Raw genomic sequence first — 271,437 nt, forward strand, 5'->3', positions numbered from 1 at the left:
GCTTCACAGAAGAGATATCTCTGCTACAATTCATACGCACTCTCCCATTCACAGTTGCGCTCCTTGAGCGTAGCACTAGAGAGAGTTAAAGACATCAGCTTCTACAGCATTTCATGCTCTGGTCCTACCCCTGTCTGACCAGACACAAACTCTTGGGTTGATACAGGAGATGTGCTGTGGGCCTTTAATAAAAACCATGTTGAGTGAACTCCAGAGGAGGAAGGAAGAGGGAGGGAGTTGGTGTCTCTGACTCCCAAACCGTCGGATGCCTGGCCCGAGGTGTTTCACATGCTTCAGAGCGACTTCTGGAGAGCCAGTTACCCTCGTGATGGGATGAAAAGTGTAACGGCTTGTCATGTGCAAAGGTTCACTGCGGATTATCCAACGCTTTATTCCGGCTTTAGAAATTATGAAGACGTGCTTTTATCCAGCAAGCACGCAAATGTTAGGAATTTCTGCGTCTCCTAATAACAATGCAACTGTATTTCAGCCCGTTCTGTGCACTACACGAGGCAAAGTTCCTTTGGGACAAAATGGTATGCAATCATGTAATTAAAAACAAACGCGTATGCACAAGACAGCACAATTACAGCCGTAGCAAGCGTTTCCTAGGATTACAGCCCTGGATTTACCTATCCAGATAACATCATTTTCTATGTGCTATTTTATATACAATATTACCTTTTTTTTTTTTTTAAAGACCGAGTGTTGCCCATCGTGTGCATGGGGAGTCTGCAGGCCCCACTGTAGGGGCCAGAGAAGGGATCTGTGTCACAGCCCGGGATGAAATTGTCCCTGGGCTACTGTGGATCGCACTGTGCCCCGGGTGGCCTGGCCGCCAGAGCCATGGGCGAGTGACACCAGGCATCGTAGTGTTTGAGGCTGGAAAGCTGGTGGTGGATTTTTTTTGTGGGAAGCAGGGGCTGTGAACCAGTGTGTTTGGCTAGCTGTGATCAGTTGTTTTCCCTAGACACTTTTTTAAGGGAATTGTGAACATTTTCTCCTGTGTGCTTTCTTGATTAACAGCAGCTTGTTTGGGGCAACCATGCGGCAGCTCTGACCAGAGCTAGATGGGTTACTAGGAGGTATTTCCTCACAGAAAGGGTTGTCGGGCATTGGAACAGGCTGCCCAGGGAAGTGGTAGAGTCACCATCCCTGGAGGTGTTTGAAGGACATGTAGATGAGGTTCTTAGGGACTTGGTTTAGTGCTGGATTTAGGTTATGGTTGGACTCAATGATCTTAAGGGTCTCTCCCAACCAAAATGATTCTATGATTCCATAAGGTTAGGAGCTATCATGGTCCCAAACGGCACCTCTGTCCCCCTGCTGCTCCTGCCCCTTCCGCCATGTTCCCTGTCCCAGCCTGGGCGAGGGACCCTCTGCGACCACCACGGGTTACAGGGTGGCTGCTGAGAGAGCCAGCTTTAGTTTCTTTATTTAATTCCTCCAGGAAAAAAAAAAAAAAAAACAAACCAAAACAAAACAACACAGACTTCCTGCTGGTAGCACTATGCTTGTGTGTGTGTTTGTTTTTATTGTAATTTTCTCACACTGAAGAGAATTGTTTCAACTGCAGATACAGGTTTTCCTCTGCTGAGGTGTCTTTTAAAAGCTTTCTGCGTTAGGCTGTCGTTCTCAGGACAGTTTTGAAACACCGCCATTCGTAGCACCTCCCCGACATAACCCCTGCTAGCCCAAGGGGAGGACGGGCTGGGACAGGCACTCGGGCGGGCTCTGCGGCCGCGCCACACTCAAGATGGCGGCGAGCCAGGCGCCGCGCTCAAGATGGCGCCACTCCCCGCCCCCTTCCCCGCCCTCCCGGCGGTGACTTCCGGAGGGAGAGGGCGTCCGTCCCATGGTAACTGCGCCACGGTGGAGACGCCGTCGCCGCGGGGGCCGCTCGCTTCCTGCCGCCACCCGGGCCGCAACAACGGGCACCCGCCTCCGGGGCCCCGCCGCCGGCAGCCGCCAGGTACGCACCGCCGGGCGGGCCAGCGGCTTTCCCCGCCCGTCCTCCCTCGGTCGTGAAGTGAGAGGAGCCCGCCGGGGCGGGCGGGCCCTGCGGGGCGGTCTCTCCGCGCCGCCGCCGCTGAGGTGTGCGGCCCCCGCGGGGGGAGGGCGGTACCGGCCGCGTCAGCCGCAGCCGGCTCTGGCGGGCAGCCGGCAGTGCGGCGCGGACGGCGGCGGCGGGGCCCCGCGGGGCGGCAGGCGGGCAGCCCTCCCGCTTTTCGTCCGCCGGGACGACTGCCCCTCCCGCCTCCAGCCCCTCAGGGCTCCGCGCCCCGGCTCCGTGCGGGAGGCGGCTTCCCCCCGCCCGCGCTTTGAGGAGGCGGCGGTGGCTCCGTGCTCCAGTGGCGGCTGTAGCGAGGGGAGCGACTCCCTGGGCGGGCGGGAGTGCCCCGGGTACCCGCACCCCCGGGTACCGACGTCTCCTCAGCGAGGGCGGGAGAGCTCCCCTTGGGTGGGGGTCTGCACCCCTCAGCCCCTGGGCAGCCAGCCGTGCCCTTGCGTGTCTTCTGAGCCTTGTTTTAAAACGTTATGTAAAAATGAATTAATTTTTTAAGTTTGCTTATGAGTTTTTGTATTCATTTTAGTGGGACCAAGGACTTTTTTGTTGTTTCTTTCTTTTTCTTTTAAAAGGTGTTCAGACACCTAACTTTGTTCATTCATTATGGACTGAAATACGATCAGCCTTTTGTATGCTTTTTGTCTTTGTTCAAACATAAGCTGCTTGCAGCCGCCTAGTTTGTTAGGAGCACAGGCTGTGAGGACCAAGGCTGTCCAGGCAGGGGTCTCATATGACACCCTTTGTTTTGGGAAGCTGAGGTGTGGTAGCTCCTGACTTCTGCCTTCACAGCTGGTGTCCTGCTGAGCTGCTAAAGCATTGCTCCCAGTGGTGGTGGCAAACGCTGGAGGTGCTTTGGAGAGACCATCAAGATGGAGGTCCATCCAGAGGTGTGCGTTGAATGAGTAGTGCACAAGCTTCTTCACCTTCTGGATCCAGTGCGAGCAGCTAGTGATCATGTTGTCAGTGATGGCATCTGCTGATTTTGCAACTAGCTATTGTTGTATCCCGCCTACCGAATGGGTTACCTCCCGCCTGGAGGACAGCTCACCTCATCTTTTGGTAGAGGAGAAGAGGATATTAAAAGTTAAATTAAAAACGCTTCTGTGAGGAAGGCAGTAGGACACCTGGTCTGTTTTCTCAGCCTCTGGATAAGATTGAAAAAATATGATTTTGCAGGATGGTTGATGGTTCAGGTTATATGTCAGCAAATGAGAATCAGCCTGGTTCAGGAGAGGGATGAAGAGCTGTGGTTACTCAAAGTGTATCTGTAGCATGTGTATTTTAAATGAACAAAAACTGTCTGATCAGAATTGCAAGTAGCTTGTTATAGAATATGTGGCTTAGACAAGCCTGTAAAATAGTAACAAACACTTAGGGTAAGGAGTCCAAATTGTCAGTGGGCTCATAAATATGCTGAGCTTTAGAAGTTTAGACTGGTGGAATTGCAGGGGAATAAAGATGCATGAAAGCAGTTGGAACAGACAGGGACTGGGAAGAAGATGGATTTCTTAACTGGACAAAGGGGTAAGAGTCTGCAGTGATGGAGGTGGAAGAGATCTAGAGTGAAACAGCCAACGAGGGAGGGAATATCCGTCTTTGGAATGGGGAAGCGTGCATTAGGAAAATATAAATACTTAAAACATCAGCATTTATAGGCTTTTGTGGCAAATTCTTAAGTTTGTCATTGCTAAGTTGTTTAACAAATAACGCATATAAACATTCACAGTATGTTATAGTGTTTATAACATTCACAACTTGTATTTATTTTACACATACTTAGATTTACTCTGAATGTAAAATGAATTACTGTGCTTCTTTAGTTTTCCAGTAGCTCCCGGAGACTACAACTAGTTAGTGGGATGCCATTGTGCTGATTGCCGACTGTACAAGCGAACTGAGATACAAATTACAGAGGCAAACTAACATCCAGAGGCTTTTTTGCTTAAGTAATTATCTCTAAATGTTAAGCTTAAAGTAACAAAACACAATAGCCTTTGGCACTAGTACTCTGTTTAGAAATAGAATGGTTGAACTACACCATGATTGTAGTGTAAAATATTTTAAAAGTCATTAAATAGAAAGGAAAATCAAATTCTGCAGAAAGATTTATTTCCTCCTTTACAGCAAAGTGAGTAATATCCTGTAGTAATATAATAGCCTTGTTTGAGGACACAGTTACTTTGAGATTAGAAGCTTAAATGCATACGTCACCTAAAAGCAGATGGATGTTGAAATTGGGACCTGATACTATAGTGGTGCAAAACATGGGAGACTATATTAGGTTTTGAGACTTTGTAGCATAACTCAGGAGGGTTTAGTGGTTGTGGATTGTTTTTTATTTGTTTGTTTTCTTCCCCCTTTTGGGGATGTAGGGAGCAAAATGCAAGGGTTTGATTTTTCCATTTTTTTTTTTTTAACCCGCTTTTGAACAGAGTCAAGGTTGTTTGTGACTTGCATAATGGAATAAATAAAGCTGCAGCGGTGACTGTTTGACTTGATGGAACCTGGGAGAGAGTGGTGTTGGTGGCTGGGCTTCCCTGCATACAGATCAGCATCTTTGCCTCGGTTTGATTGCCTTCTCTTGCTCAGAGATGCATGAGGCACAACTGCAGGATGAAACTTGTTCTTTTTTTTTTTCTAAGCAGGCAGGCTTACAACATTGCTGAGAAAGTGGGGTTTTTCCCTTCAAGTGATTCTTTTTTTTTTTTCCCCGCTCCTTTCCAAATCTGCTACCATTGCAGATTCCCAACTGTGGGAGAATGCAATGTGAAGGTATTTTGGGCTGATCAGAGAATTACTGTAGCAGGAACAAAAGACACTGATGGGGGAGAGTGGTCCCAAGAGGCCTTAAGAAGAAAGAGATGGAATTCAGATTAGTAGCCTCCAAAAAAATCTTGCTGTAGAAGAGGTGAAAAATAAGACTATAAAAGAACAAAGGTAAAAAGAACATGTGAAAACACTTAGCTCTCTTAATGTTACCCTTTCCCATGAGGAAGCTTTTCAAATGGCTTTCATAGTAATGTTTCTCATATGTTGACCATAGATTTGAGCAGCAAGCTGTACTTTCTCTCTAAGCCTTTAACAGAGATGATTGATTTATTAGCTTTGATAGAAGTATAGAATTACTTTTAAACTTTGAAATATGTAATAAGCACCTCAGATAATTAGGAAGCTTACAACTGTCTCTCTTTAAGGAGATCAATGGCATTAATTTGGATTGATAATCATGGCTGTTTTCTTGTTCAGTGACCATATGGTATTTCTGAGTTTAGTGTGACTTCCTGTGAGCAATTTTTACAAAGTCATCTGGGCTTTGGTGTGAAGTGCAGCAAAAGTTAAATGCTATGAGAAGGTGTGGAAATGTTCTTATATTTTAAAAAAAGTTTATTTTCTGGCTTAAGAAAGCAGGTTGCTTTCACTTGGGTGTAAGAGTGGATTTTAGCCTCTAAATCATATGTGCAATGAGACCGTAATGCTAAAATAGTAAAAATTTCTAACTACTACTTGTTTGGCACTGAAGTTTTTTAATACAAATAATTACTAACAGATCAATGTTTTGTGGTAAACAAAATACTTGTTAGCGTTTAGTAGAAATGAGACCCCTGTTACAATCACCCTTTTAAGGGGATCTCTTCTTGAGGTGTGATACACTAATGCTGTTGTTGCATGTGTCTTGACACTAATAGAACAGCCACATGAAATTTCCATCTGAATTCTGATTTGTGAGACTTGCAGTAGTCAAGGTGAGAGCTTTATCTCTCACATGATTTTTGGAACACCAAATCCAACAAGTCAAGAGCTTTTGAGAAACGTTCTGGGTGTCAAGGAGCACAGTCCAGCTGAGTTGGTGAAAGCAAGAATAACAGAAAATTCTTTAGCTGAGGAGGCCTGAGCTGTGCGTGAAGCAATTTTATAAAGGTGAAAGGTGTGGTTGTTGTAGTTTTTTTTGTGGGGGTTTGTTTTGTGTGTGGGTTTTTTTTTTGTTTGTTTTTAAGCTGACCTTTACTCCCTGCTTGTTAATAGCAGTTTAAATTGCTCCACAGGAGATTCTCCATCATGCAATATTAACAGAAATAAATCTGACTGGGAGAGTTGTGGGGAAGGAGAACCGATATCAGACGGTGAACCGGGAAGGAAAAGATCTAAAAGTGGAAGCAATCAGGCCAGGTGAGTGGGGCAAAGAAAACCAAGGAAAATGGTGTTGGGAAGTGGAGTGGGTTGAAACCAGGGGTCACGGAAGACTAAAGGTTGGTCATAGTGATGTAGGCCAGCATAGACCTTACAAGAATGGAGTTTTCTGGGGAGGGAAGGCAGCGTTAAGGAGAGACAGAGGAAGGAATTAGTATAGAGGCAGGAAAATGCCACTTGAAATCAAGGAGAAATACTTCTGAAAGGTGTGACAGGCACATGAAGAAAAATTAGTGACCGTGAGGTCATGGTCTCTGACTGTGTGGGTTGAGATGAGAATAAGGGCATGTGGAGCCTGCCCTTGCAAGTGGAAACCTGAGTGCTGCGGTGAGGGACTTGTGGTATGGGGACAGCTGAAGGCATGTGGCTCAAAATGAGAGGAGCTGTACAGATACCTGCAAGAGGGATCTGGTGGAGTGCCAGACTGTGTATCCTCAGTGGTGCACAGCCCGGAGTAGTGGTCACAGTGTGCTCAGCTTACAGACTTACGGAATGGTTGGGGTTGGAAGGAACCTCTGGAGATCATCTAGTCCAACCCACCTGCTAAAGCAGGTTCACCCGGAGCAGATCGCACAGGAATGTGTCCAGGCGGGTCTTGAATGTCTCCAGAGGAGACTCCACAACCTCTCTGGGCAGCCTGTTCCAGGGCTCTGGCACCTTCAAAGGAAATAAGTTTCTCCTCATATTCAGATGGAACCTCCTATGCTTCAGCCTGTGCCTGTTGCCCCTCATCCTATCGTTGGGCACCACTGAAAGGAGTTTGGTCCCGTCCTCTTGACACCCACACTTGAGACATTTATAAACATTGATGAGATCCCCCCTCAGCCTTCTCTTCTCAGGGAAAACTGTGAGTGAAACATGCTTTCTGCCCTCCCTTTTTGTATTCCTCCCCTCCATCTTTATGGTAGAGGTTATAACTTTCTTTTTGGTTTGCTGTTATAGTCACCCTATGACTGAAGATAATGTTAACTTTCTGCATTCAGGTCTCTGAAGGAAGGTCTTGCTGTGTATCTTCATGTACAAGTGTTGTTGTAGAAACAGGCAAACGCAGCATGATAAAACCATTCTTGTGCCATCTATAGTACAACAAAACTCTTGTGCTGTGTAGCATAAATTAATAAAAATGACTAAGCCATAACTATTAGCAGATGGATACTGTCTAAAGACATGTATAGTCTCTCCTTGTGAATGAATTTGACATGCAGATAAAATGGGAAGGAGATAGCTCTGGCTTTAATAGGAGGAAATGTTTCTTTCCTTATCCGAAAACACTCACATTCCTGGGTGAAGTGTGCATGCTTGGCAATAGTGCTTTCCTGTGCAGAGCAATTGCATTTAGAAATTAAACTATCATTACTCCTGGGTTGTCAAGAATCTCTGCCCTTCCCCCCTCCCTAAGCTTTAATTCTTTATCTTCTGTCTTTATGTAACCAAGGTTGGTCAAGGGCTGTAAACAGCCTTGGTTTAGACTTCCTGGTACTTCTCTATGCCATTCCCATCGCGTATGTGATAAGATATGCTTGGTCAATCTCAAAGGCAATAAGCTTTATTACCACAGCTAATATTGCACTTGTGGCTTGTTTTTTCAAAAGTATTGCCTTTGCTGTGTTCCTGAGTGTTTCGAGGGAGTATTGATGAGCACTCTTTCAAATTTGAATGTTTAAGTACAGCAGCATCATCTTCCTGCGAGTTATGCCTGCCTGAGTAATGAGTATTCTTTAAAGATATTTTAGACATAAAATGACTAACCTAAGAAATTGGTTCTTTCAATGCGCATCTCTCTACGGCTTCTTTACCAATATCATATTTAATTGTGTGCGTAAAATAAGAATTTTTCTGTCTTAGCTTAGGGAAGAGGCACTTGCCACTGATAGATGTTCAAACTGCCATTTTTGAAGTGCTTGTCTGTGATTAAATATTTATACACCGGATGGAGCATCAGTAGAGAGATTTGAGAAGACACATTTTGTAAACACAAAATCCATTCTACCTGGAATGTGGGTGGAATGATACAGCTCAGATTACACTTGTGCTTCGGGGTAGAGCTGGAATTAAAGCTGGGGTTTTTGAGGTGGTGTGTGTTGTCTTTATTTTTTGTTGGTTGGTTGTGGCGTTGGTTTTGTGTGTGGTGGGTTTTGTGTGTGTACGAGTCTTCATCTGTGGTCTTCTCAGTTTTGCACTTTTTAATTGCAAGACACAGTGAGTGCTTGATACCTGTAGATGTAGGTAGACAACTTGAGACAACTTGACAACTGTGGACAACTTGAGATGCTTCTTGACTTGATATGAACTTAAAAGACTTTGGAATTTTCCCCCCATTCTGTTTGCTGAAAGCAGGTGCTATGCTCAGCAATACAGCAGATAGGATTCATTTCTAAAGGCAAAAAAATTTAATATTGAAACACCCTTGTTGGGCAGCAGTTCTCAAAGTTGCCTAAAAACTGGGTGATGTGGAGATACCTCTGTGTGGGAGGAAGGAAGAGGGGGATTTTGAGAACTAAGTAACTAATTAAAGATTGCTGCAGTTACAATGCTTTGGGCTTAGAAAATTGAGTATTATGTCACATAGTTTGAATATGCAAGTTAAAATATTTTCTTTAATACATATTCTGTCCAAAATAATTATATAAAGCCGAAGGGAATTTTTGCCTATTGGAATAAACTTTACCCTAGTCTTAAACATATGTTCTCACTTACTGTTGATAGCTTCTTTAGTACCATAAAGAACTACAGCAGGTATTGCAAGAATTCAGTAACTTAATCTTAACCCTTTGAAGTTAAATGATGTGAAATGTATGTCATGCTGGTAGCTTTATAAAAGCATAATGGAATTAAGACCAAAGTTGTTATTAAAACTAAAAGTAAGATCATGAATATGGTTTAGAACTCCCTTCTGTGACAGTCAAGTCTAAGATCCTGAATAGTCCTAGAAATGTTGTGGGCCTGAATTAGTCATCATGGATTTTCTTTGCTGGTGAAATTTAGAAAATGAAAAACCAATACTTGTGTCAAGGGTTTTGGAGTATATTTGTAAATGTGTCATTGTGTAATAATGTTTATACGTTAAGACAGCTGAAGAAAGTGGTGGTATGCTTGTCTGTGAACTGTAACTGGCTTTTTAATGTGTAAAAACTTGAACAGTTTATTGATATAACAGTTGTCTCTGCTTAATCTGCTGTCAAGCAAAGCCAGTTTAAGATCTGCTGTGAACTCACTACTTTGACAATTTGTTCTCTGTTAAAAAATGGTAGAGATGGCATTAGTGGGAAAACAATTACTTGCTTTGTAAGTAGTGCTGTTGAGTTATGACTAAGTATATTGATTTGCCTGGCCAACACGAACTCCAGACAGATTATAACTTTTTTTTCCATGGCCTTTCCAGAAGAGAGTCACATGGCTGTTTGTTAATGCCTTGGATATGGTTGAGATCTACAAACCAAACTGCTTTCTGAGGAAATTGAGAGGTTTTTAATTTTTTTAAAAATAGATTTTGATCACTGATGTGTGATGATAGATAGAGTAGGGCAGGGGGAGAGAGAGCTTATCCCTCCCTTCTTAGATTTAAAAAATCTCTTACTTTGTGAAGCTCTTTAACTTTTTCATGGCTTTCCCAATAACATCTGCAATAAAGAGGTTATTTGCTTTCAGAAATGTATGAATTTCTAATCTTCTTTTACTATCTAGGCAGGAGAAACTACCATCTGTTTGTTTGTGCCAAACACTTTTTTGTTTTTCTTAAATCGGTGTCTTTTCCTGTAAGCCCCAAGGGGATTTGAATACACTGTTCAGAGTTCCTTGCTGCATTTAGAACTTACACTGCTGAATTGGTAAAATGCACAAACTGAAGCTGAAATAATTGGTTTATGAGACATTGAAGCTTCTTTCTACTTTTGAGGTCCAGAGCTCCCTCTTGCCTACCCTGCCTTTCAGTGTTGCCCTCTCTGTTTCAGGGGGGGGTCTGGTGGTCACTGCTTTTTGTGTCAGAGGTTCCAAGGTAAAATGTAGTAAAGAGGTAATAGTGGATCTGAATGGAATCCCAAAACGATTATACTACTTTGTTCTTCAAGGCTCAACACCAGCTCTTTTGTCCACGTTGTTAATTGGATGTTCTATGGTATCTTGTTTGCCTTTACTAGAAACTTGCTTTTGTATTTTTGTTATTAATTTTCTTCATTGTATTACCTCTCTAAGCAGAATGACTGAGGCTGGGTAGAAAACAGAAATAGAGTTAGCAAAATATTGAACAATGTAAATGTTTTGGTAGTTCTTAGTGAGATGTAGTTATCTATTATGTGTGAGCTGCTTCTGGGTAGTCTTCCATAATTTACTATTTAGCGTAATAAAACATGGGCAAAACCAAGCACATGTGGTTATTGCATGCAGGTGGGGCTGGTGGGAACTGATGCAGCAATTTTGTTGTGCTGCTTAAATTTTTCTTTCTCATCATTACCTTCTTTCAGTGAATTTAGACTTGTATAGACTAGCTTCCTGAGAGTCTGTCTATAATTAACAATATCGTTTCAGTCATGGATGTGGCTGCTGTGTTCAGCAGCTGTGCTCTTACTGTGGGTAGTGTTGTAGGTTGGGGTGACAGCGGTTGTTGGGAAATATGAATCGGAACTTCCCGCTACAGCATGCAAGCCCAGTAATGAGGTATTGCTTTCTGCCTATGGCTTCATTGCATAAGACTATTCCATTTGCCAAGCTAGCAGAAAAGTAAGGGCTGAGGTTAGCTTTCTGGTTATCAAGTTGAATGAGTTCCACACGTGGTCAGATGTGAGACTTCATTTAGCACTAATGAGGTATTTTGTGATCAGTTAGATTGCTTCCATCTGTAATGTAAGCCTTCGTTTTCCCAGTTAACCAAATTGGACTATTGGTAACTTGACTGTGAGATGCTGCTGGGTGTTCATTAAATTAGGATGAGATAACTAATAAAAGAGTGCTGAAAATATTCCAAGAAATCAATTGCTCACAACCACTTGGGAAAAGATATGGATTAACCTGTTTTCAGGAAAATATTTAAAATTTCTGGTTTCATACTTTAATGAAAGTCCTGTAAATTTGGTTAAGAGCACATTAGCTGTGAGTTCTGACACTGAGACAAAGCTATGTTAAACAGTTTTAGAAAAAAGATTAAAAGGTAAATATAGTTAAATAATAGAAATGCATAACATAAAGGCATAATACTGTACAACAAGCTGTTTACATTAATGTGTTTGTGTCTCTATAGAGGTTTTTTTACAGGGCTCCTCTGTATCTGTTCAGGCATGCTTAATACTAAGGGCATCCTCTTATGCATGCTACAATTAAGATAGTGTACTTCTAGAACAGTTTATATGGTGATAAGAAGAATAAGGGGTTGGCCGGCTACTGAGTAAAGAAATGTAACATGATGCTGAGAAAGTCTATTTATTAATGCACTTGTTGCTTCAGATTTATCTTTATTGCAGGATAAGCTGCATATATACCTGACCCCAGAAAAAGAAGAATAGGAACTTTCTTTGATAAGGAAAATAATGAAGAACACTTATAAAATTGCTAATTTGAAAATCAGGTGAACTTCAAACAAGGTTCTTTTGCTTTACCTGGTTTCTGGTCTCAGAACCGTTATCAGTTTGCATGTTGACAGATAAAGCTCTTTAAAGAGAGGGAGAAGCCCAGCCAGTACTTGTATCTGAGAGGGGCAGGTAGAAAAGAACCACTAGAGAACTGGAGACCACTTGCAAAAACATTACAACAAATGTAAACTGTTTTGTAAGCTCTTCAAGGAAATAGTACAAAGGTGTTAAATAAACATAAATGGATTTGCTCAAAATTTGCAAACAGTCAAATCTCCTTTCATGAAACTGTATCCAGTCTTGCTTGGGGAGAACAAGTATGTTCTCAGTTTAATCATCTATTCTGGTTATTTTGTCCATATGAAAAGCGAGGAAATGTTTCTCTTAATACCGTAAAGTTCGTGAAAAACGTTAAATAGTTTCATAGATCACTGTCAGACCAGAGGATGTCTAGACTGAATGGTGTCTGCAGGGTTCTGTCACTAATTTCAACTTAAGTGAAACATTAAGGCTATGCAATATTAGCAGCAGATGGTACCAAGCCAGGAATTGCAGCAAGTGTGTTTGAAAAGGTGGTCAGAGTTCAGAATTATTTGAAGCAAGTGGAGAAGCAGTCTGGGGAAGAAAATGCCTTTTTAGATAAGGACAAGACTCAAGATCCTTCATTTACTGATTGTCTCTTTGCAAGTAGACAATGGGGAATTAGAATGAGTTTTGTGCAAAGGATATGGGGATGTTGCAGTTAAGCTGGATGTGATTCTACACTGATGTTGCAAACAAGTCAGATGTACTGTGTTGCATAAGGAGGATAACTTCATCTGAATCACGTCACAGTCCTTCGTTCTAGGATTAGGTATTTCCCATCAGAAAAACTAGAGTACTTTGAGAGAGTATAGAGGAAAGTAAAGAGAACAAAGTATTGAAAATGTAATTATTTTATCTACAGAAAGATTTAGAACTCTTTTACTTAAAGAAGACTGCAGAGAGAAGGAAGTGTTGGTTTCAGGTGAGATAAAAACAAGAGAAGAGCATTTTTCACTCTAGCTACTTGGATGAGAGAACCACTGTTAATGTGCTTAACTCCAACAAAGATGGTGTAAATGGACATGGGGAAAAAAAATTGTGAACCACTGAAACAGATTGCTTGGGAAGAATGTGGTATTTCCATTTTTAGAGTGCCTTGCAAGGCAAAGATTAGCTATGTCTAGACCATGCTTTTCTCCTGTAACCCAGAGAATATATGATAGTTGCTTTATTAAGCTATATTACAACTATTATTTTGTAGTATTAGAAAATCCTAGAAGGACTTCTAGAAAGCAGGGACATACCAATTTAAAAGGTATCTAAGTGGTTAATAGCGTTGGGCCCGTGTTAATAATTTTCTCATTTTGTGCTAATGGGTCTTGCTATCAAAATCACACATCTGTATTCCCTCATTTCTACTCCCTGCTCTTCAAAGAAAAGTAATATTGCATTGGCAGAGAGGGGGGAAATACTTTTACAAATCATCTGGCTCATTTCCATTTTGTGTCTGTAAATATCTTCCAATTGATACACTAAGTGTATGTGGGTGGCTGCAAACTTCCAGAATCATCTTTCTTCCCCAGCTTTGTATAAAATTCCTTTGGGGACAAGGAAGAAATGAGGCTCTTCAAACCCCATGGTAAATTTAATATCAGATTCTGAGATTTCAGACTGCTTTGCTCATTAGTCTGAGTTACAATTAAGATATAAAATAACATTCCCTCATTAGCGGATATCAGCCTTTATCTTGCATGCCCCTTTTCCTAAAACTGGCAATTAAAATGCATGAATAAGAGGCAGTATACTCTGGTAGCAGGAACTTGGACCTGGGAGACAGAACTGTCAGCATCTTAATCTTAGCTATGATGTTGAATTATGATTTGCTGAAGGGCATGTTTAATTCCTGGACCTATATTCTATGCACAGAACAGGATTAATTTTTGTCTGCAGCTACAGAGATTTACACACTTGGACAAGTATCTCTTTCTGCATTTAAAGTTAGTATGTAGACCCAAGGATTTCATTTGTGGATTCTTGCGTTGCATTTGGCTTCTTCTGTTGTAGTATCTTCAAGAAAACCATTTAAACTTCTGGCAGGTTAAAAATACCTATCACAGTAGATTTTACTGTGGTATTTTCAGTAGTCATACATGGAAAATGCAGCCTCTTGTTTTCTTCCTTTGTTTTTTTCTTCCCCGCTTCTGTTGAAGATAACTCCTTTCTCAGACTTCAGATGTATAGTGTAGTTGTTTGGCTCCATTCATGATTTATGAGGGTTAAGCAAACTTGCAGAATTTAAATTTTATTGGAATCCCAGCTCTGTCTACTACCTAGCTTTTCTAAGTGTGGAGGCTGCATCAGTGTAAACTGATTTGACTTTTAGCATTGTTATAGCAACACAACTATCCTATGGATTTCTTTTTTAATTTAAATTCCCTAAGAGCCTGTGGGCCATGTTAGTATGACTTCATTCTAGTTTGACAAACCAGCAGTGTTGGAGAGAGTGAGGGTGTGGGGTCTTCAGGGTAATGAAATATCCTTTTTAAAATTGGTGGCATCAGTCTGAAATCCCTGTGGGCTTCTTTCTGCAGGTGCAGGTTTTAAGCTAGGCTTCCACTGACGTTTACATTTAAATTTATTATTACAGTGTCACCATACAGGGTTTATAGTTCCTTCAGTGGATTCTTTGTGAAAGACCTGACATCATTTTTTAAAAGGTTATGTTGAATTCTAGTTTCCACAGCACAAGTTGCCATGGATATGTCAGGTTCTTAATGTTTGTTTGCAGGGGGATGAGGTAGAGAAGGTTCGTGCTGGCTATTTTCAAATGAATGTTCTGCATCCAAATGATGCTGTTCTTGTTGGGAGTTAACTGGCCAGCGGATATAAATTCTGCTGTCTACTTTGAAACTGGATTAAGTTCATTTTGGAATGATTCAATGCAGAGATGTTCACGTGTATATATTCACTTTGCGCTGGTTTGTTGGTTGTTCAGGTTGCTTTTTTTCCTTTGCAGTAAAATAAGCCTGCTGTTTTTGTGTGCCCTGCAGTTCTTTGGAGTCCTGTCAGTCAGCATTCAAATACATAGACAATGTACATGCATTTTCACAGTGTCCAGGAACTGAGGAATGCCACACTGCCACTGGAGAACATGCTGTATTTCCTGCATCTTCATGAAGCAAGGAAAGGTCCTAGGCTTCCCATGATTTGGGAAAAAGCACTAAGAGCTGGCTTAACAAGGAAATTAAACACATTTATGTTTGTGATCTATGTAAGTAGGTTCTCCTGAGCATTTCCTCTATGCATGCAGGAGTTTTAAGGTTTATGTAACCCCTCAAATCTTGATTCAGAAATATGGACTGCTGACTTTCAAGCCCATGCAAACTGCTTGCACAGCACACCAGCCTAGAAAGAGCACACAGTTAAAACAGAAGTCACTGACTTGTTCCTTTCCCAGGTCACCCTGAGAGGGGAACGGACAGGCATGTTTGAAAGCTGAAGAAAATTGACCCTGTCTTCCTTATAGTGAAGATACAAGTAAATACTGCTTGTATCTTATTCCACACCGGACAAGGCAAACAACTGCTGCAAGATGCATTGCTAGTGGTTTTTTTTAATAAAAAAAGCCAAAAGAGAAGCCAAAAGTCAAGAAGTAGGTAGTGGAAGAGAGTGAAAAGGTGGATATCCTCATGTGGAAAGTGAAAGATGAGTAAGGAAGGAAAAAAAACTTACTAAAGCAGCAGCTCTGTAAAAGATAGATGACCACTTTTGATGGGGCAAAAGAAACAATTAGCAGCAGTTTTCTTGGTAAAACTGAGTCTTGTGTACATGCCAAGCTAAAAAATTCTGGAACTCCACAGCCGCATTGGCTTTGTTCCCTTCCACTTCATAATCAAAGGCAGGTTTCTTGAGCAGGGGAGAAACCTGAGCCTGATATTCTGTCTGAAGATCTTCTATCTGTGTGGCACAGTGCTGTGCACCAATTGCTTCCCATACCTGCTCTGCTGTCAACCTTATTTTAAAAAGTTGTCACACGTAAAGCTTATTAGAGGTATTTTGACAGAAGTGTGATAGTCTTATACCTTGTGTGTTCCACAAACCTGAAATGTCTCTACAAAGAAATGTCTTGTGGATTTTAAAATGTATAAATAAAATACTCAGAGTGCTAATTTCAGTGCAGTACATCTGAGATGAGTTTCCGAATGGAGGTAAAATAACAAGATGTTCTATGGGTTTGGTATCCATAGCGATAGCCAGGGAGGTGTCTTTGTGAACTGACAGGTATGGAGGTAGACATGTCATAAACTGCACCTGGTTAATAGAAGGGCTCTTTCATTGCTTTTATAGATGTAGTGCAAAATAGCTCGAGTGATTCATGCAAGATAAATACCACTTAGCAGTCACCACCATTAAACATCTTAAAAATCTTCATTTTCCATTCAGAGCCTGAAATACATGTTCTATACTTTCTGCACCTGTTTGGAGATAGAGTTTATTTGGGTCCTTCCTTGTAGCCAAACACTCAGTCATGAGTGTGTCTCAGGGAGGGAACCTTTATCTTGCAGAACAACGAGGCAAGCTGGGGTCTAGTTTTCTTTGACACAAGTTCAACTTCTTTGGGAAGAAAGTGGGCAGGGATGTGAAGACGCTAGTTATCACATGTCTAAGATTAAATGAAGTTGTGAGAATAGTCACTGGAATCACTGACAAACAGATTTCTGGCTGTGGGTTTTGAGGCCTGATAAGATACTGGTGATAAGGTATCCTTTGCTGGCTCTGTTGCAGCCCATATACCACAAATGTGCAAATTCCACGGGATGTTATTCATCCCCAAGCGCTGTCATTTTATGCCTTTTGCAGTTTATGCTTATTCTATTATGTTAGGTGTTGTCTTAACGATATCAAACTGTCTTTCTGCTGTTAATCACCAGTGACCAAATGCTCTTGGGTTAGTCTGCTTTTATGGCAGTTCAACCCTGCATTTTGAGTAGACTTCTTGGTAAAAGCCACCTTGTATTTTTTTCTAATAATCCCATATGTTTGTTTTCCATACTTGGAAATTGTGCTGTAGACAGAAAAGCCACTTGGGCTAGTGACAGGGGAAGAAAACCTAAAGTGCTAAATACATCTGCTGAATTATGTCATTTTCCATCACTCCTCTTGGCCTGACCCCACAGCCAGCTTCCAAAGCTGACGCTACCAGCCCTCAAGATCCTAAATATTCACAGAGCAACCTCTATTAAAGGTTTTCAGTTTAACCCTTAATGCCTCAGATGCAATGTCAGGGGGAAAAATAAGAGATACTAACTCGGAATGATGTTCTCTTTTTCTAAAAGGGGTGACTGCTCCTGTGTGTATGTCAGTAGGAAGGAAGCTAAGCAGCCACCTTGTTCTTAAGCTATACTTGTCTCTGTATCGCTGTTCTGGAACAACTCATGTGATATGAGGTACATTTCAAACTGGATAACCGAGTAGATGAGGCATTAAAGTGAGAATGTTCGATCTATGGAAAGTGTTAGGTTCTGCTTCACTGGGGAAGACTTAATATTTATCTGCTTTTCTCTTGTGGTGTGTTCACATAAAAGATTCGTGTTTCCATGTGAGAAATTGAAGCTTGTTCTATGAGCCATAAAAATTGGTCTAAATGTTCTGAATTTGAGACATCTTTAGAATTGTTTCTCCACAACCTGCTTGTGTTGCGATTATTTTCATATGAGAGAGGAATGAATGTATGTTACCAATTAGTTGATTCACTTTTGAGAAATTTGTCCCAAACAAAGGTTAAATTTAAAACTTAAAATTCCCCTTGTGTGCAGATGGGACATAGGACTCTTCTAAGAGCACATGATTTGTGCTTCTATGCTGCTTTGTGCAAACAATACTCGGTAGTGGGAATTTTTCTCTGTGTTGTTGCAGAGGTTTGTTATTCTTGATCTCTAGGGGTATTGCTTGTTTGATCCACGTGTACTATATTAATCTTCTGTGCTGAATGCCTGAGATAAATTAAGAAAGGTATGCTCAACTTAATAAATGGAGACATTCTTGGTTCTATTTGAAATTTCAGAAGAGGACCTCTTTTCTGGCCAGGACTACGTATGTGACTGTTCTGTAAGGCTGCCAGGTTTTGAGAAAATTCATACTGAGAAATGGTATTTTTATAGTTTGTTTCTTGAAGGGCGTGGTTGAATTCATACTGCTCAGTCTTTCTTCTCTTATAGTTATTTCTGTTATACGGATAAACATTATATCTTGATTCTTTCTTAAAGTGGTGAAGAGCAAGTGTGTGCATTTATTATACAAAGGAAAGAGGAATAAGAGATCATTCTTACCATACTTGTAAATTCACATTTCAATAGCTGAAATACTTAATCATGTTGTCTGGTAGCTTTTAGAGATAGAATCCTTTGCTTCTGCTGCTCTTGATGTGATGTCCATCATCTGTAAGCCTCAAAGTTGTGATCAAGGCAGAAACCTGAGGCCTTGGATGCTTTTTGTTTTGTGAGATTTTGTTGTTTTTTTCTTTTCTGAAACATAAAGGTAGTAGTCTAAAGTATCCCAAAATATCCCTTTTTCCTTTATTATTCCTTTCTCCTCCTTTTGGGATTAACAGAAAAACATTTACCAGCTATTTAGTATTCAAATTCTTTTATTTCTGTAAAAGGAACCTCTTGAATATAATGTATGAAATTAATTGAATTACTGTAAAGCATGTAATGTTTTTGTGAATCTCTGAAATAAGTGTGTAAAAAGGTACCCTTTTCAATGTCTTGATATGCTAGAAAGCAGGACTTCACACAGGGAGAGTTCTACATACTTTTGAAAGCATGGCAGGAAGGTCAGTGTTGATAAGTAAACTTTGCACTTGGATATTAGAAAACCTACTTCTTGGGTGATCAATGATCTATAACCTTTAATTTCTTGGTATATAGCAGTGTTTAAATACCTTAGGGAATAAACAATTGATTTTTTTAAATGACTGGATCTCGACCTTTCTTTATGGAGTTGGAATTTGTGCTTGGTATTGCCTCTCAAGCAGGTTTTTTAAGGGCAATGAAGCTGATGGGAAGCCTGGAGCACAAGTCTGATGAGGAGCGGCTGAGGGAACTGGGGCTGTTCAGCCTGGAGAAAAGGAGCCTTATCACTGTCTGCAACTACCTGAAAGGAGGTTGTAACATGGAGAGTGTTGGGCTCTTCTCCCAGGTAACAAGTGATAGGATGAGAGGAAATGGCCTGAAGTTGAACCATGGAAGGTTCAGATTGGATATTAGGAAGAATTTATTCACAGAAAGGGTTGTCAGGCATTGGAACAGGCTGCCCAGGGCAGTGGTGGAGTCACCATCCCTGGAGGTGTTTAGAAGAGGTGTAGATGAGGTTCTTAGGGACATGGTTTAGAGGTGGACTTGGCAGGGCTATGTTAATGGTTGGACTTGATCGTCATAAAGGTCTTTTCCAACCAAAACTGTTCTATGATTTGCTCTGTTTTATATGTTCCTGGCTAACAGCATGGATGGACGTGTTAGGGATAAGTGCTGGGAAGTCTCTGCTAGGGATTTCTTAAGTATGTACAACTCTGGAAGTGCACAGATGGCTTGTTTGCTCTCTTGTCCTAGGAACAGTTGTTACACACAGACTCTGGCATTCTTGCATACAAACTGTTAACTTTTGAGTTATAGTAATGGTCTTGAGTGCTGTGAAATGCAAATATATGTTATTAGAGTATTGTATGTATTGTAATGACTCATTTAGTAAAAGACTCTGGCTTGCTTCAGTCCTACATAGCTGTTGTTAAACTTTTATTTCTTTTCCCTGATATTTTAGACTTTTTAGCAGCTGTTATTAATCCCGCAGTTGAACCATTTGAACGCTAGCTGGAAACAGGTGGTGCATGCTTGAAATATCTCGAGACAGATGATGGTCAACATGTTGTCACTGAAAATGTAGGTATTTGTGTCTCCCTATGTTGATTTTGTTGTAGGAGAACTTTAATATTCTTTGCTGTGGAAAAGTATGTGCAAAGAGTTCTAAAATTAATTTAGGGGTAAAATATTACTGAAACACCAGTTCTTTATAGATCACTAAGCCTGTACAAAACCAGCATAGAATTCACTGTCTTAATTGTAGAGCATATAGATTAAACCAGTAGCAGAATGTCATGACTCTTAGCTGAAAGACAGCTTTGTATGAAGCATTTCATTTAGGACTCTACAGTTCCCACCCAGAATATTCCTATGTTTGCTGAATGTGGCATGTGTATTAACATAGAGATATGCTTGCATAACACAGTGAAATCTTTTACAAGCAGACGCTTTGAGAAGGCTTAAGCTTCAGGCAGGCTCTGTTATTGTGTCCCTTATTTGGATAGTAAAACCATCCAGTTTTCAATAGCTTATCCTGTAGCGTAGCATTAGTTTTGGATCTTAAATCTGTTTGCAAATTGGACCTTGTAAACTCGCATCTAAAAGTGCATAGTTTTGGTTGCACTGTAATTGAAGGCTTTAGAGAAGAAGAATCAAATTGAGGCAATTAATTTGGCCTCCTTAATTAAATCTGTGGCTGAAACACTCTTATAATGAAATCTTTTTAAAGTATTATCCATACCTCTGTACAATGTTGTACTGACTAATCTATTCAGTTGGGTAAATGAGGGTTGATTCAGACCTTTCTCTTAAGTGAAGTCCCTAGACCATTAAGCCAGCTAAAATAAATTTAGACATTTGGTTTTCATTAGTGTTGTAACTGAAACAAAAACATTTTAATGACTGATCCCAGAGTATTTTGAAGTTTGTGCAACTTTGCTGGGAAGGTATTTAAACTGTAGTATCAGTTGCAAGTTGGCCATGGGCCAGGTTTTCGAAGTTGTTTCAGAGCAAGTTGTGGGGTTTCCAGAGTGTTACGAAACAGGAAAACTTTGAGAAGGGAGAAACAGTGGAAATTCGCACTGGTGGAATGAAATTTTATGCTAAAAGGAGAGTGACATATTAATGCTGTACTACAGGGTGCTGCTTTATTCCAGAGCTGTTTCAGTTATTTGAGATACAATTTTGAGCTTTATTACTTCTATTAATAAGAATCAACTACCCAAGGAATCAGTGGGCTTTTTGGATGGGTTTTCAGTATCTTAAATTTGCACAAAATGGGATTCTGCTTTTAAGGGAAAGAACTTACACGATCTGAATTTTAAAATACTTTTGGGGAAAATATTTGAGTTAGTCTTGGGAGAGGATGTAAATAAAATCTGATAAAAATTAGGATCTGGAGTTGGTCTTTGACAAATAAAACATTAATCTGTAGCTTTAAATCCATAGCAGAAGCTGGTGACTGTTTAAGTGCTTTAAGATGAAGATTTCCTATTCTGTATCATGCTGTAGTCACAAGAATGTCTCATGGAAAACCTGCTGAAGCTGTTGACATGTTGTGGGTGATCAGGGGAGCCTCAGGAAGCCAGGGACTGGATATCCAGGGCTCCACTGTGTCCAAAGTGGATTCTTGTAGTTCCTGCTTGGCCTGGGTACACAAAGTGCCAATAGTGGTGTTCACCAGAGTAATCTTAGGTTTTAGTGTTTATATTCCTTCCCCCCCACCCTGTAGGTGATTTGGGATTGAGTAGCAATTAGAAAATGGCCAAATAACTTCATTTGGGCTGTTAGAAATTGGCAGTGATTTGAGCTAGGGCAAACTAGCACTTTGGGGGGGGAAGAAACCAAACCAACCAAACAAAAAAACCCACACAAAACCCCACCACCACAACAAACAAAACCAAAAAGAAACAAGCTATGAACAAACAAACAAAACCCACACACATGGAATTACTGAATTGTCTGTCTGAACAGATAGTATTTTGGTGGGTTCACCTGTACATTGTAGCTTTAGTGAGGTGATTTAGTTGCAATTGGTGGCAACAAAGTGTTCCTGCAGAAATCCAAGCAAGAAGCAGTGATCTGAGAGTGGCTGAAAGTCTGAGTAGCTTCTGAGAGTTTCATCGCAATTTTGCAATTGGTACACTTGTGCTTGATTTTATATACTCACCTTTTAGAAATAATGTTCTTATGGAGTATGTATATAGCCAAGTTGAATTTAAGGCTATTATTGTTTTATCCTTTCCAACTATTGTTGCATGTCTGTTCTATTACTTCAATTTATGGTATTTCATGTACAAAATATAACATTTTTTCACTGGCTTTCTAAGAATTCTGTAACTCTAGGTTTTGAATAGAAACATAGAATTTACAACTTTGATTTTACCTGAAGTAGTTAAGTGATCCTCTGTCTTTTTAGGGAACTCTGTTCAGTGCCTGTCATGGAAATCTTATTTGAATGCCTGAATTAAAAGTTTTTACAAATGTGAAATAACACACAGTTGCTGCTCTTCTGGGAAGAGTCTGAAGGGTAGCCTGCCTTTCCTTTTCTCCCATACTCTGTCTCTGGGACATTTCTTTTGTGGTTTCACTGTTGACATGTTTTAGCCGAATTGTCCCATTTACTAAAGCTTATAAAGGAACAGCTGCAGTTCTGGGACAGAATTAAAGGAATGGCCTGTTTCTCACATGTGTGCAGGTACTCAAAACATTGTGTACTTACACCTTAATGTTCTGCAAATGAAGATAATGGAATAGATGCAGATACCTTTTTACTTTAGTACCTTTGGCTACAGATTAGAAATCCAATACTATATTCACATTCATTTAACTTATTTTTGCTAGGACATGTAATAGTAAAAATTTTTATCTCTATTATGATCTTGTGGTCAGATAACTATCTCCTGTGGTTAAACTGGAGATACCTTTCCTGAGCAGAAGATTTTTGGTAGTACTAGCTGAGTAGTGTTCAACACTTGAGAAGAATTTGAATACTGACAGACTGCATGTTTGTCATAATTCAGTGTAAGGAAGATAACTTTATTTTGTGATCAAAAAATGCTCAAAATGCATGATACTGTGCTTTGAAACTGCTTCAGCGACATTTCATTTTATTAATGTCTTCCCTCATTCTAATTGTCATTAGAGGCTTTTAAAAAAGTATTATTTCTAAAATATTAATTTGAGAATTTAATTTTTTTATAATATTTAGTTGAGACTTACTACTGTTTGGTAGCATCATAATTTTGGTACTGGAATTAAATATTAACTTGGTGCTTGTACTAACATGAAAAAAACCATCTAGTCTAGACCATGAAAAGGCTTATTAATAAGGGGAGAGATGTCCAGTATTCCTTTGCTGTACCAATTTATTAACTACTTTTTTTTTTTTTTAATATTCTGGTAGTTTGAGTAGCAATGACATAGAGATGGCAGAGGACTGAGCTTTAATGGTAGTGAGGAGACCGAAAGTAGTAAAGTCCTCATTTGAACAACGCCTGCCAGTGCTGGGTATGTATGGGAGGAAGGATGCTCTTGCAAGCATAGAGGAATAGAATAAGCAGGAGGAAAGAGAGTACACCATTAACAAGCTGGAGAAAAAGCAAGTTTAGGAAGAATGAAGTGAACGTGATGTCTGGGGAGAAGTAGCAACAGAAAATAAGATCTGTCCTTGACAGACAGAGGCATTTAAAGAGTATAGAAATGGCTGTGTTGAGCTTGACTTGTAATCTGGCTGTTTACTGTGTTGCTGGCTGTGACTCTACAGGTGCTCCAGCTTGTGGCAGACCCACCTTTGGGTCAGCTTGGCGTGCCAACCAGTGAGAAATACAGCCTAGCATGGGGGAGGGGTTGTGGGAGAATGGTTTCCCATGGTCTTTGCCAATAGAAGCAGCTTGGTTCAGGGGCTGAAGGGCACCAGGGCTGGTGGGGCAGGAATGGGGCTGGAGTCTTATTGTAAGGAATCTTACCACCTTAGAGAGGGTGAAGTTATTTGTTACTGGTTAAGCAAGGGACATGAGAAACTTAACACCTTAAACATCAGATTTTTATTTTTCTTCCAGTAGTCTTTCCATTGGCATTAATAGTACGAGCAGCTAAATGGTCTTGTCAACCATAAAAATTTGCAGTGCATTAAATCTTACTATGTTCCGTGTTTAGCATCATGTGGCAGTGAATTCTGAAGGCTGATTGGTTGCAAAGATATCCAGGTGCCAAATTTAATTTTTTATTGAATGTTCTCTTGTCATGAGCAGACAACTTGCTTTACTTCTGTTGTATTTCTCTTCACTCTGAGGCTGCAAGTGGGAGCAATATTCTTTCTAATGAGACTCCTGAGTGTGGAGCTCCAGTAAGAGCAACAACATCTGGTTGTAATAAGGCTTTCTCCTGCTTTGTGATTTCCACATGCCAAATTCTTAGTAGCTTCATCTAGCTGCATCCTGCTCATAGGATGTGAGGTGAAGGGAAGAAAATGAAGGTGCTGTAAGCAAACAGGTGAAATGCAGGCAGCTGAGGTGGAGACAATACAAGGTGGGAATAGAAGATGTGAGTCTCATGAATGTGTCAGGTTTCCTAACTCTTTGAGACAACAAGGACAGACAGACATTCCCCATTCTGGCTAACTTCTCTGTGCAGTTATTGTTCATGTAGTTTTTAGTATCATTCGCTCCTTTTCTTTGCAAGGTAAATAATTTCTGTAACTTCAGTGTCTTTTGTTATAGGTGTGTGTTGTTTGTTTTTTTTTTTCCCATTGCCTTCTGGGAAAGTATTGTAGTCAGAATGACAAGAATGTTGTTTTACTAGGGGAGAGATAGGATGGAGTTTAGATGGAAATTCTGTGATTGGGAATCAGTTTCTTGATGCTGGGAGAGAAGAATAAAAGCAGGGGCTTAGAGGAAGATGCTGCAACACTGACAGGACCTTTCCCTTGAGAGAAGGTCCTACGGAATCAATTGAGAACACCAGTGATGAGGTCTCGGGTAGCATTTGCATTAAAGATGCATTTACCAGTACAGAACATGGAGTAAAACTTGTGAATAAAACTTGCATGTATTTGCTTTCCTGCTTCGCATGTTCACATCAACCAGCTACCAACTTTAAAGGGACAGTGTGTGAAGAGCAGGCTAGAAATAGTTACCTTCGCTGTAATGCAATAGCACTTACAGATTAGAGGTCTTTTCGCTCCCTGGTCTGACAGCGTATTGTGCCTGGTGGCTCTTTCTGAGTAACAACTTTCATTTGGGGCTCTCTTGCTCTTTGCATCCCAGTCCAGTGAAAGGCCAAGAGGCATCAGACACCAATTAAAATACAAGAAAATCCATTTAAACAAAAGAAAAAAAAACCCTTCTCTTACTGTGAGGATGACTGAATACTGGAACCAGTTGCCCAGAGAGACTGTCTGTACCCTTCTGTGTTGATGTGCTGTGTGTTCTTCATGCATGCCATGACAGTTTTTATCATTTATTTGCAAAGCAGCCCTATTATAGGGAACACAGTGACCAAAACTAACCACTTCTACAAATTTATGGTTTTTGGAAGCATGAGATGGATTGATTATAAGAGGTATGGTTCGTTTGGAAATCAGAAAATTTGCCTGTATGGTTACAGAATTGATGTTGTGGAGATACGGCTTCTGCCATATCTGAAACTTAACTTAAAAATATCTAATGGTCTCCAAATGTGAAACTTTGCTCAAACATTAAAAAAAAAATACTGTCATAGTTATGAACTTACAGCTCAACTTCTAGAGGAAATGTTCCCCATAGACATGTACCTCATGTGGCAATCATAGACTTTTCTCTGAAGAATCAGATATTTTTTCAGTTTTGAAGGTTGAGAAATCCATTATCTTGTGGATTTATTCAGCACAATCATTCATACGTTGGAATCACAGAAATGTAAATACCTACAGTTGTGTATATATAGCAGTGTATAATATTGTAGCTAGTTTCTACAAGAGAAATTACTTAATGAGCAATAGAAAGCAGTAGTGCCTTTATAATCCATAAATAAGTATGCTTCAGTACCATTGCTGTCATAACTTGATAAATGTTGGAAAGAAGCGTGTAAGTTCTGTACTCATTTACATGTAACTTACGACAAGTGCACACCTGTCTAAAAACATGCAAACCAAACTAACCAGTCTCTAAAATCCGCAAGAAAAGGGACTTTTGGCTCATCTTCTGGAGCAAGGAGATTCTTAGTTTTCTTTTCCTTATTGTACATTCACTTTGAACGGTCTATTACTGCCATTGATGACATTAAAGATTCCAGAAGCAAAATTTTAATGTGATTAACCCTAGACATTAAGCAGAGATTAAGTTATTTCTTTTTAAGCATTCTTGGTTCTTGGAAAGTAGAATAAATCAGCAGACTGTGAAACAGGAATCAGTCTGGCTTGGAGTTTTAAGCTGGGAGTGGGAGTGCTGGAATGCCAGATTTCTGCCTCCACCCCAACTTTTCTGTTACTTTTTGAGACTTTGCACTGCGCTTTCTCAAAGAAAGGTCATGAGTAGGAATATAGTCCTCTGCTGTTCGTTACTGCTCAAAGTCCTCTAGGAGGGGAGAGCGAGTGGAGTGATAAACTGCTTTCCCTCTTTCCATTACCTCATCCTTCCACCTCCTTGTTTTTTCAGTATAAGCCAGCATTGCAGACACTACTTTTTTTAGCCTACTCTTATAGTGACCTGATGGGCAAATAACATGTTGTAATGCTTTAGTGCAAGAAGTCTAGTTTTTGCTCATGCTGTGCTGTAGAATGAAAGTACACACTTAATGTTGCTGCTTATCTCAACAATTACAGGAGAAGGTGGTATTTGTATTGTTGTTTGTTCAGGTTTTTTTAAATTTCTCAAACCTGTATATTTCACAGATTGTTATGGGATGGGGTGGCATGACAAACCACCTTACTACTTGCATTTACTTTCTACCCCATCCAGCTTTGCTGCAGTCCGTAAGAACATGTCCTGTCTGGGGAATGGAGCAGAGTTTCTCAAATGTATTTCAGCTTGGCGAGATATTTAGTGGCAACAGCTGCTTCCATCTGTGCACACGTGCAGGAGATGTTCAGCTGAACAGGCGACATGCTCTTTTCATTGTGGTGTGCATAATGCTAGCATGTGTTCTCAGTTTGCAAATCTGCAGAATATCCCATATTTTTTCCTGAAGCTCAGTGAACAAAATATGACTGAAAAAGAGGGCATGCATTCGTATTTTAAAAACAAACAAACAAAACCAAAAAGACACCCTGAATCTTGTGGTAAGTTGAAGTCATGACCTATTTGGTCATGTATCAAAACTACTTTCTGCTGTAAAAGACAGTTACATTATTTTTCTTTGTGTGTTCTATCCTACAAATGAAATATTACCTTCTGTCTAGGTCTCCAGAGGAGGAGCCAGGGATCTCGGCCTGTACTCCCTGTTCCAACAGTGCATTTAGAATCTTTTTGCAACTGGCTGACATTGTTTCAAGAGAAGTTTCCGTTCACTTATATAATAGCTGCAACTCCTTTTTGCCAAAATAGTGGTCAGTTACCCTACTGCTTTTGTTAGTTACTGGTTTGCAGCAACAGCTAACTTGAAGTCCAGCAGCCAATTCTTTTCTCTGCTACTGTGGTTAAACACTTTTCTCTTGTGCTTGCAGACTGAAGGGAACAAATGGTATAAATCCCATTTCTGCACCAGACAGATTGGATAAAATTAGTGTATTGACAGCTCGGCTTTTGTGGAGGGGAATTAAGAAGTGGGGATATTCTGAGGGAGTCAGTGAGCATGAAGGATGAACTTATTAGGAATATCAATGTTGAGGGCAATCCAAGCAATGTATGTGTGGCACAAAGCAGTGTTTTCTCTTGATTTTCTGCAAAAGCTTGGAAGTAGACAATTAGCAGATAGAAAAAACAAGCTGAGATGTTGGCACACATCATATATCAACAAAAGTGGTTTTGTGTATGACGTGAGCTGGAGGAGAGATGTTAGACACACACTCCTGAATTGGAACAGGACAGGCTCAGGTGTGGTGCTACCTAAGATCAGCTAAAGAGAACACAAATTAGATTTGCAGTATCCTGCAGCCTGCACAGAGACATTAGGAACCATGGCATAACAAATGCTTAAAACCATTCTAATTACGTTAAGGTATTTGGAGCCAACAGCTAAGTTCTGCTGCTTGCAAAGAAATATTTATGTATGGGCATAAATAATGTTAACTGAAAAAAATGGAAAGCAGACCAGCTCAAATGTGCTGTCAGTCTGTTTCCTGTACAGATTTTTTAAAAAAATCCATATTTTATTCAAATGCTGTTTGAAGTACTGACTTCCCCTTCTGCAATACTGTATGTTCCAGTGATCAGTATAGACATGTCCCACTTTGAAGTGGTCTATACTTAATTACCTTGTTGAAATTCCGAGCAGAGCTCCACTTAGAAAGTTATACTGAGATTCCTTCTTGCTCTCGTGAGGCTAATCAGCTCAGACTCTGTTTATTTGCAATCCAGGTGCAACTACTGCTTTTTAACTCTTTTCCAAACTTTAAGAAAAACTGGATTTCCTAGAGAAAATTAATTTAAAAATTGTTAAGTGGCATAATATTCTGATACTGATAATGAGAAACACTATTCTGATCTCTCTAAGTATCCTTTGCAGAGATGTGATCTTGGCAAATGAGCACAAATAGTTTGTGCTAATTGATTTTTCCACCTCAAGTAAAGAATGTACAAACATGTGATCATATTCCTGACATAAATCAGGTTTTAAGAGTATTAGAAATCTGCTGTCAGCTTGCACACAAATATTTACCTTTTGATTATTTAAATTATACAGATTTGATTACATTTGGGGTACTGAGTAAGGTACTTTATATTAATGCAGTAGACAAGATCAGTGTGATGCTTACAGTTCCTTGGACTGTGAATTCCTGTAGCTGTCTGCACCCAGCCAGAGTACCTAGTAGAGGCCTTGATAGGATATACTTGGGAGTCTTCTGACCTGGTGGTAGTATTCACATTATGGTGAGATAATGTCAGGCCGTTCTTGAAGGCAAGTCTGCTCCCTTCTCATCATTCCTGAGGCTCCTACTGAGTAAAAGCTTTTTACTGTGGAGAAATTAGATTTCTATTAAAAAAAAAAATCATCATCTTGATGGTTTACTGCAATGAAAACAAGCTCCTGTGTGCCTAGAAAGTCTTGATTTATTGAGACCATCAGTTCTGAAATTAAGCCATTTATTCAGTTTACATGAGCAGTGAAAAAGTTGTCTGATAACTTTTTTTTTTTGGTGGATACTACCTGAAGTTGGCTATGAATGACCATGTTAGGGAACTTCTTTTCTTACTCCTAGTCTCAAAGCTGTACAGTTACTTTGTGAACCACTCTGCATGCAGTATGTTTAGTGTTTTGGTATCTTATAAGTTCTCAATCCTTGTTTTCAGGTTAAAAAGCCATTTAAAATATTCCTTATTTTTAATACTCAGAATAAGAAATATTTAAATGGCTACTTGCTGATAATTGCTCTGTTTTGTTGGTAATGTCTAAATTTAAATATAGAGGGTAGATGCTGTCCTCTTTCACTTTGCTTTTTGTAAGACTTGAAAATTTTTGCTTGAAGATATTGTAGATCAAATAATAAATCCATACCAGTTACACTTGGGTATGTGGGTATGTGATCATTCCTACTAATCTCGTTATGTAAAAAGTCCAAAGTTAAACAGTTCTGACGAGAAATCATTATCCAGGAAATAGAGAAGTTAGATTTTAATTTTATTGGACAAACTAAAAGAAAGGGTTATTGCAATGCCAAAGGAAACAAGTAGTGTTAATCTGTTTGATAGAGGGGTTTTCAGGGAAATGTTAAGGACTCTTACAGGTGTTGGACTCCCTGGGTAAGACCAGAATGAAGTTACACTTGTAGCTCTGCAATTGGCTCAAAAATAGCAGAAGAGTCCATTGATACTACTGGTTTGGGTGAATAATCAGCAAAGTATGTGAAGACAGTGAATACAACCCTAAACGCTCCTCATTTCAGAGAAAAGTTATGTCATTTCTGGGCACCCAAGTAGCCACTGCTCAAAAACAATTCAAGTCTACAAAAAACCTGTAAGAAAGCTAATCGACGCCTCCAGATGCTACCAGCCACAAGGCTTTCGAGAAGGGAAAAGGTCCATTTCAACCTTATGCTTCTGGGGTGCCAGTCTCAGTAGCTCCTGCTTTCATAGTCTTAAGACCTTTTCATCTGGTTTTCAATATTAACGTGGGGAAATTGATGTGACTGTCATTTCCAGGTAACAGAAATTATCCTTGCATCTTATTGCTTTGTGACTTCTCCAAGACAGCGGTTTTCTTTCATAACCTATGTGACTTACAGCCAAATACTTGTCTGCTTCATCCCTGCTACCATCCGTGTCACCAACCAGTTCCAGCTGACACTTTGCTACTCCAGCTCATAAAGGAGTATCTGGGTATGTGGACGTCTGTCCCAAACAGCTGTCAAAAGTTGAAGGTACCTGAAGGCAGCAAAGTTCTCCAGGCAGGCAAACTGCTGTTGCCAGCCTGTTCAGATGGCAAATTCAGTTCGTGTTACTGATGACAAAGAGAATGTGTTACAAATAAAAGAATGTAGCCAAGAGCTGGACTGAAATCAATGAGTTGATCCCAAGGCTGGATGTGCAGCTCTCCTAGCTGGGTGGGCTAGCAGTATAGTTGCCCGTTGTTCTTAGAGATTTTAGGACAAAATGTGGAGATAAGTGGTAGTTTGGCTTATGCATTAATGTTTCTCTGTTCTGAGAGTTTATTAAAAGCTTTGTTTCTCTTCTCTTTCCTCCCTGCCCCCCGTCATATGTTTTATGAGGGGAAGGAGAGGGAGAATCTGATCTGCCCTGACAAAGGAATTTCTAAAACTCATCTTAAGCTTTTCCTGTGCAAAAAGCATAATCAGTCAAGAATGGGCAAGAGTTCATGCTAACACAAACAAGATGCTGAACTTGGATGCAGAATGTTGCGTGTTCCAGCAGTCTTTGCAACACATGCATGAGGATGGTGAATCAGCAGTGCCTAGACAGCAGACTACAGCAGCGCCATGGGATTTCTTGAAACCGTGTGTCACACAATAAGGTTTATGACTTAGAATGTTTCACTGCTTTAAGGCTGTTTCTAATGTACAAAAAGCATACACAGGTTTGCATGTTGCAATGGTCAGTAAGTTTGCCATGTTAACCCTTCTCATGACAGTGAACTCCCATGTACAATAATTGAGGCACACAACGTTGCTCCGTATTCAGACATAACTTTCCATTTTGGAAACTAAGTATATGTGTATTTGTGTGTACCTCTGTGCTGCCTGTCTCTTGATGTGCAGGATTTGTTCTGCCTGTAACTTTTCAAGTAAAACAGATAAAATTGGTTAAAGACCCTTAATGTTTCTGCTTGCTTGGAATCCATTTTGGATTACTTGGGATGTAGGAAGTCAAATATTGCAAAATATTCTTCCGAGCTGTGACAGTGAGTGCCTGATAATCTTAGGTCTCCACTGATTGTACTGATTGAACTCGCAAAATCCTTCCACAAATATTGTGATTTCTCTCAGATTGATAACAAAGCTAAGTCAACTTCTTATCTGTGACAGGCTGCTTTGGGGATTTTTGCCTCTTTTTGGCTTTTCCTTTTAAGGAAGTTTTGGGGTTTTTTTTAATCGGTATTATTCACAGCCCATATCTTTGGGTTCCAACCTGATGATGATATTCAGTCTCTCTGCTCTCCTGTAATGTTACTCTGGTTCTTAGGCTGATTTGCCCTCTTCAAGTCCTTTAGTTTTTCTTCTCAAAATATTTGTCCAAAAGGCCAGAAGAACAGATTTACTTTCATATGCATAACACTTTCAAATGCACGTGCTTCCAGCAATGCTGGGTGTTTGGCTGAGCCCTTCATATTAAGGGCAGGTTGAAGTCCTGCTTTGTCATGTGTATTCTTGTTTTTATTTGTCTGATCTCTACCTGGTTCTCCTGCGGCTGGCATACTAGTTCTCGTTTGTCTCGGCTGACCTCCCATCGCAAATTCACAGCGGCTATCTGAGCTTCTGGCTGGCAAGCCAGGTTTTTGATGTAAGGTGATAGCCAACTTGATGTCTGTTCTGTTCTGCATAGGTAGTAACATGGGGAACTTCATTGAACCAGGTGCTCGAAGCGTGAGATACTTGTACACAAATAATGGCCGTGGTTGCGCTAAAACCCTTTAAGTGTAATGTAACTACTCCTACATGTATACAGTCCTAAAATTACCTTTGGCCCTTGGAAGGCAACTGCGAGGCTGATGTGGCCTCTGGTGAAAATGAGTAGGACACCTCTGCTCTAAGTGCCTAAACATTGTGTAGTGAAGACACGTCTGTAGCTAAAATCCTGTGATTCCTTCCTTGACAAGAATGTTTGCAGCATAACCTCCATTCAGTTCTGCTGATATTTGGGATTTTTTCATGTGTCGAAACAGCAGTGTTCAATTTAACTATGGAACTCTTATTGTTTGGATTGCTTCTACCTGCCTGAGACTATTGCTTTAAAAGATGGTTTAAAAAGGAACACTTTCTGTGGCACTTTAAGGCAATGTTATGTTTGATTATATCATGCATAATTAAGATAATTTATATTATCAGCAATAATAAACATAAATAAGTTTTAATATTTATTTCTTCAGAGGTGAATACGATTTTATAAAGATGTTTTAGGAATGTGTACTGAAAAACTGCTGAAGACTTATCTGCTTCACTTATTCCTAACTTTGCTATTGGAAATGCAAAATATGTGGATACCCAAAATGCGTTCCAGCGAGACCTACTAGCAGGCAAGAAGATTTCCGTTTCAGTGCTGCAGTTCATTAAAGAGTTGTAAACAGAAATGCTGCAAAAGTGTACTGTGGGCATATGGCGAGAGATTTCTGATAACCTCAAGGCTGGCTCCCAAATGATCTTATTAATTCTGTGAGTAATCTGGGGAAAATCAGTAGGGTTTCTTTGACTTTTGCCCTCTGAGGTTGCAGTTTTTACAGCTTGGAGCAGCTATTAGCAACAATAGCTCTTGAAGTATAATTTAAAAAACCCCAGGAAATGTGTTGCTGTTTTTCTTTCTGATGCAGTTACGACTGACAACTCCTCTTCTTTTAGCCCCTAATTCGGTGTGCTGCTGTTCCTGGAAACCTGTTTGGAATGTTATAATGAATTTTCTCACTTGCCTGAAGTACATCAAATGTAACACGTGAGCCTGGTTTCCAGTGGAGACTTCGTTCTGTGTGCAGTCAGCTGTTTCTCATGAGTCACCCTGGCTGGGTAAGGAAGGAAAGGGTTGCTTTGTGCAGTCTGGAAAGTTCACGATTTTGATTCTTCTGTATTGAGAAGGCTGCAGTTAGTTTTCAGCTCATTCGTGTTCAAGATAACTAATCCAGGATCAGAAAGTGCCATCTTTTCTAGCTGTTAGTGACAATTAAAGCATCAATTAAAATTTAGATGGTAAGAAATCTGAGCATAGAGTGCCATGTTTTGTGGTGATGGATAGAAGAAAAGTGTGATAAATATGTTTTCTTGTGAACGTGTTCTCTTTTTTATCTAGCTTGAAGGTTTTTTTCAGTTTTCCTTTGAGAATTAATATTCAGTATCATTAAAACCCTGTATTGAAGAGTAACACAAAGAACTATTTAAGATTGAAAGGTGCTGCACAAGGAGAAAAGCAGTGGCATCATCCTGCCTAGAACTGGGCTGCCTCTTTCCAGATGCCTTTTTTGCTCCTGCTCCATTTTTTGCCTCCACTCTCAAGAGTTGACAGCATACGTTTTGCATTGAAGAGAGCAAGATTCCTGAGAATATCGGACATTAACTGTTTTGAAAGGGTCTGTGGCCTGTTGTCTGGATGTTACTTATAACGCATACAGAACTGTTAGCTATATATATAAACATTTCCCATTTTAAGACTATTCCTTACTGTGCAATTAACCTTGGCTATTCTTTAAAACTGCTGCTCTTTAAAATTGCTTTTCTAGTGTAAGGTAGGCATGCTTACCGTGCTGTTCAGTGTTACCAATGTATTTCTTTGACGTATACCCACATACCTTTGACACTACTCTAGTTTTCCAGTTTAGCTAGCTGCATTGTGTCTCAGCTTTTAAGTCACATTTGAAGTTTACCTTTTTAAACTAAAGAAATATGAAAGCACATAATTTGATACGACAAAGAGTTTTTCAAAGTTTGGTGCAGTCTTCAGTAATATTTAACCTTTAGTTACTGCAGTTAAAAGATTATGAAAAGTTCAGATTTTTTTCAGCTTTTAAAAATTTTCTGATAATTACTAGTTTTGAAGCCAGCAGCTGTGTTACTTGATGCATCAAACAAGTAGATAATGTATTGTGATTAAATTTATCTTGGGCAATCTTTTCCACTGTTTGGTATCTGTTAAGGCTAATAATACCAAAGTCACCTTATAAGCCTGAAAATTTATAATATTCATTGTAGCTGGTTAGTATTATTTTCATTATCAGCTTAGAAAAATCACAAAATCCAGTAATGGTATTAGGAAGCATATTTTTCTCCAGACTGTTCTGATAAGAAAAGCTACCTTTTATAGCTTGCTTATGAACTGAATAAACTGGGAGTTTGTGTGTGTGTGTTTGTTTTCTTTCCCCTAGTAGTTTTGTTTCTTTATGTGTTATTGTTCTTCAGAGGCTAAAAGATGACAATGTCTTCATTTCTGATTTTGGGCAAAGATATAAGTCAACCAATGTGTTGTATTTACGTCTCAGGACTAGGTCATAGGAAACATACTACTCTATTGTAGGTAGTATGGCCATTGATGGCATTTAGGCTTGTTCTTTCCTCTTCTCGTTTTTTTTCCTGGTTAAAAGAATACAAGGCCAATCTTATAAAATAGATTCTTAAATACTCTAAGAAACATGTTAAAGTATGTGGGAAGTATTTCCAAAATATAGTTAGTCATGTGTAACACACCTTGGCTTACCTGCTTTGTAAAACAGATTTGTGATACTTGTAGCATTTAGGTAGTTAGAGAGATCTAAAGTGTTTCATGATTGTCAGTCATTTTGAATTCTGGTGCTCTCAACTGACCACAGATCCCATTGCAGATGAGTTTGGATAATGTGCCTTTATCCCTTCAGTAAGCATATAGGGCAGGCTTCTAATTGTTCAACCAAGAGTTTTAAATGGTAGAGGTAAAGAATTCTTCTTTATTTTTTTTTTTTTTTTGTATGACTTCTAAAGCAGCTTTTATAAGAATTAAAAAAAAAAACCTTCAAGAAAAAAGTGCCTCCAATTTGTCAGTATCCGCTGTTATTTTTAAAGTTCTGTTTTCAAGGGTTTGACATTCTAGCACTGTTTTTTTTTTCAGTATTTTCTTTTATAAAGATACGACCTTTGGTGATAAATAGCTTGGAATTCACCAGCTGAGTAAGAGGCATTTAGAAAGTGTTTCCTGAAAGATTGTCAGTCTGTAAAAACAAAATCGTTTTAATTATGACTTTGAATATTATGGTTTCTCACTAATCTTGTCTTCCAACTTATTCCCTTAGGAGGATAAATAGCTTTGAAATAATCTTAGCCTAAATTGGAAGTCTCAAGACATGCCTTGTCAATGAGCTTTATGTGACCTGACGCTTCAGTGCTGTGGAAGGTACAACTGCAGTGATGAAAAAGTGGAACTGGTTAATGCAGCCTATAGAATCTATGTGCCCACAGAAACTTCTTGGTTATATGTTAAAATTGTCCTGCACATCTGTACTTCTTGCAATGATAGTGTTTATGCAGATGGGTATTCTACACAGTAAAGTTGCCTGCGGGACAGATGCAGAAATTTCTCCTTTCCTATCTAGACTGCTGCTTCTATAAATTGATCTGAGTTTCTGGTTCTGCTGATTCAGGAGACTTTGTCATTAGGAAGATTCAGGGGCAGAGGACATAAATACAAAAATAGAAGCAAAGGTCCGTATAAAAGGAGGAGAAATGGTGCTGTAGCTGGAGCATGAGGAGAGATGGTTATTGATAGGCAGAGCTCTGTAAAATAGGTTTGGTTGTAATAACCGTACCTTAGAAGTGTTTGTTCTCCTAGTTTTATAGAAATTATGACTTTTTTTAATAATTTTGCTGCCTTAGACTAAAAAGCAGATTTTTGGCAGCCTTTGCTTTCTTTTTTTCTGATTTACCTATGTAGTGCTCTAAGTTGGATATTGAGGAACTATAGCTCCACACGATGCAGAAAACTAGTTTTATTTTAAATTTCATTTATTCCTCTGTCAGTTACCACATACACTCCTACAGATTCTTTAGGAATGCTGGGATACATGGGGATGATGATCTCATTTAGATTCTTATTCCCCAAGTTTTCACAGCCATAAGGGGGAGAAATCCAACTTTAGCAGATGGAATATACACACAAAGAAATGTTTGCTTTGATAACAAAAGAGGCTCAGTGCTTAAAAGGATTTTCTGGAAGGATTTCTGTCTAGTTAGAGAGCATAAATTGACAACTTTAAAATAAAGAATACTATAATATGTTGATACTTTTATTCACAGCTTCAGCTAAAATGGCAAGATCAATGGCTTTGGCAGGTTTTAATTGGCTTTCTGTCCTGTCACGACAGGAGGAATAAATTCCTTAGCAACAGGTTTATGTTAAGTAGGAGAATTTAACTCAGTGTTTACTTACAAAAAGGAAAAGAAAACTGCTTTTGTCTCAGATTACAGTATCTTCTATGTTTAATATCTCCTCGAGATTGACTGTAGCTTAACTCATTAGACTATGGGTTTGATTTAATAAATAAATCGGATATGGGGTTTTTCTCTCGTAGATCCCTTTGCTGAATGCATACAATGCCAGTAAAGAGCAAGCTGACATCCCCTTTGGTAGCAGTGATGAAGCTGTCCCCCCAAAAGTTTCACTAGCCGTAAAATTGGAGCTTATTTTCCTTTTTCGTGTTGTTTAATGCTTACATTTTGCTGTTTTTTCCTTAGGTTTTTCAATTAAACTCTTACCAAATCCTTATCTGTAATGACAGTTTATTTTTTAGGAAGATAAATTGAAGTGGCGTATACAGTAAAATGACTTTTCAGCAGCTTAGTGCTGAATGTTTCCAGATATAGATGCAATTTAATCACTTCTACACTTTATGAAAAATGTAAACCTGCAGTTCTCTAAGGAATGTTTATTAATACCGTTAATGTTTATCATTGTATATGAAGAAGGTATACATAATCCCTCTGTGTTAGAAAGACCCTTCAATTTAAATTTATTAAAGATTACTTTACTCTGTCATGAACAAAGTGTCCCCTAAATCCAGTTCCCTCCCATGAAAGCGTGAGAATTTCTCTGCTACTTGGGGTCTGTGCAAATCATCTGCACTACAAAAGAACCCCGGCTCCTTCCATTTTAGGAATCTGGGAATGGTAAATATTTAGAAGTGCTGGCATAACAATAGCAAAAGTAGAAGGAAATTAAAGTTTGGAATCCAGTGCTGAGACACATTTGGCTTAAACTGTGGGTGGGAAAAAAAGAAAGGCTTTTCAGTAAATTGGTGAAAAGTTACGGTTTTCATTTTTGGATTAAGTAATAAGCAGAAATGTTCTATGTAGAATAAACTACACAGTTTCACAAATAAGAAGTCTCAGTTTTGAAAAGGTAGCCATTTAAGTTCTTGTTTAGTGAGTGGTGTGTTTTTCTTTCTGCCAGACGAGAGTATGTTGTTTTTCAGTTACTTTCAGGCAGGTTGCAGGAACTAATATTTCACTGAGCAAAGAATGGCACCGTTAAGTGAACAAGGCTTTTTATGGAAGACTGCTGCTGGCATGAGAACTTCTTGAATGTGAGGCTTAGAGGCTGGATGAATATATGAAGTAGACTGAAATTAAGACCATGGCATAGAAATTGATTTCATTATAGGAACTCTGGTATTTAGGTTGTGAAGTATTTTGCCCTATAAAAGATTATTTTAAATAGAATCTCTTAAAGAATTTCCAGCATCTGTTGTTTACAACAGCTGTTAGATATTGAGCAGAAAGATTCGTCTGTCCTCAGAATAGTAAGAAAAATGTATTCTTTATCTTCATAAATTCAGTTCAGGTTGAGTAACTCTTCGGATATTAAAACCAGTTTTCCTGGTGTGTTTCACTTATCTTCAGGAGATTTTTGGCATTGTGTTCAAATACCTGAAGATGTATGTTTTAAAGGCTGAAGTCTGTTTCTGCCAGAATTTGCTGTGTGACTTATGAGCCTATGTAAAGACCATTACAGTAACTTAAACACAAGCCAAGTATCAGCTTATCCAAGACAACTCCAAATAATCCCTTAATTTAATTTTGAACAGTGCTTCGTTTTTCAGAAAGAGGCCTTACAGAGCTGGCTGGAGGAAGGGAACTGTACTTTTGCAAAGGATTCCATTGTTTTGAAATTTGATTTTTTTTTTTTAATTTGATTTAAAAGTTGAAGCAAAAATTTCTGCATTTCTTTATAGAAGGAAATAATTTCTCTCCAGGGCATAGGTAGGAGACCCTGCTGGGCAGCCTTATCTAAGGCCTCAGGGCTCTTAGCTCTCACCCAGCTTGCTCTGAGTTGTGGGGGCCATCAGAAAAGATAAGTTTCCAGTTAGTTCTGTTGGAAAGTTGTCAGACTTCACCATCACCATCACTTTTTAATAGCATTTTTTCATTACCTTTCGTATAATTTTGATTTTTATGGTTTGCAGATGGTAGATAATTGAGTGCAGCCCCTGACAGAGTTGGTTGAATTTCAGATCACCTGGTGTCTTGAAGGCGAGTAGTTCTGCTTCAGATTTAGTTGCCAGTAGCTGCAATCAGAGCTAGACCTACAAACCTGTGGAACTATAGTGAAATATATTAGTAATAGCGGAACATAGAGTAATTTAGACTACTCCAGGACTTCAATGCCTGAGTTTTCTTTCTCAGTATTTTGGTTAGCTACTTTTATGAATATTTGTTATCTTGAAGTTTCATTTGTGTTCCTGTCCCCTCTTGGCTTAATCTTACTGAGAGTACTTTGCAAATTCTGCAAAGTGGAACAATTTGAATAAATTCTTACTTTAATAAGGTCATTTGTTCAACCTAGGTGCAACCTAAACCCAGTGCCAGGAGGTAGATTAACAGCTTGGTCTTACTCTGTACCACAATGATACGGAAACTGGTACAGCAGAGAAGAGGTTGTTTGCCTGCCATGTTCGTGTGCCCTGCACAAAAAGGTGATATTGAATCTCACAGTTAATTAATCAAGCACTTTTTACAGCCTTTTGCATCATTGTCTGTCACTGGGTATCTCTTGTTATTGCATGAGATGTATTAGTTGTTAAAAAACCCCATTAAAATATTAAGTAGAAAAAAGAAATTCCAAAAGGAACTGAATTCATAGTAAACTGAATTTAGATGATGAAATCTGCACTCTGTGGTAGTTTAGTATCTTAATTGTAAATTAATACCAGTCTGCTTCAGGTCTAATCACAACTGTTGAATTTTGGTCATAGTTCTAGGGAACCGGTGACCAGGGTCAGTGGGATTCACGTATCTTTGCACAGTAGCTTTCTACTGGTAAAATAAATCACAACAAAGCATGTTTTAAATCTGTTGAAGGCTTGTGGGAGTATAAGAAATTTAATAGGTTCTTGTTCAATATTGGTGAATGTGGCTCATTTGTGACAGGTGACACTTTACTGTAAGATTTACCATGACCATTGTGCAGGGTGTTCCATTCCTTCCCCAGTAATTCACCTGTAGCGCCATTTTACCAGTCAGTTCCTTATGAGCCAGCAGAATTAAAGGCGTTTATTTTACCATTTGAAAGTAAGGGTTGCCAAGTGTAACGCTCCAGTCCCCTTGCAGTCCAAGCAGCAGGTCGTACTGGTGTGTTAGCAAGCAGAGGCTCTGCCCAGTCTGCCCAGTGCTGTTCTTACCAGTGCCCCAGTGTCCAGGTTCCACTGCAATGGCAATCAAGGGTCTTCTCTGCAAATGCCTTGCAGTGCTTTGATAGAATTGCCGGGCAACTCTGACATCTCCAAGAAAAGGAAGACTTAGCTTTTCATGCTGAAATCCATCTGAATGGTTTCAAGCTCAGGTTTCTCACCACGTAGAGGACTCTTAGCTACTCAGCTGTTTACTGGGTTTGGATCAAGGGCATCCTTTGTACAACTAGGAGCGCAAAATTTACAGCACCAGGGTGAGGGAGGGCACAAGCAAGAGAAACAGGACTTTGTTATCCAGAGATGAGGTCACTTACCTGGGAGGGGGGGAAACACAGGCTGTATTTCAAGGACTGTGTGTGTATTTTACATGAAACAGTACACAGTTTACTAGCAGTCTTGGAAGCTTAAACAGGACTAAGCATAGCCTATAAAGTGGTGGATTGAATGATTTCTGTCTAAGGTCCTTTGTAAATAATTGGGCAAAGCTTTAAAATGGCAGTAATAAACACAGAATAAAAGTAAGTTTGTTTTTTTTTTACATGCAGTTTCTTTTTTTCTTGACGTTTGCAAAATTGATTCATTTCATAACCGAATTTTGCATGGTGAAAGCCTCAATTTAATCCTATTTTAAGTTTGTGTTTAATCTTATTTTAAATGTACTCATCAAGATATGGTTTGTGTGCTTGCCAGAGGAATTATTCTTGGTTTGTGTTAAAGAGAAATGAGCATACCGAAAATCAATAGAAATTGTATGTCCACATCTGTGGATATAAAATGTTGATGTAATAGCGATACCTGCCAGTGCTCGTGTATTTCTCAGTTTGACTTTGAAGTGGAGAAAATGCAAATATATTGTACTTCAGTGCATGACTAAATTAGGGTGTTAAAACAGCTTCTTTATTATGTTTACCTCTAATTTTGATGGTTTAGAAAACTCACTTGTTACTAGCTAAATTTACAATGGCAGTTTTAGGTTTCTAGGAAGCTCTGCTGACCTCTGTAAAGAGGTAATTCAGTGAACCTGTCACTAATAATTTCATTCTGCAGCTAATAGTAATGGGTTTAATCCAGAAATTATGAGCTGGGCCCCCCTTCCCTGAGGGAAGTATTTCTTTCCATCTTTAAATGTGAGGGGAGTGAGTGTAGTAAACTTAACAGGACCTGGCTGTTCTTTTATTTTTGAAGTCATGAGGCTTTTTTGCGAAGTGCTATGCAGAATTCAGTAATACTCTAGCACAATTTTTCTTGAATTATGTCCATCTGAAGGCAGCCACCTGTGTTTCACCAGTGCTGTTTTAATGGAATACCGCTTTGTTTGTTGTCACTTAAGTGTTTGCCTGTGGCATTGCAAACTAACTCATGGTGGCTGGTGACTTTTAGATATGTTCTGTGCAGAAGCCTGACCATTTCAATCCTCCTCTGACTGGTGATCTGAAGACCTTGGATGCTCCTGCTCAGTGTGTCCAGTAGCCGCACAAACAGAGCAGTAACACAGCGCTTGGGAAGAAAGTCACAGAAGATAATGATGTTGTTGAACCAAGTTGTTTAGCTCTGAAAGGAAAAGCGCAGTCATTCAATAAGAAAGCAAGAAACCTGGGAAAACCCCTTCAGTGGCTTTACCGGTTGCACCCGACTATGTTTTAGCATTGAATTAGAATGCTAATCACTGAGTTCTTCTCCATCTTGTCCTAATGAAAGAAATTCCTGTATGTAGGGGACTTGGAATTTCAGTTTCTAAGCACTTCAAACACAGCCCTTTGTTTCTGCTTTGTTATTTGGTGAGAATTTGAAACTAGTTCAGCAATAACTTGTTTTCTGTAAACTTACAACCAGAAATTAAGCATCTTGCTTCTGCTTATCCCTTCAGTTTGCAGCTCTACTTCTTAGTTATGGTCTGTCCTACACACTCTTTCTCAAGCAATATTTTCACAAGTTTAGTGCTAAGTATCAACTCTAAAGCTATTTCTTTTACAGTGTATACTACAATATACACGTTGTGTGCATACAGACTTCTAAGTGGACCTAAATCGTTAGTGTTGCTGAAAGAAACTCATCTTCCTACTTCTGGCTGTTCTTGCCTGTTATGATAGCCATTCTTACGCTAGCAAATGTATTTGTACAGATATGCAGTGAGCTGAATTTAGAAAATTTATTGAGATTAAAACTGATCTATGAGGAGGAAGCATGTGGGTGAGTGTCTTAGCACATGTTTGTGCGATAGGCACTTGCCTCTTAAAATTAACACCTAGCTGTGAAATTCTTTGTCTCCTGACCTTAGACCGAGCATTCCGGTTCCCATCTCTCCCTTCTCCCCTTCCCCCTGGAATACGCAGATTGCTCTTACCCATGGGTTATAATGTGTTGGTAACCAAGGAGCTTGGGGTCACCTCCTTCCAGTCACCATCCACTAATAGTGCTGGTCCTGCCCGACATCTCGCATGCGGTTGTACTGGAAGGGCGGGAAGAACGCTGGTGGATATTACAGCCTTTTCTAATGCCTAGCAGTTGTATGCGTTTGGCTTCAAGTCCTGTGACCAGATCCATGTATATGATTTTGTTCACTGTAGGGGGAAAAAAAAATGTAGTGGATATGTCATGCAAGCATGAAGAACAAGTCGTCCAAAATTAATTGGGATTCTTTCCCCAAGGTTAGATTTTTTTTTTTGATTTTTTTTTTTTAATATTTGTCTCTAAAGCAAACTCCTCGGGAAAGTTGGTTGGTTTCTTTTTGCTGGTAGATTTATACATAAGTTGTTTTGGAAAGGGTATATGCAAAGATTAATATCTTCTGACAAATAGAGCAATATTTCTGTGGCTGCTTTTCTGCTTTCAATAGCTCATTGGGCTGTGAGTACTTTCTGGGAAGGTCAGTATCTTAGGCATGCATTGCTCATATTAAAATAGTATCTGGCTGACTATTAAATAGGGTAGACTAAACAAGGCTGTTCTGTTAAATAAGATTTAAAATTGTAGAAAGAATATTCAGGTTTTAATATCTGAACTCTTCTATAAATGTTCAATTGCCTGGTAGTAAACGAATTTCTTAGCTTTATTAAAACTAGCAGTGCCCGTGCCCTGGAACAGGTACACAGCCCAATTAAGTGAGTGGAAAGGGGAGGGAGCTGCCAAGGGGCCAAAGTTTTCTCCTACGCCCAGAAAGGCTGTGCAGCTGCTGCTGGGAGCCTTCAGCAGCTGCCGTGTGCCGTCTCCCGTCCATACGGCCGTGGCTTTCTGGTGCTGACTTTGTACAGCTGTGGTGCCGCTGGCATACACCCAGCCACTCTTCTTTGCCAGGATATATATCTATGTATAAAAGTATATATCTCCATGGCTTTGTGTAATGACCCAAAAGGTACTAGTGTTCTCTCAATTTCCATACCCTCGTTTCCCGTGCAAGAGACTTGCATCAGTCCTGCTGCTTCAGCGTCTTGCAGCGCTTCGTGATCCCCAGTTCCTGGGGACAGAAAGAAACTCTCTTCCTGAATACGCTTCAGCACCTGATCCTCTTTACATTCCTTAATTCTTATGCCTAGAGAGTTAATCTGATACTGCAATTCCTGTAACCGACAAATCTCCTAGGCGCAGAGCATGTATAGTATATGTAAAATGAGTAGCCTATAATAACTGAAAAAGCAATATTGAAAGCAATATTGTCTAACTGAATTGGCTACATTCATCACAGAGACTGTAGTAGAAGTAATCTAATTGAAGTCTGATCTTGAACTCTGTCTTTAAATAACCGTCCAACTTTACTTACTGAATGTAAATCTCAAGAGGTACCATCAGGTTTGAAAATCCTTCAAGTACATCATCTTAGGCATTTGGTCAATACTGGACATATTCAGTATAAAAGTTTGGTTTGTTAAATGGACCTTATTGAGAGATATAACATATCTGGGTTTGTAATAGAACTGTAATGCAATTTCTGTATACCCTGTGCTTTTCCAAATGACTTTTTGATATGAGAATTGATCAGGAAGGTGTACAGTTGCAGTTTTGTACTGACAAGAATACAGCTCAGAACCATGTGGCTCCAGGGAAGCACTGCAGAAAATGCCAAATCAGCTTTTTTATGAGGTACACCTCAATATCCATAGGCATAATATAAAATGAAGAGAAATAGTGTTTTAAAGAAATAATGTAGGGGAATGTTGCATAGGTGTTTCATAGGTTAGACTTCTTTCAAGGTGGTTGACTTAGAGGAGCAGGTAAAACAGACATCAGTCAAATAAACTTTAGTAAATAGCTTTGGAAATTGTGACTTGTGTATGATGGGCAGTAACTGTAGGTTACTCTACACAGTGTGAAATCGGAGGGTCCCAGAGAATTCTGACATCTCCTTCTAAAGCCATGGAGGTTGGTGCTGTGAAAGGTCTGGTTCTTGATTTATCTGGATGGAAGAGGAATTCCCAGGCTCACATCTGTTTGCTAAGAGACGGCCAGAGGAGATTGACTTCACCTCGCAGGAGCTGAGCTTGGGGAACCAGCTGGCAGGCAAGCAGCCTGGTGAGCAAACACTGACTTGGTGCTCAAATAGTGTTTTCTCTTGCTTTGTCTGTTAGGGCTTCGTTAGTGTGTCAGTAAAGCTCACATCACATAAAAGCTCCTCTGTGGGCTCTAACAATGCTTGTTTACTCCAAACACTTCGATTTATTTTTTTTTCTGAAGAAAAAAAATCAACTTTGGTGGTTATTTCACTTTCCTAATGAGCAAAGGTGAAGTATGAGGTGGGTTGTGCACAAAAGGCAGGGAGCTCTTTCATGCATTATTTGAAGGCTTAGGCAGTTAATTTTGAAAATCCTTTGGAAAAACAAATAATTAAGAAGCTGGTAGCTTTTTTTTTTTCCTCTCCTGTTATTTTTACTAAGCCAAGGGAACAGCACACTAGGCTGAAAGTTAAAATTGCAATGGGTAGGAGAACTTGCAATAGGGAGAAATGTTTCAAAACTACAGTCATCACCTGATTTGCTCTTAATTGAGTACTGAGAACCTTCTTTCTTCAGCTGTGAAAGTAAATGAACAACAAAATGGATGATTTTTCTGATATCTGCAACATAATGTTAGTTTTGCATGTGTTTATATTGTGCACATATTATATGCCAATACTTATGCATGTGCATTTTTAGTTTCCGTGGAATTAAGTGCAAAACAATGGTCCTTATCTTAAAAGTAATTGATACTTCAGTGTTCTGAAAGAATCCTTTAGCTTTGAAGACTTTGCTGTTTCCTGAACTAAGAATATGAATCTGAAGAAGTGACTTTTCTTTTGCTTTTCTAGCTGAAATAGAAATAGTGGTAGTTGTGTTTTCTGGACTGTTGCTATATGAAGGCCTCCAAAGGATGGGAGAAATTCAGTCCTTTTGTTATTTCTTTGGCTATAGACAAGTTAGTTTTAATATGGTAATTACTGTAACACTACTGGTAAAGTGCATTTCTCCTGTCACTTGGAAAAAAAATTATACTACAATAGTCACTTTCACTGTAACATCAGGATAGTGGTTATAATTTAAATACTGTCGTGGTACAAGTGACGGAATTACTGGGTTTTGTCACTTGTTTGTTTTATGTTCAGAAAAGCATTCTGTTAGTTTTTCCCTTTAGTCAGTCTGGACTATTTTACAAGTGACATTATACATATGTGCACTTATGTAAGATGCACTTAAATGTAGTTAGTTCATAGTGGAAAAGGTACACCTGTGAGAAAGGAATGTGAATGAGAACATGTAACTGTGTGTAAACATGTTTATGCAGCTGCATTTTAATGTAACTTATTATTGGAGTGCTCTGTTTAGAGAATAAAACTGTTACAACTGAAGACAAGCTATTAAAAATTCCTTCAAAACACTGAGATCTATAGATAAATCAGAAGTATAGATATTCAGTTCTTCCAGATTTATTTGTAATTTCAACAAATTTTCTTTCTGTTAGTATCCAAAAACTATTTGAGAGGCTAATAAAACTATCTTACAAACTTTTCATATTAAAGCATTTTCAGAGTAATAAATCGGATTTTTTTGTTTTTATGATTAATATGCGACTTTGTTTTTTATTTTAGTACTGTAAATAATTTATTTCAATGTGGGGATTTTTTTTAAACTTAATAGCTTTTCAGGACTTGTGTCTTAAGTTACTGTGGAGCCTCAGATATGGACTTTGGTTCAGAATACATGTGATTTGGAAACAAGCAAAGTAAGATCCTCTCTAATAGATTTTCACTGAAAAATCATTAAACTGATGTTGTTCTGTAAGCAGATGAAACAAAACAGTCTTATATTTCATAAAACTCAAGCTTCACATGACCTGGCTTAAAACCTCATGATCTCAATTAGAAAAAGTTAAAATGTTGTAGAGTGTCTTGTTTCAGTTGAAGGAAAAAGAACTAGAAAATGTCAGTATCATACTTTGAGAGCTTTTTAAAAAAATCAATAAAGGATATAGTTTAGAATTCTGCTGTATTTGTTTGCAATATCATACTGAACTGACTTTAATTACACCAGGGACTGAGAGCACATTGTTCTAGGCGCTTTGTGGACAATGAAAGACCCTCTTTGCCCCCAGAAATTTATTTTTCTGCTCTGACTTTCAGTGTTATTTAAGATGATGTGACCTTAAATGTCCAGTTTCCAGAATATTAAAAGAATGTGTTGGTATCTGTTTTGTTGAATGTAGTGTAGGGTTTAAATTTCCCAATTACAAGCCAGAAGTTCTTTGTTTATTTAAAAGACCTAAATAGAGCACGATCAGCAATCATGTTGAACATTTCCCTTGTCTCTAGTGCTGGAGAAGACTGCTTTGCAAGGCTTATAGATTTTTTTCATGCTCTATTCTCACTGAATGCTTAACCTTTCTTGGGTGTACTCTGTGATGGATCAAGAACTGGCTGGAGGGCTGGGCCCAAAGAGTTGTGGTGAATGGAGCCAAATCTAGTTGGCGGCTGGTCACGAGTGGTGTTCCCCAGGCCTCAGTATTGGGTACAGTTCTGTTTAATCTCCTTATCAATGATCTGGATGAAGAGATTTTGAGCGCACCCTCAGTAAGTTTGCAGACAACACCAAGCTGGGTGGGAGTGTTGATCTGCTGGAGGGTAGGAAGGCCATACAAAGGGATCTGTACCGGCTGGATCATCTGACTGAGACCAATTGTATGAGGTTTAACAAGGCCAAGTGCTGAGTCCTGCACTTGTGTCACAACAACCCCAGGCAGCAATACGGTCTTGGGGAAGAGTGGCTGGAAAGTGTCTGGCAGGAAAGGACCAGGGGCTATTGATTGACAGCAGCTGAACATGAGCCAGCAGTGTGCCCAGGTGGCCAAAAAGGCCAACAGCATCCTGGCTTGTATCAGGAATAGTGTGGCCAGCAGGACTAGAGAAGTGATTGTGCCACTGTACTCAGCACTGGTGAGGCCCCACCTTGAATCCTGTATTCAGTTTTGGGTCCCTCATCATAAGAAGGACATTGAAACACTAAGAGAGTGCAGAGGAGGGTGATGAAGCTGTTGAGGGGTCTGGAGCAGCTGAGGGAACTGGGGCTGTTCAGCCTGGAGAAAAGGAGGCTGAGGGGAGACCTTATCACTGTCTGCAACTACCTGAAAGGAGGTTGTAGCATGGAGGGTGTTGGGCTCTTCTTCCAAGTAGCAAGTGATAGGATGAGAAGAAGTGTCCTCAAGTTGCACCAGGGAAGATTCAGATTGGATATTAGGAAAATTGTCTTCACAGAAAGTGTTGTCAGGCATTGGAACAGGCTGCTCAGGGAAGCAGTGGAGTCACCATCCCTGGAGGTGTTTAAAAGGTGTTTAGACGAGGTTCTTAGGGACATGGTTTATTGCCAGAGTTAGTTTAGGTTATGGTTGGACTCTATGATCTTGAGGGTCTTTTCCAACTGTAATGATTCTATAATTCTGTATCAATTATGATGGATTTTGTGATGAAGTCTGGATGAGTGGAAACTGGAGACGGACAGCCAGTTCATGACATCTATTGATAAGACAATGTTTCATTTTCGTGGAGCTAGCAGTCTGAAAACTGAAATATCAGTATTTTAGGCTTCCGCTGTACATGTATGATAATACCAAATCAGTTTTGCTTAACTATTACCTATATTTATATGAAGGTTTGTCTTCCCTAACCACTGGGGGGGAAGAGTATATAGAAGAGTGCCAGTGTAAGAGGCTGTGAGTTTTTACCTTTAATACCTTATATTTCATTCACTTCATCCTGTACCTCAAAGAAATAAACCCACAGTTCTAAGCACTATTTTTTTTCATTGCTGGATGCTTTTGTTATCCGTTACAATATTCTCTTTTATCTCTGGATGGGTAACAGAGGCTGTGAATTAACTTCATTGTCTGTTCTGAGGCTGCCACATGCCACTTTTGAGAGTTTCCATCTTGAGGGTGATGCCTTGTGAACACAGCTGTTCAGTTTCCAGGCTCAGTTTGGGTCTAGGAGCAGGCAACTCACATTTGTGTGGCCGTAATCTTGGCTAAGTCCGTTTTATGTGTTTGTGTATTTCTGCACTCGAGCACCATGCAGGCACTTGGATATCTGCAAAACTGTCAGATGTGACACAATCAGTGGCAGCCTAGACCTAGAAGTCTCTGATGGATCAGACTGACTCAGTCCAATTAACTTGCTCAGTACTGTGCTACTGACGTGTCCTGCATACTGCTATAGTCTGGGATATCCCAATATGTGCCCCTTGTGCCTCTGAGTAATTAAAGTAGCTGCTGCTATCTGAGCATTACCTCCAGTGTTGCATGAAAATATACTTTAGTATGAGAAGTAGTAAATAAGTAGTTGGTCCCTACCATATTTCTCCCACTGCATTGTTTGTTTTATATGGCATTTGGTAAATTGCCTACTGCAAGTACTGTGTTATACCAGCTAAGATGCAATGAGAATATTGTGTCCAAGAAAAAAACACCAGTCAGGAAGTTCTGTAGGTGGATAGGAATTGTAATAAAAATTCAGTGTAGCTATAATAAAATACTTGCAGAGTAAGCGTGCCATGTACAGAACTCATTCTGTCGTTTTACCCTTTAAATGGCTCTTGGCTTCTGTTCCACGTTCCCTTATTCTCTCCAGTTCATTAACTATTGAGCATCTCTGGTGTCTGCTCTCTGGCCTTGAAGGATTTCAGAAACCTCTGCGCTTTTTCCCTGACTGCTCGCACAGTCCTTCAGCATCACTTTGTCCCCAGAGCACCCAAAATCACCACCAGCTCTCCTATTAACATCCAGCACTGTTGAAGTCCTTCAGCTTCTTCCAAATCTTTCTCTCTCTCTTTAAAAGACACCCCTGTGGCAAGAAGAACCTGTGATTAATGTCACAGTAAGCTCAGGAAGGGATGTGAAGGCATCCAGCCCGGAAAAGGTACAGAAAATAGTTGCAGCAGTGAAAGGGGACAGCTGGTAGGAGCCAAAGCCAGCAGAAGTGGTTGGTGCCCAGTGGCGTTGCCTGGTGTGTTCCCTCTAGGAAAGACTATGAAAGGGTCGTGACCAATGATTGCAACTCTTTCTGTCTTGTTTGAAAAGAGAGAATGGCCAAACTTCATATGTTGCAACAGTGTGTCAGCTGTACTTTGTAAATACAAATATAAGCTGCAATTTTTTAAGCTTATAATAAAAAATTATCCAAACTGTAATTCATTTTTATCATCATAACAGTATTTTTTTCCTAAGGATTGTATATAGAATTCTGGAAACTCTTTAGTGTCTTTACTGCTACTTGATTTTTTTAAGCATACTATGAAAAATGTTATTTTAAAATCTCAGTTAAAAAAACAGCTTGTCATGATAAGTTATAGGACACGTTTTGCTCATTTTTCTAAGTTTAAAGGACTTTTCTTTGATCAGAACATGCAAAGCACTTTTGTTTGCCCAGAGTAGCATGTCTGTCTTCAAGGGTTTGAAGTTCAAATCACAATTTTTTTTTAAGTAATCTGTGAAATCTAAAAAGAATAATTAATCTTCAAGATAGCATAATAGTCAAATTTTATTCTGCTCATTTTCTTTTTAATGCATAGTGAAGCTTTGAGATGTCATTTTATTATATAAATTCTTTTGCTTGTAAAATGTGTTGGTAGATCCATAGGTAGGTGGAACATCCTGCTGGATTGAGGATGATATTGACTTAAACCAAGGCTGAACCAGTAGTGCAGATGTCCTGTGGATTCCCTGCATATATGCATTGCCAGGTGGTGGATAGAGCAGACTGTTACTCAATTATCTTCTCAAGCCTTCCATAGATCAAATGTGACATCCCTGAACTGCCTTGATTCAGTCCTTTTCCACCTTACCCCAGTTTTCCTGCACTCCTTGTGCTACAGAGCTCAGCTGTGTTTCCTAATCGCTTACGAATGAAGAAGTCAGCATTTGTCTGATATCAGTGGAGGCGAACTGTGAGATAAGCAGCAACATTAGAAGTTGAATGTAGTACAGAAATGGATGTTAAAGGGTGTACGATGGAGATGTCAAAGCCAGAGGTGTGCTGGTGGGTCAGGGGACAATTAAGGCTCTGCAGGGATAGAGCGTAGCGTGAGGGAAAGGTTTTTCAGCACTCAAAGTGCTGACTGTGCTTTTCAGATACTGTAAAGGCAATAACTGACTACAAGTCTGTCATTCAAACATACAATACAGTATTTAAATCCAATTTCAACAGGAATTGTTTTGTGAACAAACATTATTCGTTCATTTTACATCATCCTTGGAAACAAAGTATCTGCAGTAAGTTGATGTGCTAAGATTTTGTGACACTATTTTGTGCAGTACATATAATCAAAGAGCTTTGATTGTAATCCTTTAGAGTTTTATGGTACTTTTCCTCTAATCCTTTAGATTTTTATAGTACTTTTCCTCTTAGATATCAAAGCAATGAGGAAATACTATGTGCCTATTGTCATTTCTTTGAGGTGGTTAGCAAATACAAGTGATATAATGTCTGCAGTGAAATTATATACAGTAATATTTACATATTTAATAAATACTTGTGCTAGTAAATTGGTTTTTCAAGAATACGTAGAGTTTTGTGCATTTGGAGAAGTAGCTTTGAGATTACTCATGTACTGCTTCTGGGCATATATTATATGCTTCAGAGATTCAGGAAGTGAATATTGTATTGTGGTCCTACTTCCATTTTGAATCATAGTTAAAAGTTACCTGGCTTGTAATATTGCTGTTTCATTCAGTAAATATATCTGAGTTTCTTGTATAAGAACTGTCCCAAGTCACTAGCACTGAATGGCTCTACATGGGATGGAAAGCAAGTTTTCTGTTAAAAAGGCGATGTTCTAGATAGGATGTTGATGGTGTGTGGGAGGTGGAGATGGGGCAGCTGGTGCCAGTGAAATTTTCCAGTTGAAACTGAGAAAGACAAGGAACACTCTTTTTTGATTATGGGGTTTTGTTTTGTGTTTGGGTGTGTTGTTGTTGTTTGGATTTGTGTGTTGCATTTTGTTTGTTTGGGTTTTTTATTTTTATTTTGTGTTGTTTTTTGTTTCCCTTTCAAATTGGGGAAACAGCACACTCTCTGACCATCTGTTAAAGACCAGATCCAATGAGCAGCAAAGTTGCCTGGTGTAAAAAAATTAGGGAATTAGGGTACATAGTTCTAAGGTCACACTGAGGGAAACTGAGCTCCAGTGTTTCCTTTGGTAAGATTTTTTTTTGCCTTACGAAGAGTAAAGATGCTTGTAAATGAGAAATTCCTTTTGCTACAACCAGTTCAACTTGACCCTGAAATCAACAGCCCTGTATTTCAGTGGAGGGGCAAGAGAGCTCTTTCAAAATCCCAGCCCCAGGTGGGTTGTGACCTGCTTTGGTGTGGCAGGGGACTGGTTTACAACACCAGTTCCAAGAGAATGCCAGTTCTGAGGTTTGCATATGAGATACCCAGAGCCGAGGAAAAACCAGGAGTCACCTCCCAAAACATGAGGCTCGTGAGCATCTGTGGGTCAGTAGTTAGTGTGAGCGTACCCTGGGACAGCAGCTTGAGACCAGCTTGTGGTCTTTCCCATAGCAGTATTTTTAAAAGTTCCTCATAATACAGCTCTGCAGATTGAGTCATTACAGTGCTCCCCACCTTAATACTGAGCTGGTTCTAAACCTGACGTGTTGCTTTATTCTTGGGGTCCTAGAACTGAGGGTTTAAATATCCCCAGAATTTCGCAATCTGTCTTTTTTTTTTTTTTTTTTCATTTTGACTTGTAAGTGACCAGGCTCTCTTCTCTGCTCATGGGCTTTCCAGCTTTTTTCATTAATTGTCTATAATAATTCAGTTTGTATTTATAAAGTATTTTAAAAAAATGTTTCTGAGGAGTATGATGAGATGTTTGCTTTTGGACTGCCAGGTCCTCAAGTGTTCGGGTGTGAAGGAAGCTCAAGAAAAAGCATTTTAGGTTCAAATATCTTAAAATCTGACAGGGAGAAGCGCTGGTTTTTTTTTGTTGTTGAAGTGTCAGTGACTTTTAGCTATGCAGAAATACTTTGTCAGAAATGCCTGACAACCAAACGATGAAGTCAGAGCTTGGGCCTGAGGGACAAGACACACTGCCAGGAACTCAGGAGGACTGAATCACGGACTCACAGAATGTCAGGGATTGGAAGTGACCTCAAAAGATCATCCAGTCCAATCCTCCTGCCGGAGCAGGAACACCCAGATGAGGTTACACAGGAAGGCGTCCAGGCAGGTTTTGAATGTCTGCAGAGAAGGAGACTCCACAACCTCCCTGGGCAGCCTGTTCCAGTGCTCTGGCACCCTCACTGAGAAGAAGTTTCTTCTCAAATCTAGATAGAACCACCTGTGTTCCAGTTTATACCCGTTGCCCCTTGTCTTATCATTCGTTGTCACTGAGAAGAACCTGGCTCCATCCTGACACTCACCCTTTACATATTTATACATATTAATGAGGTCTCACCTCGGTCTCCTCCAAACTAAGGAGACCCAGCTCCATCAGCTTTTTTCATAAGGGAGATGCTCCACTCCATCATCTTCGTGGCTCTGTGCTGGGCTCTCTCAAGCAGTTCCCTGTCCTTCTTGAACTGAGGGGCCCACTGAACTCCCTGAAGTGAGTCTGAAAAACACCCCAAGTGACACTAGGTTTCTGTCTTAAGTATGCTACCTTCCCCGTATTTTTTTACATTTCAGCAGACCTGATGTCCCGTGTACTTCCCACGTCCACCGGCGGGGAGAAGCCCGAACCCCAGCCCGGCACCCCCCAGCTCCCACAGCTCCAACCGAGCTGCAAAGCGCGGCTCTAATCTCCGCATCAGCCTTCACCGAACCAGATCAAAGGGGGCGGGGAGCGGCCTCGGGGGCTCCCGCAGCAGCGGGGAGGAGCTGGCGGGTCCCTGGCAGCTCCCTGACCTGCCGCGGGGAGGGGCGGCCCCGCAGCAGCCGGCTCGGTTGGGCTCGGCTCGGTTGGGCTCGGCTCAGCTCAGCTCCTCGCTCCTCGCTCGGGGCCGTTCTTGCGGCGAGCGGCGAAGCGGTCCCGGCTCCCGGGTGGCTGCGGGCAGAGCGGGCGCGGAGGCGGGAGATACCTGGATCACGAGAGGGGGGGCTGCTCTCTCCAGATCTGCGCCTCGGCTCTGGTGAGTGTTAGGAATTACTTTGGGTTGCTCGAAATCTGGCGTGCGTTCCCGTAGCGTATCTTAGGTTACAGCTGAAACAACTTAGGCTTTCAGAACGCGTTAAGATGTAGGTTTAAGCGAGACTATTGTGTACCTTCAGTTTATTTACACTAAAACGCTGCTTTGTAATGCAAGTAGACTCCTGGGCTTGTAAAAGGCTACAGCTGGGTAGATATGCTGGACAGCTTAGAACGGGACCCTGCTGGCGCTGAAGAGTGGGTGAGAAAGAAAAGACACCCCTGAGATCCAGCTATTTCAACAGATGTGATATTATAAAGGTGGGATCTGGGGTTTATCATTTGGCCTTCAGAGCATGGCCCAGCAAATAGGAGATTTAAAACCGATGTACAGTTCAGAAATGAAGAGGGGTAAAAAAAAATAATCAATTCTTGCATGTTGCTGCTTTCAAAGAAAATGATTGTTGGACTGGTAGTGTAAAACCACTTTGCTGTTTCTTCTGTAGCTAAATGCAAGGAATGCTCCTTGTTTATCAAATAGGTGTGACTGCCGACCTGCCTGATGTGCCCTGGTGTTCTCACCGAGTGCTTAGCTTGTTTAATATACAGTAGTGGTAAAATTATGTTAGTGCCTCTATTAAAATATGAGGGGAAAAATGCCATAATTAGTGACAGATTCTTTACGAATGTTCAAACATAACTTTCAAATTTGGACAGAAAACAAAAGATGTGCTTCTAAACAGATGCTTGAGAGGTTTCTTAACCTCTTACATAGTGCTAATATATCCAGGATGATGGTAAGCATAGCTGGAACTTTATCCTAAAGTGTGTTGCTTTTGTGTCCCTTTACAGCTGTAATAATTGAATTGTTAATCCCACAGCATGATGAAATAAAAACGTGTGGAACTTTCAAAGCAAGTAACTTTTTTCACATCCAGAAAGATACATTTTTTTTCTCCATTACCCCCCTCCCCCTGTAAGCAGAATTAGAGCTATTTTGGATCAGAATATTTGCAATTACAAAACTTTAAATGCCTTTCATATTGTAATGGAAAGTCAGTCTGTTGTGTAAATAAGATTTAGTGTGATGACAGTAACCCAGTTGTAAGCACAGTTGGGGTTTTCTAACAGCTTTCCATGCTCTTAAACTGTGCTGAGGTATACCTGCTTTCCAGAATGAGGCACTTCTTTTTCCCTTGTAGTATGTTATGTTTTAATCATTTGTTTGTAACTTTATCAGTTTCCAAAACTCTGATATTTGAAGCTTTTTTGTCTTAATATGTTTTTTTTCCATTTCCCCTACATAGATATGCTTAATTTTTTTTATTTTTTTTTTTTTTAGTTAAAGTTTTAGGATCATACAAAACTTCTGGAAAAGACTTTTCATGGCTTCTTGTTGCTGTTTCTATCTATAGCTTAATTCTACTAATTATGAATTCTGACTCTTAAAAGGCTTTGTAGTTAAAACGCTGCAATTGATTTATTTAGTTGAAGCCCTGCAAATGATTTCTGTAAATGGTCTGCTGTTGTTTCACTGTTTGTGCCAGGAGAAGTACATTCAGCTTAAAAGCAAAGCAAAATCTGTTTCTGAAGTTCTGGAGAATACCCCCCCCCCCACCCCCCAGTCCTTCACAGCCTTTTCCAGCTCCCTCACCCCACAGCTGTCGCCGGTGAGCCAGTCCATGTTACAACTTTCAGCCCTGGTTCTGTAGTCCCCATTTGTAGCATGAGCTGTGGTCCTGGCCCGGTGACATCTGGAAGCTCCCTGTCACAGGAATTGCCATTCAAGGGCCAGCCTGGGACGTGGGAAATGAACTGTTGGAGTCTCAGGTTGAGGACGGGGCAGCTTCCCAGCCCCCCAGGCTGCTCAGAGGGATGGAAGTGCAAGCTGGCTTTTGAAATGCTCGCTATGAAATGGAGGAGGGGAAATGTTCCCTTCTGAAAGTCTTCTCTGCTTCATAATTGTCTTCTAACTACTGCTGCATGCCACAAGTACTTAGATTGCTGAAATTCTGCTTGTTAGCTGGGAGACATTAATTGAGAGAGTGGGTATTTATAGACTGCAGAAAATAAACTGACTGTAATGGCATTTCTCAAAAATAGGAGCTTTTCAGGGAAGACCTAGTGGTGAAGAGCTGAAATGGAAAAGCAAGAATCAGGGTATTGAGAGAAACCAAGCACCACACATGAACGCATAGGAGTAAGAGCTGGAGAATTTGAAAAATGTCTAGCTGAGAGCCAAAATGGAGATCAACAACCATAAAACATTAAAAAGCTGTTTGACTTGCTAAAGACCATTGCAATGATAGATAACTAGACGTCTCCCATAAAAGCCAGTATGAAACACCAGGCACCACCTGTTACTCCTGCGAGCACTGAGAAAAAGCAAAGATGCAAAGAATTTTGGTGATATGAAGAAGGAGAAAACCCTCCTTGAGAGTGGCTGTGCACTGGCTGGCACAGCAAACCCAACCTGGAGAGGATTTAACTGAGTTTACAGATTGAGACCGTGTAACCCATTTGCTGCATTTAAAAAGTCCATTACAATATTTCATCTGGAAGGAGACTTAATAGGTAGCACTGGGATTGTTAAATGTTGCTTATTTCAAGACCGCATTACTTTTAGAATCCAACTTCTCTAGATGAGCTTTTCACATGAAAAGACATTTTTGTTTTTTCAGACTTTGTTCTTCTCAGAACTGTGATGCTTTGTAGCTGATGGGTCTGCGAGGTCCAGAAAAGCTGGACTGGTTTAGCTGTCTGAGTGGCGTGATGCTGACTATAGCTGAAAGACTTAGACAACTTGCAAATGAAATTTGAGTTTTGTCCTACCTTAAAAGAAAAATATAAAGACTTATAACTGGCTTGTTTTAGTGCAAGGTGCAGATTTTGGGGATTGTTTTTTTTTCTTACATGGTTAAAACAGCTGTCAACATTTAGCTGTTTTCTGCTATTTCCTAGAGATCTATATATTATCTATACTAATATACTAGGTTATACTGAATTTCCACTACATCATTCACTCTTGAATTTGCATTTCTGTCTTTCTCGATTGCAGGCATTATGAGTCCAGATGGGATTTGCTGAACCAATGTTTCAAGTCTGTGGGGTTTTTGTTGTGTTTTGGTTTTAAATTTGAGGCAAAGAAAAAATTCTTTCAGTTGCTGCCAGAGGAACAGGTGAACTTAATCCAGGTCTAAAAAGAACATGCTAGTTAGAAGACACCAAATCCTACATAGTTTCAGTGTGGTACAGCATTACTTTATTTCCTGAAGGGCTTGCAATGCAGATTGCAGATGTCTGCTGGGTAAACTGTGTTCATTGTTAGTTCCACAAATAATAGAGGGATTACTCCATAAAACTGTCATTAAGTAACGTTTCCTCTACAGACTCTGGTGCTTTCCAGATACGAGTCTTCCAAGATGTTGGTTTGAACTGCATGGCTAAAGTGCTTTCTTAGCAGTTACTGTTATCAAGTGTACAGTAATTAAAGATAATTCTAGTTTTCTTTCCTTAGCAGTCCAGCTGGCATAATTTCTACATAGATGTTAATGTTTAAAATACTGTGTCCAGCTAAAGAGCTGGAGACCTAAGCATGATGTATTAAACATGTAGGCTAACACTTTTTCAAACTGTATTTAATCCTGTTAAGTAGGGTTGTCTGTATTAAAACCTTTATTATCTACAACTTCATAATTCAGAGTAGCTGTCCTTGCTAAAAAGCCTTCAGATATAAATTGGAATACGACTGAAAACCCTACTCTGTTGGAGAATATTAAATGCTAAAGCATTCTGTGGAATGCAGCAAAAATAAACTTAGAGCATCGAAAGAGTTCAGTGTCCTCAAAGACTGCATTTTCAGAGATTCTTAATTTTAGATTTTTTTTTCATGATAAATAGGTTCTTTGATTTCCCAAGTCTATATGTTATTAAAATCTTACTGTGCTTTTACTCGTTGCGTGTTAACTGGCTCGTTTGTGCATCCTCTAAAGGAGAGGTTCTCTGTTGACTGTTTCCTTGGGTGGTGTTACATCTCTCAGTAAGTTCCCAGTCACTGCAGCTGTGGTGGAGGAGACAAAATACAGCAGAGACATATCTGAGAATGTATTTTGGTGTGGTAGTTGCAGGTGAAGTTTTGCTGCCAGTGGAGTTGCAGTCGCTTGTGTAGAGCATGACACAAATGAGGTATCATAGTACATCATTTTTAATACTCTCAAACATGAGTGAAAGAGAACTCAGATAACATTAGACTTGGCAAGTGACATCAACCATCTTGCACTTCTTTAAACAAAGAAAAGGCTGCCAATCCAAATGAAAATATATAGCCCAACTCATATTCTAGAGAATTGGTTTGAGTCCCCATTCTTAGCTTTAATTTAATAAGATACTTAATCAGATGGGTCCTTTAAGCATGTAAGATAGTCTTTCTTTCTTTAATATGGCATTGAAAGAGCTTCAAGGTAAGCAGGTGCTTCCAGTGCCTTGCTCAAAGGCTCCATAAAAATGAACAGAACTCAATAGTTTCCCAAGGCTGAGGAAGAAAGAAAATCAGCTTGATGTGTTAAAATTTTTGTAGTTTGAGGTAGTTCACGAATAGCCTGTTCAAAACGAGACCAAAGGCAGAATTATCTCTTGTGGTACTGATGATGATGATCTGGCTTGTCTTTGAATTCACTGAAGAGTCCTTCTGAAGATTGTGTTTAAGCGGAAAGACATGCAGGTAGATCTTACATCTGTTGGAAGGAAAGCATTTTATCTTTCATCATATTGAATGGAAGCTGCTGGGCTGTCTGGAACAGAAGTTATAATTTCCATGTTGGTGTTCATGAGGGGCACAGACAAACTGTGGGTCCCAAGCCTGTGTGTCTGTGCTGGGACTGCCCGGTTTCCAGGGCTGTGAGTTCGCTTGTGTATCTCCACCTGGCACATGTGCCTTGCGTGTAAATGCATGCTTTCCTTTATAAAGTGATTTGAAACAGCTACTAAAAACTGTGTCGTCTCAATTGCTGCACGCTGCAGAAGTCCTGGGTTTAAAGCAAAAGGACGGTGCATCTGTCTTCTTGAAGAGCTGGATATTTACGGTGTTTCTCTACCTTACTTTCGGTCATAATTGTAGTCTGCAGAACGCTAACTTGGATCCACATGCTGTGGATGTGTCAAACTAACTTAGAAATTTAACAACATATGTTCCAACCTAGCGGTATTTCACATCGCTAATGCGTCTCTTCAGACTGAAACAAAGTTTAACCAGCCACTTGAATTTACTCTCTGTGCTCAGCAGAAAGTTCTCCATGGGCTTGACTTGCCTGGGCCAGGGGAGGGGGTACCCGGCAGGAATGTGTGGAATTGGAGGCTGGAAAAAAAATGTGCTTGTCAAGCAGCATTTTCTCCTGTTCTGAGGAGTTATCTAAACGAAAGTGACTTCTCAGGGCATCTGGCTCTGCACATGATCTAGAACAAATAGCAGAGGATTAATTTTTGTTTCAGAAGTGAAGGATTTAGCTATGTCTAGGGGGGGCTGCTGGGGTAGCATTCCACTCTGCAAAGCACTTTCTGCTCAGAATTAGTATTCAGGCAATTAAATAGCTCAGCTGTCTGTGCAGGCTTAGCTCTCTGAGCACTCAGCAAAGCTATCAGGGAAGAAAACAAGTTAGAAACTTCCTCACTTATCTGTCTTAATCTGTATGTTGTGTCTTTCCGCAAAGTTCAGTGTCTGTAGTGGAAGCCTTGAAATTTGGACCGGGAATGTTGTTGATGAAATTCAGTATAAAAAGGTAACATTAGGTTAGCCAAAGCAGTTGTAATTAACTGATTCTGGTTTTTAAGCAAGTGTTGATTTATTCTTCTAAATAGTACATAATTAGTGTTCCTTTTTCCTCTTTCTCCTCCTCCCTGCCCCCACCGTGTAACTTGGGAAGCATTCGTATCTAAGGGTGATGTTTGACCTTTCATGTTATTTATCAAAATGATCGTCTCCAGCTCATTTTCACATCTTATTAAAACACGATTATAGTTAACATGGGGGAAACTGGCTGCTGCAAGCACCTCAGATGGGTTTTGATTTTGAGCCAAGCTTCTCAGTCACCTTTCCAATGTTAATAGTTTTCACTTATTTATATTTTGCTTGAAAAAGACAAGACTTTAGAAGAAAGCCTTTATTTACAGCACAGTGTGTTTCTTCACTGCCTTCAGAATATATGCTGCTCAGAAGCCCGAGTTTCTCAATCAGCAGTAATTGAGTCCCGGAATTAGTTTTTTCAAGCTTGGGGAAAACTTGTGATTGTGTTCTGTATTTTTAATATTTGTAACAGTTCATTTTGAGCTTCTGCTGAAGACCTAGTCTAGAATACAGAATTTCTGACACATTTGCTGAAGTGTCTTGATTTATTTAAATAAAGCATTCTAAAATAATTTATTCTAAAATACAAATGTGCCTTATTTTCAGTAGAAATTGGACATAAGAAAGGAGGTTACTGAATCCAGCACATTAACAATTATTAAACAATCTCTACTATATTGTTGTCTGTATGCTTTGAAAGCCAGCAGGTAACACAAATTGCAGTGCAAGGTGTGGATGGTTACATTGTGCCAGAATCCGTTTTCATAATTAGTGACTATTACTTAGTCTTGCTGCAAAACAATCTTGTTCTGGTGAATCTGAACCATTACTTGTAGCTGTGCCCCAGAGAGTGTCAAATGTTTATTTGTTTGACTTACATTTTGGTTTAGTCACCAAGCATTTACATAACTTCACTCTTAACCTTTTGTTGAACAAATGAAGTTCCTTCAAAACACTCCTGGCAGTGGTGTATGACTCGTTTCTATTTCTCTGTGTTGTGAAAGATGAAGATGAAAGAGGAGCTTTATTCATTTTAATCTAAACTTACTTCTAAGCATCTGGAAACACTGCAGCTCTGTAAACTTTGCTCTCTTTGTTTCTTCAGGAACATTGTGGATCCATCAAGGACTTGGAGCATGGCTATGAGCAACGTCAATGACTCTGTGGCTCTGAGCAATGGCAGCATCTTGTCAAACGCTACCGGCCCAGGTATCATTGCAGCTAATGACGGAGATGTTGCAGTCCAGCAGCTCCCATCCAAGGAAGCACCAAGAACGAAAGCGAGTCCCAATGGCTGCCTGCAGCTCAATGGTACAATCAAACCGTCCTTTCTGCCTTTAGACAACCAAAGAACTCAGCAGATGTTATCTCAATGCTGCCACCCTTGTCCATACCATCATTCTTTAAGTAGCCATAATAACAAGCAAGAATGTCCTTCGGTGGTTGGCAGCTCAGCACCATCCCCTATGACTTCGTGCTGCATGCAGCCACATACTGAGTATTCAGCTTCTCTTTGCCAAAAACACACCCCCATATATCAGCCTGCCTGCTGTCTTCAGCCCTCCCCATCCTTCTGCCTTCACCATCAGTGGCCTGACCATTTTCAGCATCAGCCTGTGCAACAACATATAGCCAGGATAAGGTAAGTGGATTGCATTGTTTGATAGGTTTTTATAGAGGTAACCTTTTCCATAATTCTTTCATTTTCTTACAAAAGCAGAAGATCTATAAGGAAGATGAACCAAATTTCTTCCCCAGTGTTTTTGCAAGTTAGTCTTTGATACATTACCAAGTTATTGTTTTTCAGAAGAAACCAAGTCAGGAAACTAGTTTTGCTGGGCTACATCAATATTCCTGTAGTGAATTAGTTCTTCCAGGGGGAAAAAAAAAAGGCTGTTTTTTATTCTTCTTGGGAATTGTCTAGAAGCTCATTAACTCTTTTGCAAGACACAGTCTACACCTATATTGTGTGAAACAAACACTGAAAAAAACGTTATGTCTGCACAGTCTAATCAAACCCCATATTTCCTCAAGAAGATGCGTTGAAAAGTACTTTAAACAATTCTATTCAGAAGTGTACCAAGTGGATTTCTTTCTCAGGTCAGCAGGTTCATAGCATATGTGTCTGCTAAACTTCAAGGCTGTGCTCAGATTGAGAAATTTTAGATAGTTCCAGGTTTTAGTCCTTTCTGATCTCCACTTCATATGAACTTGCCTCCTTTTATCTGTTAGCTTTGGAGTTCAGTGACAGTAGTCCCACCTACAAGGAGCAACAATCACAAGGAAAATCTTCTACAGACTGCTGGTCCTGGGCAAGATCAGTCAGTCCAAGATGCAGTTTCTAAAAGTCAAATGTCCCTTTGTCTTTTGACTTTGTCCCACTTCTAAGCTTTTATGCAAGGTTATTTTTTTCGGAGTTGCAGCTGAGCCAAACTGGATGAATGTTCACTGGAGTAATGAAAGCTACACTTCTCCCTGTCGTCCAACATCTGCATCCTTGCTCGAAAACTTGGAGCTACAAGTATTTCTCAGTCAGTTATAATGATTTTGTCGTGATGAAATGTATGAACTAATTTTAAACTTCTGAGAATATCAGACCGGGACAAATAAGTAATGTGGAAAAAGTCACAGTGAATAAAACTTTTTTTCTTAAGGTGAAAGCAGATGAAAATAAGGATAATAATACAAAGTAAAAATTTGGTTTCCTCTGCCAGATATTACTTTTACGAATGGAAAAATATCTTAGTTCTTGGAACTGCTTACAATCAGACATGTTTTCCCCACCCCATACTTGTTTAAATGTTAAGTAAAGATGAAAACTTTTATGTGATTTTGTATGCAAAGGTATGCAGGAGGTTGAGCCCTTACAGAATCGGTCAGTCCTAATTTTCATACTGTCAAAATGGGGGCACTAATGTCACTGTTTTTCTCCCTGTGCAGGAGCACTGTTAAACTTCATCTGTATTCCATAGCCTTGAGGAAGGGAACAAATGTGATCCATAATCTGTTTCTGTTCTTAGCCTAGAAAAAAGAACAGTGAAAAGTTCTTCCAGATATGGTAAAATAATGTTTTCCATAGCACTTCACAAATATGAGGACTTTGTTTGAACTGCTCTGATTGGGATCTTGAACCAAGATGTTTTTTTTTTTTTTCATTTTACACTTCCTCACTATGGTGTACATAAATGTACATAACTTATAAACAATGATTTATGGCAAATGTTTGTCTTACTTTTAACAGTCAAGGATACAATCTGACCTTTAAAGCATCTGTACTTATTAACTCACCTATATGCATTAGCACTCTACTTATCCCTATTAAGTGGTTACTGCTTCATTTCTGGACTTCCTTCTGGCAAAGGCAATTTTCTCAGCGAGAACGTACTTGCAATATGCCTTGTAGGTCAGCAAGTCATATGAGTCCATCTTCTAAAAGCCACCCAGCTTCTGGCTGCTGTTGCCTGTTCTTTTAGCTCTAAACATGTGGTAAATAGGATTTTTTGTCCCATGCTGTGCTGGGGAAGCTGGACTAATTGTAATGTGCTTTAACTCCTTAAACTGGCCATGACTGCGTTAATGGTGAGTGCACACATCTGACTGTATCACTTGTGTTATTAGCATGGGACCAATGACTTATTTTCTCTGAGTATTCTACAGGTCTGTCAAAATGTTATAGTTTACACCTGGTAAAAACAGGGAACAACTGGATGCAGCCTTGCAGCTGGATGGATACGTGCTCAGGAAGAACGGAACTGTCCGATTCATAGTTACTTTGCAGTGCTAAAGAGAATTGGTGATAAATGTGTATTCATTTTTTACATCTTCAGATAATTTTCCATACATGGAATAGTAACACTTAGGCATGCGATATTTTTATGTGATCTCTGTTCCACACTCTAGTTGTATTTTGAGCCTGTAATCTGCACAACAGTCTCTTCTCCAGATATTTTTCATACAAGGCTAATTGGAAATCATCCAGCTTTGTAACATGTGCATGTTTTAACAGGGTTATTTAAAATGCAAGTTCTCATACAATACATTAATTAAATTCAGTGTGTATTCAAACTATCTCTCTATTTAGTTCTTTGTATTTTTAAAAATTGCATTAAAATACTATTAGAGTTTTAAGTTTAAGGGGAGAAAAATGTGATTAGATAGAGATGGGTGAACATTTTGTAAACTGTATCGCTAATGCTTACAGCTCCGGGCAGGTAACCAATTGTTTCAGCATGACAGGTTTTGTCAGGTTTTGAAGCCCAAGGCTTAACATTTGTCAGTGACCTAATATTAAAGGAATGTGGCTCTGGTATATCATTGCAGATTGGAGTGTATAAAGAAGACAGATTGAAATAATGCCACACTTGTCTCTTAAAGCTGGCTGGATCTGGAATTTTGTAGCACATTCAGCTTTGAAGTTTAAACTAAATTACATGGAAATGTAATCTATACACCATAACTTGAATGTCTGGGCAACTGGTAACATTTTATTTTTTTTTTAAATTGGTGAAAAAGGCTTGTAACAGAAAATATTTTGAGTGGTTGGTGGTTTACAACGTGATTGTGGCAAAAAATTATGTTGTAAAATTTGGTCAAGTAGGTCAACTGTTGGTCAAGATGATTCTGATTCTGTTTTTGTGAGGCTGGAAGATCTTAGGAAAGTTTTCTGTGTTATTTTGTGCACATATTATTTATGTAATTCATTCAAACATGTTCATAACCTCTTTTTTTTTGTGGATGTATCCTCTTGATCTCACAAACACTCCCTGGGAATTTCCAACCATCTCCCCATATCAGAGTGCAATTGTCTAGGGATTTGATTTGGTTTCTAAGCTTACCTATTTGGAGCGTGGTATGATTGATTAGTTCTTCTTTTCAGGTACTATTGAAAGGTTTTTTCCACCCTGGCCCTTTAGAGGGCTCATGTTGAAGGTGGTAACCCTTTTTGTCTGAAGGCACCACCGTATCTCAAGAAACCCGTGGGGCCCGGAGCCACTGGGGGTGGGTAGTTACTGCCCGTCCTTTGCTGCCATCTGCTTCTGTAATCACCAGTAACCTTCACCGAGTAGCCAGTGGAAATGAGGAAGAACCACCAAGTAAATCTGTTCATCTGGAGAAGTGGAAGAAGCATGAAGACTGATGCTTGACAACTGGAAGCACCGAGTTAGGAGTCACTAGGGAAGAGTAAAACTGTGTGACCCAGCAGAATGTTTAGTGGGATGAAAGGAGGATAAAATAAATAATGAAGGGTTACATATTCTAACAGATCTATACAGTAAAGAAATGTAAAAACAGAAAACTCTTAATCATTCCTGGTAGTTTTCAAAATCTATTCTTTTTATGGGAAAGTATGCATGTAAACAGGAGTAAAAGAGGAAGAATATGCAGAAATCATTCAGTGAGTGGTCTCAGGGTTGTGGAAAGAATGGGATAATAGTGCTGTGCATGACTGTGGTCTCTGCTACCAAACTGTTTCTCTCAGACTTGTATATTAACTTTTTAATGGGAAAACCACTTGAAAGCTACCTGTGTCCTTGCTAATCCTCATGCCAACTCTTTTGGAATCTCTCTTTGGTGATACAGTTTAGAAAAAGTAGATACATGGACTTGAAGACGAAAGGTAGGGGGGAAGAGGTCAGGGAGCTGCAGAAGCAGCAATGGTACCGCTAAGAAAATTTCTCCAAACTGCTGGTGCGTGCAGTGCAACTTCTGCAACATCAGACCAATAAATCCATACAAGAACTCTTTGCTCAGGGGAGACCTGCTCTGTATCACCTACCATTATTTACATTTCAAGACTATACTGCTAATGCTTTTGGCTGAAGCAGATAAGAGAACTTCTCTGAAAAGCATCTGAATTATCTCTGGTAAAAACACAACAACAGGACACACGGGATGATCTCTCCGTGATCATGCAGTCATCTCAAGACAGAACATGAAAATAAAATCAGTTTAAAGCCTCGCAGAATCATTAGCTTGGCTAAAATTAAAGACTCTGGGGTACATGTAAGTTATTCCTCATTCCCCACCAGCCTCATTTGGAGGTTTTAGCTCCTAAAGCTTAGTTAGTTCAACTTGCTGGATTCAAATTTTTTGCTTATTGAGACCAATTTATATTCTAAGCAAGGTGAAGAACGTAGTACTCCAGAGTCAGGAAGCTGGAAAAGTGTTAATATCTTTGGACTCATTGTACATCTTCCTTCCAGTTAGATTTAAGGCTGCTTTTGAACCATTCTGGCATTGCAGATTTATGTGACTGTTGTGGGATTCTGGGTTCTGCTCTATCTCAGAGTTCTGTGCCACACGCTGTTTAAACAGTGTTGCAGATATACTTCAATACTTCCACTTATTAATTAATACTTTTAAAAGGAGATCTATAAAAATGAAAATGCTGCGAAGTGAGGATAGAACATTATAGCTGCTTCTTATCCATTTTATATTTTCCTTCTAGTTACTTGGCATGAAGAGTAGATCCAGAAAGAAATAAAAAGCTCTTGTTTTTTCAGAAAGCAAGGGGATGTTTGCCAAATACCAATCTTCATAACAGGACTTTGTTATGAAACAGCTCTCTGCTTGATTCCAGGAACAGGATAATTGTTATCTAGTACATTCTACGTGGCTTGTAGAGCTGATTATATGAATGCATGTGTATAGAATATTTTGAAACATTCTCATTTCAGCAACATTAACTGTTCACCAGAACTCCTACATGGAGTTTTTTAAACTAAGTATTTTTCCACCTATCTGAATATTTTCCAGCTTGAAGATTGTTAGCTTCTGCTGTATTTAATGCATCAGAAGATTCTTTTGTTTTCACTTTTTCTATAAAATGTGCACTAATGTCTTTTCTACAATACATATGATTATACTGTTTTATAGGTTAATAAAAGACTTAGTCCCCCTAGGAAGATTAAAAATAGATATCTTTTAAAAAAAATCATTTAGGTCAGATTTTCGAAGCTTATTTCTGAACTTTTTTATCAACTTTGAGCAACTACAAGGCAGAAGCTGTTACCGCCACTTCATTCAGTATTTGGGATGTTGAGAATACCTTGATTTGTACTGTGGATCAGGAGTTCCTGAATGCTGGTAATTTGTATGGAAACTTTACCAATTCTGGTGCTGTTCTCATTTAAACCATTTATTCCATGCTAAAATATGAATTCTTTACCTAATGGTTTCCCATAATAAAGAGGCTGGAGGCACAACGGAGCAGCAGACTAGATGCTCCCTTTCACATCACGGCACTGACAGCCCGGTGCCAGAATTGGGATTTTAATGCAGTTGAGGAAAGGAGAGAGAATGTGTAGCAGCCTCATGTATCCTTCACGGTCTGAGTCCAAATGTGGGATTCTGTTGTGTGTATGTTGAGGAAAAGCTTTCCCTGGGATAAAACAAATCAACTGGTTCTTTTTTTCCCTCTGAAACAATTTGTCACGGCAGTCAATAATTTGAGCTATGCTTGCTCATTTTATTCATTTTTACTTTTAGTCTCACATTATCCCTGAGTGTGATACCAAAGAGATTTATTCTGGTTGTATGAATTAATTTACTCTTCCTGTGATAATTGTTGTGCATTGTCAACTATGCAAACAACATGCTGCACTTTCTATTAGTCTTGCACAGAGTTGAAGGCAAAGGGCTGACAGAGACCGGAATACAAATAAAAAATGTTACTTATAATCAGTGGCTGACCAAATTAAAAATAATATGCCTAGAAAAATATTAAGTGCAGTTGAAAAAATACATCATCTCATTTGTTAGGCAGTCCAAGGGATTTTGCAGGCTTTTAATTGTACTAATTAAGCATTAGCATTTGTTTAAACTTCAGATTGCTTTGAGGCAAGCCTTTTTTCAGTAGGAAAAAGAGATATGGAAGGTTCCTGCTTTGGTCTGAGCACCAGACCGGGTACCAGCCTGGCCATATTTTGACCTTTAGTCTCTGCCAGTTACAAACTCCAGGTTCCATGTGTGCTTGAAGATGAATTTCCTATGCCCTGTATTCCTCACCTTTCCTCGAACAACAGAAGAACCAGCACATAACCAGCAATCTGCTGGGCCTTTGAACTGCAGTCTTCAGAAAACTTAAAGCTGATAACATGAGGGAAATGGTAAAGAACATATGTCCATCCTTTTGTACTAAATTGACCGGAAACCCCAGCATCAGCTTTGTTCATCCTTGAAAAGGGCTAATTGTTGTGTGTTTTGAAATGACTTTTAAACTGGGCATTTACCTACACGTATTTAGGAAAAAAACGCATGGCAGAATATCCAAAACAATGGCATTTTGTTGGAATGCTTTGACCGTCTATGGTTGTTCTCATGCGCTTTTAATTAATTTAGTAGTAGGTTGTGATAAGGTTCAAACGTGAAACAAGGCAACACTAGACAACAAAGAGCAAAAGTCTAAACTAAATGTGGCCAGTAACCTGATTTTGAGCGCTCTTAGAGAGATTGGATTTGAGAGATTTGGGTATTCCTACTTCTGAAAAGTTTTCAGTCTTTCTTATGATATGGGGAAAGTGCAGAATGAGGAACGTCGACTTTGGAAAACTCGTTGCAAGTTGCCTTTATTGTCTTTGTCTCTAGTTCCTTCCCAAATCACTTTTCAGTCCTCTCTGATATTTCAGTGTTGTCTTCTAATAAGTAATAGTTGATGTGGATGCTCTTAAGTAGACAGTGGGGCTCAAAGAGTAAAACAAACAAAAAACAAACCCCAACCAAAAAAACCCAAACATATAAAACCCAAAACAAATACAATGCAAAAAGGAAATACGGAGGGCACCTGTGCAATTTGGCATTAATTTAGCTGTACTAACAATGCTAAGAGACATCTGCCCAGGATATCTGCTGAGTAAAGAAATCTCTTGAAGCCTTGACTATCAATGCAAAACAGAAGTGAGATGGTACCGCTAACAGATCAGTACAGGTAAGGGAAGTTACAGGTAGAAATCTTGATCATGTTTCAGAAAGCCTGGACCCTCTACTTGGAGTTATTTTTTTTTTAATGAAATCATAAATAGATTAATTTACAGGACTAGAAAAGCTTACATGCATCATTTCTCTCACTTTTTCAGTATATTCTGTGATGTTAATGAGAGAGCTTTCTGTGAGATTCTTGTGTTATATTTCCCTTTTTTAGGATGTTTAGTTCATTCAGTCAAGTGGATGAACTTTTGCTAACTACTTGCTGAACAGTTTTGATTATGTTAAATCTGGTTTACAGCCTGCTTAATCTTGCAGTGGTTTTTTGGCGCCTTAGCTGCAGTACTGAAAACCTTAAAATGTTCAGTAAATATTCTCTTTTGATCTTGCTCCTTTCTGAGCAAACAAAACAAATATAGTTTTTTATCTGTGTCAGCGTAAGCTAAAGAGCCTGCCTGTGTGGTTACTTGCTAAATCCTTTAAAATCTCCTGTGTTGAATGTAAACTTGGTTTATAACATTTAAAAATTATGACATTCTCTATGGCTAAATTCAGACACTGGAACAGCAGCTCACCACTGTAATGTATGTTTGAAGTGAAATAGTTTGCTAAATTGAGAAAAAAAAATTGCTGAAGTAACAGTATTTTCATTTGCTGCAAGAGATGAAAAATGTAGAAAGATAAAAACTAGCATTTGTCCCTATAGTTGGCCTAGGAATTCTGAAAAAAATTGTGTGAGCTTGTAGTTTGTCTTCAAAAAAGCTCTCTGGTCAAAGGAGGTTTTCTGAGAGCAAAAATCAACCCCTCAGTGGCTCACATTCCCAATTTCTTACATCTGCACAGGAAGGAAGACTGAAGCGTGTACCAGTTGAAGTGTGACATATGACAGTCTGAAGTCTCCCTACGCCAGAGTCAAACTTACGTTTGTTTAATGTCAATCATTAATGCCTATAAGAATGTGGATTTCAGCCTATGTAGAGAAATACCTTGATACAAAGAGATGCTCTGGTACATCTCTTTCATTCTCTTTGGTATCATCGGATGGAGGGTTGTGTGTATGTTGTGATTTCTGGGGTCACATTAATTTCCTGTCTGTCAGAGAAATACAAGATGTGGCCATGACCTTGCGTTGCTCCACTCAACTGGGAAGTGTAATAAAAACAGCTTTGAAATAAAATATTTCTAAGGAAGGAACTTTTTGCCAGTAAAAATGCTGAAACTACTCTAGTAATCATTTAAATCCCAGAACATATCTATTAATTTCACTGTAATTACTGAAGAAGAAAGACTAATGGTTTTAGACTTGTGAAGGATCTTGAAATAATATTAGTCTGCTCCAAATTAGCTGTTGGCTTCTTTTCAAGTAATGATTCATGGTGGTATTTTGCTAAGCCTTTTTTATTGTCTTGAATAGTTCAAAACTTTTGTTTAACTTGCCAAACAGTATTATACGTGGTGCTGCCCTTAGTGCTTTAGAAGTTAAAGGAATATATATATAGCTTTAATTAAACCTTTTGAAGAAGAACATACTTTAAATTATGTATAAACTTTGCCATTTAAAGCTAGGACAATCCAGTTTAAGTATGTTTGCTGGCAATTTTCTTATTGACAGTTTGAGAACTGTGTTTAAAAGTGGCTACGCTCATTGGAGAAAAGTTTAGGGAAAGGGGAACGCAAGAAAAATGGAGTGAAGTAGCAGTTTCAGATCATCCCATCCTGATAATCTAGACATAAAACCATTTTGGATTGTTCCTTGACATTTTATGTGGGAGAGAACGATAAAAGTCTTTGCATTTTTCTTGCTTTTAATAAAACCTTAAAAAAACAACTTTTGAGAAAACTGAATTCTCTGTCATCTTTAAAGCATCCTTCTTTTTGGGGTTGTCCTGTTCTGCCTGTATTAGGTGTAAATAAGTGAAGCGCAGACAAATGCAATAAACACAACCTGTTTAAAACACATCTTGAGGGAGTTCATTATTAGAATCAAAGAAAACTCTACACATCATAGCAAAAAATTAAATTGAGAGGCTGGTAAAAAGCTTTTTGGCAACTTAATCTGTTGCATTTGTTGTTTGAGTGATAGTTAAAATGATAAAGCATGTAGGTGTTATGCCTGATATAGCTGCAAAAGTTAGCTTGATATTTAAGAGCAATTCAAATTGTTCTCATGGGTCAATGACATTCTGAAAACATGAGGATTTTCTTCCTCTGACGGGATTTAGTTTGTATTGTATGTTCTAATGGAAGGTGTACAATATGATGCATATCTCATTCTATCCTGCAGGGATTTAGCTTATCCTTGAGTGTGATAATGACAAAAAGCCATGTTTTATCGTCCTTTTAACCAGATCTACTAACAAAGGGAATAGCTTCCCTCTGGCAAAGTCAAGCGTTGAGGTTAAACACCTCATAATCCTTGGACAGGGGAGTCTTTATATTGATTTTTTTTTTCCCAGTAGGCACAGCTATTTCTTGTAACAACATTTTTGACTCAAGTGAATCTTTAAATGAAAGGCAAGAGTGAAAATTAGTTTTTCTGCTCTTGGCTTTTTAATGATTGTTTTTTTGGTATCAGCATGTTTAGACACCTGTGGTATATGAGGTGCTTCAGAAATAAGATAGTTTGTGTCCTGAAGAGTACGCTATGTAACAAATATGCTATATATCTATATAGATGTGATGTTATTTGTATCAAGAAAAATAATACATCCTTTTAATGAATATCTGCATGAAGAAAGAAGAATTAAGATTCTGTGGAACAGTGGGTGTTTGTCCATGCTGCCAGAACCTGGTGGTGTTACAGATCTACTGCAATGTCCACAATTTTCATGGACTCTGGATCCCATTCTGCCAAAGCCTTTGTCAAGATTGCTTCTGCTGCTGTTTGCTGCAGTATTATTAGTGATCATTTACAACCCTGTAACTACTACTTTATGATAAATAGCTGTAAGCTATAAAGGTGTCAACCAGACTCCTTTTAGTGGTGCCCAACGATAGGATGAGGAGCAAAAGGCACAGACTGAAGCACAGGAGGTTCCATCTGAATATGAGGAGAAACTTCTTTCCTTTGAGGGTGCCAGAGCCCTGAACAGGCTGCCCAGAGAGGTTGTGGAGTCTCCTTCTCTGCAGACATTCAAAACCCGCCTGGACACCTTCCTGTGTAACCTCATCTGGGTGTTCCTGCTCTGGCAGGGGGATTGGACTGGATGATCTCCAGAGATCCCTTCCAACCCCAACCAGTCTGTGATTCTGTGATTTATTTTCAAAATTTCGTGCAGTTCAATGCTGAAATGAAGGCGACCAGCCACCTGACCAGTTAGTTTTTTTCTGAATGATTGTTTAGAAAATTGCACTTGTCAAGTTTCTGTCAGTGACATCCTGGCAGCACCTCTGGGCTGCCCTGTGCCAGGGCTGGTAGCCCCAGAGGCAAAAGGGAAAAAGCCCTTCTAGATCCGAGTTCCTGTCTCTGCACACTGAAATAGAAATTAGGTGCATGCAAGTGTCATGAAATAACTCAGAAGTCAAATGTTCAGCCAGGGAAATATCCAGGAAAATAACAGGAATTCAGAATGTTTTAGCAAGGCATCGTTTGGATCAGTTAATACAAAAGTATGTTTTGGGATGTAGTGACACTTTTAAACTTTTTTTAAGTTACTGTCAATGTAGGCAGGAATGTTGATGTTTTCTATTACCTCACTGTTCAAAATATTGGTAGAAATGCTGTGGTTCAATGCTGGACAAATGAATATTAGAGCTGTAGTGGTCCAGTCCAAACCAGTGGCCTGATCTGTCCTCCTGATGTTCTTCTTTCTTACAGTAAACTTTTGGATATAATAGCAATGCTTTTTAAAAATACCATTTTTCCTTTTCACCATGTTGCACAGAAGGCTGCTGGTCAACCAAATACATTTCATGTTGGGAAATGTCTGGGGTTTTTAACCAATCTATTTACCTTTTCTTTATGCAATTCCTAATTGTATGATGCTCAGTTTAAACTCGCCATTAGGAAAGGACAGGATGAAGCAAAGCATCTGTTGCACAGGGGCTGAGGCTTGCAGGAACTGGTGATAGAACAGAGACCGTATTTTTCTTTCCCCTTCTCCCCCCTTGGCATAGGGCGTATTAGATTTGAATCAGAGACTGTAATTTCTGCAATAACTTGGTTGTGCTAGTCCCATCACAAACAACTGTGATTGTCGCTTTCCGCTACCAAACTTGTGTGAACAAAGTACAGAGGTAATTTAATACACAGATCAGCCTGGCTTTTGTCCCAGCACAATTATGGAATTCACCATTTATTTCTCATGAAAACTGATGAGGTTTGGTTTTGGTTCTTTGTTGTTTTTTTTTTCTCTGTCTAGACTTTTTTTTGAAGGTTAGTGGTGTTATTTAAACTGGCTAAATGGAAGTATAATACTTCAAAAATTAGACACAGCAGCGTTAATTAAGTGGGAAGGATCTGGTTTTGCCATGCATTTCTGTGTTTTAGAGCATAACTAAAGAATTTTTTGGGCATAGTTTTCAGGGATAACTTTTCCTATTGACTGACATAATAGAGTCATCACAACAGCTGCAAGGGATTGGTTACACTGCTGGAATTCACCCGGGTGCGCACAGGTTTTTTTAATGCATGCTTTTCGAAACAAAACAGTTTGATAGCAGGTGTGACCTTTAACCCGCCCTAACTTTGAAGAACTTAATCATCATCATTTGTTCAGGACTGAATATATTTTGCAGGTGGAGGAAACAGAGGGAAATGTAGTTTGGTTTTGATGGGAAAGAGGGCGGATGAGGAAGGGTCGTGTATTTTTACCTCTTTTGTGTAAACAAAATTAGCCTCAGTTAATTTTTGAAAGTTCTATCTAAACAAATTTTACATTGTTAAGAAGATCTGTTTTGACATATGATTATGGAGACATAAATGAAAGTGTCAAGTTTGAGGAGATATAAAATGTCTACACCTACTAAGATTTTGCTTGCAAAAGGGGCTGGGAGAGCTGTGGAAAGGAGGAGCATAGAAGATACATTGAGAACGTACCTGCATTGTCCTTAGAACAACATAAAATATGCAGTGGTCCTTCCCAAACACTGTTTGTGTCACCAGCTTTTTGAGGAGCTCAGCTGGTTCCGTGGCAGTTCTCACTGAGCAAACTCTCCTATTTGGGAGATTGTGTAGTCATGTGGACGTGGCTCTCTGGATGAACCAGATCACCCTTTACAGAGTCGCAGAGATCATGATAATGATTGTCTGAGGATACAGAAGGCAATTCTATCTGCCAGTGTAGACCTGAATGGTCGTAATAAACCTTTACATCAGGGCTGTCAAACTCATTTTCACCAGGGGCCACATCAGCCTCGCGGTTGCCTTCAAAGGGCCAAACGTAATTTTAGGATTGTATAAATGTAACAATTTCTGATGTGGCCCCCAGTGAAAATGAGTTTGACACCCCTGCTCTATATAATCTCTGTCAATGTAAATTACAACAGCTTGTGCTAGTTATTGTCCTTGGATGGCTGTTGGTTGTGCCAAGCGGTTGTGTGGTATTGTTGCTCACGGTGAGGTCTGTTATGACACAGACGAAAACGGGACTCACTTTCTGAAGTTGCTTAATATATGTGCAAATGCAAATCTTTACAAATAAAACCTAGAAATACATGTTTAAATCACCATATTAACATTAAATACGTGCAGATGTATTTCTCTCTGCTCTGTAACCAAGAGTGAATGAGTGCTGCAATTATGAGAATCTGTTAACCTGACTATAACTTTGTCTCCTTTTTCATACATTCAGTTTGTGCTCTGCCTTGGTGCTGAATCAGTTCATGAAAGGACTGTCTGTTTAAGCATTTCTTTTGATACAGAATCCTGTTACAACTGACTTCAGATTCAAGTTTAGTGTCTTCGGTACCTATTTTCTCATCGTCCAGTCTAGCCTCAGCTGAGAAAAGTTGGTTTTGTGGTTGAGACTGTAGGCAGGATGGCAAGAAGTCCACTGAGCATGCCACAACTTCTTTGTAGCCTCAGGCAATTTACTGTTGCAAAATCATTTCAGAAATCAATTTCTTTGGGTTTCTGTACTTTTAAGCTGCTGACGAGTCTGTTATTCTTGTGGTCATACCAGAAGTTTTTGGCATTAATTGTGAAATGGAGTATGTTCAGTACCACTGAAAGTCATATTTTTGCATCTTGGGCTACAGTCTGAAGGCTGGTGACTTTTCCTAAATTTAATCTTAATTTTTTGTGGCTGGATTGAACAGAAAATCCTTGTCTGTACATTTCCTTAATCCTTGAGCTACTGCAACTGCAGATTGGTTATTATGCTTTTCTCCTATTTTTCTCCAGCTTCTCCTGACTGCCAGGAACAATTTTTACCACTATGTACGACCTACAGGCATGTCCCAGTCAGCAGCTCTGCTATTAATACGTTCTTGGGTTTAGCATTTCCAGACAGCAGTGAATTACAGCTGATAGAAATTTGCTTTTATACAATTCTTATTTCTTGTAACAGTTAAAATAGATTTTATGTGTGTATATATATATATTATATATATATATTCTTAAGGAAATTAATATATTAGATTTATATTTCTTGATGGAATGTTCAATCGTAGTTATATTTGTTTGCTGTAGTGTTTGAGACACACCATGAATGAAGATGAGTCAAAGAGGGCTTAGCATCAGTGTTTAGCTTTGCTAGTTTAATTTGTTCTTCCATCCTCCCTGCTGAGAAAAAGGATGATAGAAATGGCAGATAAGAACAATTTGCATTTGGGTTTGCTATCTCCTCATCAAAGGAATATTGTTTATATTAGACTTTTAATAAATAACAAAAACTTGCATGGAAAAGTTATTTTATAGAGGTACATTTTGTCATCCTATTTCCTGTATTATGTTGAGGCAGAATTTGTGGCCAGAAATTTTTTTTGTAATGGAATTATGAAGGATAATTCAGAGGGTTTGTGAATTGCAGTGTCAGAACATGGTGTTTTGAGTGTCTTTTCCCATCACATGCGAACTTTGTCATGATTTTCAATGCTACTGAATTTTTATCATGTTCGTTTATTTGGTCTCTTGTTGAAAACTGAAAAAGCCTCTGGAATAGAAATCCCCAAAATCAGCTGCATAAAATTCCACTTTTGAAAACACAGCTGTCTTTGTAGCTGTAATCATTCTCTGAATTACTTGTTTGCGGAGACTTAATTGAATATGATTGTATGCTTTTTAAAATAATTCATATTCTAAAATAACTGATTTTTATTATTTCTTTGCTTATCCGTGTATGGGAAGAATTAAACAAATTGGCATGTGCATGTATACTTAATGAATTTTCAATTACTTTGTTTTTCTCCTCCTTCTAGGCCAGCCAGACCTTTCAAGTTACCAAAAAGGTAAGGTCTAACACTGGCACATGTGAGGTTTGCAGAATCATAAAGGCAGTAGATGAGGTGGTGGCAAAGCTGTTGTTCCCCACACAATGCAAGAGTAAGGAGTGTTCAAGGAAAACAGTAGGCTATCAAATTAAAGCAGGTTTTAAAAGAAAATATTTCTTTATGCAGCGGGTAGTGAATTTCTTGATCTGCCATAGGAAATTGTGGAGTCAGATAGCACCAGCAAGTTCAAACAACGTTTAGAAGAATTGATCTACAATGGGTCCCTAAATAAACGCTGAAGGAAGGAGCCAGGGACAAGCTCTCTACCATCCCTAATTACACAGCTGTGAATCCCAGGGGGCAGGAGGGGGAGAGACCACAGAAGATGGTCAAACTCACATGCCCTGTTTGTGGAGAGATGAGTCATCACTCCATAAAGTCTGGGCCAGAATTTTTAAATCTATGCAGATTTCAATGTTCCCTGTTTTCAAATATTTTTATGGCTTTTTTTTTTTATTATGATCTATGGCATTCTCTGTGTATTTACACTATCTGTACAAGCATAACAACTCTGTGACCCAGTACCTTTGTGATTAAAGGTTATTCTGAGAAGCTACTTGGTTGTATCATCAATAATGACGAAACAACCTGACAGAAAAGTTCGGAAAATTCCATTGTAGTGATCTTTTCTTCTTAAAACCAGAAACCCCACGCAATCAGGTTCGGCCTGGATATGTGCTCTGAAGAATGGCAGGGTCATAGAAAACAACAGAGCAACTTACCTAAAACTGTTATTGCATCAGTAATAGCAACAAGAATCCATCTCGAGTGGAAATACATTGAAAACATGACCCACCTTTAGGATTTTCTTTCAGTAAAGAACAGGCGTGTTAGCTAAATATCTGTTTTGCAGATACCTGTTTGTTAATATGAATTCCGCCACCAAATTATCTATTGCCCATAGTGACCTCTTTATGGAAACTGTGTATGGTGTGTTCCTGTGTCTCTATATTAGATGGGGCATTGGTTTAACCTGAGTATTTCTGCATATAGGTGCTGAAAAGTTTAACACTATCTACATGTTACACTGTAGCTTAAAATGGGAAGGAAAAATAAAAACTGTCTTTTTTACTGTCTTATTTTGAATAAAGCATCTAAGGTCTTAGATCACCTTGGGGCAATTTGCTTGAACCAGTCTTTTAGTGGTGCTAAACGGTTGAGATAAATGTAGACTGAATTATTTACTGTAGCACCCAAGGATTTTTAATTATTTAAAACATGGAAAACAAACCAACCTTTTTCGAATGTGTGAAAAACATCAGGAGGAAAGAAATCAATGAAAACTATCTGCATATTAACGGAACACGGCAGCTTAAAGTAGTGTTAGCATTCTATTATAGCAACTAGATTGAAAGCAGGCTGCAAAAATGGATAATAAAGGTATTTCAGTCAGTGTCATGGTTATTGAGAAGTCATCGTTCAGTAGTTTGAAGGAAAATAAAAAAGATAATCTGTCAGTGTAATTATATGTCCAGCTCATTGCACAGCTATAGCTTTAATTAGCCATCAAAGAGCAGGAGGTGTTGCCCTGTTTTAGAAGGGTGTACTTAGCACTAAGGATGTCCTTTCTGAATGCAATTCCATGGCTGAGGAATTGATTTAAGCGTTTATCCTCTCAGACTTGGACATTTTCAGGCAAGTGGTCATTTATGCAGAATCTGAGTCACACAGGGAAAATAAAAAGTAACTAAACTCTTTTTATGGCTTTTTAATGGTTGAAAAATAAAATAACTGCCATCTGTTCAGCCACTTCCAGGGGCTTGGGGCCGAGGCTGGTTGTGGGCAACTTGGAGCCAGAGCCCTCAGCAGCACCAGATGATGCTCAGACAAATACAATTACAATATAGCTTGGTTAGTCCTTTTTGGTGTTTCAGCCCACGTCAGCTTTGCTTATCTGAATTTCAGTATGTGGTACAAGAAACAGGACAAATTGGCAGCTGTAAACAAGCACTTACTGTTTTCTGTATGTGGTTTATTAACTTAAGTACTTCACGTAGGACATAGTTTCTTTTACAGCTAGTGATTGGAGAATTTAACCAATTTCAGAGGATCGAAGTGTAGAGACAAAATATCAAAGCAGTAAATCTGGCACTAGTGATGAATAGGAAAAAAAATCTTTAGGGTATAATTTTTATGACTTGTTTTTTATAATAGCTAGTCAACCCAGCTTGGTGTTTATGAAAACATTTAGTCCTATAATTAGGAAAATTCTATTAGGTCATTTACTTCCCCTCACTTCTGCTTCGTACAATCACTCATTTGGCAGGCTGCCCCTTTGTGATTCACTTTAATAAAAAACTTACACTTCAGATTGCTTTTCAAGCTTTTGCTAATTAACCTCTTGTGTCAGTGCAAGAATTATTCCACGTTTACCTAATGGGAAATGGAGATACACGTAGAGCTTTGGACTTCCTTGCTCCCTAAAGCTGTGCTTAGACCTCTGTCCCATACTTATTTCCACATGCTGTGGAAGGTCAGCAATAAGCTTGCTTGCTGCTGATGACTTTGCAGCTAGAAAATTGGGAAGCTGTTGCTGGAGCGAGGAGCTGGGCATCACCTCCCTTCCCAGCAACGGGACAGGACATTTCTGTAAAGTCGATAATTGATTTGTGATTAGATAATGAGCTGCTCTGAAACTGAGAAAGAACCGTCTTTTAAGACAGCAGAAATAAGTCAGGAAAGTGCTCTGCTCTAAACTGTCGTGTTATGTTGCATGTAAGTTGAGGAGGAAACAAGAGTATAGATCTTCTTCATCCATAGTGAGTGTGTGCAGAGACTTGGTATAGAATGATTCATAGCGTATAATTATTTTTCTAATGCCTTTTAAACTGTTGGGGACTTTCTATACTCTCTTTGCTCCCAAGATTAAACAGTTGCCCTTGAAAGAGAAACTCTACGAATTCAACTCCTTATTGTAAGAAAAATTATTAAGAAAATAAGATTTCTGGGTTTTGTTTTATTTTCTGATACTTTTCTGTCAATTTAACAAAAATTAAAATATTTTCTGAAAATGATGAAAATTGGATTTTCATGTAAAATTCTTGCACTCTTAAAATTTAGTGTGAACTAGGAGTCATAATCCAAAGTTATGTGTTATACAGAAGGCTAAACAATTATTACTGATTAGTTCATGTATTATGTTGCAACTCCCTTGCACCTTTGAATTTACAGCAGATTTTATGGGTCATTAGTATATACAGTTTGAGTATTTTTTACAATTACTATTTTAAATATAGAGGGAATGTGGGGGTTTTGGGTTCTACTTTAAGAATCAAGTTTTTCCTCTCTTTGATGTTTTCTTAAAAAACTTAAGCTTTCAAAGAAGGAACTGTGGCGTTTTCTATTATTAAATTTTTTGCAAAGCATCTATTTCCTAGTGGTCCCCAACCATAGATTATACCTGTTCCAAAAGTTAAGGAAAAAGTATTTATACTTTAAAAATTGAGTTTAGTCTTAAACAACAGTTTTCACTTCACATATGCTATTTTTTTTGCATTTTTATGTAAAAACATTTGATGTAAATTATTGCTATGACTGTTTCAAATACTGAATATGTATTACGTATTTTGGTAGCCCATAGTTGATTACCTCTGTAGCAGCACAAAGAAAAGCTGAGATAAAACCTACATGTTTGTCAGAATCCTGAGGGGAAAAAATAGTCTGATATGAAAAGCTTTTCTACATAGTGATATAAATCTTCAGTAGGGAAACTTGATAGAACGGGGGGGAGGGTGTTTTTTGTTTTCTTACTTCAAAAAAAACAGCATAGAAATAAACTGTTTCCAAATGATTTCCATCCGTGTGTGGTAGCTTGATCTCAGGTAGGACAGAGAAAACAGGTCAGTGTTTCAGCACGGTTCCTTAGAGAAGGATGGATTGATTTTGTGTGTAACTTTTATTTCTGTAACATCTTTTCTGTGCTCCTCTCCCCATAGCTACGCTGCGCTGATCGCTGACTGGCCCGTGGTGGTCCTGGGCATGTGTACCGTGTTAATAGTGGTGTGTGCGCTGGTCGGGATATTAGTTCCAGACCTTCCAGATTTCTCTGATCCATTGCTGGTAGGTAAATATTAACCAATTGTACTGACAAATGAGTGGTTTTGGTTTGCTGGCTTTTTTGCAGTGGTACCAGTAAGCAGCAGATACAATACAGCAATTGATACGTTCCTCTGAAGTTGAGATCTGCCCGGAGGAGAAAACTGACTCTTAACATAGCTGAAGAGCTTCCCTGTATTGTGAATCTGTTTGGGAATCAATTTTCAGAGAGATTGAGTTGGCAGTAAGCTTGCAGAAGCAATTTGTGGCTAATGAATCCATGAAAGAAGTAAAGTGTTAAAAAGCCTTTTAATTCCTCTAATTTAAAAAAATGCATTAAATCTTGACATGAGAGCAGCTAACAATGATATAAAAACACAGTTGCCATCAGAGAATGCTGGCCACTTGTTTAAATTCCTACTGCATTTTGCTGTTGGAAGCTCATATGTCTTTCAACAGAACCCGTGTGCATTGAATAATGTAAATTCATGCCGGTTTTAGATGTACAGCACAGTACAACACAGCCCATACGTTCTAAATCAGGTTTCAAAGAGTGAGGGTCAGGATCTGTTAAAGGAAGGGCGATTCTAAGTACCTTCTGGGGATGAGATGATAGCCATATTGAGAGACTGAAAGTAATTTTTAGCAGATTCTGTTGAATACTGCACTCATTTCTTAGTTTTCGTGACCTATCTACCCATGAGTAGCTTTCAGGACTTTTATTGAAAATATTGTGTTTAATTATTATCCTCAAATAAAAATATACTGTTCCTGTAAATTATTGTTATTTATATTATAGTAGCTTATATCTCTGTGTATCCATATGTAATGTGTATTTCTTGAAAACAGCCAAGTTATTGAAATTGTTTCAAAGTCACTTTCAGAATTATTTAAAGATTTGCCTTTTTCTTGGAGAAATAGGGAAGATACACTTGAGTGTTTTTATTTGTACTTCATGAGTGGAGAGTGATAATTGAGATACAGAAGAGGACATTGTGGAACACCCTTTCTCTGAAAACTAAGTGTTGAATGTTTGGTAGACTAAATCATCATCACTTCTTAGGGAGAGAAGTCGTATGTGCAAGAATTCTTAATCCCTTGTCACTCGGTATAGTTGGTCATTATTTTGTCTGACCTGTCATAAAGCGTTTTACCCTTAGAAGGAGATGCCTGGAGTAACTGTGCTTCATAATGAAAACTATCCATCACTTTGATCATGTTTCCACTTTCCCGTTTGAGCTAAAGAATGAAAAGTATTAATGGAATTTTGTGGTGCTCTTTACTTAGGGTTTTGAACCAAGAGGGACGGCCATAGGACAGAGATTGGTCACGTGGAACAACATGGTGAAAAACACAGGGTACAAAGCAACACTTGCAAATTATCCTTTCAAATATGCAGATGAGCAAGCTAAGAGGTAAGAATTTGTATTGAAATGCATTTTATTTTATTGGGGGGGTTTTTGTATGTACATAGAGATTGCTTCAATATCCTCTGAAGTTAATATATATATATATATATATACATGCTGCCACTTATTTCAATAAATACTGAATCTGATCATCTACAATTCTCAAGGTCTATCACATGGAACTAGGTATTTCCCATCATGAGCTCTTTAAAAAAAAGTGTGATTTTATTTTTCTCTTTGAATTATGGGAATTTTCAGTACTGTGCTCCATGTAATTTCCCTTGAAGTCTCTAATTTATACAGAAAATTCAAGCAATGTTTCAGTTTTTGTATAGCAAGGTCACATTGGTAAAATGTGTCTTCTTATATGTCAGTTACTAAGATGTGTGACTTGTTTGGATACTCCTTTTATTCACAGTCTCTTTGCTAAGGTAAAACTGTTTGTTCTGTTTTAGTCATCAGGATGATAGATGGTCAGATGATCACTACGAAAGAGAGAAGAGGCAAGCAGACTGGAACTTCCACAAGGATACCTTTTTCTGCGACATTCCAAGTAAGTGGAGAAATGATGTAAGGAAGGCTGAAAACTTCTGCCAGTTGAACGATTTCTAATCTCTTCTGTAAATTCTATGCTTTATTGTGAAAATATTTTTTCCTTAGTATATTCATGATAAGCACCTGCTTTCGGTGTAGAAAAATCTCGAAGAATTTGGGCTGAAATGTTGTGTTCTATTGGTTCTTCTTAGCAAGCAACTGTATTTACTTAAAGCTCTTCCTTTAATCGGTTCCATTTCCTGTAAAATTTTTAATAGTTATTGGTAATGCTGATTTTTGTAAAAACAGTGTTTTGTGTATGACTATAGAGGTAGCACTCAGTTCACACTGGGGAAGAAGTTGTTTTATCTGTAACTTAACTCTAAAAAGCCTACATCAAAATAACTTCTCCTGTATATGTCCTAAAAGACATCCACAGGTCATATCCTGTCCAGAATTGAGGGCTTTGTTTAGGGTAAAAACAAAACAAAACAAAAACAAACACAAACAAACACAAGCCCCCAACTTAAATTACCGAAGGCTTATGAAGCTGTTTAAGTTAAGCCAGAGGACAGAAAAGACAAAGAAGTCTTTACTGACTTTTTACAAGGCCTACTGCAGAACTTTGATAAGTCCCATTCTGGCAGAGAGCAAGTGGTTTACCAGATTTAGATCTTGCCTTTATTCATGTAATGACGTGGGCTCATTTGCAACTACTTCAGTCTGTGAAGACTGATAACAGAGCACAAAAACATAATTGTGAAATTATTTGTTTATATTACTTGATCTGAGAGAGCAACGACCAGTAAAAACCAGGGTGAAACACAAATTTATGTTTTGTTTTTTTTTTCCCCTTACGATATGGTCTTACATCTAAGTGAGAAGACACGAGAAAAGTTGTCATTTCTGCTCCTGTGAGCAGAACCAAATTAGACTGAGCAGATCTCGTGTAGGAAGTGTTCTCAATACTGAGCATTAACTGCAGCTCAAAGCAGAGTTAACTCCTCTTCCCCTGCCCACTCTTTCTGTGTCATCTCACCCTCATTCTTCCCACTCCTGTTTCTGCATATTCTCAGTTGTGGCAGTCATGAAGGAATTGTGCTTCTATGGGAAGGTTTGCCAGTCCATTGTCTAAAGAATTGTCTAAACAGATTTCCTGTTGACCCATATTTGTCGTTCCTAGTGTCTTTCTTTGCCTGCTTTAAGATCAGCAGATTTCAGTTTTCTTGAGAAAAAGATCACAAAAAGACCCCTCAGTCTTTTCATTACAGTCTTGTGAAAGGCAAAATTCACAGCAGTTAATAAAAAAAATCAGCCCTTTGGTTTTTGGAGTATTTTAATTAAGGTAGTAACATTTCTTAACCCAAAGTACCATATTGCATTATGCAGCACTCTGTATTTGTGCTTATATATGTATATGTTTCTCTTGTTAGTTATGCATAAAGATCTCACTGCCACTAAGTAAAGATTTCCTTTCCTAAAAGCTGTCTTCTAGTAAATGTGATTTAATTTGTAATTTAAGCTGTATGTGTCTAAACTGTAGAATTCTTAAAAATGGCCTCAAGGATATCGCAACAATTTCCACTGCAGTCATTTGCTTCTAAGGCAAAAACATTCTTGTAGAAACAGCTTTATAATTATTATTTATATTCCCAAATGAGTTACTAAATCAGCCTTTGATTACTATTATCTGTGCACTGCCATTATGCTGTGCCAAGAATTTCATAGTTTGCTGATTAGATCTTTTGATTTTTATTTGTTTGCCATATTTCAAAAGATCATTTGCTTGAATAGAAGTCTGCAGAGCTTCTAAGTGTTACATAATGTTGAAGATGCCATATTTACTATAAGCACTTTAAGGAAACTGAAACTTTTATGTGGACTGAGTCTTACAGATAAATAGCTCATCTTGAAAAGGAGGTGGATTCCCGTGAGCTGACAAATATTTAATCTGTGTCATTTTGATTGGTGGGATTTTGCCTCAGTCTTTGATACCAGACACACCCAAATAATCCATAAACTCCACTCCTGTAATTTCAGGTGATCGCTATTCACGAGTGGTGTTTACATCAACAGAAGGGGAGAATTTATGGAATTTGAATGCAATTAAGTCAATGTGCAATGTAGATAACTTGAGGGTAAGTAAGGATGACATTTAATTTGTTTAACTTGCAGATACATGAAACGTGTTTGAACCTTTGTTTTGCAGCCCATTGCCAGGCAGTAGCGTATGAGACGATTTCACATTGATCACCCCCTTTTCGGATGGTCAGTCAGCATGCAGGCCAAGTTAAAAAACAGCTTTCAATTTGTAAAATCAGATTATGTAGGAGAATTTGGGTTTGCTACTAATCCCATCCAGAATGGGATGGAGAAGGGTTGCTTCAGAATTTTGCTTAACATTTGCTGTATGTTTCTTCTTAGGATATTATTCCATGGATTTTTGTTCTTGTTTTCCAGCAAATAATTCATTTTTTCTTGCTGCTTCACCTTCAGGTGAACTGACTGCATCCTCACAGCATATGCAGTTTTCTCTTACAGCCAGTGGGTCACTCAGATTTTTATTTTTAATACACATATATATATTTTTTTCAGGTCAAAAGAAAATAGGTTGGAGATGGACATGAAAGGAACATCGATACAGTACCTAGAAATATAGCCCAATTAATTAGATATGAATAGTGATACTCTCAGAGTAGTAGTAATTTTCTCTTTAAAACTGAGAGAATGAAAGAGGACACTTTGGCCTTGTCTGTTTGGCCCCGTTGCAGTTTTTCTCGGTTGTCTTTCTACATAGTCAAAATAACCATTGTAATAGCCAGCTGCAGAATTTACCATAACTTATTTTACACGCATGAGGAGATAAGTTACTGCTCTGATTGATGTCCAGTTTCAGCTGATGGGAGTTAACTAGCAAAGGCTAAAATAAGCGTTCAGGTGGTGTGTTTGTAAAATATAAGCTTGTCACTTGCTGGAAATTACTAAAATTTTTCCTTTGAACTGCTGAGTAACCCATTGCTGGGTACCGGTGACTTTGTAAGGAAGTAAAGCAGCATGTTTCCCTCTATTAATAATGATCCTTTTATTTCCAGGCTGTTTTTTTCTCCTCCAAAACAAAAATAATCATAAACAACTTCATATTATACCACCTCTATTTCATGAGGAATATTTTTGTTATTAGATTTTTTAAACCTGGTCTTTTAGACAAATGGATTTAGCAAATTTCCACAACAGCTGGCATTCTGTCCTGCTTGGCCTCTGGTGGGGTGGTTTCTGTCCTCACACGCTCATGAAACGTTCCTCATTTCCCCATCAGAGATTATTGCCCCGACAGGATGGCTCATGTGATTTGCTCTTTTATCTCTTTCAATCAGAGTGAGCCAGATGAGCGAAGCGCAGTATTTAAACCAACCCGGCTCAGTTTTGAATGAAGAGAGCTAGGGAGGAATCACATCGCCAGTTCAATCAGGAGGGAAACCTCTTGCAAGGGTAGAAATTAAGAGTTAGGGAGGAGATACTAATCTGTGTGTTTAACTGTAGAGGTTGAGTCACACGGGCAGCTGATGCAGGTAAATCCCAGGTAGTGTAGATCATTGCAAAGCAATAGAATCTGGATGGAAAAAGAAAAATACTTCTTCATAACAGCATAAAAAACAGTTCATTGCCTTTGGAGAATAATCTTGGTAATGGTTGCATTAGTCCTGAAGAATATTATTTTTTCTCCCTATATGCACGAGTTGATAATAATGTCTAATTTCAAATACTCTTTACTTTTTGAGGGATAGATGAATCTACTTCAAAAAAAAGAACCATGCATCTTGTATCCGTAAAAAAGCTCTTCTTTTTAAAATAAGGACACTTCAGAAAATTAAATGTTGGCTATTTCAGCTATACCCACAGTTGTGTAGATATTGATCAAGAATACGGTTGCAGATGATGTTTTGCAATTTAAGTATTTAGTTAATACAGTAATTGAACATCTCAGCTGAGCAGAATGACAGTGCATCATGATAGCAGCGTTGATTTTTAGCTAGTTAATGGGCAAACCAAATGGATATTGATAGGTTTTGTGATTATTGCTCGTCTGTGTAAATTTATTATAAAATGTAGGTAGTCACGGCTCAGAAAAGGGCTGAAGCTGAGAAATGCATGGCTCCAGTGACCTCCTAGTCTCACAGACTCTCTTCTGTCTGTAGTTATTTTTGTTGTTGAATTCGTGCTTGTTTAGGGCCACAGCCCTGTTGAAATAAGTGGCAAAGCTTTCTGTGTTTAAAGACAGAAAAACGTCACTATTTTCTGGGAACGCCAACCTTAGAATTTATGAATTTTTCTGATGATAAACAGGATTTCAGCACCAACTATTTGCTTTAATATGAGCTAGCAATATATCCCCTATGTGTTAATTATATTCCCATCTGCTTGTAACTATTTTAACTATGTATTTTACTGACACTTAGGGGCTCCATCCTACAGCTGCTTAGCATATGGTAGTTCTACAATCTTCATGGAAAGATTATGTACAAAATAGCTACAGAAGGTGTTCACATTTTTGCTTCTTGGATGAGAGCAGCCCTTTATTTTACCTGTTAATTGTAGAATGTTTTCCCTATAAACCATAAGCAGTTATTTTATAAACTTCAAAGACTGTAAACGATCTCCTCAGACTACTTCCCCAAAACTGTGTATTTGTAATTCTCTGTCCCTGTGTAGCTTCATTTGGGCAAATCTGCCCTCAGACACGGCATGTGTGGAGGTTGCACCGCTTAGTTTCCTTACTTGTTCCAAAATAAATGAAAATACTGCCAGGGGCAGACCAAATCTGGCAACAGCAAAATGGCCTTTTTAATTCCTTTGGATCACCAGCAAGGCCCAGTGCTACAATATATTAATTTTTTTGCACAGTATTTTAATGACCTATCCGGAGCTAAATTTTGTATTTTAATTTCTGATTTCCAGCTGCCAGCTCGTGTTACTTTATCTTTGGCAACAGTTGCTTTACTGGTGAATGTTTGTGGCCTGCAGCAAGTGTTGAAGAACAGCATATAAACCTTATTGGCCCATCTTGAACTTGAACACATAGAAAAGACAATACAATCCCTTCCTCCCAATTTGCCTATTATATCCTCATAGGATTAACCTGGAGATGTGCCATGAAAAATAGTATTCCAGTGCTTCCTTTTATTGAGTAGGTTGTTCAGTTTTTCCTGAGTTTGCATGTGTGAGTGTTTTTATCTGGAAACAATCAAATGTGAATTATCCTGTTTTTTTGGAATGCCAGTTTGTTATTGTTCAGAAACTGGTTGACAAAATTAAGTCTGCATTAAAGCTTTTATAACTGCCATGAGAATCCCCTAGTGCAGGTTTTCTTGGCTGCATTACAAAGGATTGCTAATATTAAGCCCGTGCAATTTTGCTTAAAAAAAAAGGCAAAGTGGTGTATTTCAGATCACCTAAATTTAAAACATACACAGATAATGGTTTCAGGGCCAAGTCCTGTAAACTCTTAAGCACACGGCTTTATTAATGCGACTGTATTAATAGTGTTCATTTTATGTAACTTGATTAAGACTGAAATTTTACATATATCTAATTGTTTGAAGGATTAATTCTAATTTGCCACATATAACAAGCCAGAAGTTCTGGCTTTTACGACTTGTGTTTCCTGTGCCCTATCAAGATTGAGTTTTCCCAACTTGAGAAAATTTCCCTGATCTAACCTTGAAACTCAAGAGTTTCAGTTCTATTTTATAGATACTTTTGCCTAAAAGCACCTTATGGTGATTTAGCAAAGTCGTGCTCTCACTGGCTTCAGTGGAATCTGGAATGAAGTGAAAGAAGAGTGTTCACATAAGGGATTAACACTCATTTAACTAAGGACACTCCTTACCCAAAATGTTAAAACTCCGGGGTGCTCCGTGGCACAGGGAGTTATCTTGTGCCTGGGAAATCCGGCATGACTCGGGGACCGACGGTGCCTGGGGGGCAGGCTGGCCGGGCTGGGGAAACGTCTGTCAGCTGTGCAAGAGCTAAACAAGTGATAAAGCCAGGGTTGTAGAAGAGAGGTCGAATGATGGAGGGTGTCGTAAAGCTGTCACATCCTTTCTTTCTGGACAGTGAGTCCCCGTCTCTCCTAGGAACCTCAATATGTGATTCCAAGCAGAATGAAACTTCACTGATGTACGGCCAGTTGTTTATTTGCAGGACTATAGTGTGAGATAACAGAAGAGCTTTAATAGACCTCAGTCAGGAAAAAAATCTTAGCGCATCTTCAAACACTAGAATTAGAATGCTGCTGCCAGTTTTATGCTGCTGTGACAAGTCAGTACACTGAGTTACTGCTGATTTAGTCTGCTGCAGGTAAGAGGATGCTGATCAAAAACAAAGTGTGTGGAAATAAGAATGCAAAATGTTAACACAAAAGCACCATAAGCTGAATTTTCATCACTTTGGAATTTTTTTTTGGGGGTGAATATTTCTAATAATTCAGACCGTTTCTTTAAACTGTATTTTTTGCGCTGCCTGTCTTTATACAGATCAGATCCCACTCCCAGTTTGGTGATCTCTGCCAGAGAGCCACTGCTGCTTCGTGCTGTCCCAGCTGGACGCTGGGCAACTATGTGGCTATTCTAAACAACAGGTCATCATGTCAAAAAATTGTCGAACGGGATGTCTCTCACACCCTAAAGCTGCTTCGCACATGTGCCAAATACTACTACAACGGAACCCTGGGGCCGGACTGCTGGGACATGAACGCCAAAAGGAAAGACCAACTCAAGTGTACAAACGTGCCTCGCAAATGTACCAAGTACAACGCTGTTTACCAGATCCTTCACTATCTAGTGGACAAGGATTTTCTAAGCCCAAAGACAGCTGACTATGTCTTACCAGCTTTAAAATACAGCATGCTCTTCTCCCCAACCGAGAAAGGAGAAAGCATGATGAGTATTTACCTGGATAACTTTGAGAACTGGAATGCTTCTGATGGTGTAACCACCGTCACAGGGATTGAGTTTGGAATAAAACATAGATTGTTTCAGGATTACCTGTTGATGGATACTGTGTATCCTGCCATAGCCATCGTGATTGTTTTACTAGTTATGTGTGTGTACACGAAGTCCATGTTTATCACGCTGATGACTATGTTTGCAATAATTAGTTCCTTGATTATTTCTTATTTTCTGTATCGGGTAGTATTTAATTTCGAGTTCTTCCCATTCATGAATCTCACTGCGTTGATTATTCTTGTTGGGATTGGAGCAGATGATGCTTTTGTCTTATGTGACGTTTGGAACTACACAAAATTTGATAAACCTCATGCAGGAACTTCTGAGACAGTGAGCATCACGTTGCAACACGCTGCTCTTTCCATGTTTGTCACGAGTTTTACTACCGCCGCTGCCTTCTATGCTAATTATGTCAGCAATATCACAGCAATCAGGTGCTTCGGTGTTTATGCCGGCACTGCCATTTTGGTGAATTATGTTTTAATGGTTACATGGCTACCTGCTGTAGTTGTATTACATGAACGATACCTTCTCAATATTTTCAGTTGCTTTAAGAAACCTCAGCAGAGGGTGTACAACAACAAAAACTGCTGGACAGTGTTGTGCCAAATGTTCCACAAGACTATTTTTGCAGTCTCTGAAGCATCCAGGATATTTTTTGAAAAAGTTTTGCCATGCATTGTTATCAAATTTCGATATATTTGGCTTTTCTGGTTCCTTGCCTTAACAATTGGTGGAGCGTATATCGTCTGTGTAAATCCAAAGATGAAATTGCCGTCACTGGAGCTCTCTGAGTTTCAGGTATTTAGGTCTTCTCACCCGTTTGAACGATACGATGCAGAATACAAAAAGCTTTTTATGTTTGAACGTGTCCACCATGGAGAGGAGCTCCACATGCCGATTACAGTAATCTGGGGTGTCACACCTGAGGATAATGGTAACCCTTTAAACCCTAAAAGTAAAGGAAAGCTGCAGCTAGATAGCAGTTTTAATATTGCTAGCCCGGCTTCACAGGTTTGGATTTTACGTTTCTGTCAGAAGTTAAGAAATCAAACGTTTTACTATCAGACCGAAGAACAAGACTTCACAAGCTGCTTTATTGAAACATTTAAGCAGTGGATGGAAAATCAAGACTGTGATGAGCCATCTCTTTACCCCTGCTGCAGCCACTGGAGCTTTCCCTACAAACAAGAAGTTTTTGAATTATGTATCAAGAGGGCTATAATGGAGCTAGAAAGAAGCACGGGGTACCATTTAGATAGTAAAACCCCAGGGCCTCGCTTTGACCTGAATGACACCATCAGGGCAGTGGTGTTGGAGTTCCAAAGCACCTACCTCTTCACACTGGCTTATGAGAAGATGCATCAGTTCTACAAAGAGGTCGACTCATGGATTTCAAGTGAGCTTAGTTCTGCTCCTGAAGGTCTTAGCAATGGTTGGTTTGTGAGTAACCTCGAATTTTACGATCTTCAGGATAGTCTTTCTGATGGTACTCTGATTGCAATGGGTCTTTCAGTTGCTGTTGCATTTAGTGTAATGCTTCTTACGACTTGGAATATAATTATAAGCCTTTATGCAATAGTTTCAATAGCTGGAACTATTTTCGTCACTGTAGGTTCTCTGGTTCTTCTTGGATGGGAGCTAAATGTGTTAGAATCTGTCACTATTTCAGTGGCTGTTGGCTTATCTGTAGACTTTGCTGTTCATTATGGAGTGGCCTATCGCTTAGCCCCTGACCCTGACCGAGAGGGAAAAGTCATTTTTTCTTTAAGCCGTATGGGTTCTGCTATTGCAATGGCTGCATTGACTACATTTGTAGCTGGAGCAATGATGATGCCCTCTACAGTGCTGGCCTACACGCAGCTTGGCACTTTTATGATGCTTATAATGTGCATTAGTTGGGCTTTTGCAACGTTCTTCTTCCAGTGCATGTGCCGATGCCTTGGACCCCAAGGCACTTGTGGCCAGATCCCACTACCAAAAAAATTGCGGTGTAGTGCCTTCTCTCAGACCTTTTCAGAAGCCCAAGGAGGCAGAGCTCAAAATAAATCCCATCCCGTTGGCAAATATCAGCTGGACTCCAGAAGTCAAAAACCAGAAATGGAGCACGAGCACTATGAGCTTGAGCCTCTGGCGTCCCAGACCGGTGTCTGTAACTCTGCTGAGAAGGTGACGTACGAAGAAACTCACCTCTGCTCAGAGCTCTTCAGTAGCAGGCCCCAAAATGTGTGTATGCCTATGCATTCAGCCTATAGTAGCGAAGTGAGTAAAAGCATTAAAAATGTTGCTAGTTCAGCTATGCTGCAGCCAGCTCTTGACCAGCACACCATATGCCCAATTTTCTCCCAGAACAGGCAGTGTAGCTGTCCCGATGCCTATAAGCAAGTGGCAGTGCAGTGGAGTCCGCACTCCTGTCAGCAGGTAAGCGATACCTTCTGTTACCAGTGTTCTCCTTCACCGGGAACTCTGCAGATCCAAAGCTCTGTAGCTCCTATAAATGCTTTACAGCAAACCGCTGAAGGTTACGTGCACCCGGTCCAGCACGTCCTCCACTGCAGTTGCCTTCAAGGAAGGCTCAAAAGAACGATGACGCAGAACTCTCTGCCGAAAAATTTTTTCCTCCAGTCAGTGCAACAGTTTCAGGCACATCAAAGAATAAACAGGACAGATCCACACGCTCATCAAAACCCAGAGGAAAACCCAAGAACTGTTCCAAAGGTGATGAGCTCCTCGCAGTTTCTCTGCCGAAACGCGGGACCTCTGATAGTGCGTTGCTCTGAGTGTGAGAACAGTCTATCAAATAACCCAAAGGGATTCTGTCAGCAGATGGACAAGTGTGATGACAAGGGTGGTACAGAAGCGAATGGGGTTGAAAGCAAGAAAGCCTCGCTGTCAAAGCAGAAAAAGAAAGCTGAGAGCAAGATGGATCAGCATTCCTTGCAGAATGAGCGGGTTTTGAAGGCTGACCAAAATGATAAAAAACATCTGCTGAGCAGGTCAGTGAGAGAGGGTCGCTATGAGGGTTGCCGTGAAAATTCACACTGCTGTAGCAAGGCTATCGCAGTGAAGTGCAATTCTGTTGACTGTCAAATGCCAAACATCGAAGCCAATGTGCCTCCTATGTTAATGCGCCCAGAACTTTCCAATCAAAGTTTGTTAATAAAAACACTATAATAAATCTTTGATTTGACAATCCTGTGTCTTTCTTTTAAAAGTAAGTTTAAAACACTATAAAGGAAAGTTCTGAATAAATATGAGTTATAATTTGCATTTTTGAAGGAAAAATGTATTTTATAGAACAGTAACATTTATACATTTCATAAAGCCATTACATGTAGTAAAACCTGATGCTGTCCAGAACGGGGTTTTTTTGCTGAATCTCGTAAGATGGATTATATTTAATTTAGTTTTTGTCCCAGGGCATTAGAGTTTGAATTCCCCTTACAAGCCACATCAATAAATAAAGCACTACAAAGAAACTCTCCCTTTTCTGAAGCCAGGGCTTGTGAGGTTGATAACGGTTGGGGTAGACTGAGATTGCCACATTTTCGGGTGCATAATTTAACTTTATCCTACTGCTGCCTTGGCAGGCTTGTGCTCACCTTGAAGCAGCGGCAGGACTGTAACGGTGTTCATTGGGGATTGTCTCAAAGACCAGCTCTGCAGGGTAGCCTGTTTGGGGAGGTTTCTTGACTATTATTCCCAACAAAATCTAAAGAAAAGCTCTTGGAGGTCAGCAGCGCTTGCAGTGCCGTTGTGGCTCATCTGTATACCTAGTACAGTAAAACGTTTAAACCAGGGGTGTCAAACTCATTTTCACCAGGGGTCACATCAGCCTCACAGTTGCCTTTAAGGGGCCAAATGTCATTTTGAGACTGTATAAATGTAGGAGTAGTTGTATTTATACAGTCTTTAAATGACATTCGGCCCTTTAAAGGCAACTGCAAGGCTGATGTGGCCCCCCATGTAATGGAGTTGGACACCCCTGATTTAAACTGCCCTTTCTGGCAGTTACTGTGTAGAGTTAAATACCAAAGAATACAGGTGGAAACAATAGTAAGTGCATATTATTTGCTTCTTAGAGATGACAAGAAAAGTATTCTTATTTGTATGACATATGTACATATATCAAATCAGGATCTATAAAACTGGGCATGAAGTGCCTTGTAATACCGAACTTCTTCCCACAAAGTCTGGAAATTGGAATTAAGTCTGTGGAGGAAGGCAGAGTTAATGCACATCTTCTAGACTTACTGTCAATACTATCAGATTAAGTCCATTCAAAAGGCTTGAACACATAAATTAGAATATTATGCTCCGAGTTTTCTTACCCAGAGGATGTCCAAGATGTAGTTACAAGTACTGGACTAAGCCGTGAAACCAAGACACTGGATTTCAGACAGAGTATTTGTATAACCATAGGGTTTGGTCAAATGACAGCTATGGCTTGGTCATGGGAATACTCGCTGGTCTCATCATTCAGGGAGAGTGGATTTGAGAGCTGGAACTGCATGTTGTAATTGCTATGCACCTAAATGACAAATCTCCCTCCATATAATTGTTTGGTTATGCTGGTTATGTTGATTTACTATGCACAGATAACAAAAGACAGATTTCATGGACTGATGCAATTTCATGTACGTGGTGCGTTCTGAATCACTGAGGAAAAGCCGGGCTTTTCCTGTGCTCATGTTCATGTCGAAGGGACGTAGGAGATCAGTATCCTCTGACAAAGCACTTTGGTTTGTCTGGGAGTAGTGATGTTAGTGCTTGTATATCCCAGTCTCTGGAACAAAATAAGAGGTTGAACTCTGCAGAAAAAGGTTTTACGTTGTTTCAGAAGAGTAGCGTCCTCTCGGATATAAAATAAAACTCACTTTCAGTTCTTTTAAAACACTCAACTCAATTTAGAGGCAGATTTTTTCTGAATGTCTGTAATGGGAATAATTCAAGGATTTTCTGTGCACCATAGAGGCCATTAATTATAAAGAGCTAAAACTTGCAGTGCTAGTGATCTAAAGAAATGAAAAGGGTTAAAAAATAATCTGGGCTGTTGCTATTATCCAACATTCTTCCTGACCACTGCACCTGCTTGAGTGCTGTTTCTGTGAGGGGTGTATGTAACATGCTAAGCAATAAATTGTGCCTGAAATGAAAACACTGCTATGATGGTTTAATTGACCTGCAGTCAGACCTTGCCAGAGCGGTGTGTAATGCTTACGAAGCGCCTGTCACGTCAGCCGCCATTCACAGCTGTGCCTTTGAGACAAGGGCCTTAGGGAGGTCTCCAGCTAACGCATCTGCACAACGTGGGACATTCTGAGCTGGTGAACTCAAAATTAAGGTTTTCTCTAAGCCAGCTTTCCGCAACCTCATTCTGTGTAAGGAAACCTGTCCAAGTGCTTGTGTTAATAACTGCTTTTAGAATGGTGAGGTAAGCGGTAAAGATTAATGTTGTATTTTCATTATTATTTATATGTTCTTAAAGGTTCATACAATTAAGAAAAAGCAAGGCAAATAAGGAGTTGGGATGTAATGTACGCTTAGAAAATATTAAAATGAGCCAGTGTACTTAGCTAGCAAACAGTATTGCTGTTGTATTTGCCTTCTGTGACCGTGCCATTGCCTCCCTGCTGTCTTCTTTATTCTTCCCAATCATTTGGCCAGACAAGGAGCCATCACTGAAATAGATAAGTTTAATATTTACCTATGTAGCACCACGTGTGTGTATCTGTGCAGCATCTATGCCAATTCATGCATAGACTCCAAAATCCAAGCCAGTACAACTCTTGGAATAGGAGCTGGTTTCAGTGACAGGTGATGGTTGGTGAGGCTGTGCATTGTGCTGCCCCCAGAATACTCAGGAGAGACAAAAATTAAATAATAGCAATTAAGTTTTTACAGGCTTCTGGGAGCAAGCGGGGAGAGGTGGGATCCTGTTCCCCTCCAGGAAATTTTAACAAGGACCATTACATCCTGCTGAGACATCGAGAGTTGCCAGTGATTGCCAAGCCCCAAGGGAAGGTGGTGAGCCTAGAATGCTTTAGCTCCCATTGACTGAACTGCTGTCGCTGAGGTCGTCCCCTGCGCTGGGATGTCAGGGTGACTCTGGACGGGTGCTCACCACGCTGGCCAAGCACGGTGCTTCTCTCGCAGGCTGGTGCCTCTGCCGGGGGTGACAGGGTCCTCCTGGCTTTGGAAGATGGAGAGTTTTTGGAGTTCCGTGGAGAACCCATGCTGGGGTATTTACCACATTGGGCAGAGTATTCGGTAATTGTTCTGGCCGCGAGGTCGTATGTTGCTTGGGATGTGACAGACGAGCTTTCTGCCTTTTCCAAGTCTATGAAAGACTTTACTGTAACTTGTATGTGTAGTAGGTCTTTAAAGTGACGTCTTCGATTATCCAGGGGAGGAAAGAGAGAGCTTATGTGGGAAGGCAATGATCTGTGTGTGACTCTGAAGTTGCTAGAATGCTTTCTTCAGGAATAAAGAATCTTCTTGGGAATGGAACTTGCGTCCAAGACCAGCTCTCTCAAATTCACTCAGGGGGGAGAAATATTATATTTAGCATATTAGATAACCTAGTTGTCTGTGTTGTCTTCTGGTTACAATCACATTTATTGTATGGGTAATACAGTGATTAGTTGGAAAAAAAAATGATATGATAATTTACAATAAGTCCTGTAAAATATTATACCATGCTCAATATATCATCACTCTGAATGCTTCTACCTCATACAAAGTATTGGTAGATGGGTAGGTAGTTGGTACAGTAACAAAAAGGGGTTTTTAAAGTAACTGTTTCATTGTTTGTGGTGTCTTTTACAGAAAATTTAAATCCATCTTTTTACAATCACCTGCAATCATTCAAATTTAATCTTTTTAAACTGATTTAATCTTTTTAACTAATTGCTTTGAAATGCTTTGGATTAGGAACACCTCTTATTTTGCCAGATAGAGCCCTGGTAGCCAGTCCAAGACAGCTCCAAAAATACAAGTTGACAAATGACAAAAATTTTATTGCTATAAGAAACGTCAAATGTGATCGAAATTGAATATATTTTATTTATATAGAGAATGTTATACTGCTTAATATAGGTAGCAGATGGGCGATTCAGGTCCAAATCACACTGACTTCATTGAATCAGACCTTAAATTTTTTCCACATGCTGGCAAGCTATATTAAGTTTTACTTCTGCCAGTAACATCTGAAGTGCCTGTACATGTAGCATTTGATTTACAATGGTGAGTTGGGACACTGTAAGTATTGCATGTTCCCACAGTGTGAAACAACACTTGCCTTTGCAAAAAGAGCTCAGTCTCTATGAGGGGCTGCAAGAAAATCAAGAGCTCTTGAGTTCGTGTAACAGATCTCCACACGTTCCTGAATCAGGAGGCGGTGTCGCTATCACAGAACTGCCCTCGCTCCCATGTTGTTGTCCTTTGACTGTTTATTCTGTATGTGGTATTGGACCGGCTTCTGTCTCTGTATCTCTCACCGGTTCAATCGCTTTATCAGAATAAGGTCTCTGAGGGCTGGAGAACTTAGAAAGTAGATCGTGCACAGCTTAGAGAGGCTGCAGCTTTAGGGTGCAACTTGTGAATACTAAGTAGTCATAGACACCGAGGACTCTGACTTTGCTGTTTCCCTTCACTTGGCAGCTTCTATGGAGAATGGTTTTCCTAAGGTCTCCACTTTGGAAAGTTGTGCAGACTCAGGTGCTTCTTCGAGATGTGTAATTTTCCATTGATTCCTGAAATGTATTAAAGGTAACGTGCCCAACGTGAGTTCAGATTCCATGTTTTAGGTTTTGACAAATGTCACTTCACTTGGAGATAGACATATTCCAGAGAAGCAGCTGGTTGTTGCTTTTATTTAAACTGTGTTAATTAAAAACATATGTTGAGTCCTGTTCCCAAACTGTTAAAGTTAATTAAAACTGGTGCTAATTTGTCTTAAAAGCAGTAGGTATAACATTTGTTCTCTTGCTGTGGGCTGGCCACAAGGATGGTGGTGTTACACGTTGAGCTCTTCCAGCAATTAGTCTTTAGAGCAGATGAGTGGCTTTGTTTTGCAGCCTAAACAAACTTTCTTAAACCCTTGTAAAGCCTTAACCAAAACTGTCTGCAGATTTGTCTTAATAGCAATTCTGACACGTTTCTCCATGGTTTAGGAAAGGAGCCGTTTATTCGGAACTGCCTCCTTAGTAATGCCGACTGTATTACAGTGCCCTGATGCTTAGAAAACAGTATGACTAAACAATAAACTGAGTGACGTCAGACCCTTAACAATTTGACCTAAGCTATGTCTTCTGCAGGTAACAGTATTCAATAATAGGAAACATCATAGTTTAAATCTTAAGATGTTGGGCAGCAGGTCTCCAGAAACCATCTGGCTGAAACGGCAGCATTCAGGGCAATAACTACACCATCACCTCTCCTCCCCTTCTCTCACCGGTGAAGTTCTTCCTCTTGTAATAAGAAAACCTGTGTGTGGCAAGCTGGGACAAGAATTCAACTCTCACTGTAATGGTATAAATCAAAAGCAAGTTAATTTGAGTTATCTGAGCTGTGTTGGTGCAAGAAAGAAGTATCGCCACTGCTGAGTTCTTGGCTCTTGTAAAAATTCCTAGTACGCTTCAGTGCCTGGTCCTAAATCCATTTTCTTAGAGATATGTTTATGTGCAAAAGCAGAACCCATGGATGTCTTTAGAGTGCAGGTAAAAATGAACAAAAATAAAGAACTGAAAGCATGTGAACTCAGTCCTGGCAAAGACTGACAGCACAGAGATGGATTTAGCCAGGCTTTGGGTGGAGAGTTGTGTCGGTGCTATCCTGCAGCACAAGGTTAGATCTTCTCCTTCACATTTTCTTACAAAAATAGTCTGTTAAAAAAGATATTTTTTAATCTATATGTTTAAAAGTTGTTTTTTCAGTGTCTGTTTTTATAATAGATGATTGTATCATCCTAAATATTTTCCAGGTCATCTGATATGGCATGGCTGAACACCAAACCTTTTTGCTAATATATGGTCTTTTCAGTCTGATAAAACTTGAATTTGTGGTTGTCATAGCAGAAGAGCTGTCCCAGACCCTTCTTCACGCCACCTTCTATTCTGTGTTCTTAGTTAGGGTTCTGTCTCATCTGACATTAGGGCTTTCTTAGATGCCCTAAGCTTGAATTCTTTATTTCTTTCCTGACATAGTACTGAATCTGTTATGTGCTAAATGTAGCTCATTTTGATATTCATATACACTAAAGGTAACCAGTGTTCCCTGTATTTCACGTATTCATAAAACTGCACGTAGCAGGTCTTCCCCTCCTTTTGTTGATTCCCATATTTCTTGAGTTTCCGAACTACAGCTTGTGTAGTAGTGTAGCATAATCTCTTTGATCCTTTCTTATTAGAGAAGCTTTATTTACATTTGGGGAGTATAATATGTCGGTTTTTCAACAGTTCACAGCAGTAGTACACGACCGAATAGGGCAGACATAGAGCACTGCGTTCTGCTGACGGCAGCTGGAATGCTTGTAGCAGTAGGTACTCACATGATTTGGAGGTGTTTTATTTGGCATAGCACTGAAAGAACATAATCTTCACAAAGATGGGCATTAGGAATTTTGTAACATAGATGACAGATAATGACATACTCTCAGCTTCTTTTGTGCAGCTTTATCTTCACACAAAGAAACTTTAAAAAAAAGATAAGTAAAAGTAATTTAGGAAGTATTAAGCAAAACAACATAAAATTGGAAAATGTGAGCATTACAGCGGCTTGCCAGAAGGTAAACTCCTCTATTTTCTAAATTCTATAAGGATTTTTTAAACCACCTAGCTTAACATGTCCCAGGTGAACAGCACGCTGTTGTTGAATGAGAATTCAAGAAACTTTCCTCTGACATCTCTAGACAGTATCACTCTCCAGATAAGTTTGAATATGTGAAAAAGCAGCACTGGGGAAAGACACCTTACCAAAATAAGGTGTCGTAATGAAGACTATAATGCAAGTGTTGCTCTGTCTGGCATTTTCATCATTCGTAGCTGAGAAGCAATATGGGACTCGAACTAATGCATTTTAACTGCAAAATACTCCATCCCGTACGCAAGGATCTGAGACGGCGCTGTAGGTGCACTGGGTAACTTAGATAGATAACCTTCAGTTAGTCCAGTTAAGTCAGAACAGGAGAGGGATAGAGACGTACCCCAGATCCTTATTTGCGTTGCAGTATTCTTGTAGATGATACAGAGCGAGTAAACATCTTAGAAATGTGTGTAAATCACCATGTTTGAGATGACAATAACTTCTATGATCTGAGAGTAGTAAGCACTAAACAGAGTAGCAAACAACAACATGTAAAGGTGGTTGATGTTTAATTAGGGAATTGTAGACCTCTATACATTTAAAATCAGTGGTGTTTAAAAAGGATGCGTTCTGTAAATCCGCAATAAATGTTGGCATTTGTTCCAGATGACCAGTAACATCCAAATAGCGTTTACTGCTGTAACTTTGATGTTCTCCATTCAGCATCTGTTGTGCAGGTTCCCAGGCACATCAGCACAGTGAATTTGGCCGTTGCCAGTCAGGACTTCAGATTCTATGATTCTCTGGAGGCTGAACTGCCTCCGATCGAGCAGCTCAAAACTGGGACCATCTGTAAAAGCAGAATTTGAGTCTGCCTGCTTGTCCTTTGCCAAATACTGACTTGTTGTACGCAATGGAGGAGGGAGGTTGAGGTCTGTACTTGTGTTTATCCCCTGAATACAGAAGCTGACAACTTTGACCAGCACAGGTGTTTCAGATTCAAAAGGCAGATGAAGGCCTTGTGCTGCTCTGTACGTGTAGACAAAACCGTGTGCGTGCTTGGATTCTTTGGTGTTCCAAATCCATATTTGGATTTTTGTAGCTAAGTTACTGATACTCAAACTGATGGTTTAATTTTTCACTTCACCCTGGTTAAGTGTAAAAAGTGGCCTGATGTGTTTCTGGTTTGGCTCTCTCAAAGAAATACTATGCTCTTACGTTTAAATTAATATCATTTTAAATATATAAAATCTAGAATAATATGCCCAAGTCTTAAACTCCTATTATTATAAACTGATGCTTAATGTTATCATTACTTCAGAATTTTTATAAATGGCCAGCACTGTAGGGACATATAATCTCTGTTTTCATTTACCATTTTTAGTACTTACGATTGTATTTCATGATGTCTTTAAAATAATACATTCAAAATGCTAGGCCTGGATGCATATATGATTCAAGGTAACTACAGCTAGTTTTAGAACTGCTTGAAATGACGGGTTTAAAAAAAAAATGGCAAAACACCTGTTCTCTAACAGTAGAATAAGAGGCCAATATCCTTCATTGCTAGTGAGTGTGTATGCATGTGCCTCACGTCTGACTCGCCCATCTCACAGCCCTCCTTTCAAGACCTCCATCGTCGTTCTGTCTTCCAGCTCTCCTTTCCAGCTCAGCTCTGGTTTCCTTGCAGTGCCTGAAGATCAATCCTAAAGGATGAGAGCGGGTTTTCATGCTGCAAGAAGCGAGCCAGTTCAGAGGGGCTGCAGTTATGCCGCTGTGTGCCTTTCCCAGACACAGGGCTTGAAGAAGACCCACTGTTCTATCTCACCTGGTTCTCTGGTCACCAGGCAGGGATTGACCTCAAGCAGCAGAGTGGCTGTGATGGCCTGTGCAGCAGGGGATAAGTGGGCCACGCAATCCCCAAGGATTAGTCTCAAGTCATAAGAACTCTCAGCAATTTATCTTTCTGGTATTAGGTCTCAATTTGCCTTTTGTCCCTTGTCATTGTGCTACTCTGCAAGTTATTGCCCTTCCTTGGGGCAGCCGAGAGTGTCTCCCTCCTGGTGCTTGCGTGGCTCAAATCTTGCAGTCACTGCTGTGTGCAGAGCCCTGCCAAGGAACAAGTCCCTGCTGCTTTGGCACAGCCTTGTTGGAGCCTCTTGTCCGTGGAGACCTGCGGGATTCCGGGATTTAGGTGACCTTGCCCTGAAGATAGTTATTCAGATTTGTACTGTCACCTCCTCTGCTTCCTGGGCACTGGGAGCATGGCAGGGGCAGCGTGAGCTTCTGAGGGGGACTGTAAACTTAAGGGCTGTGGATTTAAACCTGTTTTGTCGTCTGACTATGCAAGAGAAATCATCCTGACACCTGACATTTGCGGTCTCGCTCCTATTTTTTTATACACTTTAGCCTGAAAAGCCTGATTGATGTGAAACCCTGCTGGAGTCTTGCTCTGGTTTCACATTGTATTTTAAGACTAGGAGAGCAAAGATTCATCTCAGATGCTGCTGCTGCTAATGTCTTCCCCTTTCCCTCCACCCAGGTCCATGCTATCTGGAAATGGGTCCACCCTTCCTTAGGAAACCCAGACAGGGAGAAAGCCACAGCCGCTTCATGTTTTTACATTCAGATGTGCCTGACTGAATGTAGGTTTCCTCAAATTTATCACAGATTGGTTTGTTATTACTTCAGAGGATCTGAAGTTGTATGTCATTATATCCAACTGGACACAACTGTTGTTTCTAACCTCTCCTACAGTGGAGAAGACAGAGTGGAACTGTGTCAAAAGACTCAATCTCTTCTTCTCCATAGGACAGTGGCTGATCTGTAATCAATGATCTGAATTGGGAATTTGACTCCCAGCTACCAAGTTTTGCCATATGGTGAAATAGTTCGGTAAAGTGAGATCTGGGATCTCCAGCCTGCCTGGGTATGGATGGAACAGACAATAAATGTGCCAGCACCTGGAGCTGACTGCTGCTGTGAAGAAAAAGGACACGTATCCCAGGCTGTGGTGTCCTGCCTGAAATCCCTCTGTTCTCAATGTAGAAAACCCTCAAATTAAAAGTGGGACAGGAAGCTACTAAGTGCATGATAGCAATCTGAGATGTACTCCCACTGTCCTCCTCAGACATCTAATCCAGGTGCAACCTTCTGGAAGCACCCAGGTCTCTTCCCAGTGACTATCCAGAGAGCCCAAGATCCTAATTTAGGAGCAGTAAATTGTACCTAACTTGGAACATCACGCTCTGAAGGTTTACAGAGGTTGCAATGTTTTGTTGGCCAACAATGCACTACAGTATTTTCCTTTCCTGTCAACCAAAGTACAAGCGGATTGAAACCTGAAACTGGAATAACATGGGAAAGTTGGACAAGCACAGGAACAGGTGAGATATTTTTCGTCTTTGAGGAAGCAGGCTTAGCAAAGGGGCTGCTTAGCTTCCATGGATTTTTTTATTTGACCAGGCAAAGGAAAGCCTTACCTAAGATACCTGCCCTGCTCCCCGCAGCCACCAAAGGAATCAAGCTGGGACAGCACAAGCTCTGGCCTCATTTATTCATCCTGCCCTCAGTACTCAAGCTACCACATGTATCTGTGCTGTGGTTTGCAGTAGGAAATTAAGCCATAAGTCAATGTTGGCTTCTGTTGGAAGTCATCCCATAAACCAGTCTTTAGTAATTGCCTTTTAGGGACAGAGCACCTCCTCTTCTGGGTAACTGGTTACCTATTTCATGACAGGGTAGGCTCAGTGTTATAGTAGACCCTGGGCCCAGTGCTCTTAAGCCTCTTGTCTTCCCCATGCTGATGCTTTAAATCCAGTTCAGCTTCTTGCTAACAGTCAGCCACCGGCTGTGGGCTGGCTTGTGAAAGCTTAATTCAGTTAACTAATCTATTGTTCCCATTTGTTTGTTTGTGTAGGTTTTAACAGGAAAAGGCGTGGGTTTTAGTCTATGGCAGCAGACAGCACTCACCCAGGACACTTGGTAATATTTCTTTGTGTGCAATATGCATATTAATCAAAAAGTTATGAATCTTCTGTGCTTTTTGTAACCTAAAATACTGGATTTCCAGTTCAGAGTCTTCCAGTCTGTAAATACAGAGGCTAGGAAATACAGATGATCTACTCTTGTTTTTATTGATCAGCAGTTTTCTTGCACACCTCTGTACTTACACATAGGAGCCATAGTTTGATTTTGGTTTTGAACAAAACCTCTCTGACCCTGGAATTAACAGTCATCCATTCTTTAGGAAGAAATTAAATGAGTAATTTCCAGCGGGAAAGAGTGTTTCTGGTAAAGTTCTGGCATCATACACATAGATGTAAGCGTGTGTATAAAAATATATAAATATGCAGGCATAAACCCAGATTTCTTTAAAGGTTAGATCTGGTCGTAAAGGTTGTGGCTGTTAAAAAAAATTGTTCTTACAGTGTTTAGGTCAGCTGAAGCTTTGAGACACAGCAGCATACTTTTCTTGAGGAAGCTCAGGTTTACATTAGTTTCTAAAAATGTAACCTTTCACTTCCAGCTTTCTAAGAAATTTTGGCCTTTCCTCCCTTGCACAAAATCTGGCCACATTCTGCCAATTCATTCATCACCTCTAGACTGTGTTGCTGTGATTTGTTGTATTTAAAGCTGGGTTTGAAGCGGATGCACAGATTGGAGTGGGGACAGCAGGTGATTGCCTGCTTGCCTTCTCCGTGCTTCAGGCCTGCTCTCAGCTGCCTCCCATTTGCTTTCAATACCAACTTAAGGCAGCACTCTGGTTTTTAAAACAATAAATGGATCGAGCTTCAGCCACATTAGAAGCTGAATATTAATCTATGAATGACTGTGGCTGTTGCCTTCTTGTGGGACCACACCAGACATACAGCCCAGACGTACCCATTCTCTTGATGACTGACAAGGAAAAACCTCTCAAAAGATATTAGATAAATCTAGTGTCAGACTCCCTGAAGATACATCTCAGAGCTTCCTTACAAAGCCTTTTTATACTTGGGTATTTAAATTGTGAAATTAATTATTGTATCTATCTCTAAATCTACTCCCACCTGCCCTTTCTCTACTAAAATAATTACCTCAATGAATGGACCTTCAAGAGGGAAGACTGCGAGGCACTACCTGGTATATCTGCTTCGTTTCTGCAATATTACAGATAGGGTAAGAATGCAAAGAATGCCAAAATAAGGCAGATAGGTTGGTTGTCCAGCACTTTTAGTTGTTTGTTGCTTCTGCAGGCTTTTGTGGATGTTCCAGGATTTACAGATAAATATAAGGTCAGCTCTGGAAGGCAAGGATATTACCAGAGATTAATAGATACAAGAAGTAGGGAGAGCCAGGTAATAAATACACATATTAGCTACTCCCAATTCAGAATTTGCCCAGCTCCAGGAGAAGGCACCATGTCCTAAATTACATCTCCGCTGTGACTGCATTATTATCATTATTAAAATGATGTGTGAAATTAAAAGACAAGCCTAATTCTCTGATAACGAGTTAAATCTACAGCACTGGCAGCCTGGTAAATAAAGCAGAGACGAAACTAGCTACTCAGAGTGTATGTAGTCTTGACCGAACAAGGAATAAGAGGGATGCATGCAGAGACCAGCTAGCTTAGCCTGAGTTATACTTGTGCCTCTGAGAGTGTGAATTACTGTCTCGTTGAGCAGTGGACTTCAATGTGTTAGAGCTGAGTGAGGAAGAACTGCCACACTTAACAAAGGCAGTTTGACCTTGCAGGACCAATGATTAGAATGAAAGAGTGTGTGCAGAACCGAAATATGGGTCCTTGGTGGATATGATGACGCTGTGCTGTGAAGTAACTGTAGTACCTTAACACTCATTAATGTGTCGGCATTAATTGCAGCAAACAGCCATATGTGGCTCATCCGCCAGCATTTCAAGAGGAAAGCCACAATTCTGGTATTGCCTTAGTCTGGATTTTTCTCTAGTCTAGTTTTTGTACTGCTTTAGGAATTTTTGAGGTGATGGAGTTGTCTGGTCAAGTGTTTTGTTCCCAGTGTTTCCGTTTGTGGCTGTTTCAATAAAGGTTTAAATGCTCATTGTGTTCCCATTGTATAATAATGACATGGAAGGGTTGTGTGGGTGAGGGTGGGGAAGCTTATTTTTTCTTGACCTCAGCTGGTGATCAGTTTATCTCCTTAAAGCATGACAGTGGATATCTTTGGACATTTTTCATTAGCGAGTGTAATATTAGATACTATTCTTGTTCATACAAATGTCTAATCCAGCTTTTGTTCTCTGAGCTGGCTCTGCCAGAGGATATCCGAGCTGAGGAAAGACGAAGAACAAGGAAGACAGTGTCCTGATGCGATGTGACTGATGTCACAGGGAATGTATAACAGTAATTGCAGGTTTTTCCTGCCCTGGTTTCCTCTTCCTGATGATACTGAAGTTAATTTGAAATAATTCTTCAATATTGTGTTCGTATAATAATTATTGATATTGTGAACAATGAAGACTTTAAACGTGCAACATACTGACATGCATCAGGAAATCTTAACTGTTGTTGCTGTAGGTGGTGGGGGCTCACACAAAATACAGCGCAAAAAATATGTGTTCAAACGAGGCAGGAAGTCAGAACCTTCCCCGAGCCTGTGTAGTTCAAGAATTTGTTCTAAATTTTGCCAAGAGAGCAACTCATCTAAGAAAGCAGTTTCTGGAGTAAATCAAAGTCCTTGTTGCCCTTAGGGCCTCACTGAGATGTTCTACTCAGATATCAGCTCCATGAGAGATGAAAATAAGTGTGTTTTTCTGACTGACTGCTGTCCTACCTTGTCTTTCCAGCAGCCTGGAGAGAATTAAGAGAATCACAGTCCTGGAACGAGTGTGGAGTTGTCAGGAATTTCAATATTTGGGACGCCTGAGCTTTAAGTGAAAACCTCAGAACATGGCTGAACTAGAAAGCTCTTAAGGAAAGCACAAATACAAGAAATGTAGCCATTTAAAGAAATAAACCCTGTTTATCAACCCTGGAAATTAGTGTCCTTAGCTGTGTCTGGCCATGGATTGGCAGTAGCAAGTGCTAGTTTTGATCTGCTTGCCATTCAGCTTAGGATACCTGGCAGGAATAAGAAATGGTGAGACCTGTACTCCTGTAAATGTTGTATTTCAAAAGAGAAGCTGGAAAGATAATGAAAATAAAAATGGAGATTTTGAAGAGCTGCGAGGTGTGAAACAGAATAAACTACAGAATTTTGGGGAATAATTAAAGGATTCATAAAGGAAAACAAAAACAACAACAACAACAAAACAACAAACCAAAACAGCAACAAACAAAATTTAGAACAAATTCTTGAACTACACAGAAATAAAAAATGATATTACACAGTTTGTTTTCAAATTGATGCTGAGTGATACCTGAATGCAGATACCTCCAGGATTATGGTTTGTTTAAACTGTTATTACTGTGATTTTATTCAAGTGCAATTTGGAAAATCTTGAAATGTCAGAAATGCTTTGTAAAACTCAAGAGTGTTATTTTAGGGCTTGTGAAGTAATGGCGGTAGAAAAATGATCTTCAGAAATGTTTTATTTCTGAAGGCCTTTGCATACAGCATGAACACCTTTCTAATTCAAAATATTTCACAATCATTTGGACTGAAAATGTCAACATTTCTTTGTGGCTGTTTAACATTTTCTCTTCTCTGAATCTATTTTGCTACTAGAAATGTGAAAGAAGCAAAAAAGTCTCAAAGGAAATCAACCAAACAAAAAGACAAGAAAACTGAAGCTTCTTTAATCCAGGGTTTGATTTTTTAGGAAGATGATTCTGAAAATAAGATTTTAGCTGGAAATTAGTGTTTTAAAGGTTTCCTGAATGAAAAAAGCCTCAATCTGATAAGGATAGCTCGTTCTGTTTAAAGCTTTGATCTCTTTCCTGCCCCTGGCCTTTGTGCAGCTTTGTCTCCCCTTTGTATAAATCACAGGCTGGTCTTTTCACTCCAATTTGAGAAGAATGTCAGGTATGCCTGTGTCAAATGGCCCACATAACCTTCACTGCTTTAAGGCACACACTGACATTAAGTTGTCTTTGTGTGACAGTGTCTAAGGTATCTGCTTTATCTCTGTCACCTCAAGGTACAGTCACCTTCTGCACCGACTTTTTCAGGTAACTTGATTAAAATCGGTATCTGCCCAGACTTCTCAGCTCTGCCATGTGTGCCTGAAATCCAGCTCCAGTGAAGTTTGAATTCCTGTTAGTTTTAGCACTGTAAAGAAAATTACTTTCTTTTTCCCATATTGATGAAGTTTCTACATGGAGATAGACGCCTGTATCTCTAGAATCGTTCACCTTCTTTCCTTCTTTTCTCTTAGGAAAAGTTAGATCGTCTTTTAAGTGCTGGCATCCCCACAGCCTATCAGAGATCACTCTGTAGTTTCAGTGAGGTTATTTGAGCAGTTTTGATTCTCATCCAGATGTTCGTACAATGTTGTGCCAATTCCCTTGCTGTATACCTTAATTTCTGTTTGCAATTTCCTTCTCTTCTAACCTCAAATTAGTCTATCCCAGTAATACCTAGTTCTGCTTCTTATTTCTATGTTTCACACAAACCCTGTTTATGATCTTTTGCTTAGCAAAGGTACTTGGAAATTAGGGACATTATAAGAATAACTGAATGCAATGACTTTTTAAAAATCTAAACCAAATCTCCCTAGGAAGCAAAAGCTTTAACAAGTTGAAAAGAGGCAGGTCATCAAGACCATACAGTGAAACCGCTATCACAGAAAACTGCTTGTATTTCCCACTGAGGTGTTTGGTGTGTCCACCCAGCCCTTGGGCAAAAACTGAGTTCAGCAACTAAGCTGAACAAAATTAAATTATTTTATTATTCTTTGAAAAGATGTTGGATGGTCCAAGAGGTGGTTAAAGCAAGAAACATAAGAATTGTGATTCTGACCCAGATCCCAGCTTTTCCAAACACTTGTGTTGCTCAGTTTCTCAATGCTCTCAAGTCTGAGCAGTGGGGAGGATAATGCTTATTATTCAGAGAACTGAGGAACTTTCACAAAGTACTCTGTGCCTGCAGTCTGCTGTTATATAGCAAAAATCATCAACAGTTCACCCAGACATTCTTAATTTGCTCCCGAAAGGGACTACCTAGTTACTGAAGGCAACCTACCAAAAATCCCAAACTGAAAAATCTCATCGTCTCCTAATACAGGTCGAATGATATGGCCATAAAAGAAGGGAGAGGAAATGTGCAGAGAAGTTGAGCAGAATGTCATCTTGCCATAGCACAGTTCTGGTTTGAGAGCCAGCAGGGCTGAGATTGGGTCTTAACTGGATTTGTCTTCTGTTGGAGCACAGACTCAAAGCAATATCATGAGGTTTGGAGTGTTGTTTTTTGTTTGATTGTGTGGTAGGGGGTGGTTTGTTGTTGTTTTGGTTTGTTGTTTTGTTGTTGTTGTTGTTGTTGTTTTCCTTTATGAATCCTTTAATTATTCCCCAAAATTCTGTAGTTTATTCTGTTTCACACCTCGCAGCTCTTCAAAATCTCCATCCAATGTTGTCATACTTGGAGATAATATGTTAGCTTAGATTCATCCCATATGTCAGATATTGCTTGGAAATGAGATAGAAACCACTGGGCTGGGGTGTAACTTCTTCCACATGATACTAATGCTATAATAAAAAGAAATTATAGATGCTGAAAATCTTCCATGGCTTAGCGGAGCTCCTGAGGTACTGGCACTTAACCATCCTGTGAATCCACTTTGTCCTAGGCCAGTGGTATATATTTTTAGCTTTTGGAAATCGTTTTGGCTTGTAGCGTGTGCAAATGGAGTGAAAGTCACAGAAGTCACAGAAGCCACCAAAGCCAAATATGGTGCTCAAAACTCAAAGAATTTTGTCTTTAAAGTGTCCTTGATCGATTACCCAGTTCTTCCTGTTCCAATAATGGCTTTTCCAATTCTTTCTCTGAAAAGTGAAATCACATTATGAAATTACATTAGTGTGCATTGAGAGAGTACCAGTTATCTATCTGACGTTTTATATATTGATTGAAACACTGAGAGGCAAGAAAGTCATGATTTATAACAGTACAGTGAAAACCTGAGGAACAGATGAGGTAAGGTCACACACCATGGATAGTACGTGTGAGCTGAGCACACTCAGCTCCTGTGAAGCCAGAGCCTGACAGGGCTCCTCCCTGATGGTGAGGAAGGATTTGAGGGGGTTCTTGTGCCCTAAACTGAGCTTGGTTTGCTTCAATGCTTTATTTTTCTATGTAGTCTTGGCAACCTATATGGAACAAGAACTATCGATAGTAAGAACATATACAAATATCTAATCCAGAACTTCTTTATAGGCCTCAAAACTACTTCAGAAAGGTAAAGCAACAGAGCTGTCCCAAGGTAATTAGCTGGCAGGTTGGTGAGGGAGCCAGGACAGCCCCCAACACTCATCAACTCTAGTCCAGAATTCTGTCCTTTTGGCTGAGTTGTCTCTAATCATGAGAGCAAGGACGGGTGATGTCAGGATTGTGTTGCTGTTCATGGTTTGAAATAGCTGGGCAAGTTGCATTTAACTTCAGCTGGTTCGTGTGGCTTGTTTGGCTTTGTCAGCCTGCCAGCCCTGGCCACTAGGGAAGAGCACAGAGTATCCTTCAGGGCAGGGTTTTCTAAAAACAAGATTTTTGTTTTAATTGCTATTTACATGTTCCACCCTTTGCCCTTTTTCAGCTGCAGGGAGATCTTGTTCTATTTTAAAAGCTAGGGCAGGAACTCGAGGCTGGAGACTGCAGCCAAATCAAACAGGCATCTCACCAACCTAATAGAGGGTTGGCCGATAATAAAGGCTGTCTTCCCAAGCCTTGAAAGCTGTCTTCTTCCAAAGACACTCCCTTATCTGAAGCCCCTGGCTTCCCATGAGAGGGTATAAACATCTCCCTATGCGGCAAGGTACCCTTTGACATTAAGAGGAAAGTACGACTCAAGATAAGTTGAAGAGGCTTTTATGTCTAATCTCAGTAAGCGTTCAGAGGCTGTGGACGTCTTTTTATCCTGAGTTGGGGTTTGTTTTGTTTTTTTGGCTGGGAACACATTTTGCTCGGAGTTTTATTACATCCTTTTTTTTTTTTTTAGCTGAGCTGTCAGTGCAGTGCTTGTTTGGTCAAGACTTCTGTGTTTACTTGGCATCTTCGTTATATAAAACTAGCAGTGTTCACATGGCTTCCATGCAGCCAGTTCTGCTCATATTTTAAGGCTCTGACTAATGCGGCTTGAGGGTAAATGTTTTCTCACTTTACTATTGTACCTTGCTCACAGGAGAAAGTTTTGACGGCTTTTTTGCAGTGGCAGAGGTTTCAATTTTGTCAATTCATTGCTATTCTGTGTTAGAGTTTGTTTGTTTGTTTGTTTGTTTTTAAAGAGATGGCAAAGTTTTGCATCTTTTTTCACAGCTGTTGGGATCTCATCACTGAACAGCTCATAGAAAGCCCAGCTCACTTTCATACAAATGCATTAGTATATACATGTGATCATCGAAGGCAAGACCCTTACACTCCCCCTGTGATAATGATCTCCTCTTCCAGGGGTGCTGGGCTTCAGTGCATTCTCTGAGCCCTGATCTTTGTTTCATGTCCCTTCTCAGCCCTTGCACCCCAGCCACTGTTGTCCTGGCTGACACAGAGCAAATGGGTTCTCATTCATAGCCTGGCAAAAGTGGCCCCTTTGCTGTCCTTAAGGACTGATGCTGAAGGATGCTTGGTGACAGCCCAGGGTCCTACACATGGCTTCTGCTGCACTCCAGACTGGCTGGCTGGGAAGATGCTGGAATTGACCTTTCCCTCCCAGCAGCAGTGCTGAAGCCTTCTCTTCTGCTCACTGGGAGCCACTTAGAGAGAAAACAAAGACATTTCAGTATAAGATTTACACCTGTGGCTTAGCAGCAGTGGTAGGTATCAGTGGAGGCTTTAGTCAAAGGCTGTCTTGAACCTCCTCCTGTCCCTCACGTGTTCCTGGTAACCACCACAGGCCCTGCACACCTGGTGTTCCCCCAAGTTCCAGCCAACCTTCAACTGCCATCATTTCTTTCAGAAAACGTCCCCTGAGGCTTATGATGTGAACTTGTATTTAGATAAAGCACATGTATTCAACAACCATAATTAACCTTCCGTTTTAAAACTTCCATTTTCAGATCAGCTCCCTACAGGCTAATTTTTCTGTTTGCAGGAATGCGGGACTGATGCACAGATGCTCTGTCGGGATACTTTACCTATTCATTAAGTTTGATTAGATAGCTTTTGCACTCTGCCATCTAAGAGTGCATAGCTTTCTGATATAATTAGTGTTCCTCCAATTAGGATAAATGGCTGTTTCATTACTTTTAAGTGGGTCATTAAAGTGCCATTCCTGTTTCATGCCTCTGGAGCTGACAAGGGGACGTACACACTCCTTTTCACGAAGTCAAATCTAATCTCAGAAGGCTGATGGAGAAGGTAATGTACCAGGACAGATGTTGCTTGCGACTCCTGCTGAGAGCAGCTCCTGTGTAGTCGATTTTCTTGTGTGCTTGATACTCTGATTTACTGATGCAGCAGAAGTACCTATTTGCTAAGGCACCTTTTGAAGAAGTTCCTGGAAACATCAAAAACTTGGAATTATTTAAAATACGTATTGATAAGCTTCTGTTACCATACCAATCCCGTTAGGACTGTGGAAGTGCCAGGTTGTCACAGGAGAAACACAGAGATTGTGCCTCATCAAGAGCAAGCCTTGCATCTTTGTTTTCTCATCCCCACATTCATCTGCAGGAATGTCTTCTCTCCAGGGGTCATGCTATTTGTTTGTAACCTGGGTGTAGCAGCCCCTTCTGTTTCTCCAGGGGGCCTTGCAATTCCTGAATCATTAAATACTGCAATGCTCTAAACAGCATTTCTGAGAATTGGAGGGCAGATTGCTAGCCCACGTCAGAAAATTGTGACTCATATTTTGGGAAGGGCTAGAGACAACTTTTTTGCAAGGGAGATTTGAGAGCAGTGAGTCACCATGGTGGTCTCTTTCTGTGACTTCTCCTTCGTAGATGTGGAACTCATAGACAGTTGCACATTCTAAAAATGCTTAAAGCCACATGTGCAGGAGAATAATCTTGATCATTTTGGATGCTGGTCCAGGGCTGAGATCATCTGATTCTCCCCATCAAGATCTAATACTGTTTTAAAATTTCTCAAGAAGGGCTAAGATTTTGGAAAACAAAGAATATACTTCTGGCTGTGGGATTAATTTACTCAAGAAGTAGTAAAAAAATGCCTTTTAAAAAAAACGAATAGATTTATGGAACTCCCTGGGTATCTTTCTATTGATGAAACTGGGTCAAATTTTAGATTGCTTAAAGTGTAAAAAGCCCATTTGTTTTCCTCTGGTTTTTTTTTTTTTTTGTTTTCTCTACTTTTCTTTGAGTTTCAAGTTCTTTAGTTTTCTTCTGCCTTGTGGTCCCTGGTTCTTCTTTTACCACAACATCATTGTATAAAACTTCTCCTCCCCAGTTCATCCAGCTTACAACCATCTAGATATTTCTCAGGCCCTCATCTCAGATGATTCATCAAAGCCAAAACACCTATTAATCCATCACCATCTTACTGATTAGGTTTATTTCTAGTAAGTGTGTTAGTACTGAAGAAAAAATGGTTCAAAGACATTTTTCCCATCCTCTTCAAAGTCAGTGGACATAGGGCAGGCGGCTGCAACCATTATCCCCTTCAACCACTTCTCAGTGGGTAGAAGGAAACATGCAGAGTAGTCACAAAAGGCAAGTGGGAGCCAGGCAGGAAGGATTAGATCTTGAGGAATTTTATTTAATTAACCTTCCTGCTAAAGCAAACACATCTCATTTCTCAGACTCTTACCCTCCCAGGTCATGTTTTCTCTATCAAACTGTGAAGTAACACACAGAGTTATATAGCTGCCTTGGTATCTTTGATTTAAAAAAAAAATTCTGAAGTGACAAGAAAGTATAAATAGATGGAATATGAAAATATTTACTACTGCATAAACAGTTATCAGTCTGTTAAAATCTGTGCGGCTGCTGGATCTCTGTGGGAGGCAAGCCCGAGTTTGGCACCTTGAGCCACTTGTGACAAAGGTTTGCATTGATCCCAGATGCTACTTTGAAAACTGAGGCTTGATACATCTCTAGCTTTTGCGGGAAGTCAGAATAAATCCAACAGCTTCTGTCCAAAATCTCTGCTGGTTTTGCTGTAGACGGCGTTTTGGTGCCATAGGAGCTTTTAGTGAAGATTCTGGCTTCACGTGTCCCAGAAGAACAGAGTGATATTCTGCAAAGCTGAATTTTGTTGACTAAGACATCAAGCACATGGTTTTAGCTCATCAGGCATTATTACTGTGTGTATCCTGGAGCTCCAAAGATACCAAAGGTTCACAGGTTCAGGCAGGATGTGCTGCTTTTTCATGCCAATGAAATACAGTCAACAGGATATGGGGAGACCTGAGCATAAGGGCTACCAAAGGGTCACTGAAAGAAAAGCTTCTGCTTCTATATGTGAAGTACAAGCTGTATTCCTCCAGAGCATCTCCTGCTAATCTTCTTCCTTCACAGAGGTAAAGCTGAGGTCAGGGAACAGTAAGTTATTAAGTTAAAAACTCTGTATTCTGAGGTCAGCTGAGGCGCATCAGAATCTACAGCATGGCAGAAGGAGGGGTGAGGCCTTGCTAAGAGCTGCTGTTTTGCTTCTGCAAACTCTAGGTGTCTTCAGTGGATTTTATCACCCATGGCTGTATCTTACATATGTGAAGGATGGGCCAATTTCTTGATGAACAGCCTGCTTCCATGGGAGAACAGACACAGGAGAAAGAGCACCTTTCTCTGAAAACTGAGAAGGCACAACAGCCCAGCCACAGGGGTTACTTGCAGCTACCTACTTTGTAAAATATTTTTCTGCAGATATTCCTGATAGGTCCCTAAATTATGGTGCAAGGCCTCTTTCCTAAGTGCTGGCAAATACTGAGTACATGGAAACCAGAGGTAAACCATGGACCCTGCAAGGAGCCTGTGGACAGTGAGTAGCAGAAATTATAATTTCCTAAGAACAGTGTCTCTGCTCCCTGAAGTCAGTCAGTGGTGTCTGAGCAGGTGGAACAGGTTCCCTGTTGAATGAGAAGGATATAGCTGGTAGAGTGGCCATTTCCACCTCCTTACTCTGTTCTTTACAATTTTTATTTAAGTCTGGCAACCACCACAGTATCAACAGGATGGGCTTTCTCTTCTAAAAAAGTGCCTCTCTGGTGCCTTTGGCAGCTACCAGCAAGTGTGCAGGAGCTGGGCAGGAAACTGCAGCATCTTATTTGGTCTTCTTCCTCAGGCTTTGTATGACTGGGCAGCCCTTTTATCTTCTGACAATTTTAGGACCATAACCTGTACACTGACACAGTGGAGCTCTACTGAGGAAGCATCAGGCTTCGTAGCTATGGGCTTCATAGCACTGTAACATGAATAATATAGTGTAGTTCTGTCCCTTCAGCTAATAGCAAATTATGTTCTAACCCATCCTCAGAAAGGCTGACACTTTCTGTATACACTGGCCCTTCCTCCTCGCAGGGCACAGCAGAAGTCCCCAGCGTGTGCGTTGTGTTTGGCCCTCTTCAGGGCTGGTCTGTTGGCCAACTGGGTTGGTCTTTCCCAAAGTATTTACTACGGTTACTCTCAAGCATTTTATGGACCTTCCTCTTTTATCTCTTGGCTTGCAGGTAGCTTATGCCTCTTTCATGAGGTGTACAGTATGCGTTCTGACAGCACACATGTCCTGGTGTGGAAATAGTCACAGTGCCAAATCCTCTAAATATTGTAAAATTCCAAACCCCAGTCCAAGTCTCCTAAAATAGCATGTCTGAGCAAACTTCCTGGGGCTTTTTAAACAGCCTTCTGATGTGTGTGCTGGGGTATGAATGGAGCTGCGCATTTCTGAAGTGTCAAGGGGGCGAATGTGTGTATACCCAAATGAGAATATTATGAATGAGTCTCTTCAGAGAAGAACACTGATGAAAAGGACACTGTTAGCAAAAAATGACCACAGAAGTATGAGCAAATACTCAAAAGGAAGAACACCCAGGGGGAGCGGGTTCCCACTTTCTAGTGAACTACATTATTTTCTTTTCAGAAGTCAGGCTAAATAGGAAAGATTTTCCAGTTTTAGCAAAAAACTCAGTGAAAGTTCTTCTGGGTGTGAAGACCAGTGCCAGTGTACTTCTGTGGCCATAGGACATGGATTCCTCTGCTAAGAGGAAAGGAAGTTAGAAATTAAAGCCCTCTGTGTTTACATTGCTCCATCAGCACAGTGTGTAAATGTCCCTCAATTGTAATGTATTTACAATTACAGTGCCCTTAGGATAGTGCTAGTTTTCCCAAGGAAAAAATGAAGAAAGTGAGGCATGAAGAGGGAAATTGCCAAAAGAGAGTGATTTCCTTTTGTCTCCTTTTATTTCAGGTTCGTGGCCTCTCATACCGCTCCTTATCTTTTATGTAGTCTCTCCATCTACAATATGGACAGTGAGTTGGCAGGGACAGTGCCCTCTGTAGTAATGCAGGTCCTTTTTCTTCACGCTGGAAACTTTTGCTGACTTGAGATGTAATATTCTTGCAGCTCTTCGTAGTTCTTTTTCTTCTCAGTGTTCTTCATCTCTTTTAAATCACTACAGGTCTTTTCTTTTGTGATTTGTTTCCATCTTCACCCAGAACCTAGGCTAGAAGAACTGCACAAAAATTGAAAACAGGGCAGAAAACTGACTGGCCTTTTCTAAAGGCTGTCACAAGTTTTGGGAACAAAAAAGAAGAAATTCCATCACTATTTAAACTAACCAAGCTCTGTCGCTCCTACCTAGAGTCTGTTCTCCATCAAGGCAGAACTCATTGAACTACCACTAGTTTTGGATTAACCGACAGCCTACATTTTCCTCTTGCTGGACGTGTTCCTGCAGAGTATTGAGAGACTTTTGTAAAGGTGCTGTGTGTTCTGGATTTCTTTGTTCCACACAAGTTCATATTTCTCCTTGTGCCATGAGGTCTGCCAGGAGCAGCAGTGGCTGCTACAGCTGAAGGCTGAGCTGACATCTTCTTAAAAATTCGGGTCTCTGGCAGGAAAAGTGCAGACCAGAAATTCCTAGCTGAGACATGAGGAAAGGCTGCAATTAATCCATGAGGTTTCTTAGAAATCTGGGTAGCGAGTAAGGTAGACATACCTAGGTAAATGTTTTGTAGACCCTTCCTAGCTCATATTTAATCACACACACATTCCTGCCATGAAGCTTATGGGTCAGCTGCTGTCAGTCCTGGCTGGCAGCAGAGAATGGTCCATTCCTGGCTGGGTGCAAATCCATTTGCAACAAAACATGGTCCAGGGATGTTTGGCAATGTGGAACTGGGGAGGTTACAAAAAGCAGTAACAAAGCAGTTAGAATTTGAAATTAAAGAAGCTGGCACCGAGAACTGCAAGATGCAGTTGGAATGTTCTCACTTCGCAGCTTGAAGTCTGTTCTCCCTAGGAAAAGAGTGAGAAATTCAACGCCTGCTTTCAGAGGTGTTGAATGTTTATGTCAGGAGAGCTGCAGATGGTAACACTCTTGAAACAAAGTAAGTGATTCGCCTTGGCATTCTCACCCTCGCAAAAGGAAAGCTGGGTGCACGGGCCTGGGCTTTTCCTTTCTGATGAGCAGTTGTGGGCGTGAATTCCAGAACATCAGATCTTTGGCAAAAGGAGGTTATAGTTGGGATATGTTTGTGCGTTTCTTGTACTTCTGACCACTAATTGTCTCACCTTTTTTTTTTCCCTTATGCACATCACATTCTTAGGCTCTATTGTTTTGAAGAAACATACCCAAATGGCTAATTGCAAAGCTTTTTCCTGATCATTGATGAAATTTTAGTATCTTAGGGTTCTCAAAAGATAGTTCATGTGTTTAAAAATACTTTGCCTTCTCCCTATTCTCCCTACTCCACTTCTGGCATTCCCACAGGTGCATTTTCCCGTGACCTAGGCCATTTGTCCTTCATTCGTTTTCCCACTGTTCTTAATTTGCAAGCCCCATCAGAAATTCCAGACCATGTGGCTACCTGAAAAACTGTTTGCAGCTCCCAGCAAAATGCCCAGTGAATTCTCATTCCTGTCCTGAATGGGGCCCAGATCATCCTCAAATCACTGGCACTCAAGTTGGCCACTCTCATTGAACCTTCAGCTACCTTCTCCTCCCTGTAAAAATGGTTCTGCCCCACAAGGGCAAACTGCTGGCATGTTAAGTGGAGACCTTAGTTCTGGAGATAAATAGAAGACTTTAGTTTCCAAAGTAATAAAAATGTATGTTGTAAAACTCCTACAAAACAGAGCAAACAGAGCTAATAGCTCATCCTTTGTCAAACCTGAGTTCTCTTTCCAGTGCTGCTCATGGCAAAAGGTGTGTAACTTCACTCTCTCTGCCTTTAAAGAGCAGATAATAAAATGCACTTATCTTTATCAAGCACTTCTAGTTTCACTATTACAAGGTGCCACATGCACCAAATATTTGATATGGAGTCTAATCACAATGCTGAAATTACGTTGCCTATTCTATTTTTAGGAACAGTGATAACAGACTTCATGGCTTGAAGTACTTGGCTTTGGGTGGCAACGTGAAAAGCTTACATGTGTATGTGTAATCCTGATGCAAAAAGAACTTTGTTTGGTATGAGGTTTCTTGGTTTGCCCCGCTGCTCTCCATCACTGCCCTCCATGCAGCCTTGAGGCAGCCTGATAGTGCTGTTCTTATCCTGGGAAGCTTGCAAGAAGCAAGCACACAGGTGACCAGCCCAGTGCAATGACTGCTCATAAATCCATTTTTGCAAGAGGCTGGTGAACTGGTAAAGATAAAGACAGTCTAAACAGCATTTGGGACACACTAAATAAAGAGTGAAGCCTTTTTTGATAGTGATGTTTACATACCATATAATTGTTTTTATCACTGAAAATCCCAACTTCCTTTCTTTGAACGTAATGTCTAAACAGGAAAAAGCTAACCTTCCTGTTTGGAGAATTGTTAGTTTCAGAAGAAATATCTTTTTCTCTCTTACTTGCAGTTTTCAAAGATTTTATTTTTAATACAAATGGAAAAGACAAACAATAGGCTATCTGAAAGGAAGGAAAACTGCATGTCTGAAACAAACAGTCTGCTATGAACAGATAGTCTTTGCGCTATCAAATAACTCATGTCATACCTATATACTGCCTTTTTGCATATTGGGAAAGGAAATGTAGACTTATTTTTGGCAACCACTATGCTGTATGTACACAATGCAGAAAGCAAAGGTAAGGCTAGAAGGGAGAGAGAAGCCCCTTGTCAATCTTGGTGTCAACCTCTATGTCAATCTCTGCTGGACTGGCCCAACAGTAACACCTAGATGTGATGCCAGGTTGACTAACAAGGCTAAATTTAAAATTTCTGGTACCTACTTGGCATTCAGCATTCCCTGTGGTTTGTGTCTGTGCTCACAGGAGCCTTCTGAGTAAATCTCAGCTTCTAAATTTTGCTTTTGCAGCTCTTGTTTCATTGAAGGAAATACTGGTGGAGCAGCACCTGCAGTTCTGTTCCAGATACATGGAGTCTCTTATGGCTGCGGAGCAGTGATACTGGAGTTCAAGATGCTCAGCTCATCTTTGTGAGGGACAAAACAGAAAACAGGTAAACTATGTATGAAAAGGTGCCTGTACCCCAAAGCAGAACAAGCTGTTTGGCATCTCAAAGGCATTTGATACCTTTTCAGAGACTGACAGCAGCCTAATGCAGTAACCACCAGAAGAGGTTTTGTAAGGACTACTGATATAAATTTGTCTGTATGGGAAGTCGTCATATCATCACTTCTCCTTCAGGTTATTTTATTGCAGTCAAGGCCATAGTTTTGCTGATCCTATTTATCAGCAACAATTACAAAATATTGAAGAATGAAGAAGGACAGGTGTGATATTAAGAACCACCACCCAGAGCAGGCTGAGAAGGCCAGTCTGTCTTTTCTTTACCATCTTCCTAAAGATATTCTTTAATCAAGGCCTGACTAATTTACCTGTACTTCACAGTTAAGCAGAAATCCTGAAATATCTGGATTATTCCTTAGAGCCTTGGCTCTCGTATTCACAGACTGCATGAATATCCACCTTCTTATGATCATAGAGAAAGTGTAAAAGTGTGGTCTTATAGGGTCAAATATGACACATTCCTAACTCTTCTAATATTGTAGATTTTTTACACCAGTCTTCTGATTCGGGAGCCTTATTTCACACAACTATATTCTTGCTGTTAGCAGTATTGTATAGTGCAAAGAAACCTTGCAAATATTTGCTAGCGCTAGTCCTACTTTAAGTTAATCTGCTTACTGTACTAGGACATCATTTTTAATCATGTTTTTAGAGTCAGACTCTAAAAATGTATCTTGTTCCTCCTCTGCCTTTGCTTGCTTCAGGTTTCTGCTTCTCATGGAACACAAGTCTGCTTTCGATGGAGAGATGCTTGGCCAGCCATATGTACCCCTCCTAACTTGGCTGGTCTCTCAGATATGCATGTTCTGATTCTGCTCCATTTGCAGTATCTTCGCCACTCACTCTTGCACTCAGCTGTGCACTGCTCTTCATCTGGAAGTATTTTGCCAGGTATAGGCCTTGCTTGGCGATTTAACTGGACTGCTGCTATTCACAGTTCCAGCAAGAGCAGAACATGTTAAAGCTATTGTAAAATAATCAGCACCACATGAAACTGAGAAGGTGGGATCCAATAATCTGAAGCCCAGATGGTGTCTGGCAGCAAGTAGAAGAACTGTCACGCTGAAAAAGACCCAGAAGTCAGCAAATGAGCTGAGTTAATGATGTGACACAAGAAAAGGAAAGGCAGAGTGATTCTGAGCAACATATGTTGGAGTGTCACACTCAAGAGCTTGAACTCTCTGTATCATATCTGTGCTAGCGTTCTCCACAGAGGCAGGACAGCTCTTGGGGTGGGAGCAATGGTGGATACTAACTGTACATTAACAAGGTGAGAGACCTACCAGCATGTTGAACAGTCTCTCTGAGGAGGGATTAGCAACTGGGATTAGCAAATATAATTGGATAACACTTTCCTGAGAATGGTATGGATGTCAGATGGGATGAGGAGGAGAAGCCTAATTTCACTGTGTGTGAAATAATAATAACGTAAAATATGCAATAACATGTGGACATATCATTGTTGACTTCTGGTACCCTCCATAGGAATACATTTCTAGAATCTGGGTTCTGGTCCAGAGTGCCTTGACTTCGAGCAGGAGCCCTTCAATCTCTGGACTTTGACAGGTTGGTCAGCTCTTGCTGTAGAACACCACTGCCTGCTTGACCAGTTAATGTTTATAACATATGTTGCAATGGTGGTGGTAGGCTTTTACTGTTAAATATCTGAGCTGATACCATGTGGCACTGAGTCACTGTCCTGTGATTATTCCCTGTGCTGCTACTGCAAATAAATTCACCAGCTTCCGTCTTAATTGCTTGCTTTAGAGCCAGTGTCACATTTCACACCCCATTCTGGACACTCTCCAACAAGTTAATGTCTTTCACTGAGGAAGGTGACTAAAACTGATGAGAGTATCCTTAACTAAAGAGCCATAAAATGCTAATAGACCGGTGATGTTCCCAGCAAACCTGAAGGGAATCTGATCAATAGTTATGAGGTTGAGGCTCAATTTATGGCCTTAATTCATCAAGCATAGTCATTCTCCATTTTTGTACAGGATGCTTTTGTGGTTCCTGCTGAGCAGAGGAGCATATAGTCTGCACAAGCCCTTTCTCGACAATTCCCCAGGCTTTGTCATTTAAGAAGAGGTGACTACAGAGGTGGTGCTCAGGGTCCTGTGATCTATTTGAAGTCAATTTTTCATTGTGTAGGACAGCACACTGGCTGGGAAGACTGAGAGTCTCAGGCTTAGAGTGCTTTCACAGTGAGTAAAAAATAAAGGTATTTTGGATCTCTTTAAAATTTCACATTGCAGTTATTCATATGCCTGCAAACCACTCCACAACCAGGAATGGTTCAGTAGCATGTTCTCCAAAATCCTTTTACTGCCCTTTGTAGACCCCTTGCAGTAGAATCTGTAAGGGACAGATGGGGGCTGGGCTACTTCTATGTTTCTAAGATGCCTCTGTGGTAGAAAGAAGTTTTCCCAGCTGCTCCTGACACATGTTTGATCTCTTTAAGTTTCCAAAATGCTATATAAGCATGGAAGCAGACAATGAAATTTCATCCAAAGGTTTTATTATAACCTTTATGTAAAAAGTCAGACCTTTTCAAAGGCTGAAGTAAATACAAATTTTATGTAGCCACCTCCCACCACTGTCATAAGCATGAAGTACATAGAAACATTTAAAACAAAATCAAAAAGCCTTGGTTTAAAGCCATCTCAGTAATCTCTGTTCTGCTTGTCGTTCCTGCATACGTAGGTTACCTGAAGTAAGTTTTAAGTATCTGAAGCGATAGGAGTGCCTAGTAAGAATACGATGAGGTCCTAACAGAAGAGGGGTCTCAGTTAACACTTGATCAAAAATATTTTGTGACGTTCATTCAAATATAATTCCTTAAGTGTGCTTTTAAAATTCCCATCTCTTACACCATGTACAGATCCATAGACTAACAGCCTAGACCTGCACATGATCTTCATTGTACAGATTCATTCTTGCTTTGGCTACTTGTCAGTGATTTTTAACGTGATATACTCCCTGGTATAACCTCTGACTTTAAAGGATGCCTATAAATATTTGCACTAGTTGGGAAGAAAAAAAAGTTTGGACACTTTCAGATCAGTGTAAGAGAGCTGAAATGCAGCTGGTGGCTTTTCTGGCAGCTCACGGGGTATGTGGGAAACCAGGGCTGCTGGTTGTTTTTCAGACCTCCCTCTGCAGCAGCATTTTGTCCCTAACACCAGCAGCTGCAGCAGACGGATGCTGGAGGCGTTTGGGAAGCCCTGGCTGTCACCCGAGCCCACAGCGACACCCAGGGCTTCATCCACATCATCCAGGCCATTTTCTAATCTGCTCCGCTGTGCCTCCTGGAAAATTTTCCAACGTTTAGCCCTTTTCTGCTCTTGAGTGACTACACTGATTGACAAGGAAGTAATATTTTCCTGTAGTAATTTTATCAGTAGAAATCCTGTATACCGCTACACTGACAGTAAATTAGATCAACCACAGGCACATCTATATTCAAAAAGATGCATGTACAGGAAGTGGGTTGTACTTCTTAATCTCCATCAAAATAGTTAAGATGGTAGTATTTGTTTGCAGCTAAGGTCAAGACAGCTTATAAACCTCCCATTCCTGCTTCCTCGCTACAGCGAAAAACTCACTGAGGCCATACTGAAATGATTTGGTAAGTTTTTGTTGAATAAATGTATAAACCAAGATGAACAGTACACAGAAGGAATACGTCACCATCGAAATAATAGGTGCAGGTTTTATAACAGTGAACACTGAGTCACACCTATTTAAAATGACCCTGAACAACGCCCTGAAGACAGATACCTGAACAAACAGTGGTAAAGTGATTAGAGAGGTAAGAGAGTACCACGCATTAATGATTCTAGAAAAATACTTAAATAGAAGCAGAAAAACACCCTGGAGTTGATCAGGACCCAGGATGTACAGAGGAGAACCCAAATTACACACCAATTGTCTGTACTTTCCACTCCCAGAACGTGAAAGCTGTCTGGCCATCACTGGGCTACTGGCCATGTCACCAGTATACAGCCCATGCAGCTGCTGAGGTAGTTTTCTTGTTTGCTTTTCAGATCAGAAGGGGATACCTGTTTCCCTGCAAGGCAGGAGGCAGCTCAGCTGCAAAAGCACCAGGCTGAAACAGCAGCAAATGAAGTAGACCAATGACCATAGTTTTACCAGCAAATAGAGCAGTTGTGGAGGGGAAAGGTTCAAAGTTTGTACATGCCAGTTGAGAAGCTGAGGCTAATTGAGTAGAAAAAAAAAATAAATGAAATCTGTGTTACACCAATTTAAAGCGTAAATGTGCAAAGCACTGGTTGTACTTTGAAACAGAGCATGAGCAGTTACAGAGTTCAAAAAGCACAGGAATACATAATCCATGAACCAACAGTTCACACATGAGAACACGCTTGCTCCCATAAAGTACTGTGGGCTCTTTATAAAAAAAAAAACAAAGGCATACTTCTCTAAGTGAAACAGACCTGTAAGTAAGTAGTACACTGAAAATCAGGACTAAAGTGTCTGAAGCTGAGCATCCAAAATATGAAGCATCTGTGATTCATTTAACTCTTCTGAAAATGAGTGTCATAGTCTATAAAAATTGCACTTACATACATTTTCTGGTTGCTTTCAAGCTGTTTCCATGTTTAGTAGGATTTATACTGAGATAGTTATCTTTCTACCTGGAAGATGATGCAAACTTCTATTTATTCTTGCCGTTCCTGGCACAGCTGGAAATGGAGTTTATAGAAAGCCCATACAGTGTCAATGTGAGACCGTTGTTACAGTCTGCAGCTCTATACCATTGGCTACCTTCTGCACTTTTTTCTCCTTCAGAATTTGACAAGAAAGATTATTTAAAAACCAGTCTACATCTTGATAATCTTCAGGCCATCGCAAATATTGGCTCCTTTGTAAAAAGTTCCGAATTGGTTTGTGTTTCATCAGTTGATATTGAGAAAGTGATCCAGCCACTACCATAATGAGGACATCTTTCAGATCAGAAAAGTACCTGCTTTGGGCAAAATTAAAGGCTTCCACACACCACCCGTCTTTGAGAAACTGCCTGGTCACAATGCAAATTGTCTTCCTGCTGTTCGAAATGGCATCACGAATATTGTTGATATGTTCTTCCCCAGGTAAGAAATCTCTTTCCTCAAAGCACAAGGTAAATCTGTTTTTATCAAAATACTGTGAATCCAGATGCTTTATCAAGGAATTCTGGACCCATTCAAAGTCCTTTTTGCTGTAACACAAATATGCATCATATCTGTATTCACTTTTATCTGCTGCTTGTGGATGCCTGTCTATAATTTTTTCTGTGATAGTTTTATACCAGACAAAACAAATCCCTCGGCAGCGAGTAAAAATGATGACTGCTGTCAGAAACATTAGAAGAGTGACAGAGGTGAAGACAAATACTGAGAACCTGAGCATCTGCTGGAGTTCATCTTCATCGCAATCATCATATGTCAGAAAGGACAGTGGTACCCCTGCAAATGCAGGTGGGTATACACAGTACCTGTCAGCTTCTGAGCCAGCCAGGGTTACATTGGTTTCATTTAGCCACACTAGTAGATTCTTTAAAGTACAATCACAGACATACTTATTATGTGTTATATCCAGAATACTCAAAGTCATAAAGACTTCAGGCTCAGGGGATAAAAGCTGATTTCCAGTTAAGTTTAGGTTGGTTAGGCTTTGTGGAAAAATCCCGGGAGAAAGATGAGACAATAGGTTGGAAGCTAGATTAAGTCTTTTTAGAGATGTTAGACCTCTAAAAATCTCCTGTGGAAGAGCACTGAGGTAGTTGTTATTCAGATGTAGAACCTGAAGTTTTGACAGTGCCCCGAACACATCCAAACATAAACCTCTCTCCCACACAAGCTGTAACATATTTTCGCCTAGATCCATATAGATTAACTGACTGTTTTCTATAGCATTTTCACTCTTCACACAGTAAGAGAAGCGATTCTGTTTTAAGAAGATATACTGCACATCTGGAACTTGGAAAAGAATATACAGGTCACCCACGTTTGCCAACCAATTTCGTTCTAAGTCAAGGTGTGTTGTTGCTATTGCTGTGCCAGCTACAGACATTAGTTTATTATCACCTAAAAAGACAGAGGTCACATGTGGAAAGGAAGGGAGTTTTTTAATGGCATTGTCTCGGAGATCAATTATTTTCAGGCTTACTAAGTTACTGAATGAATTTTTACCAATCATCCCGATATGATTTTGCTGTAAATCAATATACAGTATACTGCGTAGACCCTGAAAAGTATAATCATACAACTCGCCTAAAAGATTACTTGACAGATTGAGAGCTTTTAGGTTTCCCAAGCCAAAAAATGCTTGCCTTTGGATTTGATTTATCTTGTTTTTGAAAAGGTTCAGAAATGCCAGATTACCAAGGCTTTGAAAGATTAAGGAATTGAGAGAGAAAATGTAACCATTTGAAATATCAAGCAAATGAAGATCACTTCTTGCTAGCCCTGCAAATGTATTATTATCTGGATTTTTTAAGTTATTAAAGCCAAAACCTGAACCCATTACATGAGGGCCAAATATTAAAGAACCAATTTGAGTACCTTTAATGGCTGCACAGAAATATTGGACTTTCTCTGTGCTCCAGCCATTCCCACTAAGGTCTAGTGAGTCAAATGTAATATTTCTGAAAGGATTTTGGCATTTAGCCCAGACCGTTTCATCCGTCTTGTACAATTGATTAGAACTGAGACTAAAAAATATGAAGTGTTTTCCTCGGAAGCTGGTAAGATTGCTTTCACACAGGTTGGATATTGTGTTGAATTTCAGGTTCACAGTTTTTAAGACTGTTAGATTATAAAATAAGGGATGAGGATGAAGTTTAGTGATTTGGTTCCCTGAAAGATCCACTTCTTCTAACGAGCTCAAATCTTGAAAGTAGCGGTCCTCCAGGATGGAATCTCCCAGGTTGTTCTGAAACAGACGGAGTACACTCAGATGCTGCAAGCCTACAAAAGCATCAAGATCCAGCTGAAGAATGTTATTGAATCCCAAGTCTAAGACACGAAGGTTTGGCAGGTTCCTGAAAGCTCCTTTTCCTATGGTAACAGGATAGACATACTGCGCTCCAATTTCCAACAACAACAAGTGCTCCAGCAGTGGAAAGGAAGTTGCAGTCACTTGTCTGATATAGTTGAAAGCTAGCAAAAGCTTCACTGTGTCCTTTGGCACAAGTGGAATATCTGTGAGGTTGCAGAAATGATACAGGGAGATTTGGGCTTCTGAATAACAGCTTCTAGATGCACATATATCACTAGCTAGTGATATTCCAATGACAAGTACTAGCTGTTGACGTAACATCACGAGTCTATGTGAAAAAAGTGAAAATAGTAAGCATTAATTCTGGAGTTGGCAGTAAGCTGTAGAGCATGTTTTTAACAGTTGTACAATAAAAGACTAACGTCACACTAAAACTGACCAGTGATTTGAGATTTATCCTTTCTCTGGAGTACCTTTATGTATATTCAGGGTGGCACCAAAACCCCACTAGGCAAGCATGAAAATCTTGGCCTAGCTATTTAAATTACATCATGGGACTGATAATGCTGTTGTATTAGCTTAATTCCTTAATCAGTTATCCAAACAGTTGAAACAGTTTGGATTACCGAAGTAAGGTGCAGTCATCCAGTCATCTCAACCAAGGAGGCAAACGCTGCTCTTTCCCTGAGCGCTCTCCTGGTAAGAGCAATCTTGCTATTTGGAGTTCAGATTGCTGTCACATAGAAGTCCCTAACAGCCATGAATTTTTAAAGGAAGGATCTCTTTTGGGGGTCCTTGAGCCTCAGAGTAACCATGTAATGTGAAACTGTTCTTGAAAGGCTTGTAAAATAGTTTTGCAAGTATAGGCAGGAACAAGGCTAACAGTGAAGGAAAAGAAAAAAACGCAGCATCCTGAAACTGTGCTGCAAGATTTCATGTTTTGTGAAAAACTGCATTTCCTGAACTGTAAATTCCTCAGACAAAAAGGTGCATAACATAATTTATGCAGATCACTGATGAACCCATTCATTAATTTATTCCCACTCTGGATTTCCCTTGCATTATGCCATCTGTCTGCCTGTCTCTATCTGAGACAAAGACCTCTTCAGAGCAAGGAATTTCTTTTTTATTGAGCATGGTAAAAAACCAGAGCAAATTATTAGCCCTAAAGTGGTTGTTTATGTACTGTAGTTTAAAAAAAAAACCTAACTAAGATTGTAACCATCTGCCTCTCCTTTTAGAAAAACATTTATTGAAATGAAATGACAGCCCAATGGAAGAATTTTTTGTGACCTCCCACTCAATCTACTTAAAAATCAGAAAGCGTAAATTCTTGCAGAACCAAAGCCCTGATAGCCATCTAACGACTGCAAAGTAAATCTACTTCAGGGAGGAAACAAGTTGGGCTTTGAGCCAGTAATTAAGAAGAGGTAAACCCCACTAATTACGATTATGATTTGAGCACACTGCTTCTTTAAAGCAGAAGTACAAAATGCTATGCAGAACATTGCACTTGAACTAAAATAATCTTATGCTTGTTGTCATCCTACAAAGTGATTTCTGGGAAATGAAAAAGCGTGTCAGTAGAAACCATTATGATATTCCCATTGCAAATGCCAAGGGAAAGAGCTGGCCATTTTTTAGACTATCTGCTAAATAGGAAGAACAAGGATGTTGTAGTACCATTGAATCTCATAACTGACACAATCTCACTGTGCTTAACATTTTCAGTGATGTTCTCAAAGTCATCTGATTATACTAAAACTTTAATTTGTAACAACTGTGACTAACATGGGGAGTCTGCAAACACGTACACAGAAACTTAAAATACTACTCCTGTCATTTTTTAAGACAATTTTCATGGTTTTGGAACATGATCTGATTCTTGAAAGTAAAAAATATTATTAATATAGGATTGGGTGCTAAATTCTGAAGTCCTGGCACTCAAATTTCATTCACATTTTGTCTCATTAAGGAATTCAGGATGTGCAGCAAAGAAAAGCAAATCGCAGGTACTGAGTATCAAAATTCTGGTAAGAGGTTTTAACTGAATCTATGGGGAATAAATCCTAGGACTAGAAAATCATAGTGTTTTCTACCCTCTTTTTTGACCTAGCACGCACTGTTAAAAGTGGACTTTATAAACAGTAAACTGTATAATGTTTGTCTTTATGACTACAAAGTGGTGTAGGTTATTAAAATAAAACAGAACTAAACATAGAGCAGGTTGAGATCTTGTTTACTTTTTACTCTTCTGTCTGCTTGAACCATGGAAACAAATGACCACATTTCCCTTTTATTATTTATTAACTATCACTATTACTTGTTGGCACCATAATATAAGATGTTTAGCACAAATGGTTTCAAATTACATTTATCTTTCAGACATTTCCATTTCCATTCCTTGTTGTTTGCCCAAATGCAATGGCTGGTTTTTCACATATGGGCAAAATGACAGCATCATCAAAAGCAGTGACAAATAGAAACTACTTTGGAAGTCAAAATTTAATAGACATGTATCAACTTAACCACAAGAAAAAGCTCAAAATGTTTAGAGCGGAAAAACTGGAAAAAGTTGGAGTTTTTTAATTAAAAAAAATATTTTTATTATTGGAAAATAAGAAAATGGTGAAATATTTCTCTCCATCTTTGCTTTTATACTTACCTGCTTTTCTGCATTCTTGTAAGTTAAAGAAACCTCTAATAATCTCTTAACAGTTGTTACAGTCCGCCTCCACTCTGGTTTATTGACATGGAACATTTGTAAACTCTTTGCTCCCTCAGTTTTTTTCTGCGTAAGTTACTACATTTTCCCCCAAATCGTGGCCCTCCATGAGCAAGAGGAGAATGCTAACAGTAAGTAATGCCTCTTACTGCTCTCATGAGAACACCAAACATTTTTAATTTAACAGAGTCCCCTGTGTAGCATTCATACAATGCTTCACCATTGTACATTAACACGTAAAACCTTCTGGGAAGAATATTCTTCCCACAAAATGACCATCATCCCATTAAGTTACATGCCTGGGCATGGAGGTGAAGTGATACGTAAATGCTTAATTTGTTACTGAAAACTGGAGCTATGAAGCTTAGAGAACCAGAGCTCAGCATGTGAGATTTTGTTTCGTTTACTGCATTGATGTTGGGCTAAGAGGTAAAGGGAAAAGGTAGGAGGGGAGGAAAAATGCAGCAAATACTTTTGGGGTGGAATATCCTAAGCTGCTATGTTTCCGAGCAATTAAAAGAACTTTTACAATGCAGGGTGGATATCCTACCTGGATGTAAAGGCAGCAGGCAAGTGCATACAGAATGCAAATGGTCTCAGCCTCCTTGGGAAGTGTGAGTCTGGATCAGGGAAGGCTGATGCAGATGCTTTGAGTAGTCTGGAACTGACCTACACTATTGTACTATCTTTTTTTTTTTAAACTCAGTTTTGTTAACTTGGATTTAAATCACCCAGAGACCTTCACTGCACAGCAAAAAGGGAACTGGTGGTTCCTGAGTGGATGCTGTAGTGGTATCTGTCTCAGCCCAGCTGCGCACACTTTGGGACATCCACAGAGGCTGACGCTGAGCAGTGCCTGAAGCACAGCTGAAGAGGAGGACTAAGACAGTCTCCTTTTTGATGTAGAAAAGCCAGAAAAGAAGTTAGAGTAACAACTGTCTGATGGAGAGTTAGCAAGCACTTACCATTCCCCTTTCCACACCCCCAACGAAAACACACTGGAGTCCACATATAAAAAGAATGAGTTACATACCCTATTTTTGTCCTTGCTGGTGGCCGAGATCGTTTGCTTGCTTTTTAAGAGAGTGACCTGAAAGGAAAATTTTGGTTTCAGAAGTGGTTTTGTGTAGCATTCAGCAGCATGTTGACTCTCTTCAGCAGCCTCCCCTGCTTCCGTCACATAACCCTGGGTCAAATATGAACCAGCACACCCCAGTGGGAGTGAACAGACCCGTCCCGTATGTGCTTGTGAAAATGAGCAGCGCACCTAAATGGTTCTCAGTTGTCAGCCAGAGGTTTTGGGGAACCAAGCAGCAGAGGCATTGGCTATCTGGGTGGACTCTAGAGAAGACCAGTCTGATATAACCATCAATGAGATTTACAGAGTTTAAAAATATTTTTAATAACCTATTGCACTGACCATTCCCTCCTAAGGACAACTTTCCTAGACAACTCAGTCAGCCAGAGGAATTGTGTGCCCACCACAAGCACAGACTGCTGAAAGTTATTCCACAAAGATGAAGTCCTGTGATCAAGAATACCGATCATTTAGGTGTTCGTGATGTGGTCAGTGGATAAAAAGGCAAAGACAGAGGTAAAGCTGGTAAGTTTTCCATTATCTGCACCAAAAAACAAAGCAAAACCCCAAGATGTAAATATTTTGCTCATGCTAATTTTCACAAAAACAATCCAGTTTTTTTTTTCTGTAAGTCACTGAATCACAGATGAGTAGGGTATATATATATAATAAAGGTAGCAGTATATTTTGATGAGTGTGTGAGAATCTCATCTCTAATTGCTGCAAGCCTGCTTTAGAAATAAGGATTAAGGGATAAACATTAAGCCTACTGCCAAGTTGGAAGGTTTTTTTCTCCCTTTAGCTCCATAACTAAGGGCCTTGCTGTTTGGACAGCAAGATGTGAGAGCTCACTTGGAGCCTGCATGAGTGCTGCGGGTGCCCTTATGTCTTTCTATGAAACACCACTAGTTGTCACCAGTAGCACAAAAACTCTTCAGAGAAAGGAAAGAAAGAAAGAGGATTAAACAAATTCAGGGTGTATTTCTTGCCTGGAAAATCAAAGCATCATTCTCTTTTCTCCCCTATATACCCAAAACCATTAGATACTGAAGAGACAAAGACCATCTTAATTGTCCCTTATTTTTTTTTTTTCTGTAGTGAGATGTATTTGTGTATATAATTACACTGATTTAACTTAGAATTTTATATGCACAGTGCTTTCATCATCAGTGTACAACTTTTCTTGTGAATGTTTTGAAAATATATTTAAGCCAACTTCTATATGTATATGTCCAGAGTCCAGCTAACTGAACAGAGACTGTTTTGTATTCACCTAACCTAAACTACACTGAGTTTGCAGCAATGTTTATGAATAAGTTTCTTGATACACTGGTGCCACACTTCTGCTTTCTGGTAAATTCTAAGATTTGAAATAATTCTCTGGTTTCAAATCTAATCACCAGTAGGTATTTCTGTGTAGAAAACAATATAATTTCAAATGTTTTGCTTCTGATTCTTAGATACTAATACAAATACATTCTTGCTGACTTCTGTCCCTCTCCTGCATTCACCAGAGTAGCTCTCCTGCCTGACAAGGATTGATACGTTTACATTTGTGACAGAATGAATTGGGGGTCCTGCCCATATACAGCTTCTGAATTCTGCTTGAAGTACTTAACACTCTTAGTATTAAATTGTTCTGGCATACTGTCCCGGACCAGAAACAACAGTCAGTTTTTCAGTCCTTTGGGACAAGGGATTAGCCAATTCCTAGAAGAGTTAGTTAACCCCAGATCTTTCTGCCAGAACCTGTCAAAGTGCCGCATTCACAAACAGTATTAATAAAGAAATCAGCTGTAGGTACAAAGCAAATGGGCATGAACGAGCCACTGGGAAAGGGAAACAGCAGGAAGAGTTTGGAACCTTTGGGTGAGGACATTTTTGCTTAGTTTCAGGTTAACTCTCACTCAGTATAGATAATCTCAGCTGGAAGGACTGAGATTTCAAATGGCTCTTGATTCAGTCCATGAGTTGTGGAACAAGGTTCTCAACAAAGTCAAATAAATCCTTTCTTCTCTCCCCCTTCCTTTTTCAAACCTAGTTTACTTTTGAGAACAAATGTTAGGAAAATGTTCATGTCCTGATAGTATTAAAGTTTAAATACCTGATCTCTGTACATCTGTAACCAATCTTTGGCCATGTTGCATGTAAGATGCTTGCAATGGCTCCAGGAAAGGGGTTATGGCAGATACAGCAGTCCACTACCACTCATCCATGGTGACAGGACAAAGCTGAGCTGTAAGATACAACAAAACACACATAGAGCTTTATGGGAGTTAGGCCTGAAACGGTCTCTCACGGTTTAGCAGCGTGGGACTGCTGAGCCAGCTCATTAGTGCGGGAGGAGACTGTGTGAGACTCTGCTTCTGACCTGAGACTTGAAATGTAAATCAATGATTTCAGTTCCCATCTCCCTCTCCTTTTCTTCAGTCCCTTCCTCTTTTCCCTAGACTTTGACTTAGGCATGGACCAAGTACACCAGCATATAAAGGGAGTCTAGCTCCTACATTAGTATGACCACTGCATCTGTCCTCTTTCCACATTGCTGTTTAGTGTGGATGTAAAGGTAGGGCTTAAGCTATCTGCTTGGGGAATTTTAGATGTTAGCTGCCCAATCAGAAAAGTAATTCCCAACCAAAGACCCAGAGTGAAGACTAGAAAACATGCACAAACCTAACGCAGCCCTTGCGTAATGATATGGCCCATCCCCGGTACATGACTAGTGCAGCTCCTGTCTTATTTGGATTGCATTGACCCTTCTGTGAAAACACTCAAACAGAAGGAAGACAACTTGGGAGTGGGGGGGTGAAAGGAAGAAAATAACAAGCACTGCAAACAATGGAATCTTGTCTGTCATTTATATGTCATGGGGTTGAGACATTCTCCAAAGTATCTAGAACAGTTAAGGTGATTACCTATGACTTCAAATTTTCCTAAGAATGGGTCAAAGCTATTGAGGCTGGAGGCTGTAGCTTTGGAAACTGGTACCTCAAAGTGGAAGGTGACGCTAAAAGAAGAACTGAGGAGTTAACTATAGATCCCCAATTCTGCATAAACAAGGGGAATACTGACTGGATGCAACATTATGGCAGAAGCGTGTACTAACAAAGGGAAGCAGAGGACAGTTGCTAATTCTGTACTCAAAACTAGGCTCTGAAGATGAAGTCTGGTGATGGATTTTAGCTAAACTAGCATTTTGGATTAAACAACCACAGTCAAGCAACCAATGTTACACTCCAAAGTAATTCAAGAAGTTTATCTTACAATCCCTGCTCAGCAAAAAAATCCTGACAACTCTTGCATTCTTGTTTGCATAGCCAAGCTTCTGCAGTAGAAATACAATATACTGTTACCTAACATATGTGCTTACAGCCTCGTGATTAAAGCCATTTCCTTGAAGGAGAACCAGACAAGCTTCTCAGACTGAGGAAGGTTGAATACTCAGGTCTTCCACTTCCTTTAATGGTCTAACTGGGTCATAATATCAGAGACCTCTCATTTCTGTGGCTAAAGCATGCAAGAAAATGTCCGTGGCTGGTATGCCTTGCACTAAACCCAAAGTTGCAGCTTTGCTGGAAGTGTTCCATGCAGGCTCCATGGGGGGCCGTGTTCTTAACATCCATCTCCACAACATCTGCAATCACTGTGCGAGGTTCCTCACCCTGGGGTGCTCCTTTGCAATGGCTTACACATGCTGGGAGCAGCAGCACAAATGGGGGCGCTGTGTGGGTTTATGACTGAATGAAGGGCCTGCTGGATCAGCTTCTGGCTACTTGGCTGCCTAAAATCTACTGAAATTCACCTGAACAGACAAATGTGTCTCAATTTCAGTCTTCAGTTCTTGGGTCTCTTCCTGCGATCCAAATTAAAGAGCCTCTTTGTTCAGTTTTCCCTATCTATGCACATGTCACAATTCTGTAGGCAACTGAGAGCAATTTCTACCTCTCGGAGAAAGTGCAGAACAAGTAAAATACCCTTGTCTATTTCCCTGATATCGTTAGTCTTTTCTTCACTCTCGGCAACAATTATGGCATGTTTCCCAGAGGCTGGTGATACACACTGACCATGAAGTACTATTTGTATTTCGTGCTTGGTAAAAATTTTCAGAAAAAAACCCCAAAGACCTTCAAAGAGCACATTTTTCTGTTACTCGGACAGTCAGCCTACAGACAGGGAGTTTGTTTGTAATATTTATCTAGGCCATTAAAGAGATCGTAAAAGATATATCACAAACAGTAAGCCTTTGTTCTTTGACTGGCCAGATAAAGGCCAACTGCTATTGTGAAAATTTGTATTGCTGCTGTTATCTGATTAGATCAAATCTACTTACTGAAACAGAAATACAACTCCAAGCTTTTGTCCAGGCTCTAAGCCATCATAATATATGCATTTGTGCTCATAAAAAGCTGTGCAGTGTAAACAAACTTTTCTTCATGGGGCCTGTCTAGCTGATTGCAATCTAAAAAAAAAAAAAAATTTCATTAATCAGATGATTAATGAATGTGTCCCTTCCCACCCCATCAGCCTCTCCCTTAAATTGTTAGGATGCTTAACTCCAATACAGCATCTTGTGACTTAAAATTGGGAAGCATGTTATAAGGCAAGTGAGTTCTGTGACAGTTCCTAGCATAGTTGGGGAAAACCTAACACAATAAGGCATTTCATGACTTGATAGAGCAGAAGAACCATGAAAAACAGCCACTCGTTTGGGTAATCAGAAGCTACCTATGGGATGTAATTATCTAGTTCCTGTTCATTACCTAGATTTATTTGGTTTGACATCCCCTCAGATTATATGACGAGATGCGACACACACGCACTTCAAATACAGCGTAATTCCTCTATTCTCATTATAACAGTTCTTGAAAAGCAAGTCTCCAGAAGGATGGGGAAATAAACTTAAAAGTGTAGACTAAAATAGGCTCTGGGCTATTTCTTCAGGGAACAGGAGTAAACTGGACGGGCACAGGGAAGGTGCTGTAAGCCCAGACTCTAGCTCCTGGCCTCACTCAGTTGTTTTTAGCCCCTGGCACTGTCCTGAGTGTCTCCCTCCTGAGCAGAGCCAGCTGGCTCTCTTCCCTGCCTGAGCAGCCAGCTGGGCTGGTTTTTCCAGTGAAGTGCCCCAACACTGGGCACTGGTCCATCTGCCAGCCCCAGCAGCCAGACTCCTCTGCCCCTGTCTCAGAGGGGAGGGTGAGGGCAGAGAGCACCTCAGCTAGGCTTGAGAAGGGGACCAACAAATTGTCTTATGCTCTTCCAGGTCCTATGGAAATGAACTTCTCGAGCCTTCAGTGAAGATTCCTGGGATTTTTTTCAATTACGACCGTTGTTTCCCAGGAGAGATGCTCATTCAAAGCTGCACAAACCACTTGTGGGCAGTCACAGTCACCACTCAGGTACTCTTGCCTCACACCCTGAATCCATGTTCACTCTTTTTTGCTTTGAAAACTGTCATGGGATAACTGCTTGTTCTAGACTAGACGCCACTCCAAGGAAGTAGTGTTTTCGTCCTGTTAGTTTCCCTTCCCTCTTAGCTATCATTTTGGACTGTGTTTTTCACAAAGGGGATTTAGCCCAGGGACAAAAGGTCCCTTTTTGTGCTCACAAGATAATTAGAAGCAGCCAGGATTAAAACTCTCACCTGGAAAATATCAAAGTGATAATAGGAAAAGGACTCTCAAGAATGACAGCCTAGTTTTTAACTTACAGGAGGTCAGCTTTCACAGATGTGACAGAAATTCTTGAGGAAGCAGCAGTAAGTGGAGAAGCAGCACTCAGACTGCAACTCCTCAGGTCACAAGCAGAGCTCCATACAGCCTTACCTGCAAAGCTAACCTTTTTATAAAGCTCATCAGCACTATCATACCAGCAGAACAGGGGTCAGGCATAAAACAGTGGTGATGATTCAGTAGCTGAAATAGGCAAAGATGACTAAATGGCTAGCTGGAAGGGAAATGGCATGGTTGCCACACCTGCACTCCTGAGACCCAACCTGAGCATGTTACTTATTAAGGAATTATTAAAAAAGTGTGGAGATAGGTGCCTAAACATTTAGAGCAAAACGGTAAAATTGATAACAAAGAGATGTTTTTTGCATCATGTTATAGAAAAGCAATCAAAAGACAACAAGCTGCAAATGCCCAGTGACAGAATAACCATAAATGTAGTACAAAAGTGAGACAGTCAGTCAATCAGCCCAGCATTTAACTGAAGTTAGAAACCTGCTCCACTCTTTCCTGGAATGGAGACATTGAAAGGATACCTTCCAAATCTCTTTGAAAAAGGCTTTAGATCAGAATAAGTTTGTTGATGGAGGAGAAAAATTACACTCACAAGTATCGCTGACATAACTGTACTGCAGAACCTGTTGTGCAAAGTAGACCTAACAGGTGAAGAAGGTAGAAAAGCAGCTGGTTGCCTTTCTGAAACAGTTCCTGTGTGAGGCTGTGGTGAGTCAGCTATTTCATTGATGCACAGGATGGTAGGACAGCCCTCGGGGTCACCTGCATGTCCATCCCAGGTTGAGTGCTTATCTACGGATTATCCTTATACCAGATGGTCCCAACCTGACCAAGACACCTAGCTGTCACACAGGCTAACCTGCATGAAAGGCTTTAGAGTGGGAAGCAGGAGACCAAATTACACACTCCATGCAGAGCATGTAAAAAGATATGTGCCTGATTCCTGAATCCATAAAAGACCAGCAGTCTGACACCTAGAGACTGCCACAACAGAAATCCCTGTGCAGGGTATCCTTTAAATTCTGTCCCAGATCAGCTCTTTCTGGAGAGAAAGCTAGCAGTGTCTTCATTTAGCATTTTAATCTGTCACATGAAACAGCTACACTCCATTCTATTTTCTGCACAATGCAATACCAAACCCTTTCATCTCACAAATATCCATTAACTGTGGAAGCACTGGTTATTTTGGACTGGAAGGCACTCCCCTCATCTGCTGTTACAGCTTTTCCAGCTGATGTTCACGGTTCACTAAATCAAAGATACGTTTCAGCCTAATGAGGGGCTGGGGGATACTTTGCATGGAGGCCAAGTGAGGGGAGGAGGAGATCTGCTCTGAGCAGTTTCCACATTCTGACTGTGCACATGTTCAACCCAGAAACTACCCCTGGAGAACAGCTTCGAGGCCCTTTTTGCCCTCTCCTCTAGTTTCTGCCTCTTACCATCTCGATCAACTTCTAGAAGTTTTTGCACAGTGACGCAGCTTCAAAAGGAAGCTGAAGAGTCAGTGCCAAAACGAGTCTGTCGCCACTTGGGAGGAAAGACGGAAAGACGTATGTCTCATTTGCCTTCAGGCAGACAACGCAGTTGAATGAGCTCTCCCATGACCTGGGTGAAAGCTTCTATCCATGAACCACTGCATTAAAGGTGTACAGTAACAGTTCACCACTCCTTTTAAAAATAATTTGGTTGCCACCGGTGCACTTTGCACTGGGTCTGAGCTAGAAGTGTCTCTACATCAAAACACCCATGCAGTGTAGCCAGATTAGACACTGACTGATCAGACCTGTCAGACTGAGGCACTGTCAGGTGTCTGCAGAAACAAAACATTTTGTTTCGGAATACCGAAGGGAGGGCTGGGGAACTGCGCTGACACCCACAGGCCGGACTCTTCCAGCATCAGGCGCAGGTGAGGCTGTGACTAATCCAGTCCTACCTCAGGGCCTTCTGGCCTTTTCGGAATTTTGTACCCTACGTATCTCTTTTTCCCTTAAAATGCGCATAACAATCCCTGTCTGCCCTGGAAGAAAAAGGAAAGCCAAATAACCTACTGCTTTGAAAAATGCGAAGTTCAACCGAGGCGCCAAAATTTTTTCCTAAGGGTGGATAACATGTCCTATTTCGTAGTGGCTCAAGGAGGGAAGGCTGAGGGTGACAAGGGACGGAGACGCCTGATGCTTACAGAACGGCAGGCTGCGAAGCACCTGCATGAAGCTACCGCACCGTCCCCGCCTGCTGCCCGCTCCCCGCCCGCCGGCCCCGGTCCGCACCCTGGTGTGCCCCCCGGGACACGCTGCCGCGGGACCCGCCGAGCACCGGGGGCCGGCACCGCCTCACGCCGCCCGCGCTCACCTCCGCCGGCACGGCCCGCGCCGCCACCGCACCGGCCCGACCCCCGGGGCTGAGCCCGGCCCGCCCCGGGGCGGAGCGGCCGTTAACGGAAACGCGGCGCGCGGCGGCCCTGCCGTAACGGCCGCGGGGCCGGGACACGCGCACCCGAGCCGGCGGCTCCGCGGGGCCTGAGGAGCGGTTCCCCCCGTCCCCTACACGCACCGGCCGGGGGACGTGAGGAAGCTCGGCCCACGTTCGACCCGTGTGACATGGTGGGGGTGCTGAGCACTGTCAGGCCCTGGGCATCGCGGCTTTCCCGTTGCAGGAGCCCGCCTCAGAGCGGCGGAACGAGATGCTGCAGAGAGGGATCTGGGGGTTCTGGTCGACGGCAAGTTGAACATGAGCCAACAGTGTCAGCCAAGAGGGCAACCGTGTCCTGGGTGCACCAAGCACAACATTGCCAGCCGGGCAGGGAGGTGGTTGTCCTGCTCTGCTCTGCACTGGTGTGGCCTCACCTGTGCTGTGTGCAGTTTTGGGTGACACAGGATAAAAAAAGATACAAAGCTACTGGAGAGTGTCCAGAAGAGGGCTATGAAGTCGGTGAAGGATTTAGAGGGGAAGCTGTATGAGGAGTGGCTAAAGTCACTGGTTCAGCCTGGAGGAGACTGAGGGGAGCCCTCATGGTGGCTGCAGCTTCCTCACAAGGGGAGGAGCAGGGGCAGGTGCTGATCTCTTCTCTCTGGGTCTGATGGGACCTGAGGGAATGGCAGGAAGGTGTGCCAGGGCAGGTTTAGGTTGGACATTAGGAAAAGGTTCTTCACCCAGAGGTGCTGGAGCACTGGAACAGGCTCCCCAGGGAGGTGTCACGGCCCCAAGCCTGACAGTGTTCCAGAAGAGACTGGACAACGCCCTCAGACACATGGTGTAAATTTTGGGGTTGTCCTGTGCAGGGACAGGAGTTGGACTCGATGATCCTTGTGGGTCCCTTCCAACTCAGGACTTTCTATGATTCTATGGCTTTCGCAACAACAAAAAACCAGAATTGGGCTTAAGCTACTCACACACACAATGCCATGGTACAGAAAGGGCAGCACAGCACAGGTGGGGTGCTGCAGGGGTAAATATTAGTGGGAAATGGTGATGGTGTGGATATGAAATGGGGAAAAAAAAAATCTAAAAGAAGAAAGGTAGAGACGTAAAGTCATCAGTGAAGAAATACTGGCAGGTAAATTCCCCTGGAAATCCTCCCTGACTTTCTAACCACAGCCACTAGATGCCATGAAGGGGTCAGGCAAGGGGAAAGAAACCAGGCTGAGAGGTGCAGCCAGGGCACAGGAGCCAGCTTTTATGGCCTTTGCTCAATGTAAGCATTGTAATGATGATCACTTGGACACAACTCAGCCTAAGCAATGTAAAAAATTGTGTTTGCTGCTTGGTGCTTGAGCTGTTTCTTCTGATCTTTTGCAGGTAGAAAGAGCTAGCTCATCTCTCTCTCTTACCTGCAATCTGGCTGACCCTCTGATGTGCACTTAATTTGACCCAAGGTGACTGCAAACAGCTGATTATCTACTCTCATTCTTATTCTATTTCTGATGGTCATTATATCCCATTTTCTACATTACCTTATACTAAGTAGAATACTTAGGCTTACTAAAGAAGTTAAGATTGAATGACAGATCTGTAGCTGAAGTAATTTATTTGCCTGTTACTGTAATTCTTAAAGAGAATTCCAGGAATGAAAAAATAGGGTAAAAGAGAGAAATTTATATTTTAAAATATTATAGTCACTTACATTGTATTTTTGCATTTAAATAAAATTTCTGGAAATGGATGCTGTTTGAGGAAGTGGCCACTTCTAAGCTAACTCTGGAGCACACCACTGCCTGGCTGTATCCACAGCAGTGAGCTGGGGATTTAGTAAAATTGCATGGGAAACATAGGTGACTAAAACATTTGATCTACAATATACATCATGTTAACCAAAACATGACCTAATCTGGACAGTTGGAAATGCAGAACTTGATGGTTGTGTCTCTTTTACTTATAATTTAATAGATGGAACTGGATACCTGAAGTTCTGGATATTTTCAGGATAACTCTCAGCTGTAATTAATAGGAAATGCAGTAAGTCTGTACTAAGTCTCATTTCTACTGAGCCTGCCACTGCAACACCTCTTTCCAGGTGGTGACGGTAAGAACCAGCATCAGGATTTAGATGTGTTTGCCCCCAGTTTACACGTCTTGAAGTGGGTCTGATGTGGATGCTTCATGTATAATTCTGTTGTAGCTCGTTGAGGCAGGTAGGGAACACCCAGGTTTTTGTGGATCCTCTCAACTTAGGCCTGTTTGTTCATATACATAAAAGACTGATATATTTTATATTGATGTTACTGAAACAAGGCCTAGAACCCAGTGACAGATTAAGTGCCAGCTGGGCTGGTCTCAGATTGTGAATAAAAACTTTAGAAGTGGCTGAAGCAGCAGGTAAGCAGGACTGCTATCCCTTCACAGCTATAGTCTTTGAACATCTTTTTGTTTAATATATAATGTACATTTCAGCATGGAAACAAAGTATTCCCTGCTGGTTGTTGTACAACTGCTGCTAACAGGTGGCCACAAATTTACAGAAGTGTTTTTTGCAAAAGCTCTTACCAAGTTACGGTTGAAAATCCAACCTGAAATTTTTTTTAGTTTGGTGCATTGACTTTGATTTATCACTGAGCAATGCTCACACACTATTACTACAATTGCAGACTTACTTCTGGATTACATCTTTTTGATTCAAATTATTAAAAACCTCCAAGTTTAACATGTGTAAATCACAGGACTCTATAAAAGATGCTAATATATTCAGGTAGTTGCGTAACTCAGAAAAGAAACAGCTAAGTTGTCTGTTAATGCAACAGTATTTTCTGTAGCGTTGTGCTGACATCTTTAAATGCCTTCTTGCATGGAGGAAGTAATGTAATTCCAAATGATCTAGATGAGCATGTTATATTTTGAAGACAAAAGGCACACCTACGCAACCGTCTCATGTTGTTCTGTCACTTGTAAGAAATGATGGAAACTAACCAAAAGCTGTCTTTCTGCCAAGCTGTCTGTGTTAAGCAGAGACTTGTTTCTTGTTCCTCCATTGTTTAATGCAAGTCACATACATGTAGCAAGCTAGCCACCAAGCAGGCACTATAAGGGATCAGGAAAGAGGAAAAAGAAACATGAAACCACCAAAAATTAGGAACAGTTACTTATAGAACTTTACTGTGTCCTAGATTTATGCAGTTTTTTCAAATTAAGCACTGAGATACCTAATTTTAAGCATATTACTAATTTCAAGAAAATACCATATGTGATGGTTCATTTATAAAAGGTCAATAAATGCTTTAACATATTTTGTAACACATAGTCATTTGTCTCATGTTTTGATAAAGACTGCAACAGGTTAATAGGCTGTTTATTGCCATGGTTTATTACCAGCTATGATGTCTTCTACTGATGTGCTTGTAATATTTCCAATGTAGCCCACTCCATCTTAAACATGCTAATAAAATACATTAATAATGTGCAATCTTTATAAGCCCCCTTAAAATGCAACTAGGATATAATCTTTATTGAAATAAGACCCAAACAGGTGCTCTCTCTTGTGTTTAATGGAGTGGATTTAATACGGAAAAAATGTGCTTCCAGCCAAAGAACAGGCCTTTGTGTGTGCCGATTGTGCAAATGACATTTGCCAGTTGTAATGAACTCAGACTATGAAATTCTAATAGCCACTGAAGGTTATCTATGGCGAATGACTAATACCTTCTAAATTAAGGTCTATAATTACACTCTACTGATCATTGCATTAAATTGCTGATTTCTTACATGTAAGACACTTACCAAATGTGTATCTTATTGTACCTCTGGGCTCACCTATGATGTACAATAGGAAGATTAAATACATGATCATTTCCCACAGGCTGCTTCTAAAGCAGGCTTCCACCCACACAAGATCAACGCTGTAATAAGGTCATTATTTCTAGAGACATACATTTTCATATCTTGTACAGGTAATGACATTGGGGTCCTTTACCTTGTAAGTCTCAGTTAGAATTATAATATTAAATACCAAGAATTATTTTATTTTTTCCCACATGTATTTCACAACGAACACAGGAAAATCTGTGATCTTCTTAATAAACCTCCAACTTAAAAAAAAAAAAAAAAGCATGTGTGGGTTGTGTTGTGTGTTTGGGGAATTATTAAAGTGTTTTAGAAAGCTTTTATCAAAGCAGTGAACTCAACAGTTTGTCCACAGAATGGATAGAATAAGATACATTTCAACATGTACAAAGATAATTATTCTCCCTTTATGCATATAGAAGGATCAAAAGTGAGCCTCTACAGTTACATTTTTTCCTGGTTAAGTTAGCATCAATTTTGGTCTGAATGTGCTTCTGTGAGCTTCATTCTTAGCGAGACTGAAGTGTCTCTGAAGTGTCAGAGAGGTAGGTTTTTGCATTTGTATGCCTTTATATCCTTGGATACTACTGAGTTCAATTACAAATATGACTGTTAATTTGCACAGAGAAGAGCAAGATCAGTGAAGTCTGAGCAAAGTTCATCAATTGATGAAAGTGCTTTGTCAGTTTTGACATAAGAATAATTAAACATACTACATTTTAGCTTGAAAATTATGATATTTTATTAAGGTCTGAGTAGGTTGGAGGAGAAAAATATACTCCCACACTTAAAACTAGCCTATAAAATACAGCCCCAGATTGTCTGACATCCACAGCTGTACAGGGCAAGTCCCAGTTTTGGGCTGTGTTGTCAGGCCAGCCAGATGCAGCAGCAACTTCTCCCTGTGGCTTCTCAGGCTAGAAAGAAACCTTTGTTCAGGCAGCACTCACTGGCCAGGCAGCTGTTCCCTGTATTCTGCAAAGAAAAGCTGCCCGGAGCTGAAACCTGGTTTTATATTAACCTAAATACCTTTCAAATTTTGAGACTGTAGTAAATTGGCCTGTGACAGCTTTCTGTTATTGAATTGTCCAGCATTTGTATGTGAGTGTGCATATGCACACACTTGTGCAAGCTCAGGTCTCTGCCTGCCAAAACCCCCCAGGAATCACACAGTGCAGTATCAGGTAAGAGAGGACAAAGACCCCCAAGAAATAATTCTTGCAGTGTTAACAGAAAGCGAAGAGGAAGGTAAAACAAAATCCACTGGTAACACCAAAAGAAATGTCCTGTGAAAGTGAAAATCGTACATGCTGACAACATGCCAAGTTTCTGCGTGCAATTGGGATTTGAAAGTCAGCACCTCCACAACAGCCTTGTGACTCCTGTTGCACTTGAGACATCTGTCAGTTAACAAGAGCGTATTCAGCTGGGATGGCTGGATTGCTCCATTCTGACCACTTCTCCACTGCGAAAATGACAGATGAATTGCAAGATGTCATGTTGTGCCACTAAAAAAACCAAAAGGCTGAGCAGAGCGTAAAAGCAGCAGATCACTTCTTGCACTCCCAGGCACATCTTTTTAAGGATGTCTGAAGTGGGTTATTAGCAAAGCACGTAATATCCTAGAGAAAAAGTTCTTCATGCAAAGATGCCTACAACAATAATAATCTGGTCTCGATACTAGATCACATTTGTAGCAAGTATCAGGAGGAAGAAATCAATCCAGATTCCAGAGGAAGGACTGCTGAGCAGCTGTGTGAGTTCCCAGGCTGACTGGCAACCCCTCTGCTGCTGCTGCCTCTGGCACCTACACCCAGGGCAGGAGAGGCCCCAGAGCTGTGCAGGAAGGGGGACCTGCCCACCATGGAGCTGTGCCGGAGCCCCCGCTTCCCAGCAGCACCCTGCCACCGCAGCCTCCTGAGAGGTGACCTGTCTCACAGCCTCCTGCCCCACAGCAGCTAATCGCATCGACTGGGGTCTCACCTGCCAGGATAGAAAAACAGAGCAGTTGTGCCGCACCTCACTTGGTGCCTGGTTTAGCCAAGCTTCAGCCAGTGCTGCTTGCACTCCTGCTTTTACACTGACAGCAGGCTGCCAGCCAGAAGTAACTGGAGGAAGTGCTTGGAACAGCACGTGACATCGCTTCTGGCTTCATCCACACCTGAGAGTCCCACCTTTCTGACATGAAATGTTTTTCACTGTTGTATGGTCTCTTCCTGTATTTTTCCTACCTGGTTTGACTTGACAGCAGCTTCTGCTCATTTTGTGCTATCAGCACAAGCCCTAAGACACTGCTCTTATCTACCTCTGTTCCTGCCACAGAAAGTGCTGCCGAAGGAAAAAAGAGAGGTGCTGCAGAGGCTAAGTTTCTGTGACTCACTGCCTGTGAAGCAACCATCACCTCACAAATCATGTTTGCCTGAAAATAGCATGCTTGCCATTTTCAGTAACCTCACAGATTGCTGATCTTTTTCATTTACTTTGTACGTTTGACAGAAGTTTGTGTCTAGTCGCCTTTGCTACTGGTTTTCCCAGCCGATGCGCCAGTATTTGCATTGACAGAGCTGTGTGGGTCAAGACCCAGTGCAGATAGGCTACAACAGCATAAACCCACGTCTTTTTTGCACTTGTGTATATGGTGCAAATAAACAGCCTTCAGCAGCGAACACCTGGTGTTTTTAAGAGAGCAGAATCAATGCCAAGGAGTAAGACAGTTGCTCAAGTAGAACATTTCCCAGTTGTCACAAATTTGTGCTTTGGAATTTTTTTTTGCATTTCCTACCTTTTTAGAACTATATAGAAACAGTTGTGTTTGGCATCTGCACATGTGAGTCCATCTACTTTTGGTATTTAAAATCTATTGCAATCTGCTTGGCATGAGTTTCCCTGTAAGATTTCAGCATATACTTACTGCTCTCCATAGTTGTTCTTAATTTCTTTCTCTGTGGCCATGCTAATTAAAGCCTTAGCTCATCTTCCTTTTAAGGTCCAAACTCTTTTCACTCTGTAAAAGAGGAAAATATTAATCAAATGTCAAAGGTCTTCAAGCTGTTGTATTTGTATTGCAGCCTGCGATTATTACGCCAGACTCTCTGTGACCAGCAGCCTGGGGTGGATGCCTTTCTCACTCAGCAAACAAATCTTTTCCACAGAGCTTAAATTTGTAATTGCATGGCAGAGGCTGTTTCTTTCTGCAAAAGCACTTATGAACACATCTTGCATTAAGCTTTGCGATTTCAGTGCAATCACGGGCTGATATTTTTCTGGTTTACACGCTGCTTTTTCCTTCCAGGGTCCTAATTAGGAAGATGAGATTTGGCTGTGCTGTTGTGAACTTCCAATTCTTCAAGTGCATGACTTATCTGAACAGGAAAATGAATGCACAGGGACAACACGACAACGAGGCTACTCCTAAGCTTTATTTTTTTTGTTTAAGGTTTTTTAGTTTGTTTAATTTTCAGTGGCCCTCACTTTGGAGTCAGCGTGACTTGAAAATAACTGATTACATGATTATTTGGGAAAAAACTCCCCTTTCTACTTAACTGTGTTCGGTTTTGGACCAGGGAAATGAGGTAGATGGGGTTCAGTCTTCTTTTGGGCTAATTAAATGATCATTTAATTTCTTGAGAAAGGATGGCCACTGCCTTTCCTTCTGAAGAAACCCAAAATATAAATTTATCTTGGATTTTTTATTTACTTATAGCTTTTAAATTATGTAGTTTATAAAAAAAAAAGGCATTTAGAAAATGAGGCAGAGCAGCAGGTTGTTCTTGCCAACACTACAAACAAACTGAGGCAATGCCCCTTGTGCTGGAAACCGACAGGCAGACCTGCGAGGATGAAATAATATTTTAACACTGAATTTGGAAAGCAGCAAATCCTCTCAAGAAAATCTGTCTGCGTTAACGGATGGAAGTAATTTTCTCTCTTGTTAGATATTCTAGAGCAGGCAGATACTTGATTTACATCTGCCATCTCCTAGCGACATAAAATATATGATTTGGTGACACAGTCTCAATGAAGAAACTGAAGTTCAGGGAACAATTAATCACTTTCTTGCTCATAATTTAATACAAAGATATTTAGGGTACTTGGGCATCCAAAGGTGAAGACAGCACCATGCTTGATTTAAAAAGGGTCTAAGAGGGGAACTGTCTTGTTCTTGCTTGCTTGTCAGTGCCAAGAGCAGCCAGAGGCTATCGACGACCTGTTGCACAGCCTTGTGTTGTGAAGGCGTAAAATGAACAGAGTACCACAATGCACCCGCTCAGCCTCAATTCACCACAAATAGTGGAATGCGAGTAAAAGCAGAGAGCTGGGTGGAGTTCTAGGGTCTCGTTTTTGTCTAAAGGAGTGTAATGCTAAACCCCACCTTTCCTTGGATGGGAGCATATGGGCTTTCTTCTGCTTCTGGGAATTAGGAGAGGAGGGATCCCGACTGCACGGTCAGAAAGAGCTCGTTGCTGAAAGGGGCTCAGTGGTCCCAGTTCCCATCCATTTCACTGGAAGCTGTGCATATATCCATATGCATACATCTGTAACAGCTCCAAGATTCAAAATTTAAGGGAACAGGCAACCACCAGACCAGAGAAAACTGCCTGGAGAGGCATCATTACCTTTAAGGGTGCTTCACCTTGGCAATTCTTTCCCCACTTTTTCCCTAAAACGGAGAGAACATTATCATCTAAGTCTTGTCGTAGCTATGTCTATCTCTAGTAAGATATATTTGTGACAGATTGGCCCAGCACCATAAGCGTAATTAAAATGCTGGACTCTTTACAGCTGCCATGATGTCCTTTTTAATGCCAGGCTTCATCACTTCTGCAGCTGTATCCAAGCTGAACGATGCTGCCATGTGAATGGATACAGAAGTGAACCTGGTACGTCACTGTGGCAGTTCTCCTCCCACGTGATTGCCCATAATCCAACGGAAAACCAAGCATTTGGTGTATAAGCAGCCAGCTGACTTTGCCAGTTGGACTAACCCTCAGTTTTGCTGCAGCACTTCAATAAAAGCCAATTATACCAAACTCCATTGACGTCTGTATCAGTGATAGCCTACAGACATTTATAGTCCATCAATGAATAGGCTAAGCTAAGCTAAATTGTTCTGCTAAACTTTTTAGTATTTAATTAACCCTGAATTATCAACAACAGGCAGCTATGGTAATGGTTATGAAAGAAATAACAACCAGTTGCACAGTTATTAACACGAGACCACTGAGCAAGGCAGACAAACAGCATGTGCCATGGAATTAATAGAAGGGACAACGGTGGCAAGTGCAACCTCCCACAGGGTGGTACAGTTCCAGGGGCTGAGATCGCTGCTGAAAGACACTTGCTTTGGCAAGAGCAGCAGGAACTCAGCAGTATGTGGATGGAAGTCAAAAGCGGATGGTAATAAGGAGTGTTAAAAATAAATCTAGCCTAATTAGGTTAAAAAAAAAAAAAAAAAAAAGAAAGAAGATGTGAACCTGACAGCTCAGCAACTGGCAAGTGTTTAGTTCAAGCAGTTGTCCTGGGGACAAGAAATTATACTGGAGCACCAGGAAGCAGACAGATGAAGTGACCTGCTGTGCACCCTGTGCTCCCTTGCTGGACCGTATCAGTGCCCATTTTCTGGAGCTGTGAACTCACCAGTTTTAGAAAGGAGGGTCTCTTTAAAAAGTCTTCCTTTGAAACACCCTAAAATATTAGCTAATTCTTAAAAATCTTAGTTACTGTGTTTGTATAGGAACGTTCACGTACGTCTGTGAATTCTGGGCCAATTAAAGATTGTGAGCTGACAGGCTTGGGACCAAGGCAGGCAGATACACCATGCGTGGAGCAGTGTGGGCTCCCCTTGGTGTCCCTGTCTTACCATTTCCACAGACCATTTGTCAGCAGTGAGGAGCTCCACATCCCTCCTTGTCCTCTCTGCTGAGAATGTAAATGAGGAAGGCAAATAAGAGCAACCTCTTATGAGGGAAGAGACGTGTCCTGCTGTGTACTGCACAGCAATTAAGCAACTTGTTTCACTTCCCAGCATGACTGAGATGATGGGATGAAACTGGAACAACAGCATTAGTTACCTTAAGAAAAAAAAAAGAGCAAAGGGGAAACACAGATCAAAAACCACAGTAAAATGAAGAAGTGGATCCAAACCAAAACTAAGGCCCTTACTGCAAGCAGAACCAGTCTGACCATTGAAATACAGAGGTGCTGGAAAAGAGCCATTGGAACCCCAAATCAGGAAACTTGTCTTCCCTCCCTGCTTCTTGACTTTGTTTTGAACCAGTTGTATTAAGAAAACAGCTTCCTCTGTTCTTACTGGAGAACATGGCAAACTTACCCATGTACTCCCTGGACTTTATTAAAATCTATGTGGCTTTTCTTCCTTCTCCAAGTTTCTATTTAATATATTTTATCAGGTGAATGCGGTTTTCCTGAGTTATAAAACGTTCCTATACAGCAGCTCCCCTGCCCTGTAGGACAGTCCCTTTGCCTTGCTGAGGAAAGCTGCCTCAAGAATCCCAGCCAGTCTTAGCTGTTAAGTTTCTGTCTGTATTCTATGTGGATTATTAAAAGTCTGCTCTGACAACTGGACAGCAAATAATTTAATCTCAAGCTAGTGCCCTTTCTGTCATTGTTACATACCATATCTTAATGTCCTAGAAAAATGGGCTGGAAGGATGGGCTGTATGCTACTATGTAATGATACTGACAAGAGGCATCTATCATAGAATCATAGCATCATTTCAGTTGGAAGAGGTCCTCAGGATCATTGAGTCCAACGATAACCTAACTTAACTCTAGCAGTAAACCATGTCCATAAGAACCTCATCTAAATGCCTTTTAAACGCCTCCAGGGATGGCGACTCCACCACTTCCCTGGGCTGCCTGTTCCAATGATGCATGAAAGAAATTATATACGTTATTCTGGGGGAGGAGGATTTATCTGTCTGTTCTGGGTGCACACCCTGGCCTGGGGGAGTGATAGGCAAAGCAGGGCCTGTCTCCCCTCTGCTGTAGTGCAACTCTTTTGGGAGCTGTGTTGAAGGAACTGGACATCCTCTTAACAAAGGAAGATGCTCCTGGGTGTTGGGCAGATGTTTACTTGTTTTCTAGTTCTTCCTGCCCCCAAGTCCTCCCTGAGAAGCCATGGGAGCCCAAGAGCAGGAGCTTGAGATGTGCTTCTTTCATCTGTGCTCCTCCTCCTTCTCTGACAGCGGATGCGGTGAGCTATGCTACTGTCTGCAGCACAGCGCAGAGAGAACAAACAGCTTTTGGGGCACGGGAAGCTAGTTTTGCATAAACATGGCAATGGGCTCTGTGCTCCAGTGCCTGAGCTGCTGTTTTTCCTTGAATTCAATAGATGTCTTCAGATAATTGGCAAGAGAAGATTTACTTCACCTACTGTGCAGTGGAGTATTAGAAAGGCTGCATTCATTTAACTGCTTAACATAGACATGAAGACCAGAAAATCCGAAATTTGGATTTGTCACAGAACAAAATTCTGAAATCAATGTCACTTTAATGCAACAGGTTTTAATTCACAGGATTTTACTGGAATTCAGCCCACGCTACATGAAAGCTTCTGTTGGTGGAAGAGAGAGTATTTCTGGCTGTGATTTTGACCACTGCTGACCAGTTTGCCCAGTACCATCAGTTTGGAATTAGTCTATATGGGCAAGACCATGCATGAGCCAAGTTCAGTTCTCATAAGTGGGGAATCACACACAAACAGAACAAAAAGGGGCCCCAAGAATTTGTGTAGCGCATCTTGCCCCAGTGTTTTCTTGACCCCTATTTATTTTAAATAGTCTTAAAAAATCTCCAGTAACACAGTTTTTTGATAGCTTTCTTAGATCATCTCTCCCTGCTTGTAACCATCTCTATGGCTAGAAGGTTTTTCCTAATAATCTAACCTAATTGTCTCATGCTGCAATTAAGCCTATTATTTTTGCCCTACTCATGTAGATAATTCCCTTCTTCTTTGCAAAATATGCTTCTTACAAAAAACCCAATTTCTGTGGCCCCTCTGGTCTTCTGTTGTTCACACTGAACAACAGTTCCTTGATCTCTAACATGACCTGTGAGGACAGGCTCTTCCAAACTTCTAATCATTCTTGATTCTCTCTGCTTGGTTTCCCTCCAGCTACTTCACATTTCCCTTGCAGAGGAAAAAATGTGCTCAACGCTGGACACACTGCTCTAGCCGAGGCCTTACCTAGTGCTAAGTGGAGCTCAAGGATTGCTTCATGCATTTTAGAAGTTATAGTTCTGTGTAAACATCGCCGTATTGACATTTAACATTTTCACAACAGCCAGGTCCTGTTGACTCATGTTCAGGTTGTGATTCACTCCCTGCAGAGCTGCTGCGAGACCTTGGATCCCACCCTTCCCCCAGCAATCTGCAGGTCAAGCCCTTGTTCATAAGTCAGTGTTGAAGGCTGACACATTGCTCATTTCTCCTCCTCCCTTTTTGTTTTTAGAAATATTGGCAGGCTGAAGCCAGTTCTTGTTTTTCTTGCCTGGAGTTCTCAGTACGTACCCTTTCCTCCCTCTGCCGAAGGCACACACATTGTCTGTCTTCACTAACAAGCTGCTTCTCCCCTCCACAGCAAGGGTTTTCCTGGGTTTGTTTTTATTCACATCCAGTTAGCTCAAGTGAAAACAACTTATCTGCATAAGACATGCTCATTCTCCCATCTGGTTTCATTTGCACAGCAAACACACTGTCACAATCTTCCCAGCACTCCGGTCTCTTGGAGCCCTGAGAGCATCCACCCTCCCAAAGGTTTGGTTGCTGGGGCTCAGGGTTTGAGGTGACCTGAGGTCTTAGGCCAGGGTGCTGTGGGGGTCTCCAGGCTGGTGGGGCAGCTGGGGGACTGGGCAGGCTGGGGGGCACCTCAGGGTAGCCCTCAGGCCAGGGCATTGCCTGTGGGTCAGGGCACAGGTGCAGACCCAGGGGAAGGCAGAGCTCTCATGAGAACTCAAGCCCCACGTGGAAAAAAACAAGCAGCAGGAAGTCCTCTCCCCTCAAATATTAAAGCATGCCAAAACCCTAAATGCAACCACATAAATAATCCCCCCAAAACGCCCTTTCAGGAAGTCTTATACACAGTAAGCAAAAAATGGTATAAACCTCTCTTTTACCTCTGCAAGTTAAATTCAGTACCGTGCTATCAAAGGACTGTCAAGCAATATTAAAACATCAATGTTTTCTAGTGTATTTGCAGTTCTGCACTTTTTATAATAAAATGGTCTAATAAGCCATACATTTACATTTCTTAAGTTAACCTGTCTGGCTCCCTTAACAAAATGACTGCAATACAATACATATAGCAGTGTAAATCTGTAAAATTGTAGAGCTACAAATATTAATCAAAAGCTTTCATAACAGGAATTAATAAATGCAAGTCCAGAAATTTAATAAGGAATGAAGTTTCATAAGCTGTTAAAAGACCAGCAAAACCAGATTTAATAATATTTTATAGGGCATCTAAAGTAAGCTCAATACTTTCAATGACATTGTGAAACAAAAATCACTTAACTGACTGTAGGGTTGAGACATGCTTCAGTTCAAGGTCGGTATTATAGCACTCTTGTCTTGTTTGCTGAGGTGACAATCTTGAACCTCAGCTGGTAGTGCAAACACCTCTGGAAAGCACAGGACCTAAAAAGAAAGGGGTAGCAAAGGAAGTGCTAACACCCAATGGAGATGACTCTGGGATAAACCTGGAGATACGATCACAACTGAGACAATTTCAGAGGAAAAAATTGCAAAGGCTATATAAGCAAGCATGGAGAATAATGTGGAATATGTCTTTCAATACTCATCACTATGTTCTCATCAATGATACTGTGGAATAACTGAGATTATCGTAATAATTACCTCTCCATTATACAGATTTTCTCTCCATTTGCTTCTTGCTGTCATATACAGTTGCTGACAGGGTGCTGATAAACACTTTCTTGAATGGTTGCAGCATTTCTATCCTTTTACTAGCCTGACTCGTGAGTGGGACCACTAAGATGCTACCATGATACAAATAAGTAATTAAAAAATAATGAAACAATAACAGCAACTTGTAGTGATCCTTTTTTTAGTGCAATAGAGATATTATTGGTTTACTTTGTACACAAAATCAGAACTCAGTTGCATTTTTCTTTCGGTTTGGATTGGCTCACATGATGGCAATCTCTGTCATTAACATATGGTAAGTTCTTCCTTCAAACACTGACATATGTTTCGTTTGTGCAATACCAAAAAATAGGACAAGAAAATCTGCTTGGCTTTCTTTAAGTATATGAAACAGCCAAGAGCTTTCCTGACAAATAACAAATAGCCTGTAACACCACAAAGGTGAACCTTTCAGAGAGACTTCAGCACAATGTTCCGGCATAGAGGAGACAAAACCCAAGAGCAGGATCCGTAGAAGCTGTGCCACTCCTGCACCCATTTCCCGGGCTGTGCTTCACCAAAACTGTCCCTTCAGAGCCGGATAATGACTGCTGAAAATGCTACAGATCAGGTGTCCTGCTGCCATCTCAGCCTTCAGGCAAGAGCAGTTGAAACAAGTGAGAAAGGGAAAAAAAGGCCAACTACACACAGTTGAATAAATCAAAGGAACTGAAACTGAACTTTATTATCTTTTTAAGAAGTATTCTACAATAATGGCTCAGAATACTACCACAACATACAGGGACAAGGCAGTGCTCTGGGCTATGACTGTAGATTACTCTAGTATATGTATTTGTAAGAGCTTAAGAAAGGTTGAAGCTTGGCAGTTCAACATTTCTTAAGCACATTTTTAATAATTTTAACATTTTCTAGATCTCTCATATTGTAGCAGGATTTATCAAATGCAATGTAGTCACAGAAGTCTTGCATAAATACAAATATCAATACTTTACCTTGAATATTGTATATGCTATAAATTCTTCTTGACCTTTAAAAAAATCTCCAGATCATTATGTGACCTGAGAGTCTTTCATTTTCTTTCTCTGTAAGAGTTTTTAAATATATATATTTATATATATTTGCTATCATACATCAAAGTATATATGAATCCCATCATTTCTGTTATATTTTCTGCAGACATGGTCTGAAACAAAATCACCAACAACTAAATCAAAAGCTTCCTGGTTAACATAGGAAAGCCAAAGAGGATCTTTCCTCTTCTATTTTTCTGTTTCAGTAGTAGTATTTTTTTAAAACTTGTAAGGATTCTTCATTAACTAGAGGTCCATAGATCATTTAAAGCAGTCTTTATAAGCAAATATACACACTTTGACATGCTTTTGTGAGGCAGTTAGTATCAAAATCCAATAGTATTTCTTACAGAACCACATGACATTCTGCGATGCAGATATACGTTTCTAAAAAGCCACAGTTCTTTTTCTACATCTGCTCTCATCAAATCCCCAGGATTCATTCATAAAACTGCTGCTGTTCCAAATGCTGAGGCTATTATCCCCGCTGTGGATTAAGATGTACACCCAATCTGGTGACATCAGCGTGTGAAAGACTGATAAGTAGGAAAATACCCTCCCCAAATCCACAGATAGTCTTTTCTATCTCTAAATCCGCATGTTTCATGTCACTCAATAATGCAAAGCAACGAAGATATGTCTCTGTGCAGGCTAAGGGTCTTCTTCCATCAAAGGAATCTCTAGGGGAAAAAAGAAATAGCATTGATTGCTGATTGTAACTTCCCTTTACACTTTTGCAGAGCATATTAGCAATTCTGCAAAACCAGAAATTGATGGTGCAGAAATCTGAACAAGACATATGGTGTCTCCAATTCTAGACTCACGCTCTAACACCAATATGAAAACTAACCTATTAATATCAAAACCACACAGATCTTCTAAAACAAGTTAGGCCCACAAAAACCTGAATGCAGAGACTTTTAGTGGCATTATTGTAATTTCTCCCTCCTCCTTCTAGCTGTCCTCATCCCCTTGTGATGCCGTTACAAGTGAGCCCCAACCCTCTGGAGCAGGAAGGCTTCCTCCACCCAGAGCTTCAGCCACACTGAGTTGAGGACACTGAGCTTCAGCTCTGCCACCGATAAATCCCATGGAGATTGTTTTGCCTAGCAACTCCCAGTGCCTGTGGAGAGCAGGATCTGAGCCACTCCTTTTCAGTGTCTCCAAGGAATGCTATCAAGGTTCCTTAATGCACTGAGCAGTACACTACAGCTCCATTAGAACTCAGTGAAACGATATCAATGCATGCTCATGTTTGATGTAAATGCAGACAAGAATATATTGGGTGAGAGTTTGGGTGATCTTTTCCAGGCTGCACATGAAAAAAATACACTCCTTCCATCCCTGGCATTCAAGTGCTTAGAAGGGCTGTTAGGACTTGTCTTCTAGAAGTGTTGGATTCATTACTTCCAGTGCTTAAAAGGGGCCTACAAGAAAGATGGGGACAGACTTTTTAGCAGGGCCTGTTGCGATAGGAGAAGGGGTGATAGTTTTAAACTAAAGGAGGGGAGATTCCTAGACATGAGGAAGAGATTTTTTACAATGAGGGCGGTGAAACACTGGCCCGGTTGCCCAGAGAGGTGGTAGATGCCCCATCCCTGGAGACATTCCAGGCCAGGCTGGACGGGGCTCTGAGCAACCTGATCTGGGTGAAGATGTCCCTGCTCACTGCAGGAGGTTGGACTAGATGACCTTTGAAGGTGCCTTCCAACTCAAACTGTTAATGACTGATTCTATAGCACTCTCCCTTCTCATACGTGGTCCGGTGGGTACGTTCTCCTTACTCTGTGACTCCCATGTCCATGGCTTAATGCGTACATGCCTCGGACCGAACAGTTTGCTGTATGCACAGACACTATGAGTTTGTTAATGAAGGCTGCTAATTTTGGCTAAGTATGAAAACGTAATTTGCTTTCTGTTTTAAGGAGAAAGTCCTGTTCTTTGCTGTGAGCACCATGGTATGTGAGGGAGTTGTGAGAGTTGGAGCTGAGGAACAGATGAACAAACCAACATAGGCAAGCTTTGCTACTGACATCCCTGTTGATGACACTGCTGTTATGGGGTCTGGAGAGAAACCTGGCCTGTCCCACCCTCCGGCAGTCAAATCCCTTGTACCACAGCTAGCAACGACGTATCTCAGACATGAAGCTCTATGACCATGGAGTAGTATGGTTTAAAAAATGTCCAAATTAAGATGTGGACAAAAATTGGAGAAAGCAGGAGCAGGTCAGCTGGGTTTACTCCTGCTCTGACAGTGCAAACAAATGATGGCTCCTGTTTACAGACTCATCTATTGCACCTATGCAAAACTCACCATCTGCAATATCGATCCGCGGACTTGTGGATGCAGCCTCCCCGCCAGCACTACGGGATACATCAGTTCGATCTGGACCGGGAAGCACTGCTGCTTGGCACGCTGGGGAGGGGTACAAACTTTGGAGCAGTTCAGAGGAGCCTGACCTACTGTCACAGGTCTCACATTCGCTAGGCATCGTGTCTGTAATCTGGGGACCAGGGTAAGCAGGAGGATTCTGATCTTCTGTTGGCAAAATATGCCCCTGGTCTGTGGTAGCGGAGTATCCAGGTGCCAGAGCATTCAAGCCGCTGCTTACAGCTTCATCGTAGGAAGGCAGCATGACAGGAACACCATCCACCACCACGAAGTCAGGGTCACCCATGGAGCCCTCCTGGTTGCCTCTATGTCAAACACAGACAAGTTACCACAGAGAGCAGGAGCATGTCAGAAGCACCTCAGAGCCACCATTGAACTTAAGTAAATACAGCACTTTCCTAATAATCCAAAATAAAGCTACAGGGTCATTAGCATTCACAGAAATGTTTGCTTCATGGGTTTGCAAAAGTCTGTTCAGGTTGACAGGTGGAATCTGTTACAATTGGAAAAATGAAACCAGTAACATGAAGAATGGTTTTGGGAGGGGAAAGAAAGCAGGTGCTTGGAAGAGATTAGGAGCACTGTTTGCTGTACTGTGCACAGTGAGTATCATGGATATAAAATCACAGATGTAGTTCACCAGTCAAAAGTGTCTGCATGCCTGGAAAGATGTGTGCTAGGGAAAAAAAGTGTCTACAGCCCATGTAAACAGGCACTGAAATTACTACTACTGGATGACAGGGCTTTGGTGACCTCCTTCAGGTCTCACTTTCAAAAGATGAGGGCTTCCTTAACCAGGACTAAGCCAGTTCCTTTTAAAACAAATCTTTTGTATTATATTGGAAAGGTCTGTTAAACCCTAAAGTATCTGTTTAGTAGCCAGTTAAATCACAGTAGAGTCCTAGCAGGAAGGAATTGGTCCCAGGTACCTGTAGGTCATGAAAACCTCTGAAAAGGAGAGGACAGAATGCCATTTCAATAAGACAAGCTATAAAGCTATCCACAGTGCAACCTGTTACCCTTAAGATCTTCCTAGTTATATACATATATGTGTACTACTCCTCCTTTACTGTATATGTGCATATAAATTCACACATTACTTACATAGTCTGTATACTTTTATGTACACATTTCTTTAACATTAAAATGACCAAGTCCTTTCTGCTGCATGTATTTAGTTACATACAGCTTTTTCAACCCTGTTTTCTGCATGTGGTAGAATAGACACAAGAAAATGCCAAGTGCAGCAGAGAAGGAGTCACACAGTAAAGATCCATAGCAAACCGAGCACACTGAAAACCAGAAACAAGTCTAAACTCAGATATAGTAGTAACTTTGCCTAAAATTCTGCATGCCTGCCTTTGTTTTTCCAGTTGTAAGATAATAATAATACCCACCTAACTGTCTCATGAGGAGTGCTGTGATTATCAATGACAAATGCTCAGAGCTGCACCATATTTTATGGAAATAAAGGAAGATGTAGGAGATATTTATGAATTGTGATGAAAATAATACTCATGAAGGGAAAGCAAACTTTTAATATAAATTTGTCCGTAGAGAAAAAGAAACTCACTCTTAAAACTTACATTACTAAGTCTACAGTAGTTAAAAAATTAATTCCCCCAGCACCTGAAAATGAGTATTTAAAAATATTGCCAGCTATTTTTACATGCAGAAGCAGCAATTTTCAGTAGTAGAGCTGTAATTATTCCTAAAGTGAATCTGGCAAACTTTGCCTTTTATCTTAGTTGCAGAATGGACTACTGTGGGTTTTTGTGGGTGCCCTTCCACACTGGGGGCTCAGAGGCTTCTGCTCAGTGCAGAAGAAGGTATCTGCAAGGCTCGTGAGCTGCTCTGTCTCCTCAGTAAGGAGTGCTGACTGTAAAAACTGAGTCAATGCCCTCCATTTTTTTTAGAAAAAATAAATTTAAAAAAAAAGAGTACAAACCTTGGAAGGAAATGTGTCTTAAATTTGGTCTGGAACATCCTGGCTAAAATAACCAGTAGCAATACTAATAAAACGCTGGTAGCAGTAAATGCCACTATTTTCCATGTAGTCAGGAGAGTCTCCTGTGTATTTGGCCAGGTTTGTTCTGTAACAAAAAGGCAATACAAGAGTTGTGCTTGATTATTACTGTTACTATTTTGTATTAATACTTCACAATACTCAGAAGGAGATCTTTTATATGCGTGTTTTATAAAAACACATGAACCCAATCCCAGATATAAAAAGCAACCTTAACATTAAGCTTGCTTTTTCTCCTTGACTTTTTTAATACAAGCAATCATGAATTTAGCTTTAATACATATAAAAATATCTAGAAGATGTTAGAAAATACATTTGAGGAGCTTACAATTGAAATGGTTTAGGATCATTCAGAGTCTTGGAAATAAAAATATACTGTATTTAATAACATCTTAAAATCAATGTTCATCACTTAACCCTAAAACAGATGAAGTTCGCCAGGCATTACAGACCAACAAATTTGGTCTAAAAAAAAGGGTGGAAATAATGCCATTGCTGTTCCCTTACCTGTTTTGACACAGTATACTTGGTAGGAGGGGAACCACTCTCCATACTGGCAGGTGATGTACTTGTAGTCGTTGGTGAGGGTGTAACCAGGATCACAGTAGAACTCCACCACCGTCCCGTGGTTGTAGCGCTCGCAAGGCCGCGGGTGGCAGATGTAGTCTCCATGACTCACCATTGGAGGTAGTGGACAAACTTGGGCAAGGAAACAAAGAGAAAAGGAGAAAGACATTAACGCCAGCACCTCACTGCCGGGTAGCTTCAGTGTGTCAAAATACACAGGGCACGCTTCAAGCTCCCTTTCGGGGTCACGGCAGTTTTGGGGTTCATCTCAGCGGTACCAGACCGCTGCTGGGAGATCACCAGCGGATGTATGTACACACCTCCAGGGGGGCAACACGTGTTGGGCTGGGTGATTTTCAGCTCTCACCGACACCAGCAAGCTCTGCTGTCACCTCCTTGTTTAAAGGCCTGGGAGATGGGATCTGGGAAGATTCCCAACTTCTGGGGGAAGGCGAGAGGAAAATAAAAGGGGAAACATATGCCTATATGGGGATGGAGAGGGACAGTCAAAATAAGGACAATCCCTATCCTTATGAAGCATCTCAAATTCACCTGAAACATCCCATTTTTTGTTTCATTAACATAATTACATTGTTATATGCATTAATTAAATATCTAAATAGTCACTCTTAAAAATTAGCTTGTCATCAACACAATGCACAATGTCGCTTAAGCACTTACAGTCTGTACCACTGTAGAATTTTTAAGCTGGGCTCAGACTCTACCAGCACTAGTTGTGTTTTGTTATCTCTGAGCAGCCCTACAGATCTCGGCGGGATTGCTGGTGGAGTGAGGTCTTAAACTGAACTGAGGCTGAGCCTGTGTTAATTAAGTACAGCGGTTTACATAAGGTTATGTAAATAAGACAGAATTGCAATATAAACATGTGGAACTTTAATTGTAGGCCCTGAAACGATAAGAAACGTCTCAGCAGACGAACTCAATGGAGAGTCGAGGGAGTACTCTCTAGGAAACAGCAGCGGGAAAGCAGCTCGCAACCAGTATTTTTATAAGAGAGGAAACTTTTCCACTAAGTGTTAGTTGATAAATATTTTCTTAAGTGCTCCTAACGCAGAGGAAAAAAAGCCCTACAAAGTGTAATAATGTCTCAAATGGCTACATACTGACCCAAAAAGGGCTTAAATTACTGGATGACTTGTTTTATTTCCCTTCAGAGGCAGGAACTAACTGGCTCAGTGCCCCATCTACAGGCTGTTCCCTTTGCCTCCTGCCTGCCTCATGCAGGCAAGACCTACTGCATTGATTTAAATAATGAAAATGCCATCTTTCGGAAGAAGAATCTTCCCAGAAATTACAATTCAGCTGCTTCTCTCTGTGAATCTTGTTACATGAATAATGCATTTTATAAAAAAAAAATACACAAGATATTAAATGAATCTTCAAGAGAGGCTGATTACAATGTGTACCAATGTCTATTCCCCATCCCCTGGAGACATGACTTTGTTTGCATTTTCACTGGCAAGGCTTAATAATAACTTGAAATCAGAGCAAGTAATTCACATAAAAATTCACATCCTCAATACTCTGCATACTTTCCAAAGTCTGTGGGGCCACAAGAAAAAGGAATGCTTTACTGGTTAGTCAACTCAAGATTGAAAACAATTTTCTTAAGACTAGGGCAAAGGTGTCAGACTGAAATAGTAGAAAAGCACCTGTTGTCCCTATCAGGGATTAGTCTTATATTAAAAGAAAATGATCAGTGAAAGCAATGATTCTGGCCTGCCATAAGGAAACTTGGTATGTTTTTATTCTATACACTTAGAGCATGAGAAGAAAGTTTGAGCTTCTTTGCAACTGAGTTTTGCCAAGCTACAGCAGGCTGCAAGAGATGTGTGGATGCCCAGGACCTTTCTAGCAATGAACAAGTAGAGCACAACTCATCACAAAGAGCAACACTCAGAGAAACAGACTTTCCTCTCCAGCAGTGTATGTGATGCCTCGTCCCTCACCTCTTAATGCCATTAAGAACCAAAGCAGACTGCTGAATAAAAAAAGCCTCAAAGTTGGTGTCCCAGCAATGTGGGTCAGATCAGGAATGACACATTTCCAGGCAGATTGAAAACTACACTCTGCGGACAACCCAGGTACGGAACCGTCAGTCTATTTACAAATAGAGAGCTATTTTATAAAACCTGACAACAAGAGCATCACTCTTTGTGTAGAATATGTCTCCGGTGCTAAAAAGGAGTGCGAGCCCTTCCACTGACACCTGCCATATTTCAAGGGAAATGCTCATGTGATTGGTGCTGCCTGGAAACTTCTGCAAACATTTATTTAATGGACTGCCAAGCAGTCATCATGAACTGCAGTCGAGTTTTAAGCAGTTGTACGTGCCAACAGCTCTTGAATTCAACACACTTAAAATTAGCAGATGCAATGGAGCAGGTCTGAAAACTTTATGTTCATCCAGTTTCAGAATTTCCCAACATTATCATGGGCAAACTGGCCGCCATGTACAATCAATAATGCTGAGGTTCAGAGCCTCTTTTTCCAAATCAAGTCAAATGAGATACATCACAAACAACCAAAAATGAATTTGCTTTGAGCAGTTAGTTGTACCCCCTGCATCCCTTTATCAACTTACTCCATTCCCATGGTCACCCTGCCCAAGATCCTTTGAAATCAGTGGACGGACAGTCATTAAATGGCCTTAGTTTTGATCATAGAAAAGCAAGATTATTAAAGTCTGGAGGACCACTGAACACTCCTGGCTCCCAAAGACGGAAGATTTTTTAGTGCAGAACTAGTAATTTTACAGGGTCAGATCCCTTATTTATGCTGAATACCACTTTACGGTACTGGTCCCACAGGTTAAAGGAATGTGCCAGATCAAACACGGAGGAAAACCTAAGCCCACTGAAATTTTCTAGGAAAGTTAAAATTCTAGCATTCCCAGTGATCAACCCTAATTGTATTTGGAAATTACGGGCCATGGACTTCAGGCAAATGCATCAAACTCAGAGAACGAAAGTAGCCACAAGCTGATTAAAATAAAAGTGTGTCTGACAAGTGCATTTTAACTGTCAAAGCTCACAGCAGTATGAATGGTAAATAATCATAGAAACAAGTGAATTCTACTTCAGGAAGTTCTTACAACCTAAAAATGCCCTAGGTGTTGTTCTTAAATATGACACCAAATCTTTACTACCAACAGCTTTCAGCATCTTCACTTTATAAGGCTTCTGAGACTTTAGTGCACTAATTACAACATCCAGAATGGATAATTTAGTATTATCTTCTGACAACCAATATTAAAAGCCCACGTGTGTGTCCTTAGCTTTGGAGCTTGTCAGAGGGATCGACATAATTCAGGCAGTGTCTACTGATGGTTCTGCAGCACGTGATCCTGGGTGTCTGAATCTGTCTTTGTAGAGCGATTGGCCCCAGACTGTAAGGGGATTTACAAGAACATTACAGGGCAGAATTCTCATCTGAAAAGCTGAATCATTAATCGAAAAGAAAGAAAAAGTGTGTTTATATGGCAAACAGATCCCTTCTGGGATGCTCAAGATGCCTGTTACTCCAGGAAGTTGGAGGGATTCCTGATGGATTTGATGGACCTCCCTGCCTACTCTTAGGAGCTGCTGGAGCTGCTGGCTCTCCTCTGAGAGGAGCTATGGGCTTTCTGCTCCAATTTTAATGCAAATTTAGTCTTCTTAGGAAGAGCTTAAAACCTGGGGAGTTGAGTCTTTTATTACAAACAGTGTCCCATACTGGCTTGGATCAGTGGCAAAGGCAGGTCTGCCCCACCATGTGCTCCCTTCATTGCAGCCTCCGCAGTGCAACAGCTGCATCCCTTGGACCAGGGTCACAGCAAGGGTGACACTGGCTGCGGGCACCTAATGCCCAGACACTGGAGGAATAAATGGGGTTCACCCAGTAATTTTTCCTACTCATTATGGTCAAGAAGCTTTTTAAATGCTGCCCAGAGGATGTCACAGTAATTCTGCACTGTTCACACTGGAACTGTAGGAGGGAGGGAAGGTTTTCTGGCATTAGGATATTCTCAGTTAACATTGATGGCACAGAATAAAGATGTCACATCACTTTTTAAAAGCGACTGGTAGAGAGATAACAGTGGAGTTACAGATATTTACAGTGCTTAAAACCTTCTTTTTAGCTAGTCAGTTCAATTACTAGTTGGTTTAGTCTTTTGTCAAAGTAGGTGGGAGGTAAATCGTTCAGGTTTTGCCCAGCTTTTACACATGAGCCAAAAAATAAAAGCAAAAATGTCTTGAAATATGTTCTATTATAAAAAGGGGGTAGGAATAAGCAGGAAGCTTATTTTCTACTTTCGATTTTTTGAATAGTAGATTTTTCTCTCTAGCTACTAATCTGCCTTTCATTCAGGACATTAGTTGTTCATCTAGCTGGGTTAGTAGATAAATCCAGTGCAAAACCAGACATTTTCTGCTTGACACAGGGATGGACAGAGTTAGCGACGTTTACACCCAATAGAAAATAACGCTTCATCCAAACACACCATGAATGCCTGCTTATTATGCAAAGATTGAGAAAAGATTAAGATGAAACTTGATGAGAAAGACACAGATAAAAACTTGCCAGTTCCAATGTGGGGGGAAAATGCTTGTGTATCTTGCTAGACAGCAATCAGAGAGGTGGGCCCATTGGTTCCTGCACAAACTGGAAGAGAACAAGAGCTTCTCCTGACCCCCATTTGTTCTTGTACATACCAATGAACAGCAGAGGTCTGGACACCTGTCACCTGGCTACTGCCATTGATTCTCCATGAGAATGCAGCAGTATGTGTCCCAGCAAGTCTGACTCTTCCCATCCAGGGTGGCCTGGTCCCCACCTGAGACTTTACCAGCTGGAGTCTGAGGCCTCAGTATGGATCCTTTTCCAGATACTGCCTTCATATAAACACATGCTTGGGTACTGCTTCTTTATGAAGACTGTGCTAAGACGACTTGGTTCCTTGGTTACTTCAGTGTCATCACCCTTCAGACCTTCAGAATAACATAAATACTCAACCAAGAAGCCTTTCTCTCATATACCTCAACAATTTCTGTCCATTTCACCTGTCAGATCTGGCCATTTCCACAGCTGTTACCAGCACATGAATCACACTTGTACACACAGTAGAGAGCTAATTTCAACATCCTTGTCCTCTCATGTATACATAACAACACATTATAAGATAGTCAGTATGGAGGGGAATGTAATGCCTGTATCCTATATTCAGTTGATGGAACACTGGTATCAGCACCTTTCACAAAGGAAAATGTTTCCTAATAGTTATGAGTTTGTGAAAAACAGCAAACAAAAAGAAAACAAATTAGTGGTATTCAAAAACAGTAGCTGTTAGTTGTGGATTTTTAAACTCTATATACTGTTTAGAGAATTTACAAATTTATTTATTAATCAAAATATCTCAAGACAAAAACTCATAGACAAAAATTGGTATTTCTAGTGCAATATCAAATAGGAAAATTCTTGGGGGAAAGAGAAGTGGATGGCCAACAGGAAGAAGAGGAGGCAAAGGAAATTACTTCTGCATTTTAAATATTAATCAAAATCATTTTTTTTATTATTAGATTTCAATTTATAGTAATATTTTTTGAAGGATTTTAATTCTAAAATTGCAAAACAAAAATTCCCATTAAATTGTCCAATATTGTAAGTAGGATAGAGGAAAAACTGTTGGACTCAACCACTCATAACTAGTTGAGAGCTTGAAGAAGAAATGGAGAGGTTTTTTAAAGGAAGGAAGTAGCAAACCCACTTGCTTTAAAATAAGTCCTGTCAAAACATTTCTGTCTAGAACAGCTGCTTAACGAGACTTTATTTTTAATGATGCTCTTCAGAAATGTAAGCAGCACAGGAAGCATTACTAAAGTAACTTTTCATTTACTGTGAACATCAGCTTAACAATATCCTAAAGATACATTCCTATAACAAATGGTGCTGGCATTGTGAAGAGAGACATAGTGCTTATTATAGCTGTACTGGAACAAGTGAGAAAAACGTTGAGGTCATCGGATGTGTGTTTTGAAAGTGAAGACAGGCTTTGAGGAACTTTTCTAATTACTTATTCCCACAGCAAAACAACAGCACCCATAGTAATACCAGACTAGAAAGATTAGTGGAAACAACTAAGTGAGAACTAATATACAGAGCAGCTCCTATTAAGCGTGATGGTAAACATAGCTTAAAGTAACAAAGATACAAGATGCTTATTTTGAGCTCTGAAGTTGCCAGCAAATTTATTTCTTGAAAACCTACAGCAAGAATTATTTAAAATACTGTATTCTTAGCCAATAATTTCCAAATTCTTTCCAATTTTAACCTTTCTCGATTACTTAAACCTTCACAAGGCCACTTATGTGTTTTGCTCTGAAAAGACACCTAATGGTTAAGCAAATTCTTCTTGACCATTCAGCAAGTCAGTGTTCAAGCAGCAAGGAATATACCCCAGAAGCTGCTTGGTCAATCCCTCGATGACCACCCCTGGGTAATTCTGTAGTAGCTACAATAGCGAGGTTGGCCTTTCAATGTGTGCACAGTGAGAAGCACTTTCCACCTTCTATGAAGTGTGAAATGAATGGAAAAATTAGGTTTTTAATTAAGAGCTGCTTCTCTGGTCTAGCTTTGACAAACACCATCTTGCTGTAAATTGCTATCACTGACGCCAGCTGTATGAACCTAAATGAAACGTTATAAAACTAGTTTCGAGCTTATTTTAATAATAGTTTAACATTAGCTGATTCCTAAATGGAAACAGAAGGTGATTTACAATTACTTATTGTACACAGAGCTTCCTCGTTACTGGAGTTACAAATTACGGAGCCTGTTTTGCAGTTCCATTCAGCTGAGCTCCTGGAGGAGCATCACACCAAATTCACACTCATCCTCAATAATCCTGCTGTTCCCAGCACAGCAACCTGTGAAGCATCGATCTTAATGCCAGAGTCTTCCATTTCAAATGCATTTCACAACAGACACAGGATGAAACACACCCCAAGTGAACTTTCTTCTATAACTTGTAAGTTTAAAAGTGCAATTTTCATTTAAACTACAAAAAAATGACAAGCTTGCAGCAATAGAGAGTGTTTTATCAAGAGGCCCATAATTATCTTTAAGGAAATATTTACACTCGTTATTCTCATGGGAGTCCTTGGAGCACTGTGGTCTCGTTTACAGCAGACCATTTAAGCTTTCTTCAGCATCTGCTTTTAGGGTTTTTTTCTTCCTTTTCTCATGAGTGGTTGACTTTATGATCAATAATGGTCTTTTTAGGACTTTGAGAAGCAGACACTGGGGACTGCAGAGACACCTAACAGGAAAGAATCAGAGAGCTTCAAAATAATTCAAGGCTTGGGTATTTGACAAGCAACACATGATAACCCCAGACCTGGAAAAGGTCGAAGTGCTTAGAAGATGAAGGGAAGTGGAGGAAGGAGAGAGAAAGCTGCTGGGAAGGTGGCTTAGAAAACCAGGCAGATAAAAGCACCTGACAGAGATGTCTCAAGAAGCCAGTGCTCACCGTGAGCGGGGCAGATCAGTGTTTTTATGTTATTTTAATCCCTCTTTCTTTAATAGCCTCTTCGTCTTTGCTTATAAACAAGAATCCCTTGAGCCTGTGTGGTGTCACCTATACCAGTCATCAGGGATTGACAGAGAGGAGGAATGCCAAATCCAGCTGGACCTGCTGGCATAGACAAACTCTATTCCAGGGTTTAGCTGAAGGCCAAGGAAATCAAACTCTACCACTTGGGAAGGAAGAGCATGAGACCACATTCTCAAAGGAGCGCTCCTAGGAAAAAAACAATGGGGATGAAAACCAGCAAGTTATGTGAGCACTGTAATACCACAAGCCAGCTCTCAAGACTAGGGAGGTGTTGAAGAGTATCCATTTCTGTTATTTATGTTTAGTTATCAAGTGCCTGCCTACACTAATTGGTAAAAATGCCACCCTTTAAATATAATCTTTTATTTCTGGAAGTGAACAAACCTACACAGCAAGTAGGCTTCCTAATGCATAGAGACTGTAGCTACATTTCCCTCCATTTCTGGAAGATGTTCCATGATTGTACTGTGCTGCCACTTCTAATGAATGTGTCCGTAAAGCACAAAGGTACTTAATTTCAAGGTACACAATGCAGTGTGCCTTTCCTTCCCAAGGAACCCTGCCACATACAGTTAAAGATTAATATTATAAAGCAGCCTTCAGGGAGAAATTTTGTCTGCTTTCCCCCACCTAATCATTAGCATATTTAAAGCGCCGTGAATAAAATACCACATGCATCTGGCAGCTAGTGTGGAACTTCAGGGCAGAAATTATGGCTCCATAAAAAACTTGGGATGTCTGGCTGATTCTGGAAATGCTAAGGAGTTTCTGAAAGGTGCACAGGTGATAGAGCAGGTGTAAAACAGTGATTTACTGCCAACAGTTCTGTGCATCAAGCAGAAACAGAAGACATAAAAGAAACAGATTACAAGTTGTCGTTCTGTTGCTTTCTTGAAAAACTAGGAACAGTGGAGAAGGCATCTATTACAATCACAGCCAAGATCAAAGAAGATTTCTGCAATGCAGAAGAGGAGCAGTTACTTAGAAATACAATAGTATTTATCTTCCTCAAACGATGTCTTCAACTTGGAGACTGTTCTCTAAACCTCCATAAAAAGAGCTGTAAAATATCCACGGCTGTGTATCATTCTGTCTTGAAACGTGGTCTGGTTTTCTTTCCATTCCACTTTGCAACACGCTTGCTGGAGCTAAGAGATTGTATTAAGCAGTATGTCCACAGAAGAATATGACTTATCTGCCTAGTATTTCATGTCACTGCGCTCTTTCTGAATTCAGTTCTTTTCCATGCCTGTGGGTAAAGGTGTACAGATGAATTTCAGCACAAAACCTCCAACATTCCAAGTCACCTATGAGCAGCTCCTTGAAGTGTTCAACTTCCACACTCACAGAGAGTGGCCTGACATGTATAATTTCTGCAGTCTCTGGTGATGAATGAATTAACTGTCTACAGTGTGCAGAAACACATAGAGTTATTGAGGTTTTTTTTTAAGAAAACTAACCTTTAAACCTTCTTCATCACACTTGTTTTCTTTGACTCAGTCACCCCTGAGGGTGAAAGACTTTCAGCCAATTTCATCCTTTGGCCATCAGCTTAAAGGTGTCACCACTGTTGAGGTGTTGCCCAAGTAAAGGTGCCTAAAAATATTGCTGGCTGCTGCTGTTTGAGCATTTATTGCCGGTTGTCATTCCTGAGTTGCAAGAAGTATTGCTGTAGGCAGTGAATATATTCTGAAGCGCCACTCTAGTCACAGCTGTTAAAACCAAGGCCATCAATGTGTCTTATGTTAACATTAACTCAGTTAACTTGGATGACCTCTTTGGCAGTTGAGCAATATTTATTCTCCCTCCTGCCTGCAAGCTGAGTAGGTGTAAACATAGAACAGAATCCTGGTATCTACCTGTCTTAATTTCTTAATACTACAATGTTTCACAACTGGCTTGTATTGCTGCCCTCTGCTCTCTACAGGATTTTCATCTGTTGGAGATCTGCTGCATCAACATTATCTTCCCTGAGGATACGCATCAGTCTGTCATGTTGGAATTTATCTAAAGCCTTCTCAATGTCAACAAAGAAACACAGAGAGAAATCCATTCATACCAAAGTACAATATCTCAAGCTTACGATTGCTTACTTTATTCTGAGGCCTGAACATAAACTGATGACAGGCTGACTTGTATCTTTTTTCTCAGTGTATTGGTGTATGTTCCATCAAGAATATAAAGTATTTTAAGGGCACGGCTTATCAGATGTATAGCTTGGTGTCAATCACTGTTTATGGCGTTAGAAATTGTTATATAAAATGAAGATTTTTGAAGCTTTCCTTCACAGTATCCTGCATGTAGTTGGTTAAAACGTTTAAGCTAATTTGTTTTGAAACATTGCCATGGGTATGGCATTTCATGTGTAATATCACCCTCCTGCAGTGCTCTTTCACACTCTTTACTTTCTAAGTTCTATGTCAGAAATATCACACCCTCCTTATAAGTGTCTATCCTCAGCTTTATGAACAGAATAATTTTAAAGCAGTCCTGTATTGTTGCCTGTCCTTCCAGAATATTTTTTTATTTTTAGCATACTTTGCTGGTTTTAATTCTCATTTGACTAACCCTCTCTTGTTCTTCAGAAATTTCCTGGTGCTCTAGGTGGGATTTGCCTTGCACTTCTTCTGGTTTGTTGTGCAATTTTCTTAAACGCTTCCTTCTCCTATATTTCTTTCATAGCTTCTATAACTTTCAGGATCCCTTCTGTAATCAGATAAGTGTTACATCTTTTCATGTCCCCCCACAAGGAGCTGGTTTTATATACCATAGTTCTGAAATACCTTCAGTTTTCCTCTATGTTTTTCTTCTCTTCTGCTTACCCAATCTCCCTTTTGACTTCTAGTCCTCATGTTTGTTTCATTTTTATTTTGTATCTACCCACAAAAATTTGAAGTATTATCTATTTAACATTCTTTCAAGCCTAACCTCAGCTAGAGAGTCTGTTGATTCTAGCATGTAGAATGAAGTTTTGATATTGTAATGTATCTGATTTCCTGCAGGATGGGCTTTTGTGGTCAGCTGGGATGATGCTGAAACCAGACATTCCAGATAACAGGATTGTGTCTGTTGCTTGCAAGTTCCATCAACCTGTTTTCCCTTTTACTCTTAAACACAAATCCAGGAATTCCTAATTACACTATCCATGAAACTGCTTTATCTTCTAGTATTAGCACAATGATCAAATTCTCTCAGCCTTTCCTCTCTCTGTCTGCTTTCCCCCCCACCGTTCTTCATAAGAACTGTTCATTAACATCTTCTGGGAAATGTTCTGAAGGGCATGAAAGATTAAAATGCAGAGCCCAGATGGGAAGGTGTGTAATCATACGCAGATCACGTTCCCAAAGTACTAATGGCAAGACTTTTATTTTTTTCTTTTTTAATTTCTCCAAATCCTGTGGGTTTTATTCACCTTAAAGTATCATATCATAAATAATCTGTAGTTTTTACGTTTCATTCCACAGAGTTCCATACCAGCATGTTTTCTAGTGTTTGCTCTCCTCCAATGTTTCTGGAAGCCATCCAATTTTCCAACTAATGTTTATACCCATGTAGTAATCTTCAATTTAAGTTCTGCCCCCCCTATCTTTCGCATATCTGATTTTACAGAAGGCGATCACTACCTCACATTAATTTCTAGAGGTGAATGATTAACCCCAAATTGGTAAGTTAAAAATCATATAAATAAGTAAATTAACATTTTCCTTAGATCCTTGAAGTGTCTAACAAGTTTCAGTAGAAATTAAAAAAAAACGTTTGCAGAATTATGGAATTCCGCTAGAAAAAAAGGATATTAAAAAACTTCAAGATGTTAACCAAGGAATTAAAGGAGAAGAAAATTTAGTATTAAAATGCGTTATCTTATCCTCTAAATGACTGTAAAATTTTCTAATGCTGGTAAAACAACACAGTTTCTTCTACCTTCATTCTTAGATGCAGCTCAACAATTGCAACTGAAGCTTCCCAAATGATTCAGCTTCAGACAGACGCTCAAAAATCAATCTGAATGTTTTAAATTTGGCAAATGTTCAAGCATTTAAGAAGAGGATTTCATACCAGTAAATACTTGGCAGTCTGAGCTAGAGGCATCCTTATTTGCCTGAGCTACAGCTACATCCCTGAGCAGATGCAAACAGCTGTTTCTGAGAAGCCGCTGCAAAGCGCTGCGGTGTTGGCTGCACTTCAATACCAGGTAACACAATTTTTGTGCACTGCTGTGAATAAAGCAACAGTGATTTTAATTATCAGAAAAATCTTATTCCCTGTCAGCAAAAATCAGCATCTCACAAGGGCTGGTGGAAGCTCTGTGCTTGGCAATACTGACAGTAAGACTGGCCTGAGCATTAGAAATCATGCTGTGGGATGGGGGCTGTGTGGCCTCTAATGTAACTATTTACATGGAGCTACAAACCCTTCATTCAGAATTTATTTGGCCTAACAAAGAGGGAAAACATTCACACGATTGACATATAGTATTTATGTGATTACACACACATTTAAGGAACTCTTGCTGTGAAGGCTTCAAGAAAAACATATATCAAAACAAGAAAGCTGTGAGCAGCTTACGGCAGAGTAAAAGCTCTAAAATGATTTGTGATGGCTTCAAAACAACCATTTGCTCTTAATCATTACTGTACTAAAATACTGAGCAGGAAATGTCATTAGAATAAATTTTGAATTGATCATGGAAATAAATAAATTGAATTAATTTGTTATTTGCAGATTTCCTCTGTGAAAAATACTGCTTGGTGACTTTATATCTCACATGTGAAAGGAATGCTGAAACATGAGCTTGACATTGGCATGCAAGGTGCAGAATAAAAAATACGCAGGGAGGGAGTTTAGTTTACTAATTGAGAGTAGTGGATTGCAACAGGATTCCTGGAGTCTGGCACTCCTTGCATAAATCACTTGAACAAACGCTTTGAAATGAGGGCATCCCAAGTTGATTCACCCTATCTGGATTTCATTTTGAAGTTCTCTGCATGCCAGCTGAAGCATTCCTACAAAAGAGTTCACAAGGGAGGCTGCCAGGGGTGACCTTTTAGCGATGCTGCTGCCTCTTCTGCCACAACAGAAGCAGGTAGAGCTCCAAAGTGGAAGAGAACCTGCTCTTGCAAGTGTTATCCTTGTGCCGGTTTGACTGAAAATTGGTTAATTTTCTTCGTGCAGTTAGAAACCTTTATTTTTCATAGCTAGCGTGCTCATTATTTGGACTTAGTTTGAGAACAAGCAGATAACACCCGAGCACAGAGTTAATGTTTTTAATTGCTCTGGTCTGAAAGCCAAGGACAATCTGAGCGCTCTGCCCACAGGTGTGAAACAGTGAGGAAGGGGGGCATGGATGGGACAGAGCTTGACTGACATCCAGACTGATCAATAAGAGTATCCCATTAGTATCATGCTAATTATTTAAGGAGAGTTGGGAGATGGGATCTTCTGATTTTGCTCTTCTGCTTTCTTGCTCTTTTTTTGTCAAAGTTGGGGGAGTTTTTGGTGTGGGACGTTTAGTCCGGCTTTTGCCGTTTTGCAGAGGCCTCTGAGCCTTTCTGCCTTTTTCCTCTTCTCTCTCTGGGATCGGTAGTTCGGACGAGGTGTGGCTTGCTGGGACTGGCTGCTCAGTTGTGGACAGAGTTCATGAGGAATTGCCTTGAGTATCTTTTATTTCTATTATATATATATATATTTACTAGTAGTGTATTAGTATTTTGTTAGTCTATTAAACTATGTTTATCTCAATCCAAGTTTCTCCCCTCCCTTTTGATTCTCTCCCCTGCTCAGGGGGAGGGAGTGGTGGAGGATGGGGTGAACGAGCAGCTATTGTGGTTATATTGCTAGCTCAGGTTAAACCACGACATCCTCCAGACTTTGGTCTTCTGTAGTTCACTGAACACGTGAACAGATGGGATGCCAACATGAAATCACCACAGAAAGTTTTAACATTTAAAGAGAGAAAGTGATTAAGAAAGTGATTAAAAGGGAGGATGCATCTAAACCAAGACTCAGGAGGCCTCCCAGACGGCCTTGACCTAGCGGCTGACACACACTGACCCCCTCCCATCACAGATCATTGTTGTTCATTGGGGCTGATAACTTCTGATGTGTTATCTAAAATGTAGAACTGTCAGGGCAGCAGTTCTGATCTCATGCTTTAATTTATCAAGAAAAAAGAGCCTCTCCATGACTTTATAATACAAGCAATAAACAATGAGCACATGAGTTTTCTTGGGAATTTCACAGGAGCTGGAATGCTCACTTGTGTAAAGAGAGAGTAAGACACAACTTTTCCTGGTTCATACACTTGAACTTCTGTATTTTAATGCTCTTATCTTCCTAACAGGCAAATTGTCAATTTTATCAAAACAGTTACAGTGTCTGGATTAAGTCTAACAGGGCCCTTCTGATTTTTTAATGTATTTTCCATGCTATGAACAACAACAAACCAACCTTCTGAAAATGTCATGCACAGAGCTCATTTGGGATTAATCTGTTATGGTGTGCCAAATATTTTTTAAAAATCCTCTTGTTATGTCATTCCAAAATTGCAAAGGCTTTTTGAAATTTTGGAACTTGAATTGTCAGTTAAAAGTAAGGATCATTTTATTACTTCTGTGCAATGTATCACATTGTTGATGCTGTTGGCAAATTTCTGCACTTCCCGACTGCTTAGCATTTAGCTCAGTGACATAAGCATCACATATGAATTCCTATAATTGATTTTAGCTAAATTCTACATACAGATAGCTTCCTTACAGGCTTGAAATAGAGCAAAATGTAGTCCTTTTAGGGGAATGAAATGCAGAGGATTCTGATGCCTTCCTAGGGTGTTTCATTCAAGATGCAGTATGAAGATGGAGGAAGGCAGTTAACGAGGTTTTGACAGTATATGGAGCAATCTATTTGGTATCTTTGTTTTAAATGTACAGGATGCAAATACAAATGCACTACAATATCCTCCATTCCAGCACTGCAGACAGTCACAAATTATTCCTTTGGCTTAGTACGATTTACCTCTGTTTCACACTGAATGCTTTTTATGTTCTTAATCAATAAACTAGCTCAGTCATTTTAGTTGCAAATCCTTCCCTAAGGTTAACTACTATAAGAGATAACAAGTATTCAAACGTGCAGCATCGTGTAGCACTCTGACCATCTGCACACAAATGTGAATGCCATAACTTCCTCAGTATTTCAATTAGAAAAGCTGCAAAGAATTTACATTTTGAGGGCAAAGAAATCAATGTTAAGAGCTTCCCCTCTCGCACATCGGACACCAAGAGAGCAAACATGAGTTAGAGAACACCAGGAGCTAACGGTGCAGTGAGCCACGCTAGGTTGCACACAACAAAACCCAGATACAGTCTGCATGGCCTGCAGAAACATTATATATAGCATAACTGTATTTATAGCCCTGAGTTAAAATTATACAGAGCATGCTGATTTTTCAAAATGGAAAGAAAAACAAACAATAAGACATTTACCTTCCACATCAAGGCACCTAGGTGGGCTATCTGACCAGATAAGGTTATACATGCACTCAAGGAACTCTGGCCCTTCTAGTTTATATCCAGGAAAGCACTGATAATACACCACTGTTCCTACGGGGAAGGAGGACTCGAACTCAGATATGTTAATGTAACTATGAGGAAGAACCAATGGCCTCAGGCAACCTGCAAATTAAGAAAAGGGAGGTATCTTTTATTATAAGGTGCTTGTCTCAGACATCTTAACACATCTTTGTTATAATTCCTAAATCAAGGAGTGCAATACTTTTCATCTTTTCTACCATGAATGGTATGCCCGCATGAGCTCCCTCAGATACACATCTCATTATCCTGTTTCAAACACTTTTGTTGTTTAGCCAACACACTTTGCTAGCGTGGAATTCACTCTCAGCATTTTGTTTCACAAACAGTCACTGCTTTAGCAGATGGCAATTTCTTTTTGAGGCAGAATCTTTAATAAGTAAAGATTGTCATTTATATAAACCATGAGTTATATTCCTCCTCTTAAAATTGACAGGCATGCAAAACAACTTTAATATTAAAACTGCTCCTGTGACAACTGTAAAAGAGTTGAAGACAGAATTAATGATTTTGAAATTCCAGTTCAAGAAAGTCAAAAGGGACATGACTTCCTATGAGCAGTCCCATGATAAACACTGAACGAGGTCCCAGATTAGGTTATGAAAAAGTTAAGATACCTGTTATCACCAGAAATTGTAAATGTAGTCAGAGACTACATTCTACTTCTGGAATTACTTCTGAGGGATTTGTACCATGGATGGCACTGAGCAGTGACAGTTAAATGGTCACCAACCCTATGTGGTGCAAGCAAGAGCAGTGAATTAAATTGATGCCATGATTTCATAACATGTCATTCACATATATTCCAAGTCTGTTTTGAGCTGGTATTTAGATAAGAGTTTGTACTAGGGAAAAAAGAAATCCTCATGGTCTTAGAAATGACCCTCTGGGTAATACTTAATACTGTTGATTTTTTAATTTGCAGCAGTGTGAAGGAAAGATGATTAGTAATCAGGGAATGAAAAACAATATTATAAAGCTATGAGACTAATAGGATCTGCGTTATGGCAATCCATAAATAGGTCTCTTGTTATTACTAGGAATTTGTGAAGGATGTTCACAGGACTCTCCTAATTTTCAGCCTGAAGGGGAAACTAAAATCAGTCTGAGAACTTATTTTAAGATCCCAGCATCTAAAAGAAACAGTCTTGGCAGCACTTCAACTGGTTATTTCCTTGCAATGGTCTTTTGAGGGAGAGGGACGAAAGCAAAGAAAATGACAGAAAAAGCTTGAAAGGTTTTTATAGCACATGGTGCCACCAGCGCAATGGTTTTGATAGCTGTTTTACTAGCTGCTCAAATAAAGCTTCAAGCATCCTATCTACAGGCTAGTGCTGGTAGCCCTGATCAAGTATGCCCCACACACAACACAGCAGCTCCTGCAAACAGAGCAGCCCACTGAGCAGGACGATATAAACAGCTTCCAGTGGGACAGAAAGAGAGAGCGCAGGCTGCCCAAGCAAGGCTGAGCTTACTCTCCTCTGAACTGTATCAGGGAATATTTCATCCTGCTGGCTCAGAATTTTAATGCTCATGGAGAGCAAGACAGACATGTAGCTGAATTCGCATGAGAGCCAAGTGTTTGTGAAAATCCCCAGGCCTCCAAACACCTCGAGCTGCTTGAAAACTTCATTTTGACAGTTTTTGGTCAAGTCATAAATATTATTTCAGACCAGTAATTATCATTATTATCTCGTGGCAAAAATAGTTTGAGGTTGGGTTCTTATACACTGAACAACCCTTTCCTACTGCTCTGACAGAAAAAAAGACATCTTAGTGTCACGAGACTCCCCTGCCTGTTGTAATCAAAGGGCCACAGAAATGTAATTGACAGCCTGCCTAGTGCAAGTAGACAAGTGCCTTTGATATTATTAATGCTTGACATAACAAAAAGAAAAATCTGCAGTCCATTTTGGAACAGGTTTACAGAATTTGGCAAAATATGGCATATACTTGAATCTGAATTGCCTGTTCTCTACCTGTTTGGTAGTTACAGCACTTTGCTCTTGTGCAATTGATTTAACAACTTTTATTAGCACTGCTTTTATTTTTAAAAGCAGTTAATGTTGAATGTTGAGTAGCAAATTCACTGTGTTTCACAGTATAAATACAGCAACAGAAGAAAGCAACAAGCCAAAGGGCACTTGGGGTACTTTTACTCACATAGTTAATACTCACTTACACAAAATTTCCACCTGGATTTGTGGCAATAGGGTACCTACAAATTAATCCTATGACCCTTCATCTCACCTAACTGCAAGAATCTTAATTTACCTTAATTAGATGTGAGGTGCACCCACTCCCAAAAATGGGCTTTGTACTTCATATTGCCACACCCTATGGCATTGCCGATCAGATACCCTGAAACTAGTACCCACTTTTTAATGAGCTTGTGAATCCTGTAATATGTCTAAATTTCTACATGCCTGTACCATTGGCTATGACAAGACATTTGAGACACAGTTTGACATGCTCCAAACTGAGGGTGCCAGCTGCGGAGATCCATACAAATGAAGCTCCTGTAACTTCGGACTCTGGTGCCCATCAATCTCATTGCTTCATAGCAGAAACACCAGTCCATGACTTTTGTGTCTTGCCTTGCCACCGTCACTCCTGAGGTGTCCCAGCCCCCCGCCTGCTCCGACTCTGCAAATTGATGTGATGGTGTAGGTACCTATGGAGAACTGTCAGCTTTAGGAGGCAGCAGATGGGTTTGAGGAAACTTAATCATAACTCAGTCCTCTCCTTAGCACAGATAGTTAAAATCTCTCAATGCTGTTCAGCTGGTCAGGATTGTTACCAAAAGGTCAACTGATTAAAATCAAGTCTATAGTACTAACCCGTGAGTGTTATAAAGGTAACAGCAGCGCAGGGTTACTGAATTTCCATTCACTAAGGCTGTCTTAACCCCAGCCACCGCAGCCTAAGCAAAGCTGGGATCTCATGCTACGAATACTACTAGTTCTATGGCTAATGGATTTTCTGGCCAAAAATCATTCCTGTGCACACTCTGAATTTTTGGTCAACATCTATGGGTTTAATAGACTGTGAACCTGATCAACAACTCTGCTGAAAACTCCAGTAGAAGAACAGGTTCCACCTTCTCTCGTCTACCCCTGCCCACTGCACAACGCAAAAAAGGTAAAATTGCAGTCAGAAGCTAAAATTTTTCCAGAAATTAATTGGTGCAAAAATGTTAGTTGCCCATCAGATCTTTTGCTGAACTTTTGGCCAATTTAACCCCAATTTTTTAAAAAATGCACTGTATCTGTGTCAGATTTTAGACTAGCAAACAAAAAGCAATATTTAAAGTAGTATTTTAAGTATTGATATGTTCAGAAAGTGGCATCTTCTTTCCTTCAGTGAGCAACGGGGAAGAGAAATAAAAATCTTAGCAGCAGCAGCAGCAGCACTATTCAAATACAGTACAGTGAAGCTAATCAAATCAGTGACATCCTTACGACTGTAGAGAAAAATATTGGCAAACTATCACAAGGTGCATGAGCTTTAAAACAGGATGTGCTGGTGTACTAAACCTTGACAAATGGGCAGATTATCCCATGTTCCATCGTCTTGACATATTGAAACCATGTTGTCTAAGTCAGGGTAACGGATCTGGAATCCTTCATGACAGCTGATTATTAACTTATCGCCAGTCCTGTATGTCTTGTTATGAATCTCTGCATCTTCAACATGTGGAACAAGGCAATCTGTGACTTCATGAAAAAAAAAATAGGAACTTCATTAAAAAATCATGACTAGCTACTCAATAATCAAGCTCTTAAGCAAAAGTTATCAGTTAAAGTAAGTGGTCTGCCCTAACTGCTTGGAAAATACATACATTTCAGCAAACATGTCCTTTCCCTAGTTACAAAGTCTATAGCACTGTAGTAGAAGCTGACATGCTGCAATAATGGATCATTCCCCCAGACTTTTTAAACAAACAAAATTAAGAGCATTTAGGAAGACTTGTACATTTTGGCCTTCCATTCAGCATGTGTGCAAATTACACCGCAAAATCTGACTATCCTGAAGTCCCAAGCGAAGTCAGATTCTTTGACAGCACTGAGGACAGGACAAAAGAAAAGATAAAATACAGACATGGCATGAGGAACACAGATAAACTGCTGTTTTGGCAGAGAGACAGATGAAAACCTGGTACATTTACAAGGGTTTATCCAGCTCCATTCCACAGAGTTCATTATGAGAATGTCTTCACTTTAATCTCAGTGATTCTGTTTTAAATCAGATAACTTTATGTGCCTGAATTCATTTGCCTTCAGAAGCCATGATTTTTTAGGCTCTGAGCAGCATCTCAAGTGCTTATAGAAGACTCTCTGCAAGGGAAATGAGTGCAAACCTCTAGTGATGTACAGGAAGGTACCTGCCTGCAATACGTGTATCCGACAGTCTTATACTTCACTATATACACCAGTGCCAAAGACAACAAAGTATAAAATAAAACCCAGAAGACTAAAAAAATGAAAGATGCTGTGGGAAGTGGAAGGAAAGGGTGAGGCAGGGTGAAAAACCCTCTGCTAATGCTGAATAATGAAGAGAAAAGCCAAGAGGATATAAAGGGATAGTCCAGGTGACTCAGAGTGCATTGTCCTCATACATGCAAAGTGAGAATAAACAGAGAGAGAAAAAGCCTAAATATAAGGCAAAAATAATCAAAATTACATATTTGTCTGCCAGCGAGCAATCCATGAGAGAGATAGTGATAGAAATTTCCAGGCATCGAAACCCACAAAATGTTTCAAACAAAAGCAAGACAGTAAAAATATTAGCCTGTTTTATGCTGGCTTTTTTTTTTTTCCCCAAGACTTGTGGTAACAAGACACAATTATTTAGGAATGCAATATTTATTAAAAAAAGCTTCAGAAGTCCTCTGAGACTTGCATGAAAGAGAAAGATTCTGTCATTTTCATCGGTAATTCTCACTAAAGATGAAGAGGTAACTCTAAATTTGTATTTAGCAATTAATTGTGAGCACCCACAAAGCAAAGCAACAACAACAGTTTGCTTGTTTGCTTCAAAGCGCAAATAGAAGCAAGATAAACTGTCATTTAGCACAGCACACGCAAACTACTAAGAGAAAATGTATTTCATAATGTATTTATTTATCTAGGCAAACTAGGGGAGCAATTATTCTGAGAGTCCATCACTACATTTCATTAATATGAAGTGGAAGAGTGTGCTTCCCCAGCTAAAACAAATTTTACTTTGTACCTTCCTGTTACGGGGATGTTTTCTAAAGTACATGGTACTTAGTTAACTTTCTTATGGGGCCTGGACATATTATTAGCCAACAATTCCTCAGTTTCACTTGTTACTGTGAGGTCCTTGGCTGCTGCTGTGGGTACCTCCTGCTGCCTGTCCCAGGAAGGGCTGGCAGTCTGCCAGGCTGTCTGAGAACCTGCACCAAGAACTGTTATTAGAGTCTATTCATTTATAAATGCCCAAGTCTGGGAGGATGCATACATAACAGAAGGATATAAAATGCACTGTGATGAGGTTGCAGCCATCACCTTTGAAGACTGGACAATTTTCTCTCTCTGAATAATAGAATCATGGAATCAAGGAACAGTTTGGGTTGGAAGGGACCTTCAAAGCTCACTCATTCCAACCCACCTGCAATGAGCAGGGACATCTTCACCCAGATCAGGTTGCTCAGAGCCCCATCCAGCTTGGCCTGGAATGTCTCCAGGGATGGGGCATCCACCACCTCTCTGGGCAACCTGGGCCAGTGTTTCACCACCCCCATTGTAAAAAATTTCTTCCTCATGTCTAGCCTGAATCTCCCATCCTTTAGTTTAAAACCATCACCCCTTTACCTGTCACAACAGGCCCTGCTAAAAAGTCTGTCCCCATCTTTCTTATAGGTCCCTTTTAAGGACTGGAAGTAATGAATCCAACACTTCTAGAAGACAAGTCCTAACAGCCCTTCTAAGCACTTGAATGCCAGGGATGGAAGGAGTGTATTTTTTTCGTGTGCAGCCTGGAAAAGATCACCCAAACTCTCACCAAATACTTTCTTGTCTGCAGGCCCCTTTTCAGTATCAGCAGAGAGTGCTGACGCTAAGCCCTCAACGCTGTCATGAAGAGGCTGCCCTGGGCACCCCCAAGGATGGGCTGAGAGAGGTGGGGGACCCTGCTCTGTTGCCACGCAGGAGGAGGTCAGAGATGGATGTCAGAAGATATCAGTGAACAGCTCACTCTCTTGGCATAACAGCTTTCTGTTGCTATACAAACAAAAGAGTTGTGTATACACAGACTACAGTAAAATATGAGAGTTCACTTTCAAAGTAGGGGAAATTGATTCTGTAACAATGCCCTATTACAGTGACTTCATCCCCATTATTCCAAGTAACAGCCATAGATCGAATCACTTTAATCGGCTACATGTTGGCAGGGAACAGCGATAAGTTGCTGACTGTACCATCCTTTGCCTGCGATATCCTGGCTGAGGTTGATAACAGGTCTGTCACAAGCCCTGGCTAAACGTGGGACCAGTGGGCCATGGTATTACAGCTATTTTTCCTCATGCCTTGTAAGCAAATGCGTTCCTGCTGGCTAAATTTGTATTGTTTAGGAATTAGCCAGGCATAAATTGAAGTAGCCACCTCTCCTTTAATAACTGGATTAGGTGACACAAATTCTGCCTGGAAAAGCTGAGAGTAAGTGACTGAATTTTAAAATATCCTGTCCTAGAAAATAAACTGCTTTATTCTAAGGACTTTTCAGCAAATCCATGGAAGCTGCTAAACCATTCAAGGGAATACATGGTCTTTAACCAGCATCGAACAGCAATGGCTATGACTTATGCTCCTCTCTGGCAGTTTTACACAAGCTGCTTATATCTACTGTGTGAATATTAAAGTGGGTCAGCCAAAAGAATGCCCAAGTTAGGAACACATATCTTATCTTTCAGGGGCACAAAGAGGTGGGGTGCAGCCAGGTGCAAAGGCTCATCTTCACCTAACAGAACCACAGAATGTTAGGGATTTGAAGGGACCTCAAAAGATCTAGTCCAATCCCCCAATCTACTTTCAAGTAGATGCAGCTTTGTACATTAGGAGCTCATTGCTTTAGCAAAGCATGGCCCCCTCCATCACAGGAGGATATTTTTTTTGGTCTGAAGAGTAAAATTTGTTAAATACTATAGTCATAGTGCTTTAGTTTATGCATATGTAAACCATGCATAATCTCTTAGAACTGTTTTTTCCAGCCCATGGGGAAGGAGGACCATCCTCCCTCCTCAGAAGAGCAGCTGCACCATAAAGGTAGTTCAGAAGAAAGGCATGACCTGGACACTACAGAGATAGCCACAGCATCCATGGGTACCAGCTGGCTAGGCATGCCTTCTGTCTATGCAGGTGAACCCTTACCCTCCAAAAATTGTCCCTGGTCCATGCTAATCATAGGGTGCTTGCAGGAATTGCTTGGGGAGCACTGCTTGATCTTGGTCAATAGCATGTCAGGGACCTTTCTAATACTGCAACAGTATGTGCAGTTGCACAGCCATGCCCTGGCCCATGCTCTGGCACTGTTTTGTTTACTATCTACATGTAGACTCAAATGCAGAAGTCCAGTGCTCCTATGTATCTCACTGTGGAGCGGTCTCTGAATTAGCCTTGACCACACCTAGTCACAACACTGACAGGCTGGAATGGGGAGGAACAGAGAGGAAGGATGAGAGGAATATCATAAAGAATGGGTTGGATGCTGAGGCAACTCATCTGCACTCTGTCCTTTTAAAAGCAAACATTTAAGATCAAAATTGTCTGTTTTGGTTTAATTTGGTTTTGTTTTGTTTTTTAGTAGTGTTAAATCCATAGTACTGTCTTAGTACAGTAGTTCTGTGGATGGTAAACACAGTATTGCAGTGCATACTAAATAACACCTTCTCTTTATTGTCTTTGCTTGTATTACAAGAGGGCACAGAGGCTTCGCCTGAGATCTGTGGCCGTTGTGCTAAGCACAGGTTACAACCATTGTATAGTGCTTGCAACTAGGCTTAAGAATCAGCAAACACTGGGCAAGACAGACAAGAGAAGGAGAAAAAATATTTCAGTTGTCTCACAGATCCAGGGACAAAGAGAAATGAGAGCTAAATGTCATACAGGAAGACTGTGGCCAAACAATGCTCTAGTCCACTACTTTTACGGCAGGTTTATCATCCCTGTCAGTGGGAGGATGAGGCACTGAGGACATCTCACAGGCTTGCAGAAGCACTGGGAGAGAAGGGGACAGCTCTTTGCTTGGTTGCCAGCCTCACGTAGACTGTAAATTTAGATTAAACCTCATAGGGAAGAGGTCACATTTGTTCCAAGTAGGGCAACAGTCTCAGCAGCCACATTATCACAGTGGGGGAACATTAAAGTTTGAACAACATGACATATTGTTCTTAAACACTAAATACAAAATTCCTACCTTAGAGCTTTGGTATTTATGTGCACAACCTTATTAGAATTGATGGAAGTGACAGTCACAACATGCAGTAGATCAACAGGAGAACATAACTCTAAGCACACAGATTTTTGACAGGGCATTTATTGGGCACCCAGTCATGCAACTTCATTCTCATACTGACACATAACATCTCCTGGCTCTTAATGAGAAATGACAGACCTATAAAATCAAATAGATTGGATGAAGAGCTCCAGGCAAATGTATTAGTTTTAAAATCAATTACATTCTGAAACAGGTTGCTTTGCTTCCTTTAGTTAATAGCATTTGTTTGTCATTAGAGATTGTTCTAGTAAACACATAACTACAACTAAATATGCATAAGATATAGACATAAAATTATATGTAACCATCCTTAGTTGAATCCAAACTTCTGAGATTAACTTAAAATGAACTACAGTATCAGCTGGCAATATCTGACATCTGCATATACTGTGATGAGAGGTATGTATAGCACACCACAGCACACATGGCAATCAGCCCCTGTTTTAAATGAGGAACTACAATATAGAGTTTATTTCGCCTTCTGATAGCTAATGATGAATGTCAAAACATTAACTTCTTACTTCTCCAGTAGTAGTTGCTAAAAATTTCAGATTTCTTTTTATACAGCATTAAAGAATTTCTGCAATGAAGACTTTTATGTGTGTTATTAGTCAGCTGAGAATTACAAACTCTGTTATAATTCCTCTTTAACTGCTCTCCAGATGTGCCACCTCCCTGCTGTGCCCATCTCTCATCATTCTTCTCCCAGTACACAAAATGATCACTCTAAAAAGCACTTAAGCAAATGCTTAGGTCTCATGGATTGCCACTGAACCTTTGCTTAGTATTTGTTCTGAATCAATGCTTATATTGTGCTTTGGAAGGAAGAATTAATTCCATCTTCTATTTTTTTTTCCCATTGCTAAACCCTAGGATTGTTTTAATAATACCTGAGGTATTATTCTACTGTTAATCAGGAAAGTAATTAAGCACTTGCTTCACTAAATCCTAAATCAGGTTTCTGCTCTTCAGTCCAAATAATTTTGAGCACAGAACTTTAACAAGACTAATCACATAATTACAGTTATGCTCAAGCTTAAGTGCTTTGCTTGATCAGAGCATTGGCTTGCAATCTTTTTTAAGTGTTCTGTGCTGTAAAGTAATGATTATCTCTTAAGCAACTGTTGTCACATCATCCATCACATCCTCATCTTCCAATTTCTTCCTTTTTTGAAAACACCTGGCTTGAGCGTTGATCACACTGACATCAGTGGCAGTTCTGCTGTTGATGGCACTGTGATCAGAAACTTCCTCCACAGATGTCCACTGGACTGGGTGGTCTGGGAAGAGGTTTGAATATTCAATAAAACATGCTCATGCTTAATGTAACAACTGCAGTGGATGACAGAGGTACTATTTCAAAGATGTGCATCAACATTCCTAGAAGCTACCTGCAATGGTAGATTTTTCCAAGCATTACAGCTTTTTCTAGTAGTCTGAATACCCAGTTTAGACATATTCTGCTGTCACTCTACATGTATTTTTTCTTCAATTGCCATGAGGTGAGGCATTTATGAAAGGTGGCTGTAATGGGAATGGGCATGAATTTCACACATACATTATTTTCAAAGGCACCAGGTTGTTTCTTTGACATTGCCCCATGCCACCATTATGACCAGATGCTATTGGCCTCAACTGCCTTTACGTTCTGCACATCAGGTGTCGTCTCACTGCATAGCCTGAGACAGCTCCAATCCCTCATGCACCTCTTTCACATAGACCATTGTTTAGGGTTGTGCCCTTCACGTGTATCTCCTAAGCATGGTCCTCCCAGGCCCTGCTTGCTCCTGTTGTGGCACATCCCTTTGTGCAGCCCTGTCCTGGCACAGGAATCTCATACCCACCCACCCATCAGCATGAACAAGTACTTGTAGCTTTTATACACGCTGAGTGATGCATGATCCTATGCAGGAAATGTGGTTATTAGCCACACAAGTCTTCATCTACTTTTGAATGAAGTCCATATATTTATCTGACTTTAAATGACAGAAGGCATCCTGAAACAGATTTTATCTTACTCCACCTTGAAGACAATGAGGTCATGGCTAACAACTTCAGTAGAGAAACCACAACACTAAAATGTATGCAGTTGATTTAACTAACACTTTTCATGTCTGTTGATTTTAATAGCTCTGCTGACAAAAAATAAATCAACAAAAATAACAAGTTATATCTATAATATACTTGGTGAAATAAATTGTTTGTGCTGCTATGTGCTATTCTGGCCAAAATTTACACTTATGACATTCAAATTAATCCTGTCTCTGTCTAACTCCTAGAAGAAGAAAGTAATTTAATGCCCCAATTATTTAAAACCAAATATAATTTCAAAAATGCAATATGATAAAAATAAATTGGTTTATGTTATAATAGTTGAATTATCTCAAAGTAAACTTCTACTGTGACCTTAAACTTCTGCAGTCCATGTGTGTTTGATTTTACTACTTGAATCATACACACATCATAAAATGTAATTGTTTAAAAGTCCTGATTAGCAGGAACAATAACACTGGAAATTCACTATATTTTCCTAGTAAAATATTGCATAAAGGATTATTAAATGGGTAGCTTTAACAAATAGTTACAAACAGTTTACTTATACTGGAGGATGTTTTCTCTCTCTGTATCCATTTGTAACTAGCTAAAAGGAAAAATGTATTATTTTTTCTTCAGATTTATATCCCTTTCAACACATGCATGCACTCACACAACCTCTCACGATATAAATTTAACTGACAAATGGGGATCATGGATGGGATGGATGGGAAACTAAATTATGTATCAGATAAGACACAGCAAAATGGACTCCAGTCCTGAGACACACGGACATGGTACATGCACAAGTGAGAAGAACTGACACTGGTGAAATGCTTTAAGAAAACTGCCTTACCTTCTTGTAGGCACACAGGTTTATCACTGGGTTTCCAGCTCAGGGAGCCATTAAAGTGTCTCACACAAAGTTTTTTTGAAGTACCATTAAGCCTGTATCCTTCTTGGCAATGGAACCGGACTACCACGCTTTCAAAGAAAACACCTGCGCTGGGTGTCTTGTATCCATGTTCAGGAGCTCCAGGATCAGCACAAGTATGTAGGTCATCAAACCCTGTGTCAGGCAAAGAAACAATCAAACTGTGTTCACTTACTCCACATGCAGCTGTAGTTGCGCTTTTTCTACGTTTTTTCCATTTGATGTTTACTCTGCATGGAGGGCTCATATCTTCCATTAATAAGAGATAGCAAGCCAGGGGAGGTTCAGGTTGGACATCAGGAAAAGGTTCTTCACCCAGAGGGTGCTGGAGCTCTGGAACAGGCTCCCCAGGGAGGTGTCACGGCCCCAGGCCTGACAGTGTTCAAGAAGAGACTGGACAATGCCCTCAGACACATGGTGTGAGCTGTGGGATTGTCATATGCAGGGACAGGAGTTGGACTCGATGATCCTTGTGGGTCCCTTCCAGCTCAGGACATTCTATGGTTCTATGATACTTGGTAATGGGTACTCCTGACTCGGGAGAGGAGCAACCTGCAGCTACAGCAGAAATACTCAGGTGACAGAAACATTCCTGTTGTGTTGTGCAGCTATTTTGAGGAAGCAAAATCAACCACACTCCTCAGCAGCTGACCTGGAAAAAAAATAAAGCACTTGACCCAGCCTACCAGTGGGGATTGCACAGTAATGTGTCTGTAATTACTCTTGGGGACTATGGGATTTTGGAGGTCTAGTACAGTCACTGGAAAAAATAATAGTGTGTCAGAAGCAGAGAGGAAGAAGAAATAAAGAAAAGGGTATGAAAACTAACTGCTATCCAAAGGCATAGTAACTAAAGCAGAAGATGAGCTGCTAGGTACAGGGAGATTTTGAGCTGGGAGGGAGCTCTACCACAGGGAAAAAGGACACTGTAATGTTGGATGCAAGTGATCCCTTATCACCTTGGCTTGGTGGTGCTACCAAATTCTTAAGATACTATTATGGGAGCACTGTATTACTGCACTGATGCCAGAAGGGACTTTGTAAAGCCCTTTACTTCCACAAAATTAACTGCAAAATAACAAACAAAAACCCAACAGTTGCAATCGTAAAGTGTGCCTGTGTATCACTTTATCAAACTCATTTCAATGTCATTTGCATAAACTGAAACTTTTTTTACTGCAAAGCAACAGAGGTTTAGAGCAGCACTGAGCAAGTACTGCACAATGAAAGAGCAAATAACTTTGCAACAGGAGCAGCGGGGGTGCAATTAATGCCAGCGGGAGGGATGCCTGGAAATTTGAAAATCATTGCACTGTAGCTTTAATGTTTTGGTTTAAAAGAATAGTATCAAAGAGCTACTTCCTGCATGATAAGGATGAAGTGCCTCCATGGTACAGTCAGAGAGAAGGATGATATTACAGTAAAAGACTTTTAAAAATAAATCCCTGTTTCCCGAGGCCAAATCATTCCCTCCACCAAAGGGCTTGGTGTGACGCTGTGGCAGCCAAATGGAGAGCACTGAAGGTGATAAAGGGCTCCAGCACTTGAACATTTAATTTCTCCCTTCAGCCCCCTGGCTGAAGGCTGTTAGTGCAGAACACAAGAAGCACATGCTGAGCCACTGCGTTGTACATCTGACTAGCTGCTCCTGCCCGCAGAGGCAGGGCACAGCGCTGGATCACCAGAGAGGTTTGCATCTTCCCAATTCTATCCACGGCTGATTTTATCTGAGTCTGGATCACTGCACTGATCTCCCCAACCAGGCTACAATTTCCAGAAGGTGAGCTGATGGCCAGAACCCAGCCCAAATACCTGTGTGCCATGCCACGGTGAGACCCCACCTGGAGTCCTGTGTCCAGCTCTGGAGCCCTCAGTACAGGAAAGACATGGACCTCTTGGAGAGGGGCCAGAGGAGGCCACAGAAATGATCAGAGGGCTGGAACAGCTCTGCTGTGAGGACAGGCTGAGAGAGTTGGGGTTGTTCAGAGAAGAGAACGCTCTGGACAGAACTTATTACAGCCTTTTAGTACTTAGAAGGGGCCTATAAGAAAGATGGGGATAGATTTCTTAGCAGGGCCTGTTGTGATAAGACAAGGAGTAATGGTTTTAAACTAAAAGAGGGGATATTCAGGCTAGACATGAAGAAGAAATGTTTTACAATGAGGGTCGTGAAACACTGGCCCAGGTTGCCCAGAGAGGTAGCAGATGCTCCATCCCTGGAGACATTCCAGGCCAGGCTGGACGGGGCTCTGAGCAACCCGATTTAGTTGAAAATGTTCCTGCTGTTGCAGGGGGTTGGACTAGATGACCTTTGAATGTCCCTTCAACCCAAACTATTCTGTGAGTCTATGGGTGCTGGAAAGAGCCATCACCTACAGCCACCCTCTGCCCCTCTGCAGTGCTCCAAAACCCAGGGCTTTTCACCTAAAGAGATTTCACTTTTAATAGTTTCTGCTTTCTTTGCTGAAGCAGCACAAGAGCAGCAGAGCCTCTGCTCTTGGGTGGCTTGACTCCTCCAGCTAGTGAAATTTATCATGAGAAGTGAAGGGTCAGTGCAGTAGCCAAGTCAAACGAATCTCTGAACTTCACACCCCTAATCTGCTGAATGGCTGAAGATCTCCAGTGCAAATTGCCCAAGACCCTCTGTTATTTGCTAATATGACAAACAAAGAGAAACACAGTCATTATGTTCATGGGAATACATACTGTAGGCAATACTTAATAATAGAGGAGGGCTGTCCATTTTCACTGGAGATTAAAAAGAAGCTTCTTATGCTTCAGGCACCAAATCACATCCTTCAATGAAGTCAGCGATGATCCTAATTATTTTCCACTAAACCAAGAGATAACATGACATTTAGCTCAATTTTATTACTTGGGTAATCTCAGAGTTTGCAGTCAGGCAAGGAATATCATAACCCACCTTGAAATATGTGTCCTTTATTATTAACCACATCAGGGAAATGTACACAACTGCCTAATCCTGTGCCTCTGCAATAACCAAAAAAAACCAAAAACAAAACAAAAAATGTGCGGAGGTCACATACAATTTGCCTGGTAAAAAAATGAGCCAAGCTCGTTTCTCAGTTTTCATTAAGTCAAATATGCAAAGTTAGAGATTTGGGGACCATCAGCACAGAACCCAACATAGAAGGCAAGAATGTTTTTTTCCCTGGTGCAGTCTTATTCAGTGACCATGCTGCCACTTCTCTGGTGACCTTTGACAAGCAAAGATTTTCATTCCTCCTAGGGATCATTTTGCAGTAGGTTGATCTCTTAGGTTATTTTCTCGAGAACAGTTTGTGAGCAGACAAATCTATCCCCAAGAGGAATTCCCAAGAAGGAACTGGAACACGAATAGAAAAATTGAATTATGTATTCCCTAGTTTCTACAAGGCCAGCAGCCAGCTGTTATTCAGCTACTGAATAAGAGATGACACACAGAATCAGCACAGTATCGCTGCTTCCATGCAGCATTTCCAGTGCTCATTCGTGAAGCAAGAAAGAAGGAAAAAGCCTCAGATAACAGCCAGATAGGCGGATTACACAAAATATGGTAAATTCTCATGCTAAGACCATAAAGGCAAAGCAAACAAAATCCCAGCCCCATCTTTTCTCCACCGATATCAGCGGTAGGTTTGGCCCAAATCTTGGCCGCGCTACAATCAGTGGAAGTTACTTGCATGGCAAATTTCTTTGTGAAGACGTGCATGATCCAGATGCAGAGCAGTGAAGCCGGTGCTGTCCACCTGCACTTTTCCTGAGGAGGAGGTGAAGACCTGAGGGAGGAACAGCGATGCTGGCATCTCCTGGTACTCTGAGGGTACCACAGGTGTTTTGAGGGGGCCACTACAACCTAGAGAAGCCAAGAAGTGCCGTAATTTTCACCACGGTTGCTCCTCTCTTGCACGAGAGGTGTGCTGAGTATTTGACAGCTTAGTCAGCTGAGAGCTAAGTCCATCAGTCTTCTCCAATTTTAGTATGAAACTTCTGGTACAATATTCAAGAACAACAATGCTGAAACAACCCTGAGAATTGCCATCTTCCAGTTGTCCTTAATGAGATAAGACTTGGACCCTTTACATAATAATCCTTTTCATATCATCTCACCTAGTTAAGCTCCACCCTATCAAAAATGAGTAAATGCATGTCTCCAGTAAAATACAGCTTGGTATATTAAGTCTTTTATTCCCATGATCTTTAGTTTCTTTCCTTTTCCAAAGCTATGCTTTTAAGAGTAGCTACTCAAAGTTATGATATAGTATTTTTATAATGGTAGGAGTAATCCCATGTTATAGACAGGACATCTTTTGCTTTTGTCCCTTTAGAACCTGATTAAACCAGCCAAAATAGTTTTCAGCCTGAGTCATAAGATAAGTTTTTGGAAAGAACGATAAAAGTTACATAAATGGGAAAGCCAATCAGTTGATTATAACAGGAAGGTGTTATCCTGCAGGAAAGAGTATATCAAATAAGATTTTAAATTACTTAGAACTACAATGGATTCTGTTTCTTTATACATCCTTCCATGATTCTTTGGGGAGGAAACAAATTAAATTTTACTTTGACTTCTGCACTTTTTCTCATGGTTTACAAAGAGGGAAGAGGCACCTACTAGTAAAAATTATACAACACAATTGTCATATAATGCAGTAAATTTTCATGTTACCTATAACAGCAAAAATTTAGTAAGGTCAGCAGCCATCATCATAACACTGCATCACTAGAACAACTTTACGGGATGCTATTGTAGGGGTTTAAATCCCCAAAGTAAAAACTGCAAAATTAGCGCTGAAATGGACTATTTCAGTAATCAGAATAACTTAATATTCAATCTGCCTTGAAGTTTCATGGTAACTTTAAGGGATATTGTATAAATGAGCAATAATATCTTCTGGCAAGGGTCTGGTCATCTTTACCAGTAACACATGCAGTTGATACAGAACGTATTTCTACTGCTGGACCAACAGGAGGTCATCAGAAGATAGTAGTGCTCTTAACCTGGAAAAAACACAAGCATTTTATGTGGGTTCCTATTTTACTTAAACTACTTGTTATTGTCAGTCAGATAAAAATTATGTCAAATTAATCAGAAGGCTGAAAAATAAGCAATGCCCTCCTTGGGGTGTAAAATGAACCATTATAATACATCCGACTGGACTTTATTTCTAGAATTCTGCATTGTATGTTCTCAAACATATAATGATTAAACTTGTCCCTGATTAAAACCTTGAGATTTCAGAAGCCAGGACAAAATTCCATATTTGTGATCATAAGAAATGATGATCGCCACAGCTGAATTTCAGACACTCCTGAAAAAAGGCAGGAGGAGGAACCCCTCAGCTCTTTGCATCATTCTCCATTTCTCTGCACTTTTTTCTCACTTTCCTCTTTTGTTTTTCTTGTTCCCCTTCTTTCCTCACCTCCATATCTTACAGCTCTCTGTAAATTCATGGTGCTGGCAAGGTGATTTGATGGACTTATTTGCTTCTAAAACTGCTATATAGCATTTCACTGACAAACTGCTGATGCATGTTAGCTCAGAAATGGCTGCACTCATTCCTGAACAGAGACATCACTCTCTTTCCAGTTTGTTACATACACACAGTGAAGGAAAAGTGACATATAATGTGTAATAATATTAAAGATGTAGAGAATTTTCAGCATTTGTCTTCAGTACAATGCAGAATGGGCTTCTGGTACAGCAACACCTGTATTTGGGTTCACTAAATCAGCAAGTCTTTTCTCTCTCAGGCAGTGGGAGGCAGAGGCTTTGCAGCGTGTGGCAGGACCAGGCTGCCTGCACGCACATTTGACAAGGAGTCTGTAAACACTGCAGGAGCAGGTTATCTTAGGCCGGCTCTCAGTTAAAAGCCATACTAGGACTAAACCAGAAGGGCCAGAAGCGCAAACATGCTGAGGGCTCGCTTGTCTCTTACAAAGGAAAAGTCATTTTGATCCCTTTAAGAGTTTCTGCCCTGTTTTTGCTGAAGCCACACATGCACAGCATTTTGTGCCTTTGGCTGTTTACGCTTCCTCGCTGTTGATGATGTTAATTGAACTATCCACATACCCCATAACAAGAAAAGGAAGGATGTGGTTCAGTTAGCATCTAGCCTTGGAAGTGAAATGAAATTATAAACCTGTGATTTCATTAGTGAAATGCCTGCTAAAATCTAAACTCTCTTCAGTCCCTTAAGGGTCACTAATGCTTAAGCTTCCCTGAGACTTTGGCAGCTTTGTAAAACCCTGCCCTGTTTAAGATGTGAATCACAACCTCTTTTGCTATCCTTGCAGAACATACTCCCAACTCCCAGCACTGTTGGACATCCCTCCTTACTCCAGGCCAGCCTAACAAGCCACTGGAAGAACAAGAGAAGTTCAAATTACTTTGTAGGAGAAACAGAAGAACAAATAAGACCTCCAGGGGGTGAGTACTTTGCTTAAGCCACAAGCAGATCTATAAAATGAAGAACACCACTAAGCTTAATTCTTCATATAACTCAAGAGTGTCATTGCAGAAAAAAGTAAAATCAGAGGGTAATGCTGTTCATGATCACCAAAACCACCCATATGCAATAAAAAATGAACATGCAAGCCCTGCACGAAGGGCAACAGGCTCCAAGAGAGGTAACTAATCATTCAAAAGGCTGAAAGGTTGCCTCATTTACAAGTCCCTGTTTATCTTATTTTTCCATTTCACATGCTCCCACCTGTGCTCCCCACTCTCCTTCATATCAATCCACCCAAGCCGACCCAGCACCTGCCCTTGCACCCTCCTACTAAGACCTCCAGGCTTCTAAATCTTGCCCACCACCACGCTCACCACCTCTCTTTCTCCCCTTCCCAGCGCGTGCTTGGAAAGGAGCTGTCACTCACGGAGGCTCCTGAGAGCGACGGGTCAGCTCAACCTTGAAATCCCTACTCAGGCATGACAAGTCCCTGGGCATTTCTGCGCTAAATCAAACTGACATCTCCCTGGAAAGCCCAAGGACTGCTGCTGCTGCTTCCAGAGAGGGCAAAGGGGAGGGAATGCAAGGAGCTGTAAGCAGGACAAAGCACACATGGGGGGCAAAAAGAGTTTTCCAGTAACCAGGCTGGAGCTACTTCTGCCTGGGAACCTCACCAGGAGAAAGGGGACAAAGCCAAAGCGTCAACAGGGCATGTCCAAGGGCACTGCACAGATGATTGCAGATATTTCAGGTGTCATGCCTCCAATTAGTTACTCCAATTACTGTTCAACACTCAGGGATGATAGCACACCCCAGCTGGTGCTTGACCTGAATTTTCTACCCATGGAGGTGATCACCATTTTTAATTTTGAATGTGAACCTTGATACAGGATTCATTTATTGCCTCGACATTAGGCTAATGCAGGAGGAAAAACTGCTTAAGACTGCTCGGAAAGGAAGATGGTTTAGAATACAGTTAGCAGAGCACTTCAGTAAACCCAGAGCAAACTAAAAAAAAGATGCATTTGTTTCTTCTGGAAAATGAGTTTCTTCTAATTAACATCTTAAACAGCACAGGCCTGCCCCTTTAATCATAACTTCGTGCAATTAATATAGCTATGTCATCTTTGTAAATAAGCCATTTCATTTATAATGCAAGAAGTACTTGTTGCTTCCAGCCTTTTGTAATCCAACAAGTCTGACTGCATAATTTATGAACCCTTATGAAATGTCATGTGCTACTGCGTGATCCTCTGAACCTCCCGTCACTCAAATGAAAAACAAAAGGCAGAAAGTATATCTGCTGCTGCTTCTGCTGGCAGAGCTCAGTTCTTCTATGTTTTTATTACAGAAGGTTACCGTGGCTGTCCTGGGGTATGGTTCAGGGTGAATAAAAGCCAATTTATCACACCAGAAACCCCACAACCTCCTCCTAGTTCCTACATATTTAAACTGGAAATACAGTTTTTGAAGAAAGCCACTGAAAATTATAACACTTCCACGCTGAAGCCTAAACTGAGGCCAGTCAAATCAAGCATTAGGCAGAACAAAACCTAAAAAGCTGAAGCCAGAGTTTGTTTTGCCTTCTGCAAATATAAGGTGAATATTTTCTTCATTTCTGTTTATTCAACTATTTTGGCTTAATGACTAGTCCTATTCAAGTTGCAACTCTACCAGGAGTTCAAAACGTATGAAACGATGTTTTTCTTTTCAATTCTGTGAAAAAGAACCAGGTGAGAAGGAATGACTTCTTCCATTTTCTTGTTCCAGACAATATTTCACAATTCTAAGTCAATTTTTAATACTAAGTATGCTTAGATAAACTTATTTTTATGCATGTTTACTAAACTTAAGGTAACTTCAACTACTTTTAAATGGTTATTCTTTAGAATGGTAGTTCCATGCTTATTTTCTGAACCCTGAATATCTATGAATTCTAACTGCACAATACACGGTTTGAAATAGATTATGAGCTTTTGAAACAATCAAATAAAAAAAAAAATCAAAATACATATTTTACCATAATAGAAACAAGGATGCAGTAAATGCACACTAAGCTCTATATACTTCAATAAATGGGCATATACCTAACACATCCTCCTATTCATTATGCTGATTACACGCTGTAATAAAGATGATATTTGCCAACATATGCTTGTTGACTGGTGACCCATAAGAAACATCATAAGGAATATGTACAAATCCAAAATATATTACTGTATCACTAATGCCAAGATTTCTTTTTTAATGATTTAAATTGATATATGAGCTCATTTAAATCAACCAACCCCACTTATATTTTCATCCTCATATGTAACATTTCATATATTATATGTCTAAGGATTTCATTAGGGTTGCAATATTGTCGATGTGGGAATCCAGCCTTAGATCACTAAACAGGATTAATAACAACATAGAAAGCTACTAATAAAAAAAGTGCCTAGTAAAATAAAACTATGCTTCCATAATTCCAAGAATGTTATGGGCCTGCTGTGTTTTAAAAAGCAGTATCTAAGTATTGTTGTTTATCAGTCCTATATTTTTAGCACTCTGGAAAAATTAATTACTGTTACTAAGAGTTAGCTTAAACATTTTTAGTCTAGACATGCATCCCTTAGGAAATATAGCAAAAAACATAAAAAATTAATAATGAGCTAGTTACTATAGTCATATTTCTTCCAGGCCGATAGCATATAATATTATTCATCATAGCAAATCCAAAGTAATGAAATGTCACACTGTTCAGCAGAGGTCCTTGTTTCTATAAGATGCAGGAATCAAAGACTCAGAGGTATAAGTCGGGGGTTTGATATTTATGCTCTAATCAACTACAGACTTCCCTAGATAATGCTATACTTTTATTGTACACAACAGTATGATAATCCAACAATTTTTGCTTTTCAGCTGCACTACAGAAATTGATTTTATGCTTTCCAAATAACAGGCAGAATTTGGTATAGGGACAATCAGGATCAATGTGTAAGCATTATAATATTACACTTCTAAATAATGTGCTCTCTAGAGAAGACTGAGAGACAAGGGATTTTAAAAGCTGGTACATACTTAAAGCAGGGGAGCGGAGAGACATATTTTCCAGCTTTTGTGCTTGATTCCTTATCACAAATCCTCTGATGCTTCTGGATACTCTGACAGCTCATGCCCTACAGTGATTTTTCTCTATATGCACCTACCCATGAAACTGTGCCCTTTCCTCTTAGATGAGGGACCTCATTGCAGCCATCAATTTTTTAATTAGCCTTTTCCTCTCTGGATGTTTTGCTTATTTGGCTAGCCTTACAAAGCTGGGGCATTATTTTGCTGGTTCACCAGGTATTTTTCCACGTGACGACTGCAACTGCACCTTTTACATTTGATTCGGATCACACCACAAAACACTTCTATGCAGGTAGAGCTCTTAGAAAGCAAGCAGATAATATCGACTGGAAAAAAATATCCTGACCGATATCAGTCCTAATCGGGACGCAAGGAGAACTTTTGGTTTTCTTCTATATTGAAAAGTGGCTTTCCGTTCCTATATTCTGCTAGTACTGTTAGCATTAAGCACAGGTTTCAGTCTGTTTTTTCCCTTCATGAGAATGCATTCACTGACGAAAAATGAGACAACGTTGGCTTGTTATTTTCCAAGAATGAGACAAACCCACAAAATTGGATAGAAAGGAAGCAGGAATCCAGTTGGGCACTTACAATGAACCACTGTCATCGTACCAAAAAGCTTTTTACTTAAATTACTCATTTAAAATGCTCTGTCCTGTGAGTTATTCCTTCCATACTGAAAAGACTGGAAAAATCAGTAGTAGGTTAAGATGATACAGAAGCATATTTTTTTCCTTATGTTTTGATTCATAATTGTGTTCAATTGAATACCTCGATACGGGGTAAACCCCCTAAAATTTGCTCTGTTTAAACAGCTGGTCAGGAGTGGGACTGTAACAGCAGAGAATCCAATTGCGGGGCTGCCTTCACTAAAACTCCTGCGCCCGTTTCACAGGCGCAGTCCTACCCAAGGACCGCCCAGCGGCTGGAACGCCATGGCAGCCTGTCCGCAGCATCAGAGCGAGCGACTTAAGGAACAAAGTCACAGAAGAGCTGGTGAGCAAGATGGAAGCATTTATAATTAAAACATTGTGCCACTACAGAGCCATCATATTTAACGCCCTAAAAAAGAAAAATCAAGCAAAATGTCTATGACAAATTTCACCGGTGTGCTCTCAATTCTTGAAGCATCATCAAAAAATCATCAGCCTGTCAAGTCCCCTCTGGCCCAATATTTCCCCTTTCAACACAATCTGTTTCCTCTCCAGCCAGCTTCTACAATTCTTCTATTAATCCAAATCTTCAGCTATATTTTCCCTGGTGGCAGTTTACAAAAGTCAAGATAGACAATATCTTCTGCATTACCCTTCCATGGGAAGCCAGCTGCCATCTCAGGAGATTCACAAATTAATCTGACACAATCTTTCTTTAATACATCTATGCTTTATTTTATATCATACCTCCAAGACCTTTAATCTTTCTACCTTAAAAAACATCTAAAACCTAGAGAATTATTGGAGTGAGTGAGAACCAAATCCCTGATTGCCTAGATCATGGGGTTTTCTTTCTTTTTCTTTTTTTATTTCTTTAATCTGTGAGATTAAAGATTAAATTTAATCTATTAGAGGTAGTGTTTTAGGACACTACTGAAGTCACTCCCTTTCAGTTACGGATTGGCAATGAAGGAGGAGGAAAGAGGAGGAAGCTGAAGACAGAAGAGAAACTGAAGAAACTGGAGCAGGAACAGCAGGAGCAACTTGGCAAAGGTACAGAGATGGGATGTAGTGACATAAAACCATGTTAGCCTGGAAGCTGACTGACAGCTATCTGGATGGTGATACCACTAGAAGATAAGAGAGAAGGAGATGGGAATGCAAGCAGCAGCCCAACAGGGTTCCCAGTAGGCTAAAATGGGGAGCTAGAGTGGGACAAGAGGGAAGAGATGGGGAAACCCCGAGTCACAGGCAGCAGGAGTGAGAGGATGGGCCGTGCTGGGAACAAGAACAGGGCATCAGTGCCAGGAAGATGCCTGGGAGAACAGTTTTCGAGGCTGGAAACACCCTATGAGAGCTTTCCCGAGGGTTAATGGCCTGTTCTTTTGGACCAGAAGAACCTGATTTATTTTTTTTTATTCTGCTGACACCTCTGAAAACAACAGACTCTATAATGTACTCTGCATTGATGACACTGAAGTTGAGACTGCCAGATGAAATCTAATACACATTATATAATGTACACACACCGCTACTAGTCAGTTGAAAGATTAGGAGTTACGGCATTGATGTGCACAGATAATAGGTAATGCTGAGCTACCTGATGCTCAAAATATTTTCATAAAAGCCAATCTGAAAATCACATATACTGGTTAAATTTAAAGACTATGGGCTTCTGTTCTTTGGAAAGTATTCACATCCCTTTCTGTCATGAAAATATATTCTCATCATTTTTAAGGACTAGAGGAAGAATGAGCTGTTATTAAATTTTTCATGGTACTGTACATCGATTAGCTGGGAGCTAAGAAAGGTTTAGAACTAGCAAAGAGATGGTTCTTTGTTCTTTTCAAGGGGTAAGAGTTTTAACCACCTAAACAAGCAATTTATTTTAAACTTATTTATGTTAATAGATATTAATTTGAGGATTTCTGAAGCTTCTCTTTCCCCAGAGTGTTGAATTGTTATTTTCAGAGCAACAGCTGCAGCAAACCTAGTTAAAATAAAAAGCAGGCAGTACACAGATCCATACATACACTTTGCAAGAAACAGGCAGCATATGCAGATTTACATGTGTGCCTGTCCCCTAGGATGTCATAATTGTGTTTGTTCTTTTAGTAACTTTAGGCTCCAGTGATCAGAATAAAAATTCTATGCTGAAGCTAATGCTTCATTTTTAGTTCACCTCACTACCCTGAATTGTATGGTAAGCAGACTTAAATAAATGCAGGAGTCTGGCTCTCTCCTTACACCGTAGACTCCAGCCACGCACATAATGAGTTGCCTGATTTAATTCAGGGTCTCTCTTTTCAAATCTTACTTTGTTTCTACAAAATATTTGGCTCAGCCATTTCTTTTTATAACTGCACAGATTTTCGAGCCTGCCTTCCAGTGTCAAGTGATTTGCAGTCTGTACTAATACAAGCAACACATCAAGCTTCCTGACTTGCAAGAACAGGTGGGATATTTAGACAATTATGTTATTCCTAATTATTATATCTACACCTACCATCTACATCTTCTTTCTATAAATGTAGCCCAAAATAGTAAGTTAGTTAAGTAGCTTATTAAGTAGGTATGGCCTTTCAATAGCTATAGTGATTACAGCATGCCAGTACTAATCTTATGATAATAAATGATTTTTTACTCCTATAATCAGACTCCAGATCACCCTATAATGAAGACAGGCAGACATATTACCAGTTGACATGAGGGGCACTGAGACAATTAGAAGTAGGTCATAAACAACACAGGCTAATGGGACAGTGGTCAGTAGAAAGCCAAACTCCAGTCTGCCAGTACCTTGTCCAATATGCCTTACTACATTAAGATTAAATGTGAGCTGAATGTGCCTAAATATCCTGCCACTTTCCGTTTCTGACCATGTTAGAAATATTTTTTTCATAATCTGACACCATCTTGAGCCTCATTTGAGATCAGAGATGAACTGCTTTAGGAAGATTGGATGATCCTTGCAGGCCTTGCTGGATTAGGCAAGACCAATAGCCTTGTTTTGTTATGCACAAAATTCATGGGTATTTTTTGCCTCCAATAACTCAAAATCAGTTTCACAATAAAACTCTGAAATTGGCTGTAGATAATGCTGGTGTAAGAAGGACACTGATGTCATCCCTGTTCCAGTTTCCTGACCATTACACTATCTTTCCCCTTTGTTCTTCATCATCACCAGTTTAACCGTCCTCTCAAGAACAATAACGACCCTTTCTTTCCGTATCTCCTTTATCTTCACCCAGCTTTCTTTGGTGACTCTCTTGTGTGCCACTTTCCAAAAATCTCTCTTAAAATCTTTTCCTTTCTTTCTTCCCATTATAACTGGCAGGAGTCATCCACCATGACTTGGCACATAGCATTTGGTGCCAGAAAGGCCTTCCTAGAGCTGTCTCAAAGCCCGCATCTCCTCACTATTCCCACTAACATCTCTGCTCTTGTGTCAATCTCTGCCAGGACTCTGAGGGCATTGATAGGCTTTAATGGCACTGACTGGCCTCACCTGGGACCCTCACTGACACTCTCTTCCCATGGCCCAGGAGCTCCAGGTTGCCCAGGCCTGGGCACCCAGACCTTGCCTGGGTTACGCTGCAGTCATGCCTGTCTCCAGCCCTGTCTCTGGCCTCATCTTCTGAGTGGACCTTGGATCCATGTTGTAGATCCATCTCCTACTTCTCTGACTGGGTGGCCCTGGACCTCGTTCATCCCCTGGCTGTGTCCGGAGCTGTTAATGGACCCCAGTACCAGAACCCAGCTCTGCTGAGACCCTGTGGAACTGCACCCTGACCAGTGAGGGCACAGCCATGCTGGGGTCACCCTTGGCTCTTGGATTGTCCTCCTCTGTGGAGCAGCCCCACTCCCACTGCTCCCTGACATTCCAGACAGGACACACAGCTCCCTTCACTGCTTTCCTTTCCTTTCTTAGTGAAGTTCAAGCTGCTCATCCTGTTCTTCCTCACCATACGCCTCTGTTCTCTATTCATTCTGTACCCTACATTTTTTCTACATTCTCCCTGGGATATACTTCTTTAGATGCTTTGTTTTCCTCTCGGGCTTGAATTTATCTTTTTATGTCACCTCCATATCCCCTCAATTCTCTCCATTCATGTCCTGTTGTCTTTTAAACTTCTTCTCAAAACCCCACTTATTTCATTTATCCTTCACCAGGCCCAGCTGCTTTCCACTTTGAGGGTTGTTCTCCATGAGGCCTTTGAGTTTAGGCTATAAAATCCAAAGACAAGAAAGCAATCTTTCCACACTTGGTGGTCTCTTACATAGTCTGCCCTAACTGTGGCCTGAAAATGTTCATCTTTTAATTATTTTGCGTTCCTGCAAAAAAAGCCACAGGCACCTTCTGAAATTTCTTCATCTGCCATTAATTTTCTACGAATATGTGGCAATACCTAAAAATCAGAGAGACTGCAATTGATCTGATCTGCCTTATTATTAAGAAACACTTGTTCCCAATATGAAAAGAAGTATCTCTGCTCCCGATTTCTGACTCAAGCCATTTCATAGCCCACATGCTGCTCAGCAAAGATGCATCAGTCATCACATATCAGGCAGGAGTGACCTCCACAGGTAGTTAGGAGTTCCCACGCTGAGATGTTATGTGGTGTGAAGTGTATGGCTTGACCTAAAGATCTTTCCCACTGACAAAACATGCCTTTCGACCATGCATTTAGACCTACTGCTCTCCTAAAATGCAGCGTCTTGTGCCCTATCGGTGTCATGTTGAAACTAGGCATGGTTATAGGAAGGAGATTGTTTTGATTAAATGAAAGGCTAAAGGACATATACGCAATACTGTAAAGGAATAAATGCCAACTTTGTGTTTAGTAGCTGTCTTAATATGGAAGAGGCAACTTACCCCTTAGTCCAGATACTACTCAGACATTAAGAATAGGGCCAATGTCATTTATTATCCCTTGTCAAAGCAATCTTTTGGAAGAGCAACCTGAATGTTTAGCTGTGCTAGGATTAGGCCTGACTCTGTAAGCACAGCTCTGCATTGTCTCATAGAGGGCCTATGATGAACATCAGAGCATATACACCACATGTACACACATACACATGCACATACATAAACATACCCTGGGCTTTAGCTTCAATAGAAACAAAGGACTGAAGGATTCTCTCAGGGACCTCACCTTTCTTCCTGCCTAGCTAATTCATTTATATTACAAGTTTAAACTTCTTAAACTCAATTGAAAAGGAACTTCCTCAGAAAAAATGCCAACTAGGCAATGTTATCAATTGCACTTGATTCTCTGAGGGAAATACAAAAGCTAAGTTACCCTTGCATGTCCAGCACTTCATAAACCAATCCACTCTATAGCTTACTTGATGCTTTACTAGACATAATGCCTTATAACTCTGCTATCTTAATGAAAATAACTACGTACACATATGTCCTTTTATGCCTTAAAACTCAGCATGCTTCCTCTGTCATACATACAATTATGCATACAGTACAGCACTTACATAAGCCTAATTGAAAATGCAGTGAAGATTGAGGTAAACTGACGGTATCCCATGGAAAAAATGAAGAAACTGCTATTCCTCAAAGCCTCTGTGTGCATTTCTGGCTTGAAAAACCTCAGCTTTCTCTTAGGTGGCAAGAGATGCTGTTTCAACTTTATCAGCTGTTCTACATGGTACAAGAACAAATAAACCCAATTGGGATGAATTCAACAATTAAAAAAAAAAATAATTTAATCAGTAATCGGGTAAACTTAATCTGACACAAAACCCCCCACATTTTGTTCATTTACTTTTGAAATACAGCATACCCAAACTGGGAGGAAATTGTTTTAGTGTGATTTGTAACAGTCATGAAGAGTTACATTATTTTCAGTAATGACATTGTGAGATGCATTTTCTCTTTTGGGAGTAAGCTTCTGAAGTATTTTAATGTCTCATCTACCATTACAGACTTCAGCAAAACTGTGAAATTCTCATGAGAATCAGGCCTCTATATAAATCCGGTAATAACCCATGATAATTTCTCCATTTTGGTTTTACTTACATTGTAGCTACTAGGCTTCTTCAAACTTCCACCAACCAGTGGAAATTAGCCAAATATATAACCCAGCGGGCCATTTGAAGGGATTCTGATGCATTTGTGGTCAGCTTTCAGTACCAGAGAGTGTAAGGTGAGAGGCAGAATCTGAAGAACGGGGAGTGCAGTTTCCAACCTGAAACCTTCCAAGTATTAGTTCATGACCTATAGAAAATGTATGAACTGGACAGCATGAGCTCTCTGTGTACAAGTGGGAAGTGCGCTACTTAAAACCAGTCCTTGCTTTGGCAGCTGGGGCAGATGTTAATACTGTCTCTTAGGCTGGCAGAGGCTGCCTAGAGCCTGGTTTAAGCTGGTGTCTGTACAATCAAGCTATCGGGGCTTAACTAGGTAGTGTGTGGCAGCTGAGCAGCAGTGACAGGCTGTGCATGCTCTTTGCACATGAGATGAAATGCATTAGCTTTAACTTCTTGTATCCAGACTATTTGCCAGATGGATTCCTAACAAACAACAGAACCAAACTGCTGAATTATTTTACATATGCTCAGAAAGCTTGGGAAAAAATAAACACACAAAAGAAGTAACTAATGGGAACTGAGTGATGTGTTTTCGAGCACAATGGACTCCATCGTTATTTCAAAAAACATCTGTACATTACAATTCTATTAAAAAAAAAAAAAAGTCAAAAGTCAAAGTAGTTTCCCATTTCCAAGTGAGAAAATAGGTCCAATTTTTTAGATAATCAAAAAGAGAGGCTTTATTTTGACTGAGTAGATCTCACGTGTTTTTCCTATCTGAGCATATTGCTCAATAGCGATGGTTTACAAATGTGTTAAATTAAAGCTGATACTGTGCTGCAAATTCTTTAGCTAGCCCTGCAAGAAATCACCTTTTCCCTCGTCAGTATGAATCTACGTTGCTTGCTCCTGTACAACAGTTGTGTTATTATTATTATTGTTTCTTTTGGATTTGGTTTCCAGTCCTACAGGGTACTCTGCCCTTTTAATCTTTCTTTAAAAAAACAAACAAACAAACAAACAAAGGCAAAAAATCCCCCAAACCAAATTAAGATAACACAGCCACCAGAGGGAGCCTCTGATAGCTTTCTAGAGAAGAAAAAAACGATTGAAAGCGACAAAGAAATTAATGAAATTAGTTGAGAAATTGGGTTCCAAGAAGCAGCAGGTTTGCCTTAGGGCCAAAACGTGTCTCAGTGTAAGGTTTTGTAAAAAGATGTAATGTACAGCATAACTGGCTCCTTTCAATTTAGAAAGCATGCTGAGGAAGGACAAGAATCAAATGGGGATAGGAATGATTTCGATTAACAGTTGCTTCACCTAAAAATACAGCAACTCTTCATTCTCAATGAGTAGCTAGAAGCAATTCAGGTTAGTCAAGAGAGCTAGCCTTTTGCAACCAAATGTTAATATATAAATACACTGATGTAGTAGAATAGTATCAAATTTTCACTACCCATACATAAACTTTTAAACGGATTTGCAAAAGAAAACATACAACATGTGTCTTCTGTATGGAACCTGTGTGTACACAGGTTTTATATGTATCACAGCTGCCTTGCCAACCAGATGGATGAAAGCAGAGCTCTTCAGAAAAGGCAGCAGAGCTTTTTCAGACCTCTCATCATCTTGCACGATCCCTCTCATGTTCCCTAGGCAGCTGACCTTCAAAATGTCATTAAAAACATGAAATATTAAAAATACACTACTACAGAGTAGCATCTGTGTTTTATATACGATTCCTTCCGTGGCTCTCCAGAAGAAATCTGCCTTAAAGCATATATTGCTTAGAGGATGAAAAAGGATACAGTATGTTTGTATCCGGTATCTCCAAAAGTACATTTATTGAAATATTCATCACTTGTTCTAGTCCCTGAACTACTTCTGAATTGCTTATTCTGTCTTTGAAAAGATGCTTGCTATATAAAGACTTCATGTGTTGTTATTCTTAACTATCACCCTTCTAACCAAGAAAACTTGCCAGAGGGGCTTTACTTCACAATGACAAAAATTTATACTTTAGTTTACTTAGCAACTGGGATGTTTCCCTTTCTCTTCCTACTAATGGAAGAAAATGTTGCGAGGCAGGCCGATTGCTAGATAATTCATGGTACTTGGTCTCTCAAGATGCTTCTCTTGTATGCTAGGGGATTTCAGTTCTGGATTTTTCTTTTCCATAACTGAAGAAAAAATCCTACAGGAATCAACACTGGTAACACTGATCATTTGAAGCTTTCTTTCACACATCTGAAATAACCCTACACAGGCAACCCGGATTAAACTAAATTATAGTCTTGAGAAAGATCACACATGTCTGTAACAGGCTCAGATATAAGAGGACAGGAAAAATGGCCTTATGAGCAAGACTAACTTCAGCATTTTGTAACCTGAGGATTTTGCAGTCCGATGTTCTTTCAACCTCTTCAAGTATGTCGTTAACTGAGTATGACTTTAAGAAGGCAGACTGATGCTTTCCTTCACGTGGCTCCATTCTGACCAACACTCTTCTAGGTACAAGGGTAGCTCCTGCCTCAAACTCAAGCCCAGTTACTCCTTCCCTCAGGTTACAAAGGGGAGGCTGCACCTCTCTCCTGCAACCTGAAGCTCCAGGTGCATGGGGCAGGACAACATGCAGCGTAGGAATACTGACATACTTTTGCAAGCACCTAAATGCTTTTTGAGCATTTGCAACATTTGATAACTAATTGACACAAAAGAGTAACACATGGGGCACAATTAGGTATTATTAAAATCTTGTTCTAACATTTCCTGAAATCCAAAGTTATGAAGCCAGAGCTAAAACAAGCATCGAAAATTTCAGCTAAATGGTTATGAAGTTAGGGCTTACAATCCTTCTAAGGATTTGTGCTGAAGCCGCTCTAGCTACAGGCATCACCACCAACTCCACCTTTCCAACACAGCACAGCACAGACTGTCTTGACAACACAGCAGCTCATCACACCTAATATGATCATGGTTATATAACCAATCCCAGCACAAGGCACTTGCTATAAATGTTGACATCACAGTGATTTTGAAAAACAACATTTCTATTAACATTCTGTCTCCAGCTTTCCCAGCTGGCTGACTGCAGACCGTTTCCCAGGATGTTCCAGTTCCTCCCTGCAGAGCTCTCTCATGTATTTTAATAATAATTCATAACATTTCTATTGCACCTTTCACTTTGACTCCCACTGACATATTCAGCTGTGACTTTCAGAGCAGCAGTAATACTGTTGTAGCTGTGATTGCCTTCACGACACACCACAGCAACATTTGTAGGGAAAATAAATATATTTTGCTAGACCAATTAAGTTAATTATAAAAAAATGGACCATCTCAGAGTCATACAAGGCCTTCCTCACAAAATCTGCTGTATTTTCTCTACTACAATTATAAACTAGAAAATACCCATTTAATGCCATGCTGGCCAAAAGATTTAATTGATTGGCAATATAACCTAACAAGGCTGCAGGAGTTAGAAGTTTGCAAAGATTTTATATTTAGAACCAAGAGCAAAATCTAATCAAGCTAGAATAATATTTTCAAATGCACCTTTCCTCTCCCTCTCATTATTTGTCTCTTCAGTGACCTTTTCCCTCTTTTGATATATATATGGATCAGTGAGGAACTACTTAAGTTTTATGCATAAAATTGAGAGACCAAGAAATACATGTCAGAACAAAGACAGATCAATCTAATGCAACAGCAATAAAAGCGAAAATGAGAAAAAGTCAGATCTGTTCCTAGCATTTTTTTCCCTGAGTTTCAGGAACAAGTACAGTAAGCAATCACATGCTGACATAAATTAGTCTACATCCAGTAGCATACATACAAGGCCAAAATAAAGTAAGCAAACAGCAGTGAATACAGTCCAAAAAGCATAAAAAGGATGCAAGGTGCTAGAAAGTAAAAAACTAACACACTTAGTGGATGGGGATTGCATATTTCTTTCGCAGCCCCAGCAGCACCTCTCCAGCCCCAAACAGTTAACTTCTACAAGCAGGCACTTTTTGACTTCCAAGATCTCACCTAAAACTGGCATTTGTGCTGAGATTTCGCAAGGTCATGAGGAGAGCAAGTGTGATGCAAACACTTGAGCAACCATAAAATCCATTTTACGTTTGTGAGGTCATTTAATACCTATTTAGATGGCAGCAATATTTCGTCACTATTGAACTAAAGTCACTGAATCAGGAGCTTAATACATAATTGTTTCTTTAACACTCTGGCCAGATTCAAGGTTTCAAGGCCATTATGGATTTTATGTAAGCAAGTATGAGATGCTGGCAACAGAGCATTTTATTGCTATACTATGAAAACATCGGCTCTACATGTTCAGAGTGAGATATGGGAAGAAGTGTCTCAAGATGCATGTCTCTGAAATCAGATATTTTGCATCTTACTTTTAAAAACCATTCAATTAATTTCTGTGTCATATATGCTTCCCATATTTGAGAGACCTTTGACCATCTATGGGCAAAGCAGAAGTACATCTACGATTGATTGTTAAACAACAACTAACTGTAACAGCCAGCATATTCCAATAAAAGCCAGTTCATATGACCCTCTGCATCTTTGTTTTAACCAAGCCAAGAACACTCCTGCTAAGCCATCTGTTCCTATAATGAAAGCAGCAACACAAGGACACTGAAGAATGTGAGCTGTGCCTTAGCAGTTTGGTCCTATTTGCGCCAAGGCAGCATACGGTCACGTTGTGTGTTCATAAAGACACCAATGCAACAAACTGTTCCCCTAATTTCAGCTGAGGGTAGTAGCCAGACTATGTTAAAACCACCTATGTCAGTCATAATAGCAATGACAGCACTGATAATAGTAATAACATACCACAATAGCACTGCCACACATAATGTCTCTATAGTTTCCTAATTTTCTAATGGTCATTGCCTTTACTTACATTGCACTATAGACATGTAACTCTGTATTGAAAGGGTTGTTACATTATTTCACCTTGATCAAGTACTATATTCATTCTAGACTAAAGTTAGAAGAGTTATGAAAGAAAGGGGAAGAAACGTAGATTATATGCTGCCAGAATAAAGTATTTCTTAGGCCATATTTTCAGTTTGGAATTATTCAGGCTCTTGAACATGAGCAAAAATATCCACATGTGTACTATACTTGTTGGATAAACTTAAAAAATCCAAACAGCAGGTCTCAGATTTTGAGCTGCTTCTTTGTGTTAGGAACACACCTCAGCCTTGCACCCAACTTGCTCCAAGTCCATGCGCTTTGGACATGACCCATGCATCATACTCAGTTATTCCACAACTGTATAATGTCTGTATAACAGAGTGTGACCCACACACTTCCCATGTCCTTGACAGGATTGATAGACAAGGCTTCCTCTGATGTGAGCTGATATGTGGTGTATCACAGAATAACATGCTGACTAATAGGACTCGTAAGTGTTTGAAAACTAACTCCCCTTGAAAATGTGTGCCTGCGTAACACCAGACTTGGATGTAGATGCACAAATAACAAAAAAAAGGTACTGTACACTAGACTGGGCAGTGGAATTTGTTACAGCTGACTATGAACTGTGGATGAGTCAAACGTGAGCCAAAGTGGAGAGCTCAGCTTGCACTACCCTGACTTACAACATTCCTCTCAGACATTCACATAGGATCAGAACAGACAGCTAGTCTTCTGCTTTGAAAACATCTCCCTGGTGTAGTTTTGTAAGATTCAATTCTCTCCTGTATAACAAAAGGAGATAAATTTCCAGTGAAGGCTGTGAGGTTTTATGTCTCCTGTGACACACAGCTGATACTCTACTTTGTACATCCATCATTTCAAACACACAGATGAAACTTTCACTGAACTATCTTGATTCCCAGGTCTGGCCAAGGAAGAATTGAATCCTTGAAAAGGAAAATATTTTAAAGAATTTGCTATATTGTGAGGTTGCTTTCGATCAAAGGCAGGTGGTAGGTAGTCTGTTGCAGTCTTGAGTGTCTCCTGGATTCTTTACTTGGTATGCACATGGATTCTGTAAATATAAATACTTCTTCCACTGTTGAGTCACTTATTACTTGAAGTCACTGCCAAAGCATCTTTCTCATCTTCTGGTTTAACTACCATATCACACTATACATGAAGACAGATGAGAAAGCTACAGAGTTTATAACTAAGGGGAAAGAAGAACATATTCCCAATGACCCAGCATGCCATATTTGTTTCAGGACCCCAAATCAAACTAATCTTCCAAATCTCAGAGTGAGAAGGTTCCACCCTCTCCTGCAACTGCCTCTATATGGCTACAGCAGCTGCAATCTCTCAGTGTCCCTAAGACCGAGACGCCAAAGACAAGACCTGAGACTACAAGAGATGAGGGTGACAAAGGCTGTCACAATTTCACCTCTTCTGTGGAGCTCTCACGTATGGAGTATGATCATGATCTCAAAACTTACTGTTACCAGAATGAAACAAAAGAGTCACATCACAATATAGGGGTTTTTTTAATAGGAATTTTCTCAATGAGAACAAGTGGAAAAAGCATCAGGAAAAACTACAGCCCTGTTGCACTCTTGCTTTACGCACTGCAGAAGAAAGGGAAATATATATGGTCAGTGATTGCTTTTTTTACTTTTTTCTGCAAAGAAAACTTCAGTATTCTGTGTTTAGTATTCTATAGTTTACAGATTAGACAGATGCACAAGGGCAAATTGAGCTTAAAAATGTGAAAGCCAAAGTGCATGATTCATATTACTTCTGCAGTTCTCTCTCAATGCAAAATTCTACTGCAAACCAGTCAGATTAAATATTTTGTTGGAAAATGCATGCAGGATTGATTATGAATGACCTCAATGCATCTCAAACGACTCAACCTAGTACAAGGACAGATGGGAAGCTACAAGTGATCAGATCCTCCTTCCAGGAGATTTAGAAGACTGTGATACACAGAGGGTTAGTTTTAAAGAAGCACTCAAAACAACGAATAGCTTGAATCTTAAATTTTGAGGATGTTCCTAAGGAACAATGTGCTTTATTTCAGCTATTTCACAAATTAAATCTTAAAATTTCATCAACTCCTGACCCATTATACAAGGCAGAACTTTCCGGAGTCAGAAATCGAACAGAAAGAAACCATATGTGTGAATGATTGTTTAGAAAACCAAAATGTTGTATAAAACACATGCAAGGCATTAAGGAAACTGAGGCAGGAGACCAGCTCCACTAGTTTCTTCAGCCCACACAGACACATGCCCAAAGGATGAAACAATCTTCTTCTACATGTTATATCTATTCTGTACCATTATAACTCAGAAACAGTCAGATATTTTGCCTAAGGAGTCTTCCCAGCTGGCAATGCTAACACATCATTGAAAAATCATATATCCGTTTCAAAACTAAAGAGAAATACAATTTGGTAACAATTACTTCAGCTATTTATTCATCCAGATTTCACATATGAAGACACAGCTTTCCATCCCTGAAATAAACTCACCCTGCAGGCGGGATATGGGTGAGGGGTTCTCACCACTGTGTTCCAGTGAATGGAGATGCATAGAAACATCTCAGCTGCTTCTGTATGACAAATCCAACATGCAGTGGTATCGTAGTGGCTCAGCTCATTTGAGGTAGACTATGGGCAGGCATTGCCTTTATTTCACATAGCAGCTTTTAGATGTGGTCACACAAGCTGTAGAAGAAGACAAAGACAATACTATGCCTACTGATTCCAAGGGTACCTGTAGCACAAGCAGTGCTTGAAGAAGCCATGTGGCAAGGCCATAGCAGGGACAGTATCTGCGAGCAAGAGTGGTGACCACTTCAGAACGAGAGGAATGCTCTCCTGCATGTACAGAAGACACACTTACGTAGGCTTTGAACAAGGGAGAGATGTTCATCCTGAATAATCAGTCTTAGGAACTGTCACCTGTGCTGGCAGAGTGGACAGAAGATCCATGCTTAAGTAAATATAACTTGTTTGATTTCACTGCCTCCAGCAAATGCTTCAGTATATATTCACATGAAGAACTGAGGAATGAGTAGGTGGAATACAATACTCCACTCCATTCCAGAAGGACGATGCAAGAAAACCCCACAAACCCAAGCGTGGAGCAATGTTACGATTATTTTTCTGCCTACTAAAAATCTGTAACTTTGCTGTCAAACTTGACATGTGGAGAAGATTCATTAATGGTCTAACAGGAGGTGAATCCACTCATATGGCACATTTATTTTCAGTAGCAAGGGATACATGAACTCACCCAGAGGCTGTGGGAGAGGTTTTCAGTTCAGAGCACCTGGGGGACAAACCCAAGTGTCAGAAGCTGGACTCCAAAGCAAGAAGACAACATTAAGAGCCACTACAGTTAAAAGAGCACGATGATACAGGCACTGCCCTCATTTAGCAGGCACCCAAGTCTCTGAGCAGTTTTGCAGCCAGAATAACCATGGGATCAGACTGCAGCTCTCATGTGTAGCTCCAGTTCTTAAAATTTACCCATTTAGGAACCTTTTTGTCGTAGTTCATTCAACTCATAGCATACACAGCATTATCTATTGACAAACAACCTTTACAACATATAGGCATAGGAGAACATGTACTAACAAATTGTCAGATTCAATGTTTGCTTGGTTGTAGCTGACTCATTATGCAACTTGAACTTTTTATTTAAATAGAGTGTGCGCGCACAGTATGTCTCTTGGTATTTGCTTTGTTTTTTGAAATATGCTGTTAAGTGAAAAATGTTCTGCTGTACAAACCAAAGATGTTGAACACAGTAAGCTACTGTCAGTCTTAAAATACATACTAATTTTTCTAACAGCTACATTGCATAAATAGATATTTAGAGTCTGTTTAAAAACAGATTATTTATATAACAGTTCATAATAAACCCTGTGGCAACAGCACCATTTTCATGCAAATTTGTATTCCTTTTGTCTAATATTCTTGTTCAAAGGTAAAACAGTTCCAAAGACAAAGCACTATTTAGTGATGTAGTTTTTCATCTACATAAAATCTGATCAATATCAATTTTATAAATATAATGGGCAAAATTCAGCTGTATTATAAATCCACAGCTTTCAGAATATTCTATAATTAATATTTCTTGCCTTTGCAGAACGCTGGGCAGATGGTCACATTTTCTAGAGATTTCAGTACAGTGGCGAGAAGTCATTCCCCACTAATGGTGCCATATGATTAAGGTGTCTTAGGTCAGGGTCCTGTTTTGAAAGATGGTACAAAATCACAACTTTCAAGGACTTTTACTAGAAACTTGGGGTAAACCCACTCTGAAAATGAAGTACTTTGATTAAAATGGTGGTCTTCAGTGCTTCTTTTTATGTTAATAACATTTGATCGTGGGATGCTGCCTCGTGTCAAGGGCTCAGCCCCAGGCAAAGACTTTACATTAAATGGTAAAATAAATGCTTAGAGGACAAACTCCGGAACCCAAAAGAAACACAAGCAATCAGCTGTTCAAATAAACTGCAGGCACAATACAACCTTCAGAAGGCCAGTGGGTCTCCCCTGCTCAGTTTTACAAGTTACACGATCAGGTAGGGCAGAAAAATTTTGCTGTGTAGGCGTTAGCCTAACACAGCTGAAGTCTATTGAGTAGAAATATAAATTTCTAAATTGGTATTAAGATTTTAAAAACTGAAGTGAGCTAAATGTTATATTTTAAAATGTCATCAATGTTTATATATCTCTCTATATATCTCTATATCTCTAGAAGTATGATCCTGCAAGGAAAATTTGGCCATTGACTTCCTCTGCTTAATTGTGACATTTTATTTCTGATGCAATCCAAAGCATAAGTCCTCTGGTCTTCACTGAACCAGGTAACATTCAGAAAATACATAGGAGGGGCCACAGCACCAGCCTTGTGTGACAACTGGCCACTAAATATAAAACTTTCAGGCACAGGTGAACAATTCACTCTCTTTTCCCGTTCAGTACTGGCTTTCCCTTCAAAACTGACAGCAGTTATCAGGAATTAGTGCCAAGCGACCTGGGGCGATGAGACAGGTAGGTATCCCACAAGAGTACAGTAAGAGAAGGCCCTCAGGTGAAAGCAACTTCAGATTTGGAGCTAACAAGTGATAACCTATTGAAAGAAGAAGGATTGATGACCAAGTACAAATCCCTGTTGTACTCAGCCCTCTTGAACATACCCCATTCAAAATTCATTTCTGATTTTTTTTTACAAGTCAAAAAGTCCTATTTCTGGCTGCTTAACTTTGCATTCTGTATTATGCATGTGTAAAGAACAGGATTATTGTGTACAAGTATATTTTTTCCTCAAGCAATGTATAAAGGAGTCGGTGTTCACATATGTGTAAGGCATATGTTTGAGCATTCATCCATATTAACATTTTTGGTTTGTCAGTGGCTAGGTCTGTGTGCAAGTAATCAAAAGACAGGTTGAGACACAACAAGGAAATCTGTCCCTTCTGCAAAATTGAATCAATCATGTGCTGTCAACAGAAATTTAACTCACAAAGAGCTTGAGTCTTACAACATGTTATTGCCTTAAAGGCCATGCTGTTAAAGGAAATTCTATAGTCATTTCTCACCACAATATTACATCCTTTATTTAAATGTCTAACAAAGGAACAAACAAACAAAACCTGTAGCTGTCAAAAAATTTTACCATCTAGGTCTGTAACCCAATGACCACTGCTAAAACCAAGGTGGCTGGGAGCCTTTCTGTAACCTGCCATACACATGTCAGGGATATTATCTTTTTTTTTCCTGACAGCTCTTCATTGTTTTGCGCCCAAGCAGTGTATTTCAGTTGACATAATTTCTTTTCTCTGAAGAGCAGAGAGAACAGAAGTCATCTGAGTTTCATTTCTCTGCCTGCTCAGGGGATCTGAGGAAACAGGGAGAACAGATGGGCGAAGTAGCATGTGTAGAAGTATCTCTGAACCCAGCAACTCACTTGTCAGAAGACCTAAAAGGGACACTTCAGCTGTCACATTCCCTAAGGTATCAGGTAACATTTTTGGTGTTGTTTTTTTTGTTGTTGTTGCTGGGGAGTTGCTGTTGTATAGTTGGATTTGTTTGTTTTTAGGTTTCTTTGTGGGGTTTTTGTGTCTTTGTTTTTGTTTGTGGGCATTTTTTGTGTGGTTATTTTCTGTTTTGTTTATTTGTTTGTTTGTTTGGTTGGTTGTTTTTTTTGTGGGTTTGGTTTGGTTGTTTTTTGTTTTTTTTTTTAATCACAGGAATTTTAGTATATTAAGCCTGAAAGGGGAACGTCTGTCGGACTTTTGGTATTGACAGCATTCTGTTAGTCTAAGAAACCAAAAGGCTCTGTCTGCAGGGCCAAATTTATGACCTTCCAGAAAAGGGCTTGGATTATGATGTGACTGAAGAGCTGCCCAATTCCACTAATAGAAACCACTACAATTAGCACAGGGAAGGTACAACTGAGCTCTGTTCCCACCGTGGAACTTTATTTCCTGAGTCTGGGTAGCTCCTCATAAGAAAAAGGATTTACATCCTAGCAGCACATAACACCCACGGACCCTGACAGATTTAGTAAGAGGTACAGTGATTCAGTACAGAGAGGAGGGATTAAAAATAGTGACGTTGTGGCTAAATTGCCTCCACTGTGTCTCTAAACACTGACAACCTCAAAGCAGCCACTTACGACACTTAAAAACCACCTGTGCAATTGCAATTGTGTGTCCACAAGCAAAAGTCATGAAGCATTACCTGGACGTGAAAGCAACTAGGCCAAGAAAAAGACGACTCAGAAAAAAAGCCCGATTGTGCAGGTAATTAGTGAACTAAACCAATATTTCGTATTCCAAGCATTATGGCTTTAAAAAGGAATGAGTCAAAAAAGCAAGAAGAGAGAGGCATAGCATAAGCTCAGTGCATCACTGTGCCCCAGAATATAATTTAATGGATACAGAAGAGCTCAAATAGACAGAGAGACTGATTCTACTTCCACTATCTGCAATCAGTATGTTTGTTCTGGGATAAAACAAACATCCATAATCAATACTGAAGGAATACTTGAGCAACTGATCAAGGAATAATTCATCCCTGTGCAAAGCTTACCCTTGTAAGTCTGCCAAGGTCAGTGTCACTTCAGGTTATCAGCTGCTAGAAGTGCTGGCTAAGTTAAAACTGCCTAGAGCAAGCTTTGAACTTACATACCCGACTTCTTTGAAAAAATGTATGTGTCTTACGTTATCTGAGTTTGCAATCCCCTGATAACGCAAGGCACATTCTTCCCCCATATTCCTTATTCTCTGCCCTGACTTCCCTTTTCGGCTCAGATAAATCTTCTACATGTAGCAGAAGGAAGCTTGATTACAGAGAAGATACTAGTATCTCTCAGTTGACATTCACCATCATACGTCCTTCTTAAGAAATAGTTCAAATTAGATTTAAATACTACTAAGATTTTGGTTGGTTTTGGTTTGATTTTGGTTTGTTTGTTTGTTTTCCAGGAAAAGGTTTCTGTATGTGCAGTTTCCCACTGTGATTTAAAAAAAACCAAATCTTTTCTTCGATTTAACATTCAAGCAGTAATCTCCTCATCAAATATGCTGCATCACCATTATGAGCTACAGTCTGAAGAAGACCGAAACCTCATGTAATCTGAACGCAGGTTTTTGCCTTGGTCATACTCTTTGCAAGTACCCCAAAGACAGCAGCACCTCTATGATCTGTCCCCTACCTTTGCAGCAGCTCAGAGCCTTTTTTCCACTGAAAGTTTATGGACTTAAGTTTACTTCACTGCTTAAGCCAATTCTACAGCAGTTCTTAAACTCCAAAGTCACTTCAGTGCTTTTTTTTTTTTAAGATGCAAGCATGCTTTTTTCTTCCAAATCTCGACAGTTCCACCGCTCACCTTTACCTAGAAATTCAGTGTTAGAAGCTGGAAGTTCTTGGATGCCACATGAGGTTTTAACGCCAGTTAATTTCCCAGGTAACCCAGGCGCGGACACAGAGGCCATGCAACCTGCTGGGCTTTGCAGCACTCTACAAGATGAAGAGCAAAAGCTTTCAGAAATCAGTGTCATTTTGCAAACTGAATCTGCATCATTTATCCCACAGGAAAATGTGATTCTTCTGTTATTGTATCAGTACTACTAAACATTCCACATCTGAAAATTACTCTTCAAACATAAAATAATTAGCATTCTGAAGTGAAATTGAGAAAATATTTATGCTTTGACTAGTACAAACCAAATCCAAAGACTTCTGTGTTGCTGTTTCAGTTAAATCAGCCACCTTTTCTACTTCAGCTATTTCTAGCAACAGTTCAAGTTGCAAAGTCTCTCTCCTTAGAAATACTAAGCAAGGACCCATGCTGCACAAGAAGAGCAGAGAGCCATTCTTTCAAGGAGTGAGCCTATTGTGAAAAGAAACCGAACAGATACATAACATCTTGCAGAAATCTGATCAAAACAGAAACATGAAGGTTAAACCTCTCAGCAATATCAGATTGTTTAACAAAAGACGCAGCTGGTATGGAAAGATGAACCTTTGCTCTACTGTCTCCCCTTCAGAGCTAAAAATAATAGTGAGTCATGCCAGTAGCTATGTTGCTATTTAGCTTTACAAATTCAGGTCACGAGGCTTATATGTACAAAATCATTCCTTCCCTATCATGAATCATGAAATGATAGTAAGGACATAAGCACTAAGGAACTGGGCAGCAACCAGCCCTTGGTTTCAAAACTCAGTAGGATAGTGCAGGAATAAACAAAATTAATATAGTCAAGTTCAGTAAGAGAGTCAAGACTGACATTACCATTACAACCAGGAAGAAAAGGGAAGCCATACATAAACCTCTGAATAGTACATCACTCAATCCCTTTTTTCCCCATCTAGTACATCCCTGCCTTTCCTTTTCCGGCATTTTTTTGGTATTTCAGATCAAGGCAAAAGGTTACAAAATGTTTGTGAATAATTTTTTTAAAGCTAGCTGATCTAGACAGATACACCAGATGTTCTATAGAAGGCTGCACAGGAGCCAAATTACAAAAGAAACATATTAAACACTTTTTATGTGCCTTGTAGCTTCACAGAGAATCTCCCAGAAAAGGCACTACCAGTCCACCTGTTCATTTTATTTTCAGGTAAGCACTTTTGAAAATAGGTCAGAGGAGGAGATAAGCACGGACTAAGGCTGTAAGGGAGCAAAAATGAGTGGTCTTCGGCTGCTGAAAGGAGAGGCTGTATATCCAACCAGAAGGACCAGAATCATCTTGTGTTCTAGAAATACGAGGTTTTCTTCATCCCTGCATGTAAACTGAGGTGTGGCATTGTTTTAGAACTGTTTCATGAGGCCAGATACCTTCATCTCATACAACCTGTGCTCACTCCTACCTCCTTCATTCCCAAGGTCATGTGTAGGAGATAAAACAGAGGATCCAGATTTGCTCTTGTAGGAAATTTGGCAGCGTCACTGGCAATCAGAGCGCCCACGGCCTGAACAACTGCCTCAGGGCGAGAAAGGAAATTCACTAGAGAAATGGAAAGCTGATGAATAGGAAAATCCCTACATCAACCAATTTCCAAAGATGTTCAGATTAGGGAAAAAACGGCAAATGGTATTTCCAAGTAACAAATAGCAGCATTGTGTTAGTATTCGCAGTAAGCTGCCAGCCTCATTGGCTCCTGAAACTCTGCTGCAGCTCCCCGGACTGCTTTGGTTTTGTACTTCAGAGGAGATTTTATTATAACAGAATCACTTGACTGCAAAGACAGAAAAAATCAGCATATGGAAAATAATTTTTTTCTAACAATATACATATAGATAGACTATCAAAGAACTTCTTCCTCTCCATCAAAACAACTGAAGAATTAAATTGAGATTAAGTATGCCAAAAAGCAATCATAAACAATTGCTAAGATGACTATACAGTTGCAACTGGGAACTGTTACACTGTTTCCTTGGAAAAAAACATTATCAGACTTCCGATCAGATTTATAACTATTTCATCTGAAAGTTTGCATTTGTAAATCAGAGCTTTAAACAGGCCAGAATGGCAACTGTAATGAATCATTTACCTATGACCAATGCACTGTGGCAAAATCTCTTCAGCTGACATAATCCTGAGCTACTTTAAATCAGTGACCCCTTATATTTTTTTATATTCTAATAATGATAGCATTCTAAAAAAAAAATGCTTTCAGTACAATTTCTGTCAGTCTGCTTTATCAAGCTAGATCCCTGTAAACTTGGCCTGGCCAACAAACTAACTTTCTGAGCTGCATAGATCTACTTGCTCTGAGCACGAGGTTTCTCAGACAGCCTGTGGGAATAACCAAGACAACGCTATCACATGCAGAACCCAGAGTTAAACATGTACCCATTAGCATCCAGGAAACACACCTCCCATCACATCAACGCTACTGCAAAAAGGCATCTTTCATCCTGGTTTTGACAAAATCCATCTCCCCACAGTGAATGCAATTTATCTGATGGATTTCTCTTTGAAATGAGGAATGAAGTCCTTCTCTGTAATGTTACTGTATATGAAATAAAAATGAAATCGAATCTAAATATACGCAACACTACTGTGCTCTCCATCCCTCACATTAATCCGATATCATCCTTGCACCTAAACAGAAGCATTAGAAGCAACACTCATCCATTTTGCAGGGTAAAAACCAACCTTGTAAATGTTAAGAACATGCATAAGAACCTTGAAAACGACTGTCCGTGAGAGTAGCATATACTTTACAATGTCATTGCTGTTTTTTTTTTTATTTTTTTTTAAATTTCTTACTCATGTCCAGCATATATGCAAATATCTATCTATCTATCTATCTATCTGTCTCCATGTGTGACAACCTTGAAGTGCTCCCCCGCTTAGCAGAACAAAGGACCATGTTATGCCTTAAACATTTAGGTTCTGTTACTTTGGGAGGACAAGATAGATGGCTGTGGAGGGAGACATCTCATCTTCTCCAAGGTTTTGTGTTTGGTGGAAGAGACAGATGGCTGTGGTGGCAGACACCTTGTAAGATAAAGGCAATCAACAGTGTTGCTCTGAAGGCCTCATGGCCTAACTGGAATTATAGAGGTGAACCATTTGTCAGATAACCAATTATCAGGAGAAACCACGAACCAACAGCTACTCCTGACAGGCAAAACAATTCACTTCTGGTCAGTACCATGAACTTTCCCCTAGTTTGAAGAACCCAGACCCATTTCCAGAAGACTCTTCCTAATTAGTGTGAAGAGCAAACAGAGGGAGGAGATGAACCACCCACATGTAAATGAACTGGGCTATAAAATGACCCCATGTGTGGCATCAGTTGTGGCGTGTATATGCTGTGCAGCGTGACCGAAGTCTTCAACACGACCACCCTCCCTCCACAGGACATCATCACCGGATCGCTAACCTGTGGAGTGGTGACTGATATCTTTCTCTCTCTCTCTGTCTGATATCTTAGTCTCCCTTCTCTCTTTTTTTTTTTATCTCTTCCTTTTCTAGAACATATAAAAGTAATATCATTTTAAGTTCTGCTACTAAAGTCTTGTTAAATTTTGCATTATAGTTACTAATTGTTCCCAATCCACCGCTTTTAGAAGGACGTTTGCTGACAATGTATTGATAAATCTAGTCACATTATAACATACTTTTGCCAAGTCACTGATCACTGTAATTTGTATTCCACCACGTGCTTTTAGTAAATTCGTAATTGAATTGGAACCCTGGAGTGATTGTTATTCACTTCGCATTACCATGCAGAAACACGCAGAGTTAACTCGCACCTGATCTCATCTGTTGGGTCAGGGTGTGTGTCACGTTCAGAGTTAACTCATCCCTCATCCCATCTGTTAGGACAAGACACCATGTAAGATTAATACAGGCACACTTAAGTATATCAGAGTATGGGTGCCTTCATCCCTCCTTGATAACCAGATGTCCCTGCTAGTCCATGTGCCCTTTCCTGCAATTTCTTCCACTGCACCTCTTACAGCTGGTGTGCAGTGGTGTGTCCCATTATGACCCAATTTCAAAGAGAACATAGGTATAATGGAGTTTGATTTCATCTATACACATTTTACAATAATTTGCAAATTTTGTTCGGTGAATATTTTCACTGGGATATTCCCTTTGGAACAAAATATCCTAGCCTCTGCAAGCCAGCCTAGTCTTGGTAAAATCAGTCCCAGACTGTACCTTCCTCATGCTGGTCTCCAAGACAGACACACTGCATAAGGGCAACAGTGACAGACGACACACAGGCTATCAGCAGTGAATGGCTCGGCTAGATTTGAAAGACTAATTCTTCCATCTGCACAACCATTTCTGTTTGTCATTCTTCAAAAAGAGAGGGGGCTAAAGCCTGAAACAACAACCCTGCTCTCTGGGATGTGAATCATATATGGACAGAGAGAGAGGGAGAATTTTAAAATGTGGGTAGTACACCGGTAGTACAGAGGTATCTGAATGCTGTCAAAAGACCAGACTACAGCAAACTAACAAACTAAATTGCACAGCAGCACACAAGACACAAAAGTTTCATAAACTAAGGATTTTGTTGCTTCTGTAAATCTACACCATTGATGCTTCCAGACAGAAAGAGGGCTAATTTGCTCTGTTTCTTGCCTGCTGCTGTGACTGAAGGGCTTGCTGAGGAGCTCAAAGGCAGGTGGGACACCAGACGATTGCACCCCTAGGCTGGCTACAGCCAGGTGGGGTGGGAGGCTGTGCTGCCACAACCATGTCATACCCTTCAGCCCACCCCTGTAAGTCCAGGTGATATTAACCTGGAGTTATATTTAATTAAAAGAGAGGCTGCATACTCCATACATCACAGAATCACAGAATGGCTGGGGTTGCAAGGGACCTCTGGAGATCATCCAGTCCAACCCACCTGCTACAGCAGGTTCACCCAGAGCAGATCACACAGGAAGGTGTCCAGGCAAGTCTTGAATGTCTCCAGAGAAGGAGACTCCACAACCTCCCTGGGCAGCCTGTTCCAGTGCTCCGGCACCCTCAAAGTAAAGAAGTTTCTCCTCATGTTCAGATGGAACCTCCTGTACTTCAATCTATGACTGTTACCTCTCATCCTATCATTGGGCACCGCCGAAAAGAGTCTAGTTCCAACTTCATGACACCCACCCTTGACATATTTTTAAGCATACAAAGATACTTCTTCCCTGGCCTCATAGAAGAACCTCAGGTATCAGAGAAGAGAGCAAACAAGGAGCACAAAAATGGGAGCATATGCTTGTTTGAGTCAGCAGTGGGAAGAACTGCCCAGGATGGTGTCTCTGAAGCTAAGGAGGTATAGGGCAGGAGTTAGTGTTGCAATCAAGCAGTGTGGTGCTCGCCCAGAATGGCTGTGACTGTACTTTTTGGGGGTTGTGGTCCCCCTTCAGAAGAGAGAGAGATGTTCTGCATTTTACAAGACCAAGACAAATGTCCGTGTATTCTCATTTTTGCTATTGCTCATGATAATGCCATTTAATCTTCATTCCTTCAAGATTACTGCAAATCTGGTAATTGCAATCAAGCTATTTTATAAGTCAAATTTACAGGAGATAAAATTATTTTTTATTTATTTTCAGTTCTAAGTGGATCATTTGTGTTTTCCCTGAGTAATACGATGTGTACAAAATATGCCTAAAAATGTCAGCTGAGTGGAGAGATACAGAAAAATGACTGTCTATCTCATAAGTACCCATGGCTTTCAGAATACGAATCATTACTACGCAAACATAGGAATAGCATAGTAGGCTTACACAGAGTATTAGAAATAGATAAAAGACATACTCTATGCCATGAAGTTCTTACAGCTAAAAGATTTACTCAAGCAAGTAGCTCTGTTGACTTAAATTCCACATCATCACAGTCCTCCTCCTGCTAATTCAGCTTTTAGCATATCTCTAAATCTCTCAAACTTCCATTTGAGCCAAAAGAAGCCACTCCTCCCCACACACTCCCTAATACACCCCCTGTGCCACTCCAGATTACAGAATGACACAATCTTTCTGGATACCCTCCATGAGCAACCGTTTTACTGGGAATGGGAACACAGGCACTGGAGGTGACAGCTATAAGTAGCTGCTTGTCAAATTTCCTGTTAAAATTGTTTATTTACAAATATACATGAAAGTCTTAAGCTACTGACTGGCTTTTGTGTGAATCTAATCTATTACCATGGGGCTAGTCAGTATACACAACTCCACTCAGTCTACAGAAGTAAAATATGAATTCACTTGGGTGCAATTTAGTGTGGCAATAACCATCCTGTTTACATCACGATCAAGTACAAAGAGTAGGTCTAATATCCCCAAGGAGAACAGACTGTGTAAATAAGCATCTTTTACAGGAGGGCTCTGAGATTTATTCCCGATTCTTTCCAATAGTGACTTTGGAAAATCCTTGCAAGCCTTTCCAAACTAGCAAGAAAAAGCTGACCTTTCTGATAGCTGCTGGTAAGATACCTGATCTCGTGTTAAATATGAACTTAGCTGTGACCTTCAGTAAACTAGCAAATCATAAGTTCCACCCTGAAGAATCACAACGGTACCAATGTATGAACAGAGGGCAGTTACAGCTAAAGCTCAGCTCCCAGGCTGTTACCTAATATCTAACTTTTCAGAGACACTTTGCTGGGCTGGAGCAGCCAGGATTCTTCCCATCTGCCCCGGGGCAGGAGTAGTTGGAGTCAGGATGGCCAAACACAGAGCGCCAGTGGGTTTGCACTGACAGGCAGCACAGAGGAGGAAGTAAAAATTGAGAATCTTACACCAGAGACATAAATCCTCAGAGAGTCCTATGTTACAGCAAAGCAGATTCAAATTAGACTTCAGAAAAACCTTTTTGACGGCTAAGAGAGTGAAGCACTGGGATAGATACTTGTAGAGTTTCCAACACAAAGTCTTGAATAATAACTGCCCTGAGGTATGTATGCGGGTCCTGTTCTGGGTAGGAGGATGAACCACAGGTGCTTCTGAGGTCTTTTCCAGCACTATTTCTGTGACGCTGCTCTCAAGTCCATTGTCCCACCTCCAGAAAAATGGAAGTGAGTTTTTTCTTCCATAGCTTTTTTTTAGTCTACACATTCAGTGGTGCTAATGACCGAAGTGAGAACAGGACGACACGTTTGCAGCCTTCTGCTTCTGAGCATCTTTTCCTCCACCCCAGCACGTATGGGAGCTTTTCTTGAATCTGTATGGTGCTCTCCAGTCTCCTGACAGACCAACAACCATGCATGCTGCTTGCCTTTCTGCACTGCCAAAAAAAGAAGATCTGAAGGCTTTGCATGTTCAAAGACAATCTCTTCTTTTTAGTGTATTCTCTAGGTCTCCGGAGTGGGAGTCCAGTGATATAACAATTCCCCTGTTTCATGTGCATGCTGTATTCCGCTTTTTCTTTAGCAGTGTACAAGAGAGTTTATTTTTAGGACGCTATCCCACGATACCCTTAATAACGCAACTTCTACATAATCTAACCCTCAGTAACTTATTTTCTTCTTCAATCTATTGTAAGCCCTGTCTCCTCTTTTCGGCTTCCAAGCAAACTTTTTTCTTCCAGATTTAGTAAATTTTTATGAAGTGCAGAATTTGGCTTTACACAGAAAGTCTGCTGCACCCTTAGCCCTGGTATGCTTCCCAGCTCTGCATTTTGCACAGCTTCACCACCAGCAAATGAATCAGCAACAAACCAGGCACTATACCTATTTCATCCTTCTACATCCTTTACATTACACCTTATGTTTTCATGAGCAAATGATTGCAAGCTGAACTCATTTTTTACATTTTTATATTATATATCCACTGATTTCTAAACCGCAATGGGCGGTATAAGGCAATGACACTCATGACACAGTCTTCACTGAGCTATCTGGTCATGCAATAGTCCCTTCCTCTCTAACCACTTAAGTATGTTAGAATTATTTAAAAATTATATGCAACACTTTTCTAATGTTGTCCTTTCATGTAAACTATGGTCACAAACCACATGATTGAATAAAGCAGAAATATTCCTGCTAATACGTGCTTTTCACTATGAGAAACTGCATGAGACCATTTTTCAGTGCTCAACCTTAACTTATAACATTTTCTTTTCTCTTTTATTATTCAGAAGAAGATGTTTTCAGTGCCTGGAAAAATACCATGTGCTACCTCAGACAAAGGAGTAAGGCAAAAAAAAACCCACACCACACTTGAAAAACTCCCTCTGTGATTTGCTTAAGTGGCAATTTATGTGGATAGGAAATATGCTGCTCATTTCAGTTAGAAGAGAGTCACAGCCAAAAATAATCCTATTATAAACTATACACAAATGTAGATCAGGAATTTCCCTAAATTCTATTTACAGAAGAAGCGCTGGATGAAGATCCAGAGGATCTCTTCCCAGTCTATGGTGAGATCTGTTTCTTATGTGAAAAGTGGTTTTAAGTATTTTAAGTATTTTATCTTTCTGTAGTTATTTTGCCATCTACAAAGGGACATAATAAAACTTATTTTTTCTTTATAAAGTGCTGTGAACTCTATGGATGAGAAGGACTATACTAAAAACAAGTCACATTTGTAGCATTATTGTTACTATTAACCTAATACAAGCAAGAATACCTGTCAACTTCTAGGTTTAATGGGATATGCCTATCAAAAGTGACACTGGCAGAAAAGACCCATATGCTACTTTTTAAAGTTGGTCATACTGACAAAAAACAAGGTTTGTTTAATAGAAAAATGTTCCTGATAAATGCTGGAGCTTCCCTACAGAGCAAAAACTTAGTATAACCCCTTAATAACGAGCAGAAGAGCAAACCAGGTTGGCCACTATCCAGTTTAAAAGCTGATATGACTCAGGGGTCATCCATCACAAACCATCCATCGCACTGCTTTCAGTATGTGGAGAAAGAAACACCCTGATTCAGATAAATCCCATCAGCAGCCCGGCTGTTCAGGAAAAGCCATCGGGAGCCCCTTCTGAAAAACAGGTGGCCAAAGTGGGTGTGCTCAGAAGGTGTGGACATCAAAAGCTGCTGCTATAAACTGCTCCACTGTGAAATCTAGTCAATGCACAGCCTGTAATTGGTTTCAGAATGCTATGCTTGTGCCATGCTAAAGAAAGTAGCTGAGAAGATGTAAAACCAAGTGAGGAGATGTTGGTTTCACAGTTAAATTGCTGAATTCGGTAAGATGCATGTACCTTCAGCCCACTTAATATGGTAGTAAAGCAAATTTCTACACTTACAGAATCAAATTGTACACAGTACACCACTTCATCCCTTGAGCTCATTTTCTGACTAAGTTAGGTTCATCACTAAGTGCAGCCCAGGTTTTCATTCACATTTGCACTAGCATATGGCAAATATTAATTCAGGCCATACTTTGTTGTCTTTCTCACACCTAAAACCTCACTGAAATGCACAGCACGAGTGCAAGGTTTTCTACTTTTTAACAGTGTGTTGTGAAAATATGAATTGCAATCTGCTGTAGGCAATATTTAGAAAAAAATTAAGTACACAATCAACACTATAGAAAAATCCAGAATCTGTAAAAGTCAAAAAGGAGGTTCCAGTATAGGTTGGGAAATTACATATTAGAGAGCAGTGTAGGGGAAAGGGACCTGGGGGTCCTGGTGGACAGCAGGATGACCATGAGCCAGCACTGTGCCCTTGTGGCCAGGAAGGCCAATGGCATCCTGGGGTGTATTAGAAGGGGGTCCAGAGAGGTTCTCCTTCCCCTCTACTCCGCCCTGGTGAGACCCCATCTAGAATATTGTGTCCAGTTCTGGGCCCCTCAGTTCCAGAAGGACAGGGAACTGCTGGAGAGGGTCCAGCGTAGGGCAACCAAGATGATTAAGGGAGTGGAGCATCTCCCTTATGAGGAAAGGCTGAGGGAGCTGGGTCTCTTTAGCTTGGAGAAGAGGAGACTAAGGGGTGACCTTATTAATGTTTATAAATATATAAAGGGTGAGTGCCACGAGGATGGAGCCAGGCTCTTCTCGGTGTCAAACAATGATAGGACAAGGGGTAATGGGATCAAGCTGGAACACAAGAGGTTCCACTTAAATCTGAGAAAAAACTTCTTCTCAGTAAGGGTGACAGAGCACTGGAACAGGCTGCCCAGGGGGGTTGTGGAGTCTCCTTCTCTGGAGACATTCAAAACCCGCCTGGACATGTTCCTGTGTGACCTCACCTAGGAGTTCCTGCTCCAGCAGGGGGATTGGACTAGATGATCTTTTGAGGTCCCTTCCAATCCCAAACATAGTGTGATACTGTGATAACATCTTAATTCTGGTAAGTATATTTGATTATTAATCCACACAGCAACAACAAAAAAGAATGTTAAAGAACCTGATCCTTTGGTAAAATTTAGTTTATACTTTGTTAAAATCCCTATTTCTCACTCTGTAACATTTTCTTTAGGACATTCTCAAACTACCTCATAACATGCCCATGAAATACATCACTTATCTACTTTACAGATGAGAAAATCAAGCAAAGCATAATTAATTAATTCTTCTAAAGTTGTAATCATCCTTAATACAGAGATCAAAGATATTCTACTGTACTTCTGGGAATAAGGGAGCAAAGTAGAGAAGTGAAGTTCACCCCAGTCTCTGAATTCCATGGTAAATCAGAGATAAACTTCCTGCTTACATGGTGCTAAGTAACTGATTTAAGATTAATTTATCAAATATGCCCACCTCTCACAAGGTTGTAGGCAGAAGGATGTGCCACTGAGACAAACAATGAGCTGCCATCCTACAACGTCACTGGTTTTGCCAATTGCAATCAGAATAGCTACAAAATGGTACTTAACTACTAACTTAAGTCTGCAGAGAGGGTGACAAAGGTTGTGTGACAGAGATCTGGGATTGAGGATAAGATTGTGTGATGGTGTGAAAAAACTGTTTCTTCCAAAATCCTCAACACCTCCAATAAGCTGGAGGTTAAAAACAATCCTGCAAAATAACCGATGATTTAATCAAATATACAGAGACCTCTAGGCTCAACTGCCTATGTGGCTTGATAAGTGAAGCAGACACACTGAGAGGGAGGTAGTAAAATACATTAGCTACAGTGTTACCAAAAGGGTATCCGAAAACATTCTGATTTTTGGGAAAATGTTATTTATAACGTCACACGTATGCAGGGCAGTTAGAGGGAACCTTTGGTTGAGTTCTCTTGCAAAGAACAACTGCAGGTAGGCCCTATGGGCCCATCATCATCACAAAACAGAAACCTGTATGACCACAGGTCCACCATCCTTAGAAACTTGAGTGATGCGGGTTTGGTAACCACTACATCCAAAGGCTGTGGTTAGATACTATAACCAAGGCGCAACCAAGACTTCAATTAAAAGCAAGAAAACCACAGAGCAGTAAAAATTCAGCTTTGGTCTAGAAAAAACAAAAACCCAAAACCGAACACAAACAAACAAAACAAACCCTACCCCTCACTATTTTGCATGGTATCGCATTCAATATCAAAATCACATTCAATGCATGGTAACATCCAATACAACATTGAAGGCCTCACAACATGCCAGATTTCTTTACCATCATGCATGATGTATAGCACTTCCCATCCTTAAAGCACCCACTGATATTAAGGGATGCTGCCTGCAGGACATGAGACCGGGGTTACCAGGCAAATTGATTGCAACACCAAAAAAAGCAGTAACACGGCATGGGAAGAACTGGCCAGGTAGCAGCACTGCAGGAACAAGCCTGGGAGCTACAAGGAGTCATGAATATAAACCAGCAGCAACATATAATCACAGCAAAGGTAACTGGGATGCCTGGACAGAAGCAGAGCCTCTAAGGCAAGGACAGCTATGCCTCAGCTCTGTTCAGCACCGGTGAGGCTGTTGAGCAGCATATTCCACAGGGACATGGCTGCACAGGAGCAAGTTCATGGTCTGAATGATCAGCAATCCAGAAAGTATGATGTAGACTTAGGAAAAGTTTGGAGAAACTGGAGCCATGCAGTCTTTCGAGGAACTGGAGTCTGTCTTTCTGCGGCAGAAGACTCAAGAGATGGAACAGAACGTGAAAGACACAAAGCTGAGGAGCAGTAGATCTGCTGAACATCTGCCATGAACAGGATGGCAAATAGCAGGCTTAGACAGCAGCAAGGATGCTCCAGGTTAGACCTTAGGAAAAACTTTATAGTGTAAAGGACAATAAAGTAGTGGCAGAGGGTGCTTAAAGGAGAGGTGGAGACTTTTAAAGAGGATTAAACAAGCATCCTGCAAGAAGCATATGAGTACTCCTGACCCTGCTTGAGGCCAGCATGCAAGACAAGGTGACACCACACAGCCCTACCCAAGAGGGTGTTGCAGGCCTGAGCCTCTCCAAGGCGCCATGTAGAAGACACTACAGGAAAACAGAGCTCACCCAACTGACATAGGACAATAAAGCAGTCATGTGCCCAGGAGACAGCTGGGTACAATGACAAAATCCTAAGGCCACACAAACCTCAAAAACAGAAGCTTACTGAAGTTTTTCCTCTCCTTTCTCGTTTGACTCCCCTCCCTTGCAGTTTTAACATAATTCCAGGAATTTCAAATATATGTAAAAGTATATCATTCCCCTGTACTTGGTGCTGGTGAGGCCCCACCTTGAATCCTGTGTTCAGTTTTGGACCCCTCACTACAGGAAAGACATTTTGGTGCTGGAGAGAGTTCAGAGAAGGGCAATGAAGCTGGTGAGGGGTCTGGAGCACAAGTGTGATGAGGAGCGGCTGAGGGAACTGGGGCTGTTCAGCCTGGAGAAAAGGAGGCTGAGGGGAGACCTTATCGCTGTCTGCAACTACCTGGAAGGAGGTTGTAACATGGAGGGTGTTGGGCTCTTCTCCCAAGTAGCAACTGATAGGACAAGAGGAAATGGCCTCAAGTTGCTCCAGGGGAGGTTTAGACTGGATACTAGGAAAAATTTCTTCACAGAAAGGGTTGTGAAGCACTGGAACAGGCTGCCCAGGGAAGTGGTGGAGTCACCATCCTTGAAGGTGTTTAAAAGATGTGTAGATGAGGTTCTTAGGGACATAGTTTAGTGTCAGAGTTAGGTTATGGTTGGATTTGATGATCCTGAGGATCTCTTTCAACCAAAATGATTCTATATTCTTACAGCTACAATGTTTGGACTCAATGATCTTAAAGGTCTTTTCCAACCAAAATGATTCTATGATTTTATGATCTCCATACTACAGGTTTAACAACTTAGAACTCTGAAATAACTTATCATCAGCTTCATCCAGTTGCGCATTTCATTTTTCTTCTCACTAGCCTTCCCACTCTGCTCCTACTTTCTTACTTTTTTTTTTTACCTCTACATCATGGAATTATAGCAAAAAGCAAGATAAACAAAAATGATTAGATGAAAGCCGCAAGCTTTTTTTGAAAGCTGAAGTATGGGAGATTTACTTTATCCTTGGTATCAGCAGAGTTAAATACATCAGGGAGGAATGAAGTATATCGATAGCTGAAAGGTTTTTTCATTTGAGTTCACTTCTACAGCAAATTTTCTGCTAGATCCACTTTTGAGAAAGAATGTAATAAACAGAGTTATTCTCTGTAGGGTTATTGACAAGAAAAAAAAGAGTTATAAGTAGTATTGATTTAGGGTGGAATGGTAGAACGTGACAATCAATAGAGCTTAGTCAGATATAAAATAGGAGGAGTGACACAAGTCATGAGAGGGTTATTACAAGAGCCAAACCCTGATACCAGCTAAGAAAGAGAGGAAGCTCTAAATGGGATCCAAAATGTAAGCCATGGATTGCTTTATAGAAAAAAAAAATAACCCTAAACTATTCATTTTCATTTTGTAATATGTGAGATAGTTTTTATTTCAGCATATTGTCACTGCTGTTTTTCTAAAGCTTTTGAAATAAATTCTTTCCACCTCCATAGTATTTTCATTAAATGTCATCAAAGCTCTTTTCAAATCTCTGAGAGAAGTATGATTATCCTTATTTAACAGATAATGAGAAGATAGAAAGAGATTTGGACTACATTTTCCGAAGCAGTTAGTAATGTCTCTGCCTTCTGTCTGGATACACAAATCCATAAACCAAGAGACCTACAGACATGAAATTTTCAAAAGTGCCAGGAAACCACAACTTTGGTTGATGCCAATGGCTGCTTACAAGTTCTCAAACTTGGGGTCACAGGCTGGGGAGCCAAAAGCTGAGCCTTCAGGGCAAGCTGTGTGAGCACAGTAAGCTCACTCAAAGATACAACAGAGCCTAAAATAGGAGGGATTCTAATTAACAGTCCTCTATTCTAATTACAAAGCTCATTATTTTTACCACTCAAATGACTCAGGGTGAAAAAATCCCAACAACCATATATTGTACCACATGAAAGATCTACACATTTACCAGTATTTATATAGTACTTAACTTCCGAGCACAATCACACTGGGAAATAATAGCAATAATAACTTAGGAACAGCAATGAATATTTTTCACTGGCTATTTTAACCCCGGCAATTGTTCAGTGCATTGTCATTTCCTAGACTCTGGACCAAAAAACCCCGAACCTCTTGAAAGATCCTGAAATGCCTCACAAATGGAATTTGATATAAATTAGTTACACTACCAAGGTGAAAGGCAGTGGTGTTAATAACAATGAACATCACACATGAATTTATTGCAGGCATTGATGAAAACATTCAAGGGAGACACGAGCCATATTTTGAAGAACCTCTGGCACAAATCAGCTACATAAATGCCGACAAGCAAACACAGCCTCAGGGAGAAGGGGGCCTTGGATCAGTCTCATTTTTATGAATGGAGCCATTAGAAGGGGGCTAGAGAACGACAGGAGCTCACGCAACTCCAGTTGCGAGGAACGCACAAGACAGGCAGCATGGCATCACCACACTGAAACGCGAGCTGGCCAGGAAACCAAGGGTAACGCAGTTGCAGGGAAAAACAACAACAAAAAAAAGCCATTGATTTCTAAACAGGGATTCTTAGAGACTGCAACAGTTTAAAAGCTTGTTTAGCTGGAATCACATTTGCAGTCATGGGATTTCTGTTGGAAAATGGCATTATAAGCTCGAGATAGAAAATTAGGACTGAATCACATCAGGAGGAAGATGGACAAGACGACCTCTCGAGGTCCTCTTCAGCTGTATTTCTGTAAGTCTATGTTCAGTGACCGAAAACACATCTGGATCAGAGCTGCTTGGGCTTAGGCATTCAAGTTAGAAAATTTTGGCATAAGTCTCTGGCATGAGAAGAAGCGCTTGCAATTTTTATATTGGTCTCTGTCTGCCATTAGTAATGCAATTCAATCATAAAATGGCTTATTCCCCCAACACAAATATATAATATCACAGCAGAAATGCGAAGCTTCTTTCATTATCACAGCTAAGTTCATTTTACAGCAAAGCAGTTTACTTTAAGACTTTTCCAGCAATCCAACTCTAATTATGGAATGAATTTAAAGCAATTTTGTAATTAAATGTACCTGCTGAAAATATCTCACAGGCTCAATAATTTAAAATGATAGTGTAAAAATGTAATTAAAATGAAAAAGGCCAAATAAGACTGGGTCGCTCCTCCACAAGGAAAAGCGCTGAAGGACATTCCAATCGTTCCATTTTCCGACCCAAATTGCCTGTTTCCTCCCCAAATTTCTGTTTTCCCCAGTTCCGGGAAGATTTAGCACCAAGAGTCATCTGAGAGATCTCCGAGTGAACCGCGGGGGAGGGGAGACTTTTTTTTTTAATAATAAACCAACACGGTGTTTCAAAATCCTGCTGTACTTACATGGAGCTACTGCTCCCTGGCAGGGGCCGGGCTGAGGCTCCCTCCTCCCGGGGGTCCCCACGCGGGGGGCCGGAGGCCGCGCACCCCCGCGGTGGGCAGGGGGCCTGGGATGGGGCGGGGGGGCACAGGACGGAGCGGCACTCCACTCTGCTCCCCTCGGAGGGGGCGCCGGGCGCTGGGGGAGGAAGTTTCCCCGCTCCCCCCTCCCCGGGGCTGCGGGGGTGGGGATGGCTCGGCCCGGATACCGGGTACCGGGCGGAGGAAGGGGCTGGGGCCGGGGTCGCTCACTCACCGCCCGCCGCCGGCCCCTGGCCGAGGCTCAGCGCCAGCTGCAGCCAGAGCGCCGCGGCCAGCGCCCGCCGCCGCGCCGCCGGGAGGGCACCGCCGCCGCTCGCCTGCTTCCCATGACACATCTTCTGCCCGCCAAAGGCATCCGGTTCGCCGCCGCCTGCAACGAGAGAGCCGCTCCGCCTCGCCGGTTGCCCGGGGCTCAGCGCCGGTTTCGCGGGTCGCCCCCGCCGCCCCCGCCCCGCCCGCCCTGGGGCACGCACCTGCCCGGCCCCGCAGCTCCGCCGGCCGTGCGCCCCCGCACTCCCCCGCCGCACTGCCCGACCCCGCCGCCGCTACCTGCGGGGGCCCCGCCGCCAGCGCCGGCGGGCACCTCCGCGGCTGCTGCCTCCGCCGCTGCGGCTCGGCAGCCTGCCGGGGCCGGGCGGGCGCGCACAGACACGCACACAGACACGCAGAGACACGCACACGCAGGCACGGCTGCCCCTACCTGGGAGGGGGGCAGCGGGGAGCCGCAGCGCGCACCTGCCCGGCCCGCCCGTCCGCGGCCGCGGAGCGGAGCGCCGCCGCGGGGAGCCCTTCGCTGCGGGACCGCCGGCGCCCAGCGGCAGCGCGGGCAGCCCCGCCGCGGCGCACACGCATGGCAGCCGCGGGCACGGCTGCGGCGGCTCTCCGTGGCGCGGCACGGCGTGGGTGTCCCGCCGGGTGGCAGCCGGAGAGGGGGGCTGGCGGCTGGGAGGCCGGGCGGACGCGGGGGGGACTGTCACTGCACTGCTCCGGCAGCGCCGAAACACTTCCAAGAGCGGAAAAATGTGAAGTTAAGACTCGGGGTCCTCGTAGTTTCTGGTCGTTTTCTAAAGGGGGTTCATGGTGGGCAGCTCTGAGGGAACATCCTTAAGATGTCTTGTGCTTCATGGGATAGGCATAACGTTAGATATGAGATGCGGTTTATCAACGCCAATGCCAGTGCTGCATCATTCACAGTTCGTGGGAGGGCAAAGGTGTATAGCAGAGTGCTCTCGACCATCAGCTGCTGTTGAGGAAAGGCAGTACACCCAGGCCTGCCGGCTGAAGCAATTTCCCTGGTGGGAAGCAGCACCCAGCTGGATTTAGTCGATCTGTGAAATTCACTGCCACAAATCACTGAATGAGACACTGTCTTGTGGCTTAAACAGCTGCGGTATAGCTCTGTGCTTCCTGGTACCATCTACAGTGACAGAGTTAGGGGTATTGCCCCTTCACCCTCAGCTGGGCACTCCAAGCCTTCTCTCACTCAGGGACAGCTGAAGGTCTCCTTTAACTGAGGAGGTTGCAGAGATGGTCTTTTTGAAACGGATTAAGATGTGCAGCACATTCCTGGGACACAGAGAGGGGGAAGAAAACTGGTGACAAGAGAAGGCACATTTGTGACATAACATACCTGGGTTCAATGCAAAACCATATCCAAAGACACATGGGCTCCTACTTACAGCATGTGGAAATAGCACATTCCAATGCTTCAAAGCTGATAGTCGATATTGGTAAATGGATACATACAGCTGGAGTTGCTTTCAAGTATCTCAGCTACCTGCTTCTGTCTCCTCCAAGTTAAAACTTAAGGCTTTTCAAGAGGGATTTTAGCTCAACTCGGTGCATCACGCATCAGTTCAAAGAGCAGTGTAAGCAGCATAGTTCTTTATCTCTCTACTCTCCCCTGGAGAAAATGGGCATCTTGTAGTGAAATACAGGTCTTCCATTTAGAAAGGAAAGAAGTACATGGCTGATTTTCAGCTAAGAGAGTGTTTTGTCTCTGAGATACTTTGCTACTCCTTTTAAACAGGAGAATTTGGGAACTATAGAGCCTTTGCACCCAAGCATCATTACCTGACCAGGTGAGTTTTCATCTCCCCAGTCCAGCCCAAAGATAGAGTTCAGGTTAGTAACCACTTTTAAGCCAAGCAAATACAACGTAGAGACAATTACATGATAGAGATGGTTCTTCTAAGGCTATAAGCTGCTGGCTGCTACAAGTGACAGGACAGAGCAATAATGCAGCAATTCCTATTATCTGTAATAGGAATATATTTATTTTTATGTCACTGGTTTGATAACTTTACTTTTTGAAATCAAAATAGCAAAAGATACTGCCCCTAGTGAGCTAGTACTATTCCTGTTTTGCACCGATTAAAATGCAAAGTGCTGGCTGTTAAATCTATGTTCAGTGTGGAGGGGAGCATTACACCCTGATACATACTGGCCTTCTGAGGAGGAAAAGACTAATGAAATAATGCCCATCGGTGTTGATGGGTACTACTTAACCCTCATTACTGCAGTTTGCTCCTTTCCTCACATGTGTGTGGCTGTGCTCCTGATACTATTCAGACTGAGGAAGGACAACCAAGCACTCTGGGCATCCATCAGCCACCCCAGGTGAATAGGAGTACATTCAGCCTTTTGCTTGTGGAGCAGCTCTTCTTCAAAATCTTAATGAGTTGTAGAAAATTATCTCTTTGCTGAGTAACATGTAGATGTAGACTGTAAGATGGAGATGGCGGTCGAAGGGCTGGAGGGGCTGGCCCTCAGGGTGTGAAGTAGTTTGCTGTCAGCCAGGAGTGGGAAAGGACTCCTGCAGCCCAGGAAAACCCAAACTGAGGCAGGAGCAGCAAGAGGTGGAGAAGGATGGAGCCTGAGGCAAGCGTGACCACAGAGAGGCAGAGGGGAACGAGCTGCTCCTCATCAGCTTGGACTTTGTTTCTGGAAAGTTTAGATTGCCTGAAGGGCTACAACAGCTCAGTGACCAGAACTGACATCTGTAATCAATTTTAGTGCATCCCCCTGAGCTGAAGTGGGGCCAGAACAGTGATGAACAGGCCAGATCTAGAGCTCTGAGCTTCTGTTACACAGCACAGATTGTAAAATACAGGAGGATTTCTCCCCTGACAATCCCTCCCAGTGTTTCACAGCCACAGATTTTGTGATTTTGTGATTTTGTGCCTTCCCACACTTGGTTGCGCCACTGCTATTTACTTTAAGCAAGTTTGTAAACTGTGCCTCAAACATGTAGGGTCTAACTCTGAATTGCCTCTGGGGGAAATAACCCCTCATCAGCGCTGGCACAGACAGACTGGAAGTAAGTCAGAAACATTACATGAGGTTGGTTTTGTTTTTTTTTCTCTGTACATCCTCAGAGCTGCCTTCAACTCCCCACACCATAGTTGTGGCTAAAATCACCTCTCATTAGCAGCCATTCCCCAGAATGAAGAAGAAAGCGCCAGCACCTATCTGTGTCCACCAAAAGCAGATTCCTGCTATTCGGATCTATAAACATCAAGGTGGTGGCGGTGGCAGGGGGAGATCTCCGCTTCCTCTCAGCAGCTCATAGGTACTGCCATGTGATGCGAGGCATTTCTAGCTGGCTTTGCCCTCGTCAGAGGGAAAGGGCTTCAGCTCCCCTCCAGCTGCTGCACACAGCAGGCTCCTGGCTGCTTCTATTATAGCAAGTGTAGGGTGGGCATCCCAGCTAGATTCTGGCTGTTCGTGGACTTACAGCTTATCTTCTCCCAGAGCTTCATAATCTTCTTCATGAGTAAAACATTGTGCACATATTTAAAGTCACAGGATTTTATTTTTATCTTGCCATGCACACTCATTTATTTAATTCACTTATTTTTATCTTCTCATGTACACTCAGTTATTTGATTATCTTATTCTGAGATCCATGCTGAACAGAAGGCTAGATTAAAAAGTGCAGCCAAGTGCATCCAGCCCAAAAAGTGGCCCCTCACTCCAGGCCAAGTGACAAAAGCAGTCACATTGACTCTTCTCAGGAGTAGAGAATGTGAAGACCATACCCAACCTACACAGCACTGGGCCCTGAGTCCTTAATACAATATAATCCTTCTGTGTGTGTGTGAAGGTGGGGGAAGTTCTGTTCAAAGCATCCAAGACAACACGAGAGCCTGTGCCATCACCAGTCGGAGTGGTGCTCTCGCAGTGTGAACCCGATGGTTGGTGTTGCACGGCTGGTGCTGCAGCACAGGAAAGTGCTCAAGGATGCTCGAAGATGCAAAACCGGGACAAAAGGAGGCCAGGGGAAGCCGAATCTGGTGTAGTTACATTCACAGTGCTTATTGGGAATGTCTGTGGAGTAAATTATTTCCAGAACTGCAGACAGGTATTGTTTCAAAAGGAACAAATTCATTCGTCCAAAAATATTGCTAGGGAATGAGTTAACATGTGTGCAGTATAGACAATCTGGGATCAAGAGCTGTGAGTGAAAACAGAGCAGACACATCCAAAGAGCTCTTCAGTACCTAAGGTAGGAGTCAGATGGAAGGGAGGCTTTTAGGTCCAAATTCACAATACTGCTTTCCTCCCATAACCAAAACAGCTATTTCTTAGCCTGGGATATGCCAAAATTCACGTGGTTCTTCCTTTTTTTACCTGAAGCTTTGGACACTCACTATTGCAGTTATTCAAGCATTGTCCCATGCTCAGCAGCTCAATAGCCTGAACCTGTTCAGGATCAGGAGACACAGGTGGGGCCACATGTGACCTGCACCATCAGCACATTCCTTGGTGCCAGGCAGCTCACACTTTCCACAGACCAAACTGTGTGAAAACTAGGTGAGAATAATGTGGTTCTGTCCATCTTTGCTGGACAACAAAACAGTTAGAGCTCTCATTCAGGAATTGGGAAACGAAATTCCTTGGTCTGATAGAGCTCAAATCTCTGTCTCTTTGCTTTTCTCAGTGTACAGATGCTATAGACAATGAAGCTACATCTACATAAGTAAATTAAACAATTCTAGGACACCCCATCCCTGGGAACATTCCAGGCCAGGCTGGACAGGGCTCTGAGCAACCTGATCTGGTTGAAGATGTCCCTGCTCATTGCAGGGGGTCAGACTAGATGAGCTTTGAAGGTCCTTCCAACCCAAACTGTTCTATGATTCTGTGACACCAAATGTAATTTCTCTGTATTGTTAATTTTTTTATTACAGCATTAGCTTGGGCTGTCTAACACTCTTCCAAGCCTGGTTCAGGAGATGCTGTGGGCCAGAGACTGTTCTCCATAGGTGGTTTGTGTACACCTTCTCAGTTCTGGAAAGCAAAGAATTTTAATGATATGAACATCAACCATTCTGTGCTGGTTGGCCTCACTGCATCAGAGTGGTCATGAACACCTTAAATTTGCTAGCAAAAATGTAACCCAAGATGTTGGGTACTGTGTCTTTGTGTGATTAATTATTTTTTGTTGCCATTGGTTTCTGATTGTTTGTTTTTCATTTATATATATATATTCCATTAAGATATTCCTTCTCTGTATCTTACCTTCTCAAAAGCATGGTCAGAAGGAATTGTCCTAGTGATGTGGCTGTTGGCTTGGTAAGTTTAGTCCTTTAGTTAGATTCCAGATGGGGTGAAAAGGATGTACTGGTGATTGTAGCTGAGGGTAACAAGGGAATGTCTTTGTTACAGTGTGAGACAATAAAAAAGACACCAGGGCAAGTTAGTTGCACTTGAATGAGTGTAGGGGTGGTCAGTCCATAGGGAAAAGAACAGCTTAGCACACAAGTCTGCAATTAATTATTTCAAAATATAAAATGGCAATGACTAGCATTGAGATTTGGCTGGCAGAACATCATTCCAGGCTCAAATTACAAATTGTTGCAATACATCCTCCAGACCTCCAGGCCACAGCCCAGCTTCCTTTTCATCAACGACGAGGACGAACTATTGGTTCCCAGCCCCTCAGCCCACAGGTATCATGTTGTTAAACACAATTCTGCATGTAAAAGAAGAAAAAAGCTCAAGCATTATCAAATGAAATGCAGGAGTGTGTTAAGGGGAGTTCTGCATGCCGTGTAAGGCACAAAACTATTAAGGGCTAAGATTTAATAATGACCTAGTCATGTCCTTATAGCAGATAATAGCCTAAGATATGTGGCATTTATTATATTTTTAACAGGCTCAAGTTTTCAAGCATTTTCAAATAAACATGTGGCTGCTGATGTTACTCATTTGTTAGCCCCCCATATAGATCAGATAAGCCATTCAGACAATTTCTTCATAGATAGAGCATGCTAGATTTCTGTTTTATTTTAAAAATATTAATAAGCCAAGATGTCACAAAAAGAAGATGTGCCTGGGTGACACAGATGCTTTGAAATAAAGGTTTTATCTTCTTAGGTGTTAATGTTGATGTCTTACTGTTAATATTAATGAATGAACAAGTTCCTTAGTATTTTCCAATCTATTTCCAAGTGTACTTTTGTCACTACTAGAGCATGCCTGGAGATCCTCCTCTTCACTGTGGGATTGCCTTTGCTTGACTTTGCAAGAGGATACCCCCAAGCACCTCTCTGAGTATATTTGTATCGGAAATCTTGATTTCATCACTCCATTTCATCCCTGTCTAAAAAGGCCAGCGTTCCTACCTACATCTGCCTGAAGAACGTGATTGCCATCCATTCAGTAATTGCAGGAAAGCAATTATTCTAAGCAGAATACTTTAAGGTGATTGCTTAGAGAGAGGCTTGCCTCATAAGTGTGCTTTCAAGAACAGGTATGCAATTAGGAGGATAATTATTTTGATAAATTCTGAACCACTAACAATTATGATGGCTCAAGAAAAGCAGCCCTAAAATAGTTGACTCCTGGTTCTGCAGATACTAAGCGCTGGCTGCTTTCAACTCCTACCAAATTCAGATGAGAGTTGAAGGCATTTAGTTTCTCACAAAGTCACGATTCCAGAAGAGGCTTTCCCTTCCCTAAACATAATCACTCTTTTCTGAAGGTGGGAAGACACCCTGAAGAAAATGACAGGAATATGAAAGGAGAATTATTTTTCCTTCACTGAGCCATTACCACTGACAGGCGTAAAACCACATCTGGGACCAATACACAAACATTAATAACCAGCCATCAGTGTAGTTTTACCAATTAGTGCTAATTACATTTCATTAGGAAAACTGGCAGCATAGGGAGGGTGGAGTTTGAACTACTTTTTTTGTTTTGTACTGACCTATATAACTAATGAAAAGTTTTAATTAACGGAAACATATACTTTATTTTTATTACTGTCAACACAGTTTAGAGGAGATTACAGTAAAAAAGTGATACCTGGCTAATTGGAGAACTGGACTACATAAGACTTAGTGGGACATCTGTTCTTCAGCTGAACACATGGAGATTTTTGTACTTTTCTGATTATAGCTAAATTGTACTTGCCACTAGTCCTGTGACTACTTTTGGCCCTTGATTTTCATTAGACAGTAATTTACAGCAAAAGAATGTGAAGTGAAACAATTCCAGGACCTGAAACAATTTAAATTGTTTATGAGTGCTTTTCTTTTCATCCCCTGGACAAGAAGAGGCTGGCAAATACGAAGTGCAATATGCAGTGTTTGATTTGCAACACCATTCTGAGCATGAATGGTATTCATCACCTTTAAGTATAAACTCATGATTAATTTTTCTATGCCCACAGCACACTTGACACAGTTAATTTTCTTCGTATTATGATACCTGAGGTTCTGCATGAGAGGGCCCAGCGTCTTTCACCTCCAGCTCACAAATTCATTACTCACTGAAGGCTGGTCTGTGTAAATTAAGGTGCTCAGCCCCATTCATTTTCCCACTGGAAAAGTTCCAAAAATCTCACTTTCTGTCCCTTTTTGCCAGTTTGGCAGAGGCAGACAAGAGCAGAATTAGGAAGCACACATTCGACTTCCATCAGGCCTTTGGGGTGGGCAGCACAGCCCAGTACATAGGGACCTGTACAGGGACAGCAGGACACAAATCCCTTCCTACCACTGAACTTACAGCTATTATATAAGCAAGTCTCTTGGACTCCGCTTCCCCAAAGGACACTTAAATTCAAAATTGCAATCTCCAGACTGCTGCTCAGCTGCAATTTAACTCAAAGGCACTTCATTGTTTCTTAGAAAAACTTCCCAGGGGTTTGGGGGGTGTGTTTCTGGGTGTGGGCTCAGCCTTGGCTGCAGGGATCTTGTGCTTGCCTAGGAAGTGCTGTACCTCCCTGTGCTGGATTGACAGGAGCAAGTAGCAAGATGCAGCCCCTTTCAAACCAGAAGGGATGTGCCTTCCCTTATCCAAGCTGAGCAGCTGAGCTTTCCACCCAGGTGCAGAAGAAATCTGCTGCTTCCATGGCCCAGGGGGATCCAGGACCTTGTGTCTCATGTCTCTGCAGGGTTGGTGTAGACACAGTGTGTTTGCCTAGAAGCATTTAATTAACCATGTAAAAAGCAAAAAAAAATGGTGCTACCTTTTACCTTGCAGAAAGAGCAGCTTTATGTGTTCCTTCAGGACACAAGGAAAGAAGGAGGAATCAGAATGGAGTCCCCATGAGAGAGGAGAATGAAAGAGCTGAAGCAAGTGCATTCACAAGTATTCTTGGAAAGGCTATGGCATGAATAGAGCTGATGTTTGAGAATGCTTCCAGTGCAAATACCTCTACCTTTACAATCCTGAAAGCAGAATAACAGAAAAAGGTAATGGTACGATTATATAGCACTATGTAATAGCTTTCTAAGTTGTTTAGATTTTTATATTGGTTCCTAACCAAATGCCATGCAAATCCTTAACTTAATAACATGTGGCCAAATATGAATTTGGGAAGAACTGATTTACCTGCATCTTATATATTCCATATCTATGCATTTTTTGTTTCTTGATAGAGATACAGTGGTTTGTGTTAATTTCATTTGGTAACAAAGCCATGCAAAAGCTACAGAAGGATAATTGTGTCATTGTTACACTAGCATTTTCGTAAATTTATTTGGGATCTGTTCTGATGCACATCTTAAAACCACAGTATCAAGTTGCAAAACTTTTATAATAATCTCCAATGTAAAGCACCAGCCATACAGTTTGAATTAGTGCAGCCAGAAGAAAGGGAACAGAGAGAAAAACCTACTAGACAGCATTCAGCATTGGGAGGCTTTGAAGAAGCAGAGATTTGGATCTGAGCTGTTCTCCTCTCTTATTTCCATGTTTATTTTCTATTTTTTTCATGTAGTCACAAAAATAACTCAATTCACCTATAGCCGCATTACCACTGAGTCGTGCCAATTATATCAGCTGCTCATTTGGCTCTCAGTGCAGGCAACAGTTCAGGTTTGTTCAGGTTTCTCCCTGCATGTGATCCTTTTTTCCTTTTTGGTGCTACATTTTTGTAGTTGATTATCTCTCAGCTCTTACCAGGTGAGACTATAACAAATCTAAAGCTGTCTAGAAAAAGCGTGATCACCATTACTGCATACTGCTGCCACCCTGAAATTCCGAACAACAACAGGATTAGTTTGAACTGAAGACTAAACTAGATTAGGCTGGATTAGCTGTTCTCCCTTATCTTAAAAAAACAAACAAACAAACAAACAAATAAAAAAAAACCACAAAAAACAGAACAAACAAACAACAAAAAACCCAAACAAACACCCCACCCCACCTACCCCTCACCCCAACAACAAAAACCACCCCAAAGAACAAACAAGAAGAAAATCAGCAGTTCTTAAAAGCAGGAGGAGCCAATAAAATCAGGATAAGTCCATCCTGGTACATGCCAGGGTGTGTGACTTTGGTGGCAGTCCTTCCCTTCTGTAGTCCATGGAGGGGAAGCTGTGGGTCAAGAGCCACTGGGCAGGTAAAGGCAGGAGAAGAAGGGTGATAAGAAAAGGGCTTGTTTGGAATTGGGGTGAGTTACCCTGTGACAACCTGTTTGGGGACAGAAGAGACGAGAGAGGGAGAAAGTCCCCTGTAGCCTGGAGGAGAGGGCAGCAGTCTGCCAATGACACTTTGCATCTGGCAACAGTGTGGATTGGAAAAGCCTTTGAAACGATACTGCCTTCCTCTTTTCTTTATGTTCCTGCCTTCTCTATGCAAGGTCTCCAGACAGAAGCTCCCCAGAGCAATGGCTGAAACTCTACTTATCTACACAGGAGAAGGAGTTCTGACTTTTTTTTCTGAGTAAGATGACTTTCAGGTATTTGGATCCCCATGGGAGTCATTTAATTCTTCATGCTTGCTCATGAAAAGCAAATCCATCCAGGTCTATTCTTCATTAACAGGGTAGTTGCCATAATATTAATTATTCCTTTTTATGAAGTTTAGTGCCGTTTAAAAGCTTTGCCCTTCTTTGTAATTAGGTGTTAAGGTTATACTATTTATATGAGGTGATTGCTTTCTTTGAAGTGTAGAACACAAACTGAAACATAAACTAATTTCTCTGGTATAGCAATATCAACACGTTTTTGGTGCATAAAGCATCAGGTATTATATAGATGGATGGGACCATATATGGTGGTAAAGATGGCAAGAGCTTCAGATGACAGGGTTTCAAAATCTAATGCCGTGGCAGATGCACTGCACTTTCCCCCAAGCCCCGAAAACACTTCTAGGCTGATGGACCACTATGGTCATGCACATGCCCCTTGGCTGACAGAAAGGGCCCTTGACCTCCATAGACTGGCTATCTAAGGGATGTTCCTCAAGGACTGAGGCACCTTGCTGAACTGGTAAGTGATCTTCGGGGTACCCTTGAGAGTCCGTCCTATGTAAGAGTGGGAAGGATTTTGATTCAACACTCTAGAATTTGGGATCTGATCCCTTGAGTTTGAATCGGCTGTGTAGTAATTGAACTCCTAACCAGTATCCAAACCTGTGTTTTATAATGTTGTCAGAGTTTTGAATCATTTTGGATAAATCCTGTTTCTGGTTGGTTTTCTGCTAAACAGTTCTGTTAGAATAAAGTCTGTTTGGAGCTTATTGCCTACCTAAATTGATTTTTGGGGTGCCTCCGTGATAAGCGCTAATTGGATCTTCAGCTGATCAGACCTTCCACGTCTCCCTGACCACTACGTTTCTTTCAGTTGCCCCATTACATAGTGTATGGTGAAGCATTAGTGTTTGGCTAAATCTAAGTTTCCAGAAGGGAAGTTGTCCGGTTGTCTTGTGGTAGTTTGTTCAGACAGTTTGTTACCTGCCATGTGAAAAAAAGATCTCCAACTATCCAACTTGATTTTGTCAACTTCAGCTCCCAAACAATGATTTCTCAGAGCCTTTTTCATCTGAACTTTGGAGTCCCTTCATAACTATACTTTTTCCCATGAATATACTTCAATACCACATTCGAACCACTCCATGCGATTCTTCAAGGTAAGCTCAGCAGACTGAGCCTTTTTACATTTCTCATTCCAAGGGTGTTAAAGGGGAACTTGTTGGACCAGCTCCTGGGCCACCTGGCACGTGGGGAGGCTGAGCAGGGACAGGGCCCCTAGGTGATAGGGACACGGCAGGCTGTCTGGTCCCAGCTGCCTGAGCTGGTGTTCCATGTGAGGGAGGGAGAAGCCTGTGCTGGGGTGGAAAAGGCTGGGAGAAAGGGCAGGGAGAAATGGACGGTTCAGTCTTGGAAGGTGGGTCCTTCTTTTCTTTGGAGCAACAAGCTTCAGACTTGCTTTCCCTGTTGAGAAGCTCATAGTAGCCCACAACCCTTGTCGAAGGGATTACTCCATGCTGGGTGATGACAGTCACCAACCCCAATGCTGGCTTTGTACAAAGCTCTTAATGAAAAGCCCAAACTGCCTTGTGCTCAGCCAGAAAGGAACTGAAAGAATCCACTGTCATGTCTTTTTGTCCCCTCTCCCTTCCCCACACTTCAGAAATTCTCATCTATATTTGATTGTTATACGTTACCCTTTTTGATTGATTGTACATCACTGCTTATTCCTAATTGCTACTTTCATTTTTTTTCAGAGTCTGGATGGCCTTTCAGGCAATGCTGTCATCTTTCTTGGCACTGGAATCAGAGGATTTTTGGCTATTTAATGAGCTCTTCTTGAAAGAGCTCACAGTTCTCTATCACATTTGTTCCTTCTGATTTTTTTTTTTTCCTATAATCAGTCTCACCATTTTTTCTTCATTTTTGGGAACTAGTCCTTCTGAAACACTAAAAATCTGTGAAAGTCTGTTCTCTTTTTGCCCATTTTGAATATTTGTAAGCAGTGAATACTGTTCCATGATTGACAACTTAGCTTTACCTGTCACAGAAGGGTCCAGAATAGGTTTGGTGTAGGGTGGGTGTTCTAGATTAGGAAATCACCCTTATACCTTTTAGAAAAAATGCCTTCCAAATAGTCTCAGTGGATATTGCAGTGCTTTCCATACGCAAAACTTGTGAAGAAAAGAGGAATCATATACACGAAATTTTGTTGCAACCGATTGGAATCCAGGAGTTCTTGTTCAGTCCATCATAGTCAAGCCAGAAATTATTTTTCTAACATTTGAGAGTGTTTGGGTAGCAGGTTGTATTTCAGCTGATGATTTATTTATGAATCCGAGAAAAAAATACTATTTTTGACTGCAAATGTGGGATAAATTGTAAAATTACACCTGTATCCAAAATCAAATCACAAAACTTCAGCCTATATTTTATTCACAAGCTTCCTTCCTAATATGTTATTTAGCAAACATAACATTATCTCATTATATGTGGTCTTTGCCTCAAAGAGTTCGCAATGTCATTCAGGCACCAAAGATTTTTTAGCAGACGAAAGCATAATGAAGTAATTACTTTTGAAATAAACAGACATCATTTCAGATTAGAGAGGATGCACTTTAATTAAGGCATCATGCAGAAAACTTCATCTGCGAGGCACACATTCTGCACCAGTGATGGCAAATGGTATTATGCGAAGGACTTCACCAAAGCAAAACCAGCCCTTTAAGATTATGACAGTGACATAATTTTGCCCATGCCTAGGTCGTATCTCCATCAACAGAACACAAAAGACAGTGATTTAAAAAACACACATTATGTTTAATCCTCCTTGCGATATGCTGAGTGCATTTCCCTGTGGTTTGATTTTGCTGGGAACTGAAACCATTAAGGTGCAGGGTCCTCAGGCAGAGTGACAGCGCTGAGAATTATTCCACCACAGTTCAGTGCAATTTACCATGTCTCATAATGCCTGAATACAGCCAGCCTGTGAATGCAAATGAGGAGAATAATTTCATTAAATTATTTTTATAACTGCATCATTTTAGTAATTAAAACCTTTACTTATACCGATTCAGGAGCGAACAGAATATTATACTAATGCACTGCACTTACTAAATTTTTAAGGTTGACTAGTAAATTTGTGGGCGATGCAAGCTGGAGTTAAAAAGCTTTGAGGAGAAAAATGGTCAAACAGCATTTTGATTAGTACAAATATATCTGTAGGAATTGTCTCCACAAATTCAGCTTGATGGGAACAGATGGGCTTTTTCACGTACCTGATTCTATGGCTATTTTACTGTGCTTCAGATGTTTCTGAGGAACAGGTGTTTCTAGGCAACATTTGCTGAATTCCCTGAGAGAAAATATCAGCATAGGAAAAGCAAAACTAAAAACTGCCTGACCCAGGAGCTGCACTGAGTTAGCTTGTTGCCCAGTTCTTCAGTTATGTAAGGTTAAAGAAATACACTTATTTAGTTCTTTAGGCCTTGGGTCAAGCTTTTAGGTTATGATCTGCAAAACCAGAAACTCAAACTGAGCAAAGCCAAGACGTATGTAAGGGAGCACTGAAAATAAGTCATCAATCAAATACTGATAATCATTCAATCATGTCCATAAGCATGCTCAGGACAAGAAAAAAAATACAGCAAAACACGTGCATTACATGAAAATTCTGAATTTATGTATATTTTATCCTGCCAAAAACTGTTCATAGCCCACAAAAAAAATTCATGTAAGGGAGCAGGGCTCTGTACATATTTAATCGCAGTGTCTGGTCCCACGTCAGCTTAAAGGAAAAAGAGAGAAGTCATCTCATCTTTCAGAATTCATTAGAAATGTAAGTTAGACACTACAATAGATTCAGAATAGTACATGACATTTTTTTCACTGTCTTTTCTCTATTTCTCTGCCAGAAAGCTCTTATATCTCAGCTTCTTACAAGATTGTTAAATTACGAGTCAGAAGAACAAACCTTTCAAAAGATTTAAAGGTTTTACCTTCTGGATTATATACCATGGTGATTTAATGCGAACATGCTGCGGTGCTGACTAGGGCAATTTCATTCATAAGAATTTATAGGCTGCTCAGAATATATCCCGAACGATGATTATAATTATCTGACAAGTTGCTCTGTGAGCCCCGGGACTGATGTTGCCTCTGTGTCCCTCAAAAGCCTCTCCCATCCCAGGCATCCCATCTCTGCCTCCTCCAGCAGCCCCTGGCTGTGACTGCAAATGTCCCAGCCGTTGCCACTGGTGCCACACAAAACCTGCAATAGGTTCTACACGTAAAACCGGCACGCACAAAAGAAGAAACAACTGGTTAATTGCCTTGGTAGAGAAAGGCTTTCTTTTCCTGGTACCTTCAGAAGTCTGTTTATTCTCACCGCTATCCAAGCAAAGGCAGGTTTGCCCCTGCAGCTTTAGGGACCTGCTGGAAACCAAGATCACAGGTCCTTTGCAACTCATCAGGGTTTGCCTTTGACCTCAGTAGCTAAAAGAATCGTTATTGAAATCTTTAGGCTCTCAGCTTGCCCCTGTTTGTACTCCAACAGGTAGGGTTGACGATTATATCTCCTGTGCCTGATCACAGGTAAGTGCACAGACCAGCATCACAAACCAAAAAGTCCCAGCTGAGAACATACTATTTACAGTTTCACCTATCTATGCTCTTCTGTGACTGTGAGGTAAAAAAATCATAAAGAAAAAGACATGACAACTAAAAAGAGAGTACAGGGGGGTGAAATTCTCTTTTCTCACCATGGAATCACTCTCTGGAGATATGCAGCTAAAGTAAGTGGATTTACGCTCAAGTAGATTAGAGCAGATTTAGTTCCTGGACCATCACCTGTATCTGTCTCTTACCATTATCATGGTTGTACTATACTGTTTAAAACTGTCAAGGAATTATACCTCAATTTAACACTGCCCACAAATCTGTAATTTCATGTGCACAAAAGCAAGGTTTTAACTGTTGCTGAATTTGGCCTCTACTTTGGTTCTTTAAGAAAACAGGTGTTCATAGCCCTAGTATTTTCCTAAGCAACATCCATAGCGTTGCTCACTCACGTTAGCACTAATTTCACTTCAACACTGATCAAGCAACGTCTTGAATGCCTTTAAAGAAGGAGACATACAAAGTTGCTTCTGATCTTCCTAATAGCAGAACAAATCAGGAACCATAAGTTATTAGAACTATTCCAATTGAAAACTACCATTAAGCCAACTCCTAAGATGGGAAATTGTAGCTAAGTACACGCTACTGATGGTAAAGAGGATGATCTCACACACCTGTATGTTGCTTCTAGCAATAACAGGCAATAAGGTTGTAAAGAACCCCAGGAGGTCCCCTGTGGCATTTGTGGATCATTGATACATGATTCTGTGCTTTCCCACAGAATCTTGTGCCGTTCACTGTGGATGTGAAAAATGAATTTTTCTCACCATTTTTACAGCTGCTGTCTACGTAGTAACTGAAGACTGTTACAGTGTCTTACTTCAGTCTTCTCCAGAGGGACATCTGCTGTTCCTTTAATATTTTCTTACATGTAACTTTTTTCTCAATCTTTGATCATTGTCTTTGCCGCCTTTTAAGCTCTCACCAGTTGGGTTAGATCTGTTTGAACTATGGTGCAAGAAACTGAACACAGAAGCTTGAAAGCAAAATGCTAGTGTACCCTACTAGGTGTGGCTGCCTTTGTGGGGAGCACGGTCCTAGGCATGTGTCTAGGAGACAGCATCATTGGTCTTCTGATCTAAGTGGCTTTCTTCTCAGCCTCTGCAGTATCTCTGTCACCTCTGGCTGTTATATTATATATCCACCTGTGATAATAATGCTGGGGTCATCGTAAGCTCTTATTTCATGGTTTTCAGGTGCAATTTTTGTCAGTAATTCTAAAATAGAAGAGTTTCAGCATTCTGAGAAGCTAAACTTGTTAATGCCCTGACATCATGTCTCCTGGCTGAATTCGCTTGGTATTTAAACTACCCCTGCCCTCCACTGGAAAGTTTACTAGCTTTATTTGTCAGAGACTGCAACAATTAATTTCCTGTTACTTTCCTGTGACAATGGACTAACCTATTTAAGGATCTGAAGGAAGACTCCGGCTGTGAAAAGAAAAGTAGAACCACAGTGGGCATTGCTATTGTGGGCACCAGGGAAGTCTAAGAGTTTGTTGCATGCTCAGAGAAATCCATGAGTGGGCATTTTCATGTAAAGTGCATCTGAAAACCAAGGCTTCATGCCACACTCAATTGCCTAGAATTACAGATTGGAAAGCTAAAGGCTGTCAGAAAAAATAAGAGCTTCTGCGTCAGAAAAAATAAAAGTTTCGATGCATAAAAGAAGAAATACTTGACTACTGTACAGTATCAGTGGGAGAAATAATCTGCAATCCCATTCAAACTGCAGAAGGAGGAAATCCATTAACACCAAATCACATTAGAGTGTTTGTGCTTATGTCTTGCATAAATGTCTCGCTTTCTATAAAGTTTGACTCTGATGAGAAGGAAAGCTGTGGGAGGAATGATTATGTGCTTATTTTCATAGAAACGATCCACCATTTTCTGATGAAAACAACACAGAAGCATGCTTGAAAGATACCAGCTCTGACATCAGCTCGCTACACTAATTTTCTTCTACGAATACTGAACTCTTGAGATAAATCTCAAAGTGCTCTAGTCGCTTAGGAAAATGAACAAACTCAGTTCTGGAATAGTAAGTTTGATATTGAAACTCCAACAAGCTACAGAGCAGCATCCTTTTGTGACAATACTTGGGTTTATGTGTTGTTTAGGGTACAGTCACTGGAGAATCTGATCTATCACAGCAAAGCCGATATGTCATCCTTTACAAAACAGTTTGACATGCATTCATTGTGGGAGAGAAGCTGGCAAGGTGCTGATTCTCTTCACTCTGTCCCTACTGTCTAAAACACATGATAGCAAAAAAAACCCGCCCCAAGCCCCAAAACTATACAAAACATTTATCTTAAATAAGGGTTTGTTTAAAACCTTACAAGCTGTCATATCCAGCAGCACTAAAAAGCCTAAAGCAGAAAACACATTAAGAAATCATGACTCATATCCAGGTGCAAAAGGATGCTGTTATGCATGTGCAGTTCACTAATATTTATTGAAATAACTTATGAAAACACAGCCCCACATTATACTGCAAATCCCAGCACAAAGAGTGAAAAGGTTTCTTCACATTATCTCAACAATCTCATCTGGTTGGGCTTGAAGAGAATAAGGTATTTTTCTAAGTATCTTGGACAGAATAGCCGAAATTTAAATCTGTATGTTATTAAGCACCTTGGAAAACGTCACCATTTTTCCTACTCATCTTTAATGTTTTGTCTATAGTAAATAATGGAGATCTCACCCTCCTTGGTGCTGAGAACTTGGTCTTCTTCTAGATAATGCCCCTCAGGTTTGCAGCTTCTTGTGGTGTTTATCACTCTTCCCACTGCTATGAGGATACTCACTGTGTAGATGAATATTTTTCTGTGTTGTAGTAGGGGGTCTGAATAGCTCAGTACTCAGGCCATTTAATTCCTTTCAAAATCTGTATGGATGAATTATGTACCATAGAACAAATCTTTTATATTTAAATATATTAAAGAGGGAATGCCACAGTAGTATGGTAAAATTAATTTGTTTTTTATAACAAGAACGTTGCTTATTACAACGATTTCAATAGAAAGATAACTGTATGAGCTTGCATATTTTGGGAAAGCCTAGTGTGCCAATTGATAATGTATTTTACTTTGCCTTTACGTAGTGAGCTTGAGTTTTCTTTCATTGAATCCCTAAACAGCAGGAGAACTCAGTTCAGCTGAACTGGCCATGCTGAGTCGTAACAATTCAAAAGTTGAGCAGGCAGAAATCTAATTATCCCGTGGCCCTCATCATAGGTCAAGTCTGCCTGGGCAAAGGTTGGTGGCTATAACTAAGTGATGGTGAAAATCTTATCTGTTCAGATCCTTCTAGCTAGTTACTGCTCAAGGAATCAAGTAATGGTCCCAAACTCCAGCTTTCACATTGCCTCCTGCAATTTCAAAGTAACTAGATGTAATCTGAATAGGTATCATTTTTACATCATGGCATTCTGCAAATTACATCTGCTTTATCCAAAAAATTTGCAGCCAAGAGGAATCATGTATGTAAAACTGCCAGATTAGTGTGGGTGTATCTTCAAGGGCCATGTAGCTAACATGCAAGGCAAATCACATCGGTGGAGCAGTTCACTGTAAACCAAATACTTCAAATACTTCAAAGTGCTCATGCCTCCTTGTGAATGTTCAACAGGTGGGATCAGGCTCTTTTTCACAAATCCTCTCTCCTCTTTCTTTGAGATTGATCACCAGACCTGGCATGCAACTCAGCACTTACAGCAAGACTGATACTTACTCCCAATGGCTTCTTTGTCATCTGGACACTTCTATAAGCAAAACCCTAAAGTAAAGAATCACTGACTTTGAGAAACTTCAGACCCTCTGGCTGACCTGTCTGGAAGATGTGGACTAAGAGGCAGCTTTGAACAGAGTCTGGGAATAGAATCAAGTAAAGCACCCTCTGAACTACTCTTCATTATGTTGGTCTATTCAAGAAGACATGTGGCTGTTTCTAAAGGTGGGATTCTTGGGTCTCATCACTCAGCCCAGCAGCTTGGATGCTGCCTGTGTCACACAACAGAACAGAGTGGAGCACCAGCAGCTATGGAGGGTGCCCTGGTGTGCCGGGAGAGGTCTGTACAGTGCATCGTTGCAGTCCTTGCTGTGCCAGGAGTGAACCCACTCATAATCCAAACTAGTTTAGAGGCATGGTGTTACCTCTCAGCAGAATTTAATAGTACTTTAATAGTATTTCAAACAAGCCTGAACACCAGACAAGTTATGTCATATACCCGCCCACACAAGAACAAGTAGACTTACTCTGGCCATGTGAAATATGAGGAAAATGCTAACTCACTCTGGACAAGGAGCCTTGAGCCAACCCAGGTGTTTACCACAGGTAGTCTCCTGGACATTTAGGGTTTTACTAGGAGTCTGACTCAAGAAGTAGCCAGGCACTGCTCTTCACTTGGAGATGTAATGACAAAATGATATAAACATCTTCAGGAGAGGAGATGAAAGTGTTGCTTGCTAGCTTTGTCTGCAAAGTGATTTTCTGCTCATATCCAAGACACAGAGGCATACAGAAATGATAGAATATTAGCAAGATCATCATTCAAACCTGAGAGCTTCATCAAGCTCAGTGCAGAAAAGTAATTTTTGTGACTGAAATTTTAGACAACACAAAATGGAAGGATGTGAGCAAGAAAAGCAAAGCATAAGATTAAAAACTTCCTCCCATTTAGCTATCCCCTCAGATTCCTCTCTGTTTAACCTTAATTAGTTGATTAACTTCTCATGGGTGTCCTGGGACAAGTAAGGCTAGAGGACGGATTTGGAGACTGGTCAATCTACATTGGAGGACCACCCAGGCATCCTGACATTGTCTGCTGAAGGTCTGAGAAGGTGTTAAGATCCTTGGAAGAAAAGCAGATAAACAACATGTAAAATCTGAAGTACATCGCTGACATCTAATTAGAAAAATGGCCCACCTCAGAAAAATGTATTTTCCAACACTCCTGTAGTTTCCTAAGATGTCTGTGATGTCTGGTGTAGTACACAGATCACTATGCTTCGCTCCTAATGGTCAGTGACTGTTAACTAAAATTTCACTGTACACCCATCTTTTGAAGGATGTCTCCTCAGCTTGCCATCTGGAAGGTTAATAACAGAATTGCAGGCCCTACTGCAACACTCAGATCCAAAGATGAATTTCAAACACTTCTGATAGCAGCAGCTGTTCAGATCTGCATTTTAGGATGGTTCTCAAAGAAAGGGCCCCTTCTGAAAGCTTGTATTCCGTGTTAAGGCTTTAACAGTGTAAGAAGGGATTCTCTGAGTCTCCTTGATGGATACCATCCAAAGCCACTTTGACAAGCGAACAGCTTCAGCCAGTATTTGCTGCCATCTTCCCTTACATGATGTTGAGCCTCAGGCCTGGAATTCAGGTACAAGTAATAACACAGGAAGGTTACAGCTCTTCTTTTAGCGTCAGAGAGAGAAAGATTAGTGAAAGCTTCCTGGACAATGAACTTCTATGCCTTCTCTGTGACTCTTCAGAATGTTTTGGGAGAATCGCTGGTGACATGTTCATAGCTATGACAGCCGTGGGTTGGCGTTCATGAACAAACTTAACTCCTTCAATGGTCTCGTCTCTCTCTTTTCCAAAGAACATCCCACTTCATTATATTTTTTAGAATTAAATAACTGGTGCTTGCTTGTGCCTGGCATTTGTAAAGGTTTCAGAACCAACAAATCCTGTGCTTTAATCTTGGTGTGTGGCTTTGACTTATAACCTCAACTAATTTAAACATTCTTTGCATCCAAGCCATTGCCTAAGAGGTGCAGAGGAGCACAATGACATATAACTCAGGTATGCTGTTCATGCTTGGAAAGTGAGGTTGCATTCTGCATCTTATAATCCATGTAGGGCTGTAGTCTTTCACCACACACAGATTATTAGCTACTATATGCAAAAACACTTGACCAAGCTGAGCTGTCCTATGTGCATGGAGTCTTGTTTCCTGGTAACATGCTGCAGCCCATACAATAGAAAAACAGCACTCAGAACTGTAGACAGTATCCCCCAGAGAAGAAGAATTTACAGCTAGAGAAAAGGCTGTTACTTGGTACAGTATTGTGACACTGCTTGGCATTTTGATCTAGTTCTGTTTGGGAAAACATCTCTTAATGGATAATGTCTCACCTCATGAGCGATGGACAGCAGCTGCTGCAGAGGGATGAGAGGTCTTTAGGTGATCAGCAGCACTGGGAATAACTTGAAGAGATGAGAGTTAATTAGTTCAGGGTAAACCAAGAAGGGATCTGATTAGCCAGAGTACTAAAAGCCAATTAATTCCAGAACACAGCTAAATGGCTTTACTTAGCTAAGAAAAGACAGCATCTGATAGCTTTTCCAACACTTGAGCTCTGACCACTAGAAAAACAACCCTTTCTTGCCCTCCCCCAGAAAATGTAACTCTGGATGAGGGCAAATTTAGGAGGGGTTTTGCCTTTTTTTATTATTTTTTTTTTATAATTTCTGCAAGGGTTTGTAAGATATGCAGCTACTCATGAGTAGAGTTTAATGTGGAGAAAAGCTCATCATCATGAACCAGAATCTTTTGGAGAACCGCTATTAGAAGCAAACTGATCTTCCTTGCAAACTTAAGTTGTCCCTTCTTCAAGTGGAATTTTCTGTCAGACAATCTGGCCACCTTGAGAAGAGCATGATGTTAGCCTCCCACCAGCTGGTCCCCTCTTCTCTGTCCTGCATATAACTAAGAACCTAGTTATTTTCTTCCCATAAATTGCACATTAAAATATCTAAGAACTCTGTTGTGGTTTTAACCCATAGTGGGAACATTAAGAAGTGCATTTCTGGACATTCAAACACATTCAATAGCTTGCATTACATTTGTAGGAAAACAAAAGCACTCTCAAGACAGGCAAAGCTAAGAATGTGAGCAAGAAGTGGACCATCTGTGGGCTTGTGTGTGGCTGCCTGTGTGGCTGCTAACACTCAATTCCAGCTGGACCTGTCAGCTCCTTTCTTGTAAGCATGCTGTCAATGCAAATTGACAGGAATCCCCGGGCTTCAAGCCTCAGAACATATTCCCTTATGCAACGCTAATTGTTCACAACAGGAGAGATATCGCAGGAGAGGATGTTTGACTAATTGCATATCAAATTGCACCCAAGCCAAAAACCAGTCGCAGAAGAGGCAGTATGTAATTTCAGATAGGAGGAAATGGGATCATGTGAATGCATGAGCTCAGCCACTTAGATTCTGCTTCAATTCTCACTAAATATTCAGCAGAATTTGCAAGGCCATAAGCCGATGCTCTGCGTGAATGTGAATCGCATCCATAGCACGTGTGGAACTCTGTCTTGTATAATTCATGAGAATAGCCACACAGGGTTGTACCAAAGACTCATTGAGCTCAGCATCTTGTCTCTGAGTCTGAACAGTGAAGGATATATAGGAAAAGAACATAAGAAATCAGATCAGCATAGCATGCTGCTTCTCCTGCTGTACCCTCCATCAAGTGACAGTCACCAGTTCAGGGATTTCTGGAGGCTGTTGTTGCTTCCCAGAGCTCAACGGCCCTTGAGAGACTTTTCTTCCCTGATTCTGTCTGATTGCTTCTTCAGCCCATTCATACTTGGGATATCCAAAACATCTTGTGGCAAGAAGGTGCACAATTTAATTATCTATTGTGTGCAGATGTTCTTCCTTTCATTTATTATGATTAATAATTTCATGTGTTGCCTTCTAATTCCTGTGTTATAAGAAAGAGCGAACAATCTTTTCTTACTCTTTTTTTTTTTGCAATTTTCACTTCCTTTCGTAGATTGCAGACTATTGTTTGGAGAAAATTTAACCTTGAACTGACTCATCTCAAATATTAAGATGATAAGAGATCACATCTACTTGTCAACTTCCAGCTGTATCTTAATAGGGGGTCTGTTTTGAATTCCAGGTACAAGAAATGATGTCTCTGTAGTGTTCGGGCTTTGAATACAAATTACAGCATGAATCCGCCCCCAGCATTATTATCCATTGGGCTACTGGGATTTAGAAACTCTTTGTATCTTGTCTGGTAACTGTGGCCGTTCTCAGAGTCTCTTATTTCTATACTTCGTGCCAGATCTGTAAGTATAAGACTATGCTTTAGGTTGCCTTTAAAGGTATACAGCATTTCAAAGAAAATCTGTCCATGTTCAGACACAGAGGTTTTGGCAGACCCCCAGATGTGAAGACCAAAAAAAACCCCAAAACCTTGGGTCTAACAGAAATAGAATGACAACCCTGTCCCCACTTTCTCCTTGTCTTCACATATAACATCATAAATGCTGCTATGAAGTTGTCTCTCTGCAAGTGCTCCACCCATGATTGGCTTCTCCATCTTATTCAAAGTCTCATGTATATCTACTCTCATTTTATCCCATGTACCCTGCTCCTAAAAATGTACCAGGTGCATCCTTCTGATTGCTTGCCATAGGTAAGCTTCTTGGTTTTGAAGCCCCTTGTATGAAATGCACAGTGGATGTGAAATGGCAGAAAATCAGAGCACTTGCATTTTGTCTTCACCCAGTGCTAGTCTGAGTGGCTGTAAAAAACCACAAGCCTGGAGTTTTCAGCTCCCTAGCTCTCAGTACTCTCATAGCTCTGTTTCTGTTACACACTTTTTTCCCCCTTGCCATGTCTGAATTTTACTGGAAGTTGTCAAAGGTAGGAAAAGAGTGATATTTACAGTGCTGCTTTTTTTTATTTGCCAGTGTCTGGGACAATTAACAAGGAAGTGCTCCCTGACAATGGTTCACTTCAAGTATGGAGCATTAACATTCTCATCAAGGGAAAGAACCTAGTGCAGTTTCCAAGAGCTCGGGCTTTTTAAGGTCCTTTTTAAAATGTCACTTCCGTAGACAACAGAACATTTAGCTGAGTCATTCCCATGCAAACTGAATGAAATCTTCCTGTTGCAGCTCTGTGTGATCAACAGGGAGTGCATCATTTCAGGAGAGTATTTATATAGCTCAGCATGGCAGTTTGGTTCATAGCATTGCCACGAGTGAGGGGATTCTGGAAAAACTGCCCAGCAAACAGTAAGCAAGGATGACAGCCTCATGGAACAGCAAGCTGTGGGTGACGGTGGCTACATAATGACCATCAGCCCTTCCTGGCTACCCTGCCCTGCCCATATCTTGCTCTCATTCTCACCTCATGGCTCTGCTCCCAGCGTACATCAGGCCTTAGCAGGAGCTGTATGTTAGCCAAAATCCAAGCAGGAGCTGAGTGAACATTCCCACCTGTAGAGGTCCTGTCCGACCTCCACCCTCCTGTGTGACCCTGTGCTGTGGTTTGACTCCTAAAGCACCTGAACTCTGCCCTGATGCCTGCTAGAAAGGATGCTAAGACAAGGAATGTTCCCAAATTCCTCCCCAAGGAAGAATTCATCACCAAACAACATCTACCTAGTCCAGACATATGGCAGACATAGTCAGAAGACAGAAAAGATAATTTATTGTGCATATCAGCTGTGGGGCCTCGGAAGTCAGAGTGGATGACTTGGAGAAAATGAATTGACATCTGCAATGACATTCAGAAAGCTCTGATAAAGGCCTAGAGGAAGGAAAATATATGATTTAGTTCTGCTTTCTTCAGGAAACCCAGTTTATGAGGAATTGTTTGTGGCCCAGAAGAGAGAGTTATTGCAGGCATTGGCTACAGGCTGGCTCTGTCACCTTCTCCCCATGGGGAATGCCCTGAGAGACCCGTGCATGTGCAGAGGTGCCCAGTGCCCCATTCACAGGATGGTGTGGGCATGGTTGGGAACCTCTCTTGCCCAACAGTGCAATGTGGCACCACAACTCACCCAAAAGTGGCAATGGGGGGGTCAGATGAAGATGATGGAGGTCTTGTCCTCATTGCTGCCTTCCTTTTCTTCCTCCTCTTCTTCCTCCCCCGCTACCTCCTTCTTGCCTCTCAGCACCAGGGCCAGGCGGAGCTGTAGGCACAGGGTGGTGCCACTTCTGTGGAGGAGAGGTAGGCAGTGAGCTGGGGGTGGCCTCCTTGGGGTCCCACTTACCCTTGGGACAAACATTGGTGCATCCAGCACCAAGGTCCCAGGGCCTGGGGCTGGTGCCAGGGTGTCCCTTCCCTGGTCCCAGGGCCAGGGATGGAGAAAAGGCAGCTGGGCTCTGAGGCTCTTACTGCAACTTGGCGATGACCAGTTCCTCCTGGAGGAGGAGAAGGCACCTCTCACTCCTCTTGCATCCCCAGCTCAGCTTCATGCCCATGCGCAGCACGGGCTCAGTGTCTGTGAGGCCCTCCCTGCCGAGCGGAGAGCAGTAGACATGAGAAATGCTGCTGCCACGGTGCCCGTCTGTGCCCACATGACCCCAGCCCCATGTGGGGAGTTACCTGGAGCCCAGAGCAGGATACAGCAGATGGGAAGGACCACCTCCTTCCACCTGCTGCCAATGCCCCTTGCCTTGGCCTCCACCACTGGTTCCTGACCTCCAACTAGACTTGGTCAACACCTTCTGGTCCTAGCTGCTCAGTCAGTTTTTCTCCCTGTCTGCTCATGCAGCTCCTCTAGCAGACAGTGTGGAAAGCCTTCCTGAAGTCTGAGTGTACGATGACTGCTACCCTTTCCTCACTTCCCAAGTCAGTCATTCTGCTATAGAAGGTTATCAGGTTTTGCAAGCAGGCTTTCCCTTGCTGAGTCCATGCTGACTCCTAGTTCCATTCACCTCCCTGTCTTTCATGTTTCCAGGAAATGCTGTGGCATCCCTAGCACCTCCATGAACACAGGATCCTCTTTTCTTATCAAATATGATAAGTTCAGGGTACCTGGTTATATCTAAAGCTGTTACTGAAATGCTTGTGTGCTCGGCCCTGTTTTCACACGGTTTTCTTTCAAGCCTGTCTAAAAACGTGACTGTGAACATTACAGCAAACATTTCAGATGTGCAGTCCCTGTCCTCACTAGTCTAAACAAGAGAGGAGATGCAGCAGATGCATGCAGAGCGGGCATTGCTGAATGACATGAAGTTAATTTGATCTTGGATGAAGGGAGCCTTTGACTGGCAGCCATCCCTAGGTACTAAAAGGCACTGATGTGAACCAGCACGTGTGAGCCCTCAGACACATTGCATTGAATCTTGCTGCAGTGTCCTTCATTGGAATTCCAATTTTGAAACACCCCAAAAAGCCAAGGGCAACTGGAACAGGAATTTTAAATCAACATGTCACTGTAGCCATTTTAAACCTGAATTCACCTTGTGTTTGAGAGCCTATTTCCTTAAGCTATGTTCACAGCACCCAGTATGATGATGTTCACGAAGGGCATTTTTTGTCTCTCAGACTTGCTGTACCCACGTTTTACAGAAAAGCACACGTTTTACAGAAAGGAAACAGAGATACTGGGGGAGACTTGCTCAAGGTCAGAGTAGGCTGGTGTGGTGGAAATGGCAAAAGCACAGAAAGAATGTGGAAAAGGTAGGTCTGGTCTAAACAGGAGGGACTTAAATGACAGTGATATTGCAAGTATTTATACCAAAGCCGAAAGGAAAAACACAGTATCAAGACTATTTACAGTATCTCTTCTTTTTATTCTTAATATTGGCAATGATGTGGCTTAAAGATAGAATAACTTTGACCTTAAACATTGCACCATACTTCAGATACAGTACGTGTGATATTTTCCTTAGGGATTTTCAACTTCTGATTATTATTCCTTACACTTTCTCATCTCCTCTTTCTCTTTCTCAATTTAACTGCCATTTATTTATGACACCACCCACCTCTGACCAGCCAGGATGTCTCATCTGAGCAATACTCCCAAAGTAAATTCCACTGAGGCTTAGGAGCACACCTCTTCCTTAATCTAGCCACAGCTGCCTCTCTTCATTACAAGAAAATCCAGATGCAGTCACTATTTGCAGACAAACTCATGAACTAAAAGAGGTTGCATGCAGTGTTTTGTATAAAACCATTAAAAGAGACAGCCTCCTTGACCCATGTGTTGTTTAACTTAGGGGCAGGTTGAATTCAGTCCCGTACACAAGGCTCTGTGACATGCCACATTTCTCTCCAGTATAAGAGGACTTCCCAAGGAGTACGTGGGTCTAGCTAGTGCTGTTGCATGTAACAGTCCGGTACACAGTGGCCCCACCTTGAATCCTGTTGCCAGTTTTGGGCCCCTCAGTACAAGAAAGACATTGAGGTTCTGGAGAGAGTTCAGAGGAGGATGATGAGGCTGGTGAGGAGTCTGGAGCACAAGTGTGATGAGGAGTGGCTGAGGGAACTGGGGCTGTTCAGCCTGGAGAAAAGGAGGCTGAGGGGAGACCTTATCGCTGTCTGCAGCTACCTGAAAGGAGGTTGTAGCATAGAGGGGGTTGGGCTCTTTTCCCAAGTAGCAAGTGATAGATAGGATGAGAGATAATGGCCTCAAGTTGTGCCAGGGGAGGTTTAGATTGGATATTAGGAAGAAATTCTTCACAGAAAGGGTTGTGAAGCACTGGAACAGGCTGCCCAGGGAAGTGGTGGAGTCACCATCCTTGAAGGTGTTTAAAAGATGTGTAGATGAGGTTCTTAGGGACATGGTTTAGTGTCAGAGTTAGGTTATGGTTGGGCGCAATGATTTTGAGGGTCTTTTCCAACCAAAATGATTCTGTGAAAGAAAACCCACTTTGCTGAATAAAACCAGAGATACAGTCATCAGCTGTGAGGTGCTTTGAGTTACCCTGTGAGGCACTACATCATGCCACTGGTGACAGTCCAGAATGAACAGTGGTGCGGGTCTTACCCTCAGACCCTTTGTAAGATCCTGGAGATTTGAATACAGACTCCTGATCTGAGCCTCAAGACTGAAACTGTCTCTGTTTTCTTGGGTAGATCTCTCTAAGCCACGGATGATATGGCAAAAATCCCAGATGAAAAAAGATAAAAGCTCATGAAAACTAGGCGGCCCAGGGAGAAGAAGAATGAGAAAGGCCTTCGGTAATGCTACAGACAAGACCACTGTACTGTGTGGAGCAGCTGATAAAAAACATACATTTTAAATAGGTCCCTTGGTAAATGTATGGTTCTTGTCCAGTCTTGCTGCACAGGACACAAATCTTCAGCCTGGACCCTGTAGCTCCTCAGCACATTCTGTAAAAGAGCCATTTGGCAAATATCCCAAACATATGTTAGCAGGTAGAGAGAAGTCAGAGATTCACAACATCTGTTTCAGTTCTTTTCCTGATGCAGAGAGCCTGTGGGATTACATGAGCTAGAACACAAGTCAGAGTAGCTCCTAGCACCTTTTCAGTTACCAGTTTGGACTGTTCAGGCCTCCCATGAACTCAAAAATCAATGTGATATGTGGTGAGAGTTTGTTGATTTGTGTAACTTCAGGGGCTTGGGTAAAAGCATGTTATCTTGAAAATCTTTCCCCAGGCTTGAAGTAAAAGTAGTCTTTATTACAGTGTAGGCTTAGCCACCTGTGCAGTGCCTCTCTGGATGTCTTCGTAACTAAGGCAATACACAGAGGTGGAGTAAATGTCAAGTGACCTTGCCTGGAGAAGGTCAGTCTTACCAAAAAGAAACCCGAACTCCGTTGTCATGCACAACATGTATCTCTCTGTTATGTCCAAGTTAGATACAGAGTTTTCATACTTGGTCTAGGAAATAAAGTCAGCAATTTAATTCTGGTGGTAAATAACCATTTTTCCTCCTGTAAGCAGTCTTTGCTCTCATCAACTGTTACACAGCCTGGTTCACATTAATCACAACCAAATTCCTGAAACCTGTTTCCTTTGACTGGAGACTCGGATCTGTCATTCACTCCTGCTACTATCAACCTTGAATTCATATCAAACTTTTTGACAACATCTAATAGCAGTTGCCAATTAAATCATTAGGCTCAGTTATCTTAAATAGAGGCAAATGTTACTGGGAAAACTATAAAGTAAACAGCTGTTAAGAGAGGAGATCTCGTATACTACAAGTGATAAAATATTGCTAATTGAGCAATGCTTCATTTTCCTAGGGTGAAAATATGACTGCTGGGAGGTTACAAATCTTGAGGAACTTGGGTGTGATTCCTGTGGATCTCCTTAACTACTGTGCCTCTTGAGCTTTGACACCCTCTCTCTTCAAAGAAAAACACCTGCAAAAGGGGGCAACATTAGTTAAACTTGTGTTTCCCTTATAGCCCATCAGCAAGCATGATTAATGTTCTGAAGACCAGAGAAAATCTGTCTTAGCATGGGCCCAAAGAATGACCTGAAGGACTGCTGTAATTTAGTCTCATACATGGTTTGTGACAGCATCTACTTTCCTCTATTTGTACTTACAGGTATAGTTTCAACACTAGCTTAAGACTGGTCTTTTTTTTCATGATAGCATAGTTTAGCACCTCACAGAACATTTAGGGATTGCCTTTTCTTCTTGACTGCATGCAGGACACACTGCCTTAGAGAACATGCTGGGGGAGAAAATCCTGTATATTGTGTCTGTTGGTGAGTGGCAACCTATAACTCCCCCAGAGAAGGCAAATGCTTGTCCTGTGTGGGAGGCTGAGCAGTGGCAGCCTGGTTAGGCCACTTGTTGGAGTATGACATGCTGTTACCCACGTTCCTCAGCTCCTACATAGTGGCAGTGGATTCTTTGCCGAGCTTTTTATTTCTTGTGCTTGACTTCATGGGTTTGGCTTTTTCCTTCTCAAGAACCCAGCTTCACATTTGCCTGCCTTTCATCTTCCCAAACACAGATGAACTAAAAACGTAGAGTGAAACTTGCAGCACACTTAGTAATCGCAGATTCCCCCTCTAGGTATCACTCTACCCAGGTCTTCCTAAACTACTCCTTCACAGGTGGCATCCTGATTTGCCATGCAAGTCCCTGAGCACATTTTCTTTGAAGTTTTGGCCGATGTTTTCAACAAAAGCAGGACTTGATTTCATTGCTATTCTCCCCCTTAGCAACTCCTGCTATTTAGGAGCTACCATTTGTTATCACTCACCAGTGCATTATGACACGAAAAAGAAAATTGCACAAATGTACTGGGAATGCAGTAACACCTGGCATCTCTGTTCTCTCTTCCTTTCTCTCACCCTGGGCACGTAGATTGTCATGCTTCATCCTAGTAAACAGAATCACAGAACATCAGGGATTGGAAGTGACCTCAAAAGATCATCTAGTCCAATCCCCCTGCCAGCGCAGGAACACCCAGATGAGGTTACACAGGGAGGTGTCCAGGCAGGTTTTGAATGTCTCCAGAGAAGGAGACTCCACAACCTCCCTGGGCAGCCTGTTCCAGTGCTCTGGCACCCTCATCGTGAAGAAGTTTCTTCTCAGTTTTACATGGAACCTCCTGTGTTCCAGTGTATACCCATTGCCTCTTGTCTTATCATTGGTTGTCACCGAGAAGAGCCTGGCTCCATCCTCATGACACTCACCCTTTACATATTTATAAACATTAATGAGGTCACCCCTCAGTTTCCTCCAAGCTAAAGAGACCCAGCTCCCTCAGCCTTTCCTCATAAGGGAGATGCTCCACTCCCTTCATCATCTAGGTGGCTCCGCGCTGGACTCTCTCCAGCAGTTCCCTGTCCTTCTTGAACTGAGGGGCCCAGAACTGGACACAATATTCCAGATGCGGTCTCGCCAGGGCAGAGTAGAGGAGAAGGAGAACCTCTCTCGACGTACTAACCACCTCCCTTCTAATACACCCCAGAATGCCACTGGTCTTCCTGGCCACAAGGGCACAGTGCTGGCTCATGGTCATCCTGCTGTCCACCAGGACCCCCGCCCAGGTCCCTTTCCTCTACACTGCTCTCTAATAGGTCGTTCCCCAACTTATCTCAGAACCTGGAGTTGTTTCTGCCCAGATGAAAGACTCTACACTTGCCCTTGTTATATTTCATTAAACTTTTCCCTGCCCAACTCTCCAGCCTGTCCAGGTCTCTGGATGGCAGCACAGCCTTCTGGCGTGTCAGCCACTCCTCCCAGCTTGGTGTCATCAGCAAACTTGCTGACTGCGCACTCTATTCCCACATCCAAGTCATTGATTAATGTATGGAATAGTACTGGTAATATACTGATATACTGGTAATATATTGAATATAACAGAGTGGAGATGAACAAGGAGATGAACAAGACTGGAGGAAGTCACATGCCTTTGGCTCAGAAGAATTAGGAGGATCTCTAAGGTGTATATTCAACTAGACTACTGAAACTACTTCCAAACTTGAAATTTGTGTCGAGTTTGTAGTGTGCCAGGCCATAATCAGTGGGGAAGCTTTTGCTGCCCCGAGAGAATTGCCATTACTTTTAACATCCCCATTCTTCCTTTATTCTAAATTGAGGTTTAAAAGCCAAAACCACGAGGGTTTTTTTTTTGCTTGAAGATGGTATTACAATCATGTCAACATTTTGATTTCAAACATTTTTTCGGTAAATCAAAATTTTGAGGCAAAAAAAAACAATGAATCGATTCATTGATATTCCCATCCTGCTTCATCTCCACTCTGAGACTGAAAATGCAGTAGATGTGATTTGTTTCAACACAGAGGCACTTTCTGACAAAAAGAGCATTTTGAATAAATGTTTCTTAAGTCGCTGTTACAGAGGCAGGCTGAGAGCTTTTCAACATCTCCTTTTGCCCACTCTGCTACCTGCCCATTACTCCAACCCTCCTCAAAGCAGCTTGTCAGTGCCATTCATGTCATTGGGATATCAAAATAAAGGGGCTTCTTTTTCAACAGGCAGACGCTGGGCTTATCTAAGTAGTTGAGGGAGCTGCCTTGGAGCACAGTTACATGTAGGAGAGCTGAGCTGCAGGCTCCAGGCATGCATTTGGATTATGCCTTGAGATAAACTGGCATGGCTGAGGTGACTATAAGAACAAACTCAATGGGAGGCGTGCACAGCTGCAGGATGGCATCTTGCAGTACAAAATAAGAAGGGAAAAATGCTCTGGCTTTACCTGTCCAGTAGGTCTTGTTCATCAGGATTTCAGGAGGTCAGAGAGTTGCAGATAGTAGGTGACACAGAGAGACACTCGGCATCAGCTGGTGTGCAAGCACACAGAGCTTTATTTGTGAAATTAATATATTCAGTCCTGACATAGTAATCCAAGATAAGAGAGGAGTCAACTAGAGCTGGTCTTATTAGGATGCAATATAATTAATTTAAAATTACTCATTTAGTGAAACTATGATGATCAGTGTTATCTCTCCAGATGACAAGGTTATTAGCTTCAGGCTGCCTGAGGGTATGAAGTAGGAACCAACTGTAGTTAAATAGAAGGCATGTACATGTCACATTTAACACATTAACACCCCCTCCATGTTTTCTCCCCATCATACCCCCTGGCCATACTTCCTTGGTCTTTGACTTGTTTGACCTCTGGCATGTATTAAAAAGCTACTGACAATCAAGGGTCAGTACAGTCACTATCGGTTGTGAACAAAATTAATCGGAATTTTTTAGTTTCAGCTGTTGCAACATGGTGTGAGATACAAGCACTTTCTTCAAACACCTCCTCATTCTCACAGATTTCATTAAAATTACCCAGCTGAACTTTATCTTGCAGTGTTCAGGTCACATACACAAAATGTTTATCAAATAAGCAAAAACAACCCCAAACCAACCCCAAATAAAAACAGACTAAGAAATGAATATAATAAGGACATGAAATGTCAGCCTTGGGGCACAGCAAAGGCACAGAGCGGGATTCAAATCAGCAATAAAAAAGATTCTGTTTATTCTTCTAAATGTAAACATTTTTCAGATTGACATTCAGCTGCTTATAAAAAACAACACTAGAATCCTAAGAGTTAGTCTAATGATACTCCTTGGTACTCCCTTACCCCAAATCTCTGAACATGCAGGCTCAGTCCTTACTTCCTCTGCACTGAGGTGTCTCTGTAAGGCCGCTCCAGCAGGCGGGCATGCGTGGGAATCACTGGCAGCACAACTGTAATGAACACAAAGTTAGGAGCACTCCTTTCTAGCTGGAAGTAAATGAGAGGAAATGGAAAATGAGACGAAATGGAAAATGAGAGGCAATGCTTTATTCCAAATGATTCCCCCGTCATTTTAATTTTTTTTTTCCTAAAGAGAAAAAGATACGCATCTCTATACGCAAATTCAATTATCATAAGGTTTATGTTTTTATTTGAAATGGTACCTACCAATTTTACTATGTTTTAATGGCGTTATTTTTTAAAATAAATTCACAACTTTTTTTACATGTTCTCAGAAATTCACTCAAATTTAAAGTTCAATGTCAACAAAATCAATACCTAGTAGCTTTTGCAATCTGTCCATATCTCTTTAGAGACTGAAAATACTGCATTCAGGATAGAAATGGACATAATAAACTCCACGTGTAAAAAAAAATAGAGATAATTGGTGTTTCAACAGTGAAAACAAGACCATTTCAGCAAGGATAGATCAGACTGTCTCTCAGAAGTCTCTCTGGGAGAGAAGATACTTACAACACCTCCCCATCACTCATACATCTTTGGCTCATTCTGGCCAAATTTCTTAAATAGGTTTCTCAGCTGAGACCTTTAAAAATGGGGTGGACATGCCTGTAAGGGTCTTTCACCTTGATTCTCCTCTAATACAGCTTCTTCTGAACTCCAAGACAGCCCGTATCTCCCCAGTGCCACCAGGCACCAGCCAGCTGAGAGCACCTAGCAGCACTGTATGGCAGAGTCTGAGAGGAGATGAAGTTTTCCTCTGCTTGTGAGCAACTGAGCTGGAAAGAAAACTTACAGAAAAGCTCTGCCAAAAGGAGCTGGCACGTTATCATTTCAGTAGTCCTACCATGCACAATACTCACAGTATCTCTGCAGTTAAACATTTCCAGCCGTGAAATTGCTTTTGAAAACAAGTGATACTAACTCTTTCATCTGAGTATGAACTGCTGATAATCCCTTGACCCTTCCCCATGTAGTGAGTCATGATCCTCATAGTTCAACTCATGTCCAAAACTGAAATGAATCATGCTTATTATTTTTAGAGCTAGCCACGGGCACTGGCATATGTGAGTATATCCAACAAGGATGTTTTGAGGATTAAAACACCCTCCTAATCTGAACTGGAAAGAATGAACTGTTTTATTAGCTGATCTAACCTCTGCTTGTATTAGAGTCAAACTTGTGACTTCGGTAATAACTCATTTTTTATTGCCTTTTATTCCTCTTGTTCCTATAAACCCTGAAAAGTGTGGTCCAGATTTTATTTCCTTTCTAATATCACCAGGGGAATCATGTAATGAGTTCCCAAACATTTATATGTTGCAAATTCACTTGATGCAAAGATGCCACTCAGGGTCTAGGCTGAAGAAATATACCAGGGCCTATTGTGTTTGGTGGAACCTGTATTCATCATGATGGTCTGGGACACCTGCTCAGGTTGACGGGTGTCACTGAGAAAGCTAAGAACTCTTTTGTTTGGAAACTGAGCATGTAATTTTGTATGGATGTCGTGGGTGACAGAAGATACAGGGCTCTGCCACTCTGCATGTGGAGGAACTTTTTGTGTTTAAAAGAGGACTTGCAGGGTTGGCCTGGTGTTGCCTTTCCAGTATGGCAGACTGTCACACACAGAGATCCCAACATGATGTCATTTGTGACACAACTGAGAGTCCAACCCAAGTCTCCCAAGTCCCAGTCTAACAGCACCTCCCTGAGAATCCTCTGTCATCCTCCATTCACAACCTTAGGAAGCACGATGGTAGGAAAGTCACAGGCAGCACAGTCTGAGGTGCATTGCAGAGGGCAAGCGGTGAGATGGATCCTGAGTCTCAGACAGCCCTTGCCTCTGTTTTATACTGGTTCTAATCAGGCTGTGCTGAAAGGCAATTTTTGGATTTCATTGTTTGTGCAGTGCTCACGAATGCGGCACCTGGTACATGTCTTATCCAATTTGAAAGCAGATCTGTCTCACAGATCTTAGTCGCTGCAATGGATGACAGGGAGACTTTCAGGCTGAAGCCTTGTGTTGCTGTGATTGCGTTAAAAGGGCTAGACGAAAAGGAGGCATTACAGTTTGTATACCATCATCACTAAGAAGCATGTTCGCAGACAGAAATATTTGTCCCTTTGGGTACCCAGGCACTTCTCCTTTGGGGACTGATCTCTATCAGCACAGCTATTTAAAATTCTAGTGGGTTTTTATTCAATCCTGCAAGTAATTTTCTAGAGCTGTTAGAAAACAGGAATTATGAAAGGATATTTTCAGGTAATCTGTGGACTACAGTCAGCATTATCGTCAGGTATGGGTTGTCCCTACGCTGCACTTCTTGGGGGAGCTGTAGGGACCCAGAGAGGTTTTTCACAATTGGCAGAGAGCAGAGTTATGTGAAATATTTTCAATACATGCCTTAGTGACCTCAAGCCCACACATTGTAAGTTATTTTTATAGAAAAAGACAATTACAATTTTATAGGTTGCCCTTTGCTTTAGAGTAATTGTTATTGGTCAAACATATTTCAGCCAATTCAATAACTGGCCAGAACTGTGCTTTGCAAATACTTTTCACAGTCACCATTGCCTTATAAGTCTATAAATAAAGATTAAACATATAACTTACCACTCAGTTGCATTTACTTAGGATGCTGTAAAAGCAGCAAAGGAAGGAGGAGGAAAAGTGAAATCATCCTCCGAAGGGCACAAGTTCTTTCTGCTCTGCGACACATCAACTCCTCTCTGCTCAGCAGAGCAGAAGCTGACATTGGGCTCCTGGCAGCACAGAGAGTGAAGTACAAAGAGCCAGTGGTAACTGCACAGCAAATGAGCACAAGTCTGTTTGATAAAATGTGAAGCAAACACTGGTATCCTGGAAGTGATCTGTGTTTCATCCAGTTGACAATCGTGTCTCAAAGTGTCCAAGATCAAGTGTTTTGGAATAGCCACACAGATGAAGGGATATTTTAAGGGATAATGAAGGGATATCAATACCATCCAGTGACGATAAGCTCTGCATTTTAATCAGCATTTTAAAAAATATATTTCCTTTGATTGGTTTTAAATGTATTACTTCAATATTGTATTTAACATGTTCTTCTCCTGACATTAAGCAGATTTTTGTGGGGAGAGGTCCTGGTAAAACTGTTGTCTAAGGAGTCTGGTTTTACAAATTTTTGAAAACAAAGGAGGAAAGGAGATACAAAATCTAGCAAACATTATTATGAAATTTTTGGTTGGTTTCAGCAAAAGATGAGGATAGGGCAAAAAAGATCCAGACCCCAGCTACTTCCCAGTGGTAGTGGAAACCGAGAGAAACTAACGCTGTGTTAAAGCACATCTGTGCCATTGAAAAATGTGGAATACACTTCAGGTATTTAACCTCAGTCCTGTGTGTAGCTGAGTGAAACAAAAAGCGCACTGCTGCCTGGCAGATGTATTTGACAGTACTGGGATGTGTGTTCCTTCAAAACCAGACTCCTCACACTGGGATTTTGGTTTGCCTATCTTTTTACTGCTTGATCGTAATTACTCTGGTATGGTTTTATTACATACCTGCCCATACCATTCTGTATGTCAGTTACAATGGTGGGATAAATAAAGGCAGCCAAGGGTATGGGTTCCTCGTTTCTGCCAGCATCATGTGAAAATGGCTAATCTGGGGGCTGATTGTGCTCCCTGTTTCTGGAGTATGCCACCTGTTGATAAATAATTAGTTACTCCCCAAATTAGATGGCACTCAAGAACATGTAGTCTAGCTCCTGGGTATTGTAGGACCAATAAAACTGTGGATGTGCACTGCAAATGGTTGCCTCTGGCTGTTGGTTTTAGGAGCTCTGAACAAAACCCTTACATCAAGAAGTAAGTGTCTCCACAGTAGTCCCACTGATTTCAATGGCACTACTCAAGTAGTAACTCTGTGTGAATAAGGGTATCCATCTGGTCCTTGGAGACGTAGCTGCATCAGCTGAAGGATCTGTCAAGCATTCCCCAAGCAGTCTGTGCTTGTAGACATACGGGCTAGTGCAAAATTAGGCCAGGAAGTATGCTGACAGAGCAACAGCCAGAATAATGTGAGCAGTAGATAAAGACCCTGTAACAATCCAAGAGTGGTTCCCCAGTGTAATTAGGAAGCGCACTGCTATGCAATTAAGAAAATTAATTAGAACTAAAAGTTTAGGGAGAGTAGGTTGAAGACATGTTGCAGCACAGTCTTGTCTAGCTCTTTTAAGATCTGGTGGTGGTAGAATTGTTTTTACAGTGCCACTCAATGAGTTGTATTCCCAGACTTCTCTCTTGACCACTCCAGTGGCATGAGGCATAATTTACTACATATGTCAGAATACTTCAGCCTACCAAAACCAATAGCAAAATATGCTGTTCACTTGTTGCTCAATGCAGTTGAACCTCTGTGTTCTAGCCAGGTTCATTAATCTTCTAGCTAAGCTCTGATTTAGCTGTCTCCATCCATCCACGCAATGATCTTGAATTTAGGGATGGAAACATTTCCTCACCAAGTATGCTCAAGCTTATTATCACTCTGTTGCCAGCTACTTTTAAATGAAATAAAGGAGATGTGGCCAAGAGTATTTTACTCTATTTTCCCCCCCCCCCCAGGAATCCAAAACCATAAGTGTTCATTTAGAGTATTAAAAAAAAACTGAAACAAAAGAAAATCATATTCCTGGTGTTTGAGGAAATTTAATCTCTACTATGTGTCCACTATGTGTAGGAGTTCAGAGAAGCTACATCTTGGTTTGACAAATACCTTGATTTTTCAAGACGTGCTCATATATATGCTGTTCCGAAAATGCACCTTGTCTTAAAAAAAAAAAAAAAAAAAAAAAGGACTTATATCCCTATTGACAATAGAACATCACCATTACCATTACAAAGCTCCATTGCATCACAGAATGGTGATAGGGCATGAGGTACTGAAGAAAGATAACCTTCAAACTAGAATATTATTGGCAGTCCTATGGCCAGAGATGGCTCAAGGATTCTTATGAGGACAGGCAAAATTAAGTCTGTCAGTGCCAGGATCACTGGGACCCCCTGAGATGCAGAAGTCATGGACCTTTGCCAATGACTCATCTGTGTTGAGCTCCCACCCATGAGCAGTATTTCTTTTGGGGCTCAGACCTCAAGCCACACTGCTCCATGGAGGAGATCAGAGTGCTCTGTCTCACCCCGACTTTCTGTATTCCTGGCATGTAAACATTAGAATTTATTTTGTAGAGTGGTATAACTTCCAGAGGAAGAATGGAGAGACACCTCCACTCCAATGCCACCACCTCGGCTAGGGCCCCTCCTGGGGATGCAGAGGCTGACTTTCATCATCTAAAGAGAAAGGGGCTTGAAGGAGAGCTGCTCACATCCATTCTAGTTAAGTGCTTAAACCACTACACCACCATCTATGGGAGGAGAGTAAAAGGTGCAGGGAAACAACTCCTCCACAGACATATTTCAGATGAAAGCAGTGTTATCACTGTGTTTCAAGAAGAACTGGATCCTCCTGAGATGCTTTAGGCATCCTCAGAAACGTCTCCTGGACTGCGTGTCTCAAGGAACTCTTTCCTAGAGAAATATCTAGTACTTGGAACATGGTTAGCTTTGAGTCTGAGACAGATGCCAAAACCTGAAAACCGTCAAAACTTAAATATTTCTGCACCTTTAGAGAAACATAACTTTCAGGGACCTCAGCAGCTTCAGTACAAGATCTGCAGCACTTCTGAGTGGAGGTATCTCCACAGGCAGGCAGCAGCTGAACACAGGCAAACCTGAGCGGTGCAGCTTTGGAGTTGGGGTTGGTTGGAGGTAGGGGCCAGTTTAAGTGAGTACCCCAATGATACACTGGAAGTCACTAGTGAAGAGAACTGAATCTCAGGCTCCTTATTCAGAAGGCTGCACTTCACCTTTCTACTCACTTGTTAGAACACACAGGAAATCCCTGGCATGACCCACTTCATTTTTAAGTCATTATTTTTTCTTGTTGCTCATGTTACTGGTATCACCATACAATGCAAGGCATGAACTGTGGAATTCATTTTACTTTCTCTCTTCATAAAGCTTCCTCATTGTTTGTGCTCTAGTTAGCTTGGACACTAAAATTTGGTTATATAATTTCTCATTCAAGCTTTCATGCACCAGACCAGCATGTCTGAAATTCAAACGTTATCAGCATGTATAAAAGCACACACAAAAATCCCAACCCAAAACTGAGACAAGTTCAAATTAAATTAGCATGTAGATGGCTGGCACTCTCTCCTGGAATTGACTTCATTATTATTAAGTTCACAACTGCCGCTTCAGATAGCTCCTTCTCTCAGGATTTTGACTAAAGGTGCTTTACAAATTAGAGGTCAGGTTGGTACTTTATCATTTTCTCTCTTTCTTTTTTTTTTTTTTTTTTAAATCTACTTTCTTCTGTTTAATTAATTCCAGGCTGATTCTTTCTGAAACTGCAAATATTCTCCTAGTTTTCTTTATTCATGGTTACCATCTCACAGGCGAGGCTTCCCCAGCAGAAGATGCCACCCAAGGCAGAGGGGAGCATCCTTCGTGTAACAAAGCCCACATCCTTGTACAGCCCTCAAGGATGCTGCTGCCCCAGGAGCACAGAGACCCCGCGGGATGCCCCGCTGCCTGCCGAAATGCCGGTCACCGCCACTAATCAACGCTCTGTTTGATGAGCACCATGTTTCCTGAGCTTCAGCTCCCTGCAATTTAATGAGCAAATATGATGAGCTTTTAAAATGTAGCAAAACACAATTTGACATAAATGGTGTTGGTCATAAAGCCCCTTTAAACTCCCAAGAGATCATACCTACTTTGGCATGTGTGCTGGGTAAATTTACACAGCAGTCTAAGAGCGTGATTACAGCTTGGGAAAACACACACAGTTTTACAAATGCATACATTTTTAAGCTAGCTAGCTTAGTGACCATGCCAGATATCCTACTGATATCAACTACCAAATAAATATCTTTAAATAAAATGCAATATTTGCTATTCCGGCCAAGCCTACGTGGATGACATTGAAGTTCAAGTATAGAGAGATGTGCCCAAGAACTGGCTTAGGAGTGCTGGCTAGTTAGGCAGTTAAGGTGTGCAGAGAAAATAAGACACAGAAATGAAAATTCTCTGGAAATCCCAGATCCTGTGCTGTCTGTAGCTAAACTGTGGCAAAAGGATTTAATTCATTATTAAAGAGAGCACTGATGATTTTATAATTGAAGCAATGCCACACTGTCCTGGTCTACTCTCTTTTTCCTTAAAAAGCTTCAGCAGACAAAGAAGTACCCTGACTTCTTTCAAACATGTGAAAGGCAGCAAGAGCTATGGGTACCTAGTAATAGATCAGTTTGTTTGCTTTTGTTTCTCAATTCAGACCCCCAATGGCAAGGAGTTCAGCCACTTCGTAGTCTCTGATTTCACTGCCAGGCCAGTAGCATTCATGGTGGGAAGTTCAGTAGTGTCCCCATGGAGCTATAGTGTTGAGCAAAGACACAGAGAAAACACCCACCTACATTGAAATGTGCTTAAAGTACTCAAGTGTTTGTGATGCGATGATTTGTGGTGTTTTCTACACAGATAGCCTAGCAGTTTTCCTGCAGACCCTGTGTCCCATGTACCTTCAAAGTGGTTCATGGCCTCAGCAGAGCACCGGGATGATGTTCCCCTTGGCAGTGATTGCAGCTATTCCTGCTGCTCCACCTCAAAAACTGGTGGTGATGGACCAGGTCTGGAGCACCAGTATAGACCCTGTTATCTGTGTACGGCTTGAATCTTAGCTAGCAGGGAGTGGACAACTGAGGAGTACAAGGGAAATTCTGCTTCAGTGTTTTTTTACATACAGCAGAAGAACACTGAAACATTTTACCATATCAGCTGACAAGAGGCATGCAGCAGAGATAAAAATGTGACCATCTGTGCAGTTAGGAGAATAAGAGAAAGAATATCAAAAAGGATGTGGGAATTTAGGGAAATCTGAAATGCTTTAAAGCATGGGACACTGTTATTTTCCGTATAAGAGCTAGATCAGATTGCTCCATTTAAACCAGCCTAGGCAAACCTAGTTTGGTGAGGGAGCAGACCAGCTAGCTTGAACTTAAAGAAAGCATCACTGGTTTTGTTTTTATTGGTTTGATGTTGTTTGTTTTCCTGGTGGGGCTTTTTTCTTTTTGATTTTAGTGAATAGGAAGTGGGTTAGAAGAAATACATAAATGGAATACATGAATAGACAAAACCAGCACTGTTTTATAGAGTTTACTAAATAGGAGAAGAGCTTTTTTTCTCTAAATGAGCCCTGCGTATTATGAAGAGAGTGCACACACCTTCTTCCCTGAAAGCAGCAAGAGTCAAAGAAGAAACCATTTGCTCCAGCTCCTGACGTTGTTCAGCTCCTGCATGGACAAAAGGCTGGCTTGTTCAGCTTCTTCCTGGCTGCTATCCCAGCATTTTTCAGGTGCTTCTTTAGTACATCTCATGGATCTGTTCCTACCAATTATTTTCTGCTTCTTGCTCTTTCTCTTCCAACACAACCCTCCCCAAGAACCACACTAGCCAAGCCCTCCCGCCCATGCAGGCAGGTGATGCTGTGCTAATGGGGGTCTGTGCTTCAGGTGAGAGCTGCATCAAAGATTTCAAAGACAGAGGAAGGAGTTAATGAGTGGCCAACAGTAACAAGTGAAGTAATTTGCTCTATTAAAAAAAAAGAGAGGATTTTGTGCTGTACGTGCCAGTTATACAGAGAGAGACAGACACCATGGCAACAAGCTTGTCAGGCAGTAGCAGGGCACTACTTTAAGATTAACAATCACTGGGGACATCATTAGTGGTGGAGAAACTTCAAAAGCTCTGGAATTTGGGTTCCTTTCACGCCCAGAATCTCACTTGCTTTTATGGACTTTATTTGAATCTGCTGTCTATAAGCTTAGGCTGGGATGACAACAACAGCAGGCTGGGATTTTGGATGCACCTTGAATAAGATGGAAAGAAGACACGTGCCCACAGTATCTCAGCTCTTCCAGGCCTGCCAGGTTGTCTGAACTGTATGGAAATTAAGAACTAAAACATACCATTGAGTCAGGTTCAGCGGGATTGTCTGAAGTAAAGAACGAAAAGGAGTTTGAAAAGGACTGCTCCTTCTGTGCTGACTCGTAAGCCATGGATCTGATCATTAGCCTGCAGTGACAGAAAGGAAAGATGCCTCTGAAAATCTCACATTTTGGGAGGATGAGCAGGTGACAGATAATTGTATGTACGAAGTTGGTTCTTTTTATCCTCCTAGCTCTTGCAGAATCCCAGATCCCCGTGACTGTCTTGCACCTCGTGCAGACATTTACTCTGGTGCAAAGCTGGTGTCAGATGTTGATGTGGTAGGATTTATACCCATGGCAAGTTCCTCTACAGGCAACCACAAGAAGATTAGTGCACAAGGAGTTCAGAACTCCGAATGTGGTCTAATGTGAATCACATTTTACAGGAGCAATGTAGAGAGCTCAGGTTTTCAGTTCATGAGGCTGTAGTGCAAATGAAAACATTTATGTGGGAAAGTGAAGAGAGAAGGGAAAGCTCTGAAGAGCACAGTTTTCATAGTGACAGGGAACGTATCACAAATTCATGAACCTTAGTGACTTGCCTGCATTATAGTTCTCCGTGACTGAGCTACTCAAATCTACTGGGAGCTGCAGCACTTCACAGTTCCAAAAATGAAACATGGCAAATATGCAGGGTGTAAGAGTGCCGAGAGTCCAGATGCCCCAGCCCTGGCTCAGCCCACCATGCCCCACTGCTTCCACAGGACCTGCTGCAGGCATTTTAGTCAAAAGGACTAATTGAGAGAACTGATGGGTGCCAACATTTGTTCAGCATGGAGCACAAGGAAGGAAAATAAAGTGGACGTTAATAATCTTTTTTGCAGATGTGTCAAGTAAAAAGGAGAAATGCATTCAATCCCATGAAAAGGCTTATTCGGAGCAGTTGTTCTCTGAGACCTGATAGGCAAGTGCTGCGCTCAAAGAAAAAATGAAAAAGGAGGTGGCTCCTCTGGAGCTGCCTGCTTCCCAAAGATAAAGGAAGATGAAGAGCAGCACTCTGCCCATCCTGTACAGGCGGGTGAGAGCCATTGAGATAACTATGAGAATTACTGTGATGGGGGCATTTTG

The 271,437-nt window shown here is 40.7% G+C and overlaps 3 protein-coding genes and 1 long non-coding RNA gene across 20 annotated transcripts; 1 reads left to right on the forward strand and 3 right to left on the reverse strand.

The window, feature by feature from the left end:
* The first annotated feature begins 1,818 nt into the window (after positions 1-1,818).
* Positions 1,819-91,585, forward strand: DISP1 (dispatched RND transporter family member 1). Of its 5 annotated transcripts, XM_065058547.1 has the most exons (10): positions 4,510-5,005; positions 6,112-6,235; positions 43,941-44,144; positions 60,163-60,699; positions 75,339-75,368; positions 79,346-79,469; positions 80,733-80,860; positions 81,310-81,407; positions 83,429-83,526; positions 87,922-91,585. In XM_065058547.1, exons 4-10 carry the CDS (start codon positions 60,194-60,196, stop codon positions 91,564-91,566), a joined length of 4,629 nt encoding a protein of 1,542 aa, XP_064914619.1. In that variant the 5' UTR covers positions 4,510-5,005; positions 6,112-6,235; positions 43,941-44,144; positions 60,163-60,193; the 3' UTR covers positions 91,567-91,585. The 5 variants fall into 5 exon arrangements, with proteins under 5 accessions (XP_064914617.1, XP_064914621.1, XP_064914619.1 ...); XM_065058545.1 differs by lacking the exons at positions 4,510-5,005; positions 43,941-44,144 and adding an exon at positions 1,819-1,972; XM_065058546.1 differs by lacking the exon at positions 43,941-44,144.
* Positions 91,586-120,457: 28,872 nt separating this feature from the next.
* Positions 120,458-151,148, reverse strand: TLR5 (toll like receptor 5). 11 transcript variants are annotated; one of them, XM_065058553.1, is made up of 6 exons: positions 146,633-151,148; positions 145,389-145,432; positions 143,684-143,776; positions 130,866-130,997; positions 128,717-128,773; positions 120,458-125,286 (listed from the first exon to the last, which is right to left on the reverse strand). In XM_065058553.1, exon 6 carries the CDS (start codon positions 125,277-125,279, stop codon positions 122,697-122,699), a length of 2,583 nt encoding a protein of 860 aa, XP_064914625.1. In that variant the 5' UTR covers positions 125,280-125,286; positions 128,717-128,773; positions 130,866-130,997; positions 143,684-143,776; positions 145,389-145,432; positions 146,633-151,148; the 3' UTR covers positions 120,458-122,696. The 11 variants fall into 11 exon arrangements, with proteins under 11 accessions (XP_064914625.1, XP_021155299.2, XP_064914626.1 ...); XM_021299624.2 differs by lacking the exon at positions 145,389-145,432 and having other exon boundaries at positions 149,306-151,148; XM_065058554.1 differs by lacking the exon at positions 145,389-145,432.
* A 221-nt stretch (positions 151,149-151,369) lies between these two features.
* SUSD4 (sushi domain containing 4) lies at positions 151,370-229,363 on the reverse strand. Of its 3 annotated transcripts, none has more exons than XM_065058561.1 (9): positions 229,171-229,363; positions 228,685-228,840; positions 183,340-183,552; positions 175,469-175,648; positions 171,828-172,016; positions 156,675-156,866; positions 156,090-156,234; positions 154,064-154,446; positions 151,370-152,429 (listed from the first exon to the last, which is right to left on the reverse strand). In XM_065058561.1, the coding sequence occupies exons 2-9, from the start codon at positions 228,803-228,805 to the stop codon at positions 152,401-152,403; spliced, it is 1,452 nt and encodes a 483-aa protein (XP_064914633.1). In that variant the 5' UTR covers positions 228,806-228,840; positions 229,171-229,363; the 3' UTR covers positions 151,370-152,400. The 3 variants fall into 3 exon arrangements, with proteins under 3 accessions (XP_064914633.1, XP_064914632.1, XP_064914631.1); XM_065058560.1 differs by lacking the exon at positions 229,171-229,363 and adding an exon at positions 229,020-229,131 and having other exon boundaries at positions 151,370-152,427; XM_065058559.1 differs by lacking the exon at positions 229,171-229,363 and adding an exon at positions 228,944-229,077 and having other exon boundaries at positions 151,370-152,427.
* An 11,936-nt stretch (positions 229,364-241,299) lies between these two features.
* LOC110365285 (uncharacterized) lies at positions 241,300-255,217 on the reverse strand. The gene is made up of 3 exons (XR_010471963.1): positions 253,171-255,217; positions 249,498-249,569; positions 241,300-241,663 (listed from the first exon to the last, which is right to left on the reverse strand). It is a non-coding gene; the product is annotated as an uncharacterized LOC110365285 (long non-coding RNA).
* Positions 255,218-271,437: the final 16,220 nt, after the last annotated feature.

Source organism: Columba livia, chromosome 3 (genome assembly GCF_036013475.1).
Source record: "Columba livia isolate bColLiv1 breed racing homer chromosome 3, bColLiv1.pat.W.v2, whole genome shotgun sequence".
In the NCBI taxonomy this organism is placed as follows: Eukaryota; Metazoa; Chordata; class Aves; order Columbiformes; family Columbidae; genus Columba; species Columba livia.

What these genes read in the sequence shown, in the direction of transcription:
- DISP1 (XM_065058545.1), top strand. Translation starts at nt 60,194, where the DNA reads ATGGCTATGAGCAACGTCAATGACTCTGTGGCTCTGAGCAATGGCAGC. An exon ending in CAACATATAGCCAGGATAAG is followed by an intron (nt 60,700 to 75,338) that starts GTAAGTGGATTG and finishes TCCTCCTTCTAG; the next exon opens with GCCAGCCAGACCTTTCAAGT. An exon ending in GCAGATGAGCAAGCTAAGAG is followed by an intron (nt 80,861 to 81,309) that starts GTAAGAATTTGT and finishes GTTCTGTTTTAG; the next exon opens with TCATCAGGATGATAGATGGT.
- TLR5 (XM_065058558.1), bottom strand. Translation starts at nt 125,279, where the DNA reads ATGTTACGTCAACAGCTAGTACTTGTCATTGGAATATCACTAGCTAGT.
- SUSD4 (XM_065058560.1), bottom strand. Translation starts at nt 228,805, where the DNA reads ATGTGTCATGGGAAGCAGGCGAGCGGCGGCGGTGCCCTCCCGGCGGCG. An exon ending in AAGACACATTTCCTTCCAAG is followed by an intron (nt 154,447 to 156,089) that starts GTTTGTACTCTT and finishes TGTTTGACATAG; the next exon opens with AGGCAACCAGGAGGGCTCCA. An exon ending in GCGGATCGATATTGCAGATG is followed by an intron (nt 152,428 to 154,063) that starts GTGAGTTTTGCA and finishes TTTCCCCTAGAG; the next exon opens with ATTCCTTTGATGGAAGAAGA.